Source organism: Capra hircus, chromosome 26 (assembly GCF_001704415.2).
Source record: "Capra hircus breed San Clemente chromosome 26, ASM170441v1, whole genome shotgun sequence".
Lineage (NCBI taxonomy): Eukaryota > Metazoa > Chordata > Mammalia > Artiodactyla > Bovidae > Capra > Capra hircus.
Window position 1 is genome coordinate 4484885 of NC_030833.1, and position 243793 is coordinate 4728677.

Genomic DNA, 243793 nt, shown 5'->3' on the forward strand with positions numbered 1-243793 from the left:
AATTAGAGTACAGTTGAGGTATCCCTGGTGGCTCAGTGGTAAAGAATCCATTTCCCCTTGCAAGAGACGCGGGTTCGATCCCTGGGTTGGGAAGATCACCTGGAGAAGTAAATAGCAACCGGGTCCAGTATTCTTGCCTGGGAAATCCCACGGACAGGGGAGACTGGTGAGCTACAGTCCATGGGGTGGAAAGAGTGAGACAGGACTTAGCAACTACACAACAGCAGCAACAGTTGATTTACAATGTTGCGTTAGTTTCAGTTGTACAGCTGAAATATACAATCACTATTTTTCAGATTCTCAATATTCTGTAATAACCTCTATGGGTAAAAAATCTGATTTCCTTCTGTTTTTTTTTTACTTCCTTCTGTTTTTAAGGCTGAATAATAGTCCACTGTTTGCATATAGCAAATTTTCTTTATGTCTTCATCATTTGATGAGCCTTATACCTGTTAGGATGGTGATTTTATATATATATATATATATATATATATATATATATATATAAAGAGAGAGAGGACAAGTGTTGAGGAGTTTGTGAATATAAAATGACACAGCTGCTATGGAAAATAATATGCAGTTTTTCTCAAAAAACTTAGGCCTAGAACTCTGGTAAGATCCTGCAGTCCCACTTCTGAGCTGGGAGAGCTGGACCAGGATCGACTCCCGACACGTGAAATCCAGAGTCAGGACAAAGTGGGGCCTCAGACGGGCCACAGGCTAGGATGAGGGGAAGGAGGCAGGCCCGGCAGGGAGGCGGTAAACACCGGTGCCCCGGGCTTGTTTGCCCCTGTCTGGTTCTGAAGGAAAGTGAACGGCAATGGTGGGAAGAAGTCAGATAGATGACTAGTGGAGAAGAAAGAGGATGCTCAGAGTCCGGCTCTGGCGGAGAGTCAAGCTTATCCCCTCCCCGCCCCAGTCTCTGGAGTCCTGCCTTCAGAGCGGTGGGGTCTCCCAGCTGGGCCCCACGCAAGGGTTCCCTTCAGGAGCCATCCTGTTGCCCCCCACCCACGAAGCTCAAGAAGAGCCTGGACCATCCTGACATGGCAGGCTTCTCTCCTGTAGTCTGTGGGCTGGACCCCAGAAACCCTCCACCCCAAGCAGAGCCACCCAGCCCTCCCACTGCCACCACCCCCAGGGTCTCCTCAACTGTATCAGGTCAGTTATGGGCAGAACTGTGTCCTGTCAACACACAGTGTTGAAGTCCTAACCCCCAGTTCCTCAGACTGTGACTGTATTTGGAGGTAATCAAACACATGAGGTCATTAGAATGGGTTTGCTACCCAAGAGTCCAAGTTGGCCAGTGCATCCCAGAGGAGGTGTTGAGGCGAGGAAGATGGCCTTATTTGGAAAGTTGGCTGACCAGGAAGATGGCAGGCTAGTGCCTCAAAATAGCCATCTTGTGGGGGCCTGGAAGCCAGGTTCTTTTAGGGATCAGAGATGGGGGTAGGTGAGGAAGTAAAGTTAAAAAAAAAAAGTTTAATTCTTGCAAATTATCTCCTAAAATGGCCAGCCTCAGAAGGGAGGTGTGTTAGTTTCACTTCCTTATAAGCCTTCACAGGTGGGCAGGGTCAGGCTATCTCCCTGTGAGCCAAACCAGGGCACCTGAGCCCAAGGGTCAGGTCTAAGGGGGTGGGCAGGGCTCCCTGAGGCAGGCCACCCTGTATGCCTATAGTAACAAAGGCGGGGAAATCACAGAAGCGGATCCGGACTCAAAATTAACCCTCACAGCTGCAGGTCCTGATCCCACAGGACTGGAGTCCCTATAAGAAAAGGAAAAGCCAGCGGGAGCTCATGCACAGAGGCAAGGCCATGTGAAGACACAGCAAGGTGTCTGCGAGGCCAGGGGAGAGGCCCGGGGGGGGGGGGCGGCCCTGCGGACCCCTGAGACTTGGGTCTGCACCCTCCAGATCTGTGCAGGGGGCAGAGGCGCCAGGGCAGCAGAGCCCATGGCTCGGGGTCTCAGGTAGGGGTGGGGTGCCCTCATGGGGCAGGCTTTGCAATGAAATCATGAAAGGCAGGATGTAAACGCACCTGATGTGGAAAAGAGGCGGAGTTGGGGTGGGGCACGGACGTTCTTGGACACGAGCATCTCAGGGAGAAAAGGCATCAGCTGTTACTCCAGGGCCAGGAACAAAGAAAATGAAAAGGACCTCAGGATGCCGTGAAGTCACTGGTGCTCAGGAATTGAGACGTTGCCAAAAAGTCACCCAGCTCACACCTCTAAGAAACGATGCTAGAGTCTGCCATCCTAAGACAGTAAAAAATGGCTACCCACTCCAGTATTCTTGCCTGGAAGATTCCATGGACAAAGGAACCAGCAGGCTACAGTCCATGGGGTTGCAAGGAGTCTGACAGGTCCAAGTAACTTGAGCAAACAAGTAAGACAGAGAAAGGTACATATTTTTAGGCTCAAAACCAAAACAAAAAGTCAGGGGCTTCCCTGATGGTCCAGTGGTTGAGAATCCACTTTGCCATGCAGGAGACACCAGTTCAATCCCTGGTCTGGGAAGTTGCCACATGCCTCGGAGCAGCTAAGCCCGGGTGCCTCAACTATTGAGCCAGCAGTCTAGAGCCCGCGTGCCATAGCTGCTGAGGCCCACGTGCCTAGAGCCCGTGCTACACAAGAGGAGCCACCGCAGTGAGAAGCCCGCACACCGCAATGAAGAGGAGCCCAGACACCGCAACGAAGACCCAACCCAGCCAAAATAATAATCAGTTCAGTTCAGCTCAGTCGCTCAGTCATGTCTGACTCTTTGTGACCCCATGAACCGCAGCACGCCAGGCCTCCCTGTCCATCACTAACTCCTGGGGTCCACCCAAACCCATGTCCATTGAGTCGGTGATGCCATCCAGCCATCTCATCCTCTGTCGTCCCCTTCTCCTCCCACCCTCAATCTTTCCCAGCATCAGGGTCTTTTCAAATGAGTCAGCTCTTCACATCAGATGGCCATAATAATTAATAAATAAATAAGATTCTTGAAGGAAAAAAAAAATCGCCAAGTTGGACTTGGTTAAAATCAAAAAGAAGTGAAATGGTATTTCAATTACTCCTGAGATGAAGGGGATCTTAGTGCCATTACCTCACGTGTAAACAGATCTGTCTCAGGCCTTTTGTGAAGCTGAGATGACGAAATCCACCTTGGTGACTCTCAGACTGAGAGTCTTTTGTCATGAAATCAAAGATCCTACATTAAGCAGGTCGGGGATAGAGTTCAGACTTTCCTGTTTAAAGCTTTCCAGGGGATTCTAATGGGATTCCGGAGTTGAGAAACACTGACCTCTATGGTACTCTGCTCACATAGGAAGGGCCTCCTAAATGCTATGTCATTAACATAGCATTAACATAACATGAATATGTCACTATGTTATTGTCCCATCCACTCACCTACTCATTCATGTGACCTGAGGCAGAAGTCAGTGACAAGCCGGGGTAAATCCTCTTCTTTCCGCATCCACCCCTGAACATCTCAAGCATCAGGCGCCACTGTGGGAAACAACAAATAATTGATTAAGGGGAAAAAATGTGTAGAACTTCTCAGAAGTAGAACCTGCCGTGTCTGTTTAATTCCAGCTCGAACAAGCCCTTCCTCTGCGATCCCAGTAAGTGGAACAAAACCTCCAACTACCAGAGGAGCAGGCATGGGGTCTCCATCCTAAGACGTGAGCCCATCGAGAAGGGGGAGGGATTGTTCTAATTATGGCCACAGCTCTTCCAAGCAAGCTTTCCGCGAGCTCACCTCCAGCAGATTGAGTTAACAACGGAGATGTGTACTTTCCTAGAGTCAAGGGCTGCGTCCGGGTCCTTCTGATTCCTAGGACGTTATCTGTGGACACCTATTCCCTGCAGAAGCCAAGGACACGCTGTAAGTCTGAAATCATGAGGATATATGCATGTTAACAAGGACACGTGCCCCCGGGCCTCAGTGACTGTGTTCTTCGTTTATTGTTCCTGTTGTCAGTTGCTCAGTCATGTCTGACTCTTTGTGACTCCATGGACTGCAGCACGCCAGGCTTCCCTGTCCTTCAGTATCTCCCAGAGCTTGCTCAAACTCATGTCTATTGAGTCAGTGATGCCATCCAACCATCTCATCTTCTGTTGCCCCCTTCCAGCCCTCAATCTTTCCCAGCATCAGGGTATTTTCTAATGACTTGGCTCTTTGCATCAGGAAGCCAAAGTATTGGAGCTTCAGCTTCAGCATCAGTCCTTCCAATGAATATCCAGGGTTTATTTCCTTTTGGATGGACTGGTTGGATCTCCTTGAAGTCCAAGAGACTCTCAAGAGTCTTCTCCAACACCACAGCTTAAAAGCACCAAATCGTCTGGCACTCTTCTTTATGATCCGACTCTCACATCCATACATGACTACCGGAAAGACCATAGCTTTGACGCTATGGTCCTTTGTAGGCAAAGTGATGTCTCTGCTTTTTAATATGCTGTCTATGTTTGCCATAGCTTTCTTCCAAAAAGCAAGTGTATTTTAATTTCATGGCTATAGTCATGTCTGCAGTGATTTTGGAGCCCAGGAAAATAGTCTGTCACTGTTTCCAATTTTCCCCATCTATTTGCCATGAAGTGATGGGACCAGATGCCGTGATCTTCATTTTATGAATGTTGAGTCTTAAGCCAGCTTTTATCCTCTTTCACCTTCATCAAGAGGCTCTTTAGTTCCCCTTTGCTTTCTGCCATAAGGGTGGTTCCTCTGCCTATCTGAGACTATTGATATTTCTCCCAGCAATCTTGATTCCAGCTTGTGATTCATGCAGCCCAGCATTTTGCATGATGTATTCTGCATATAAGTTAAATAAACAGGATAACAATATACAGCCTTGATGTACTTCTTTCCCAGTTTTGCACCAATCCATTGTTCAATGTCCAGTTCTCACTGTTGCTTCTTGACCTGCATACAGGTTTCTCAAGAAGCCCGTAAGGTGGTCTGGTATTCCCATCTCTTTAAGAATTTTCCAGTTTGTTGTGACCCACAAATTTAAAGGGTTTTAACATAGTCAATGAAGCAGAAGTAGATGTTTTCTGGAATTTCCTTGCCTTTTCTATGATCCGGCGGATGCTGGCAGTTTGATCTCTGGTTCCTTTGCCTTCTCTAAGTCCAACTTGTACATCTGGAAATTCTCAGTTCACCTACTGTTGAAGTCTAGCTTGCAGGATTTTGAGCCTTACCTTGCTAGCATATGAAACGAGTGCAAATATATGGTAATTTTAATGTTCTTTGGCATTGCCCTTCTTTGGGATTGAAATGAAAACTGACCTTTTCCATTCCTGTGGCCACTGCTGAGTTTTCCAAATTTGCTGGCATATTGAGTGCAGCACTTAAACAGAATCATCTTTAGAGGATTTGAAATAGTTCAGCTGGAATTCTATCATCTCCACTAGGTTTGTTCATAGTGATGCTTCCTAAGGCCCACTTGACTTGGCATTCCAGGATGTCTGGCTCTAGGTGAGTGATCACACCACTGCAGTTATCTGGGTCATTAAGAATTTTTTGTACAGTTCTTCTGTGAATTCTTGCCATCTCTTCTTAATCTCTTCTGCTTTAGGTTCACACCATTTCTACCCTTTCTTGTGTTCATTTTTGCATGACGTATTTCCTTGGTATCTCTAATTTTCTTGAAGAGATCTCTAGTCTTTCCCATTCTATTGTTTTCTTCCATTTATTTGCATTGCTCACTGAAGAAGTCTTTCTTATCCCTCCTTGTTATTCTTTGGAACTCTGCATTCAGATGGATATAACTTTCCTTTTCTTCTTTGCCTTTCTCTTCTTTTACTTTCTCAGCTATTTGTAAGGCCTCCTCAGACAATCAGTGTGCCTTTTTTGCATTTCTTTTTCTTGGGGATTGTTTTGATCAGCACCTCCTATACAACTGGAGAAGGAAATGGCAACCCACTCCAGTATTCTTGCCTGGAGAATTCCATGGACAGAGGAGCCTGGCGGGCTACAGTCCATGGGGTTGCAAGAGTCAGACACAACTTGGTGACTAAACCACCATCCTATCCAATGTTATGAACCTCTGCCCATAGCTCTTCAGGCACTCTGTCTACCAGATCTAATCCCTTGAATCTACTTGTCACTTTCATTGTACAAGCACAAGGGATTTGATTTAGGTCGTATCTGAATGGCTTAGTGGTTTTCCCCACGTTCTTCAATCTAAGTCTGAATTTTGCAAGAAGTAGTTCATGATCTGAGCCACAGTCAGCTCCCAGTCTTGTTTTTGCTGACTGTATAGAGCTTCTCCATCTTCAGCTAAAAAATAATGTAATCAGTTTGATTTGGGTACTGACCATCTGTCTATGTGTAGGGTCATCTCTCGTGTTGTTGGAAGACAGTGTTTGCTATGACCAGTGTGCTCTCTTGGCAAAACCCTGTTAGCCTTTGCCCTGTTTCATTTTATACTCCAAGGCCAAATTTGTCTATTACTCCAGGTGTCTCTTACCTTCCTACTTATGCATTCCAGTCCCCTATGATGAAAAGAACACCTTCTCTTGTTGTTAGTTCTAGGAGGTCTTGTATGTCTTCATAGAACTGTTCAACTTCAGCTTCTTCAGTGTTAGTGGTTGGGAAACAGACTTGGATTACTGTGATATTAGATGGTTTGCCTTAAAGACAAGCCGAGATCATTCTGTCATTTTTGAGATTGCACACAAGTACTGCATTTTGGGGTCTTTTGTTGACTATGAGAGCTATTCCATTTCTTCCAAGGGATTCCTGCCCACAGCAGTAGATAAAATGGTCATCTGAATTAAAGTCACCCATTCCTATCCACTTCCACTTTACCTTGATTCATAGACCTAACATTCTAGGTTCCTATGCAATATTGTTCTTTATGGCCAGACTCTACTTTTACCACCAATTCAGTTCAGTTCAGTTCAGTCACTCAGTCGTGTCCGACTCTTTGTGACCCCATGAACCGCAGCACACCAGGCCTCCCTGGCCATCACCAACCCCCGGAGTCCACCCAAACCCATGTCCATTGTGTCGGTGATGCCATCCAACCATCTCATCCTCTGTTGTCCCCTTCTCCTCCTGCCCTCAATCTTTCCCAGCATCAGGGTCTTTTCAAATGAGTCAGCTCTTTGTATCAGGTGGCCAAAGGACTGGAGTTTCAACTTCAACATCAGTCCTTCCAATGAACACCCAGGACTGATCTCCTTTAGGATGGACTGATTGGATCTCCTTACAGTCCAAGGGACTTTCAAGAGTCTTCTCCAACAGCACAGTTCAAAAGCATCAATTCTTCAGCGCTCAGCTTTCTTTATAGTCCAACTCTCACATGCATACATGACCACTGGAAAAACCATAGCCTTGACTGGATGGACCTTTGTTGACAAAGTAGTGTCTCTGATTTTTAATATGCTGTCTAGGTTGGTCATAACTTTCCTTCCAAGGAGTAAGAGTCTTTTAATTTCATGGCTGCAATCACCATCTGCAGTGATTTTGGAGCCCAGAAAAATAAAGTTAGCCACTGTTTCCACTGTTTCCCCATCTATTTGCCATGAAGTGATGGGACCGGATGCTGTGATCTTCGTTTTCTGAATGTTGAGCTTTAAGCCAACTTTTTCACGCTCCTCTTTCACTTTCATCAAGAGGCTCTTTAGTTCTTCTTCACTTTCTGCCATAAGGGTGGTGTCATCTGCATATCTGAGTTTATTGATATTTCTCCTGGCAATCTTGATTCCAGCTTGTGCTTCCTCCAGCCCAGCGTTTCTCATGATGTACTCTGCATATAAGTTAAGTAAGTAGGGTGACAATATGCAGCCTTGAGGTACTCCCTCTTTGTTCTAGCTGAGTAATATTCTATTGTATACATCTACCACATATTTCTCCCAAATAGAGATGATTCTTCCCCCACCAGATTGTCACAAAGGATAATGAGATAGCACAGGAAACCAGGGACCGTCCTGCCTGACTCACAACAGATGGGAGACCCCGCCCTGACTTCCAACACAATTGGCATCACTATTTGTATCAAATGATAATGTGAATTAGAGCTTCAGTCTGTGACAAGTGCCAAGAGGCAGGTGTGGTCTCAGTGGAGGAGTGAGCAAAGGGTGGGGGCCGGTTCCCCACAGAGCAGGGCTGCTCTCCATGACCAGGCCAGTCCATGTCGACTCCGGAAGTCTCTGTAACGGAGCAGGACCCTAGGAGGCCTGCCCAGAATAGATGCCCACCCATGCCCTCTGCCTGCCTTTTTGTTTGTTTAAAAACCTTTAGTCAAAGAATAAATATAATCAGAGAAGTGAGAAAATGCTGAAAGAAAGGAAAAGAGCCAAGCAAGGCAAAAGAACAATATTTTAGCCATTAAACACAGTCAAGGTGTGAGAGTTGGACTATAAAGAAAGCTGAGCGCTGAAGAATTGATGATGCTTTTAAACTTTGGTGTTGAAGAAGACTCTTGAGAGTCCCTTGGACTGCAAGGAGATCAAACCAGTCCATTGTAAAGGAAATCAGTCCCAAATATTCATTGGAAAGACTGATGCTAAAGCTGAAACTCCAATACTTTGGCCACCTGATACAAAGAGCTGACTCACTGGAAAAGACCCTGATGCTGGGTATGATTGAAGGTTGGAGAAGAAGGGGATGACAGAGGATGAGATGGTTGGATGGCATCACCAAGTCAATGGACATGAGTTTGAGTAAACTCCAGGCGTTGGTGATGGACAGGGAGGCCTGGTGTGCTGCAGTCCATGGGGTTGCAAAGAGTCAGACACGACTGAGCGGCTGAACTGAACTGAACTGAAGGAGTCTGAGCTCCTCCTCAAGGGTTATAGGTAACATTCTGAGCCATTCATTGTCTTTGGAGCTGTTTAGCAGATACAGAAACCCCCACCATGTGGGGGAAGTTAACTATGTGCTGCCCATAAACGTATAGACCCCACACTGGGTGGAACCAGAAGGTTGATGATGCTGACTCCCAATTACCTCACCACCAGCCAATCAGAAGACTGTCCATGAAGTGACCACAGCCTGCCCTTTGATCACTGTAAGACTCCGCAGTACCTGTTTCGGGGTGGTCATACAGTTTTGAGGGCACTGTCCTGCTGTGGCCCTCTTTGCCTGGCAAAGCAATAAATCTCTTTCTTTCTGCTGTTGTGGTTGTTGTTGAATCCTGAGTCCAACTCTTTGGCGACCCCATGGATTGGGATTTCCCAGGCAGGAATCTGGGAGTGGTTGCCACTTCCTTTCTCCAGGGGATCTTCCCGATTCAGGGATGGAACCTGCATCTCCTGTCTGTGTCTCCTGCATTGTAGGCAGATTCTTTACTGCTGAGCCACTGAGGAAGCCCCACTTGAACCAAAACTGTCTCCGAGATTTAATCAATCAGCAGTGTACAGAGGCTGAATTTTGGAAACATTTTCACCCGTCAGGCTGTGCATTCAGGATAGGGCTTTGGGGCATGAGCCACCTGTCTCCTTGCCTAGACCTGCAGTAAACCTTTCTCTGCTCCAAACTCTGATGGTTTGTTTGGCCTCACTGTGCACTGAGCACAAGAACTTGCTTTGGGTAACACAAACACTTCCTTACATTTTGCACCCCAGGATCTCACACAGTCCTGCCCCTGGCGGTAATAACCATAGTTTCTAGGACGCTGAGAAGCCTGCTGTGCTGAGCAGAGGTCTGACACAGAACAGGCCCTTGATAAAAATTGCAATCATGTTAACTAATTCAGAGCTCCAGGCAGTAAGCTCAGGACGACAGATTCTAACATCCTGCACACTTCTCTCAGTTCAGTCTCTCTGCAACGTTTACCTGGAGAACATTCCCAGCTGCACAGACATGGAAGTTAACCGGAACCGGGCTCCTTCTTGTACACATAACCTCTTGACGTCTTTGCGGTGGTTACTGCTGTCGGACTGAGCTTCCCTGGTAGCTCCGCTGATGAAGAATCTGCCTGCAATGCAGGAGGCCCTGATTCGATTCCTGGGTCAGGAAAGTTCTCTGGAGAAGGGATAGGTCAGCCACTGCAGTATTCTAGGGCTTCCCTCGTGGCTCAGTTGGTAAAGAATCCATCTGCAGTGCAGGAGACCTGGGTTTGATACCTGGGTTGTGAAGATCCCCTGGAGGAGGACACAGCAACTCACTCCACTGTTCTTGCCTGGAGAATCCCCATGGCCAGGGAATCCTGGCCGACTGCAGTCCACGGGATGGCAAAGAGCCGAACAGGCCTGAGCGACTGAGCGCAGCACTGCTGACTACCGAGATCTTTCTCTAGATGGCGCACTAGCCCAACCCTCTGAATAACGCACAGGCTCCGCTATAGCTCGTTAAGCCCATCACACCCCATTCATGGTCTCTCGGGTAACTATCCCCTGCAGACCGGGTGCCTTTTTGCAACACAGACCATCATATTTGCCCTTTTAACACACTGCCTGGCATTCAGTAGACACTTCATACATGCCTAAAACAGGATTGGGCAGGTATGTCTACAGTTTCCAAACTGTTTTTTAAGAAAAGGTCAAAATTTTCAGACGATAATGTATCATTACAGCAGTGGCAAATTATTCAAAAGAATTACTGCAGTAATGATGCAAAGTCTTCAGGAGACTGCCAAAGGCATTTCTCCCATAGTATTTCGGAACAGACTGGCACCTAACGGCGTTCAGAGTTCTCCCGTCGATGACGGTTTTTATCTGGATCAGTCTTACTCCGGCAGCACTCAGTTTGGGTTTGCTTTGGAGGAGGACCCGTGATTCCAGGAAACCCAGCGGACAGGACCTGCCGGTCTCCAGGCCCCTCCCTGCCGGGCGAGATACAGGGCAACCCCGCGCGCGTTGGCACAAGGCAGCCGTGTCTACAGCGCCCCCCACCCCGCCCCATCCCCGTACCAGCACAGCTCCGAGACGTGCAATGACCTCAGGCACAAACGCGGAGACGTGGAGCTGTCTTCCCCGCGGAGTGGCACAGACGCGCCCCGTGCGTGTCCCAGCTCCGCAGGGCTGCAGCTGCGCCAGCGCCCAGACCGGCATCTCTACCTGAAGGCGCAGTGGCCCCGCTTGGTCGCCAGGTGGCGCTGCGGCCCCGCCCATGGCGCTCGGGGCGCCGCGCGGGCTGGTCCTCCCAGCTTCCGGGCTCCACCAGCCGAGGGGGCGGCCAGGATGCTCGGGGCCAGGGTCGCTCAGGCCCCTGGCTCCAGAAGTCGGGAGCCGGCTGGGCCTGATACGGGTGGCCTGATTCGGTTTTTCTTTTTTCTTTTTGGCTTTCAAGAAATGCCCCAAGGCTAGATTTTTCCTTGAAATGCTAGCAATTACTGTACTTCAAAATTTTTCACAGAATTTTTTAAAGTACAGTAATTGCTTACTTAAGTACAGTAGTATTTTTTTCAAGTAAAGTACTTTTTCTAAGTAAAAAAAACTTTTTTAAGTACAGTAATTGGTTATTTAAGTACAGAAGTCTTTTTTTCAAGTAAAGTATTTTTTAAGTAAAAAAATTTCTTAAGTACAGTAATTACTTACTTAAGTGCAGTAGTCCTGTATGGATGTGAGAGTTGGACTGTAAAGAAAGCTAGGTGCTGAAGAACTGATGCTTTTGAACTGTGCTGTTGGAGAAGACTCTTGAGAGTCCCTTGGACTGCAAGGAGATCCAACCAGTCCATCTTAAAGGAGATCAGTCCTGAATATTCATTGGAAGGACTGATGCTGAAGCTGAAGCTCCAGTCCTTTGGCCACCTGATGCAAAGAACTGACTTATTGGAAAAACCCCTGATGCTGGGAAAGATTGAAGGCAGAAGGAGAAGGGGACAACACAGGATAAGATGGTTGGATGGCATCACCGACTCAATGGACATGAGTTTGAGTAAACTCTGGGAGTTGGCGATGGACAGGGAGGCCTGGTGTGCTGCAGTCCATGGGGTCGCAAGGAGTTGGACACGACTGAGTGACTGAACTGAACTATCGGTAATTTCTAGCATTTCGGACATGACTGAGAGACTGAACTGAACTGTACTTTAAAAATTGTAATAGAAACTTCTTTAAGGCATAGGCTTGTCATGTGGCCCATCTGGCTGTGGGAGGCAGCTCCAGGACCCCACCCAGAGCCCAGTAATTACCTGGTCAGGAAGGCCATGGGTCTTAACTGGTCCCTTAAGACTTAACACACTTGGGTTCCCCTGTCTCTTTGGCATCTCTGCCTTGCCTGTTCTACCCCCATCCCCACCCCTGCCAGAGAACCCCAGGCCCACCCATGAAATGCTTCCTGATATTCTTACGCTTCACTTTTAAAACTTTTTCTCCTGGAAAAGTTTAAACTTACAGAGGCAATAAGTGTAACGTGACAAACCCCCATGTACCTGTCACCCAGCTTCAATAGTTGATGTACACGGGCATCTGCGTTCATCCATATCCCCAGGACACTTCCACCTCTCACCTCCACTGGTTTATTTTATTTTTTTTAATAAACTGTGTTTTTTAAAAATAATTTTATGTATGTATTTATTTTGGGTTGTGCTGGGTCATCGTTGCTTTTCTGTGGTTGTGGTGAGTGGGGGCTACTTTCTAGTTATAATGTGCTGGCTTCTCACTGCAGTGGCTTCTCTCGTTTCAGAGCCCTGGGGCTAAGGCACACAAGCTTCAGCAGCGGTGGCTCCCAGGCTCTAGAGCACAAGCTGAATAGTTGCGGCATACGGGTTTAGTTGCTCCTCGGCATGTGGGGTCTTCCCACAATCCTCCTGCCTTGGAGGATTTACCACTGAGCCACCAGGGAAGCCCTCCAGCAGTTTATTTTTAAATAAATCCCACACATCCTATCTCTTCCTCCGTAAATAGGTAGTGTATATCTCTAACAGAAGTCTTTTAACATAACAATACCATTGTCACAATAATGATACTATTATCACATCAAAAGCATTTCCTTCAGTTCAGTTCAGTTGCTCAGTTGTGTCTGACTCTGCGACCCCAGGAGCCAAAGCACTCCAGGCCTCCCTGTCCATCACCAACTCCCAGAATTCACCCAAACTCATGTCCATTGAGTCTGTGATGGCATCCAACCATCTCATCCTCTGTCATCCCCTTCTCCTCCTGCCCTCAATCTTTCCTAGCATCTAGGTCTTTTCAAATGAGTCAGTTCTTTGCATCAGGTGGCCAAAGTATTGGAGTTTCAGCTTCAGCATCAGTCCTTCCAATGAATATTTAGGGCTGATTTCCTTTAGAATGGACTGGTTGGATCTCCTTGCAGTCCAAGGGACTCTCATGAGTCTTCTCCAACACCACAGTTCAAAAGCATCAATTCTTCGGTGCTCAGCTTTCTTTACAGTCCAACTCTCACGTCCATACATGACTACTGGAAAAACCATAGCCTTGACTAGACCGACCTTTGTTGACAAAGCAGTGTCTCTGGTTTTTAATATGCTGTCTAGGTTGGTCATAACTTTCCTTCCAAGGAGTAAGCGTCTTTTAATTTCATGGCTGCAATCACCATCTGCAGTGATTTTGGAGCCCCAAAAATAAAGTCAGCCAGTTAATATCATCAAATATTCATTCAGTGACCCAGTTTCTCCAGCTGCCTTATAGATGTGTCCTTAACAGTTGATTTTTCTAAATCAAGTCTAAAAAGGCCTGTGAATTGTATTCATTTGATTTAAAAAATTTTTTTAATTCAGGTAAAATTTTTCATATACCAAGACATACAGATCCTTGTTTTGTCAGATATAACCATTTGTGTGATGAACACATTCATCAAACTATAAAAGGTTTCCATCACCCCTGAAAGTTCCCTCTTCCAATCCATTCCCCTACCACCCAGCCCACCAGAAACCACTGACTTCTGTTATCTTACAGGAATTCTGCCTGTCTTAGAAATTCACATAAAGGGACAGGCATACTCATCTGTGCCTAACTCCTTCTACCCAAAGTAATCATGTTCTTTGAGATTCAGTCACAGTGTCTTATGTACCAAGACGTCCTTCTTTTTTAGTCCTTTGTAGTATTTCACCATGTGACTGGAACACAGCCTGTATGGTAACGTTTGTGGTTTAGTCCCTCAGTCTGTCTTTCCACAACCCTATGTACTGAAGTCTGCCAGGCCCCTCTGTCCATGGGATTTTCTCAGGCAAGAATACTGGAGTGGGTTGCCATTTGCTTCTCCAGGGGATCTTCCGGACCCAGGATCAAACCCACATCTCCTGCATTGGCAGGCAGGTTCTTTAGCCACCAGGGAAGCCCCTCTAATGGAACATAGCCTCTCAGGAAACATCCTGTTGATAGATATTTGGATTGCTCCCAGGTTTGGATGTAGCTACTCACACCAATCTTTTTGTGGCAATATGTGTTCACTTCTCTTTGGCAAATGCCTGGGAGTGGAACTGCTGGATCGCAGGGTAGATGTTTGGCTTTGTAAGGATCTGCCCGAGAGGTTTTGTCCTGGTCACGCCACGTGCATGCCCACAGCAATGTCCGAAATCCCCCACCCCCCACCCCGTGCTCCACATCCTCCCCGGCATTGGCTGTTCTCTGTCTCTTTAATTTTAACCATTCTTGTGGGTGTGTAAAAACAGTATCTCGTTGTGGTTTTAAAATTGCACTTCCTGGTGTTTTGAGAATGAATGCTAGTTCTCTGGGCTTGTATTTATCTGAAAATGTCTTTATTTACACACACACACACACACACCCTGCTTTAAAAACAGGGTACTTTCCTTGGATATAGAAATCTCCTTGAACAAACTTTTTCCCAACAGCTATCAGGTTTTGCAAAGTCTTCCCCTGGACTTGCGCAGTCCAGCCCCTGGCTAAGGCCTCTCAGCCAAGGTGTCTGCACACCCATCCCTCTGCACGAGGCCCCTCCTCTTGCAGCACCCCCCACCCCAATCTTCTCAGCACCCAGGTCTCTAGTCTCTGCTCCTCAGGACGGTGAGACGACTCCTCTCCACTTGGTCTCGCCTCCCTGCACCCCCACACAATCGGAGTGCGCCTGGGGGAGAAGGTGACTCCAGTCCCGTGCTTCCTTTCTCAAGGATGCAGCCTGAGCTGGCCATGGCCCAGTTCCTGCAGAGAGCACCTCGGATACCTTGCTCCATTTTACTACTGTTGGCAGTTGGAGAGTGGGTCTAAGACCTGTTTAGCTGAATTCTTGGATTCTGTCATAGCTCAATCCAAGACTTTCTTATCTGCTCCTTTAAATATATAGTTCCTTCGGCCCCTTTTTTTGTTTGTTTCCTTGCAGGACATTGAAGAAACCATGTTCCCTGTCTGCAGAGTCTCTCACCCCTGATCTTACCTCTGCCTGTCACTGGTGCTGTTTAATAGGGACTCCTCTCCCTCGGGTTTCCTGGACACGGGTAGTTCCATCCAGAGGCCAAACCTCAGTCCAGGTGCTTTACTCCCGGACCCCCTTGGAGATCCAGGTGTCTACTGCCTGCAGCCTGCACACGAAGCTCAGTCTCTTTCTGCGATGTAAGTACCCTTCCACGATCACCCCCGGACGTATTTTTTTCATGAAGGATTTGCAGAGTTGTGAGATTCTTTTACAATTTCCCTTCTCTGGGCATTTACTAAATGCCTCTATAAAGAGAAACGTTCCCTAATCAGCTGCATCGTTGCCCTGAGACAAGCTGATGTAAGAAAGACAAGTTTTCACTTAACCTTCTCCCTTGCTTTGCCAGAATGGACTGGTTTCCTTACATCCTCTGAAGGTGTCCAGTGAGTTTCTTTTCTTTTATTTTTTTAAGGAATCATTGTAAACTTGAGGAATTTATTTTTTGTGTTTCAGTTCACTGCAGTTTTTTTCTTTTTTTTTTCCGAATACGAAAGTTTGAGTAGAGGGGGCCTCTTCACCGTGGCTCCTGGGTTCTTTAGACATGACCCCAGTCATCTCTGAGAGGCATCCTTGCTTACTGATGTGTCAAATTAGTCTGGGGTTATCCTGTCCCGTTCCTGCCCCCGATATGGAATTTACTATTATTTCCATAGGGAAACCAGGTTTCCTTCCATAGGAAACAGTATTGAGAGGACATAACCTAGGAGGTAAGGACACTCGTAACTATTGGATAAGTTCAAGGTCTTTTCAAGGAATCTCTCAGGAATTACGTCTTCTCTTTTACATTTTAAAAGAAATAATATGGCCATTTATTTAAAAGAAATAATACAGCCATTTAAATAATTATTTAAAAGAATGAGTTGATACAGCCATTTCCAATTCAAAATTTACTCAAGAAGGAACCTCCCAGAATTCTGGAAACAAAAGCAAAAATAAACAAATGGGATCTAATTAAAATTAAAAGCTTCTGCACAACAAAGGAAAATATAAGCAAGGTGAAAAGACAGCCTTCTGAATGGGAGAAAATAATAGCAAATGAAGCAACTGACAAACAACTAATCTCAAAAATATACAACCAACTTCTGCAGCTCAATTCCAGAAAAATAAACGACCCAATCAAAAAATGGGCCAAAGAACTAAATAGACATTTCTCCAAAGAAGGCATACGGATGGCTAACAAACACATGAAAAGATGCTCAACATCACTCATTATTAGAGAAATGCAAATCAAAACCACAATGAGGTACCACTTCACACCAGTCAGAATGGCTGCGATCCAAAAATCTGCAAGCAATAAATGCTCAGAGGGTGTGGAGAAAAGGGAACCCTCCTACACTGTTGGTGGGAATGCAAACTAGTACAGCCACTATGGAGAACAGTGTGGAGATTCCTTAAAAAATTGCAAATAGAACTACCTTATGACCCAGCAATCCCACTGCTGGGCATACACACCGAGGAAACCAGAATTGAAAGAGACACATGTACCCCAATGTTCATCTCAGCACTGTTTATAATAGCTAGGACATGGAAACAACCTAGATGTCCATCAGCAGATGAATGGATAAGAAAGCTGTGGTACATATACACAATGGAGTATTACTCAGCCGTTAAAAAGAATTCATTTGAATCAGTACTGATGAGATGGATGAAACTGGAGCCGATTATACAGAGTGAAGTAAGCCAGAAAGAAAAACACCAATACAGTATACTAACACATATATATGGAATTTAGGAAGATGGCAATGACGACCCTGTATCCAAGACAGGGAAAGAGACACAGATGTGTATAATGGACTTTTGGACTCAGAGGGAGAGGGAGAGGGTGGGATGATTTGGGAGCATGACATTCTAACATGTATACTATCATGTAAGAATTGAATCGCCAGTCTATGTCTGATGCAGGATACAGCATGCTTGGAGCTGGTGCATGGGGATGACCCAGAGAGATGTTATGGGGAGGGAGGTGGGAGGGGGGTTCATGTTTGGGAACGCATGTAAGAATTAAAGATTTTAAAATTTAAAAAAAAAATAAAAATAAAAAACAAAACAAAAAAAATAAATTTCAAAAAAAAAATTAAAAAAAAAAAAAAGAAGGAACCTGACTCTGTCATTATGATGCCTGACGCTGACCCTTTGCACCCCTTACAGTCCCGCACCAGCCCCACCTCTGAGGGAGCTGATAAGACAGGCCAGAGGCTCCCTTCTTCAAACAGCAGGTTCCCAGCAGTAGACTCCCGCCTGCCGGCCCCACCTCCCAACCACCGTGACACCCCAAGCCAGGCTCCTTTCCCCACTCCCTCAAGCCTTTTCAGACCTGGAGAGAAGCTGCCTGCTCCCCTAGGGCCTCAGTTATCTGGATCATGAGACCTTCAGACTCCTCCAGACAGTTGGGAGGGCCCAACACCCAAAGCAAATTTGACGGGGGGGGGGTCCCTTCTTTGCAGGGAAGCACAGAACACTTCACTGTTGATTTCGTATTTATATCCTTTCTTCTTAGGCTGAAAAACTCTCTGGTGATACGCACATAATTACCTATTTGCTTTTTCCCATCATAATAAGATCAGAATAATGATATCAATATTACTACCAATGCAATTATTGAAAACCGCTTGATATTATTTTTCAGTTCCTTTATACCCTTAGGGAATGACTATCAAGGGATGTGCCATTAAGTTATTGTGTTTTAAACGACTTTAAATTATTGCTCTTTGTGCGGCTCTATTGCTATCTGAGTGTTAGTTTCACTTTCATTTCTACTTTTAGGGCTTTCTATATCTCTGATTCAGTTGGTTTTATATTTATGTAAATATTAACATGATTCAACAGTCAAACCTATCAAAGAAAGTAGGTTCAGAGAGGTCTAGCCTCTTTTCTTGTGCTCCACCCTGCATTTTTGCATTATATACATTTTACATTATATGGGTATTATACACATATACATGTATATGTACATATATATGCTATATGTATATTGCTTCATTTCAATAAGAGCAAATATGCATTTATATTCATAAGCCTATATTTTAGATGAACACAGCATGCTAGATGCAACTTGTCCTAATGTATCTTTTCATTTGATAATATTTGGAGGCAACCACTTCACAGCAGTTTACAGAAATATTAAAAATTCTTGTTTGAATAGGCCACTGAAAGGTATTGAGTGATTGATATATTTGATATATGCTTGAGACACTTGATATGTATTTGTTATATTTTACTAGGTGTGTATGATACAGTTATGGAGTTAGTTATTCACTATGTTATCCGTATTTTCTGCCTCTTCTGTATGTTTCGATTTTTGAGAGTATTTCTAGTCATGGTCTAACGGCTACACTTCTACTAACAGCTTTATATAATATCTTTGTCCCTTCTTTTGGTTTCTTAATATGAGGCTTCTTGAAAATTAGCTAAAACCTTCTCTGACACGGTACTTAATCCAAGGTAATATTCTTTTACTCCCAGTTCATACCTGGGAGGATGGGAATTCCCACAGAAGACAATCAGAGAGCTTGTTTACGCCTCCATGTATTCTCACCTCAGCCCCACCCTAATTGCTGTTAGCTGCTAGGTCTGCATGGTCAGAGCATATCCCCTCCATAAAAGATACCCTTTTCCCAAAAACCATCACTTGGCCTTAGTTCTGCGCTTGCATTTTTATTTACTGTTCAACAGTGGACCTTACTAATGGCATCTTCAGTCTTGGATTCTCTGCTGCTAAGTCGCTTCAGTCGTGGCCGACCCTGTGTGACCCCATAGACGGCAGCCCACCAGGCTCCCCCGTCCCTGGGATTCTCCAGGCAAGAACGCTGGAGTGGGTTGCCATTTCCTTCTCCACTGCATGAAAGTGAAAAGTGAAAGTGAAGTCGTTCAGTCGTGTCCGACTCTTAGCAACCGCATGGACGGCAGCCTACCAGGCTCCTCCATCCATGGGATTTTCCAGGCAAGAGTACTGGAGTGGGTTGCCATTGCCCCCAACCCTGAGCTCTTCCACATTTAAGACAAATTTTCTGCAGCCTCTATACTTGAAGACCTCTTCCGGGCTTGCTTTTACAGTTCTCTACAGAAATCATTTTCTCTTTTGTCGTGATAAATGCCTAGGACATTCCACTGCAATTCATGTCTTTATTTCTTAGGTGACAGAGTCTTCCTACAGTATTAGGATAGGAGGTTAGGACTCCTAACTTTTTAGCTTCATTCTGTCTTTAGCAACAAGTGCTCCGATTTGGCCTGTACTTTCTTCAAGGTACTTGATGCCCTGACTTGTGTATGGCTCCTCTCTCACCTTTGCTCCCAGGGCCCTGTCCTGCTCAGCATACAGTCTGTCACCCAGAGGAACCATCACACCTGGAAACTCGGTTGCTTGTCAGTGTACTGTATTTGTGAAGCAAATAGTTAAGCTTTGCTAGTTACTAACTGCCCAGTTCATCATGAGCAAAACTTCCTCTAGGAGTAGACTTATGTAAAGGGCAATTTTTTAAAAACTGGCGAAAGAGAGTTGATCTCAAGGAAAATTACCTTTCCCGATGTTATGATGCCTTTGAATTGTCATGCTGGAGAAGACTCTTGAGAGTTCCTTGAACTGCAAGGAGATCAAACCATTCAATCCTAAAGGAAATATAGCCTAAATATTCACTGGAAGGACTGAGCTGAAGCTGATGCTCCAAAACTTTGCCCACCGATGTGAAAAGCCAACTCATTGCAAAAGAGCCTGATTCTGGGAAAGACTGAGAGCAGGAGGAGAAGGAGGCAACGGGGGATGAGATGGCTGGATGGCATCACAGACTCAACTGACATGAGTCTGAGCAAACTCTGGGAGACAGTGGAGGACAGGAAATCTGGCGTGCTGCCGTCCACGGGGTCGCAGAGTCAGACACGACTTAGCGACTGAACAACAACAATAAAGCTCATGGATCTTTACTTTTATTTTGCAAGAGCCAGATACTCAAGACTGAGTCCAGCGGAGTTTCAATGATGAGACACGCTTTACGTCTGGGAAAGAGGTTTCATGAGATTCTCTCCAGGGGCTCCATCTGGCCCTGGGATTCCAAGAATATGAAAACCACAGAATTGAACGTTCCACATGGTTTCTCAAACCTTTGACAATGGGAAGAATAATCTTTTATATTAGATTATCAATTACCTATCTAGTTCAGCTACTCATATATCATATACCTAGAGGTAATAACCTTCTCCAATAAGATCGTTCCCTCCTATGTCAGTTCCCCTCTGATGTGGTGGTTTCGTTCAGCATCTTTCGGGGATGTCGGCATGCTGGCAGAGCCCTGCCCTGTCCTTTGCCTGTTGATGTGCCAGTGTCTCCATTTGAAGTGAAGCCACTCCTGGATAGAGATCAAGGAATCCAGTGTGCTTTCAAGGAATCCAGGGATCAAGGACCTGCTGTCTTTTCCGACCTTATTTTACTTTTATTTTACCGTTTTATACTCACAAGCGACATTACTCTGGGAGTCTCACTGTGGGCTTTTGGGCCATCTTTGAAGACAGCTTTTTTGATCTTATTCGTCCCTTGCCCCTACCATATATGTCAGCCATGCATAGAATTTTCTCAGAGAGCTAGGGAGTTTTATTCTTTATACAAATTTATCCAAGGAATCCAACAAATGGCTTTAAATATTCTTTGGCTTTATGCCTGACTTTTAAAATTCTACTAACTCTGCAGAACAAGAATTTATATATTGTTAAATAAATTGATAAAGAAAACTCAAAGACATTAAAGATACTTAGGGAAATGGCACAAAAAAGACTGTTGCCCAAAAGTAAAAAAGATGAAAAATTTAAATAGGTAAGGAAAAGTATTCAACCTTACCAGGACTTTTTAAATTCAAAATGAAAAATAGATAACAAACAAAGACCTAGTATATAGCACAGAGAACTATACTCAATATCTTGTATTAATGTGCAATGGAAAAGAATCTGAAAAAGAATACATGTATGTATATATACATATATATAGTTGTGCACCTGGAATGATCACTTTGTGGTTTACCTGAGACTAATACAACATTGTAAATCAATTGTATTTCAATAAAAGTTAAATATTAAAAAGATGAAAATAAAAAATTAAAATGGAAACAATATCCCATCTTTGGCTAATCAAAGTAGTGGAGAATTTAAAATGTGAATGCTCAGAACTGGTAGTAAAATATGCATTTTCAAGCATTGCGCTGAGTAGAAAAATTGTTGTAAGCCTTTTGAAAAGCATGCAATTCGATGACAAGAAGCAAATATTATTTGATCTAGAAACTAGAATTTGGGCAATATAAACTAAAGACATAATCTGTTCTGTCAAAACAAAGTTTTTGCCAAGATATGCATTAGCCAATTATTTATAATAATAAAATGTTGGGGAAAACCTTAAATGTTCAAACACAGGGAATTAAGATTATCAAAGTGATATTCACCAAAAGTGAATGAGAAAATGTTTATGTACTAATCCTAAATGAAAGTATAAGAAAAACTAGTGTGTGTTTATACAGATACGCACCGCTTATCATGCAAAATAACACTCTACAGATAAAAATAGGACTGGGCCTTTGTGTGTGCCTGTGTATGCATCTTGTGATAACTTTTTTTTCCTTCTACACTAGTCTATTTTCCAAATATTCCATAGCAACAACATATACTATTAGTTTTTTAAAAAATTCCTTTCATGTTTTTTGGTGCGATGTTCTGTCCAGTTTCTGTCTCTAAACTCAAAGTAGAAACCAGTGCACTGGTTCCTCTTCCCGTTTCGGCCATTCAGTCGAGTGTGGGCACACAGGGCAGGTGCTGGGTGGCTGGAGCCATCCTTCACTGCTCGGGAACATCAAGGGTGACTCCTCAAGGTGGGCTCTTAAACAACCTGTTCTAGCTGTGGTTCAGCCTGTCTGCGAAGCCCACCTCACTTTCCTCCCACAGTGAAAAGTTCCCTGGGATAGAGGGTGGAATCAACAGCCCTGAGGCTAGGAGAGATCTGGGCACCTTTGGAGAAGGAAGACCTCAACGGGCTTGAGCTGGAAGTGAATTGGGACCACACGGACCAAGGAGGCAGAGGCCCTGTCACAGTGGCCTCTAGGTCCTGGTAGGAGTTTTTATTCAATTCTGAAAGCAGTTAGCAACCTCTGAAGGGTGTGGGCCAGGAAGTCACATGATCTGGGGACTGCAGCAGCTGTGATCAGATCCTCTCCAGAAGGTCCTGAGCTGAGGTCCCAGGGGCAGCAGGATTGTACCACACCCCTTCAGAGCTAGGACTAAGGGAATGGGGAGGTGATGGGGAGTCTGCAAGGGGAGGTGTGGCCCCACGTGTGCTTGGACCCAGATGCAGTTAGCCTCCTGGAGGGGCCACGAATGAAGGCCCAGGAGACCCAGTGGGAACATAGGCTGGCAGTCAAGTAGGGGCAACCCCACAGACCCCGTGGTCACCACACCTGTGGAATGCTGCCCAAGGGGAGTGGTCGAGGAGTCCAGCTTCTGACTGAGATGAGAGGCAAATGGCATCCTGTGTAGGGAGCCCAGGAGAACCCAGATTTAGGGCCTGGGGAAGCAAGCCCAGCTTTGGGGCTGGAAGTTGGAGACAAGCAGGTGCCTGGGGCATGGTCAACGCCTGGGCATGGGCGCTGGAGCTGACAGTGACCAGACACCCAGGGGGCCCCAGGGTCTCAGCAGGGCAGCTGACCAACACGAAGGAAGAGCTTGCAGGAGGCACATCAGAAGGACCCCAACCCCACCCTCAGCCGCTTTTCCTGTCCCAGATCCACGCCTAAGGGCTGTTTCCTCCCTGGACTGGAAGGGTGGCGGAGGAGCAGGGTGATTAAGGGGGTGGGGAGTGAAGCGAGGAGTCTAGGGCCGCTGCTGGGGGGCTCTGCAACCCCTACCTGCAGCCAGGGGTCCCAGGGCCAGGGCATCTGGCTGGCACTCAAGAGAGCCTATGGACTGGGATGGAGCACCGGCCCCATGCGGAGGAGACCCTGTGAGGAGACCGTGAACTTGTGTGTGGAGGTGGTGGGGGGAGGGGACGGGCCTGGAGGGGCGCCTCCCTCCTCTCCCCTTCTCTGTACTCCGGCAGGACCAAGTGTCAGTATACACAGTAGACTATTTACTGGAACAAGGATGACCAAAGAAGACAAACATCTCAGAGATGGTAAATATTAAACATATATTCAGTTTATTGGAAGTACACGCTCTAATCGGGCGGAGGGGCTTGGAGTTTACCGGAACTGTTGAACTGTCCCTATATTGGGTGCGGGGTAATGCCTCTTCCGGAGTTTCTGGCAGGTGAGAGTAGGAAGGGGGAGGGCCAGGGAGACCAGCCCGGGGGTAAGGACCACCACCCTCCCCCAACCCCCACCCCAAGACACTTTCTCAGGCTGATTGATTTCGCGCACGCATGCGTGTAGAGTACGAAGGTCTGGAAGTGGGTACCCTGAAAACTCCCCACGTCGGCAGAGTCCTGTCCATCCCAGTCAGCGGTGCTTTAACTACAGGGTCCCTATTCCGGGTCCTTTTCAAGGCTGATTGTGCAAAGGGATGCTCCTCCCAGGAGTGAGACCTGGGCTTTGATGGAACCTGGGGCTGTGGAGCAAGCCTCCCATTGATCATCGCTCCTCCAGCTTACCATCAACAGTTTAAAAGGGGGTCCTCCCCCCACACCTAAGCGCCCCAATTTTGACGGTCCCTGAAGTCTTTCCTGATTCCCTGCTCTCGCTGGAGGACTGAAGGTATGGTGTGTGTGGCCGAGGGTTTGTAATATCATTTGACAGGAAATCTAGCACCTCCTAGTTCTAAGTAGGCTGCTCCCACAGGGTCACAGAACAGTCCTGATGACAAGCAATAAGCAGAGTGACCGAGCAGCATTTCACGGGGTGGATCGGGGATGAGCTTCGATAGTGTAAGGAGAAAGAAATGAAACGAACCCCCAAGAAGGTTAATAGAACCCAGGCATCTGCACTACCCAGCCCCAGCAGCGTTGTCACACAGGACCCGGAGCTGGAAATCCTATACAGAAGCGTCACGTTTCTAGGTTCTCTCCCACCTTCCTGCAGGCAATATATCTCTTGAGTTGTCTTTCAGAAGCAGAAAGGCTGAGTCTCAGGGTCCCTTTTCGCTCTTGCAAAAAACCACTGAGGACCACTAAGCCCTTTTGTTTATATAGGCTATTAATACTTTTTTTAAAAAAAGTTTCGTTTATCAATTCATTTTAAAGCAATGATGATCCCGTTTCATTTTCACATAGAAACACCTTTTTTAAAAAAACAACCTCTATTTTTAAAAATTAGTGAAAGAGCAGCATTATTGTATGTTTTTGCAAATCTCCGTGATACTGATTTAGTTTAAAAAAAAAGCCCGCCCCCCCCAAAAAAACACCCAAACAACAACCAGCTGGATTCTCTCATCTGCTTCTGCACCAGGGAAATGCCATCCTCCAGGTATAAGAAATGGCAGTGAAAAGGGCAAGGACTGTCTGTTATTACAAAAGTGGGTTTCCCTTTGCAAGGATCTCAGACCCGAGGGCTCCCAGATCAAGCTGTGAGAACAGCAGTTCCCGATCAAGGAAAACCAAGCTCCAAGGGTGAGCGTCCCCGGTTCCCTTCACAGCGTGATGGCCCGCGGCATCTCCTTTCGCCCGTCCGGCCACGCGCATGGAGGAATCCCGTGGTTAATTATTTTACAGTTCATCCATTTTGTAGTGCATAAGGTTTACTCATTGAAAATTCTTCCTAACAGGAAAACACAGTAAACCTTAGAAAACCTAAATTAATGACAGTCAATAGCAAAGATTAAGAAAATTACGATTTCAAAGCCAAATACTTTATAGCCACCAAAAAGAAAGTGAAGAGGAAGACGTTGTCTACATCTTTATAAAGCAGTGAGTATAAGTGCGGAAAAAATTGTATTTTACGATATTCCTCATGCCTTTTTAAAAACAAAAAAAAGAATCGTGTGTATTACTGGGAAAAGACACAAAAGATGGCTTGTAACAATTGGTCATCTTTAGGGAAATAGAGGAACTTAAAAAAAACTGTAAACCTACCAGCAACGAGTAACATACTATGTACCATTGTTAACTGTGTTTGACCCTTAGAGAAAAGGAGGCAAGGTTTTCGCGGAGGTGGGACCTTGCTGCATTTCAGCAGGGTCTGAGCTGTAAGGGTGGAGGACCCTTTACGAGGGCGCCTTCCGCGAAGGCACGCGAACCAAGCCGGTCCGCCCGGCCCAGCGGAGCCCGCCCCCGCGGAGCCCGCCCCGCCCCGCGCAGCCCTAACCCTGCCCCAGCCTCGCCCCTCCATTCCCATTGGTCTGTGTCTAAGCCGGGAGCCCGCCCCGCCCCGCGCAGCCCTAACCCTGCCCCAGCCTCGCCCCTCCATTCCCATTGGTCTGTGTCTAAGCCGGGAGCCCGCCCCGCCCCGCGCAGCCCTAACCCTGCCCCAGCCTCGCCCCTCCATTCCCATTGGTCTGTGTCTAAGCCGGGAGGCCGCCCCCGCCCCGCGCAGCCCTAACCCTCTCGTTTGCCCGCCCCTCCACTCCCATTGGTCTGTCTCTACGCCACTGCGCCCAATCGCTGCGCTTAGCGCCAAATTTGAATCGCTGTTATCATTTGAATCGAGAGGGCGCCGCGGCGGCTTTTCGCGCCCGAGCCGCTACCGCCGGGCGCCTCCGGGACTTGGCTGGGCTGGGCCATCCGGCCGCCTGCGAGGACGAGGGGCGAGGGCGGGGGGTGGAGCGGGGACCGCAGCCGCAGCGGAGGTGGGCGCGAGTCTGCAGGCTGAGGCCCGGTCGGTCCCTGCGGCGCGGGCCGGGAGGCGGACGCAGGTGGACTGGTCCCCTGCTCCTCCCGGGGCCGACGCGAGGTGCTCGCCGCGGGGTGGTGGATCGATCCCCTGGCGTCGGCGCGGGAGACTCGTCCCGGTGAGCCGCGGCCGGGGCCCTTCGGGGTGCGGGGGCAGCTGGCGGGGCCCCGGGGGGGGGGCCGCGTGGACCACTCCGGACTCTGCGGGCACAGGCGCCCTGGGCTGGGCCCTGCTCGTTCTCAGCGCTCGCGTGGAGTCTCGGCGGGAACCTCCCCGGGAGCCGCGACCCTGGTGGGCGCCGTCCTGGCCGCAGGTCTGTGAGGGGGGCGCCGAGTTGTCGGGGGACCAGCCTGGGGCTTCCACAGCTGTCAGTATAAAGTGTGGGTCGGGGCGGCCGGAGCATTGGTGAAGCGACCCCAGTTGGTCACTTACAAGTGCCTTCTTAGCTCTTTGCTTTAGGGTAACCTCCGGCTCCCCACGTGTTTTATTTTTGTTATTTCCTTCAGTGACCTGTAAGTCTGCTTCAGCAAACCTTTTGATGTCTGACCTTCCCGTCGGGGATTATACTCAAATTCTTGTTTAGAAAATGGGTCCAACAAGACGCCTGGTTACCATCAAAAGGAGCGGGGTGGATGGCCCTCACTTTCCGCTGAGCCTCCGCACCTGCGTGTTTGGAAGGTGAGCCCTGCCCTTGCGCGGACAATTGACATAATTTGGCTTTAAAACCCCCTCAGTGTTACTAACCACAGGTTGACAGATGGGACGCCCAGCTCCAGGAGTAGAGGAGCCCTTGGGTTTGCTCAGGATTGCCTATGTACTGTCAATGTGACTGGCTGACTCATGTGAAATAGAATTTTGAGGATGATGTTTATATAATTGTGTGTGTGTTTAATCAAAGATTTAAAAATTGGTTTGATAAAAATCTATAATTGGAGAAAAATGTAAAGGATTCTCAAATCCTGCTTGACTTCAGGCAGGCTTTCGAAGGCCGCTGTGCTCATCTGAAAACTCTCTGAACTGAGCATTCCTTGGCTGCCGGGGGTTACTATTGAACAAATAAGGAAGGGATCTGTGTTGGCTTGTTGGTCTTTCTGGGAAAAAAGTGGAAATGGGAAGAAGAGTCTTTCCGATTGTGTTTTGAGAACTTTTCTTTGGGTGCCTTCCTGTGTTGTTGGTGGCAGTAACTGTGGTCCGTGTATAAACAGGAACTGTTAATCATACCCAGCTCTCGTTTTCTAAAAGTGATGGGTAAGTTACCCTCCCTGTAGAACCCTGTGTGGTGGAACCCTGACCCCCTCCCACCCACACTCCATCCTCCTACCAGTCATCCTGCACCCACGTTCCACCACAGGGCAAACTCTGGCTCACCTTGGTGCTGTTAGCCAGTTGGCGCTTCTATCTCTGGGGTTTGCTCTCTACCCTCCTACATGAGCGATTCATGTACCCTGAGAAGAAGACTTCACTGAGCACTGCTCTTTTTTTTCCTAACCCACACGTGGTAACGAGGCTGCAGTTTGTCCGTTTCACTCCTAAGGTCCCGAGAGCAGAAACTGTCTTGTTAATAATTATGTAGCTGGTGTCTGGTATGGGGTCTGGTGTATCAGAGGTGGTTACTGTCCGGCACGCCAACAATTGTCCTGTTGAAACATCAGCTGGAGAATTGGATTTGGAGTCAGTATGTAGCAGTGGTTGTCAGCTGAGAGCCATATGACCCCCAGGAGATACCTGGCAAAGTCTGGAGACATTTTTTCATGTCACGATGTGGGAGCCCCACATCACCGACGTCAGGGAGCAGAGGTCAGCTTTGCTGCCAGTCCTACCATGTACAGGACGGCTGCCCCTACAAAGAGCTGTCTGGCTGGGATGTCAGGGGCCGAGGTGGAGAGCCACTCCTCTGTAGCGACTTTCGCTGGCGGTCTCCTGCCAGACATTCTCATTTCTAACGAGATAATCTTTCTCTCATGCCTCAAAATAAAAATCTTTTCATTGACTTAGAGTAGCTGTTCACTTTCCATAACTTCTACTCTCTTCAAAAGGAAAAGACAAAAAAAAACATTTCGGTGTCAAATGGCAGGCATTCTTTCATTACTGTAGTGATCAAGTGTCTTCTTATGCAAGATTGTTTAATCTAGAAACCCATTTGTAGTGTTTGATCGTGTGACACGGGGAGGAAGGGCTACTCTAAGGCTCCAGAGGTTCCTGTTGAGAACAGAGGAGTCACGGTTTGTTCAAACATGTTAAACCTAGGATGGTACCAGGGGCACCAGAGGCCCAGGGAGCCTTGCCAAGGCATCTTCGACCAGCTTCTCGGTGGTCTGGGGATTTCTGTCTTGCGGTGCTTGCTGCTGATGTCAGCTTCCTGTGAAAAGACAGGTTGCATCTAGATAACTGGTTGTTGTTGCTTGTGTTTAGTGTCTGGAATGAGAGGAGACTTGTGACTTTGTCAGTTAATAGTGCAGTTTTAAAACAATCAAAAGGTCACAAGTTGTGAGCATTTACTGCGTGCCCGGCAAGTGACATTCCTGGGTAACGCATTTAATTGTGTGCAGAGCACCATGGTGTCGGTGTCGATGGAGTCCTCTTGGTATATGAAGAAACTGAGGCACAGAGAGGTCCTAACATGAAATATAGCACTTTTGGAGATGATTAAACCTTTAAACATACATAGCATTACCAACAAACATGTGTAAATCTTTTTATTAAAAAAAAAAAAAAAAAAAAGCAGAGTCCAAAAAATAATTATTCTCCAAACTGATGTGAAGTACTCCTTTATCTGGGCCTCATAATTATAAGCATAAATAGTTTAGCAAAAGGAAATTCAGTTTTGTATTCTAATATTTTCCATTATAATTTTTTAAGTACTCTGCGTTTTAATGATTTAAAGTAGCTGCTTCTACAATACTTGTAAAAATTGCCAGCAAAATGCAAAGATCCTTTACATTGCCCAGTTTGTTTTTCATTTATGTCATTGCATTAACAGATCAAATGCTGTTTTATTTTGAGTCAGTAATGTAAATTTTTTTAAATCACAACAACCTAAAAAATCTTTATTCTTTTAAATTAAGGGGTATCGAGTGTGACATTCGTATTCAGCTTCCTGTAGTGTCCAAACAACACTGCAAAATTGAAATCAGTGAGCAAGAGGTGAGTGGGTTTTGGGAAGTCTATTTTGAAAAACTTTTCACTTTGTATCCATTTACTAGTGACATGTTCTCCTGTGTTTTCTATTTATAGGCAGTATTGTTTAATTTGAGTTCCACAAATCCAACACAAATAAATGGATCAACTTTTGATAAACCTGTACAGCTAGAACATGGCGATGTGATAACAATTGTTGATCGGTCTTTCAGGTAGGTAAGATCTAACTGGGCTAAAGACTTTCTGAGTCACCAAAAACCAGCCTCACAGTTCACCAGGGATCCTTCTTTAATGCGGGTAAACATCAACATGTTTGAGGTTGTCATTCCCAACACTAAGTCTTCATCTAAATAAATTCACGAGCATCTAGAAGGAATGACAAATGGAGTTTATTGTGCCCAGCTAAAGGATTTGAGAGCAGATATCTGTGCCAAGGACAGCAACCAGGTCCTAAAGGAGAATCGTGCTGCTGCAAACGTTGTGAAACTGCATCCATTTTACTTCTCTATGTTAAAACCAAGTACAGTCATAGAGAAAGAGACGAAACGAGATGCATGACTCAACTTACTGGGACGGACCAGCCTTGTGATTTCACCTGTCAGGGACTGAACTGTGCTCTCCTAAATTCACAAGTTCAAATCCTAACCCCCAGCTCCCCGGGCATGGGACCATTTTCAGACAGGCCTTGAAAAAGAGGATTAAGTTAAATTGAGGCTGTTAGAGTGAGTCCTAATCCCCTCCCACCCGTGTCCTTATAAGAAGAGGCTAGGACTCAGAGAAGCCGGGGGAGCAGGTACTCAGGGGACAACCCCGAGGAAGCGGCCGGAGCCTAGGAGAGACGTCCCAGGAGGGCACGCTGCCCACACCTTGATTTCGGACTCCTGGCCTTTGGAACTGTGAGGAAAGACATTTCTCTTGTTTAAGGGTGTGATGTTTGGTTAGAGAACTAATATACCACCCAAGCCATCAGCAACATTTCCGGAAGCTTTTCCTCATGCGTCTTCTCATCACTATCTCCACTCACCACGTAAACCACGAGAGCGTGGCTTTTCTGATTGCCTAAGAGGCTTCGGAGTTCTCCTGCCTGAGCTTGCATCTCTCACCACTGTGGTTTTGTCTGCCTTTATTAAACTGCCTACGATTGTGACTGAGTTCTGCGCTTACGGTTGTGAGATTCACAGCATGGACAGGATGGGTGGACACACCAGTTGATTCCTTCTCACTGCTTAAGGATTTCTTTGAATTAACCGCAGTTTTACACACAGATATACACTATTCATTCTGGATGGACATTTGATCAATTTTGTTTTTGAAATGAGTCAGAGCTTGCTTTTTATGATCAGATGTGGTTAACTCTGTACTAACCTGTCCTGTGTGTTTGAAAAGAACATGTGTCCCACAGCTGCTGGGCAGAGTGTTCTATCTGTATAGGTCCATAAGATTCAAATTCCCAACTAGATTCCTGGTAACATTTTCTGCTGATTCTTAGTTACTTGGACAGGTAAGTTGTAATCATGCATTTAGGATTTTTTTCTTTTTTGTTTTTAGCTCTGTAAGTTTTTGCTTCCTCTATTTTGAGGCCATACTGTGGGTTTAAATTAAGAATTATCTCCTCTGGGAGGATGAAGCTCCATCATGTATTGTTCTGAAATGTCCTGTACCTTAAGTAATGCTTTCGATGAGAGATTTCATACTATAGTTCTTTCTGCCTCTTTTTTTTTAAATCACATTGTTTTCAACTTTCATAATCCTTAAGGTTTAGATGGTCTCTAGGAACTGGCTGCTAGATGGACTTTTGTCTATAACTGGTTGATCTTGACAGATTGACCCTTTCATCATTGTAAAATGTACAATGTCTCTAAATAATTTTTATCTTAAAGTTAATTTTGTCTGGTGTTGGTACAACCTCTGTACCTGTCTTCCAGCTGCTGTTTGCCTGGTGTATCTTTCTCCATCATTATGCTCACATCCTATGTATGTCTTTTTAAGAAAATGTATACTTTAAAAGTGTTTCTACTGAATATTCAATGATTATAAGTACTGTAAGTTAGACATTTAGCCAAAGCACACTTGCTTACAGGTTAAACACAGTCATAAAGATGTCTTAAATAGAAACTCATCATGCAGGCAAATTGAGTTCTTTGATGCCCTCTTTTGGAAAGCAGAGGGTGAAAGGAAAAAGGTCTCTCATCCCATATGAAAGAGAGTGAAGTCTAGGAGAATTCACATGCTGTTAGTGATTTTCTGTGACCAAATCACTAAGGTTGCCAGACTTAGTAAAACAAAACAAAGCAAAAAAGCCCAGGTTGTTCAGTTAAGCTTGAATTTAAGATAAATGAGTACTATTTGTGTCTTTGATTCTCAACTGTATCTGTTGTAGGAAGCAATACATTAATAGTTTGGATCCTTTTTGTCATCCATTCTGCTAAATGGAACTCCATTTTCATTACTGCCTTCATTTGTATTCAACAGATATTTTCTGATTTGAATATCCTGATCTTTTCTTTTTCTGTGCTTTTTGTGAATTTGCCTTCATTTTTAAAGGGTGTTTTTATTGGATAGAGACTTCTGGATAGGAAATATCTGATGTGGAATGGAGAACCAGAACTATTTTCCCCAATGAAATGCTGCTCAGATTAAGATTGAGATGATCAAATACCTCTAACAACAAATAGAAAATGGGTTTGAGGAAGAAGGGCTTGGTTCAGAACTCTGGCACCATGAGGAACAATCTCAGACGCCTGGCGGCTCCAGTCTTGTTTGGTACCGCTCTTCAGTTGCTTAGTCGTGTCCGACTCTGCAATCCCGTGGACTGCAGCACACCAGGCTTCCCTGTCCTTCACCATCTCCTTAAATCTGCTCAAACTCACGTCCACTGAGTCAGTGGCACCATCCAGCCATCTCATCCTCTGTCGTCTCCTTCTCCTCCTGCCCTCAATCTTTCCCAGCATCAGGGTCTTTTCAGATGAGTCAGCTCTTAGCATCAGGTGGCCTAAGTGTTGGAGTTTCAGCCTCAGCATCAGTCCTTCCAGTGAACACCCAGGACTGATCTTCTTTAAGATGGACTGGTTGGCTCTCCTTGCAGTCCAAGGGACTCTCCAGAGTCTTCTCCAACACCACAGTTCAAAAGCATCAGTTCTTCAGTGCCCAGCCTTTAGATCTTACTTAGGTGGCATCTAAATTCTTTTCATCCTCTCTTACCTGGATACCTAAGTTCAGTATGTGTTATAAAATGTTGTTCTGTGAGTTGATACCCGAAGTCTGTTAGAACAATTATGTCTCTTCCTAAACATCTTTACATCTTCCTAAAACGGGCCTTTGTTCAGATACAGATGGAGTAAATGGGAAGCTTGAAGAGCTCATAGTGATCCGAAGTTAAAGTATAGCTCTGTAATTACTCTGCAGTGAGTGACATCACAAAGTGATGAAAGGTGGTAGATGCCACCAGCTTCTTGGTTAACCTTCCAGATCATCACATGATTTCCGTGGGAAAAAACTAAGAGACACCTGGTTTTGTTCTATTACACAGTTGGTTCCAACAGAGTAGGTGCTCAGCGATATTGTAAAGGCTAGTTAGGGTTCAGAAATTAATCTGGTCCCAATCTCTGATGATGGTGTTCTGAACGAAACAAAGCAATTTACCTAAGTTTTTCGTGTAAAAACACTTCTCTAACTCTAAATATCTTTGCTTGAATAAGGTAATATCTTAAACAAAACCTGAAGTTTGTTCCTTGGACATAAGTCAGATATAGTAGTTTTATTTTTGGTCACAAACCTTTAACCTGAGTATGTGTCTGTGATTCTGTGCACTTCAGGTATGAAAATGAAAGTCATCAGGATGGAAGCAAGTCACCTGGATTTCCAGGACAAAGACGGGACCAGGTGATGGGGGATGTCATCCAGCTTTGGGCTCTGAGTCTTTTTTGCATGATGATATGAAAGCTTTTGTCTGCACTGACACTGTGTTTCGTTACACGGGAGAACAGTTTATCAGTTATAGTAGGAAAGTGTCACTAAGGTATTAAAACAAGCTGAGCTTAGATATATTAATATAATTTAAGCTATCATTCCTCTTTTATTCAACATGGGGAGTACTAAGTATCACACTTTGGGCCCCAAAGTCTCCTCAAGTGTCTCACAATCTGATTTTGCAAACCTTTGGTTAAGACAGCCCTGACATAGAACTCCGATTCCAGAACCACGGGATCTGGTGGTTCATTTTGTGCCCCATTCATCCATTTTTATTTTTCTGAGATAATCACATCAGAGTTGTGGGTGCCAGAGATGCTGTCCAGGTTTGATGGACAGATGACCCATAACACTGAAGGAGAGTCACTGCCTTTTGTTTATCAGTGAAGAGAACACATTCCAAATGATCCGTCTTCCTAAAATGCAGTTCTGGGAGATTTAGTAGGACTTAGAATGTTCCAGGTAAATCCTGAGACTTCCTGTCCGTCCTCCTTTTTACGAAGCTACTCAAGCTAGCCTTGTCTGACCAGGCTGGAACGGCCTGGCTTGAGAGTCTTATCACAGGGACTCCTGAGATCAGCCAGAGGCTCTGCATTTGAAGGTGCTCCTCCTTCCCGAGAGAAGTAACTAACGTCCACCTGCTCATCAGCTTTGGGGGACGGCTAGCTTCTGAGGGCTTCCCAGGTGGTAAAGAATCTGCCTGCCAGTGCAGGAGATGTGGGTTTGGTCCCTGGGTCAGGAAGATACCCTCGAAGAGGTAATGGCAACCCGTGCCAGTATTCTTTCCTAGAAATATCCGTGGACAGAGGAGCCTGGTGGGCTGCAGTCCACGGGGTCAAAAAGAGTCAGATGCGACTGAGCAACTAAATACACACAGCTTCTGAGGTGTCCCGCCTGCCACTGCGCCCTCCAGCTTGCTTCTGTTATTCAGCCACTCAGTCGTGTCCAGCTCTTTGTGACTCCATGGACTTCAGCATGCCAGGCTTCCCTGTCCTTCACTATCTCCTGGAGTTTGTGAACTTGTTACTCTAACTTGTGAGTAGGTATAAAGAAAGCAATCGAAAAGCTGAACTAAGGGTTAAATAGGAGGTCCCAAGGGTCTGTGACCAGAGTGTTATCTGGGTTGTGATAACGGAAATATCCTAATTGAATACTTAGAACATGTCATCTGACTATGATCTTTATGACTGTTGGATATTAGCGTGCAAAAAAAATATGGGCTTATATTTTGTATAGATTTTTAAATTTTAATTCGTTTTTATTGTTCAGAAACTGAGCCCTCACACAGGAAGTTTGAGAAGCAGTGCATTCAATACCAAGAAATCGGAAATTGATTAAAGACGGAAGTTAAAGTGTTTGCCTTTGGGTATATTTTGTGATTTCCCCCAGTGATTCAGAGGACATTATTTTTCTAACTTTGGAACAGTATTGGACTTCTGTATCTTGTATTCTTGTTATTCTGTAGTCGGTCTTCTCCTGATGAAAAGCTGCCTGGGAAGGATCATGAAGGCGGCCAAGCAGGAAAGCTAGATCTAATTCCAGTGCTCCGGGGGTGCAGAGTCTCTGGGCGCGCTGTTCACCTCTACCTTAACTCCTGAGGTTTCAGATACACCTCCAGTGTCTGCCAGCAAAGGCCCACATGCTAAATTAATCCCACCTCTCCCAAGGATCCTGTAGCCATTTGTGCTAAAACTGAGTGTGAAGTCAATGACCCTGTGTCTTTGGTAGGTTCCCAGACCCTAAGGGTAGGTGATGTTGACTTTCAGCTTTGATTCCTCTTTCACAGAAGTTCAATGGATTATAAACTCATCTGAGAAATGCCTGTGCTCTGAGCCCCAGCACCCGAAGGTCTGGGCTCATTTCCCAAAGTCTCTTCACATCCTAAAGAGCAGTAGGGTAGAGGAGGCCATCCACCAGAAGAGTATCTTAGTAAATAGGATTTACTGCCAGTATCTGAAAAGGCTTCTAAATCGATCTTCGTATTTTGCCCATTTACAGGAAGCTTCGCGTCGGGTCTCAAGATCCAGCTTATCTTCCAATCCAGGTCAGTAGTTTTTTGCTTTCGTTTGTTTTCCTGAGATCCTGTAAGATCAGTTCTTCATGTAGACTTGTGGTGCGGAAGGGACAGACACAGGTGGGCACCCGAGTTAACCTTTCCCCCAGGTGATGTCTGGGCGCCGTGCTGGTTGGAGGGTGCATGTGGAGACACGTTGCCTGGTTCAGTTGTCTCCTTGATCCTGGGCGGATGGGCAGCACTGGATGCCTGATCCTGGTGTCATGCACTGAGGTGCTTTATCTATTTGGCTTGTAACACTAGTGTCAGAATAATGTCACCATGCATTTTGGACATTAAGAAAGTTTTAGGCCAAGTGAAAAGCTAGGTTTTTAAGACAATTTGAAATAATTTCCAAAATGTGCATATTGCGCATGTTAAAATCATTGAGAAAATCTCAAACTTCTTATTATTTCATAATTCATTGTCAAGAAGGGAAAGCTCAAGATTCCAGTGCCTGTTCAGAAGTCACGGAAGAAGCTGTTTCAGGAAGGCCTGTGGCCCACGGGGAAGACATCACGGCCGCACACGCCATCTGGGGGCACTGGGAAGATGATGTGGCCAGGAAAACACCCAGTCATGTTCGTTCCTCAGAACTTCCTGGAGATACCCACAGAGGTGCGACGGATCCCACCACTGGGGACTCGAAAGAAGATCCCAGTGTAGCATCAGGGGCCTGTTGTGAAGAACCGAAGGCTTTTTCTTCCATACAGTATCTTAAAAGGAGTGACCAGAGTGAGTCTCCCTTTAGGAAGCTTTACGAGTCAATGAAAGTGGAGTTAGATGTGAACCCAGGAAAAGTCAGCGTTCTGCAGAATCGCAGAAAATCAGGACCGCAGCGTCACTGCACAACAGGCAGAGAAAGCACTGATGGGTTACAGCACGAGACTCTGGTCTCCCCCAAATCCAGATGGAAGTCGGGCCGAAGCCCCCACATGACGGCAGACCCTGGTTTAGGGGAGCAAGGAAGTAGCCAGACTGAGGGAGAGGGGAGTGGGGAGCCGGTTCAGATGCCCAAGGAGCTCAAGAGTCCTGGCATCGCCTGCACGGAGACGGAGACAAGGAAAACCAGGACCCCCGTGCAGTGTTCACAGCAAACCACGATGCCCCTGCGGTGTTCACCACACAGCCCCTCCCGGAGGCGGCGGAGTGCAAACCCGGGTGCTGGCGGTGGCCGTGTATCCCAGAGTCTAGACCAAAGTGAAGGCTCCAGGGCAGATGACCAGATGTTCACTCCCCAGAAGTCCTTGCCTGAAAATCAAACACCTGTTAAAGTTGGGAGTTTTGGAAATACACCAGAAAAGCTTTTCTCTAGAAAGAGGAAGAGTGTGCCTGCAAATGTTGACCGTCTGACTGCAGAAACTGAGATTCCACCTCCGATGATCTCAGCTTCACTGGCCCTGCAAGTTGAAAGGAAGATTCAGAGCGATCTTCTCAACAAGCCTGAGAAGCTGGGCCCAGCAACTGGACAAGTGGGCCCTGGGTTATCCGGCCTTGATGCAGCTGAAATCAGCAGCTTCGGTGATTCCACAAGTAAGTCTATTTAACTGTCCATTTATTTCCCCCCCAAAGTTTACTCCTACCTTGTGTCTAGATGTGAATTAGTAGTCCCTTCCTTCATTCGCTAATGATTCGCTCTGTGAGACAATAAGGGACCATGATAAGAGCCATATTCATCATCATAGATTTATGTGAAAGCCCTGGTAACCCACCAACCAGAGGAGGTGCTGGCTACTAGGGAAGAATTAGCAGGGGTCTAAGGAGATAGGGTGGCCCCAAAATATATTTGATTCTTGGGAGAATAAGCTTGAGCATAATTGCTTTTCATAGGAGTTCAGTTCTGACCTACAAGCTCTTATATCCTATAGGTTGAGCCTTTAGAATAAGCAGTGGAAATCTTGGAAATCTTTCCTTGGGGGGGTGGTTCCTAGAACACCCTTGGACCGCCTCCGTGGGTTTACATGCCAGGCGCTGCTGTGGGTGCCTTTCAGACAGCGACTCCCTAGCCTCCGTGTTGGCACAGGCGGGCCAGTGGGACAGGTGTTGTATTCTCTTCCTTCTGCAAGTGGGGAAGCCACCTGATGGCATGCTGCGGGCAGCAGAGATGTGACCCGTGGGGCAGGCGATGCAGCTCAGGAGCCTCCCACACTCCTGAGGGGACCCCAGGTGCTCAGAGGCTGTGCCCGGCTCACAGTCCTCAGGGGGTACCCCTGGGTGCTCAGAGGCTGTGCTCGGCTCACAGTCCTCAGGGGGGAACCCCAGGTGCTCAGAGGCAGTGCCCAGCTCACAGTCTTCACGGGGACCCCCTGGGTGCTCAGGCTGTGCCCGGCTGTCTGCTCTGCATCTGCAGAGAGCCCATGGGGTGGGGTGTGTGGTTCTGAACTCAGACTCAGTGCATGACTTCATGGTGTTCCCCATGAGTGTCACAAATGGGGCATGTCGCTTAGACAAGGGTTTGTGTTGATGAGCAGTTCACAAAGGTGTGTAGTTGGGCCTGCCTGTCCAGATCTCTGGGAAAAGCTTCCAGCCCCTGGTTCCACTCACATGCAGGTCTGGGTGAGGCCTGAGTGAGAGTCCCTTGGGAAAGCCTACTCAGTCCACTGCTGGAGCTCATCGCTGGCATCCCCCTGGTCCACAGTGGGGACCACTGATCAGCCACGCCCTTCTTAGGCTTTGTCCGCACAGGACTTGTCACCATGTAAACAGAGTCCTTGCACTGTTGCGTTGGGCCTTGGCATTTTGTGGTTTGTCCTGGATCTTTCATTAGCTTCATCAGCATCAGGAGAGTATGAAGGTGGGGAGGTGCCAGGCCTCAGTGAACTCGCGGTAGGTTTGTCTTTAAAGGTTAGTGGAAGCAGGTCACACTTGGGGCGCGGTTTGCTTTGCACTCTGACATCTGTGCCCATTCCTCTAGACAAGATGGAGGGCGTGGCTGCGAAGAGGAGGCGGGTCTCCTTTGGGGGTTGCCTGAGACCCGAATTATTCGACGAAAACTTACCTCCCAACACACCTCTCAAAAGAGGAGAGACGCCAAAGCAAAGACGGTCACTGGCTGCCCACACGCCCACCGTCCTGAAGAAAATCATCAAGGTGAGGTTCCCCGCGGGCCTCCCCCTGGGGTCTGATGATGGCGTACATCCTGGGTCCACACTGTTTCCAGGGGCTTCCCTGGTGGCTCAGCGTAAAGGATCCACCTGCAGTGCAGGAGACCCGGATTTGATCCCTGGGTCAGGAAGATCCCCTAGAGAAGGGACTGGTAACCCACTCCACCATTCTTGCCTGGGAAATCCCACGGACAGAGGAGCCTGGTGGGTTACAGTCCATGATGTTGCAAAGAGTTGGACACAACTGAAGTGACGAACACTTTTTTTCACTCTTTCCAAAACTCTCACACTTGTAGAATAACAGTGAAGACCTTCTTTCTAATAAAGTAAAAAGCATCAATGTCTCTGTGAGAACGCATTCCCAGAGGTGTTGGCAAATGGACCCCTGAGTTCCAAACCACAACCCAAGGGTGGCTGAGCACAGGTGGGTCCTCAGGACCTCCCTTCTCTGCAGAGGCAGCCTGCTGACCACACTTCTGGGCCAAGTGGTCACACTCGGGTTATAGTTAAATACCATTTGGAAAGACAGAGCTGTAAGATTGTGTTCTTTCCCTTTTAGAATGACAAGGTGAAAGACAGAGCTTGGATGGCATGCACACCATGGTTTTGACCATCAGCTCTTTAGAATTTTTCATCACTGACCCTTTAGGGGTGTGATCTTGTATCTCTAGAGAGGTGTGCCCCCCACCCCCCAGCTCCCCTTCTCCAGAAGGCCTGGGTAGTCTTTAATTTCTTTTCATTTCAGTTAATTTTCTTTTCCTGTTGCTATAGGAGCATGAGGTATGTCTCCTTCCCACCTCTTTTGTATGAGCCCCGGAAATGGGCTGAACCCACGCTAACCCGAGGTGGTTAGACTCCCACGAAGGGTGTTTCCTTGGATATAGATCAGAGCCCCACTCATCAGGAAGTTCCTTCCACCTTTCCACTGGAAATGCCTCAGTCAAGACTTATTCAGTGCTTTCTTTTCCCCCTTCTTTTTAAGTGAGAGACACAGACTCCTATCTCTACTGTATGCTTGACAGACACTAGTCGGAGCAGTCAGTGCTTTGAGATTTACACAACTAAAATTGTTGAGTGGGTAGGGTTTTCGCATTCATTACACAGATGTTATATTTGGGGTAAGGTTTCCTACACACATTCCAATTGCCAGGAGCAGCCCCAGCCATCAGGGAAAGAAGATTCTTCAGAAGTCCGTCTGGAAGTGACCTCACCGGATGCCTTCATGAGCTCTCCGGCTGCTAACGCCGTCCACGCTTCTGCGGCCACTCCTGACCGATGCCGCAGGCTGTCCAAGGCGTCTTGCGTGTCGGGGGTTGGCAGGTCCCCGCATCAGACAGATGTCCCCAGGAAAGGAGGGAGACGGAGCAGCAGCCTCCCTCCCCAGAGAGCATCCCTGGAGCGGAGCCAGCACGGGATCCTCCAGACGATTTTCTCCAGGAGAAGGAGTGGTGCCTCAGAGGCCAATTTGATCGGTGAGTGCGTGGTGTCTGCAGATGGGGTTCAAGGTGGACTTTTCCGTGGGTGCCGGTTTGGAAACGTCTCCGCATCTCTTTCCTGTGACAGTGGCAAGATCATGGGCAGATGTAGTGAAACTCGGTGCCAAGCAGGCCCAGAATAAAGCTGTGAAACGTGGCCTTCCCAAGCAGCCGGGCAGACGGCAGAGAAGAGCCAACACTCCGAAGGTGCGTGTTCCAACGTGGAGTGTGCTCTTGACGTGTCAGGGGGACGCAAAGGGTGGCTTTCAGGCTTTGACGTATTGTTGATCTCCCGATCATTTTCCAGAAGCCGCCTGGCCCCGTTCACAGTCAGTTCAGCACCGGCCACGCAAACTCTCCCTGCACCATCGTCATAGGGAAAGCTCAGCTCGAGAAAGTGACCGTGCCGGCTCGGCCCTACAGGGTGATAAACAACTTCATGGTCAGCAAACCAAGGGACTTCAGTGAAGATCTTTCAGGTAAAAGCATAGCCCTGGCTCTTATAAACCAGAGCCCTGTCCTCCTCCTGTGGGGGTCCCACCTGGGTGGGCGTCTCGTTTGTTTATCTGCTGTGCCTGGGACAGGAAGATAAATAATCCAGACAACTCAGGGGTGGGGACGGGGTGCGACATGGTGTTCAAGGAAGAGGGAGCTGGATTGGAGTGCAAGGACCGGTCCTCAACGATTTGGGGTCACACGTCCTGCAGGAAGCAGACGGGAAATGTCTTCCCTTTGGATTGAAGAGTAGTTGGTTTACAGTGTTGTGTTAGTTTTAAGTGTATAGCACAGAGATTCAAATATATATGTATATAATTATTTTTTAAAAAATATTTCTTTAGCTGTTTTACTCATTTGGCTGTGTCAGTTCTTTGTGGCACGCAGGCTTCTCTCTAGTCATGGTGACGCACGCTCAGTAGTTGAGACAAGCAGGCTTAGTTGCCCCTCTGACATATGGGATCTTAGTTCCTTGACCAGGGATCAAACCCATGTCCGCTACGTTGGAAGGCGAATCCTTAACCACTGGACCACCAGGTGACGGCTATATTCTTTTTAAAATTCTCTTCCATTATGAGTTACTACAGGGTATGGAATACAGCTCTGTGTGCCCTTAGGTAGATCCTTGGTGGTCACCTAAGTGAACGCACATCGTTGGCTGGGAGAGCATCACAGGTACAGGAAACTGGCAGCCGCTGTGTGGTTGGTGAGGAAAGCAGGCTTGCTCAAGTAATTGCGCTTTCTTTGCATCTCTACCAATAGGTTTCCCCGGAGTTGGGGTATTTGATTTAAGTGATATTTTGCTTCTTGAAGACTTCCTCCGCTTGTTTTATGGAACAAAGGCCTGTGGAAGGGCTTCTTTAAACCTTTTGTAGTTGAGCCAGTGTTGCTATTTTTAAAGTGTGATGTGACCTGCTTACTCTTGGACCAGGTTAGGGCCACGGCAGGGCCCTGGCTTTGAGATTTGATGCTACTGGTGCATGGCTTGCCCAGTGGCTTTCATTCTGAGCTCCCACTTCTGGTGGGAGGTGCCACTTGCATCCATTAGGTGGCATCCCGTTTTTGTCTCCTGGCAGATTTTCAGATGGGAAAATTACTGTACCACTTACATAACAATGCAAGATGCCCTCTAATTAAAGTCACATCTGGAGCAACACCCTTAGCTTTTTAAAAGCAAACTACAAAAATGTAGAACAGTGGTAACCAGCATTCTGACAGGATGCTCCCTGAGGGGAAAAAAACTTGGAGCTCGGGATTCCCTGGTGGCTCAGTGGATAACCATCCGCCTGCCAATGCAGGAGACTGGTTCTGAGCCCTGGTCTGGAAAGATCCCATGTGCTACAGAGTAACTAAGCGCATGTGCCTCAAATCCTGAGCCTGCGCTCCAGAGCCCGTGTTCTGCAGCAAGAGAAGCCACCACCCTGAGAAGCCTGGACCGTAACTCAAGAGCAGCCCCCAGTTGGCACAACCAGAGAAAAGCCCACTCAGCAGTGAAGACCCCCCAGCACAGCCAAACATAAATAAATAAAAATTAAAAAAACAATGGAGCTTATACCACCCAACATGGAGCTCCATGTGTATCTGTGTATCCCTGTAAACTGCGCTCACTGAGAGTGTATTAAGGTATATGTTGTCAAACAATGAAGACGAAGATGAAGAGAAGTTTAAATACTTAGCACGTGGGGTGTGGATGTTCTCAGCCTTCCTTCAAAACATTCTGTAGACATGCAACAATGGTCGCCCTCAGCGTTAGTACTTTATGACAAAACATTAACACATGATGAAGCCTAAATATCCTGGATATTTTCAGTGATGCCTGAGCAGTAGTGGATGGATGAGGTTTTAAGGGGCTTGGCTGGCTTGGGCACCTTCAGAACAGGCTCCCAAACATACTTTGCAGACGCTGCCAACCTGAGAGCATCTTTTTGATCCGTTGTTGTCAGAATGAGAACAGTAAGGAGAATGGGGGATAATGAATGTTTGAGAAACTTAAATCTTCCCTTTGGAGAACTGTATTTTTTTTCCCAGCTTGAGGTTTTGTTAGTACTGCCCTTTGGTGTTAAAATGAAAAGAAGGTGATATTATTACTTGAGAGTACTAAAAATGGGCAGTCCTATATCACTTTTAAAATCTGGAGACATTTTGTTTGTACATTTCAAGGAGCTTGAGGGCCCTAGGTTTCGGCAGGCATGGTAGGGAGACCCCACGGGGCAATCTCTGCCCTCTCCACAGCGCTCACATCTGGAGAACACTCTAAAAGACTGCAGATGTCAACCTGCTTCATTAGATCTTCTTTCTAAGAAGAAGGGCAGAGGAGACGTATAAATGATCTAACTCCCCAGTGCCCGCTTCTAAAAATGGGTTCACAACCAGCATCACCCTCCCCTAAGACTCTGTATCCCAGGAATTCTAGGGGGTGATCTGTTATTTACCTTCTGCCATCCCCTGTGCTTGGGGACGGGCACGCTTGTTTGCAGGTATGGGGAGTCTACTAACTGCTTTTCCACTGTTGTGTAACAGGGCTGCCTGAAATGTTCAAGACACCAGGGAAAGAGAAGCCGCAAAGGATGAGCATGTGTCCCCCGACTTTTCCGAATTCAGAGGATTTGCTTGGAGAAGAGCTTCCAGGACCTCTTTCAGGAGAGAAACCTCTGCTGTGCACTTTGGAAAATTTTGGTTGGTTTCCTTTTTTTACCCCAGCACTTTGATCTTTTCAGTCAGAACTGTAGACAGTCTTTTGTTACAACTGCTATGGTATTATCTCTCCACGACAGATACTCCTGACAAACTATGCTGTCCAGCTTCTTTGTCCCATTGTTTACAGGGGGAGTTTCTATCAGCAGTGGAACCAGCACTGGCTTTCAGAGACTTGCATAAAAAGGCAAACCCGTTTACTAACCATAAGCTCCCTGTGTGCACGTGGCCTTCTTCATCTTGCCTAAGTGAAGAGGTTGACAAGCAGCCAAGTATAATCATCTCTCATCGTGTGTGTGTGTGCTAGGTTGCTTGTTGGGTCTGACTCTTTGTGACCCCAGGGACAGTATTTAGCCCACCAGACTCCTCTGGCCATGGGATTCTCCAGGCAAGAATACTGGAATGGGTTGCTATGCCTTCCTCCAGGGGATCTTCCCTACCCAGAGATCAAACCTGTGTCTTTTAAGTCTCTTGCATTGACAGGTGGGTTCTTTACCACTAGCACCACCTGGGAAGCCCTCTCTCATCATGGTGGTGGTTTAGTTGCTAAGTTGTGTCCAACTCTTGCAACCCCATGGACTGTAGCCTGCCAGGCTCCTCTGTCCATGGGATTCTCCAGGCAAGAATACTGGAGTGGGTTGCCATTTCCTTCTCCAGAGAATCTTCCTGACCTGGGGATCGAACCTGTGTTTCCTGCATTGCAGGCAGATTATTTACCAACTTAGCTAGAAGGGAAGCTCTCATCATACTTGTATGTAAATTACTCAGATGTGAAAGTGCTGTCAGCAAAGAGAAAGACAGCAGGTGTGCACCACGCAGGTACTGAGGCTTCTCTGGGGTGGATGCCTGCTGCAGGATGAGTATGAGAAGGACACACAGTGTCTATCTTCTCTGCCATTCACACTGATCACCATGTGCCTGTCGTAGCGAGAATAACATGCTACGCTTGAGGTGCTTCCTGTCGCTGAAAAATACATGTTTCCTGTGTAACACAGACCCTAAGCATGCGAAGTATAATCCCCATAATTGCATTGGTGGTCCAGCAGATTGAACAGCTGTTTCTCTGGTTTGATGAAAAATGTCTGTGTCACTGAGACCTTGATGGCAGCCTTCAGAGGATCCTTCTTTCTTTTTTAAGATTTTTTTTTCTTAATGTGGACTATTTTTCAAGTCTATTGAATTCATTACAATACTGCTTCTGTGTTATATTTTCGTTTTTTTTAGCCAAGAGGCATGTGGGATTTTCTCTCCCTGACCAGGGATCCAACCCATACCTCTTGCATTGGAAGGTGAGGTTTAACCACTGGACCATCAGGGAAGTCCCAGGGAACTCCTGCTAAGGAATTATTTTTCTTTTACCTAATTCCTGTAGCTCCTTACCGCCACCTATGATGACCTCACTTTACAGCACCCATAACATTATTCATCGGAGAAGACAATGGCACCCTACTCCAGTACTATTGCCTGGAAAATCCCATGGATGGAAAAGCCTGGTGGGCTGCAGTCCATGGGGTCGCTAAGAGTCGGACACAACTGAGCGACTTCACTTTCACTTTCACTTTCATGCGTTGGACAAGGAAATGGCAATCCACACCAGTATTCTTGCCTGTAGAATCCCAGGGGCGGGGGAGCCTTGTGGGCTGCAGTTTATGGGGTCGCACAGAGTCGGACACGACTGAAGTGACTTAGCAGCAGCAGCATTATTCATACATGGGTGTGGTTCATATCAGACAGATTTATCTGTCTGATAGAGACAGCCTCATATCCTGGAGGGTAGATGGGAGCCAAAACTAGCTTTTAAGTAATATTTTATGAGAATCAGATAGCAAATTGGCACAACACAGTGAACAGAATCTGTTTATCATGTGTATTTTAATATTTTATAGGCGAGAATGTGTTTCCTAGGACTCAGGATACAGCGAAAGGGCCATCTGATCAAAGTTCTGCAAGCCCTGCCTTGAGACGTCCCAGTATTAAAATGAGCGAAGATCCTGTGAAAACACCGAGGAGCGCGAATAAAACCGCAGCTGCTGAGATGAAAACTCCAGTGTCCACGGCAGCGACTCCAAAGGCAACATCAAGTGCAAACAGGTCTAGAAGGTCTGTGGAGCTCAGCAGTGTGCACACGCCGGGTACAGGGCCAGAGAACCAAGACGCAAAACCCAACACCGTCAAGGACATCTTGGGAAGACGTCTGAGGAAAACACCACAACCAGAGCCAAAGCTGGAGAGAGACACAAAGCAAAGTGAAGAGTCTTTCAAACAATGTAAGCAAAACATCGAATCGAAAGAAAATTCTGAAAAGACGATAGCTGTGAGGAGATCAAGAAGAGCCTCGGAGCTGAAGTGTGAACCAGCGGCAGACCTGACCACCCTCCAGAGATCGCAGGACACAGAGCCGGAAGAGAAGCAGCTGGACATCCTGAGTCTCCTACAGACCCCAGTTCATGCCAAGGAAGTGACGGACGCAGAGAACAAAGCCACAAAGATGACCTGTAAATCTCCCGAGCCAGGAGCCATCAGCACACCCACCAGGATGAGCACACAGCTCAAGACACCTTCCCAGAAAGTGGATGTCGGAGGTTTCTCGGACCTTAGGAAGCTCTCCGAAACACCGGGAAAAGCCACGCCCACTCAAAGAGAACCAAGAGATGCTAAAAGCATCCAACTGTTTAAGGAAACTCCCAAGCAGAAACTGGGCCCTGCAGAGAATTCTGCTGGAAGTAAGAGGAGGCCAAGGACACCCAAGGGAAAGGCCCCACCTCTGGAAGACCTGGCTGGCTTCAAAGAACTCTTCCAAACCCCACATCAAGCCAAGGAACCAATGACTGATGACAAAACCACCAAAACACCCTGTAAATCTCCACAATCAGAGCCAGTCAACACACCAAGTAGAAGGGGACATCTCAGGACACCTTCCCAGAAAGTGAATGTGCAGGAGGACCTCTCAGCTCTCAGGAAACCTCAACAAACACCAGGAAAAACCACACTGTCACCCAGAGAAGCAGAGGCTGGTGACAGAAGAATCGCAGTGTCTCGGGAAGCTCCAGAAGAGATGCCAGACCTTGCAGGAAAGGCACCTTCTGCCAAGAGGCGACCAAGGACACCCAAGGGAAAGGCCCAGTCCCTGGAAGACCTGACCGGCTTCAAGGAGCTCTTCCAAACCCCAGATCAAGCCAGGGAACAAATGACAGATGCCAAAACCACCAAAACACCCTATAAATCTCCAGCAGAAACAGTCAACACGCCAAGTAGAAGGGGACGTCTCAGGACACCTTCCCAGAAAGTGGACGTAGAGGAGGAGCTCTCATCTCTCAGGAAACCTCAACAAACACCAAAGGGAACTGGGCACTCAGATAGAGAACCAGCAGATGGTGATGAAGACATCAAAGTATCCAAGGAAATGCCAAGGCAGAAAATGGACCCTGCAGATTATGTGACTGGAATTAAGAGGCAGTCAAGGACACCTAAAGAAGATGTCCAATCTCTCGAAGACCTGACTGGCTTCAGAGAGCTCTTCCAAACCCCAACCCACACCAAGCTGCCAAAGGCTATTGTCAAAACCCCCAGAATGCTTGGCCAGTCGCCACAACTGAAACCAGTTAACATAACACCAACTAGAAGGGGACGTCTCAGAACACCTTCCCAGAAAGTGGACATGCAAGAAGACCTCTCAGCTCTGAGGAAACCTCAGCAAACACCAGGGGAAACCACACAATCACCCAGAGAACCAGAGGCTGGTGACAGAAGAATCGCAGTGTCTCGGGAAGCTCCAGAAGAAATGCTAGACCTTGCAGAAGATGTACCTGCAACCAAGAGGAGGTCAAGGACACCCAAGGGAAAGACCCCACTACTGGAAGACCTGGCTGGCTTTAAGGAGCTCTTCCAAACTCCACATCAAGCCAAGGAAACAATGGCAGATGAAAAACCCACAATACCCTGTAAATCTCCACCAGCAGAACCAGTCAACATACCAACAAGTAAGAAGAGACGACTCAAGTCACCTCCCCGGGAAGTGGGCATAGAGGAGGAGCTCTCAGTGCTCAGGAGGCCTGCACAGACTCCAGGGGGAACCAGGCACTCAGGAGAAGCAGCAGGTGATGGTGAAGACATCAAAGCATTCATGGAAACGCCAAGGCAGAAACTGGACCCTGCAGAAAATGTGACTGGAATTAAGAGGCAGCTAAGAACACCCAAGGAAAAGGTCCAATCTCTAGAAGACCTGACTGGCTTCAGAGAGCTCTTCCAGACCCCAGATCACACCAAGGAGCAAAGGGCTGTTCTCAAAACACCCCAAATGCTCTGCACATCTTCCCAACCAGAGTTAACTGTCACACCAACCAATAGACAGAGACAGCTCAGGACACTTCTTGGGAAGGTGGATACAGAGAAAGAACTGTCAGTGCTCAGGAGACCCATACCAGCGTCAGGGCAAACCATGCATACATGGTGCAGAGAACCAGGAGATGAAGATAAAATCACTGAATCGTTTAAGGAAACACCAAAGCAGAAACTGGGCCCTGCAGAGAATTCTGCTGGAAGTAAGAGGAGGCCAAGGACACCCAAGGGAAAGGCCCCACCTCTGGAAGACCTGGCTGGCTTCAAAGAACTCTTCCAAACCCCACATCAAGCCAAGGAACCAATGACTGATGACAAAACCACCAAAACACCCTGTAAATCTCCACAATCAGAGCCAGTCAACACACCAAGTAGAAGGGGACATCTCAGGACACCTTCCCAGAAAGTGAATGTGCAGGAGGACCTCTCAGCTCTCAGGAAACCTCAACAAACACCAGGAAAAACCACACTGTCACCCAGAGAAGCAGAGGCTGGTGACAGAAGAATCGCAGTGTCTCAGGAAGCTCCAGAAGAGATGCCAGACCTTGCAGGAAAGGCACCTTCTGCCAAGAGGCGACCAAGGACACCCAAGGGAAAGGCCCAGTCCCTGGAAGACCTGACCGGCTTCAAGGAGCTCTTCCAAACCCCAGATCAAGCCAGGGAACAAATGACAGATGCCAAAACCACCAAAACACCCTATAAATCACCAGCAGAAACAGTCAACACGCCGACCAGTAAGAAGAGACGACTCAAGTCACCTCCCCGGGAAGTGGGCATAGAGGAGGAGCTCTCAGTGCTCAGGAGGTCTGCACGGACTCCAGGGGGAACCAGGCACTCAGGAGAAGCAGCAGGTGACTTTGAAGACATCAAAGCATTCACAGGAACACCAAGGCAGAAACTGGACCCTGCAGAAAATGTGACTGGAATTAAGAGGCAGCTAAGAACACCCAAGGAAAAGGTCCAATCTCTAGAAGACCTGACTGGCTTCAGAGAGCTCTTCCAGACCCCAGATCATACCAAGGAGCCAAGGGCAGTTCTCAAAACCCATATGATGCTCTGTCAGTCTCCACCACTGGAACCAGTCAACATAACACCAGGTAGAAGGGGAAGTCTCAGGACACCTTCCCAAAAAGTGGACATGCAAGAAGACTGCTTAGCTCTCAGGAAGCCTACACATACACCAGGGATGACCACACACTCACCCAAAGAACCAGAGGGTGGTGGCAGAAGCACGGCAGCATCTTGGGAAACTCCAGAAGAGAAACCAGACCCTGCAGAAAACTTAACTGCAAGCAAGAGGCGGCCAAGGACACCCCAGGAAAAGGCCCAATTCTTGGAAGACCTGGATGGCTTGAAAGAGCTCTTCCAAACCCCAGATCGTGCAAACGGAGCAATGACTGATGGCAAACTCACCACAATGCCCTGTAAATCTCCACCAGCAGAACCATTCAACACGCCAACAAGTGAGAAGAGACGACTCAAGTCACCTCCCCAGAAAGTGGGTGTAAAGGAGGAGCTCTCAGCACTCAGGAGGTCCGCACAGACTCCAGGGGGACCCAGGCACTCAGAAGGAGAACCAGCAGGTGATGGTGAAGAAAAACCCTTTAAGAAAACTCCAAGGCAGAAACTGGACTCAGCAGAAAGTTTAACTGGAAGCAAGAGGCGGTCAAGAGCATCACTTAGGGAAAAGGCCCAGCCCCTGGAAGACCTGGCTGGCTTTAAAGAGCTCTTCCAAACCCCATGTCAATCCAAGGAACCTATGACTGATAACAGTATCCCTAAAATGCTCTGTCAGTCTCCACAACCAGAACCAGTCACCATAACACCAGGTAGAAGGGGGCATCTCAGGACACCTTCCAAGACAGTGGACAAGCAGGAAGACTGCTCAGCTCTCAGGATGCCTCAGCAAACACCGGGGGAAACCACACAGTCACCCAGAGAACCAGAAGCTGGTGACAGAGGCACTGCAGTGTCTCAGGAAGCTCCAGAAGAGAAACTGGACTCTGCAGAAAATGTAACTGCACGCAAGGGGCAGCCCAGGATACCTAAGGAGAAAGCCCAGCCCCTGGAAGACCTGAGTGGCTTCAAAGAGCTCTTCCAAAGCCCAGATAATGCAAAGCAACCCATAATGATTGATGACCAGCCCCCCGCCATACCCTGTAAATCACCAGCAGAAACAGTTACCAGGAGAACAGGTAGAAAGAAACTCAGGTCATCGCCAGAGAAAGTGGGTGTAGAAGAGCCCCCAGCACTTAGGAGGCCCTCCCAGACTCCGGGGGAAGCCACATGCATGCAGAAAGAAGCTGTAAAGGATGAAAAAGACATCAAAGTGTGTAAGAAAACTTCAAGGCAGAAACTGGCCTCAGCAGAAAATGTAACTGGTGTCAAGAGTCGGCTAAGAAACGTTAAAGAAAAGGCCCAACCCACAGAAGACCCAGCCAGAGTCAAAGATCCCTTCCAAAAGCCCAACCAGACCAAGGAACCAGCGAGTGATATAAAAATCACTCCAGTGTCCTGCCAGTCTCCACCAGCACAACCAATCATCAGGAGAACAACCAGACAGAGACAGCTCAGGTCACCACCAGGAAAAGTGGCCGTGGAAGGGCCCTCAGTGTCCACAGGGCCCACACAGACACTAGGGGACACACACACAGAGCCTGTAGGCAAAGGAAAAGACACCAAGGTGTTGAAGGAAACTTCAGGGCAGAAACTGAGTCCTGCAGAGAATGTAACAGGCATCAGGAGTCGGCTAAGAACACTTAAGAAAAAGACCCAACCCCTGGAAGACTCAGCCAGTGTCAAAGAGCTCTTCCAAAAGCCAAATCAGGCCAAAGAAGCAGACAGTGATGTTACAATAGCTCCAGGGCCCCGCCCATCCCCATCAGCAGAACTGGTCACCAGGCCAACAAGCAGAAAGAGGCAGCCCAAGTCATCACCAGAGAAAGTCGACAAAGAAGAGCCCATACCGACACCAGGGGAAAGCACGCAGGGCCAGCCTGCATGTGATGAAAAAGACAGTGGAGTGCTGAAGGAAAATCCAAGACAGAAACTCAATCCTGCAGAAAATGTAACTGGAGGCCGGAGTAGGCTAAGAACACGGAGGGAAAAGACCCAACCCCTGGAAGACCCAGCCAGTGTCAAAGAGCTCTTCCAAAACCCAGATCTAGTCAAAGAACCAGAGGGTGATGTTACAACCGTTGCAATGCCCCGCCAGTCTCCACCAGCAAAACCCGTCACCAGACCAACAAGCAGAAAGAGGCGGCTTAAGGCGTCACCAGAGAAAGTGGACATAGAAATAGAAAGGCCCTCGGCGCTCAGAGAACCCACAGGGACACCAGGGGAAACCACACACAGCGAGCCTGTACGTGATGAAAAAGACAACAGAGTGTTGAAAGAAAATTCAAAGCAGAAACTCAATCCAGCAGAAAATGGGGTCAGGAGCCGGCTAAGAACACTGAAGGAAAAGACCCAACCCCTGGAAGATCCGGCCGGTACCAAAGAGCTCTTCCAAAAGCGAGATGGGGCCAAGGAACCAGTGAGTGATGTTATGACTGCTCCAGCACCCCGCCAGTCTCCACCAGCAGAACCAGTCACCAGGAGAACAGGTAGACAGAGACAGCTCAGGTCACCACCCGGAAAAGTGGCTGTAGACGAGCCCTCAGCGCTTAGCAGGCCTGCACAGACTCCAGGGGAAGCCATGCACACAGAACCTGTGGGCAATGAGAACAAGGTCAAAATGGCCAAGGAAATGTCAAGGAGGAACCTGGACTCAGCAGAAAACTTCATTGGCGTCAGGAGTCGGCGAAAAGCATTTCAGGAGAAGACCATGGAAGACCCGGCCAGTTCCCAGGAGCCCTTTCAAAAGCCCGATCAGGCCAAGGAAGTGGAAAGCAATGCTACTGCCATCAAGAGAGCCCCAAAGCAAGCAGCAGACAGAAGACCTGTAGAAACGTCCCGGCGAGTCCTCAGGGCCCCTAAAGTAAAATTCACAGAAGACCCTGCGGGCAGCAGAGAGCCTGCAGAACACCCAGGTGAAAGTTGTGTTCCCCCGTCCCCCGAGAGGGAGCAGGGAGAAGACGGCAGAGTCACAGGCAGGAAGAGACTGCGCCCTGTGACAGCTGCCCAGGACCCCGAGGACGAGAGGCCACTCCAGAAGAAGCAGAGGACAGCCCTCAGGGAGACACGGGAGCCCCCCGAGCCCCCAGGAGTGAAGAAGAGAAGCCTGCGGACTTTGGCACAAACGACTGAACCTGTGGGAAACCTGCCTGACGATGGCCTGAAAGCTAAAGCTATGGATCCGCAAGGAGAAGTCACACAGGCTCCGAATAAGGTGATGGGAGGTGTGATATGATTGTGCCCGGTGGGCTCCCCAGGTGGCGACAGTCGTAAAGACCCCGCCTGCCAATGCAGGAGATATAAGAGATGCGGGTTTGATCCCTGGGCCGGGAAGATCCCCTGGAGGAGGGCGTGGCAGCCCACTCTAGTCTTCCTGCCTGGAGAATCCCACGGACAGAGGAGCCTGGCGGGCTGCAGTCCGTGGGGTCGCAAAGAGTCGAACATGATTGAATGACTTGGCACAGCATGGCAACGTGGGTGGATGCTCTCCATTCTGGCATAAATTTGCTATCAACTGTATGTCACCTCAATGTAAGTGTGGGTCCACAGTCAACACAGTGAGTAGCTGCAGACCATTGGAAAGCATTGCCTTAGAATTTATAGAGCTGTTTAGTTCCTCAGTCGTGTCCGACTCTGCAACCCCATGGACCCCACTGGACTGGGTTGCTGTTTCACCCTCCAGGGGATCTTCCTATGTTCGTTTTCAAAGATATGGAGCTTTGTGCCGAGAAAAAGTGGGCAACTCGGTCCTGCCTTGTTCTAGACCCGGAGTGCTGAAAACAAGTAGTATCTACATCAGTACTTAAACAGTTAGAACAATTTGCCCAGAGTGTGTGTGTTTCCTGGGACACCCATAACTGTCAGGGCTGTTAGTGAAAGTGTTTGTTGCTTAGTTGTGTCCAACTTTTTGTGACCCCATGGACTGTAGCCCACCAGGCTCCTCTGTCCATGGATTTCTCCAGGCAGAATACTGGAGTAGGTTGCCATTCCCTTCTCCAGGGGATCTTCCTGACCCAGGGATTGAACCCAGGTCCCCTGCATGGCAGGCAGATTCTTTACCATCTAAGCCAGTAGGGGAGCTATAAGTGTTGTCAGAGAAGTTTGTAAATTGGATTCCAGAAATTGAAATTTCCCTGTTCTGCTCTAGCAATGACTTGAAGGATTAGGAATTCATTTGCTGTCTGAATAGTGGGGTGTTTTCCTGGAATACCCTTTTAGTGCTTGTTAAAATCACGCTGACGTATATGACAGGTGTTGTGGTTGGAGTTCATACTGAATTCCTTACTTAGGGTTTATTGGTGGAAATGGCGATTTCTCTGTAGGAGCAAATTGACAGGTACACCCCTGACTTGCTTAGACTTACTTGCATGTTAGGATATGAATCAATGGAAAATGTTGCAATTGATTCCCCTTTGAGTTCACTTTCAAATGATGTTCTCCACCTTGAGATCTGTAATTTGTATTCCTCATTCTTGACATTTTGTGGATGTCTTTTAAATTTTTTTAGGGAGCGTCCCTGCGTTCCAGGCGTCCTGCTAAAACTTCTGTAGAGGAGCAAAGACCTGAGGTTCTTATATCAGCAGAAAAGGTGAAAATAAAAAGAAGCGAAAAGAAGTCTGTGCAGCCCTCCCAGGAGATGAAGCTCCGGAGCCCTGAAGATGGAGCCAAGAAGCCTGCCTCCCGGGGCAAAGTTGAAGAGAGGAGGACGCGCTTGAGGCCTGGGAGGCAGAACCAGACGCCTTTGCCTGAGGCTGCAGAGGAGAAAGCGAGGGAGGGAAGGGTGGACATCCTGGCGAAGAAGCAGGAAAAGAAAGAAGGGACAGGACATTCAGACCCTAAGTGTTCGAGATCCAGAAAGGTTAGCGTCCGCCCTCGAGGAAACCCTTCAGAGAGTGCATCGGAACAGAGAGTGACCCGGAGTGCCAAGAGATGTGCCCACAGTCTTCAAAAGGCTAGTAATCTCCTGTTCTTTTATTAAGCCTAGAGACTATGTCAGGAGAGGTTTTACCCCACATTGCGAGAGCAGACACAGCAAATGGGATAATACGCTGCCGACTCCCAGTTAAACTACCAGGAGAAGCAGGCATCTAAACCATATTCAGGTGGATGTGGCTTGGGAATTCCACTTTGAATAGTAAATTCACATAATGACGTCTTCTTTCAGGGGATTTATCCAGTTAGTACTTTCTGAGTGCTCACTGCATACCCTGTACTAAGGGTCCAGGCACTGCCTTCAGTGTGTGGTTAGAGACTGAACAAGCTTCCCAAAAAGTAATGCTTGATTTCAAAGGTGTCCCCTCAGAAAGCTGGGACACAGAGCGGTGGGGTGTCCGTAGGCAAACAGTCCCATGAACAGTTCCCATTTGGAGGCAGCCTGGTATCCTTTCCCCTTTCCAAAGACAGCAACCCAAGAGTGGTCTCTGCTCACACTCAGCTAGCACTGAGTGATGTCCCCTTTGGACACACCAGTTGTTTAGAAGGTCCAAAAGGGTTCAGCCTGATTACACATTTGAATTCACTTTTTCTGAGTGGTATTTATAAAAATCAGTGAAAAACGTATGTGGAAATTTCTTTTTTCTTCTTTATGATGTATTTATAACTTAAAAATAGCTTACCAACCTTTCTGTCAAGACACAATATTTAACTTTAAAGATTTACATAGTAAAAAGAGTTTAAGGCAGCTTTTACAGTCTGTATTTTAAAGCTCATTTCCAACCTCAAGACTAGTTTTCTGGAACTAAAGGCCTGCGTTGCACCCTGTAAGGATTCGGGTTTTTGCAGAGTAGAGTTGGTTACACAAACTGTTCTTTCAAATGACTTAAGAGATATTTTTCTTCCCAAACAGGAAAGTGACAATGTGTGTGTCAAGAAAATAAGAACCAGAAGTCGTCGAGACCCTGAAGATATATAGCTAAAAAGTTTAAAGTGGGGTGGTGGTGGGGCCGTAATGAATTTAGTGATAAGTTGTAGTACAATATTTTCCATAAGTTTTTAAAGTGAATTCTGTAAATAATGCTGTTGGGGGTGGGGTGGGGTGGGGGTTTAAGGGAAGAAGGCTTCGAATTTTCTAACTCAAGAGTTTATTCAAAAGCCCCCACATGGAGATTATGAAGGAGACTGCTGAGTCTCCTAAATTAGTAAAAAAAGTTAAAACTTGAGTAGGGGGTGCGGGGGTGGGGGGAGTTTGCCAAGGCGTGGCCTTCATCTCGGTGATAGAAGCCCCGGGTTTGTGACTGCCGCGGCCGATCCCCGTTGGCCGTGGGCTCCAGCACTCGCCACGCTGCTGTAAATGCTTCTGTGTGTGTGTGTCTGTGTCCTTTGTGTACGAACGTCCTCATGCAAATGTGAAAGGCAGGGGCTTCTCTCTAGCGCCCGGCAGGCACTCAGGACGCAGAAATGAATGGGCAGAGGACGAGAAAAATGAAAGTTAGGGTGTCCGCCTTCACCCCGGGGAGACCGCGGGTCCAGGCGCTCGGGCTGCGGGCCATCTGCACAGGACAGCCCTCCGCTCACTGCCCTGGCCTCGGAGGCGAGAGACCTGTGATTCCGAGGCTGGTCTGCGACGCCATCTGCGGGGCAGCGCGGCGCTTTGCTCGAGGGAAGCCTGCCCGCTTGCCTGTTTCACGTGGAGAGTCTGAACCAGGACTGCTTCCGCCCGAGGGCGTCTGCCCACCTGCCTGAGTCCGCGCTGCGGCGGCGCTCGGCGCCCTCGGGTCCCGTTCTCCGAGTCTCCGCTCGCCTGGGCTTTCTCTGCCCACACCTGCTGGCCTGGCCTGGCGCCTTCACCTCGGATGGGAAGCACCGCAAGCCCAGACGCGCCTCCCACTCGGAAAGAGGCTGTCGCATCTCGTTTTTCGCCTGGACGTCCGCCCTCTGGTTTCAGAGCCGCCCGTCTCACTGCTGTTTCGCTCCGTCCTCAGGCTCCTCCGTGTTCCCCGGGTCGGACACAAGCACCCCGCCCCCTCCAGGCACCCGTGTGGAGGCCTCCCCGCCCGCCTGCGCTGCCTGGAGGAGGTGAGGCTGGAGGCCGGGACGTCACTGTGCCCGGACACGGGAGCTGTCACCCCTGCCTCCGTCGGCTCTTGTGTTTCCCCCCTGGTCTGGCGTGGAGCAAGGTCCACATCACAATAAATGCGTTTGAACAAATGCTTGAATCCAGGCACGTCTGTCTCGGTCAGGGGTATTTGTTTTTGCTCTTTTGGCTGCCTTATTAATACAGCTATTTAGACGGCGTTGCCTGAAATCGGAGGTCATCGTCAAGTGGGGCCGCAAAGAGTGGGGTTCCGACGAGCAGAAGGGATGGTGTTTGAGGAAGTGCGAGCCTCCTTAGAAAAGGCCTTCTGAACGTGTGAGTCATCAGTGTGTCACTCAGACAAAATTCAAGGAAACAGGAATTTCCTATGATTCAGTTGTTCTGCCAGCACTTCAGATTTAGCCATAATTATGAACCTCACATATAGAAAATTTCAATTAGCTGTGTTCCTGGGGAATGGGGTAAAAATTAATTAAAAAGCTATTAGGGTTCATTTCTAACCCAAAATCTCACTGAAATATATCAGTACATTTTCTTGCTTTCTTTAGCAAAGTATTTCAAGAGCATAAAAAGGGTGATTTTTTCCTTAAAAAACTGGAAATAGAACTGCCATATGACCCAGCAGTCCCACTGCTGGGCATACACACCGAGGAAACCAGAATTGAAAGAGACACGTGTACCCCAATGTTCATCGCAGCACTGTTTATAATAGCCAGGACATGGAACCAACCTAGATGTCCATCAGCAGATGAATGGATAAGAAAGCTGTGGTACATATACACAATGGAGTATTGCTCAGCCATTAAAAAATACATCTGAATCAGTTCTAATGAGGTGGATGAAACTGGAGCCTATTATACAGAGTGAAGTAAGCCAGAAAGAAAAACACCAATACAGTATACTAACGCATATATATGGGTCAGGATGGGGAACACATGTACACCCATGGCAGATTCAAGTCAATGTATGGCGAAACCGATACAATATTGTAAAATAAATTAATTTTAAAAAGAAGGGTGGTTTTATTTTATATGGTTGTAGGTGCTGAATTAGAGAAGGTCACAAACATGTTTTAAAAAATGCACATCCACAGGACACATCCTTAGCATTTTGGGGGGAGGAAGCATCAGATAGAAATATTAACCATTACTATTTAGCAAGGCTAATTGTGTGCTTGAGAATGGGGTACGAGAAATAAACATCTACTTGCTGTGTGATTTGGTAACTTCTCTGAGCCTCAGATTCCAAGAAAGTAGCATCCCCTGATGGAAAGCTCTCATTAAATGGAAGCTAGTTTTACTTTATCTCCAAGTTTTCCATGACGTGACTTTCTGCTTTAATTTTCTACCAGTCATCTCCTGCCTTCCTTAGTTAAGACTCTACCCCAGACCTGTAGTATTCACGCATGCATACATGAACATGTACACACACATACACCCATTCATTCATACACACGCATACATACACACGAATATGGAAGGTTTCTTACATATGCTCACACATGCCTACATGTACACATGCATATACGTACACACCCATTCATTCACATACATATGCACGGATACACAGTATTGCATATGCTCATACACACACGTAGAATGTTCACATGCATGCATGTACACACAGGCACACACCCATTCATTCACACACATACACAAATACGCATGGATCCATACCCACTCATTCCCACATACGTGTACACGGATACACACCCATTCATTCACACACATACACAAATACGCATGGATCCATACCCACTCATTCCCACATACGTGTACACGGATACACACCCATTCATTCACACATACACAAATACGCATGGATCCATACCCACTCATTCCCACATACGTGTACATGGATACACACCCATTCACTCACACATACACAAATACGCATGGATCCATACCCACTCATTCCCACATACGTGTACACGGATACACACCCATTCATTCACACACATACACAAATACGCATGGATCCATACCCACTCATTCCCACATACGTGTACACGGATACACACCCATTCATTCACACATACACAAATACGCATGGATCCATACCCACTCATTCACACATGCGTGTACACGGATACACACCCATTCATTCACACACATACACAAATACGCATGGATCCATACCCACTCATTCCCACATACGTGTACACGGATACACACCCATTCATTCACACATACACAAATACGCATGGATCCATACCCACTCATTCCCACATACGTGTACACGGATACACACCCATTCATTCACACACATACACAAATACGCATGGATCCATACCCACTCATTCCCACATACGTGTACACGGATACACACCCATTCATTCACACATACACAAATACGCATGGATCCATACCCACTCATTCCCACATACGTGTACACGGATACACACCCATTCATTCACACATACACTCATGCTCACACTCACACACACCCTGCTCTCCCCCACTCCTGCTTCCCTTCAGCCCTGAGCTCAGCTCCAGTGAGACTCCCTCCAAGAAGCCTCTCTCCCCTACCCTGGTTTCCTGGGCGAGGTTGGCCCCCCGTTTCATGGCCCAGAGTCATGCTGTACTTCCTGGTGGAACAGAGCACAGTGGTAGCTAGGTGACCCCCTCTAGGACGAAGCTTTGTCCATCCAGGGTCAGACTGCAGACTGACGAGTCTACCCTGATGATCAGGTGCAGGAAGTGTCTGAGATGAAATGATGTTAAAACTCAGTATTTTTATTAAAGGGAGGAAGGGGGAAAGAAAATCATACCAAATGGAGACAGTGAGTGGCAGAAAGGGGTGGGGCAGAGGGCCAGCTCCCAGCCTTCTGCCTGCATTTCCACAACTGCCATAGCCAGACAGGAACTCCCTCCACCCTACCCCCAGCCAGGAGGCCCGCTGGGTCCTGCAGGAACAGCCCTGGTATTTGGGGGCGGGGACTCCCCACCACCCAGGCCTTGTCCTCCTTGTCTGGACTCCAGGACAGGGATTTGGTTCAGGCTGCAGAATCAGCAAATGACCGTGCTTGCCAGAGGTTGGCCACCCTGACACAACCAGATTCTGGGAGTGAACTTGCGGGCAAGTCCCAGGGGTAGGAGCCTATGGTGGGTTGGCTGTAACATGAATAACAAAGGGTCACTATCCATGTTTTAAACAGAATTACTATAAATGAATTTGGAGAAGGGAATGGCAACCCACTCCAGTATTCTTGCCTGGAGAATCCTATGGACAGAGGAGTCTGGCAGGCTACAGTCCATGGGGTCACAAAGAGTTGGACATGGCTGAGCGACTAACAAAATAATAAGGCAAAGTCAAATGACTCGATTAGGAAGATGGATAAAAAATACAAATTGGTGATTCAGAGATGAAATACAAATAAATGTGAAAAGATTCTCAGCCCACTAGAAGTTAGGGAAATGCAAACTGATCGAGGCATGGTTTTCTTCTTTTGCCTCAGCTTGACAAGAGCTCGAAAGGCATGGTTAGTGATGGGGACCATCCACACCGTAGATGGTCTTCAATTATTGGAAAAGCCAGAGCCTGCTAAAAGTCACGCCCCTAACCTGCACCATCCAGTCCCAGCCAGGTGCTGACCTCCCCTGGCCATCGGCTCACCTGCTGGCCCATCCTGGGATCTGTTATCACAGGGGGTGCGTTGGTGTGTTTCTATTTGACAATGGGCTTCTCTGAGGCAGGCCTGGGGTTTGTTCCCTCTCAGCCCCTCACACCCTGCTGAGTCTGTGCACCCCTCCAGGTGGTCAAGTCTGTTGGTCCCCAGTTGGCTGCGGCTGCTGGTTCCTGTCCTCACGGACCCTCCTCCAAAACTCCTCCTTGCCCCTCTCCCCGCTGTTGCCTGCCTCAGGCTGCATCTGCGCCTCCCACTCTCCTGCTCTCTTATACTTACGGGGGAGAGAGCCCCCTCCACACCGAGAGCAGAAGTGAGCCGCCCCTTATTTAACAGACATGCAGACAGATCCATACGTGCACGTTCAGTCCTGTCCAACTCTGCAACCCCATGGACTGCAGGCTGCCAGGCTCGTCTGTCCATGGGATTCTCCAGGCAAGAATACTGGAGTGGGTTGCCATTTCCTTCTCCAGGGGATCTTCCCAACCCAGGGATCGAACCCACTTCTCATGTCTCCTGCACTGGCCAGTGGGTTCTTTTATCACTAGCATCACCTGGGAAACCCACAGACCCCTAAGGCAAACCCAATAGCTAGAGGGTTCATAGGAGCAAACAGCATTCATTGCAGGTAATTTTTTTCAGATGAAGAGGAATAAAGGTTTTCAGATGATCCATTTTAACAAATATAACAAAGCTTATAAAATTTATTAAATAAATGCAACCAATAATAAAAAGCATATGCTTCAATTTCCACATGAGGCCCAGAATATCTGAAAGAGGAAGCTGGTGTGAAAAGAGAGTGAGCTGGGATCCCCAGACACAGATGTGGAAAGGAAGGCCTAACAGGAGTCGAGGTTTCAGGAGGAGAAGCAGTGTTGGAAAGGCTTTCTGATCCCACCTGGCAGTGGGCGTGGAGCATTCGGTCACCTTCCTTGTATTCTGAGAAACCACTGTTCAGAGCTTCTGTCTGGACTCTGGGAGGGTCGCCCTCCGTAAGGCGGTTATAATCCAGGCTTCACGAACCACCCAGGGCTTCTGAAGGCCAGTGCATTAGCCACCACGCCCACACACATCTGTGCCACTTCTGAGTTAGATTTTACAAGTCCTGAAACTGTCTACATAAATCCAGGCTTACCTCCTAATGAATGTCTTGTCTAGAAGGATTTAAGGCATAGGAATAAGATTAGGAGACTTCACTGAAGAAAGAGACGCAGGCTGGAAGTCAAAGTAAAGATTTATCCTTGCAACAGAATATTTTGGATCTTGCAATTTGCATATACAAATTCAGCAACATTCACTGGCACTGGAATCAGAGCAAGATCAAATGGTAAATGGAATAAAACAAAAAGAAATGATAGTTGAAACCAGAGTACATACATATATTATAAAGATTGCACATAAATTAAACACAACTTAGTTAAACACAACAGAAATATCAGTAATCATACATTTTTTAAAAAAAGGCATGTCTCCAAATGCTGAAACAGAGGCATCAGGCTCATTTTAAAAAGTTTTAAAAAATACATAAAAATACCTTTTAAAACACTGGTGCGCATTCTTCACTCGTAAAGCACATGAGAGAGACTGTAAAGCGAGTCACACAGTGACCGATAAAGCAAGGAGATCAGAACGGGTCGTCTTCTGATCGCTATTTGGCCTTTGAATGCAACCGCATGCAACAGAGAAACACGTCAAAGGAAAAACGACTTTCCCAGCATGGCGCTGTTCAGTTATGTACAACGGACTTTCTTTGACCCAAGGGGAGGAGGTGCCAGCTTTCAGGGCAAGGCAGACAGGATGCGGAGTCCTGGAGCGCCCACCGAGGCTGGAATCAGAGCCGCGGGATGATGGCAGGGGCCCAGAGGCTGGTGACTGAGCCCCCCGGGGAGGCAAGTGCTGCCATGATTGTGGAGGGAGCAGGGTGCTGCACCCCAGGGCCAGTGGCGTTTGCTCTGTTCTCAGAACCACCAGCGTGGAGCCTCAGCAGATGCAGGCGACGGCCCAAAGGGCAGGAGATACACACAAACGGGGTGCTTTCCCGAGGGCACCCCTGAAAAGGTGTACCTTAATCCCACGACACGAGATGCCAGCTAGACCACGAAAGGGCCTGCAGGGTGCTCAGTGAAGGCTCCTGAAGTTGGCCCCCATCCAGGCCCTGGGGCGCTGCGATCCCCTGTTGCCATCACTGCCAACAGCAGCTCTGTTTCTAGGCTTCGGTGCTCAACTTTCTCTCTTCCCCTTTAGTCAAAGGAGGACTTCGGGCTGGGGACTTTAACAATGGAAACAAATGCAGCCACCTGGTGCGTCTTGCAAAGCTCCCTCCGTGTTCCTCTTTGACCCAAAAGCACCATCAGTGCACCCAGAAGGGAGAGGGCGGCGGTCAGCTGCATGAGGAGCCCAGGGCTGCTGCTGGTGGCAGCTCTCACAAAGTTGTGCTTTTGTCTGTTCAGCTGGGCTCCTCTGACCTTTGGGTGGGGCGTGGAGGAGCAGAAGAACCTTGATTACCTGTGGGCCTGTTATTAGGACATCACTCACCCTGGGTTGCACTCGCGCAATCAGTTACCAGTGGAAATATCAAATTAGGTCTTTAGATTCATATCTCTTTTAGAAAGCAAAAAAAAAAAAAAAAGTACCCCAAAATGCACATGTTAAATGATTACAGAAAGATAGACCAGATGTCTTTTTTTACATTGTGCTCATCTGCTTAGGCACCTGATGGCCACAGAGAGGTCGCTGCCATTAAATTAAAACTTTCCATGTTCGTCCTCTTTTTTTTTTTGCCCCACAAGCCAATCCTGAGTGGCAATGAGATCATTATTATCCGGTGTCAGACGTCTCAATAGGAACCATTCAAAAACAAGTTAGTCTTTAGAGTAAGGATATCTCTTTCTTTCCTTTTATTAAATATTAAGGAGTGGGACTTAAAAAGACTGTATAAATCTATATTTTAACTATTTTTTTTCTTACAAACAGTCTTAACTTTTACAAGAGATTTTTTAAAATACCAAAACACTTCTTCTCAGAAAGTTTAAAGCATAATTGCTTGTGGTTGCCCGACTGTTTTTCCCAGGCAGGAGCTCCTGGCTTCTCTGTGCATGTCAGATGCGCTATCTGACCTTTTGGAATGGGAAGTGATTTTTTATTGTGCCTCGAGGTATAGCTCATGACAAGCAGGGCAGAATGGTGGAGTGCAGGCGGGGGACACAGGAGTGAGAAGGGCAGTGGGTGTGATTCTTAGAGGGTCATCTGAGTCAACCACCCAGAAGGATGGAGAGCAAGCGGCGCGAGGGGAGTGACGCTCTGCGAGCTGGTTTGCTGGACCCGAGCCCACTGGGCCACTGGCCTTCCCATCTCTTTTGTCTCGACAAGATGTCACAACACAGTCTTGATAAATGCATTTTTAAGGATCACTACATAACCACCGATTACTCCAGTGTGTTTTAGACCTGGACTCAGGTTGAAAAGTCTTCTTTGATCTTTAAAAGGTAAAGGAAAACTACATGGACTGAGGCTGAGGCGTATAGGACTCCTTGTTTACGCCATATCTTCACGGGAAGTTTGCCTTCAAAACCTGCCACTGTGCAGGGCTGTGAAATCAATACCAGGAAATTTTCCACTAATTTCTCAGTCCTCGATTGTTTCCTAATGAAGCTGTGGTTAGTACCTTGCATAAATAAACACACTCGGCATATTAAGATCTTTAGAGGCGCTGACTGTGTGAAGTTAAGTGACATGAATCTAATGAAAAATTAAAATATTTTTTACTGATATTAGCAGAAATATATATTTTATGGGATATTATTTGACCTTAATACATTATTCCAGTTTTTAAAGGGCATATTTAAGATTTAATAACTTTACAGCAGGTGGCCTTTAAAGCATAACAAAATATATACAAAGAAATTATGAAGGATATTAATGTCAACTATGAAATAAATTAACATGATTTTTACAAAATATACTGACCATTAAATTAAAAAATATTTTAAGGCAGGAATTTTCATTTGAAATTAGCATAATCAGAAAATATATCAATAAAATCTTGTACCACTTTGTAGCAGAATTCATACTGTTCCTGAAAAAGAAAACCAAGAACATATTAAAATAATATTAAAGATATATTTAATTAATTTAATTCAAAGAAACACTAGAGAGAAGACATAAAAAAGTCTGACCAGTTATTAAAATAGTATATATCCTGATGCATATAAACTTCTGTTACACAATTTAGTTTCTAGGTACATGTTTCCAAATCTATTTTTCTACATAGAAAATGTCAGTGTTTCAACTCAGTGTATTTTGGACTCACTCTCTGAGTGAGAGATCTCTAGTTTTCATATTTAAACTAAAAACCACTACTTTGGAACGAAAAAATAACAGCAAACCTAGCATCAAGCTTCATAATGCAAAGAAAATAATCTATAAAAGTTAAATAAGATGGAAATATAGATTATTTTTAAACCTAAATTTACACTACAAAAGGGCATTGCTTTATATCAACTTTACTAAAATTCAAAAGAATGATGCCTTCCATCTGTGAGTGCGTGCACGCTCAGTTGTGTCCGATTCTTTGTAAATACACAGACTGCAGCCCGTCAGGCTCCTCTGTCCAAAGAATTTTCCAGGCAAGAATACTGGAGTGTCACCACTTCCTACTCCAGGGGATCTTCCCGACCCAAGGACTGAACCCCCATCTCTTGTGTCTCCTACTCTGGCAGCAGATTCTTTGCCACTGGGCCACCTGGGGAGGCCCCTCCACACATCTGTGTGAGGCTCTCATTAGCACACTTGGACATCGCCTGACTTCTGACCTTCCAGCAGCTCTTTGAGGTTTCGAGACTAGAGCCAGGTGATGGGTTAACGGGGGGCCAGTGAGCAGGGCGCGTCACACCACCAGTACCGAGCACTGAAAAGAAGAAATGAGTACTTCGCTGGTGCTGCAGCGGGTAAGCCTTGAAGCTTCCAATGCAGGGAGTGCGTGTTCGATCCCTGGTTGGGGAACTAAGATCCCACATGCTGGGCAATGTGGCCAAAGGGCAGGGGGAAAAGAGGAAATGAAACAGATGGGGAAAATGGCAATGCCTGAACTTTCTTGGAGAGCCTACCATGAGTCTAGGAAAACCATGAGCACAACAGTAAGCAGATATGGGGGTGGACTCCAGTGGTTTGAGGAACAACAGACGGCAGCTACCCTTGCAGACCCTGGTCACTTGCTGGCCCAGTTAATATGGGAGCTGGGGAAGCGGGGGGCCCAAGGGAGGCTCCGAGCTCCCTCCTCTTCTTTCCCAGCACCTTGGGTTCAGCCTCTTACCTAAATTCACATTGAACAAGAATCGACCGGCCTTTGGGTTGGAAGAGGCCAAACATTAGCCCGTCTAGCCCTTCTGGGGTCTCGGTCCAGCCAGCATAGGACAGAGCTGTGCTTTGCAGGGAAAGAAAGACGGAGCCAAAAGCGGCTGTCCTGTGGTTGCAGGGGAGTTGGGAGAGTCAAGAGTCACTACAGGGTCCTCCCTGCCAGCTACTAAGATCCCACCCAGTCACCCAGCCCTTGGAAGGAAAGAGAAAGTGCCTGCGTTAGGACTGAGTGAGCACAGAGAACCAGTGGGCTGTGCCAGGGGCCTGGGAGGGCAAGTCCTAAGATAGGAAGCCTTGGGGAAAACTCCAATACGTTGGCCACCTGATGTAAAGAACTGACTCATTGGAAAAGACCCTGATGCTGGGAAAGATGGAAGGCGGGAGGAGGAGAAGGGGACGACAGAGGGTGAGATGGTTGGATGGCATCACCGACTCAATGGACATGAGTTTGAGTAAGCTCCGGGAGTTGGTGACGGACCAGGAGGCCTGGCATGCTGCAGTCCATGGGGTTGCAAAGAGTCAGACATGACTGAGCAACTGAACTGAACTGGGGAAAATAAATATGTCTCTGGAGAAGGTCATGGCAACCCGCCCCAGTGTTCTTGCCTGGAGGATCCCATGGACAGAAGAGCCTGGTGGGCTATAGTCCATGGGGGGTCTCAAAGAGTCGGACATGACAAACACTTTTACTTTTCTTGAGAAAAGCAACGGGTTATAACGGTCTTGAAAACTGAACTTGCTGTTGGAGGGCAATCACCAAATTTGGTAGGGAGGCATCTCCTCTGAAAACCAGAAAGAGTGGGTTTTCACCATGGAATGAAGGAAGACCTACGGGCAACTGCACTCTGCATGGATTCCTTAAGCCTCCTGGGCAGTGTCTGGAGGCTGAGTGAGACCCAGCCAAGGACAAGAGTCCACATGACCCATGGAAGGCAGAAGATGGCAAGAATCAGGACTGTAAATGTCACCGCCGCGTGTGAACGTCTACGTCTGTAAGCGTAGACTGGAATCTGCAGGAACAGTTCACTGACGCGCAGCTGGGCTTCTGTCCAACGGGTCTTATCATCGAAAGCCAGGGCAATGCCCCTCCTCTCGCGTCTGCCCAGGGGACAGACCCCACCCTGATGCAAGGGAGGAAGGGAGTCTGCGAAGCTTCTGTATGCTGTATGCTGTCTGGGACTTTGAGCTCTCTGTCCTGGAAACGTAGCCTCCCTCCTTCCTTCCTGGTGGACTTGAACTTCAGTGCAACATACATCAAATGCAACATGAGACAATTCTCAACTCCTCTGGAAGCCGTTTCTTACCAGGGTTTGCACCATGTGTGGCCTCTGAAGTCGTAAACTCTTCACAGCTTGGAATACGTCTAAAAGCCCCTCAGCCTTGACCCGTTCCAGAATGTTGCTGAGTGCTATGAAAGTCCCCGTCCGCCCAGCTCCAGCACTGCAGAGAGAGCACGGAGTAAGACACCGAATCTCGCCCGCGGGCATGAGAAACCCACAGCCTCCACCAGGCCCCACACGCCAGCGCTGGAAGGACCGGAGCTTGGCTCTTTAATGACCATTTTATATGGAGCTTAGCTCTGGACAGAGAGTCAGCAAGCACAGAAGTCCTCAAGAACGTGCTTACATGTAACATGAGGCAGACCAGAACCAGTGAGGAGTTTTCAAGCTGGTGGACCCATTTCCCTTCCTCCTTGTGGGGGGACTCTCAGAGGATGGCCCCTGGGCTGGCAGCAGCTACATCACCTGGAAACTTCTTAGGAGCAAAACCCCTCCCTGTTCAGGCGTAGGGAGCTGCAATCCTGGCCGACTCCCCATGTGTGCAGGGACCATCTTCCGAGATGGGAGGTGTGTGGGTGGATGGAAGAGTTGCTTGGACAAAAGACAGCCCCTGGGAGGGAGGGTCAGATAACTGACCCTTCCCGACAGTGAAGGTCTGCATCTGCTCTGCTTAACAGATAAACCCTGCGGAAGCAGACCCTCTTGGGAGAGAGAGAGCAGGCCTAATGCAGGCAGGCTTGGCTGGCCTCTTCCACGGAGCCCTCGGAGGACGCGGGGTTCCCATGGGGGCCCCAAATCCCGACTGCGGGTTTCGCTCAGCTTTGTTGGCATCCCTGTGCCCGACACCCATAACGTTCCGTCTGGGTTTGTGGAGGCGGAACAAGAAGGAACTCAGTGCTCATTTATTCTAAAGGACAGCTACAAAGGCACCAGGGACTGAAAACCTAGGTGTGTGCACCCCCTGCTGGCCGTGCCCAAAGGGCGCATCTCTGGGTCCAAGGTCAGGAATGCGGCCAGACCAATCCACCAAGTTAAGCCGGGCTTTGTTGACACGAGGGGTAAGCGGGTGGGGGCAAATGGCAGTCGGAAAAATGGGAGCCACACGTCGACAGAGGTACAGAAGTGCAGTCTTAGAAGCAAATCAGATCCCATCAAGATTACACACCCCAAGCTTCCCCAAGTCAGACTCCACCTCAAGATCAGACACCCCAAGCTTCCACAAATCAACCTCACCCCAAGATCAGATGCCCCAAGCTCCCGCAGGAAGAGTTTTACAAGGGTGGTCAAGGTCCCTGCCAGCAGGGGGGCCTGGCCCAGAAGGAATGAGAGCTGGCATGTCTCCACAGGATTCACCTTATGCCTCATAAAGCTGTTTATCAAGGTTCTTGCTGGGGGGGTGTCCTGCTGTGTCCAGGTGCCCCCTGGTGGGTCCCTCTGCTCACGGTAGGGTGGGGGGCTTGGGAGCCAGGCTGAGTGGTGGGCTGGGGCTGCGGACCCTCTGTTATGGACCCTAGCCTAGACATCCCTGAGTAGTTCAAGAGAAGCTTCCTGCTGTGCTGGGTGGGCATGGCAGCCAGAGCCACACCAGTCTCTCAAAACGAAGATAACTCAGGTTCAGGGTTTGTCTGAGCTGCGCTTGGAAATGTGTCTAGTTTTTTTTTTTTTTTTTTTGACAACTTAAAAAGCACAAAGAAATGTGTCTGAGTCGCTTCCTGACTCCTTCTCACCAAATGCTCCTGCAAGTCTGGGAAGATATTTATGCGTTTGTGTTAAGCCTGGGAGCGGGGGAGGTGAAGACGACGGTCCAGGGACGTGGCGCCCAGGGGAGCAGTGGGCTGGGCGTGGCCCGCGCCGGGCCCACCGGGAGGGGGCGCCCCGGGCCCGCTTGCCTGCAGTGCACGGTGATGGGGTGGTTGCCCGACTGCTGCTGCTGCTTCTGCACGGCCGCGATGAGGTCGATCATGCCTTTGCCCTCGGCCGGGATCCCGATCTCGGGCCAGCCGTGGAAGTGGAACTGCCGCACCGCCCGCATCTGCTCCTCTGGCCGGGCCAGGGGCTGCGGGGCGGGAAGAGCGTCTCAGGGCTGCGCGGTCACAGCCACCCGGCCACCCTCCCAACCCCGCCCGGAGGGGATTCAGGCCACAGTCTCAGGCAGCCCGCGGAGTTCTCATCTGGCTGGCCTCCCAGATGCTGGCTGCTCGTAGGCTGTGGTCACCCTAAAGCAGAAGGCCAGCCGTGCTTCCTTCTGGGTGGGGGTCACGCCAGTCAAAGGACGCTCCCCAGAGCCCCCAGGGCCTGCCAGACCCCGTTATGGGATCCTGGGTAGTTTTGCTTGAGATGACAAGAATCATCCCTGTTTTGTAAGAAGCCTCACTTCCCTGATAGCTCAGTTAAGAATCCTCCTGCAACGCAGGAGACCCCAATTCAATTCCTGGGTTGGGAAGATCCTCTGGAGAAAGGATAGCTACCCACTCCAGTATTCTTGGACTTCCCTTGTGGTTCAGCTGATAAAGAATCCGCCTGCAATGTGAGAGACCTGGGTTCAACTCCTGGATTGGGAAGATCCCCAAGAGAAAGGCATAGGCTACCCACTCCAGTATTCTGGCCTGGAGAATTCCACGGAATGTATAGTCCATGGGGTCGCATAGAGTTGGACACGACTGGGCGACTTTGACTTTCAGGACCCCCCCATGTCTCTTCAAGGCTGGGGATGAGCAGTTTCAGAGTCTAGGGGCCCTGGGTCTTTCTTCGACCCACGTGGAGGAGACCAAGTCTTTGGGCAAAGATGGGTTTCTCTGTACTGACCATCTTGGGCTCGGAATCAGATCCCATAGGTAGGTCATTTTACCCATGGTTGACACACAGGGAGCGTTCCCAAGACTTGGCTGGTGGGGGGTGGCGGGAGGCTCTGAGAAGGGGTCTGGCAGAGAAGCCCAGGAGGCCTCTGTGGCGTTACCCATTCATTCCTCCTGCTCTCTGACCCACGGTTGTTTCTCCCAGGGACTGGGCAGCAGTAGGGCGCCTCTTGGAGTTGGCTACTTGGCCCCACCATCCCTGCACTCCAGCAAGGAGCTGGGGGACGATCATGGAGGTGAAATCTTATGGGAGATCAGCCACTTGGTAACATGGCTGCCGACCGCCCACGCTGACCACTGACACGAACGTGGGGAGCCCACACAATGGCTGCAGGGTGTTCTGTTCACAAGAGACTAAAGGTCTCCGTCAACAATACCTGATTGAAGGTGACCAGGAAGTCTCGTATACTGATGGCTTCAGAAAGGGTGTCACTCTTTATTTCGATCGTTATTTCTCCGTGAGTCACTGAGCCCTCTGTTGGCCAATACTGGTAGCATTTATCCTGGGGGATAAAATAAAAATGTTCTAAGTCTCATACTAAAGAATTTGCTGCCAGCCGTTTTAACAATAGGATACAGGCGTGCTGTCAAACCATTTAATGCATTTCATCTGAACAGGAAAGTAACACATGAGCATAAATACGAATGCCACTGCCTGCTGACCAAGGGAACAAAGCAGACAGCCCAGGAGCAGACATGTGTGTGTCTGCAGGACAGACACAGAGCAGAAATGAAGTCCAGGAACAGACATGCGTGTGTCTGCAGGACAGACACAGAGCAGAAATGACAGCACACAGAGGAGGGGCCAGTCAGTAGCTGGAGCTGGAGAATCAGCTCTCTGAACGGGAGAAGTGAGCTGGATCCCTAACTCACCTGCCTGGCTCAGCTGCCTGGACTGATATGAATGCCCCGGCCCCTCCTGGAGTTGGGCAGTGTGCAACCTACACGACTGTATATGGCAGACTTGAAGTTTAATAAAGACAAACCAAGACAGGGTAAGACTTGAAGTCAGAAATAAAACTGTGAACGCCTTAGAAAAAATATCTTTTCATTTGGGGGTACAGGTTTACCAAACAAGAACCCCAAAGAGCTAACCAACCATGACAAAGAAGATCTCAACATCAGATTATATTAAAATTAACCCTATGTCATCAATAAACAGTTTGTTGTTGCTTAGTCGTTAAGTTGTATCTGACTCTTTTGCGACCCCATGGACTGTAGCCCACCAGGCTCCTGTGTCCATAGCATTTTCCAGGCAAAAATACTAGAGTGGCTTGCCATTTCCTCCTCCCAGGGAATCTTCCCCACCCAGGGATCAAACCAGCATCTTCTCCATTGGCAGGCAGATTCTTTACCACTGAACCACTTGGGGAACTCCAACAGACATTGAGAGAGTAAAAAGACAAGGCATCAGCTGAGATGAGATACTTGCAATACTTAAAAGCAACAAGGAATCAGTACCAAGAATATATAAAGAAATCCTCCAAATCAACAAGAAAAGTGCAAACAACCCACAAGAAGAATGAGGGAAAGGCATGAACAGGCACTCTGCACAAGAGGAAACATGTCATCCTCTATAAATACACAAAGTGATGCCTGCCCTCAGAGGGGTCAGGGAGATGCAAATGAAGGCCACAAAGAGATGATATTTATGCCTATTTAATTAACAAAAATGAGGGTGCCAGACAATCCTGGGGATGTAGAAGAATGACGTTCATCCAGGGTCTGCTTTGAAAACCATAACTACTTTGGAAAGTCGTTAGGAACTGCCCTGCCAATTCGAACGTTCACACCCTCTCCAACGTGGCATTTTTGTCTCTGAACCGTACAATTCCACATGCATCATGAGACACATACAAGAAAGTAACCACAGCACTGTAAAACAACAAAAGGAAATCAACCCAAATGCCCAGGACAGAAGGAGGGGCAAGTCAGTGGATGCAGGATGTACAGTTTGTGTCATGGAGCATAAGGAAATGATGATGAATGAGCCACAGTTACAGGCAGCAACACAGCAAAATATCGAATGCATATCTTCAAGTGGAAAAGTCAAGTCTCAGAAGACTGTATACCTTGTGTGAAAGCCACTCAGTTGTGTCTGACTCCTTGTGACTCATGCAGTGTACAGTCTGTAGAATTCTCCAGGCCAGAATATTGGAGTGGGTAGCCGTTCCCTTCTCCAGGGGATCTTCCCAACCCAAGGATCGAACCCAGGTCCTCCTGCATTGCAGGTGGATTCTTTACCGGCTGAGCCACCAGGGAAGCCCCTTTGTATACCTTAATGGTGCCCTCTTAATATGAAGTTGAAAAGCAGACAGAACTAAACAGTAGCTTCTTTAGGAATATATATACTCGATAAAAAAAGATTTCTTAAAAAGCTAAGAAAACATTCATTAGGATGGCTTAATTAAAAAGATGATTGTCAGTGTTGATGAGGATGGGGAGAAACGGGAACACTCGTACATTACTGGTGGGGAGCTGCTTGAACAGTTAAGTGATACGAGTTTGCAATATAGTTATGACAGGCCCCAGCAGTTCCAGCCCTAGGCATCTACCTAAGAGAAATAAAAATATGTGTCCACGTAAAAACTTGTCCATGAGTGTTCAAAACAGTATTCGTAACAGCCCAAAGTGAAACAACCCAAATGTCCAAACACTAATGAAGGAAAACACAGAATTTAGGGCCATACTATTAAAAAAAAAAAGAGTGAGGAACTGATTCATGAATGAGCCTTATAAACACGCTCAGTGAAAGTGCTCAATCATAAAAAAAAGGTGGCATGATTCCATTTATATGAAATATCCAGAGGAGGCAACTTCATAGTCAGAAAGTAACTAACCTGTGGTTGCAGGGATTGTGAGGAGGGAGTAGGCAGTGATCATTCGTGGGTGTGGGGTTTCTTTTCAGGTGATGAAAACGATCTGAATTAGTGATGCTGTACAACTCTGTGAGTAGGCTAAAACCCACGGAACCAGACCTTTTAGAAAGAGGAACTGCGTGATATGTGTGTTATGTCCCAATAAAACTGTTTTTAAAAAGCAAAGAAGTCAAACTCCACAAATTCAGGGTAGTGGATACCTCTTGGGAAAACACCTAGGTAAGTAAGTATATGTTATCAGCCAAAGTTTGGTTTTTCGATTGGATGATGGGCTCAAAAGTGTTTATGATGCTATTAAATAAAAATAAGAAGATTATGTGCCTCTAGATGGATCTCTGGGAGAAAAGAAACATTTAATCCATTCACTTCTACCAGGACTATATTAATTAGGCACACATTTCAATACCTCCATCTTTTGCCCCAAGAAAAGTGAATAAAGGTCTTTTCCTTCAACAGGTTGTGATCAAATATGTATTTGTGGCAAACACAAAATGGCAGAAATTCAAGGCAGGTTAAATGTGGCTCAGACGGTAAAGTGTCTGCCTACGGTGCATTAGACCAGGGTTCTATCCCCGGGTCAGGAAGATCCCCTGGAGAAGGAAATGGCACCCCACTGCAGTACTCTTGCTTGGAAAATCCCATGGACAGAGGAACCTGGTAGCAGTCCATGGGGTCACAAAGAGTCGGACATGCCTGAGCGACTTCACTTTAAATAAAATGTAAGCTAAGAGCAACAGCCAATGGGTAGTTACAATGAACTGGAGTGGCGGGGGGAGTTGAAATAAAACCTTTTTCATTTGCAGCCTCTCTCCCTCCTCAGTAGCTGTGGCCTGGCCTCACAGCTGATGGCAGGTGAGGTGTTCCCAAGGGACAGGCAGTCCATCGGGTGGGCTGCACCCGGTGGGTGTGAGCGGCCCTGGAGGCCGCTGGGGTGGGGGGCGGGCTGACCTGCTCTCTCTCCTGCACCTCGGTCAGCATCACGATCGTGTGGCACTTCCACTCCCAGACCATCCTCCAGAAGTCCTCCACGGTGTGCGCCAGGGGCCCCTGGGTGGCGATGAAGTAGTCCTTCTGCCGGTAGCCCTTCAAATGGGAGCAGAGGTTCAAGTCTGGCTTCCCCCCGCCGCTCTCCCATGCTGGGACACGTGGCTTTAGGACAGCCCAGGGCCGCAGGAGGGACGGCATTCAGTCTTCCGGGGCCTGAGCCAAGCCCCAGATGGCACACGCCCAGAAAACAGGTCAAGGGGCCCCTTCACCTCTGTACCAGGTAAGAGGACCCTTGCTTGGACTGGCTTTGATTCTATTAAGAATGCGTCTGTACGTGTCACAGCTAACAGCATCGAGGCAGGGCAGAGAGGGTGCAGAGTTAGAGGAAGTGAGTTAATTCCCCGGTCCTGGCTTGGGGCCTGCGTGACCCCCCTCCAGCACAGCGTTCTCTCGTCTGTGAACCAGAATCCACACATGGACTTGACTGCAATGCTGTCTCCTGCCCATTCAGCTCTGCTGTGCACAAGGCAGCCTGTGACGGGGCCTGAACCGGACTGTGGTCACAGGACAGAAAGCTCAGGGACAGAGGGCTAGAGTTTAACAGCGAAGCAAAAGAGAAGTTACGATGTATTTAAAGGCAGAATGGAAAAGCAGCCAATTATTTAAAAGTGCACGTACATCCTCTATATCAGAGTTCCTTATTTTTTTTTTTTTTCAGCAAGTGTTTGCTTATGAACTGGTTTGGCTTCCTGGGGGCGTGTCCACCCTTTCTGATTGTGAAAGCAAGTAGGTGAAGAGACTGTGATCACAGGGAAAGGGAGCTATCATCCCCACCAGGCACACAGGCCCGGCGGGTGCCCGGCACTTACGTCTATAAAGGATGCGTTGATGTAGTCCGTGTACTCCTGGCCCCTCTTCATGGAGAGAATCACTCGGTTGAAGTCGTCTGTAAAGCAGTGCATCCCGTGGGTCAGAAGCGACCCCATCCTGCCTGGCAAACTTGAACTCGCTGTTAGGAGCTTCCGAGACAAAGCTTATGGATAATATCACTAAATACAGTCAACCCCTTGGAAGGTTTCCTTCCTAAACTAGGTTCCTTCAAGTGGCCAGGGGAAGCTGTGATTTGTGAGGAAAGTTCTCAAATAACTGACTCATTGTCTTCATCGGTCATAAATTGAGGTGCTGGGCTGTACTTGGTCACTCAGTCATGTCTGACTCTTTGAAACCCCGTGGACTGTAGCCCGCCAGGCTCCACTGTCCTTGGGGATTCCCCGGGCAAGAATACTGGAGCGGGTAGCCTATCCCTTCTCCAGGGGATCCTCCCGATCAAGGAATCGAACCTGGGTCTCCTGCATGGCAGGAAGATTCTTTACCAGCTGAGTTCCCAGGGAAGCCTAAATTGAAGCCATTCATACCGAAACGTAAACATTAAAGTAAATTTAAGGTGTCAAAGGAGTGTGGCCGGCCAGGCAACGTGGCATAGCCTGCCGGAGGCATCACAGCCACAGAGCCTCCAGGGTCTGAGGCTGGAGAGGGCTTGCCCAGCCCCATGCGCTGCTGGCTTGGGCAGGTCCATGTGAGGGCCTGCTGCTGCATGAGCTGGAGTCCAGGAGGGGATGCAGAGGAGAGGTCTGGGTGAGCCTTACCACCTCCCCTCTAGGCGGGCGCCTCCCCTTCCCCCTGGGGTTCCTCCAATGCCTCTGCTCCTACCAGGCCTGTAGGCTTTCCGTCCCCCTAGACCTCAGGCCACCCAGTGCCCGATGCCTCCCTTGCCCACGGTGTGCCAGCCCCAACGCCTCTCCCTGGAAGGTCTCAGCTGAGTTCCCTTCGGGTCTGGCTGCATAGCACGGGCCAGAACTCCACTCTGTGTACAGCGGGGTGTCGTGCCTCTGCCCAGGCTTGGGGGAGGATGGGATGGCATCTCATAGAATCAGGAGGCACCGCGTCAGGCCCGAAGCTCATCTCTCCACTTCCAGGAAGTCCCCCTCCCTCTCCCGCCTCCAAGTCCAGGTCACAAGCTGCCCGCCTGACACCCGCAGGACAGCCTAGGTCACTCACATCTTCACAGGCGGGTGTTCTCTTCCCCACACTTGACAGAGCTCCCCGAGGGCACCCCGCCCTGGACCCCTGGTTTATAGGAGCGGGTGGTCAACGACCTTCCAGCGACTGAAGCCCCAGGGTACCCGCCCGATGGCGCGTGCCGTGAGGGCCTACCCTCCACGGGCGGCCCCTTACATGGAATGATCTGGATGACCCTGGCCTTCTTCATGTTCGCGGGCAGGTTGCCTGTCCTCATGTTCTCCTTCATGATGCGGACGTTTGTCAGTTTCTGCAGCGAAGAGAGACACAGCCGCGCAGTTAAAACCCTGATGTTCCTGAGAGACTGCTCAGCCTTCTGACCCCACTGCCATCAGGGACACCCGCTCAGAGGAAACGCCTGTCTCCACCTCCAGACACAGCCCGAGTCTTGGGAGATAAAATGTGCACATATGATATTACCCCCCCCCCCACCCCGCCACCGACATGGCTGCAGAGCTCTGAGAGTCCCCGTTGTTCTTCCCTTGAAAGTCACGGGCAGGACGGACCCCCTTGCTTTTCCGGGAGTTCCTAAGGGAGGCAGCAGCTGCAAGCAGCCTCGTGTGGACGGGGCCGGTCCTCCTGGAGGGCAGGTCGGTGCTTACCCTGAACTCCTCCTCCAGCCCGATCTTGTCGAAGTGGGCGGTGGGGCCTTGCAGCGCCTGCAGGTGCTTCTCCAGGGAGGACACGTCCAGCTCGGTGTCCCCGTAGAGGTAGTACTCCAGTAAGGCTTGGTAGATGAACGTGTACTGCATCTGTGGGGAGACCCAGACGGGCTCCAAGGGGGGCCCCTGGAGTAGGGGGCCCCTTCTCTTTGTGCAGAGGGGAAAGGGTTGCGGGGAACGTCAGATTAAGGGCTCTCTGTAGTGACCATCTGCAGCCTTGGCGAGGGCCGGGGTGACACGGTCCCGGCCAGACACCGCTCTGCATGCACCTGACTTGCGTCCCGGGGCGTCGGGGTTTGCTGAGCCAAGCTCACACCAGCACAGGCGGATGGGCCAGAGGAGGGCATGACTCACGTCTGTCTGAACCATCTGAGGCCGCTGATTGCGGATTCTGGACACGAAGTCAAAGACATCCACCTTCTGCTCCGCGTGCATCATGTCCATCATGGCGTCGATCACTATGAAGGTGCCTGTCCGGCCCACACCCGCACTTGGGGAGAGAGGAAGAGGCCATGTCGTGAGTCCCCTGTCCCCACTGCGATGACAGGACACGCCACCCTCAATGAAGCCGAACGTCTTCATGGCGCTCAAACTTCCCTCCGTTAATAAAGACAAATCCAGGTAAGGCCACCGGAGGGCACCAAATCTCAGGGACAAGATCTCAAACTTCCTTCAAGAGCCAGGGAGCTCTCACTGCGGTCCTGTCTGACTCTGAGACCCTAGAGACTGTAGCCCACCAAGCTCCTCTGTCCGTGGGATTCTCCAGGCAGAAACCCTGGAGGGGGTTGCCATTTCCTCCTTCCTCTTCCAGGGGATCTTCCCAACCCAGGGGTCGAACCCACGTCTCCTGCAGGCCCTGCAACTGCAGGTGGACTGGAGACTACTAACAGGCTTATGGAAAAGGGCCGCTCTCTAAGCTTTGTGTGAATTGTACTGGTAATTTTTCTCCTATTACCGAATGCTGTCTCCTCATTATCACTTGTGCACCTGGATTTTCTTTTTTTATTGTCATGCTTGATATGTTTTTCCAGGTTCTTCACAAGAAAGAAAGACTCCAGGCCAGGTCTGTTGGCCCTGGGGCCAAGGCATGCAAATTGGGGCACCAGCTGGCTCTATCTGGGACCCCAGCCCTGAACTCCAGGCTGGCTGGGGCCAGCTAGTGCTCAGGGGCTCCACCAAGAGGTATCCTTCTTTGGGAAGCTGCCCAATGCCACTCCTGAGCTGGTCTCCCCACAGCGGTCTCTGCACTTCCTCCCACCTCCACCCTACCTGTCCATCTAGATTCCCTCCAACCAATGCAGGCTGTCCATATGTGTCTCCCCAACACCCAGGACTCAGCAGGTATACAAAAATACTCAGCCAACATCCATGGGACCAAAAAGTCCCTAATGGTCCAGACCACAACTGCACGCAGCAGCCAAGGGTGCAGGATCACTAGGTTGAACTGGGCTTGCCCCCGGCACTCCAACCCGCTGCAGCATTAGCCTCTTTTTAAAAAAGAAAGCCATCTTTTAAACAGAAGGTTCACAACTTAAGGAATGAAGCCCCCCCACCATGTTCCTCTTTTGAGGGGAGGATGGCACCACACTTTCCACCAGACTCCAAAATGGCAGTAGACAGGCAGTGAAGACCTGCCCCCTTGGAGACTCCCTGCTCATCACGGGGAGACAGTGGACGAGACATGAGGGGCTCCTTCAGGAGTCTTAGTTCTTTACAAACAAAGAAGGAGACGATCGTCCGGTGCAGAGCCAGGTCAAGACAGTCCACCCAGCAGGTGCGTGGAAGGGGCCAGGACGTAGCTGGCTTCGGGCTGCAAGAGGCTCATGCCCCGGGAGGGGGGAGCAGGGGACTTCAGCAATGAAAGGGGCCAGGCGGGTTCCACCAGGAGAAGCCCCAGGCCAGGCGGTCTTCCCCTTCTGGACTCTGGATGCTGGTGTGGAGCTCAGAGCCTCAGCGAGAGACCTCTCCCTGTGGTTTCATCAGGGACCGAGTGGCAGTTTTTTTAAGGGATTGCGGGGGGTGGTCGTTGAGGGTGAGGAGTGAGTGCCAGAGCACAGAAGGAAATGGCTAAGCCCCCAGCCCCAGGCCGTACACACTCTGGAACCCAAGGAGACCCAAGTGAAGGTATATTTAGAGGGATGAGGCCGTCAAGTCCGCTCCCTCCTGAGGACTGGGGTCTGCCAGCCCGTGAGAGCCTCTTCTGGGATGCTGGCGGGCTTGAACTCCTGGTGGGAGCCTCTGCTCCCAGGCATTGTCTGGACCACTCATCTGCCCGCATGGGACTCAGCTCGATGGGGATACACAGACCAGAGAGAAGGGCGTCCGTCCCCGCACAGAAAAACCCGCTGGCGAAGCAGGACACAGAGAAGTCAGGAGCTGCAACGGCAACTACAGCCACGCACTCCCCCGGGAAGAGTGCTTCTGTGCCAGGCGGAGGCTGGGGCTCTCGGCCACAGGCAGCGGCGGAGGGTGGAAGCTAAGACGAAGGGCAAAGGACCTGCCCCAGTACCACGGCGAGTGGGGAGGCGGGCAGGGGAGGGGCCAGGCGCGGAGGGTCCACTAGCACCAGGGAATCTGGAGGCATCAGAACAAAACAGAACTGAACCGCTCCCTGCAGCCAGCCCTGACCCCACACAGAGGCGGCTCCTTCATCCCCGCCATCTGGAGCCCAGCCAGCTGACTGTCAGCTGATGGGAACAGGAGCGCGCCTGCCTGCCTGCCTGCAACAGGCCTTTCAAACTCGCTGTCCTGAGGACATGCTGCTGACCGGTGTCCCCTCTAGCTGGGGCCACCGCGGGTCCGCGCCTCGGAGGGGTTTCCCTGTGCAGGGACTCAGGCCAGTGGCCCTGCCCTTCCGGCTGGAGGATGGACGGTCCTGCTCACCGGCTGTCACTCTCCACTGGACACGGGGTTTCCGGCTGTTACAGGCGGGGTCGTTCTGAGTATCATGGCCCGGCCAGGGACAAGAGGCACCTGCCCTCCAGGGACACAGGGGTTCTAAATCTGCCACAAAGGTGTTCAGTGGAAGCAACACACCAACTCTGGCTTTCAGGAAGTCTGAGCAAGAACGGGGGGCTGCCCCCTTGAGAGGGCCAGGCGGGGCTGGACCACGCCCCAGACTCTGCAAAGCCAGTGGCTCAGAGGAGCGTGCAGTGCCAGGTCACAAGGCGCTTGTCTGCTTTTGATACTAAGGTTCCCCGACAGGTGGTACTGACGAAGGGCTCTGCCTCCCCGGATGAAGGGCATCCCTCCAGCCCTCGCCCTGAGGGATTCTCTGAGCTGCGTCCGGTATTTGGGAGGTACTTTCAGGTCACCCCAGCTGCCCCTCTGCCCACCCTGATGTCCACCCACTGGTCATTTTCCCCCTGGAGGCTGTATCCTTCCTGGGCTGCCTGGCCCCGCCCCACACGCACCTGCAGTGGACCACGATGGGCCCAGCGTGCGCGGGGTTGAGCGTCCTCACTTTCTTCAGGAACTTGAGCATGCCGATGGGGGTGAAAGGCACCCCGAAGTCAGGCCAGCTGGTGAAGTGCAGCTGGCAGACCAGCCGAGGTGCTTTGCAGCCGTCAGGGAGTTGCTGTGGGGACACGTGGAGACGTGAGCGGGCGGGACGGCCCCTGCCCCCTCCCCACCCCTAGCATCACGGCTCCAGGACACTTGCTCGAGGTCCCCCTCTGCTGTCCAGGCGTGAGCAGCCGTGGGGACTCATGCAGAGAGGGGCCCATCAGTGAAGACTGGACGCCCGGGAGTGGGAGACCCTGATGCTTACTGGACCCCATAGAGGCGGGAACAGCAGAGCAGGGCCCACGGTCACCCGGGCCAGGACCAGGCTGGGCCAGGCCCCAGCAGCCAGGCAATTCCCTGCAGCTGGCCCTAGGGCTCACAGGCCCGTCGGCCAGCAGGCTGGCTGCGTCCCAGTTTGCCGCGACTGTATATTGCCGTGTAACTGCCAACAGCATAAGCTTTAACTCTCAAAAGCGGCTTGGTTTGTGGGGAAAACATCTGGTTGGTCTACCCTTGGGAGACCCCACCCCACACCACCCCACCCTTCCCTCAAAAGCTTTCTCCACTCTTCTTACCCAGAACCGAGGAGTTTGGTTCTCTGCCCCAAGTCATGGAAGTTATACAGTGTATTTGGAAGCGTGTGTGTGCGTGTGTGCACGTATGTGTTTCTGGGAGGAGGTAGGCCAAGGTCGGGGACACTAATATGATAAAGCTCATCCTCTCTCCTCTTTTGCTGTGGCTTCTAGGAAGCTCAGGCTCATATTCTGTGATCTAACCACACCCATCACTCTACCTTTGATTCTTGATAACACCACCTTCCGCTTTTTTCTAATTTTTTTTTTTTTAATCTCTGAAATCTCTTATTTCATCCGCCTCGCCTACAGGTGTTTTTATTGAAGGCTGCCTTAAATCATCTCGGAGGAGGAGTGACTAGCAGGAAAACAGTTTGAAAAATAATGAAATGTTTCAGATATAATTTTGAAACTGTAAAAAAAAAAAGAAAAACCTCATGTCTCCATGCCAGTGTGTGAAACGGCCCTGTGTAACTGAGTGGGGAACCCCTTTCCACACTGCCAGGATGCTCCAACTGACTCAACTTCCTCCACCCAGGTGGTTTCTGGGAGCCAGGAGTATCGACCCCGACTCAAGGTCACGTGCACCTGCCTGGCAGCTGCCCTGTAGACTCGGATCTGTGGGGAGCATCCCGCGTCCCTGCCCGGCACCGCCTCCGCCTCGTCTCCCCTTGTGAGAGCTGCTGGGGGTGGGGGTGGGGTGGGGGTGGGGTGAGGGTGTTGGGGTAAGGCAAGTGCTTCCTATGATGAAGCGCGCACGCGTGCCTCGCCTCGCAAGCCTGCCTCTGCAGGAAGTCACGTGCTTACGGACTGGATGCAGAACTTCCGGACGGTGTAGTCCACCAGCGCCACGCAGTCCTCCACACACACCCGGATGTGCCCGTACGTCCAGCAGCCCTGGTCCGGCCAGTACTGGTGGCACTTCTCCTGCGTGGGACACGTGGGCAGAAACAGGAGGTCTGCGGGGGGCCTTTCATCACCTCGTCGCCCTCCGCCCGGACCACGGACACAAGGCCTCGCACACAGCCAGCTCCAGCAACACAGTCCTCAGAGGCCGGGGCGGTGTGCCTCCGTCTCCTCGGTGCTGCTTAGCGGCAGGACTGAGACCAGAATCGGGCCCCTCTGATGCCTCGGTTACTCATCCCCTTACTAACCACACGTACTGATTGGACCGTTGGGCTGAGCTGCTCTACAGAGCTGGGGACCCACGTGGAAGCGGCCTCACCTGGGCGGGGCTTCCTCAAGCCCCAGAGGACCACGTGCTCCCCAAACACTGCCCGTCGGATTTGGTGGGTCATTTTTCCCGCCCAGCGCTGAGGGTGAACTCCATTCGCATCCCACCCACCCTCTGTGGAAGAGTCATGGACTTGTCAGCTGAACGCCTCTGACTTTTCTCCAGCCAGGGATAAGACTGATGCAGGAATTTGTAGAGCTGGATGGGTGGGTGGTCACAGAGAGGTCTTCCTTTGCTTTCCCTCCCCTAGAACTACAAATGGACCACACAGGAGGGGGTGGGGACTGGGCCTCCAGTTCCTGACCCCAGGGCATCCTCCTGCAAGGAGGACTTGAAGGCATGAGGTCCCCCTAATGGGGGGACCCCTGCTCCATGGCTGACCCTGGACATGGCACACTGGGCACAGCTCACAGGCCAGGCCACGAGGATGAATAATCCTATAAAACAAGAGTCAGCTGGTATTTACCAGAGCCCAGGGCTTGTGTGACGACACCCACCAACTTCCCCTCCTGCAACCTGGCCCTGGGCAGCTCTGAAGGGACCCCGAGGAGAAGCCCACCCTGAAGGTCATGGTTTGGGGCAGTCTTGGCCTCCTGGGGACCCTCCAGAGACTCTCGCCTTGACAGACTCTCACTCGAGGACCGGAGGGCTGCTTCTCAGACCCCCACAGGGCTCAGCGTGTGCTCTGTTTTCACGCCCTTGGCACTCCCATCTACTCAGCGGTCACCACCGCCTGCCACCCGCACTCCACCCCATTCAGATCATGAGATGCCAGCTTTCACAACACTGAGCCAGGATGCTGAAGCCAAGGAGACCACAACAGAAGTATAAGCAATTAAGAAAAGGGGAACTCTATTGAGAAACCATTTTATCTGAGACACTGAAAATCGAGGCCCAAAGGCAGGCTGAGTCTGAGTCACAGCGATGGAAAAATGCAGTAGGAGGCTGCAGAGAAAGAGCCGGGGGAGGGGGCATGTCAAGTAATGTAGCCACAAGATGACTGATGGGGGAGACGGGGGCGCCTTCCGAGCCCCACCGTCCCTGCACTGGTCTCTGTCTCTTGTTTGCAAACAAGACCCCGAAAGCCTGGCCCAAAGATCAGTTGGTTCTAGGGGACGCCGGGCTCCAGGTCAGCCTCCTCGTCCAAGGCATGGGGCTGCAGCATCCGCTCAGAGCACCGGGACACAGCGCCCCCCCCCACCCCCGCACCCACCCCACCCCACGACGTGTGGCTGCCTGGGAACCCCCTGCTTCCGCCCATCACTCTTTCCGGTGAGAGAGCACGCAGGGGGCCTGGGCAGGATTCACACGGAGGAGGAGGAGGAGGCTGGCCCTCCCTAGCCCTGTCCCAGCTCCCTTGGAAACAAAAGAAAACCCCTCTCCACTCCCCGACCGGAAGTGGGGTGGGGTTGGAGGCTTTTCCGCTGCTTTTCTGGGTGGAATAAATTAGTGGTGGGGGAGCTGGGGGCCACCTCATGGCTGCCTTTGCTGCTGGCCGGCCTCCCCTCTCCTGCCCTGGCTGAGCTCCCCACGGTCTGTCACTTCCATCCCATAGGGCAGCCCCTGGGCCCCCTTACCCTGAGCCCTAGCCAAGCAGCCTGGGCTTTTGTGGGGACAGGCCGGCCAGCCCCTGGCCAGTGAGTGACGGTGGATGGCACCTATATCTGGCTGGAGCCAGGACCACACAGGCCCCGGGACAGATGTCTCTGACCAAGCTGCGTCTCCTTGTTGACCCACTTGCCACCACCCCTGTTTGGGCCCTCACGCTGGAACGTGCGAGAAGAACAGTCTGCCTGCTGCCAGCTTCCCATCTGCCTCCTTGTTCTGCTTTCAACTCTGGAGCAAAAGCGCAGGCCTCTGCTTACTGCTGAGGAAGCCCTCGAGCGCCCATCCACGTCGGCCCAATATCCGGGCTGCAAGCCCCGGTTGGTGCCTTGATGTATTTCTAGCCATTCTGCTCCTGGAGTGGGCATCCTGGTTCTGGGTCCCGCAGATTGCTCCCCGCCTCACAAACACGCCCCAGTGCTTCTCTCTGCTTGCATCTGGCATAGCCCCCCAGACCCCGTGCCCCAGTCTCTAAGACCCAGCAGCGCCATCGTCCTCTACATGAGCCCTCCTGCCTGGCCTGGCCCAGGAACCAGGGTGGGGGCTGCCTCCTCTCCACCACACCTCCAGATTCCCAGTCATGCTGTGTCCCAGTTTATTCTACAGGGGTCTGTGTCCTTGGAGTTGAAAAGTGAAGGCCTCCCAGGCCCAAGGGGGCCTCAGCATCCCTGAGCCCGACACGGAGCTCAGCAGGGCCTCAGCCTGGCCTTGCGTCTTGGTCTGTCCCTCCAGGACCTCCACTGTCCCTGTTGTATTTTACTTTCTGTCTCCATTATGTTTTATGTCATCTCCTGACATGACCCGCAGTCCCTCACATTGCAACAGGAATTGCATGAGGGGTCTGCCCGGTGGCTCACTGCCTGCACCCCACCCAGGGCAGTCCTGTCCGGGAGCCACACTTAGGAAATGAATCAGCTTGACTGGCACTTCTTTATAGAGATTTCAAGTTCTTATAATGCATGTGCATTACTTTCTGAAGTCGAAACAGCTAATCGAACACATTGAAATACCAAATCAATCCGACTTCAACACACCTTGTTTTTTTTCCAATGCATTTCTCTGGTCTGAATAATAAGGGGAAAATCACTTTTTTTTTTTTTTTTTAATGGTCTGAAGCCCAACATGTTATGTTCCAAAATTCTAAAAAATCTCTATATTAAAATTCACTGCTCCCACCGTGGCGTAAGAACTGGTAGGCCACCCAGGGATTACTTTCTATTGAAAGAAGAAAATCCCTGCATCATTTTATATCATAGTCTAGGATGTGAGAGTTGGACTGTAAAGAAAGCTGAGCACTGAAGAATTGATGCTTTTGCACTGTGGTTATGGAGAAGACTCTTGAGAGTCCCTTGGACAACAAGGAGATCCAACCAGTCCATCCTAAAGAAAATCAGTCCTGAATATTCATTGGAAGGACTGATGCCGAGGCTGAAACTTCAATACTCTGGCCACATGATGAGAAGAACTGACTCACTGGAAAAGACCCTGATTCTGGGAAAGATTGAAGGCGGGAGGAGAAGGGGAAGACGGAGGATGAGATGGTCGGAGGGCCTCATCGACTCAGTTTGAGTAAACTCCGGGAGTAGGTGATGGACAGGGAGGCCTGGCGTGCTGCAGTCCATGGGGTCGCACAGAGTCGGACACGACTGAGCAACTGAACTGACTGACTGACTGACTGACTGGGACAATGAGATCCTGGGAACACAGACAACGTATTTCAAACTAAAAGTGCTGTGAGCCCCGCGGTGTTTTGTGTTTTTGTGTCTGCCGTGATAAGCAGGAGGGAGAAGGGAAAAGGATGTGGTGAGCATACCCCAAGCCAAGCAGCAGCAGCTGAGAACACGCTGGGGACTCGAAGCCGGGCTTACCTCTTTTCTTTCTTTTAGATTCGTCAGCATCACGATGGTTGCACATTTCTGCTCCCAGATCATTCTCCAGAAGTCATTCACTGTCTCCTGTTTGGGACCTGGGAGGAGAGGATGGTCCGAGTCAGACAGAGCGGGCCCCGCGAGCCCCAGACCGGTCACCCTGGCCTTTGGGCCTCAGGACAGCTGCTCCCCTACCACCTGCCCCGAGGAAGGGGGTGGTGGGCCCATTCACTCCCTGCAGAGTCCCAGGACTGGAGTAGGGGCAGCCTCCCTGTCTGGCCCTGCCTCTCTCTCCCTGATACCCGGCCCCCCAGGGGCTGGGAAATCCTCGGGGGCTAAGTTAGTGCACCCAGTTGGGTGATGATCGTGGGCCACAAATGCTGTTTAAATGGGAGCTAGTTTGCAAGCTGTCAGAGTGGTTTGTGGCCACGGAGGGGCTTGTCGAAGCCTCAGAATAAGACCTCCCATCCCAAACCGCTGAATCAGACTGTGTGTGGGGGTGGGGGAAGGGAGACACACTGCCGGCTGCCTGACCCACCTGCTATGTCTAACCCTCTTTCCTCTGGGAAAAAATCACATTCCTAGCTGCCTTCACAGCTAGTGATGCTGTCTGGTGAGATGTAGGCTGAAGTCCCTGGGGAGGGGGTCTGAACAAAAGATAGTGTCCCTGGAAGAAAGTCCTCTGCCTGCTGCTCTCCTTCCTGCCTGACTAGGGACAGCAGTGCCAGGAGGTGCAGCAGCCACTTTGTGACCATGAGGATGACACTAAGGAGGGCAGAGGAGGAATGAAAGCGCCCCCTCTCCCTTGTGCTGCTGCCCCAGCCCAGGCTACTTCCTCTGGATGTCTGCTTATAAGAATGAAAAAGACATCTCCATTGGTGTCAGCAGGTGTTTGCCAGGGTCTCTGATGTTAAAAGCTGGGCATGTTCCTGATGGACTGTGGGCTTATGTGTATATCTCCCTACTTTGCAGAGCAAGTGAAAGTGCCAGTCGCTCAGCTGTGTCCGACTCCTTGCAACCCCAGGGACTGTAGCCCACCAGGCTCCTCAGTCCATTCTCCAGACAAGAATACTGGAGTGGGTTGCTATTCTCTTCTCCAGGGGATCTTCCTGACCCAGGGACTGAACCTGGCTCTGCAGCATTGCAGGCCGATTCTTTATCTTCTGAGCCCCCAGGGAAGCCCATTTTCTTGTGTGTGCATTTAAATGCGCATTTAAGATTGCTGTCTACACTGAATGTTGGTACCCACTGCTCTAAAGACTCTTGCCGAGGAATGAGGATGTGCAGGAAATCTACTGTTAGCTCCCTGACACCCAGCTTCATCAGCCCTGGCTCCCAGGGATGACAGCCCCAAGCAGACGCTGATAAGCTGGATTGAAAGTGCTCAGAGACACAGAGGGTCATGTGTGAGGTGTAAGGGCGTGCTTTCACAGGAAGGTGGTGCCATGTCCACTGGAGGTGGGCATGGCAACCCATTCTGGCATTCTTGCCTGGAGAATCCCATGGACAGGGTAGCCTGGCGGACTATAGTTCATGGGGTGACAAACAGTCAAACATGACTCAGCGACTAATACACTTTCACAGCTAAAAGCATCCTCGAGGTTATGGGCTGGATCCAGAAAGTTACTTACTCCCCTCCCAGCTGCTCCCCAAGCCCAACAACTTGGAAGTCATGTAGAGCTCAGCCGGCCAAGAGAAATCAAGGTTTTCTAACGCAAGTGTCAACACGCTGAGATGGCGAGCACTGGACCGTTGGGCGTCTGGGTTTAAATCACAGAGGCGCAGAAACAGGTCGTGTGTCTCTCTCTCTCTGCACACACACATCGTGTGGCTGCACACCTGACATGGCTGTGTATGATGGATGCCCCACGCCCTCCCTGTCTGTCTGCCCTGACCGAAGACGGGGCGTACTCATGCAGAGGTCCAGCTCTTGCATCCTGTGAAGCCCTGTGCCCTGGAGGAATTCCATCACCTCACAGTATAATGCTCCTCAGACTCTGTGGTGCAGAAGGACCTGGGGAATGCTGGCTAAGGTGCAAACTCAGGGATAGCAGCTGGTCAGGGGTGGGGCCCGCATTCCTGACCACCTCCCAGGGGAGGGGACACCGCTGGCCAGTGGAGCAGACACATTGAGCGGCAAGGCTGTGAGATTCATGACATTTTCACTTCTGTGCTTCGGGAGAGGCTGGATGACTCTGATCCGCTATGTAAATGTAGCAATACACACACATACAAAAAGCCTGTATAACCCTCCAGGATGGTTGGTACCAGGTAAGGAAGCAATCACCTTCCATGTCATTTTACCAAAATCACATTCAGACTGTCACTTAATGAAAAGCTTACCTTGAGCGGCTATGAATTTATTCTTCTCTTTATAACCCTAGAGAAATAAAATCAGATTTATGATTTTTCAGAATTGTCGTTGTGGAAGGACTCTATGGTTAGGAAAGTAACATGTATTTGTCATGGAGAATTTGGAAAACACAGAAAACCAAGAAGAAACCTTGCCAGGAGTTTCAGAAATAACATGCTATTTCTGCATATCGCTTGCCAGTACTTTTCTGTGAATACCTTTCCAGATATGTAAGCAGACACACAGGCACAGATATATATAGTTTAATTGGTTAATATGCACACATTCTCTTATACTGAATTTTATAATAATTCGTAACATATCAATTGATCTTTTAAGGTTCAACTAAACTGGGTTCTTAATAATCCATTCTATATGATTTTACTGCAAATTATTTAACTGGTCCCCTCTGTTCTGTTTGGGCAGTAATATAAATGAGTATGGGCTTCCCAGGTGGCTCAGTGGTAAAGAATCTGCCTGCCAAGCAGGAGACCTGGGTTTGATCCCTGGAGCGGAAAAAAACCCCTGGAGCAGGAAATGGCAACCCACTCCGGTATCCTTGTCTGGAGAATCCCATAGACGGAGGAGCCAGATGGGTTACAGTCCATGGGGTCACAAAGAGTCGGACATGACTGGGTAATTAAGCAGCAGCAGCATAAACAAGCCTCCTCTGGGCTTATCTGCAACTTAGGAACGCGTCCCCAGCACAGATGCTAATTCAAAAGGCCCAGCGCTTTCATGCTCTCTGTGTGGTGGCCGGTGTGGCCACCGTGTCCAGGAAAGTGGGGACAAGTTACCTTCCTGGCCCCGGGAATAAGGGGTCCAGTGGTCCCCATCCACACTCAGCCCCCAGTGGTCCGGGTGTGAGTGTTGTGCTGGGTTGGGGGGTACTTACATCTATGTAGGAAGCATTGATGTAGTCTGAACACGGGATTCCATCCACTTGGCTTAAAATCACCCTGGAATGGTCATCTGCAGAAAAAACAACACAAAAATCGTGACATTAGGCCAGGGAATCACAAGGACAGGATTAAACACTGTGAAGGACGTAACCATGGTGACCACGGGACAGAAGGGACATTCTTCTTAAATGTTCCCAGGAGATGCTCAGTGTCCTGGGGGCAGGAACACAACTGTTCCATCCAACACGGCACCTCAGCAGCCAGGCCAGGCCAGGCCCCAGAAAGAGCTGAACACACCCGGGGATGCCGACAGGTAAGAGCTTCAGGGCCCAGGAGTCGGTGTGCTGGCCCTCAGGAGCACTTCTGGGGGCCACGCTCCCAGGCTTTCGAAAGGGAGCCTGTCCACCTCTGGACAGGTGGGTGTCAGGCCTGAGGGCTTGGGACTCCAGACCCCAGTGCTCATGTTCAGGTCTGCCCCAGAGCAGGCAGGTAGCTGGACCCGCACGGATAGACTGTGCAGGACGGACTGTTAGGGGCCACACCCCGGCTATGACAAGCTCAGCAAGATACACTAAGCCCAGGACCTGAGTTATGTTTCCTTAACAGAACATTCCTTGATCAAATTAGGAAGATTTCCCGTACACACCAACCAGAAAGAGATAGGACATGCGCTCATCCTGCCTGGCCAATCATGTAACGCCAGCTACTCCTGTAACTGAGACAAAGATCTGCCTGTATATAAGCCGCCACACTCCTTTGTTTGGGGCTTTTGCCAGATTCCACTGTGCTGGATGAGACTTGGGCACTAGCGCGCTAGGAATAAACTCCCTTCTTGCCTTTGCATTACTGTGGTGGACTTGTTCTCCGGGTCGGTTCGGAGATACGGGCTCGGTGTATAACACGGACTACTCCCTGGAAGATTCCAGCCTGTGGTTCCAGAATTTTCCAGTGTGTGAGGGCCAACCAGGGAGGGCGGTGTGTGTGTGTGTGTGTGTGTGTGTGTGTGTGAGTGGTGTGGGAGTGTGTGTGTGTGTGTGTGTGTGTGTGAGTGGTGTGGGAGTGTGTGGTGTGTGTGTGTGTGTGTGTGTGAGTGGTGTGGGAGTGTGTGTGTGTGTGTGTGTGTGTGTGAGTGGTGTGGGAGTGTGTGGTGTGTGTATGTGTGGGTGTGCAGTGGTGTGTCTTGTATGCAGTGTGTGTAGTGTTGTGTGTACGTGAGTGTGGTGTGTATGTCTGTGGTACGTATGTACAATACCTGTGGGGAGGTTCTAACCAGGCCCCATACGACTTACATGGGTCTGTGTCACTTCTGCCTTCATGGGCCCCTTTCTCCATTAAAGAAAAAAATTACACGTTCTATTTTATGACAGCATTGTGTGCGTGCGTACTAAGCTGCTTCAGCTGTGTTTGACTCTGTGACATTATGGACTGTAGCCCACCAGGCTCCTCTGTCCACGGGATTCTCCAGGCAAGAACACTGGAGTGGGTTGCCATTTCCTTCTCCAAGGGATCTTCCCAACCCAGGTATCAAACCGGAGTCACTTATGTCCTCTGCATTAGTAGTTGCTATAAAGATGAGTATGAGCCAGACTGGGTTAGGTATATATTTCTTCTGATTCTCAAAGAAGTTAGACCATTTCATGGGTCCCTCCAGGTGGAGCAGCTCCAGCTCTGGGTCTCCATGCTGGTGTGTAAGTGGCCGACCACATCCAGGAGCAGAAATGTATGAAGGGGGCCCAGACTTGGGCCCAGGGCTCTAGAATCAGGCTGCTTCCACGTTATTACTCTGTGCCGGGCAGTACTCGGTGGGTACTCTGCATGTATTTACTGCGTTAATTATTGGATAGTTCTGTGTCCTGCTCCCTGCTTTGTCCCCTCCGAGTAGCCAGAGGACTGAAACTAACCGAGGAGGGGGAGTGTGTGCTATGGGTCTGGGGCACATATCCTGGGTCACAGACTGGTCCCCTCTACACGGAGGGCGGCTGGCTTGACCACAGCAGACGTGCTTGGACACCTGCTGTCTCCGACACCATACCCTGCTCCTAGTGGAGGACAGGTCAGCGCAGGTCTAGGGGCAGTTGCGGCCCGCAGAAGGTGGTCAGGGTGTCAGACTCACGGTCCTGAAAGGCTCGGCCCTGAGGCAGAAATAGCACCAGTGGAACACATATCAAGCTAGTTAAACATACTTTGGAACAATTTACCCTTCTGAGGACAGCTATAGAAAGCAGGGGGTTAAAAATAGCCTTCTGGTTAGATTAGCATCTTGCAGTTCTAAGAGCTTCCTGTCTTTTCATTCTAAAAAGTTACACTTCTCTCTCAAAACATCATTTCCTAAAATTATCCCTGGTTGGCGTCTTTTTCCAGAAAAGAGGAGGATGCTCACCCGCCACCGGGCGTGGGGCCGTTCCCACACGCAGCCCCTCAACACCCCAGGCACACTGACCTCTGTCCTCAGAGCTCCCTGGGTTCACACCAGGACTGGCTCCGGTCCCAGGGGCATCTAGTAAATAGGATACACTTACAGGTCTTCCTGGGTGGTGCCCATGGTAAAGAATCCACCTGCCAATGCAGGAGACTCAGGAGAGGGGGGTTGGATAACTCAGTCCGGAAGACCCCCTGGTGAAGGCAATGGCAACCCACTGCAGTATTCTTGCCTGGGAAAAATCCCAGGGACAGAGGACCCTGGCAGGTTGCAATCCATGGGGTCACAAAGAGCTGGACACGACTGAGGGACTACATTTTCCCTTTCTTTCTCTGCGTGGGGAAGGGGGCGGGAGAGGGAAGGTATATGGGGCTAAGGGATTGAGCCCCTGCCTGTCTCCCTGCCTGTTGACCCGACCCCACCCTGAGTATGAGCTGGGTCTCGCAGGCTTGGGGTGGGGGAAGCAGGCCTGGGAGCCCCCTGCACAATCCTCCCGTGATCCAGCTGCCCCCGGGCACCTCTGGCCAACCACCCAGGTTAACCAGATCGGCTTCTCCTGGGTCTCACCGATGCCGAAGCCAGATGCCCCTAGCTGGCCTCCTCCAGGGCACACCCCAGTGTTTCCAGGACACAGTTCTGTAAATGTGTCCTTGCACCAACGTGAAATGCTCACATCGGACAGAGTCCCCGGGCCCGTGGTGACCGCCAGCTCCTCAGTTTCCTCTGGCCTGGCACTCCTCGGCCGGGAGGGGCTGGGGCAGGACCCGCACTGTCACACTTGCAGAGAATGCCACCTCCCTTCCGTAATACAAGCCAGAGGAATGCGGCTTAGACACAACGGGCATGAATCATTCCCTGCTGGGCCCTGCTGGGGACCCTGGGGGGCGGGGGATGCCCCACCCTGGGCCACCAGAGGTAATTCCCACACCTGGCCGCTAGCTCCACTCCATGGAGCTCAGGCTGAAACCACTCTTGATTAGCCACGTAAACGTTCCCTTTAGAAGGGAAACGGCTCAGCAATTAGAGAGAAATGTAGGCCAGAAACCTCGGAAAGGGCTTGGCAGTGAGCTGGCCCTCCACGCACACATCACACAGTCAAACCACAAGCTAAGCGAGTTAATTCAACTAAGAACAGACGCGAACTTCCAAACACCCTAATTTTTATCCAGCACAAATTAGGCCAAAGATCCCCAACCTCCTGCATGGCGCTTCTTTCCCTTGAGCTGTTCAAGCCACGGAACTTGCCTCTGATAAACCTCACCCAATGTAACAGCAAGTCCTCTCAGCGTGACCTTTGCCCTGAGTCTAGAACCTGACCCTGGTCTAAGCCACCCTCCCCGCCTGGCTGCGTGACCTGTCGTCTCCCTGGCGCTCCTCTGGCTTCCTCTACAAATATGTGTGGGACGGAAGACTACTTGGTTAATTTCTCTGGATTTAGTTGACCCAAGTTCACATTGGAGGCCCGACAAAGGGGGGACCTCCCTTCTCGGGCAGAGCCTTCGTGGGGCGGAGCAAGCCGGCAGACCCTACAAGGACACTACAAACGAATTTGGACTCTACAAACGAACACACACACACACAAACCCAAACCGAAGCACAAGTCAGTCTTACGCATGCAGAATGGGAACGGATTGCTTCTATCAGGTGCTGAAAACCCAGAGACCACACGGGTCAGGCGGGCCACAGCTTCTCTTACCCACAGGGCAGATGGATTCAATCCTGATCCTAAAAGTTCGGCCAAGAGCCACCTCGCTAAGGGCCAGCACAGGCCGGCTTGCTCCGCCCCACGGAGGCTCTGCCCGAGAAGGGAGGTCCCCCCTTTGTCGGGCCTCCAACGTGAACTCACCGGGGTCCTTAGAGGCTGCCCTTCTGCTAGCCTGATGGCAAAGTGGACAGGAGGGTCCAGGCTAGAGAAATGACATCACAACTCACCCCACCCTGCCCCCAGGCCAGCTTCTACACAGGCATCTTGGAATGCTGGGGGTCTGTCTCGGCACCAAGGCCCCCAGGGCACAGCTCATCCAGCGACGCTCCTGGACAGGTGTGTCCACTCTGGCCTCGCCATCCCCTAGAGGCCACACCCCCCACCCACGACTCCCATCAGCTGCAGTGTTAAAGACCGGGATGCTTCCAAGCCTTCCCACAGAGCTGCCAAAGCCCAACAGCTCTCTGTATTCTTGACACTTCTGTCCTTGTACAGGAGCCTTGATGCTGGTGGCCCAGGGCACCGTGTCCAAGATGGGGAGATGCTCGGGACCAGTTGCTGCCTGAGACCAGGGCTCAAGGCTGGGTCCACAGCGGGAGCTCTGCCAGCTGGGGCAGGTGGCACGCTCTTGCCCGGCAGGCAGCCCAGGTTTCAACAGTGAATGCAGGCTTGGCAGCCAGACCACGAATGGCACAGGCTCTCAGAGCCCCAGGTGGGAGACAGCCAGCTAGACACCCAAGCGGGAAGGCTGAGCAGGTGTCCTGACCCCGGCCCTGCCCTCTGAGCACCTGGGCGTCTGCTGCCTGGACAGGCAGAATCACCAGGAGCTGTAAAGCAAGGCTGAGTGTCGTCAGAATGCCACCGGTCATGTAAAAAAGAAGAGTAAAATCTTACTAGGAAGGATGTTGGGGTATCGGTTTTTTTCTCTGTTTTCTTCTTTATTGGCCAGTTCAAAAGTTCCTTGCACGTGTCCAGACGGCAGAGACTAGAAGAAAATGCAGAGTCAGCACTAAACACGAGGAATCCAGCACCTCGTCTGTGAACCTCCCCACCGAGCGCGCGAATCAAGAAAACGGGTCTCTGAGCAAACTACCTCCAGGGCTTTGCCCGTCCCTCTGCTCCTGCCCAGAGAAGCCCCTGCCTTGGGCACTGGGCCGGCCCTGGGCGGGGGTCGTGATGGAGACACAGGCCAATCTTCCCTGAGGCCTCCTGTTCAGTGGGGCTGACGGGGATGCGGACAAAGTGATGACCCATAGCTGGACCCTGAGCTGCATCTAGGCCGCCACTGGGCCCTGCATGGAAGCCCTGGTCTGGAGCAGGCCCAGCCCAGGGAGGTAGGAGGTGGCCGTGGCAGAGCTCTGATTCAGGGGTGAGGACACAGATGGTGGGGCTGGAGGATGAGGAGGGGGATGGTGCAGGACCATCCTCCCCTAAAGATGTGGTGTGGGCCAGCGGGACAGACACAGCTGCTGGCTCCTTGAAATGCAGACCTGGGCCCACCCTCGTCAGCACCGCAGTTATCCGCATCCCAGGAGGCCTGCACGTTCTGCCCTAACCCTCCATTTGTCTTGGGGGAAATCGGGTCTGGGGGCTCTGCTAGGGCCCTACAGCTGATGGGCAGCATAGCAGGTATGAGCCTCCATCCTGACTTCTAGTTCTTTCCGCCACTCAGAGTCTCTCGGCTCTTGTTGGAGCCAAACTTCCTCCTATGTTTGCTCACTGCTGGGGAGGGTCCATGCGCAGGGTTGTGGGGGCGGTGCCTCTCCAAGAGCACAGTGGGAAAGAGCCTTCTGAACCTCCTTCATCATCCAACCTGACCGTCGGGTGAACCAGGGGCCGCTGGGACTCGAGTAAGTAGCGTTAATGTTTATCTAGCATTTTTGATGGGCCCGGCACTGGAGAAGGGCTGGATCACCGGCCTTCACAACCCACCTAGCACCAGGTGACACCAAGACCATCCCTCCTGTTCTCAGATAAGCAAACAAAACCCCAAGGAGGTGGCGGAGTTTTCCAGAGTCGCCTGCCTGGCGAGCAGCGGACAGGGGGAGGGGACCTGGAGCTGGCACCTGGACCCCGAGAAGGACACTATCTTCCTTGAAGTGTGGGGACAAGCAGGGGTTTCTGGGGTCCGGTGGTCAGGGCCCAGGAGACTGGGGCCCAGCCTGGGGTCAAAGTCCTAAGTCAGGGCCCCCTTCTCCCAGGGCGGGGGGTTTCTCTACCACAGACTCAGCCCCTGCCAGCCCGTGTCCTCTCCCCACTCCACACCCAGTGGCCACAGGCAAAGGCTCTGCCCAGGTCAGTGTGGAGGCTGGCCCGGTGGGCACCTGGGCAAGGCCAGTGGGCAAGGTCTCCGCCAGGCCAGTACCTCCACTGCCACGGGGTGCTCTTGGCTCTTCATCAAAGCTCTTAACACTGAGCTTCCTGACCAAACCTCAACATGAAACGTGTTACCACGTTCTAGAGCCTTCTCTTTTTCACCTCAAAGCTGTTTTTGACCTCAGCCCTGAAAATAAAAGAGGCCTGGGACCATCATGGCGGGGGGAGGGGGGCGCATGACATGATGGGTTAGTTAAAACCCACGGAATGTGCAGCGCTGGAGCCCTGATCTGACCTGCAGCTGTGATCATGAGTCGATATTGATTCATCAGTTGTGACGAACGTAACACACTCAGGCAAGACAGCAATCACCGGGGAAACTGAAGGAAAGAGCCCACCTGGTACTTTCTGCACAATTTTTCTGTAAACCTAAATCTGCTCTAAGAATGCTCTATTACAATTAATTTATTAAAAAAAAAAAAGCCTCCCTTTTCCTCAGAAGGTGAGGGCGGTACGGGGCGGGGCTGAAGGGGTGGCTTGGAGGCGTCCGAGTGGTGAGGATGAACTGGGCTGTGACACCCCCAGCCGTGAGCCAAGAACAGAGCCGGGACACGGGGTGACGTCCCGACTCCGTGGGCGGCGGCACAGGGGGCCACACGGCAACAAAGGCAAAGCGCCCTGAGCTCCGTACCGATTCCAAGCACTCGGAAAGAAACAGCCCCTCCGAGCAGGCCAGCGTTTCTCCCACTGTCAGCTACCCGGGGAATCACATCTCTGAGCTCTGATGGCTCAGGACAAATAGCGGGGCTCCTGAAGGGGGTGCTCTGCCATTCCTGGGCCACTGCCATTATGCCCAGAGTGAGTGCCATGCCTGTGGCCCCTGACGGATAAATAAATTGTGATAGATTGTTCTCTTCTGTGTTTTGGCCGAAAAGGGTTGTTGGTTTGTCTGAGGTGAATTTTCATAGTAGCTCAGTTGGTAAAAGAATCTGCCTGCAATGCAGGAGACCCGGGTTTGATCCCTGGGTCGGGAAGCTCCCCTGGAGAAGGGAAATGGCAACCCACTCCAGTATTCTTGCCTGGAGAATCCCAGGGACAGAGGACCTGCCAGGCTAGAGTCTATGGGGTCGCAAAGAGCTGGGCATGACTGTATGACTAACTTTCCTTTCCTTGCCTCCCTTTCATTTCAAGGAACATGTGTGTCACACACAAAGACACACACACATTTCTTTCCCTCATCCTGGTGTGTACGCGCCGGGCCCTCCCCTCGGGGCGCCTCCCTGGGCCTTCCTGCAGCACTTAGGGTTAGGTCAATTCCAGGCACTGGGCTTGAAATAACCCGCAGGGGAGGGACAGAAGCTCCTGGGAGGAGCTATCTGGAGAGGGACGCCTGCAGGACTCAACCAGGGGCCTGGAACAGCCTTTGCGAGCTCAGCATTCTACCACGGGGAGCGGACAGCTGACTGGACCATCACAGAAGTCATCCTGAGCAGGATGGTGCTCAGACCCCTCTCCTGCAGACACGGGACACATGGCTTAGCTCTTTCATGGGCTGAGACACTCCTGTGGGGGAGGGGAGGGCCTTGTTTCACAGGCGAGGAAACCGAGGCAGAGGTGCCGCACGTTGCCCAAGCCCTCCAGGCTGGCGAGAAGCAGGCCTGGGCAGGCACGTGGGCAGCCGGCCTCCTGCCTTGGCGCCTCCATCACCCCTCCAAACGGCTCCCAGAGCCAGGGCCTTGTTAATCTCAAATTCATGTCACCTTCGATTGGCCAAGGCGCACCAGCCCAAACTCCTCCAGATCGACTACTCTGAGACCCATCCATTTCCCGGCACAGATCTGGGCGGGGAGCTCAGGACAGAGGGCAAGAAAAGGAAAAAGAGGCGTGTGCGCCCATGGCAAGCGTGGGCACCTGCGGAGCCACACGTGGGCAGGTCATGGTGGTCGCGATGCTCTGAGCAGGGGCTGCCCGCTCACTTGAGAGAGGTGTGCACTGGGCAGTTGCCCTGGGCTGGCAGTCGCCCAGGGTCCCCCGGAGCCAGGACCGGACTCCACGTCCTCTCTGGACTCCGACCTCTCGACCCTCCCCCTTGGCCCTTCCCTGAGCGGAGGCAGTGGGCAGGGGGGTGGCCAGGAAGGCTGCTTAGTGGCAGCAGTGGGGTGAGCAGGGCAAGGCGCTTGCTTTGGTTGCAAAGCGGAAAGGAGTATTCCGAAGAACCCAGGGGTTAAGAAAAATCACGTTTGATTTCAAAATCTAAAAGACCCCTAAATTAACACACACACAAATCCATGACCAAAATATCAAACTATTAAATAAAGGCAGGATCAATTAACAGTGGGGTCACAAGCCCCGTTGGAGCTTGGGGTCACAGGAGACACCAGAGGGACCTGGTCTTTATTTACGATTATTAATTGCTATTTTGTTCAACATGGATGGCTTGGATCTATTTTTAAAAGCTGTATGAAAACAGTGTCTATCCAGACAATTAAGTGTTTTGGGGTCCCCTTACAAACTGCATCTGGGGCAAGGGCCTTACCTGCTTGACTGTCTTTTTGGGCCCTAACTTCTGAGATTTGTGGCTCAGCCAGTGAGTTCTGACTCAGCCCTCCCTCTGCAAGGCCAGTCGCCAGCCTCCACATGGAGAAACACAAATGCCGGAGGAAACGGGATGAGAAGGGAGGTGGGGAAGCGGCCCTGCAGCCGCCAACGTGGATAGTCATTTTGAAAACTGGAGAATTAACTTCTGCTGTCAGGCTGAAAGGCTGCAAAACAATACTGCCTAGAGCTGTCTTTCACTATGACCTAATTTCCCCCCCAAAAGGGACACATTTGGAAACAATTAAAAGGAAGCAAGATAAAGGCAAAAGAGGACGTGTGTTTAAAAAAAAGGACGTGTGTTTAAAAAAAAAATTAGCCAAAAGTACAGTCTAAATGCGCCATCAGCCTGTTGTTCCTTCCAGGGCTGCTTCTGGGTGAAAAGTCACTTGCCTGCAGCCGGAGTCACCCTGTCTTCAGAGACCACAACTGTACCATCTTTGCTTTTCACAAAGTCCGAGCCTCATGTTTGACCTGGGAGGTCATTAAGGCATCTTCCCACCTGGCTCGTTCATGATGAAGGAAACCGGCTTCCAGGAGACGAACTGATGTGTAGGGGCCGGGGTGGCAGGGGCAGAGTCAGGACCAGGGGGCCCTCCTGCTGGAAAGCCGCCTGCTTTCAGGCTCGACGCTGGCGCGCGGACATGTATGAAATGAGGAAGATGCATAAATGGAGACTCATACATGACCAGGGATAAACACTGAGCAGCCAAATCCGAGACAACCTTTCCCAGTGTCTGTCCGTCTGCTTGTGTATCCAAGCATCTATCTGTCCACCTGTTCCTCCATCCCTCTATTGTTATCTATGCGTGCATCTACCTACCCACCTGCTTGTCTATCTCTCTATGTGTCTGTCTGTCTAGCTGCCTGTCTGTCTCTCTACCTACCATGTCTCTGTCTAGCAGCTTCACAATTCACGGGACATTGAATGTTAGCCACTCAAGGGGAGGTGTCGCTGTCGTACACTTGCATTTTTGTTGAGAGTTAGGAGGATCTGTTTGCTGCCAGCAGGCTGGACCAGTTGGTTAAATTCATCTTAGTTAGCTTTGACATTGTCACGGTCATCCAAAACAGCGGTAGCAGGACCAACACCCTGACTCAGGCAGAATCAAAGGGCGGTGGAGGCAGGGTGATGTCCCCTCTCGGCCACCCCGTTGACCGTCTAACTGAGGTTGTGCAGGGTGGTCCGAGGGCTCTTTAGCGCTCAGCATCAAACTGCCACCCCACAGTCCGCTCGCCCTGGTCGTGCACATCACTGGGATAATGGCTCTCCCTTCTTACTTGATTCAGAACTCAGCGCTCAGGGTGTGTGACTTGGAAGGAGGCTCTGAAGCTCCGCCTCAACCATCTCATCTTATCAATGGGGATGAGGGTCAGCGGAGGGCATTGCGGCAGAAGCCGGGTTTCCTCGGAACCCCGGTTTGGGGGCTGCATCATGGTGGATGTGAGCGTTCTGAGCCTTTGGGGTAATTTATCAAGTGACACAACACCCCACATCCCAGCTCCCTTCCACGTGACGAGACAAAGGGCCCAGACTCACGTTGAACTCCTCCCGAAACCGCTTGCAGTCGTCTGCCGAGCGGGCACGGATCTCGTCCTCCAGGTGTGTCACGGGGATGGGGAAGTACTTCTTCGGCCCCGACGGGGACCTGCTGAGAAGCATCACCCTCTGCTGCTCTGTGGGGTCAACAGAAACACAGGGCCATTGAGCAGTGCTCCCAGATGGGCGGGTGACTTACTAACCAGACAGACGGACAACCTCCTGGAGGAATGACGCAGCTGGAGGGGGATGTTCCTCTCAGACCATGAGCAGCTGAAGGCAAGCTCTGTCTCCTACAATATACCCTCATCACTCATCGTGATGGCTGGACAGCCCCCTCTGGCTGGTGTTACCTGCTCTTGCCAACCAGAGATGCCTTATCCTCCCAGCTCACTCACCCACCCACCCAGCTGTCTTTCCGTCTGCCCCCTGCTCCTTCTACAAAGGACTTAGGCACCTTCACACTCCAGGATTGGAACAGAGTTGAGTAAGAACAGGTTTCTGGGCACAAACTGGTAACATGCTGGGAACATGTCCAGTTAGGAGGCCCCCATGGGCATAAACTGGTAACATACTGGGAACATGTCCAGTTAGGAGGCCCCCATGGGCACAAACTGGTAACATACTGGGAACCTGTCCAGATAGGAGACCCCCATGGGTATAAACTGGTAACATGCTGGGAAATTGTCCAGATAGGAGACCCCCGTGGGCATAAACTGGTAACATACTGGGAACATGTCCAGTTAGGAGGCCCCCATGGGCATAAACTGGTAATATACTGGGAACCTGTCCAGTTAAGAGGCCCCCATGGGCACAAACTGGTAACATACTGGGAACCTGCCCAGTTAGGAGACCCCCATGGGCATAAACTGGAAACACACTGGAAACCTGTCCAGTTAGGAGGCCCCCATGGGCACAAACTGGTAACACACTGGGAACTTGTCCAGATAGGAGACCCCCATGGGCATAAACTGGTAACATACTGGGAACCTGTCCAGTTAGGAGACCCCCATGGGTATAAACTGGTAACATGCTTGGAAATTGTCCAGATAGGAGACCCCCGTGGGCATAAACTGGTAACATGCTGGGAAATTGTCCAGATAGGAGACCCCCGTGGGCATAAACTGGTAACATGCTGGGAAATTGTCCAGATAGGAGACCCCCATGGGCATAAACTGGTAACATACTGGGAACCTGTCCAGTTAGGAGACCCCCATGGGTATAAACTGGTAACATGCTGGGAAATTGTCCAGTTAGGAGACCCCCATGGGCACAAACTGGTGACACACTGGGAACCTGTCCAGATAGGAGGCCCCCATAGCCTTATCTTTGTAACAGATAGTCCTGGTTAACAAAGGTAACGGCAGTAACTGTTGCGACAGTTACTCAAACCCCATCAGCTCCAGGAGAAATAAGAGAAAGCACCCTTGGGTTTTTGAGGGGGAGGGGCTAGAGGCTTCGGAAAGGACAAGGGCCAGACTGCAAGGGGGTCCCCGGACAAGCTGCTTCCACAAACTCAGCGAGACAGACGGCGACCCCCGAGGCATGTGCTTCTCGTCCTGGAGAACGAGCCGCTGTCCTCCACGAGGCCACCTCTCTCTGCTGTCCCTGGCAGCAGGGCCGGTCCCCGCCTGCTGAGCTGTTCCTACGCCCAGTCAAGAACCACCCCAAGGGCTCACCCCTCCCAGAGACGACGCTCCAGAATGAGTTAGGCGGCCTTGCCAGTCATACCCTCCCCGCCCCACCCCGGCTGTTGGGGCGGGCGGGGCAGGAACAGGAGGCAGGAAGGAGGGGCCTGGAGGCCATGTGCCATCATCTAAGCGTGGTCTCGGGTTCCCCCAGCCCCGCAAAACTGCCCTCCTGGGTCTGGCCGAGGTCCCTCGCTGCTGAGAACTCTGCAGAGTCCTAGGTCAGTTGTACAATTCAGGTGAAGTCTGACAGGACCCCTGTTCCCCCAAACCATGGAACTAGTTGGCAGCAAGCTGACTGAGGAAGTCAGAGTCACTGGTGTGAACTGGTATTTTTAACAGCTTCGGCCTCACGCACCTCTCTCGGACATCTCAACACGTGGGAAGAAAACCAATGTGCCTTTGTAAAGGGGCATTTACAAGTTAGTAGCTGAATTTGGAACCTAAAAACAATGATAGGGAATGCCCCTGACCCTCCGCGTTGTTCCGTCAGTTCCCTTCTTTCATCTGACCTGAAAAGCAGTGCGGATTCGGGGGCCAGGGGGGCCCTTCTGAAAAGGTTGTTGATGAGCCCACCTGTCTCATCGAAGGCTGATCTAAGATGCCTCAATAAATGTTAGATGTTTCAAAATCCTGTAAAAACGACAGGATGTGAAATGCCGTCTCCCTACAAAGCCACAAACTGAAATGCCTCAAACGTCTGTTTCACACCGGAGAGAAGATGACGAAAGCTCTGCAACGGGGAAGCACTGACTATAAAAGACGGCGTGATGCCAGGTGATGCCAGATGACAGTCGCAGAGCTGGAGGGGTTTACCGTTTAAACGTTAAGCTGCGAGGAAGGCGCGCCTCCGCCCAGCTCCCTCCGGGTCCCCCTTACCTTGCTCTTCGAGGATCCCGTTGGGCATCTTCTTGTCGTTGGCACTAACCACCGCCTTCCTCTGCTTCCGGAACCTTAGAGACACAGACCATTAGGGGGTCAGTCCAGGGAGCCGGCCCAGAGCCCAGGGCCCTGGGGTGACCCAGCAGGGGATACCCAGCAGGGGATACCCACCAGGTGAGCCGGGAGAAGCTGCTTCTGCTGCTCATGGCTGAGCTGCTGCCCGCCCGGGTCCCGGGTCCCTGCCCGCCGCCCTGCCCTCAGCCACCCGGCCCCGCCCGCCCGCCCCCAGTCACAGCCTCCCTCTCCGCATCATTTCCTCCCCAGCAGGTTGGGGCGAGTCAGCGGCCCGGACACTCCTACCTGAAGAAGTAGGCGGCGAGCAGCAGAAAGAGCAGGAAGGCTAGCAGGGGCAGCAGGAGCCAGGCCAGCAGGGGCTGCGGCGTGCCGGGGGCCGGGGGGCCTGGGGGAAGCGGGACCCTTGTCAGGACTCCCCCATGAGGGCAGCGGGTGTCTGGGCAGGGGCGGCCCCCAGCACCAGGCTCACGGTGTGCCGAGTGGCCCCCACCCCACCAGCCCCTCTTCCCTGACGCCAGGCCTCGCTTCACAGGCCACCGATTAGCCCCCATCCCATTAGCCCTTCTTCCCGGACACCAGCGCCCCGCTTCACAGTTTGCAAAGCAATCCCTCCCTAGGGAGCCTTCTTCCTTGATACCAGAACCCCACTTAACAGTTTGTAAACCCTCTCCTTCAACAGTCCTTCACCCTGGACACCAGCGCCTTGCTTTACACAGCCTGCAAATTCTCTCCTTCCAGAGCCCCTCATCTTGGACGCTGGCTCCCCACTTCACAGGTTTGCCATGCAGTCCACCATCCGGGCCTCTGGTATCTACCCAGGCGCCTCCACTTAGATGCACGGTGGTGTCGTCGAGAAGAGCCTGATCCAGGGATCCAGTTACCTGACTGGCCCGAGGCCCCCTGCTGCAGGGTAGGGAGGGCCCAGACCCCCATGTGGCCTGTTTCCCCAGGTCCTGGGCACCTGACGCTCCCCATAACAGGAGATGGAGGAGAGAGGGGGTGCAGACGTCCCCCTGCTCTGTCCCAGGATGGGTGGGGAGAGCCCCAGGCCTCCACACAAGCTCAAGGCACAGGTCAGCAGTTTGGCCCTCGGCTGGACAGAGACCTGTCGCCCTGCGGCGAGCCGGCCCCTCAGAGCTGCGAGCTCCCGATCCCGCCTGCCCAGACTCACCTTCGCTCCCCCTTTACCCCTTACCTCCATTGGCAGGTTCCCCCATCCCTGGACACAACATGGCTGCCCGCGACCTGCCTCCAAGCCCGAATTCCAGCCGGCTCTGGTGGCCTGGCTGCCACCCTCAGACCCCACCTCCTCCCCTGACGCTGACTCAGCTCCTGCCTCCTCAGGATGCCCCCTCCTCACCAAAATGCCCTCACTCCCCAAGAAGCACCTCACATTCCAGGGCACTCCTGCAAGGACCAGGGCTGAATGGCCCAAGCCCCCAGACAGGGGCTGAAGCATGTGGACAGAAGCACAGTGGCAAACGGGATTCCCTGCTCTGGCTTTCTGTCAAATGTCGCAGCTGCCTGTCTTCTGGAAGGCAGGGGCCAGGTGGGGACGCCCAGGGACTAGCAGGCTCGAGGGGAACTCGGGGGAGCTGGGGGTGTGCGTGTCTGTCTTGCTGGACTGGACACGTCTCAACCCCAGCCCACTGGGACCAAGGAAAGATGCAGCTCAAGCGCTTAATTCTCTAAATCACCAAAAGGAGAAATCTCCATTTTTATGTAAGAATGATCAGATTTTTAAATATCGGTGAGCAATTCAGTCTAAATACAGTTTTGAAAGCCAACCTGGGCCTCTGCAGGCTGGGTTGTGTCTCACCCAGGGCCACCAATGGGCTCTGCATAGGAAGTTGGTGTGGTGACTAAGAGGAAATTTGAGTCACTTTCTGTTTTCATTTCACACTGAGGTAGCTCAGACTGGGTGGGGCTGAGGGTCCGCGTGGGGGGAGCAGAGGGGGGCTTTCCCGGAGGTAAGTAGGCTGGTGGCCCACTCAGGGCAGCCTTTCCCCCAAATCTCCCCCAACTCTATGCAGCCAGTACTCCAAGTCAGGTGTGGACGGATGTTTGTGCAAATACACATGCCCACACGCCTAAAGGTGTGCACGTGTGTGCGCTGGCGTGCACGGAATCTGGTCCTGGAAATTAAAAGTTGGGGGCTGCCCTGGGAGTTCTGGCCTCAGCAGTGCATCTGTACACTTCAACTTGTGCAGACCGCCTGCTGGGATGGACGGCCCTGTGAGGCAGGGCTGGGCAGCGATGGGTGGGGCAGCCCCTTGGTTCTGCCTCAGCCCTGCTGTGCTAAGTCACTTCAGTCGTGCCCGGCTCTGTGCAACCCTATGGACTGTAGCCCACCAGGCTCCTCTGTCCATGAGATTCTGCAGGCAAGGATACTGGAGTGGGTTGCCATGCCCTCCTCCAGGGGCTCTTCCCCAGCCAGGGATCGAACTCGCGTCTCTTGCGTCTCCTGCATTGGTAGGCGGGTTCTTTACCACGAGCGCCACCTGGGCAGCCTCTGCCCCAGAGAGCTGAGTTATCAGCCAGTCATTTTTTTTTTAGGTGAGCCTAGGACTGGGGGCTCCCTAGGCAATGGCACCCCACTCCAGTCCTCTTGCCTGGAGAATCCCATGGACGGAGGAGCCTGGTGGGCTGCAGTCCATGGGGTCTCGAAGAGTCAGACACGACTGAGCGATGTCACTTTCACTTTTCACTTTCATGTATTGGAGAAGGAAATGGCAACCCACTCCAGTCCTCTTGCCTGGAGAATCCCAGGGACGGGGGAGCCTGGTGGGCTGCCGTCTATGGGGTCGCACAGAGTTGGACACAACTGAAGCGACTCAGAAGCAGCGGCAGCAGGACTGGGGAGCCAGTCATCCTGGTGGTGCCCCTGGTGCCACCTCCAGGTGCATCAACACCACTGAGACATTTCTTCCCTACTTTTGGGCAAAGTGTGCTCTGCTGGGTTGAAATGTTTTGCTAAATGATCCTGCAGGTGCTGAGCCCTGGGCCAGCAGAGGCCAGCTTCTCTCTGCCTGGCCCAGGGAAGCACTGTCCCGAGGGTCCCAGGCTGCAGCACTTGCCAGTGACCCGGTACCCAGAGGAACAGCTTGGAACAAGGCAGCGTGGTGAATGCAGCTTCTATTTGCTGCCATTTCTGGTCTTCCTTTTCTTTTCTGTGGCTGTGGATTTCTCTGGAGTTTCAACATGAAGACTGTGCTGCTAGCTGCCAAAGATGGTCAGGCGCCTGGAACTGCTCTCCTGGCTGGAGACCTAGGTCAGCAGGGAACCTCTATTCTCCCCGCTCTCAGGGGCCTTTGTAGGAGGTTTGTTCAAAGTCAGGAAATCACATGTGGCCCTCAGGCTGGATGGGGCTTGAGCTCCTGAACCCAGGCTGAACAGTACCAACTCTAATCACCTTGGTGTACCTCTTTCTGGAGGGAAGTTGATAATTTTTGTTTTCCCGAAGGCTTGCCATGACCAAGTTGTGATGCTTAATTTCATGGGTCAACTTGACTGGCCACAGAGTGCTCAGATAATTGGTCAATATATCTGAGTAATCTGGGTGTTTCCAGAGGGATGCTGTTTGGATGAGAATCAACGTCTGAGAAAAGCAGACTGCCCTCCTCATGGTGGGTGGGCCACATCTGATCAGTTGAAGGTCTGGACAGAACAAAAAGCCGGAGCCTCCCCGTGAGTAAGAGGGAATTCTTCCTGCCTGACTGCCTTCCAATTGGGGCATCACGCCTTCTGCTTCTAGAGCAGCCTGCCAGTCTCTGGACTGAAACTAGGGCACTGGCTCTGCAGATTTTGGACTTACCAGCCTCCACAATCGAGTGAGCCAGTTCCTTGTAACAAGTATAGGTATAGACATAAGTATACATCTTGTGGACTCCATTTTTCTGAAGAACCCTGACCCATATACCAAGTGACACCCTATCGCAGAAGTCCTGGAGCGTCACGTCTGGGAGTCTCGGGGGAAGGACGAGGTGGGGCTGGAGCAGCCGGATGGGACTGACAACAGCCCCAGGGGTAGGGGGAGGGGGTCCAGCCCCCCACTGGTTACAGGCTCCTGCTGAGCCCGCCACGGGCAGGAGCCAGCAGACACAGACAGGCCTACAAGTCTACCCGGGAGGCGTGGGGTGCCCAGGATGTCCCCATCAGCTCCTTGGGGGCTCAGAACTCACCCAGCGGGATCTCTGTCTGTGTCAGGCACACGTCCAAGAAGGAGATGCTAGAAGATGCTGGACCGCCAGCTCTCTGGGCGGTGAGAGTCTGGCCAGGGAACAGGCCGCCTACAGCACACTCTTCTGCTACAAACAGCCAACACTGAGGAGTCCTCTACACCCCAGCACAGTTGTCTGTCTTACTCCGCTCAGCACTGGCTGAAGTGGGTACTATCATCACATCTTGCAAATGGGGACAAGGAGGCACAAGGCGGTGCAGCGACTTACTCAAGGCCGAGGCCACTCAGCTGCTCGGCGGCAGAGCTAGGTGTGAACACAGGCAGGCGACTCAGCAGCGTTTGTTCTTGCTTCTCTTCTCTCCTTCCCTCCTTTTCTTTTAACTTTGTGTGGCATTTACTTTGTCTTATGGAGGTGAAATTTACCAGCTATAAAACACTCGTTCGGAGCACGAAATTTACCAGCTATAACACACCCGTTCTGAGCACGCAATTCAAGGTGTTTTAGTAAATTCACAGCCGTGCAGCCATCGCCACCATCCAGCCTTAGAACTTCACCAACCCACTGAGATCACTCCTGCCCATCTGTGGTCAGCCCCCGGCCCCTGCCACCCCTCCCCAGCCTCCAAGCCCCAGTCAGCCACTCGTACACAGCTGCCTGCAGTGATCAGCCTGTGCGGGCATTTCGTTCATGTGGGACTGTATGACGTGTGCTCTTCTTTCCCGTCTGGGCACCGAGCACGCTTCTCTTGCCACATGTATCCAACATTTTTTTCCCTTTCCTCCTTCCTAACTCCCAGCGTATGAAATCAGTGACAGGCTAGAGTAAGAACCCCCGTGGGTCTGCCTCCAGACTTTCTTGGATCAACCCTGTGGGTCCACAGCCCTGCCCACCTCCTGCCCAGCCACCCACTCTTTTCCAGGTCACCCCTAGACACCCCATCCCTTTCTAATGCACACTCAAGTATGCGTCTCTGAAAGGTACAGATGCTTTGCTGTTCAATCGCTAAGTCGTATTCGACTCTTTGTGACTCTATGAACTGTAGCATGCCAGGCCTCCCTGTCCATCACCAACTCCTGGAGTTTATTCAGACTCATGTCCATCGAGTTGGTGATGCCATCCAACCATCTCACCCTCTGTCGCCCCCTTCTCCTCCTGCCTTCTGTCTTTCCCAGCATCAGGGTCTTTTCCAATGAGTTGGCTCTTTGCATCAGGTGGCCAAAGGATTGGAGCTTCAACATCAGTCCTTCCAATGAATATTCAGGGTTAATTTCCTTTAGGATTGACTGGTTTGATCGCCTTGCTGTCCAAGGGACTCTCAAGAGTCTTCTCCAGCACCACAGTTTGAAAGCATCAATTCTTCGGCACTCAGCCTTCTTCACGGTCCAGCTCTCGCATCAGTACATGACTACTGGCAAAACCACAGCTTGGACTATCTGGACCTTTGTCTCTTATTTTCTTTTAAATAAACACAACTACTATACCAATATCTCATCATCCAAAATACTAACTTCTTAGGGAATGCCAGCGTTTAGATACCTGCTGTGGACTCATCAGTGTTTGCTCAGGATTAGTCTGAATTGGGTCCCGCACAGTCGAGTGTTTCTCCTGTTCCCACCGGAGCTGATCTGACTCTCAGCCCGGGGCTATGTCTGCTGCCTTCTGAGTGCCCAGCTTTGCTCCAGTCAGATCCTGGGTACCTGTTCCTAGCCAGCTTGATTTACAGACTTGCAATGTCAGAAGCAGGCTGAGGAAGCCACTCACCTGCCCATCACCTCGCAAGCTCATCAGGAGGAGGGGCAGGGCGCCGTGGGAGTGGGAGGGCAGCGGGGAAGAGGCGGCGGGGTCTTACCTGCAGTTGTGGAGGTCCAGTTGCTCTGAGCGGCGGTGGCAGTGGTGGTCTCGTTGCCCTTGAGAGCCTTGGCGAGGGGCAGGCTAACACCGGCCAGCAGGAACGGACAGAAGGGCTCCATAGCGAGCCTGGAAGAGGCAGGAGGGGTTCAGAGGACTCACCACTGCCCACCTGGGGCTGGCCAGCCTCCACAAGGCGGGAAACTGAAGGAAGACACAGAGGGATCCAGGAAAAAAAAAAGGTGGGCTGGGGATCAGGGTGGCCTGGGGGTGCTTTGGGAGAGGTCTGTCTAGCAGGAGAGGTCTGTGTACTGGCACGATTTCCACCTGCACTCGGGAATTAATTTCAACTTAGAACAAGCCTGGTTAGGAACTCCGTAACTACCCTTAGGTTATAGACGCTCCTGCTGTTCAGGTTAATTTCCTTTTTTGTTTGTCTATTTTAAGGGGGAGAGAGGAAACAAACAAGAACTTGGACGTGCCTGGGGAGAAAAAACTCTGAGAACAACACGCCATCTGGGATTCTGAGCGGCAGCTTCACAGCCCTTCAAAGAGGTGGCTCAGCCTGGCTTCTGGATTGCCGCCGACGGTAACTTGCCGAACATGTAGGAGCAGTTCGCTGCCCGCCGGCACGCGGCGGAGCGTTCCTGTGCTGCCTCACGGCAGCATCACTGCCCTCAGGAAGGATCGCGGGCTCAGGGAGGAGCGGGTTGATCAGCCTGTGGTCACAGGACCGGGGGGTCGGGGGATCGGCCACCTGCATAGGACCCACCTCTGCTGTCCCCGTGGTCACGACCACAGCCACAGCCTGGCCTTATGCCCAGGTGCTGGCCTGGATTGCCTCCCACCCGAGCTACAGGAAAAGGTTCCTGAATACTTCCAGCCCCCGGTCATCCACTGGTCCCCACTCCAGAGCCTCACTAATTGTCATAAAGCCCAGCTCTGCCCCCTCACTGGTGAGGCGGGAGCGGTGACACGGGGAGGAGGTTCTGGTGTCCTGTCGCGGCTCCTCTCAGCCGAGCACTTGGCCTGCAGTGTTCATGCATCATCTCATCTAAGCTGCTCAACTCCTGGCTGACAGCCTTGCGTCTGGCTCTGCTCGGGTCTGAGCTCTCAGGGGAAGCAGAGGGAAGCCCCCGCCTGGGGCAGGGGGCGATCAGCTCATCTGGCAGAGCCACTTGGGCACTTTGGGGCAGAGGAAAGTATCTATTGGGTGGATGGGTGGATGCACTGGGCAAGCCTGGACCATGATGTGGCTCAACAGAGGAAAAGGCTCTTTGGCCCATGAGACCTGCAGGATGTTGCAGTTTGCCAAGACACCACAGGCCCTTGGGCATCCTGACATGACCTCTGAGTGGTGGAGAAAGCCCTCCTAAACCCCGCCTGCGCCCTGCAGGTGAAGGCAGGCAGTGGCACTTGCCAAGCGGCGCATCCCCTCTCCTGGACAGCCTCCTCCGTTTCATCCATAAACCCACCCATGGTCAGCCTGGGTGCCCAGGCCCACAGGCAGCACTTTCCAGCAAGAAGCCTCTCTCAGAAATATGAATGGGCCGAAGCCAAGAAACATGGGTTCCTCATAATCTGAGAGAGCCTCTGAGCGAGCGCAAAAAAAAGCACCAATCATCTCTCAGCAATCACCGCTATTAGAACGAGACCATTCTGAGCGCATCTACGGCAATTATCCCCGAGCAACTACCATCGTCCCCATCAACACTTCCAGTCCCTTCCTCTCTTTTTTTTTTTTTCCAAAATATCAGATTTAGAAAGCGAGCCAAACGCACAAAATAGCTCTCATTCTGTGAGCGCCTACTGCGTGCTAGACCTTTTCTATGGGTACCAGACCCTCAATTATCCCTCCAGGACTGAGAAACTGAGGCCCCGTGGGGGAACCGGCCCAAACTCTGTGCAGAGGAAATGCAAGAGCCCCGAACAGAACCCAGAACAACTGGACGCAAAAGCTCTCGACCCCGGACAGGCAGCTCTGCATAGAGTGCATTAAATAAATTGTTACTGAGTACTGTCATGATACTCTTAATATATGGAAAAAGAAGTGGCACAGAAGTACAGTGGAACGGTACTCATCCCTTTTACAGTGAAATAAGGCCATTTACAGCAACATGGATGAGCCTAGAGATTATTATACGAAGTGAAGTAAGTCAGAGAGAGACAAATGTCACAATATCACTTAGTGGAATCTAAAAAATGATACAAATGAACTTATTTACCAAACAGAAACAGACTCACAGACACAGAAATCAAACCTATGGCTACCAAAAGGGAACAAGGGGCGAAAGAGAAGTAAATGAGATGTTTGGGATTAACATATAGACACTATTATACATAAAACAGGTAGACAACAGGGGCCTACTATAGAGCACAGGAGACTACATCCAATATCTAGCAATAAACTGTAATGGAAAAGAATCTGAAAAAGAAGACCCTGATGCCGGGAAAGATTGAAGGCAGGAGGAGAAGGGGACGACAGAGGATGAGATGGTTGGACGGCATCACCGACTCCATGGACACGAGTTTGAGCAAGCTCCAGGAGATGGTGATGGACAGGGAGGCCTGGTGTGCTGCAGTCCGTGGGGTTGCAAAGAGTCGGACACGACTGAAAACTGAACTGAACCCAACTGAATCTTTTATATATATAAGAATATAAAACTGAATCACTGTGCTGTGCACTTGAAACTAACAGTATTTTAAATTAATGATACTTCAATAAAGAAATGAAAAAAAAGAAATGCGATCACTAAAAAATACTTGAGTAAACTGTAGAGTAATTAATTAGAAAGTACTAACTGGTTGAATATAACACAGAGAGGCAGAACTCCTAGGCAGAACATTCTTCTCACCAATAGGTCAGTTTAAAACCCCTCTCTTCCAAATGCTCAGCGGTCCACGGGGAGGCCAGACAAGACCATCCCATCGGGTATCAGCCCCAGTGAGGTGTCTCCGGGAGCAGCAGGTGCTTTGCCCAGTAGGACCAGCAGAGGGCACTAAACACTCAGCTCAGCTCAGTTCATTTCAGTCACTTAGCGGTGTCCAACTCTTTGAGACCCCATGGACTGCAGCACACCAGGCTTCCCTGTCCATCACCAACTCCCGGAGTTTACTCAGACTCATGTCCATCGCGTCGGTGATGCCATCCAACCATCTCATCCTCTGTCGTCCCCTTCTCCTCCCAACTTCAATCTTTCCCAGCATCAGGGTCTTTTCCAGTGAGTCAGCTCTTCGCATCAGGTGGCCAAAGTACTAGAGTTTTAGCTTCAGCATCAGTCCGTCCAGAGTTCAAATCGACCCCACCACCTAGAGTCCGGGAACCGCAGCACTTACACCGTGTGGCCAATGACACCCTGCCAGTGCCCGGCTGTTCACCCCAAACGGTTTACACAAGCTACCTGATAAACACGAATCAGTGCAAAAATAATGCTTCAAACAGTCATTAAACCCACACTGAACTTTAGCGATTTGCACTTAATCCGTACTTGTGTGCCCACCAAATGTTAAGTGCTGCGGGGCATGGGGCACGCTGCTCTGCGGAACTGAGATCATCGAAACGGCTTATTTCCAACAAAGCAGACTTTGTTTCTACATCCATCAAAGTCAGCCAGCTATACCCTGGATTAAAATCGCCCCTTTAACTCCATCTGATGCCTTTGTAGTACTCTTCTGCGGGGAATGACTCTGGGGCAGGTAGATGCTGGTCCTGGAAATGGGGAGATGAATACGGTCTGTCCCTGCCCTAGAGCCGCTCCAGGGAAAGCTGAGCAGGAAACAAGGCCCCCCTCCCAGTCCCCACCCCCAGCTCTGGATGTATGGCCGCAGCCCCAAGGAAGGGAGGTGAGGGCTGTGCTGCGCCTGGGAGGTAGCAGAGGCCAGGCGCAGAGGGGTCCAACCAGGACACAGCGAGGAGGGACAGAGGCTTGAGGGAGGCGGACGCTGACCTACAGTCCAGAGAGGGGGCGGCTTGCTCTGCTGGAGCCCCAGTATGGGAAGGAAGCAGAGAAGAGCAAAGGCAGAAAGATGGGGCTGCATTGAGAAGGCCCTAGAGTGCCGGGTTAAAGGGGCTGGCTTGGTGCTTGTTTTCTGTCAGCAGCCTACATTACTAGAGTTCCCTGGTGGTGCAGTGACTAGGACTCAGCACTTTCACTGTCGGGGCCCAGGTTCAATCCCTGGTTAGGGAATTAAGACCCCCCCCCCCTTCAAGCCGTGTGGTGCAGCCGAAACAAAACAACTCCCCTCCCCAAACCTATATTAACAGAACCACTGGGGGCACTGAACAAAGATGCCAGCTCCTGGGGCCTAAGGCCAGGTTCCAGACGTTTGAAACCTAAATACATGCGGCGTGATGGGTCTCACACAGACTGAAGCGGATAGGCTTGACTCTGAGCAAGGAGCTACCAGGAAGGTTCCCAGAGTGAGCACTAGAAGCCTTCATGAGCCACCCAAGATGGGGCTGGGGGCTGTGGGGTGTGGGGGGTAAGCCTCTGCTGCCCCAGCGTGGCCTGGGAGCCTGTTAGGAACTCGAGGCCTCTTACCCTTCAGGAGATCCCTGGGTGGTTTCTAGGCCAGGTGGCGCTGGTGCAGCGCAGGAGGCCCAAGAGACCTGGGTTCCATCCCTGGGTCGGGAAGATCCCCTGGAGAAGGAAACGGCAACCCGCTCCAGTATTCCTGCCTGGGGAATCCTCATGGACAGAGGAGCCTGGCGGGCTACAGTCCACAGGGTGGCAAGGGTCGGACACGACGGAAGCGACTTAGCGCGGCACGTACATTACGACTAGAGACGTGCTGCTCTAGGCAGCACCGAGTAGGTCTGGACTGAACCAGGACGCGGGAAGGGAGGGGAGGCGAGCCGTGAGGTGGGATCCGGGGGTGGCAATCAGAGCGGGTGTCAGAGGGACCGGGAGGTGGATGGGAGGGGACTTCGTTCATTAAGTGAGACAGGAAGAGGGGGCCCCAGGCTGAGGATAGAGGTCATTTTAGCTTGGAGCATGAAACAGGAACACGGGCTACCAATTCCTGAGCTCCCGTGACGTGTGATGGGCTAGCTGAGGTTCTCAGATAAAGCACCCCACAGACGCTCACCGAAATCCCCCGGAGAGTGTCCTGCTTTCCTGCGGGGAGTGACAAGTTGGTTTGCAAGGGGCTGTGGGCCATTCCAGTGGAGACCGCCAACAGGAGTGGGACCTGGGGCTTCGCTGGAAGGGAGGGGGGCTTGCGTTCTTTCTGGGGGGCATGGAGGAGGGGCAGAGGTGAGGTTGGAGTACTCGGCTTAGGAATGGGGAGGGGAGCTGGGGGGAGACCAGGGCATTTAGGGCTGGAGTCCTTGATGAGCTGGTGTCTTTGAGGAGGCGCTGCCTGGCTGACCCCTCTTGCCCAGCGGGGCCTGGAAGTGTCCTTCCCAGCTGGCCCTTGGTGTTCTGACAGACTGAATCAGACTGCCCCCTGCAGTCCCAAGAGGGTAGTGCTTTCTTCCTTCTGCTCCAGCCCCTCACACACGGTTAAAACACCAGGTTCTACCATTCTCAAGTATGAAAACAGATGAGGTTCCTTCAGAAAGGAGCAGATGAGGATTTAGGAGCTATCATGCTGGGGATTCAAAGGCACTGCACTCAGAGCCCTCAGGACGCACGTCCTGTAATTTCTCATCTAAACCAGGACTCTTTGGAGAGTGAAGGAGGGGCTAAAGCAACCACAGCTATGTGCTTTCTATGCAAATTTGGAAAACTCAGCAGTGGCCAAGGGACTGGAAAAGGTCAGTTTTCATTCCAATCCCAAAGAAGGGCAAGACCAAAAAAGGTTCAAACTACCACACAATTGCACTCATTTCACAAGCTAGCAAAGTAATGCTCAAAATTCTCCAAGCCAGGTTTCAATAGTACATGAATTGAGAACTTCCAGATGTTCAAGCTGGATTTAGAAAAGGCAGAGAAACCAGAGATCCAATTGCCAATATCCACAGGATCATCGAAAAAGCAAGAAAATTAAAAAAAAAAATCTACTTCTGCTTCATTGACTATGCCAAAGCCTTTGACTATGTGGATCACAACAAATTGTGGAAAATTCTTGAAGAAATGGAAATACCAGACCACTTGACCTGCCTCCTGAGAAACCTGTATGCAGGTCAGGAAGCAACAGTTAGAACAGGACATGAAACAATGGACTGGTTCCAAATTGGGAAAGGAGTACATCAAGGCGTATATTGTCACCCTGCTTATTTAACTTACATGTAGAGTACATCATATGATATGCCAGACTGGATGAAGTACAAGCTGAAATCAAGATTGCCAGGAGAAATATCAACAACCTCAGATATGCAGATGACATCACCCTTATGGTAAAAAGTGAAGAGAAACTAAAGAGCCTCTTGGTGAAGGTAAAAGAGGAGAGTGAAAAACCTGGTTTAAAGCTCAACATTCAGAAAGCTAAGATCATGGCATCCAGTTCCATTACTTCATGGTAAATAGATGAGAAAACAATGGAAACAGTGACAGACTTCATTTTCTTGGGCTCCAAAATCAGTGCAGATGGTGACTGCAGCCACAAAATTAAAAGACACTTGCTCCTTGGAAGAAAAGCTATGACAGACCTAGACAGCATATTAAAAAGGATAGACATTACTTTGCCAACAAAAGTCCATCCAGTCAAAGCTATGGTTTTTCCAGTAGTCATGTATGGATGTGAGAACTGGTCTATAAAGAAAGCTGAGTGCCCAAGAACTGATGCTTTTAAGCTGAGGTGTTGGAGAAGACTCTTGAGAGTCCCTTGGGCTGCAAGGAGATCCAACCAGTCCATCCTAAAGGAAATCAGTCCTGAATATTCATTGGAAGTACTGATGCTGAAGCTGACGCTCCAGTACTTTGGCTACCTGAGGTGAGAGCCAACTCATTGGAAAAGACCCTGACGCTGGGAAAGAGTGAAGGAAGGAGGAGAATCAGGCGACAGAGGACGGGATGGTTGATGGCATCACTGACTCAGTGGACATGAGTTTGAGCAAGCTCCAGAGATGGTAAAGAACAGGGAAGCCTGGTGTGCTGCAGGCCGTGGGGTCACAAAGAGTTGATCCATCCTGACTGAGTGAGTGAACAACAACAATGTGGTTTCTAAAATATTTAATTATTGAAGAGCATTTTGGTCATTTTAAAATGGAAATCTATTAATAGTTATGTTCAAAACTAATTTTTTTTAATTTTGAAAAATTATAGAAAACAAAATTAACATATCTAAACACAGGTTCAGATGGTAAAGAATCTGCCTTCAGTGCAGGAGACCTGGGTTCGATCCCTGGGTCAGGAAGATTCCCTGGAGAAGGGAATGGCTACCCACTCCGGTATTCTTGCTTGGAAAATTCAAAGGACAGAGGAGCCTGGTGAGCTGAAGTCTATGGGGGCGCAACGAGTTGGACATGACTGAGTGACTGACACGTTCACTTTCACACTTCTCACACATTACAGCAATATTTTTGGAGAAAAAATAACCTTTTTATACTGACTATGTGAAGATAAAATGAGAATATGAACGCTTATTCTCAGCACATATTCACCAGCTCTAGTCAGTTTCTTAGCTTTGTCTGTTCTTAATATGTTTCACTTTGAATATGTTTTTTAATATCCTTAATGTGTACATTTCTTCATAAAATTGTAATGTTTTTCAAATTAGCATCTTGTGGGCTGTCATCCTTAAAGTATTTTCTTCCTTCCTTGCTTTCGTAGGGATAGATTTTAATGCTTTCCTGTTCATAACCTATGTTTTCAATAACTGCAATTCTACAAAAGTTTCCAAAGCTGAGAGCTTCTGGTTTTGCTTTGTGGTTGTGTTTTTTGGTGTTCTATTTGTTGACTACGTCTATTAAATTCTAATAAACTACTTCTATTTCCAAATCATTTAGAACAGAATAAAACCAAGAGGGGCTTGTTTAGGAAAAAATTTTACCATCTTTGGATACTTAGATTGATTAACAAATCATTCTTTGAATGAAATCTGATGATGAGTAGAGAAGAGAAAATGCATGTTACAAGTCAAAGTATTTTTTAAAAATTCAACATCAGCTTCAATTACTCTTGCAGCTATCAGCATTTATGAAGTCTAACATCTACAGCTTCTATTTTAACTGATGGGACAGTTGGTTTGGACATAATTATAAATTATTGTATACTGCAATCAGTTCCATGGGTGATACATTTACCACAAACACTAAGATTCATCAATATTGATATGATCCCACAACGCAAATAGCTGTATGATAGAGGTTGAACTCTCATCGAATTTGCACCCATCACGTCAGGCGCTTCCCTTTAATGGAGTGAATTTTCAAGTTGTGGCTGGATTCCATGAAATGGAAAAACAGCAGAATCACCATTGAAATTAACTGACTTTCTGTTTGAAAATGACTCTGACCTCCAACTGGCCTCCTCTGACGGTTTGTGAAGTTCATCTTCTATGAGAGCATTAACACCTATCGCCTCACCTTTGGTGTGCACATGGTGAGACTTGCAGCTGAAAACAAGTGAAATTAACGGAGAAGAGCTGTTTGATCTAAATGAAAAGGTCAACGCTTCCTGCATCTCCCATCCATCGTCCTTGGGCACAGAGTTCCTAAGACAGCCAGTCACTGAATGCTAATACAGAAGTGCCCCGGGACTCAGCAAAATGGCAGTGACTAACGGTGGTGACCACACGGTCCTCCCAGCATCTCTCCTGAAGGAGAAGGCACCCCGTGCTGAGGCCCGCCAGCCTCCGTTGACCTCCACTCAGGAGTATGGACGACAGAGAAGAAGGTAGCCAACTTCAAGGGCTGGGTGACCCCCGCTGGGTGAACCCTGGACCACACTGCATCCACCCCCCTGGGGTGGGCCATGGAGACGCCCGAAGATGAGGCGGGGTGGACTGGACCTCAGCGGCCAGGTCTACACACACGTTTGATTTCCGAGACCTGAGTTCACCGGCTGCCTGAGTGAGCGCTGCAGACCTGCAGCTCTCTGATCGTTTGACTACTTGTTCATTCATCCTCTCCTCTTTCAGCGACGTCTACCAAGTTGACTGTTCGCCAAGGTCTGGAGAGACAACCGGAGGAAACGACCACCTCCCTGCCTCCTTCAGAGCTTGTGTTTCAGTGGGAGAAATGAAATAATGGAACAATTACCACGCAGAGCGGCTCTGACGTGCCCGGAGGGGTGGGCACATAAGCTGGCAGCACCCGGCGGGGATGCCTGCCCCCCACTCCAGGGAGGGCTGAAAGGCTGCCTGGGGAGAGGGGTGTCTTAGTGAGGAGTCGACCGGTCCAGGCTGGGGGGTGGGACGAGGAGCAGAGAGTATCAAGAGGCAAGGGGGGCTGCGTGCAGAGAACATGGTCACTGGGAAGCCTGGGGATCTGCCCGGGATAAGGAGGACCAAGGGTCTCCCCTGGTAACAGTGCGGACGGTTCCCTTAAAGACATCCAGCAAAAGCTTCCCAGCAGGACTACGGTAAAGTTCGTTCTGCTGGACAGAATGACCCCTGCCCTGGGGGCTTCCTGAGCGCGGAGCAGCTCTCACGTGTGTGTCCATCTGGCACAGGGGGTGATGCTCAGTGAACGAGGTGGAAGGAAATAAAACCCTTAGGCAATTCAGAGCAGCTTCTGTCTTCCCCGAGACTGAAAGCCTGACTGTGTTTAGAGTCTCTCTTTCTCTCTCTGTTTCTCTCACCCCTTCTCTTTCTCTCCAGGGATGAAGGCCTTTGCCAGAACACTTCACCTTTCTGATCTTCCTTCCCAATTAGTAAATTAGGAGGATCCAATGAGGTAACAAATGTGATTGAGTTTTGTCAACTGTAACCATCAGCCTGAGCCGGTTGTTAGAACTACTGACTGCCAGGGCACCACCACACGTGCGGCCTGGAACCTTAAACTCAGCCAAGTGACCGCTGGTATTTTGCAAAGACCTGTTCCCCATCACCCGCCTTCCGCCCCTGCCCCCCGGAAGCAGCCAGAACTGTGGACACAGCCCGTGGTGGGGGGAGGGGGAGAAGCTGCTACTGTTTCCGCAACGGAGCCCATGGCCTGCAGCCTGGACCCCCAGTCCCTCTGCGGTCCTCGTGGAAAATGTCTACGCCTGTCTGCTCTGTCTGTGTCCGTGTGGACGCTGTGCCCTCCTGGGATGGTCCTTGTCAGGGGACGATAAGCTCCCTGTTGCCCTACCAGAGAACAATTTCTCTGCACACAAGCTTGGGGAACAGCTTGGACCGGTCTGGCTGTTCCCACGCTGATGCCCTGGAGCCACTGACGGATCAGGTGGGGCCAGGATGCTGGCAGCCCCCAAGCCCCAGGTGTGTGAGCCCAGAGGGGTTGGGCAGGGAGCTTAGGCCAGCCCATAATCAGAGCCCCAGTCAGCCCAAACCTGACACACGTCTTCTCCCTTGTTCCCCTCTGCTTTAATGACGGGGCACTCAGCTGTGCTGGGAGCCGGTGTCCAGGAGCAGAACTGGGCTCAGCTTCCTCCAAGCTCTTGCCCTCTGACAACTCCCCCAAGGGGCCGAGCCAGGGTCAAGTGCACTGTGTCCCCTGCTCCCCAATCTTTCTGGAGGAACAGGGGTCACAGTGACCTTCAGAGGCAGCTGGAGGAAGAGAAGGTGGAAGAGTTTGGGGGTGGGAACTCGGCGGGGGCAGGCGGCGGGCTCAGGGCCCGGGGTGGCTGTGCAGGTGCCTCCCAGGGATAGGCCTCGGGGCTCCCCAGAAACTTCTGGCCCGGAGGCACAGAGCCACGCAGAGCCCTGTTCAACTGCAGAGAAAGACGGCTCCTTGCTTCCTCTGAGCCTGAACACCAAGGCTTAGAACGTCCGCCCGCCCGCCCCTCCTTCTGGAAGGTTCCAGAATGAGGATGAGACAGGCTGGGGAAGCGCTGTTTTCTAGGATCCCAGTCCATCCTCCTCTGGTTTGAAGAGCTGAGGGAAGCTCCCGGGCCCCCAGCTGAAGTCGGAACCACCCTGAGGCCACCAGCCATCGCCCTTTCTCAGTGACCGTAGACAGCTTTAGGGACATTTCAAGGCCCACCTGTGCACAAGGCGTGGCGTGCGTGCACAGGTGGAGACCAACACCACTCCGAGAGCTGCGGCCCCACATTCCTGGGCCAGGGAGCATAGTGAGGATCCTGAAGAGCAGCCTCCTGCCTGCTGACAGACCCCAACGGCAGAAAGGCAGCTTCGATCCCAGAAAACCAGCACGCTCCACTGTTGGCCTACAGTCGGGGACCCCCACGCCACCCCTGGGGATGAACCCGGGGTGCCGTCTTACCCCCATCCCGCGGGCCGCCAAGAGAGGATGCTGCTGGGGAAAGCAACGGCCACCGGAGCACAGCCAGCCAGGGAGCGTCCTCAGCCATCTGCCCGGGAAACACCCTGGGCAGCACGGCACTGACTTTCTGAAATCACCTCTTAGAAGACAAGTCAAGCCCTTTCTGCCTGCCGGGCACGGGGCTGCACCCCCAGCCTCCCCACCCACCCTCTGGGAAACCAGGACAATGGCGAGCCTCGGGTCCTTGACTATCCAGCCTGATCCCAACCAGGCCTGTGTTCCAGAAAATCAAGAAAATAACCAGGGCCGAGAGTATTATTATTATTTTATGCATTGAGGAATAACAAAATGAAAGAGAAAGAAATATTTTCACAGTAAAAGAGAAACAAACCCAGACCTTTCCCAAGCTTCAGGTGTGAATATACTTACATGGATGAGAGGTTTCGGTAACAATCGTAAAAACTCCTTAGGCAGGATAATGTGCAGACTTAGCAAGTCCCTCCTGTATCCAGAGTGATCCTGCCTTTTGGAGGAGGTGTCGCTTGTCAGAAAGGAAAAGACGCAAAAGGGGGTGCTTTTTATCTGAGCTGGTGAAGGTTGGAACTTAATTGCTTTCGTACAGAAGCGATAGGACGCGTCTAAGTGCAAAACCAGGGAAACAACATTAAAAGGAGCCCAGCAAAGCAATCCATGGACACTAACGTGAGCAAACTCCAGGAGATCGTGGAGGACAGGGGAGCCTGGCACGCGGAAGTCCACGCGGCTGCCAAAGTCAGACACAACTTAGTGGCTGAACAACAACAACAAAGACGTCCACACGTCAGGAGGGGAAAGGGAGGGATGAGGTGGGGGGAGAAGGAGCACGCAAGGCTGAGCAGGGTGGCCGGTCTGAGTCCCCCCACCCGACAGCCACCCAGGGAGGCGGGGGCTGCTTCTGCCTGTTCAGACAAGGACAAAGAGGGTGGGGGTGAGCTGCTGGGCCCCACCCAGGTGGTCCCGGCAGAGAGAGCCAGGGAAATGAGGGTGCCCTGCAGCCGGAGGCCCGTCCTGGGCACTGGAGGTTCAGGTTTCATGCTGCCCATGGTGTGCACACACCCTCCACACATGCCGAGCCCAATCGGGGTTCCTGGGAGACATGGAAGTCTGGGGGATCAGGAGGGTGAATTCTGAACACGCCCTGGGCAGGTGGAGGTACCAAGGCGTGGGGAGGCCGTGGAAGGCAGCTAGGGGGGAATAGTGGTGGGTGCCTCCACCTCCAGACCCATGCCCACCTGCCCTCCAGCCCCTGGACACACAGGCCAGGTGTGTGCACAGACGTCTGGGGTCCCTGGAGGATGTACAGAACACCAGGGAGGGGCCGGCCTGCCCTCAGCTCTGCAGATGGAGATGCCCTTGGACTCGGCTGGGTAGAGTGGAGCTCGGTGGGTCCGCCTGTAGGGCGGACCCTGCTGTGACTGGCATGTCAGCTTTGGCCGTGTGACTCCTCAGGCAGCAGCCAGCCTGTAGCAAGGAAGGCATCTCGACTTGGGTGGGAGGCGAGGGGCTCAGGAGAGTCATCCAGGACCTGTGGAGGTGAGAAGCAAGGGTGGCTCCTCGAGGCAGCTCCCACCTCCTGAGGCCTCAGCGGCCAGTCGGTAGGATGGCTTACGACATCTGCACAAGGCCAGTTCTAACACACCAACAGCGGGGTCGTGAAGATGCTCGGTGCGTGGCCAACAGCGGGGCCAGAGCTCAAAAGGATGTCCCCTCCCGCTGTGAACACCAAGAGGACAGGACCGAGCTGGCCGCCCAGCTCCTGGCAGCTGGCCCTCCGCACGGCCTCAGCTCCTCCCACCGGGCACACGCTAGGTGTACACCGGGCGTGCGTGGCTCAGCTTTCCAGTGCGCAGGCCTCCTCCTCCCCGTTCTCTGTCTCCTGAAGGGCCGTGTGAAGATGCCCCGCAAGGCTGAAGGTAGCCGGGCAGGTGAGAGGCTTGGAGCAGGTGAGGGGAGGCAGCATCCAGGATGCTGATGTGCAAAAGGCGCGTGCAGAGCTGCAGGGCTCCCCCCTTGGGGTGGCAGGCGGGGTGCTCCCTGTCGCTGCCGGCTCTGAAAGGGAGTCAGCCAGCCTTTCCACCCTCGGGAGCTTTGCCGGGATCCCCCAATCCGCAGCCCTCTGTAAACACACAGCCACCTACAGCCCATTCACGCACAGCCCAGGGTTCACCATGCGCCACCTCTTCTGACTTTCCATCCATCCTTCTATGCACAGTCCGCACGGAGCAGGTGTTAGCATGATTCTTCATTTTCCAAATGGGGGGACGCTCAGAAAATTCAGGGACGCACAGCAGTTAAGAGGGGCCCCCTGCAGCCCACACACCCCAAATTCTTTGCTTCTTTCTGAGGACTGGCCTCCATGACCAGTTTACCCAGGGTGCACCGTGGGGTGACCAGTTGTCCCAGGGTGTCCAGGGGTGTCCAGCTTTCAATCCGAAAACCCCTGGGGACCTCGAGCTCAGATGTCTCCCCAGCACAGAGTCCGCTGGGTGGGGGTTGCTGGAGGAGGGCGTGAGGCAGCTGTGACCCCTGTTTCTGGAGCAGGGCTGCTTCACCGAGCTCAGTCGGGGCTGACTCACCCTCTCCCCGCAAAAGAGTCCAGGGCTGACAGGGTGGGGCTTCCAAAGCGCCACACAGAGTGAGACTATCTCTGTGAATAAGACCCTCCCGCTGTGATCAAGACCTTCCTGCGTGATCGAGAGACGCTTCCGCCGTGATTGAGACCCTCCCACAGTGACTGAGACCCTCCTGGCGTGATGGAGACCCTCCAGACGAGATCGAGACCTTCCTGCTGTGAAGGAGACAGTCCATAGCAGAGGGGCAGCAGGCTGGCCGCAGCACAGCTACTTACTGATAGATATTTTATCCTCGAGGCACTCTGGCTAAATGCCGGGCCAGGTAGGATGAGTCATTCAGGGCCACTGCAACAGGAAGTAATAGGGCCAGGCTGGGTGGTCTCCAGGTTTAAAAGCCAGACCAGGCGGGCGATAGGGTTCTGATGTCTCTCTGGAGCTCTGTGTATCTCCGACAGTACGGCATCCAGGCAAGAAAGAGGAAGGATGGGAATGCACCTAACAACTGGAGACATGCTCAGGAAGCAGGAATCCATACAAAACACAGCACCCAAATATCAGTATGTCCCCAGTACTCACTGGGGTGCTTACACTAAGACTTATCTACTGTTTGCCAGGAACTCAAACGTCACCTGGCTTCCTTGGCCGGGTTTTAATTTGCTATATCTGGCTGTCTATGGGCTTCCCAGATGGCGCTAGTGGTAAAGAACCCACCCGCGAATGCAGGAGACACAGGTTCGATCCCTGGGTTGGGAAGATCCCCAGGAGTAGGAAATGGCAACCCACTCCAGTGTTCCGGTCTGGAAAATTCCAAGGACAGAGGAGCCTGGTGGGCTGCAGTCCATGGGGCTGCAAAGAGTCAGACTAGACTGAAGGCGACTTAGAACATGCACACGCTGTCCTGTTAGATGGTGCCAGGGTCATGGTCTGTGACTCGCTGGAAGGAGGGGAGCACAGCCCAGAGGAAAGAGCAGGTGACCTTGGGGAGGAGCTGGTTTGGGGGAGAGGTGAAACCGTGCCTTCAAGGTCAAGTGTGCAGCCCTGTGGGCCGCCGAGCTGGTGATGTCCCTCATGCATGTGTGGAACTCCAAGGGAGTTCTGGTTGGAGGCGGAGTTTGGGGGCTGCCAGCAGGCAAGCGACCTTGGCAATGGACGAAGGACCTGAGAGAAGCAAAAGGGAAAGCAGAAACGGGGCACGGAGTAAACGCTGGGACCATGGACGCCTGGAGGCTCCTGGAGAGAAGGGGGCCAAGGAAGGGTCAGGCAGGTGAGGAGAACCAGGGGCGAGCAGAAGAGGGGCCGGCGCCCGCGGGGCCTGGGGACCAGCAGGGCTGGACTCAGGACCCCCAGACCTGCGAGTCCTTCCTGCGCTGTGGCTGTGACCTGCAGGGCGGCGAGAGCCTTTCTCCTGCAGTGACCACATCATCGGTGACCGCCGCAACCAGCCTGGAGTCAGCTCGCCGTGACACTGACGTTCTCTCCCCTTCAGAAGATTAGAGCATGAGCTCAGGTAATCCACCCAATGGGTCAGACTGTCCAGAATCTGGGCTTTCCTGAAATTCCGACCCTTCCAAACGTGACGCCCTGTCTGCAAAGTGCAGGCAGGAAGCTCCACTACACAAACACTAGGGATGACCACGGTCACTAGTAAATGGACCTCGGCCGGTCCTTGGTCCCGATCTCCCACGGCCCAGCCCAGGCAGATGCAGACACAGGCCATCCTGACCCTCAGCTGAGATTCCCTGGGAAGCTGGGATTGCTCTTAGCAGATCTGGGAGTTTTACTCCAAACATCACAGACTTGGTTTGAGGGTTGCCTAAAGTCAAGTCTCATCGTAAAATTCTTTGTGTTTAATAAAGTCAATAGAGTTTGATATCATGACTGGACATACATCTTTAGCCACTCAACTTTTGTTCCCTGCAAAGTAGATAATTTATGGTCCATGACGGGGCAGAGGGTACCTGATGATTCTCTCTTGTTGTATTCATGAGGCTAGGGGCTCAAAGGAAACCCGGTGTTTGGGAGCCACCTGTAAATGGGCCCGGATCGTTCAGGTACCCAGGGCGCGGCTGTGTGGAGGGGCTCCGGTCTGCAGAGCACATGTAGAAACAGGGCTTCCACACCCAGGGCAGCTCTTTCAAACTGAGCTTTACATGATTCAAGAACAAGATTTGATCTGTTGGATGAATGGCTACATTCTGGGAGAAAGGGCATAAGATACAAGCCCTGGAAGTTCAACCTCTACCCGTATTTGACTGGTCTCTTGGAGACGGAAGTTATTAGATTCAGGGAAAATGCAGGTGGCTGTGGACGGATGTCTCAGCTTACTCATCTATAGACTGGGGCAAAGCCTTACTGTTACTCATTGCTCCGCTGGCCGTGTGCTGAGCTCACCTCTTAGTGCAAGGCTTAGAATCTGGAGAAGGTGTTTCCCTGAGCAAAGCAGGGACACCATCAAAGGAGAGGACATAGAATCCCAAGCAAAGCGTCCTTGCTGGGAGCTCCTGACCCTACTACCCCTGACGCTGACACAGCAACAGAGATCAGCAAGTGCTCTTCAAAGGACTCGGGAAATCCATTATGTCCGAGAGTAAAATGTCCTTTATGATCCATCTTGGTGCTTTGTTGCAGACGCACTGCTGAAGACCTATGTGCCCACTTGTGGATGATACACAGAAGCTGATTTCATCAAAGAATTCTGAAACATCACAAGGGCAGTGCGAAGTTCCCGTGTATCGGAACATCTGATGTGCCGGTCCACACTGAGCCCCCTGCTGGCATGATACTGGGAGCAGGTCAGCCCCAGCGAGGGGCAGAGGGCACGGCAGCTTTCCGCCCAAACCACAAGGAAAGATCTGTAAGAACGCTGGCCTGAGAGCAAGTCTCTTAGGGGATAATTTTACTTTTCTATGGACCGTGCACTAATTTGCATAATTCCAATTACTCATCTTACCCTCTTGAAGATGAAGAAAAAGGGAAGAGCTTATTCTTTAAGAATTAAGTTTTCCTCCATTGGAACAGAAACAACTGAACCACAGATAATTAAAGATCCGAGGACTGTTTTCTCCAAAGCACATTTTTACTGACCCCCAAAGCCATACTTTAATGTGTTTAGATACCAATGAAGCCCCTGACCTATTACCTATTAGAGAACATGAAACTTACCATGTTTCCATGTTGCTGTTGATTAGTCAGTAAGTCATGTCTGACTCTTTTAAGACCCCCACGGACAACTTAGTAACTAAACCACAACAACATTTCCACAGCGAAGGCCAACAGGAATGAACTACAGCTAGACTGTTACTGGATAAATTTCTCCCTATTGAAGAGAAAATGATCCCTTTTATTATCATAAAAGAAAAAAGGGGAAAACCGGTGAAAACCTGTAAGCGTAACTTTTCACTCCTGAGCGGGAGTTACGTAAAACCAAAGATGACAGACGAAGGCACTGTTGCCTCCTCTCAAATACTGCAAACAATGTCTCACAATCAATTGTTTGTAAGCATCACAAATCACTAATAATTACTTTTCCCACACTGGCAGTAACTGTCATTTTACAGAAGATGTAACAATCCTTGAATCCTTTATTCATTAAAAATTACCACCTCGGCCGTGACAAGACAGTTCTGCTGGGACCCTGCTTGTGTGCTCAGTTGCGTCTGACTCCTTGCGACTCTATAGACTGTAGCCACCAGGCTGCTCAGCCCATGGGATTTTCCAGGAAAGAATACTGGAGTAGGTTGCCATTTCCTACTCCAAGGGAATCTTCCTGACCCAGGGATCGAACCTGAATCTCTTTCACCTCTCGCCTTTGCAGGTGGATTCGTTACCACAGCGCCACCTGGGAAGCCCCTGAACGGTCTTTAGATCTTACCAAAACCAAGTTATTATTGCAGAGTGACTATTTACGATCCAGGGGAAAATGCCCAGAAAGTTAATCTCTATTGATTGTTGTAAGTAAACAACAATTAACGGACACCAAGGCTCCTGTCCCAGTACTTTCTCAGCTCTCTTGCTTTTTCCATCAGAAGTCGCCGTGGCCCTAGGGGAGGGCGCTGTCAATTTACATGTGGCAAATCTGAATGGTGATCCTCTCTCCCTGAGAAAGACACTCAGACTAGTTTTCCTTCCCATCATATTGTACGTGGATATTCATGGAGACGTGCCGGGGCTGCGGCCCAAAGCACTGCAATCTCACTGAAGGTGACGTGAGTGGTGGCGGATTCTTTCTGTCTGAGCCATCATCTCGGGCCCTGGACCACGCGGGCAGCTCACGCACCTCCAGGGCCCTGTCCCCCACCCTGGGAAGCTCTGCTCTCTCCACCTCAGCCCCCCGCTCCAGGGGTGTCTCCGCAGGCACCTACAGCCGGTGGGCTTTGATCCATCTGCTCCTCCTTCTGAACTTGGACGTGCACTCCTGGGAGTCAGGCCATCTCATGGTCTTGCACTTCTGCAGTGGGGGGTTGTTGGGGGGGAGTCTGCAACAGCAGCCAGGAACACTGGAGGGGTGTTCTCAGGAGAGACGAGGGGAGCCTGGGCCTCTACCTGGGGAGGCAGCCTGGGGGAAGGACAGGCCCCCTCCACTCTGAACCAGCTGTAACTCGGCCTCACTGAAAGCCGGGGGATCACCTATCAGGGCCACGGGGCTCCACCCGCTGGTGCGGGAAGGTTGTCAGAGGCAGAGACACAATTTTCAAAAACCCTGGGAGCCCTGCCCTGCCCTGCGGTCTCACTCGGGCCCCATCGGGGGTCCTGCTGGGAAGCACACCTGTTGCAGCAGGTGTACCGGGCGCCCCCGGGGAGCCAGGTGCTCCTGATGGAGGAGGGGCTTGTGCTTTAAGTGAGGCGTGTGGGCAGCGCTCCAGGGCTTCAGAATGCCGTCAGGACACCTTCAGGGGGGCATCAGGTAGAGACCACTTCCTCCACCTTGTGACTTTCATCTGACTTTTATCCAGGCTGCATCAGTAAATCAATTTGTGACATCCTTCAAACAGCGTCCATAAATAAACCAACACTTCCCTCCCTCCCTCCCTCCAGGGACCATAAACCAACATCCTCCTTCTAATTGCTTACATACCCCTGCTGCAGCCTTGGGTTAATTTAACTCAGCGAATATGCCAATCGCCTGGGCACAGAGCTCTGCCCATGATCAATAATAAATGCATATGCTAGAATCGTTCCTGAAAACTGAGGTTGATTACACTGGAAATCAAAGACCTTGGGGGTGGGGGGAGAAACGTAGACTCGACAAAAAAGTCAAATCAAGATAGCAAATCTTCACCTGAAACATCCCCAGAAGAGGCACAAGGGAAAGGACCCAGCGAGAAACTTGGAATTCCACTGTGTTTCCCTTTCTTTGTTTTTCCCCAAGAGCATTTTTAAAGAGTCTTGGGACCTTTCTCTTCCTGCTACATAAATTGCAGCAGGCAATTCAGATCCTGTAATGAGTGATGGGAATACTCCCGGGCACAGTGTAACCAGAGATCTCGGTGGGACCCTGGGTACTGACGGGAGCAGGCGATGGAGCCTCGAATGATGGACGCTTGGCTTGGAGGACGCTGCATGCCTGCAGAGGGGGACAGCAGTAGTTGTACTTTCTTCCGAGGGCTTTGTTGTGTTAATTCTGGAAACTGTGTGCATTCTGGGGCACCCACTCCCGGGAGAAGGGTGGAGAAGGCGCCCTGAGGCTGCACATGTCCACAGAACGAGGCGCCAGCCCCGCCCCAGGAGGCCACAGTCTCTTCCACGCCCGCGCAGCACGTGGGGACGGACCCGGGATGGACACTGTGTACACCGGAGCCTCGTGCAGCACGTGGGGGTGGACATGGGATGGACACCGTGTATACTGGAGCCATGGGGTCCCAGCGCCAGTGTCAATGGCACTTGTGCACACAATTGCTCTCCTTGAGTTGAGCAGGGCTAAGATATGGTTTAATCATGCCTCTTTAACCACATGACTCTCAACAAAGTCCATCTGTCCGGGTGGGCTCCAGGCTAGACAACGCCCACCACCCCTCCCGCCACCCCACGACCCCTTGGGATGGCCCAGCAGCCTCAGCGCTGTGAGCTTGTCCAGGGCTGTGCTCTTGGTTATTCAACCCATGTGAAACTTGAGGGAAAGGCACCGCTGGGTAGTCCCTGGGGAGGACGGGTTGGGTGTGGGAGGGCAGGGAGACAGGGCTTTCCAGGGGTGGGCCAATGGTCTGTGTATCCGCAGAAGCAACTGACCATTTCATCACTCCAAAACCGAGAGTGTCGTTTTGCTGTTCCCATATAAACTGAAGCGAGGATAGATACAGATTTATCTAGTTATCCCAGCTCTAAAACCCGAATAGCGGCCTATGGTCTGACTAAGGCAGTTTTCTTTTAGTCCATTTGAACTGACCTTAAGTAGGTTTCTGCTATTGGCAACCAAATGGCAGAAATTGAGTGGAAAACAATTGCTTATACTTGTGGCCTGATTATATATCTGAACTTGGGATCAAGAGATCCATCAGCAAAATCAAAGTCGAGTAAAATCTGTGCTGCTTAAATCCTGACACCTTGAGAAGTTCCACCATCAACTACCAACCATCAGTCACCTTGACGGTGAGCCTAAAGTCTCCACCTCTCAACCCCACAGTGGCCCCTGCAAAGCCCACATGTGTGCACATGTGTGTGAGTGTGCATGCGCGCGCACACACACACACACACACACACACAGCCTCCACTTCCCACTAAAGCTTTTTGGGAGCCAGGGAGAGAATCCTAATCTCCCTTCAGAGACTCCTGACGCTTCCTTATAAGAAAAGTGTGTGCTCAGGGACCATCACTCCTAACTCTGGGCAAAGCCAGACAGTCCATCCTCACAGCTACATGCCGAGGGGCAGGGGTCCTGGGGGGGGCACAGTGGGTGCTGTTACCCTGCACCTCCCAAAGGACCCTAGTCTGGCACCCCTTCCTACATCCTCTCCATTTACACCTGGCTTTGATCTGAGACCCCGATCCAAGGAGGACCTCGGGTACAACCCCAGGGCAGGATGCTCCGGGATGTTTGCCAAGCAACGGCTAGATAATGAGTGAATGAGTGGACAGGCTTAATCAGGACACACCATCAAAGAGCCAGAGAGCGGCAGACCCGTGCTGCAGGCTGACATTCTGGCTATGGAAGGCAAACCCCACAGAGGGCCCTAGACGCACGGCGTTTATAGAAGCAAGAGCAACCTGGAGTGGAGTCTTGCCTCACTGCTTGCTCCTGGAACTTTGGGACTACCAAAGGCCTGGGACAAGCCTGGGGGGAAGGGGAAGCTGGAAACACATTTCCTGCACTGTCGTCAGGGGCTCAGCAACTCCGCCCTGCCCCACTCAGCTTCTGGGAACAGACGAAACGTGTGCATCGCCACGGCCACACAAGTATAGATGGGGCTGTGTGAATGAGATCCGTTTTGATTGGACCACGAGATGGGAGGTTTAAGAGGCAGGACACAGGGAGCTGGAAGATGAAGATTCTACGTGCAATGTGTGGCCGGGTGCATCTGCTTGCCTGGTCTGTCTCCCCGGCCTCTGAGTCCCCTCGGGACTGCAGTCTGATGGCGCACAGTAGGTGCTCAATGCACGAGCCTGAACGTCTGCCTTCTGTTTCCTTGGCTGCGTGCCCTCCCTGCCCACACCCCCCGCACCCCAGCAGAGTCAGAGAGGAACAGGAGGGGCTCCACCACCTGTCTGGCTGCCTGGTCCGGGGTCGAGGTGGGCTTTGTGCCCTCTGTCCCTGTGCCCCCAGACCCCGGCCAGCACAGGTCCCAGCAGCAGGACGACAGGGATGGGCCACCGTCACTACTCTGAACAAGGTGGACACGCTCCTCTAAAGTGCGTTTGAAGGAAAGCGAAAGTCACAGCGATGCATTCAAGATGAAATGGCAGCAGTTTGGTGAGAGGGCCCTCCTGCCTGTCCAGCCACGCCCCATACCTGCCTGGGGGCGGGGGATGTGCTTCTCCTCCTGGAGGCCGACTGAGAGGCTAAAGTTCACTGTAGCATGGAAGCCATAAACCCAAGCCTGTCGGTGCAAGGTGGCCCACAGACGGTCCAGGTTTGATGTGTGTCGTGTTTCAAAAAAAAAAAAATGTTTTAAGCTATAATTCTGTGCAGTCAAGGGCATAGACTTTAGCCAATGGTTTGATGGGTCTCAATAAATGCATACCCCCATGTGATCAACACGAAGAGCCTTTGCCATTTTTCTAGAAACTTCCCTCTTGCCCACTCTTTCCCCACCCCAAGAAGCACATGCTGTTTTGGTTTCTGTTTACGGAGATGATTAGCTCTGTCCTTGAACTTCCAATAAATGGAACCATAATACTCTTTTGTGTCCAGCTTCTTCAGTTCAACAGGTTTCTGAGGCTCATCTGCATTGCCGTAGGCATCGCAAGGCAGCCCGTTCCGCTGAAGAGCTTCTCGCTGCACCACTACCCATTCTCCTCTTGATACTCATTTGGGTTGTTTCCCAGTCTTTTTGACATTATGAGCAGAGCTGCTACGGACTTCAGTACAAGTCTTTTTTGCGGATAAGTGTTTTTCATTCATTTGAAGTGAATGCCTACAAGTGGAATTGCTGTGTTCAAGGACGAGGTGTACGCTGATGACTTAAAAGGATTTAAATTAGCTTGAAATATGTAAAAAGGGGGAAGAATCTACATAATGTCTGGGGACCTGGCTTCTCCTGGGAAAACCAGGTGTGGCCGGAATTCCTGTGAGGCTGTGTGTGTTGGTCCCTCCCCGGAGTCTGGACAGGCCCCTACTCCTCCTTCCTCACACAGCCTGCGGCTGCCACTCCACAAAGGGACACTCAATCCCCGTGTCATGTCCGGATTTAAAGTGTGTCTCTGTCCCCAGCACTTTTGCTCAGAACACCAACGACTGATGCTGTAATCAGGGGCGGGGGAGGGGGCGGGGGCGAGCCTGAATTTCCTCCTGACTCAAAGCAAGAAGTTTTAGGAATTCCAAATGAAATGCTTCCTTGTTAGACCATGACTCTCCACCGCTGTGGGAGGATTTTCACTTGGTTCCATCTTCTTTAATATGCCGCAGTTGCACAGTTTTTTAATCTTCTTTTATTAAAAGTAAATCCACCCTCCTTGCCCAGGTCTCCTGTGTAACTGTCTAATTAGGGCAGAAGGCTGGCCCAGCCCAACAGGGTGGGTCGCTGTCCCTTAAGAGGGAAAGACTTCAAAGAAGTGCCGACATCTTCTGGAAAATGTTAATTGGGAAACAATGTGCATGAATTATTTATAACCGCACCTCTGGTTATTTGGAAGGAAAATTTGCCCGCAAATTGCAACTCAGGAAAGAACTCTCCATCTCTCATAACCCCAAAAACCTCTGTTTCGGAGCCTCCCTGGACACCCCACCCACGGTGGACACACAGCGCTGTTGCGCCCAGTGGGGCTGTGGGGACCAGGGTCCCTCCTGAAGGCCTGGCCCCCTTCCTGCCTGAAGCAAGGCCGCTCAGGTCTCATCTCAGTAGGTCCACTGCCTGTTTACGCATTCACTCCTGCATTCATTCAGTCACGTACTGGCACCTACTGCGCAGCAATGAATGACATCAACAAGACCTCCGTCAGGGATCTCTCTTCAAACGCCTCCTCTTTCTACTGCGGGGCTGTTTTGTTGATAGAAACAGGCCCTACTCATGAAAGTTGACTTCTACCAAGATATTTTCCACCACCCGCCCCAGGGGCACTCAGGAATAAGACTCTCCTTCCATTTCTAAATTATCCCAACAGTTTTCTAATAGATCCTACCTGGTATGTGTCTAGACCACACAGGCTTAGATCCACAGGACAACTCTATGTTTCCTCTCCCCATAGTTTTTGGGGGAATCTATTCTCTCTGCCACCCTCCACTCCGCTAATTGATTCTTTTCCCTCTGCTAAGGCTAAACACTTTAAGGCTAAAATAGTTCCAGGGTTCCATTTTTCGTTATTGATGCTCTGTTGGTAAACTACAATCAACACCATATAATTATGGAAAATTATAACAGCAACACAGCAGTAAACCAAAAAAAGGTACCCTTTGGGAATATTAATAAATAGATACTCTTCTCTTTAATAGAAACTTCATGCCTATTTCATGAAATGGTTTGCTCCCACACTGGGGAACATCATGGCACTCATGAATTTTTAAAGGAACACCAATCTGAGTATGGCCAGCAGCCAGTAATAGAGATTTGTTTATGTGTTTATTCATTCAACAAATACTTACGGAGTGTCTCCTGGACACAGAGCATAGAAGGAGGCCTTATGTAATCAACAAGAGCAGATAGCGATGTTGCCTTCAGGGATTTCTACTCTGACCAGGGACCAGCCTTACTCTGAAAAGAACGTCTGTGGGTCAGGATGGGGCGTGGGGTGTGACGGTACCTGCCCTCTCGGAAGCCTGATCCCTCTTGCATTCGACATCCTGGGTGAGGCGGATGCCTTGGGGAGCAGCCGCGCATTCCTCCTTTTGGGAAGCTGCTATGGGTGGGGAACTCTGCTTCTCCCACACCCAACACAGAGTCTGTGCACCCTCACCACCCCGGAACTGAGCAGAAACCCAGGTGGTCAGCGGCAGGGCTGCTGGGAGAAGCTGATGTGCAGGCTCCCTTCTGAGGCTGGGGCCGCTTGCTGTTCCCACCTTGGCCAGGAGCTTCACCGGGGTCTTCAGCAAAGCCAGGGTAGAAGGTAGCAGTGGGTATTTCAGCCTTTGGGTCCTGGGGATACTGTGTCTGTTCTCATGGGCAGAGGGCAAGAAGTTGGGTTTATTGGTTGGGAATCTGCTGGACTCCAGAGTGACTGGACAACAGCTATCCTCAGAGTCATCTTGCTGTCCCCAAATAGCCCTTGACGTTTGCTGGGAGGCTCCATCAGGCAGCCAGCCTGGGAGATGGGTTCACACCTGGGATCGTCTCCCCGGCACCCTGGCCTCCTCTCTCACCCCTGGAAACTTTCTTTGCCTCTGTGATCTGGGGCACAGTGCCTGCCTGTTAGGATCTGGGGGGTCCTGCTCTGAGCAGGGGGGCACAGTCACACTCCTCGTGTTCAGGGTGCCGCCTCTGTGCTAGCACATTCCACGCACTCACAGTTGGGTGGTACCCTTCGCGGGTACAGAGCGCCCCTAAGATGCTCACAGCCTAATGGGAACAGACACACAGTAATGAGCGTGGAGTTCGAAAGCGGAAGCCTAGAGGGATAGGAGTGTCCAAGAACAAGCTTTCGAGCGATTCAGGTATTATTATTTTATATTTTTATTTTACGGACTCAGCTGTCACTGAAATTTGGAAGCATCAAGAACGCAGGCGGGGCGGGCCCCTGAGTCCACGCACGCGCGGTCCCTAGAACCCCGAAGGCAATGGCTGAGATGACCAGCAGATGGCGCAGGCGGGGAGGCCAAGGACGGTCCGCCTGCACCTGCTGGGCGTCGCGGACCTCGACTCAGAAGGTCCCCACCTCCTTAAGGTCAGCATCCTTCCAGGATCACCCCGGAAACGAGGTTTCCGGTCCCTGCGCTGTCCCGCAGGGCAACCCCAATGCCAGTGAGATTATTTGTTCTCTAATCAGCTTTCCCGCCATGCGTTACTGAGTAACTAGCGCTGCGGGATGCGTCTGAGTTTCCCCCATTGGGTCCCTCACGCTGATTTCCCAGCCTGGAATTCTATTTCACAATCTGTGGATACTCTCTCTTTATGTCGGTGAAGAAATTTAACACTAGAACGGACTTTCCTCGCCTGGAGTGCGAGAAGCTATAAATCAGACAGCGTGCCACGCTCAGGAAATTGGCTTTGCGCCCGCCATAGTGATTCTTCCATACACGTTAAAATTAATTACCCTGGGAGCTACAACTCAAAGTACATGCAAGCAAAGTGGTGGACAGGGGCAGAAGCGGCAGCCAATTAAGACGGAAGACTTTCAGGACATGCTGGCCCCTCCCCTGCCTTCCACTGACTGGGATCAGTTATCAGTTATTTAAAAAACTGATTGAGGACAACTGCTATGACATTTGTATTTGAGGGAAAGACAGACGGAGAGAGAAAGAGGCTGGGAGGGCAGGGAGGAGAGGAGAGGGGGTCTGTGTGAGGGGGGAAGGCTGGACAGGGTGGGGGCGGCCTGTCTGCCTGTCCCCAGTGGGGTGTCATACCTGTGCCCCCCGGGGGCAGCTTTTTATTCCTCAAAGGGAAACGTCGGTTCTGGAACCAGGCTGCTCTGCTCTCTCCTGCCTCCCGGGCTGGCTTCAGGGGCCCCCGGCCCTGCCACTTTCCAGAAGAGACCACCTGACCACTGTGGAATCATCTCTGTGTGAGGCTCCAGCCAGGCCACGAGTGAAGAAAATGAGTGAACAAGGGCTCTGAAGCCACTGGGTCTCTAGGCTGGGACATGGACCTGGCTCACGACCATTACAGAACCTGGGCCCTGGGGGGTTGCCCAGGAGGCCTGGCCAAATGAATGCCCCTCCTCACCGTGAGCGGAGGGGCCACACGCCCTGCTTGCCCTGGACGATCTCAGTTATGCCTGTCTCCAGCCTAATTATCAAGTATCCTCTTTCTCTCCCAAAGCATCAGAGCTTGGACGATCCCCTGTGTGTCCACTTGACTAGGAGGGATGGATAGAGGTGAGGTCACTAGGGTGGCACAAGAGAGAAATTTGAGTCTTCGTTTGAGAATTGACTCAGCAAATACAGGCTAACTAAATCCCCCTGAATCTAATTAGTGGCATTACACAATTAGGGAGATGGAGAATCCCCAATTTTAAAATCCCCAATTATTTCATTTCTTCCAGCATCCTTTCAACCACAGCCGCTCTCCCAGCAGCATAGAAGTCAGTGGAAGCAGCCTGGACCACCAGTTGGCAACCCGAGCTCTGGGCCACTGGCTGTGTGCCCCTGGGCCAGCTTGTGCCTTCTCTGGGTTTGTAAAATGACAAATAATGACCTCAGGAGACCAGGGGGAGAGTCTGTAAGATAAGAGGGCCTTTCCACCCTTTCTGGAATGTGGATAAACACTTAAAAAATATGTTCTGCTCAAAGGCAGCCAAACAGAAGCAACAGAATCCATTTCATTTAGAGTCCTTCCATTTAGACTTAAGCTCTGAGTAGGGGAAGGAAACCTATGAGAGGCCTCAGTTTTCAGTCCCAGAGGCATAAAGCCCCAGGTGGGCCCTGCCGGTCTGGGACAGTGAGCCACCTGGGGTTCATCCACCCACCAGCAGGGTCTGGCATGCATGGACCGACCCAGACAGCTTGCGTCCTGGACACCAGGGGTCTTCACGCATCCCTGTTGTGCCGTGTCCCAGGCAGGCGCACACGGCACAGAGCCGGCCGCGGTGTCCCCAGCGTGGGGGTGAGGGCAGCCTTCTTTCCCAGAGGGGAACTGTCTGCCGCACCCCCATTGCCAGCCCTGTGAACAGCGAGGAGTTCCCCGAGCTCTGAGTTCCACCCCAAGTCAGCACCGGCAGTAGGAAGTTCAGCCATGCAGCGCGTGGGTACCCGAGAAAGAACATGAGCCCATATTTCAGAGACAGGTGTTTCCGGAAGCACAGTGCGCCATGCAGGTGAGGGTCAGGTAAGGATGCTGAGGCTGACCGTGGTGCTAACGTCACAGAGCACCTTCTCTGGCTCAAGACACGGGTCCAAGCACTTTACACATAAACACACATGATGCTCACGGCAGCTCTCTGAGATGGTACGGGCTCTCACATGCTAGTCCTGCAGCAGAGGACTTTGAGGACCAGAGAGGTTAAGTAACCTGCCCAAGGCCACACAGCCATAGATTGGCAGAGCCTGAATTCAAGTCCAGTTACTGTCCAACAACCAGACTTTGGAAAACCACATCTCTGAGGTCAAAATGAGCTCACCAGACCTGGGAAGCGTTCCGAAACCCTGTAAGGTTTTATCAGGACAGGCATAGGGGAACAGAAGACTCCATCTAAACTGACAAGCATTTCCTTTCAAGATAAATGGACACACATTCTGTAAATTCCAAAAATTCCCTGAAAATATTTACTTTAACTCTCCTACCACCAATATGACCAAAAATAAAGGAAAAAAACCCATGAATTGGTTTGGCACTAACGGATGTTAACATGTTGTGGGTTTGAGATCCCAAACAGATCAACTCAGATACTTCCTCTTATCTGCTATACCTGGGAAATGATCCTGCATCATAAAATAAGCACTTAATAAATATTTGTTCATTGAGGGAATGAAACGGGCCAAAGGTTTACCTGAAAAAAGCCTGAGCTGAGTTTTCTTCAATCGGTTATCTCTATAAACACCGGCATGTTGTTGCTCAGCTGCTCAGTCGTGCCCGAATCTTTGTGACCCCACAGACTGCAGTACACCAGGCTTCCCAGATGCATCTCCTCAAATATTTATCTACTTAGAATCACAGGACTTTATGTCCTTTGAGAAAGACTCCTTGTTCTGTTACCCCCCAGAAAGGAAGAAAAGAAACCTCAAAGGAAATGAATGTCGCAATCTGCTAGGCAGACAGGTAACAGGAAACTAGGAAATAGGCCCTGAGAGTTGAGTTTATTCACGTGTTTAGAAACGCTGAGGTCAAGCAAAGGCTGACCACCTCACGCATGATGACGCTGGTCGTGGCTGTCTCAGACCGAGTCTCTTTTAAGCAAGGAGCATGGAATTGATGCTTTTGAACTGCGGAGTTGGAGAAAACTCTTGAGAGTCCCTTGGACAGCAAGGAGATCCAACCAGTCCACCCTCAAGGAAATCAATCCTGAATATTCATTGGAAGGACTGATGCTGAAGCTGAAACTCCAATCCTTTGGCCACCTGATGCGAAGAACTGACTCATTGGAAAAGACCCTGATGCTAGGAAAGATTGAAGGCATGAGGAGAAGGGGATGACAGAGAATGAGATGGTTGGATGGCATCACCGACTCAATGGACATGAGTTTGGGTGGACTCCGGGAGTTGGTGATGGACAGGGAGGCCTGGCATGCTGCAGTCCACGGGGTCACAAAGAGTTGGACACGACTAAGTGACTGAACTGAACTGATGAGGACATGGAAGGAAGGAGCAGAGAGGAGAATGCTTTAAGGCAGAACTATCACAGAAAGAAGAGTCTTTTCTGGTGAAAGAGTCTTCCGTGGGACTTGGCACAGTCCTGGGGGGCCGGGGGCTTCATTTTCCTGGTGGAGGGTTCCTCTATTGTTCCATCCACTCAAAGGCCTGCTGATTGCTGTCCTGCTGTATTCCAGGTCTGGCAAAGTCACCCAAACAGAAAGAGAGAATAGGAGCCCTGATCAGGTGTCTCCCCACTCCATGCAGGGAAGCTTTCAATAAAGATGCGGTTCTGTATCGACATAGCAACAATATTGCTCCATTGCATGTGTATCTAAAAGCTACATAACCATTTAGCAAGCTTGAAGGACTATGAACCTCCTGATTTCTTCTTGGCTCAGACAGGAGGAAACAGACTTAAATTTAGTAGTGATTTTTCAAGTCAAAGTTAGTTAAGTACCTAAGGAGCACGTAGAAGTTGATTGTGTGTAAAATTCTTGTGCTTGGATTTACCCTTGCCTGTGAGTGTCTGCTTTTCCTCGGTCTGTGAAATTGTGCTCAGGGACTCCCAGGTGCCAATCCCCACTGAGGCCGGAGCTCCAGAGAGACCGGCCAGGGACTGACTCTGGCCTTGCTGTTCAGTCGCTCAGTTGTGTCCAACTCTTTCTAACCCCAAGGACTGTGGCGCTCCAGGCTCCTCTCTCCTCCACTGTCTCCCGGAGTCTGCTCAGATTCATGTCCATTGAGTCGGTGATGCCATCCAACCTTCTCATCCTCTGTCATCCCCTTATAATCTTGCCCTCAGTCTTTCCCAGCATCAGAGCCTTTTCCAGGGAGTCAGTTCGCATCAGGTGGCCAAAGTATTGGAGCTTCAACTTCGGCATCAGTGCTTCTAATGAGTACTCAGGGTTGATTTCTTTTAAGATTGACTGGTTGGATCTCCTTGCAGTCCAATGGACTCTCTAGAGTCTTCTCCAATACCACAATTTGAAAGCATCAATTCTTCGGCGCTCCGCTTTCTTCATGGTCCAAGTCTCACATCCGTACATGACTACTGGAAAAACATGAAGTGGCTTGGCACTAACAGATGTTAACATTAGTTTTGACTATTAGGGACGTTTGTCAGCAAAGCGATGTCTCTGCTTCTTAATACGCTGTCAAGGTTTGCCATAGCTTACTTTGGTCTTAGGAAACCCAATAATTTCATTACTGTCCCCTAGATACAGTGGAAAAGGACAGACAGCCCGCCTGCAACAGATGCCATACTGGGCTGAACTGCGTTCCCCCCAAATTCCTGTCTGCCTGGAACCTCAGAATGTGGCCTCTTGGGAAATATAGTCTTTGCAGATGAGAACAGATCTTTTCATTTTAAGATGAGGCCATAATGGACGAGGGTGGGCCCTAACCTAACGGGTGGTGGCCTTAGAAGCAGAGGAGAGGTGCACAGAGAGAAGAACATGTATGATTCATAACACATGATACATATTTGATCTTCATCCCAGCTCCTGGCGTAAGTGTGTTAGTCAGTCAGTCGTGTCTGACTCTTTGTGACCCTCAAACTGTAGCCCTCCAGGCTTCTCTGTCAAGCAAGAATACTGGAGTGGGTTGCCATTCCCTTCTCCAGAGGATCTTCCTGACCTAGGGATTGAACCTGGGTCTCCTGCATTGCAAGCAGTCTTTAATGTTTGAGCTACAGGGAAGTCCTATAATTTCCCTTAAAGCCCTTGGAAGGTCTTGAGTGATAAGAACACTAGAAGCATCTTTGATTCTGTTATTTGATCTCTGACCCTGGTTTCTGACACAGGGCTCCTAAAACCCTTTCAAAGGCCTGGCTGATGGGCGTATCTTGTGCTCTAATGAGGCAACTCTGCGTGGGCTCCTGAATGGGACCAGTCACTAGAAAGACCAGCCTGTGATTAGAAGCTTGATGTTTTTACCCTCGCTCCCCCCATTCTCTTGAGAAGGGACAGAGTGCTGGGAACAGAGGTAAAGACCCTGATGCTGGGAAAGACTGAAGGCAAAAGAAGAAGACGGAGGCAGAGGATGAGATGGTTGGACAGCATCAGTGACTCAGTGAACATGAATTCGAGCAAACTCCAGAAGATGGTGAAGGACAAGGAAGCCTCAGGTGCTGAGTCCATGGGGTCACAAAGAGTCGAACACGACTGTGATCGAACCAGTCAATCAGAAAGGAAATAAACCCTGAATATTCATTGGAAGGACTGATGCTGAAGCTCCAATACTTTGGCTACCTGATGCAAAGAGCTAGAAAAGACCCTGAAGCTGGGAAAGATTGAAGGCAGAAGGAGGAGACGACAGAGGATCAGATGGTTGGATGGCATTACTGACTCAATCGATATGAGTTTGAACAAGCTCTGGAAGATAGTGGAGGACAGGGAGGACTGGTGTGCTGCAGTCCATGGGGTCGCTAAGAGTCGGACATGACTTGGCAACTGAACAACAACAATGCCTGGTGATGAAGCCTCCATAAAAAAATCCCAACAGTGTGGGCTTTGGAGAGCTCCCAGGTGGGGTGAACACATCGGTACCTGAGTTGGGTGACACCCCCCCAGCTCCCCGGGGACAGAAGCTCCTACCCTCGGAACTGGCCATGCGCCTCTCCCCCAGACCTGGCCCTGTGCCTCTCTCCATCTGGCCATTCATCTGTATCCTTTATAACATCCTCTAAAAAGCTGGGAAATGTGCTGAGTTCTGTGAGCTGACCTGGCAAATTAATCAAGCCCGGGGAGGGGCTTGTGGGAGCCTTTGCTTTCGAGCCGATCAGTCTGAAGCCCAGACGACAACCTGGACGTGCGACTGGCATCTGATGGGGTGGGGGGGCGGTCTCCGGAGACGGAGCCCTTCCCCCCGGGGAATGTGAAGCCACTTCTGGATGATGTCAGAATCCAGGTCCACTGCAGGAGGCCCAGCTGGTGTCACGGAGAACCGCTGGGGCGGGGAACCGCCAGCCATCTGAGAACCTCCACACATTCTGGGGCCAGGAGCGTCAGAAGTGACGAGTCCTGTGCAGACATGAAGGAGACGTACTGGAGCAAAGAAAGGCTGGATTTTTCTTTTTCTAAAACACCTGTGAAGACGGAGGCAGAGATTGAGGCAACACAGCTGCAAGCCAAGAATTGCCAGGGGCCATACGAGCTGGAGGAGGCCGGAGGGACCCTCCCCTGGAGCTTTCAGAGGAAGCTGGGCCCTACTGACAGCTTGATTTCAGAGGTCCAGCCTCCAGATCTGTGAGAGACGCATTTCTGCCCTTAGTGACCGAGTCCGTGTTCATGTCCTACAGCAGCCCTGGGAAATGGATACAGACGCCGAGCTAAGATAGTTGTGACAGTGTTTCTAAAATGCCTCTAGCTCCCTGTCCACCAGTCTCCCCCTTCACTGGCTGTGGGATCCTTCCCGGTCCTTCCAGACCTCCTCCTTCCTCCTCTCCCACGCCCATCGGTCATCAACCTTTCACATTCTTCTTGCAGTTAACTTCCCACCTTTCACTCGCTCCGTCTGCTCACCCTGAAGGTCAAGGCCTCCTTCACCTCGCGGGGCAATCATGAGAATTCGGTGAGGAGCCACAAGAAGCAGTGTTGGGTGTGGCCCCCGGGGCACACGGGGAGGCAGTGGGGGCAGCCAGGTTGCTCTCCCAGGGCTGGTCAGCCTGGTGCCTGTCGTCCACCCTGTGCCCCTTCCCGAGGTGGGCCAGCCCACATGCCCCGCTCTCTGCCCAGGGGCCTTCAGCAGCAGTTCCCACGTGCCTGTGTCCTCCCGGCAGCATCACAAGATCTGCCTCGCCATCCACCCATTACTGTCAGTCTCTCAGTCGTGCCTCTTTGCAACCCCATGGACTGCAGCCCACCAGGCTCCTATGCCCGTGAGGTTTTCCAGGCAAGGTTACTGGCGTGGGTTGCCATTTCCTCCTCCAGGGGAGAAGGGACCCAGGGATCCTGACCCAGGGATCGAACCCAGGTCTCCTGCCCTGCAGGCAGATTCTTTACCGACTGAGCTACAAGGGAAGCCCCAAAGAAACCAAATACATGTATCGAAAAGGAAATCCTATCATTAGCATGAATAAGAAAACCAGGCTTGTTAGCATATATAGAGATGATCTTAACAATCAGTTCAGTGGGGAAGGGGAGGACATTCGCACTGAACACTGGCCCCGAGGAAGGCTCTTGGGCCAAAGCCTGCTCAACAGGCTTTGAAGACACAGTGACATCAAACCGGGCCTCTCCCTTTGAGCAAGAGGAAGCCTGGAAGGGAGCAAAGAAGGAAAGGGCTTTCTCCCTTCCTCATTCAGAGTTGTTCACTGCTGTGTTCTGTTGCTACCAAACACCATCTCAGGACTTGAATGCATCAAAGGGCCCGCCCGAGCAAGAACGTGGAAAGACATCTTGCAGAATGGGAAGACGTATTTGCAAATTACATATCTGATAAGGAACTGGCATCCAGAATATACGCAGAGCCCTCAACACTCAACAACAGGAAAACAAATAACCCAGTTAAAAAATAGATAAAGGACTTGAACAGGCATTTCTCCAAAGAAGATACACAAATGGCCAACAAGCAACATGAAAAGATGCTCAGCATCACTGACTGTTAGGGAAATTTAAACCAAAAGTGTCAGTCTGTCAGTCACGGCTGACTCTTTGAAACCCTAGGGACTATAGCCTGCCAGGCTCCTCTGTCCATGGGACTTCCCAGGCAGGAATACTGGAGTGGGTTGCCGTTTCCTTCTCCAGGGGATCTTCCTGATTTGGGGGTGGAACCTGTGTCCCCTGCCTTGTAAGCAGATTCTTGACTGTGTGAGCCACCAGGGAAGAGAAATGTAAACCAAAACAAAACCACGATAACATACCACTCACACCCACTAAAATGGCTGGACTTCAAAAATTATCAGAAAACAACAAGTGTTGGTAAGAATATGGAGGCACAGGAATCCTTATGCTGGTGGAAATGCAAAATGGTGCAGCTGCTGTGGAAACAGTCAGGAGGATTCCTCCAACAGTGAAACCGCTCTGTCCCCGGTAACTCCACTCTTAGGTATACATCCAAGAGAACTTAAGCAGGAGCACAAGAACCTGTACACCAATATCCACAGCAACACTCTCTGCAACAGTCCAAAGGCAAAAGACCATCCAAACGTCCATCAGCCGATGAGTGGATAAGCTGAATGGAGCTGTGGCAAGTGTGTACAATGAGCTATTAGGCAGCCACGCAAAGGAATGAGGCACGAACACCTGCTGCAGCGTGGGTGACCCCCCAAAACACAAAGGGAAGTGAAACAGATCAGACGAGAAGCTCACCTAATGTCTGATTTCATTCCTATGAAATAGCAGAATCCACCAGTCTACAGCAATCAAGAGAGACAGAAGTCAGATACATGATCGCCAGGGGCTTGGGCAAGGGAGGGGGAAATGGGATTATCTGCTTAATGAGTACAGAGGGTCCCTTGGGGTGATGAAAATGTGCTGAACTAGGCAGACACAACAGCTTTACAACATTACGAAGGTAATAACTGCCGTTGAACTGTACTCTTTAAAGTGGCTAGCTTTTGGTTATGTGAATTCTACCTCAATAAAGACAGAGCATCCCAGAAGTGCCACATACTGTTCTTCGGGATAACGGGCACTTTCGCCAGGCTGGCTACCAAGATCCCCAAGAATAAAAACATTAGAAGAGACCCTGATGCTGGGAAAGCCTGAAGGCAGGAGGAGAAGGGGACGATGGAGGATGAGATGGCTGGATAGCATCACCGACTCAATGAACATGAGTTTGAGTAAACTCCAGGAGATAGTGCAGGACAGGGGAGCCTGGCATGCTGCAGTCCACGGGGTCACAAAGAGATACGACTGAGCGACCGAACAGCAATGACGGAGAACATTCAGAGAAGGGAGTGTGCCTGACATTGGTTGAGTGCTGTGTACCCAGGGCTTTCCCCTGCTCTCTCATTTGATCCTTACAGCGACAATAAGAGATCAGGACCCCTGCGGTCCCCACTTCACAGGTGAGGAAACTGAGGCACGAGAATACTGAGTAATACAGACCAGGAGCTGACACCGTGTCCTCTGGGTGGGGACGTGAGGGGTGTTGGAAATGGGGCTGTAGACGGAATATCCCAGTGGGCACGTGGGGCTTCTATACAGGATCCCAGTCTCCACACTCCACCCATTTCTGCATTAATCATTTCTCTTGATTAAATACTACTCCTACATTCTGCGGGTCCCATTGTGCTAAATTACATGGGGAGCGTGCATTGCAAATTACACTCATGATTAGAAGTTACACGGCAACATTTATACTAATTAAGCTAGGTCTCATTCCTTTTGCTTTAATTTTCAAACCCGGCAGAACCCCAGCGCCTTATGTCCACGTGTGAACGGCCACAAACGGATTGAATAAAACACACTTTCAATTCTCGGCTCTGCAAGATGATTTTAGACTTAAAACTGCTTACAGTACTGTGCTGCCTCCTTTAAAAAAATTTTTTTAAACCCTATTAACAGGATGAATGTGACCGAGTACAGTTCTGAAATGGAAACCACACAGGCTGCTCTTAAAATCGACGGTGCTACTGTTTGTTTTTAATGCCTTAGAAAACATTTTTAAGAGTCTGTTTTCCCTGAGCACGACTGACTTTTTAAATGTATTTCCCCAAGAAATACAAATGACTGCTACCCAGTGCAATTAGGAGAACATGAAGAAAGAAATAAAAATAGGGATGTTCTACGGAGTCCACTCAGGGCCAGGAGGCTTGCTGAGCACTTTGTAAGAATCTTCTCATCTTGCTCCCTCAGCCACTAAAGAGGGAACTACGCCCTTACAGGGGTCAAGTCACCCCCGGAGTCTCAAAGCAAGGAAGTGATGGCTCAGGATTTGGACTTTGCATCTGATTCAAAGCCTGCAGCGCTTTCCCGTGCTTCAAACGAGGAGCTACGCATGCGTGTTTGAAAGAAGACAAAACGTGAGCAGTGATCGCCCCCAAACATCTCAGAGCCAACGGATGTTGCTTCGTTCTCCAGCTCGTGTTCATTTACGCGGAGACTGCTGCGTGAACACCTGCTGGGTGCTGGGCAGGGTGTCGGGAGCGGGGAAGACGAGGATGACTGAGGGCAGCCTCATCGCCGCCTTCCCGGGCTCTGAGACTGCGGGCTTTTCCGGCCAACCTGCCCATAGTCACGTCTTCCCTCCCGGGACCCCGTTTCCAATCACTGGGACCTAGAGGGAGTGAGCCCACTGCCACGTGCCCCTGGAAATCACCGTCTCCCTGACCTGGTCGCCTCCGGGGCCTCCTGCACCGCCACCTTTCCGCACACTTCCGGCGACACCCTCCTCACTTGTCCGCGGCGTGGGCTCCAGCACGGGGGTGCAATCCGCTAAGCGGGGCGTTCATGGTCTGCTACGGCTCAGCTCTCTGCTCTGCAGGCCCTGGGCCCTGGATCTGGGAGGGGAGGAGGGCTGGTGGGGGCGCTGCCCAGGGGCACAGCCTGGAAGTGAAGTCCAAAGGCGGAGGCCGGCCCCGCAGCCTGCAGACGTCAGACAGGAGGGCCAAAGGGGTAAGGGAGTTTGTTACTGGGAAGCCAGGTGAGACCATAAGCTCTTCAGCCCCGACACCCCTTATTACAGGTGAACATCAAGCCGCCACAGGTCTGCCCTGCCCACCGGGGGCTGACTGGTACAGGTTCCCTGGTCCCTCGTGCTGAGGACGTTCCCATTCACATCTCCCGAGAGCCCGGGAGCCCCCGGGAGGTCCCCGGGGCAGGAAATGGAAGACACAGGTCTCTGCCTGTGTTGTGAAGACTGTTCCTCAGGGGAAATGGGAGTCCCAAGCCGGCCCAGGATCTGGGGGACAGAATGGGAGCACCCCCCGGCCACCTTACTGGCTCCAAAGCCACACTGAGGGAGGTGGGATTTAAATAGCATCCAAAGGAGTAAAATCGTATAAAATCTCACTGTGTGCCTGATTGGGACAAAGTACTATGGGAAAGGGCTTCCCTGGTGGTATCCAGTGGTTAACGATCCTCCTCGCAACGCAAGGGACACAGGTTCAATCCCTGGGCCAGGAAAGACCCCACGTGCTGCAAGACAGCTAACCCACCGGTCGCAGCTACTGAGCCTGAGCTCTGGAGCCTGGGAGCCGCGACGACGGAGCCCGCGCACCCGAGAACCTGCGCACACAGGAGCGGAGCCTCTGCCGCGAGAAGCCCGCGCTGGAACTAGAGAGCGGCCCCCTCGCCGCAACCGGAGAAAAACCCGCACAGCAAGGAAGAGCAGCACAGCCAAGAATAATAAATCAGTGATTCTTTCAAAAGTACTATGCCAGAAACAAGGCAGGTCTTCCTTATTCAGAGCCTTTTGCCAGGACATCAACCACCACTTCGTGTGAAAGAACAGGAATTTATAACTGGATGCTCTTTGCTGCCACCTCCCCTAGAAGTGGTCCCTCACCCTTTTCTGTGTGCGGTCCCATACACCACACACACACACACACACACACACACACACACACACACACACTCACACACTCACACACTCTCACACACACACTCCTCTGAAACAAAGCACAGCCCGGCAGCACCAAAGCTGTTTGGAAGGTGACAGATGGCTTTTCGTATAAGAGATAAAGGACTGTGAGGTTTCTCACTCTAGCCTTTCCGACGTGAACTAGCCCAATGTGCTGTCATAGTGCAAACAGCAGTGAAAAGGCCAAATTTAAGATGAGCTGTAGATCCCATTCAAGACGTTGCTGGGGTGCCCTTCTAACAGGCGGGGAGGGGGTGCTCCCAGGGAGGAGGTCAGCCCTGACCCAGCAGCTTCCTGCCTCTGTGCGTGACCCCGAGTGAGCAGGTTGAGTCATTAACCGTAACACTGAGAGGACCTGAGGTCCCTAGAGGAGCGTGCAGGAGCCTGGAGGGGTTCCCTGTACTTTGCTGGGAAAGACTGACATCCCGGGAGAAACTGATTTAAATGAAACACTTCAGAGGATGCAGCCTCGTATTTGTTCCTCTCATCAGTAAGCCTGTCCTCACCATATGTATCCAAAATCATTCAAGGGCAAGTAGCACAAGCCGTTGAAAAGTAATCTGAATATCCACCAAAGATACAGTCTCTGTGAGAACAGATGCAATTAGAAAATGATGCAGTCTCAATAGAAGCCGCAGGAGAAAGAAAAGGAAAGAGAGAGAGAGAGAATAAAAGAAGCAAGGAAAGAAGGAAAGGAAGAAAAAAAGAACAGTGGGAGTAGGGAGGAAGAGAAGGAAGGGAAAAAACAGAAAAGAAAATCTTTCTCCCATTTTTTAAATTGGTTAGTCTGTTTTCATGTCAAATATTTCCTAAAATATCTTTACAGTTTCCACATTAGCTGAAAGATACATATCCAAGATTTTAAGCATGTTCTCTTTGCTTAAAGAACATTTAGATATTACATTTTAAGCGAGGAGAAAGGACTTTCATATTAAACAGCAATTTGAACGCACAGGAAGACATAAAATCTGCACAAATCCTTTGGACAAAACTGTTCACTCACCACCTACACGGATGTTACATTTTACAAACTGGTAGCATAAGCTCACAGACAAACTTGACTGGGAATAGAATTGCTATGACATTCCTAAATTAACAGTGAGAGGCAACATTCGATATTACATTTTAAAAGCTGTTGGAAAATGCATTTTTCTCCCAACCTAAGCCAGAGACATAAAGAAGCTTCCGGAAATCCCTTTTCCCATCTGTGTGCCGCATCCCCTGATACTTACAGAGCAAGGCTTTCTGAACAGCCCCGAGGTGATCAACTCATTCAAACCCATGTCCTCGGCACTGGAGTCTCACTGGCTGACAATCGGAACATTTCCAGGCAGGCTACTGATGTGAAAGGCAATACATAATTTACGTGGGTATTTCCTCTGCAGTTCTGTGAAGCTAGCAGCTGCCAGTGCCCAGACTATGTCATCAGAAATCAGAGCCCGAAATCCAGCAGGGGGAAAAAAGTGTCAGGAGAGATTGCTCATCTCTAGTGGAAATCAACACTCACAAATAAAATTATAATTTGCACTGGTGTCGTTTCTTTTTCTTTTTTTGGTAAGTTTAAAATAAATCAGGAAGAAAGGTGGTGGAGAAACAGTCCGGCCGAAAGAAAGGCATCTTGATTGCTGGCTGCTGCAGTCAGCGGTCCCAGCTGGGTCATCAAAGCCCGCCGGTTCACTGTGCTTGGAAGGGCAGAAGCAGAGAAGGCAGCGGGCGTCCAGAAGCAGCAGGGTTCACAGCCCTCAGAGAGCAAGAAAGGGCACGGCAAGACCCATCTGAGTCCCCCACGCTTCAGATTTCCTTTCCAAATAAAAGTTGCCACCAGCGTTCTCTTCCCCCCTGAGTTCCTTCAAAGGGAAACAAAACTGAAATTCAACAGAAAGCGAAGGGAACCTGAAGGAAAACTATAGCACATGTGTGTTGCGTGCCTTTCCCCAGACAGGCTTCCAAGGTGGAAATCTTTTATTCTAGAGTTTCCCACTCACCTTGGAGGAAATTCTATTTCAGGCACGATGCTGCTTTGAAGAGAGGACTTAAAACAAAAAGATCTGCTTTCTCTCTACAGCACTTCCCAAAAGAAAAGGGGAAATGGACCCCCAGTTTTTACTCTCCAGTCTGTTATCTGAAAATCTGAAGCTCCCGAAGCAGCTGCCTGTTCTGACCAAGTTTTTCTTTTGCATTAAAGTGGAAGTTTTTTTTTTTTTTTTTTTTTCTAAACAGAGCTTCTTTCTTTCACATTCTATGGGTTGAGCTGTATGCCCGGAAATGTGGCCCCTTCATAAAGGAACTGCCTTCCCCATGGACGGGTTTATTAGAGGCAGGAGGCACGAAGCTGTGCAGACAGGTCCAACCAGTTACACACCTTTCAGAAGGAACCTGGACACAACACGGCGCCAAAGCAGCACACAGTGTCTAGAGAATGGTTCGCTACAATGTCTTGCTCCATCATCACTGTGGTCAATACTGTTACACTTCCTACCACCAGCCCCAAGCACTGACTTCCTTGTCCTGAGAATTTGATCTGAAGTTCTGTTCACTGAGTACTTCCTGTGTGTCAAGGACTGTGGTAGGTAGTTATTTACTCTTTCATTGAACCCCAGTTATTTCTGCCTCCAATAAAGCAAAAATCCAGAGGTGGAAAGGCCAGGTAAGACGGCAGCACAGGTTGACAACAGTCCTGTCCTGTGCGTCAGGACCACTGACCAGGCTTCCAGCAGCTCCCAGAAGAACAGTGTGCACCGAATGCCCTTGGCACTCCTCATCAGCTAGTCACAGCATCACCCTGCCTTCCCAGGCATCTTAGATGATCACGTTACTTGTCTGTAAATCCATTCATTTTCTGAAAACACCACTTCTCGTTCATTTTCTGTTGATAAGGAATGTCTGAAACAATCATCAGAAACCATCTCTACTGCAGACAACAAATTCTACTTGCCTGCAACAGGATTTGAGATCTCTTTTATTCCCGAAGGGGGCCATTAGTTCCACCGGTTGCCATGGTGATGTGATGCTGCAGTGTTGCTGCCGTGGTTTCGCTGCTTCCCGATGCAGTCACACCACACACTTAAGTCGAACCATTTGTCTCACCTCTCCCAGGCTTTTTGGAAAACAAACACCTGACTGCAAAACTTAGACAAATGCTCGTCTCACGTGATGACGAACGGGGACAGCTGAGAGGTCCCTGCGTGCCCACACCCAGGTCGGCAACAAGATTTCAAACAAGGAGAGGAAGCGTCCAAAAATGCCTTAGTTTTTTTCCTTTGATAATTTAAGGAGAGGTTTCTTACTATGTCCAGTGACTTGAGAAATGTTTTTCGAAACCCCAAAGTAAGGAGTTTGGGATGAACAGATATATACTAGTTCATACAAAATAAACAACAAGGCCCCACTATATTGCACAGGGGGTTGTGTTCAATATCTTGTAATAACCTATTATGGAAAAATCTGAAAAATATGTATATACATATATATATATATATATACATCTTAATCACCTTTCTGTATGCCTGAAACAAACACAACATTGTAAATAAACTTTACTTCAATTAAAAAAATGGGGAGCAATAAGTTGCCTGAATCTATTTGCTTTGTAATACAACAAACGTTTATTGAATGCCAGGGGGGGAAAAATAAAAGGAAAAGCAACACAACTGGAAACAAGGAACTGTCCATTTTTATTTTGGGGAGCTCATGCTAACTGAGCCTCCGTCATATTCTCTTTTAAAGCAGCAACTTCATACTCCTATTTGTACGTCTGCTCTCTTCCTTTTATTTGTAACTAGTGGACACGTGGGACTTCCCAGGTGGTGCAGCTGCTGCTGCTGCTAAGTCACTTCAGTCGTGTCCGACTCTGTGCAAGCCCATAGACGGCAGCCCACCAGGCTCCCCCGTCCCTGGGATTCTCCAGGCAAGAACACTGGAGTGGGTTGCCATTTCCTTCTCCAGTGCATGAAAGTGAAAAGAAAGTGAAGTCACTCAGTCGTGTCCGACCCTCAGCCACCCCATGGACTGCAGCCTTCCAGGCTCCTCCGTCCATGGGATTTTCCAGGCAAGAGTACTGGAGTGCGGTGCCATCGCCTTCTCCGCCCAGGCGGTGCTAGTGGAAAGAATCTGCCTAGGAGATTGGAGATCTCCGGTGCAGAAGGTGAAGGAGATGAAGGTTCAGTCCCTGGATCAGGGAGATCCCCTGGAGAAGGAAATGGCAACCTGCTCCAGTATTCTTGCCTGGAGAATCCCATAGACAGAGGAGCCTGGTGGGCTACAGTCCATAGGGCTACAGTCCATAGGGTCACAAAGAGTCGCACACGACTGAAGCGACTTAGCACGCACACAGTAGACACACACGTTCACACACAAATACATATTCATGTACTTATTTATGAATTCCTGAGGTCTCTAACCTGTGAAGTTTGGCTTAAATAAGAAAGGTGAATATGAGCTTCCCTGGTGGCACAGTGGTAAAGAATCCACCTGCCAATGCAGGAGACACAGGTTGAATCCCTGGTCTGGGAAGATTCCACATGCCTAGAAGCAACTAAGCCCGTGAGCCACAACTATTGAGTCTGTGGTCTAGAGTTGGGGAGTCACAACTGCTGAGCACATGTGCCCAAAGCCCATGCTCTGCACCAAGAGAAGCCCGTCCGTTGCAACTGGAGAGGAGCTTCCACTCCCTGCAACTAGACAGAAGCCTGCGCAGCAACAAAGACCGCACAGGCAAAATAAATGAATAAAATAACATAGATTTTTAAAGAAAGGTGAATATTACTGGTGGGACTTGCTCATCTGTAAGCCCTGATTTCCAAAAGGCTGAACTTCAAGCTGGGAACTCACTTTGAACTCAGGATGCTGGTTCCCGGCAGCTCTGGCCCTGAATCCAGGTTGTGGGAGGGTGTCTCCCCACCCTCCAGGACAGCCCCCAGCAGAGCAGAGGGGTGGGGGGTCGCCAGGAACATGGCAGGTGGCAGCCTTCCTCTGGAGCACACAGACTCCCCAGGCTTCTTTCTGAGCAGACACAGGATGGGTCTGGATTCAGGGCAAGCAGTACTGTGAACAGTGGGACTGTTCTCCTGCTGTGAATGGTCTTGAGCGCCAGCTTGGACTCCTGACAAGACAGCGTTAATCGAAAGGGGCGACATCAAATCACCTGGATTAGGTTTCAGAGGCCACGTCTTAGAAAAGGCCGGTGATTTACTAAAGCCCAGCTTCCAGGAAAATGCCAAATCTAAGCCTGGCCCCAATTCATTAAGTTAATCTGAGCTGAACTCAGGTTACCTGTGTACCCTGGTCTTTTTTTCTTCCGCCGCTAGATTTGCTTGTTTGGTATTTGCTTTGTTTTGCCTTTTTCAATTTTTTTTTTTTTTTTTTTTGCCACGACACTAATATTGGCCAGGCTTGAAGCTGAGAAGCCTTGTTGTGTTGGGAACAGAAAGAAAACTCTCTCCACATAGGAAGGAATGCGGTGGGGGCCTCAGAAACCAGGCTTTGACAAAGAATAGATACACTTCTCACAACGCCCACTTTACTGAGCAACGAGGGGGCGTGGGAGGTTGGGGTTAGCAGATGTAAGCTATTATCCGTAAAAAGGATAAACAACAAGGTCCTACTGTGTAGCACAGGGAACTGTATTCAATATCCATATCCTATGGCAAACCATAATGGGGAAGAATATTATAAAAGAATGTCTGTGTCTGTATATATATATATATATATACATGCATGTATACATATGTATGTATGACTGAAACTGTATGGCAAAAATTAGTACACTGTAAATCAACTATAAAAAATTAATAAAAAATAGTAAATAACCCCATAGCAAGCTGAGACAGACCATGGAAGAAAGGGACACGTTGTTTATTTTGGGATCCTTAGCACTTTTTTCCTGCTTTGCGCGCCTTTTCACTGTGAACTAGGTCCAAAACAAAAAAGGAAAGGGGGAAAAAAAATGAGGATTTCAACATTTACAGGGACTCCCAGCAGCCAGGAGGGCTACCCAGGTGGCTCAGTGGTAAAGAAGCCGCCTGCCAACGCAGGAAACACGGGAGATGTGAGTTCAGTCTCTGGCTTGGAAGATCCCCTGGAGGAGGAAACGGCAACCCACTCCAGTGTTCTTGCCTAGAGAATCCCATGGACAGAGGAGCCTGGAGGCTGCAGTCCACAGGGTCACACACGACTGAGCAATGTCTGAGCGCACGTGCCAACAGCCAGGATGCGTCAGCTGGGGTTGCGTGAGTTCATGGCCCGAGTGTGTGTGGTCAGAGCCATCCCTGCCCCTCTCTGCCTCCTCTTTTCGGGGAAAGAAGAGTCTTCCTGAACTCAGCTCCGACAGGAAATGAGGCGGAGGGCAGCCGCTGAGTGCTGGGAAGTGCGCTGGATGGGTGAGGATCCATCCATCTGGCTTCCGGACTGAGGCAGCTCAGTTAGAAAACCCGGGGAATGACTTGAGAAGAAAGTGTATCCTGCTGCTTTCGGATGGAATGTCCAACAAATGTCAGTCAAGTCTATCTGGTGTAATGTGTCATTTAAGGCCTGTGTTTCCTCATTGATTTTGTGTGGATGAGCTTCCACTGGTATAAGCAGGGTATTGCAGACCCCAGTGTTACGCTGCTACTGTCGATTTCCCCTTTTACGGGGGCAGGCACAAGCAAGAGGGAGGTGATACATGTTTACAAATAGCTGATTCATCTTGTCGTATGGCAGAAACTATCACAACATTGTAAAGCAATTCAGTTCAGTTCAGTTCAGTCGCTCAGTCATGTCCGACTCTGCAACCCCATGAATCGTAGCACGCCAGGCCTCCCTGTCCATCACCAACTCCTGGAGTTCACTCAGACTCATGTCCATCGAGTCAGTGATGCCATTCAGCTATCTCATCCTCTGTCGTCCCCTTCTCCTCCTGCCCCCAATCCCTCCCAGTATCAGGGTCTTTTCCAATGAGTCAACTCTTTGCATGAGGTGGCCAAAGTATTGGAGTTTCAGCCTCAGCATCAGTCCTTCCAAAGAACACCCAGGACTGATCTCCTTTAGGATGGACTGGTTGGATCTCCTTGCAGTCCAAGGGACTCTCAAGAGTCTTCTTCAGCACCACAGTTCAAAAGCATCAATTCTTCGGTGCTCAGCTTTCTTCACAGTCCTACTCTCACATCCATACATGACCACTGGAAAAACCATAGCCTTGACTAGACAGACCTTTGTTGGCAAAGTAATATCTCTGCTTTTTAATATGCTATCTAAGTTGGTCATAACTTTCCTTCTAAGGGGTAAGCGTCTTTTAATTTCATGGCTGCAATCACCATCTGCAGTGATTTTGGAGCCCCCCCAAAATAAAATCTGACACTGTTTCCACTGTTTCCCCATCTATTTCCCATGAAGTGATGGGACCAGATGCCATGATCTTAATTTTCTGAATGTTGAGCTTTAAGCCAACTTTTTTACTCTCCTCTTTCACTTTCATCAAGAGGCTTTTAGTTCCTCTTCACTTTCTGCCATAAGGGTGGTGTCAACTGCATATCTGAGGTTATTGATATTTCTCCTGGCAATCTTGATTCCAGCTTGTGCTTCTTCCAGCCCAGCGTTTCTCATGATGTACTCTGCATATAAGTTAAATAAGCAGGGTGACAATATACAGTCTTGACGTACTCCTTTTCCTATTTAGAACCAGTCTTGTTCCATGTCCAGTTCTAACTTTTGCTTCCTGACCTGCATATAGGTTTCTCAAGAGGCAGGTCAAGTGGTCTGGTATTCCCATCTCTTTCAGAATTCTCCACAGTTTCTTGTGATCCACACAGTCAAAGGCTTTAGCATAGTCAATAAAGCAGAAATAGATGTCTTTTTGGAACTCTCTTGCTTTTTTGATGATCCAGCGGATGTTGGCAATTTGATCTCTGGTTCCTTTGCTTTTTCTAAAAGCAGCTTGAACATCTGGAAGTTCTCAGTTCATGTACTGCTGAAGCCTGGCTTGGAGAATTTTGAGCATTACTTTCCTAGCGTGTGAGATGAGTGCAACTGTGCGGTAGTTTGAGCATTCTTTGGCATTGCCTTTCTTTGGGATTGGAATGAAAACTGACCTTTTCCAGTCCTGTGGCCACTGCTGAGTTTTCCAAATTTGCTGGCATATTGAGTGCAGCACTTTCACAGCATCATCTTTGAGGATTTGAAATAGCTCAACTGGAATTCCATCGCCTCCACTAGCTTTGTTCATATTGATGATTTCTAAGGCCCACTTGATTTCACATTCCAGGATGTCTGGCTTTAGGTGAATGATCACACCATCATGATTTTCTGGGTCATGAAGATCTTTTTTGTACAGTTCTTCTGTGTATTCTTGCCACCTGTTCTTAATATCTTCTGCTTCTGTTAGGTCCATACCATTTCTGTCCTTTATCGAGCCCATCTTTGCATGAAATGTTCCCTTGGAATCTCTGATTTTCTTGAAGAGATCTCTAGTCTTTCCCATTCTGTTCTTTTCCTCTATTTCCTTGCATTGATCACTGAGGAAGGCTTTCTTATCTCTTCTTGCTATTCTTTGGAACTCTGCATTCAGATGCTTATATCTTTCCTTTTCTCCTTTGCTTTTCACTTCTCTTCTTTTCACAGCTATTTGTAAGGCCTCCCCAGACAGCCATTTTGCTTTTTTGCATTTCTTTTCCATGGGGATGGTCTTGATCCCTGTCTCCTGTACAATGTCACAAACCTCCATCCATAGTTCATCAGGCAATCTGTCTATCAGATCTGGTCCCTTAAATCTATTTCCTGCTTCCACTGTATAATCATAAGGGATTTGATTTAGGTCATACCTGAATGGTCTAGTGGTTTTCCCCACTTTCTTCAATTTAAGTCTGAATTTGGCAATAGGGAGCTCATGATCTGAGCCACAGTCAGCTCCCGGTCTTGTTTTTGCTGACTGTATATAGCTTCTCCATATTTGGCTACAAAGAATATAACCAATCTGATTTTGGTCCATGTGTAGAGTCTTCTCTTGTGTTGTTGGAAGAGGGTATTTTCTATGACGAGTGCGTTCTCTTGGCAAAACTCTATTAGCCTTTGCCCTGCTTCATTCTGTACTCCAAGGCCAAATTTGCCTGTTACTCCAGGTGTTTCTTGACTTCCTACTTTTGCATTCCATTCCCCCATAATGTAAAGGACATCTTTTTTGGGTGTTAGTGCTAAAAGGTCTTGTAGGTCTTCATAGAATTATACTCCAATAAAAACACTTCTCTGGTGGCTCAGATGGTAAAGAATCTGCCTGCAATGCAGGAGACCCAGGTCTGATCCCTGGGTCAGGAATATCCCCTGGAGAAAGGAGTGGCTATCCACTCCTGTATTCTTGCCGGTTGAATTCCATGGATGGAAGAGCCTGGTGGACTGCAGTCCACAGGATTGCAAAGAGTCAGACGGGACTGGGCGACTAACACTTTCACCTTTCAAAAATAAAGTTCACAGATAAAATTGTAAAATTCAATACAAAACAAAACCCTGGGGAAGCCTCCAGGGCTGATCTTCTGGAAAAAAAAAAAAATCCTTTAAGGTAGTTTGTATGGTTAGAATCCTGAGAGATTTGAATAGACTTTGTCTGAAGTTAGCATCAGAAACGGGAACACCGCTGTCTCTCTCCACACGGCCCCCTGATATGTGACATGCAGCCCCCCATCCCCAGTCCTCTCCTCGGGGTTTATTTTCTACTGTGGAAGCAATGATTTTAGCAGAGCAGGCTGGAGACATCCTGCCTTCTCTAGTATCACACGCATGAGTGTCTTCAGTGAAGGTGTCCGTTTCAGAGCGATGGAAGCGTCCGACAGTGCGGGTCCTTCTTGGAGGCACGCTCTCCCTTCCAGACAATTAGACGTCATTTGCTCGCTGCTCCACATCCATCCTAGGAATAACACGGCTTTTTGAGGCTTCCCTTGTAGCTCAGTCGGTAAAGAATCTGCCTGCAATACAGGAGACTCAGGTTCGATCCCTGGGTCAGGAAGATCCCCTGGAGAAGGAAACGACAACCCACGACAGTATTTTTGCCTAGAGAATCCCATGGACAGAGGAGCCCGGGCAGGCTATTGTCCATGGGGTCCGCAAGAATCGGACATTACTGAGCAACTAAACCACCACTTTCCATCATCTTGAAACAAGAGGTGAAGTGTGCCATGCCTGGCAACATGTCCCTGATGTGAATTTTCTGAGAAACCCGACTCTCTGACACCAAGGCTGGTGGCTTGCGGAACTCTCAGAGAAAGCTCCCGATTTCACTCTAACGCACATTTAGAAAATAGAGGTCAAAACCATTTCATTCAAGGCGGCCCAGGATTTTTTTTTCCAGTGCATGTGCAAGTGTAGCCTGAGTGTCCACACGGACAGAATGCCAAATGAGCCACGTTAAGAATGATCAGGTTCCTGACCTGACAATTTTCCTCTGACGCTCAGCAAATTCACCACAACGCCAGGAGGGCTTGCTCTAGTCATTCTGTGATGCCATCCAGAAGCATTAATCAAACACTGCAGCATCACTGGAAAACAGCCTTTCCACGTAGGTGTTTGTAACAATCTATTGCATGGAGCTATTTCTGAAACCACAGAAGCCTTGGGTACCATCCAGTTCCAAACCCCGCCTGTCGGCTCTGGGCCATCAGCAAAGCACCAGCTGGTAATTCTGTGGTGCTACTCTGGATCCATAGGCCCCGAGAATTTAGGAGCCTCTGAGATCCAAGGGCCTTGCATGGAGGCCCCACGAAGCTTGGGACTCACTAGCTGTTGGGCAGTCCTTTGAGGGCGGAGCTGGGGGCTGAACCTGGCCTCTTGGATGTGACAGTCACATTCCAGCAAAATGCTGGTCTCCACCCTCTCTTCCTGGAGGAGGGGAACAACATGGATTAACCTTCTCTGCTTCAGAAGGCAAAACAACGGCTCCATCCAGTAGAGACGATCTCTGAGAGCTAAGGGATATGCCCACCAAGCAAAGCCACCTACCAGCCTTAAATTTCTGTGTCTTGAAATGGGATTTGTTTGCAGTCTTTTATTTTTCCTTGTTTTTCTTTCCTTCTTTCTTTTTTTTACTGTACCATGCAGCATTTGGGATCTTAGTTCCCCAAGTGGGGCTCAAACCTGTTTCCCTCGCAGTGGAAGCTCAGAGTCCTAACCACGGGACCACCAGGGAAGTCCGGAAAAGGCGTGCGTCTTCTATCAAGCAACTGAGGATGCATTCTAAGAGGACTTGTTTTCAGCCACAGACTTGACACACCAGGAAGAATGAACCTGACCTCAGGGCCAATCCCGTGCTGCCTGCCGTCTCCCATCAGAGCAGAGTGACACCGACCCCCTCCCCGGGAGTCAGCATGGCCCCGGTGTTCAGCCTCCAGCCACACAGACCTGAAGCCTTTCTTCTCAGGGAGGAGAACGCCAAGCATGGCTCCTGGCTGAAGGTGCTCTGAAGTTCTGAGCATAAGGAGATTGTGAGAGGCACCGAGTCCATTCATGAGACAGACCGACGCCCCGGCTACAGCCAGGCTCGCTGGTTTTCTTTTTCTGGGGTCTGCTCCATCCACCTCCTAGCAGAGACGACGTGCTTGGCCTTTTACTCAACGTGTCTGAAACTCAGCCAGCGAGGAGGCGGCTTCTGCAGCCGGAGCTTCCAGGATGTGACAGAGCCGGGTCAGACGTCCGAGCGGCAGGGCTCACCAGGGCTGTGAGTCATGAGGCTATGCTGCTCTCTCGCTTGTGAAAATAACAGTGTAGTGGTGAGACCCAGCTACCAAATGGAGCTCCTTCCACGAGAATAGGCTGCAAAAATGCCAACAGCTTGAAACTGGCTCACCTGCTTGAAATTCAAGGGGTTTGGACCAAACTGAGGGATAACACAACACCCCATGTTAATTCTGAGATCCTATCCTCCACCACGCTGCAGGGTCAGTTTGGGCTGGTATGATTTATTTTGCACATTCAGGTCTTCGTCATCTCATTTCCTTGCGTTTTCTTCAGTCACCCAATCACCCATTCCATTCCCCCGGGACTGGGAGGGTGAGGCAGGGATACCAGCACTTGGTGCAGGAAGGTCATAATCAGGGCTCCTGGGCACTGAGAGCTCTTGGCGTTCAGGTGCCCAGCCCTGCCTGCCTCTCTTCCTGGGCCCTGGCGCTACCCTGAGAGCTGGTCTGGCCATCTCTCCCCACTCTCCATCCTGCATGGTGCCCGAGGGACCCAGCTCCTGGGGGGACTTGAACCCTGATCACTCTTCTCAGTGGGTAAACCCATGGTTGATAACAGGGCCTCATCTTGGCGTGCATGCTCAGTTGCTCGGTCATATCCAACTCTTTTGAGACCCCATGACCTGTAGCCCACCAGGCTCCTCTGTCCAAGGCAACACTACAGGAGTGGGTTGCCATGACCTCCTCCAGGGGATCTTCCCCGGCCCAGGAATCGAACCCTCATCTCCTGAGTCTCCTGTATTGTCAAGCAGATTCTTTACCGCTTGAGCCACTGGGGAAGCCCCTTCATCTACGACTATAGACCTTTAATTGACTGACCTAAAACGCACCCCTTTCAAGGCAGGGAACTTCAAGGCTTGTAGGGGGCTTTGACTGGACAGCCTACTCCTTCATTCTTAGGAATCCACATGAAATGAATGGGAGGACTGGGAAGAAAAGTGCCATTAAAAACCCAAATGGGGCTGAAATGTGTAGTTCTGGCCCGATTTGGGGACCATGGCAGACCCAAACACAGCTCTCTCCTGAGTTCAGGGAGAATGGGGCCAGAAATACCAGCAGGCCCACCTGACATCTGCCGCACAGCCACAAAATCAAAGCCAGCTCGGCCTCATGTGTGACAGAACTTTACTGGGACGCTTGGGGGTGTTGTGCGTGTGCTCAGTGGTGTCCGATTCTTTGCGACCCCATGGACTGTAGCCCATCAGGCTCCTCTATCCGTGAAATTTTCCAGGCAAGAGTACTGGAGTGGGTTGCCATTTCCTCCTCCAGGGGGTCTTCCTGACCCAGGGATCGAACCCACATCTCCTGTGTCTCCTGCATTCGCAGGCGGGTTCTTTATCACTGAGCCACATGAGTTGCCTTCAATCATTTATTTATATGTCTCTTGCTCCAAAAAGGAGGCAAAGCAGCATAGGGAGTATTAAATCACACTCACTCAGACACCAGCATTTGTGTGCTGGCCCAGAGAGACAGGGTCCCTGCTAGAAGGCCTCCATGCTAGAAGGGGAGGGAGTGGATGAATACGGCCTTTCCAAATAGTAGTGAGTAGCAGAAAGTCCCCGAGGACGGGAAGCCTCATAGGGAGGACTGGCAGCCCTAGGGGTGATGGGGAGACCGTCCCAGAAACTAATGACGAAAGCGGGAGAATTATAAAGATCTAGCTGGAAGTATCGGAGAAGGCAATGGCACCCCACTCCAGTACTCTTGCCTGGAGAATCCCATGGGCGGAGGAGCCTGGTAGGCTGCAGTCCATGGGGTTGCTGAGAGTCGGACACGACTGAGCGACTTCACTTTCACTTTTCACTTTCATGCACTGGAGAAGGAAATGGCAACCCACTCCAGTTTTCTTGCTTGGAGAATCCCAGGGACGGGGGAGCCTGGTGGGCTGCCGTCTATGGGGTCGCACAGAGTCGGACACGACTGAAATAACTTAGCGGCAGCAGCTGGAAGTATATCATGTTCCCAGAAGGAAAAAAAAAAGTCCTTTATTGCAAAACATCCCGGGGGAACACTCCAGTGCCCTGACCATCACTGCTCACACCAGAGCTGGCTTCCGAGATTGAGAAGAGACACTCAGAAGGGGCTCAGGGCTTGGGGCTTACCGCCGCACGCCCTGTCCTGAAATTTGAAAGAATTTTGTCTCTGAATCTGTGTTTGACAAAGAGAAGTCAGACGGGACAGCTCTGCACTGTGCCGGGGGCTTGGGGGTATCGACTCACACCTCCTGCCGCCTTCCCTGGGCGGGATCCTGCAGGTCCATTTCTGGCCCCCGATACACACACGCCTCCTGCTGAGTTCCAGAGCAGGCGCTGGGCATCCCTGAGGGTCTTTGCGCCCTGAAAGAATCGCCCTGCCCCAGGGAGCGTGGCATTAAATGGGAGGTATGAACCACTCTGGCAGGTCTGCAGAGAGGCCACAGAAGAAAAAGCTCTTTTCCTACTTTTTGAATAAGCAATCGGGCATCTTGTGTAGCAGACCCTGGTATTGCTAAGTGCCGCCCCAGGCACTGCGGAGAACGCAGAACGCGGTTTTCTTTCTGCTACCTGGTCGTCTCCCCAGTCTCCCTCAGACAGTCATTCATTTGTGCGTTCATCCACGGTGCACAGAGGCCCGCCAGGCTGCCACGGGAGATTCGGATTGGGACATTCTGGGTCCTCCAGAAGGCGGCACGCCCCCACATGGCCTGGTCCGCCCTAGGGCAGACCCACTGTTTTCTGCGCCTCTTCAAGGGCCCAGTCAAGCGTTAGCTTCCTGTTTTGTGTCCTGTGTTACATAAATCACGGGGAAAAAGTAGAAATCGGGCATTTTTAAAAGTCTGCATTTTCTCTAGATGAAGAGGCAGCTCTATACTATCAGACCATTCTCTGAACTTGGTTTTTCATTCCTCAAGATTAGCATTTCATTCTCTTTAGACCCTGCCCCTGAAAGAAAAACCCTTTCCTGTGGATTTTTGGAGGCACCGGCCAGGACTGCTGAGGCACCGCTGACATGGCTTTCCATCCTTCCCAGGATCTGGTGGAGAAATTTCAGGGAATCATTGTCTCAGTTGTCTGCTCACCCTCGGTCAGGCCCACTGGGTTCTGTGATTCGGCGCAATTTCAACTTTTTCTTTTTTCAAATTCCCCAGGGATACTGTGATATATACAACAGACACATTTTTGTGAGTTACAACCCAGCTGAAGTAAAAGTTATTATTATTTCTTTAACCTTTAAAGTGTGGCTCAGATGGTCAAGAATCTGCCCACAAGGCAGGAGAATTGAGTTCAATCCCTGGGTCAGGAAGATCCCCTGGAGAAGAGCATGGCAACCCACTCCAGTATTCTTGCTTGGAGAACCCCATGGACAGAGGAGCCTGGTGGGCTACAGTCCACGGGGTCGCAAAGAGTCAGACACGACCAAGTGACTAACACGTTCACTTTCAAATTGAGTTTCAGAAAGGGCTCAACCACAGCCACAGTCTGATGAAGAATGAAGACTCCCATCTGTTTTCAAATGCCCAGATGTGGTGCTTGATATCCTGGCGAGGTTCTGGATTTCCGACATGATATCTGGGTTTCCAGCATGGAACGGGGATGTCTGGAGCGCCACCTAGATGTCTGACGATGGTGCATCTGCTTATGGAGAGAGAGGGAGGTGCCCGCTCCAGGCCTGCAGTTTGGCCCTCAGGGCAGCTGGTTCTTCCTGAGCTTTACCAGGCCTGGGAGCAGCCACCCTGATGGAGATGTGTCTCCTGTGCAGGGAAACAGCCGGGGGAAGCCCTGAACCTAGGCCTAGGATGCTGGTTAGAAGCAGATCGTCCCCACAGAAAAGCAACGGCCTCGTGCACTTTCCAGCATCCTCACTAGGAACACAGATGACTTTTTGGCTATTCATGTTGTACTAGAACTTTTCTAGGATATTCCCTGGTGGTTCAGTGGTAAAGAATCCGCCTGCCAATGCAGGAGCCGTGGGTTCGATCCCGGGGTCGGGAAGATCCCCTGGAGAAGGAAATGGCAACCGACTCCAGTATTCTTGCCTGGGAAATCCCATGGACAGAGGAGCCTGGCAGGCTGTAGTCCATGGGGGTCACAAAAGGCATGACTCAGCGACTAAACAACAACAAGAGAACTATTCTATTGCTTCCAAAGTCCCATCTCGGACGGACAGAATCCTGGAGCTTTGCAGAGGTGGGTGGTTAAGGAGGTGGGCCACTTGACTAAAGCCACCCAGCCAGTTGGGAGAAAACAGGGAGCCTCCTGACCCCCTAGGTGGGCCCCTCCTCTGCTCCTTTGCAGGTAGTGTTATTTGATCGGACCCACTTCACAGGGCTGCCCAGCTGCCCTCCCATGGCACCCCATCTCCCTTTGCTGCTCTTCTCTGGTTGGTACCATCTCCTGCTGCCTCCGGACCTTCCTGGTCTCGGCATGTGCCATCCCGGTGCACACCCATCTTCTCAGGCAGTGCCATGGAAATTGATGCCGGGTGCCCTGGGTGCAGGGCAGGTGCCTGGACTGCTTCCCTGGAGGCTCCTTGCTCTCTGCTTGGCCCTGGCAGGAGTGCGTCAAGGTGAAGACAGATGGTCTTCACTCCCCATTCATCTCAAGGAGCCAGGCTGAGCTGCCTCTGAGTGGAAGCAGTCTGGCGGTGAGCCCGAGATGGGAACAGAACAGCTCTGTCCTCAAGTCGATCCTGGAGCTCCTGTCACTTAAGGTAATGGACACCAGGGGTCACCAGACCCCAGCTGGGAGACAGAGGCCACTTGGGGAGGCTGTGTGAACCTACACGGACACTGACTCTTACTGGGCTTTCTGTTAGGGAAACCTGAAGTGAAGTGAAAGTCGCTCAGTCGTGTCTGACTCTTTGTGACCTCAAGGACCGTAGCCTGCCAGGCTCCTCTGTCCATGAGATTCTCCAGGCAAGAATACTGGAGTGGGTTGCCATGCCCTTCTCCGGGGGATCTTCCTGACCCAGGGTTCGAACCCAGGTCTCTCGCACTGTAAGCGGCTTCTTTACCGGCTGAGCCCAGGGGCGCCATACCACGTGGCACTGCAGGAGTGGATTTGCTGCAACATGGGAAAGAAAAGCTTAAAAAATTACACAGCTTACAAAAGCACTGTGACAGAGAGAGATGCTTTTGGCTGTTTGACAAAGCAGCGCTGTCCCCTCCAGAGGAGAGCGTCACAGTCGCAGGTGACATCACTGCCATTTCACACGAGCCGCGGAGGCTGAGCACCTCATCTCAGTGATGCTCCTGTGTCCTCTCGCCCCAAACCACATTACTCAGGTTCTATCAAAAATAATTTTTAAAAGGAAACATGACTTAATCCTCAGCTGCACAGGAGGAAAACACACAGCCACGGGTAGTGAATCACTCATGAAAAATTAAATAAATCCACCCACGGCGGGAAACAGCACCACAGAATGTCGGTGTTGGCTTCACGTTGGAAGGAAGCCAAAAGCAGGTTCTGGAAATCATGACGCCTCTGAATCTTATCTTTCTCACGTTGTGTGCACTTGAGATCTCCAACTTCATCTCAGCAGCACACGGTTCCAGCCTGGTTTTATTTATTTCTTTGGAGAGCCATCACAAGAGGGGAGCAGAGGGGCACTGGCGTTTCCATGGCATCCGAGGAGGCTGAGCAACTCGCCCTCCTTGCCCATCACTTCTCATGAAAGAGACCCCATCTCAGGCCCCCAGAACTCTTTGCTGGGATGGACTGCAAAACAGTGGAAAAGGGACCCTTGTTTTATTAACTCATGCTTCTGCTTAAGTTTTGAAATCAAAACCCACAGTTTCCAACTTTTCTTTCCTGTATGTATGTGAGCAACATCACAGAAAGAAGATTGCTTTTCCAAAATTGTTTTCCGGGAGCCAAATGCTCTTTTATCGGTTCCCACTTCTTCTGGGGGACAGTGGGAGAGCTAATACAAATAAGAGGGCAGGGGCAAGAAAGCACCAAAATAGACGCTTGCTTTCCAAAGGGAAGATTATAAAACACTGACAAATTTCATCTTGGAATGGAAGGTGATGGGCCCCGGATACGGAGGACACACAGCAATGGTTACCTGAGGGGCATTTCTGCTGTTAATGCAAAATCCAGAGAGAAACCACCCCTGAGCACAGACCTTTCTGTCATGAAAGGGCCTTTAAAAAAATCCTCACCAGGCTCTCTACTTTTTAGACAAAGAAGGTGTGACTCAGACATGAAGGGACACATCTAATTCATTCAGCTTTCTCCAGCTAAACTCTATTTCTGTCCACTCCTTGTCTGGGCTACTGCGCAGAACACACACTCAGAATTGCTAAAGAAAGGACTCTAATAGAGACCTTACAGGCAGTATTTCCTGAAATCAGAATGAGGATCTACCACTGTGTTTTTTCAAGGTCTGGCACAGTCATGAGCCTGCAGGAGACACCTGATAAACGCCGGGCGGGTGAATGGACAGGCTATTGGCCACAGAGAAAGGAAGCCTGGCAAGAGTGTTGGAAGAGATTAGAAAACTGGATTCAGTCAGCAGATAACATGTGGAAACATTTTGGAACCCTGGCCAAGATCAACTTAGGCGATCATAAAACTGTTCCCAAATAGAATTATCTACCAGAAAACTGTTTGCAGAATCCACGGGATACGCTCCTAGTTACTAATGAACTCTATTACTTTCATAACAGTCAAGTCACATTTTCCATAAAAGCGTGATTTCCATTTTCGACAGGTCTGCCTCTCACCTTTGGAGAAGATGTTGAGAGCTGATTGGTTTCCAGGTGTGAAAGGAGCCTGGGCTCCATGCAGGGGACACAGGGACCTGTGAGCCCCCTCCCACCCACCTCTCCACAGCCCCCCAAGTGTGCTCCCTCATCTTTCTTGCAGAAGGGAGAGTGCACCCCCAGCCTGACTCCAGGTGTCGCGAGGCTCAAGGAGCTTGCTTTGCAAGCTGTTCCCTGCCCCGCGTGCACGTGAGCTGTCAGTGCCGCTCTGCTCTCAGGATAAGCCATTTACATTATCTGGCAAAACAGGAAAGAGATCAAGTCCTGTTTCAGGGAACGATAATTTCCACCAACACGACGTTTAACAAAAAATTAACTTCTCAACAGCAACACGGTAGCTTTAAAAATATGTATACATATCTAACACCTGAACACGAAATCAGCACCATTTCTGAGAGCAGATCTATGGGGAGAGTCATCTGAAATCAGTTAAATACCGTCAACATGTATTTTTAAAATGTTGTTAGAATGCCATTGGCCCCCATCAGGAAATAACACAAATCCAAGTTCTGGCTTTGGTTTATGTTCATTGCAGTTCAAAACAAGGAGAAAAGCTACTCAGAGAATCTATTACGTGACGCATTTTGGTTCAGCAATTCCACGGGGATCTTTCCTTTTCCAACATTTTAAATAGTTGATAGCAAACTCTGCATCGTAGGAAGCAGTCTTTTAAAAAGTCACTTCCAATCGGCAATTTTGGAAAGAATGCACAGACTCTCATGGTGCCTGCATGACCCAGTTCACACAAGGCCGCCCCCCGCCACATGCCACCCCTGCCGCCCAGGATGGGGCTGTAGCTGCGGGTGAGGCCCTGCGTCCAGTGGGGACTCGTTCATGGTCCTTCCATGGGACCCCAGGTCTCCTTCCTGACTCCGTGGCTTAATGGGTCTGAGAACGTTCTCTGTAAGTCACACCCCCAGTGGTTTTATAAATGTCTTATCTTCCTTCCCCACAGCGTCAACGCTGCCTCTCGCCAGGCAGTGGGCACAGATCTGCAGCTGACTATGCCATCTGTCCCCGCAACGTTTGCCACACGGACAGGACAAGCTTGTCCCCAGACGGTCAGCCCAGCCTCGTGAGCCCACACACCAGCTCCCGGGAGACCTGCTTGCTGCTCAACCACCCGGGCATGGCCCGCTTTCTCAGCATGCCGCTGGTAACTGAAATGCCACTTCACAAATCTAGTTGTTAAGGGAAATGAAAAGGGTGGTTTTGGCTATAAAAATAGAAAATGTCTGACTTAAAACGGATAGGAGTTTGATGTGTCATCCAGGCAGCCCAGGGCCCCAGTGATGGTTGGGGATTGTTTTCCTACAAACTGAGCCTCACGTGACTTCCTCCCAGCCCCCAAGCAGACCGCTCTCTGGACCATCCCCATGCACCACTTGGCCCGGCCGTGGCCAAGAATCCAACAGGGCGCCGTTAAAACGGTTTCCTGAAGCATCGGTTCCAGATTTCCTGCCCAGGGCGGCACAGAGTTAACCCAAGGGCTTGCTAATGTTTCATTTAATGGATGCTTCCTGATAATATTCTTTAAGCCAGTTTTTAAATACCTTAGGAATGATTAGAGTGGCCAAAAACTTCACTTGGGTTTTTCCATCAGATGTTACAGAAAAATATCACATAAATATAAAATATCACATAAATACAAAATATCACATAAATATAAAACACAGCATGATTCCCCGGGGATAAGGCTGCCCTTCGGCTTCCCTTTACCTCGTGTCCCACGGGGACGATGCTGGGCACCCATCCTGGCCCGACAGAATCCATGTCTTCCTGCCAGCTGGAAAGGATTTCTAGACGAATTCCAGCTCTGAGCTGGGTCTGCTGGAAGCTCAGAGATGAGAAGCGCATTTATATAGGAGGTCTGTGTTCCTATTTTCCCTAAGCGGAAACTCTGACAGCTCAATATCCCTGCCTTTGCTATATGACAAATGAATACCTAGCAGGCGCTTTCAGGAGGCACTTCTTGGAAGAATGTTGAAACTTTCCTGGGGGTGGGAAATGGAAATGGAAATAAGCGAGGGATTAATGCGTTTGTCACCATCAGATCCAAAGGCATTGTTCCAACTGGCTGTCAGCTTCTACTCTGTGGGAAAGGAACAGCTTCGTTGTTGGGAGAAACACATTTTGCCTGGACAGGACAGTCCACGCGTGTTAATAAAACCCCCAGGACATGGCAAATGAAGGAAATAGGAATTGGATCTCTTGGGAAGTTTTCAAATCTCCTGTGCCCTGCACATGATGTTTCGCTTGTCTTCCTGTAGACTCGGAAAGCGGCACAGGCCACACGGCCCCCATTCTGCCAGCAGAACTGCAACCCGAGATGGGCGGAAGGCACGCTTGGGGTGGTCCCCCTGCCCCAGGAGAGCAAGCCCCTGCCGGTGATTTGAAAACCTTCAGACTCTTCATTCCTTCCCTTTCTACCATGGTGGCTGTTTAAACCAACAACCAGGGAGAAAAAATGACTTGGCAAAGGACAGTCGTGTGTATTGAAACCGATAAGAGTTGGAAGCACAGAGCCTTACGGAGGACAAGGCTAGTGAACGGATATTCTAAGTGAGTTTTAAAATTAAATTCACCGTTATTTATAATTAACACTCCAAGTTTTCTTTTATTCCTGGGGTATTTCCATGAACCACAGTGAAATCAGCAAGCTACAGTATGGTTTAGTTTTACTTACTGGTGGACACCGTTTGGTATAATAATGTATTTTACAAGACCTCAAAGAGCTGGAGAAAATATTTAAACGTTGATTGTGTATCTTCTGTATGTTCTTAATTCTGAAATTCCACTACGTTTTTTTAAAACACTGAGCAACTGAGATCCTCAGAGTTGCAAGTATTCCCCAATTGAGGGAACTTTGGCCATTTTTGATCGATATGAACTACAGTTATTATTTCCCAAATCTATTTTTAAATATTGAAAAAAGAAGAAAATATGAGAATGGGTGGTTGTACTAGAAAGACTCCCCTTAATCCAGTTTAAAATTGACCTTTTTTTTTTTTTAAAAAAAAGTCAAATATTAAGCCGGTGTCTTTTTTTAAATGAAAAAATCATGTTATTGCTAGACAAGGAAATGATTTTCGATATCCATTATAGTACAGCAAATATATCACTATCTTTTGCATGCCTTCATTATTTTTTTAAATAGTTTGATTTATTTATTGGTTTCTTTACCTCTGAGCCACCAGGAACAAAAATAGTTTTATTAAACGCTTATTCTTGGGGTCATTTCACTTAAAGTCACAAGAATCCTGGGAACTGCTTCCAGATAAGAATGAGGTTGGCAAGCGGCCTCCAACCTCAAGCGGCCTTGGCCTCCAACCAAGGTGACCTATTTATTTAGCTCTAAATGACTCAACAAAGCAAGTGTCCAACCTCACGAATTAAAAATAAATTCCTTTCTATTAACTGAAACCCTGAAGCTCTGGAAGAGAAGCTCTCAATAGTTCAGCAATGAATTTGCCACAGGCTAAGAGACCTATGATTCTAAACAAAGGCAGCAATAAGGTAGCTGTGGTAGGCACGCAAGTTCACGCTTCCAACAGACTTCCCTCACACCGAAGAGGAAGATTCTAGAAATCAGAAGCAGTCTTAGTCTAAGGACTCAGTGCCCTGAGCACAACTCTACCTTCCTGCTGAAAAGGAGGCTGGGACCAGGGGGAGGAGATGCTGCCCGAAGCTTTGGCTGCCAAGTGCCCCTGGCAGAGACCGAGGTCAGAAGTCAGACTCCTACACAGACTCCCAGCAGCTTTCGGGGGAGGAACTCCCAAATCTGCAACTGGTTTGAGACGGTGGGAGCTAGGGGCTCCCAAGTCATGGGTTCACTCAACTGAGAGCCAGGCTGACCCAGGCCCGGCCCGGCAGCAGGTCGACCAGCTCGGGCGAGCGTCTGTGGCTACTAGCATAGAGGGGCTGATGCTGAGCCAAAAGCAGAGGGAGGCAAAGGTTGGCCACGTCTAATACATCACAATCCGTACCTAGTTTCAGAAGGAGATGAGTCTGGGAGCCCGTCCTCCCGCATTTCATCCCAGCACGGTCGGGACCTGCAGCTTTTTACCGGCAGCAGGTTTAACATCCTTGCCAGCCCATTTGAATGAACAGTACCTCTCACTTGGGATCCTAAGACAAGAAGGGATGGCAGACTTCCTATAATTAAGTCTCCATCCCACTAATATCGTTCCAGGAATGACCCTTCTCTTTGATTCCCCCCATGGACATTTGCCCGAGGAAAGCGTGCCACTCAGAACCATCCACATCCAATAATTACAGGAAAAAGAACATGGGAAACAGAATGAGTTGAGTAAGTAGGAAATGGAAGTTTTCCTCTTCTTTGTCTTGATAAATCATTGACTATATTTAGCATGTTTCGAGATAGGCAGAAACAGTCCACACGACCAGAATGTCCTTGATCTTACCAGGAATGACCACAAGATGGATGCCCAGATGAAAGGCACAGCCTTGAAAAAAGGGGGCAAAGAATTGACCCATCGGCCTTAGAACAATTCTGAACAGAGTCAAGGGTTTTCAAACAAGGTGATACATTTGAGAAAGGCAACTGCCCCCATCCTGGTTCACTCGCGAAAGGCACGCACACAGGAGGGCCGAGCAAATGTCACCTGCCCATAAGCTGCAGCCACTTTAAAAGCTCTTAGATGGTCTTCCCTCAGTTTCTTTAGGAAACCTGACCGCAGTGAGTGGATGAAGTGAACACAGAAAAAGTGATGGTATTTCTTTTCCTAAGTACCAGGACCTAGAGGCTGTAGCATATTACCTCAAAAGGCAAAAGCTGATGGAATGCCAACACTGTTTTTTATTTTTTTTTATTTTTTACTAAAAGTGCAATCCAGAAAAGCTCCTTTTCAGCAGTTTTCCCCACAGCAGATCAATTTAAGAAGCAATTACCATCAAAGCAATTATGTACCCTGTGCTCCCAACAGTCCCCAAATGTGTGTCACTGAGATAAGATGAGGCCCTTTTCACTGAGGACAAGTCAGTGAGGGAAAGCATGTGGACACTGCGTTCTCAACAATGCATTTCAGGGCTCTGAGCAGCTGAGCCAGATTTGAAAAACCAAAAAAAAAAAAAAGAAAAGAAATTATATAACCAAAACCGTGATATGGGCCTGCTCAAGCCATTTAAGGCATAAAATTCAAATGTAACATGCTGACCACATGGCCTTCTTTCTCTAGAAGATAATGCTTCTCTAACAATGAAAGCCAACACATTTTTTTTTTTTCCACTAGTTAACTACACACCAGAGAGAATCTTTGAAAAGTTTTGTACTCACCAAGGGAAAACGAGGGCTATAGTCTGAAAAAGAAAGAGAAAAAAAGAGAGGGTCAGTTTTCTGGTTAAAAACAGCGCTCTTTTTTGCCACTGCTTTCTCCACAGCACTCGTGGAATGTGCTCATGTTCCCCTCATGATCTGGGAGCTTCAGGAGACCCGGGTTCAATCCCTGGGTCAAGAAGGTCCTCTGGAGAAGAGGATGGCTACCCAGTCCAGTATTCTTGCCTGGAGAATCCCATGGACAGAGGAGCCTGGTGGGCTACAGTCCATGGGGTCGCAAAGAGTCGGACACGACTGAGTGACTAACACACATACACTGACACATTTTAATCTCAACAATAATAACACCTTTTCCCCACAAATATCAGCTTTCAAAAGCATCCTGCCCTGAGCGCTCCTGTAGTCTCTGCTTGCCCTCTGATGGCTGACCAGGGAGGGAGCACCCTGGGTCTGAAGTGTTGGCCTCTGGCCCCTGAGGGCTCCATCTGTCAGGGGCTCCTTCTGTGATCAACAGTGTCCCTTCCTCCCAAGCCACCCCATCAGCCCGTCTCTCCACAGACAGCCTCTTCAAGCCCGCTGGGGACACCTCCCTGCACCCCACTTTTCCAGCTCAGTCAGTATCCAGCTCACTCACCATTCATCTAGCGCTCATGCTCTGTTGGTATTCAACAACTCTACTGAGCTATCATTTACATCCCATAAAGCCCACCCGATTAAAATATACAATTCAGCAGCATTTAGCACAATCACAGGCTTCCCAGGTGGCGCAGTGGTAAAGAATCCACCTGCCAATGCAGGAGACGCAGAAGATGGGGGTTTGATCCCGGGAAGATCCCCTGGAGGAGAAAATGGCAACCCACTCCAGTGTTCTTGCCTAGAGAATCCCATGGACAGAGGAGCCTGGCGAGCTACCGTCCATGGAGTTGCAAAGAGTCGGACACGACTGAGCAACTGAGCACGGACACGACCCCCGAATAGTCCTGGTGAATCCCCGCATGCACTCACGCAGCACAGCCACAGTTTCACCATCTTCCTTGCCATCTACCTGGAGCACACTTCATCATCCCAAAGGAAGTCCCCTACCCATTAGCTCCTAATTCCCCCCGCCCACCCTCTCCCCACCTATTGGCTCCAGGCAACCACTAACCTATTTTCTGATATGGATCTGCCAATTCTGGAAAATTCATATAAACAGGGTCCAACAGCAACTGGCTGCTTTCACGGAGTATGCTTTTGAGGTCCATCCATGCCATGGCCTGTACTAGTTCTGACTCCCCTCTATGGAAGGCTACCCTCCCATTATGTGGACGGACCACCTTCTGTTTATCCATTCTGCTCAGCCGAACAACATGACCATGTTCTAGGATCTTGTGTGAGTGGCCAGTGAGGCAGCCTCGTGCCAGGGCTGGGAGCGGGCATCTCCCAATGGCTGGAGACCTCACCCTGTTGTCATCATCTTTCTGCCCTGATGGACGGTGGAATCATGCTTTGATGTCACTATTGTTTATTTTTTTTTATTTTATTTTTTTTAAGATTTAAAATGTTTTATTTTTTATTTTTATTTTTTTAAATTTTAAAATCTTTAATTCTTACATGCATTCCCAAACATGAACCCCCCTCCCACCTCCCTCCCCATAACATCTCTCTGGGTCATCCCCGTGCACCAGCTCCAAGCATGCTGTATCCTGCATCAGACATAGACTGGCGATTCAATTCTTACATGATAGTATACATGTTCACCATTGTTTAAACAGCAAATGCAGTACGTGGCATTTTCCACCAAAATAGACTACTTATCTTAGCCATGGCCAGGCTAGATGTGTTAAACCAATTACACTGATAACAAGTTGTTGCACTAATTGAAAAGTTGACCTGGGAAGGAGGTTTGAAGCCAAAGCAGCAGAAGAAATAATTCTAATATCGAGGAATCTTGCGTCTGTGTCTGCAGATGTGTGTGTGTGTGTTTAGTTGCTCGGTTGAGTCCGACTCTTCTGTGACCCCAAGGACCGTGCCCCATCAGGCCCCTCTGTTCATGGAATTTTCCTGGCAAGAATACTGGAGCGGACTGGGACTGCCATCTCCTACTCCAGGGGATCTCTAACCCAAGGATCGAACCTGTGTCTCTCGCATCTCCTGCATTGGCAGGCAGATTCTTCACCACCGCGCCACCTGGGAAGCCCAATCTTGCATCTACGTATCGGTAATGATGGGAGACTGAACGCTCCCCCCTAAAACTGAGACAGAGGCAAGGGTGTCCACTCTCTCACTCACATTTAATGTTGTCTTGGAAGTCCCAATCAGTGTGCTAAGGCAAGGAAGAAAAATACACAGACGTTGGAAAGGAATAATACGACCTTATGCTCAGATGACAAGATCATGTACATAGAAAATTCCACAAATCTACAAAGAAGCAATGGAAACCCAGTCTGTTAGTGCGTAACCCAACCTGTTTAAAGTCACAGAGTTCCCAGAGAGCAAAGGAGCCCAGAAGCACACAGAGAACACCGGGGGAAAGATAAGCGGGCGTTAAGTGTTGGGTGAGAGGGAATCATCGGGGGCACAGAAACCACTGTTTATAGAGATAACTTATTACAAGAGCCCACTTCTTCTAATCCCGCAAAAGATCTTGGGAAGATGCTAGAAAGAGTAACTTCTGGTCTTTGTCTGGGGCCAAGTATGGGGAGAGGCCAGGGGTCCCAGGTACCCTTAATATATCAGGAGGATTCGTAGAAATCCTCACAACTCTCTTCCAAAACAACGCTGAATCATCTTAATGTAAAACAAAACCCCAAGATGTGCAGAAGCAGGCCTGCAGCCTTGAATCAAACTGAAATAACAACCACAAGACCAAAAGGCCAGCTGGGTGTAGAACCCAGTGGGCAGGGTGTCAGCGGATGGTTAAGGAAATGAGAAAGTACGATGGACTACATCCTAAACGAGCCCAATTATTAATCATTTTAAATTAAACTTTGAAGCAAATTTTTTTTAAACAAAGCCAAAATACACGAAACAGTGGGCACTACAAAGAGATCACACATTAATGCTGGCTCGGGGCTCACACATGCTCGCTTGAAACCACAACTACCAGCTTCTCTGAAGGACAGAATTAGAGCAAAACCCCAGCAACCAGAATATCCTCTGAAGTCAGCTTTCATCACACAAACACTTCCTTTAGCCCAAGACCCCTCTGCAGATGCCTACTGCCACAGTGGCCCAAGATCTGAAAAGGTGAAATAAGCACATTATAAAGTGAGGGTAGGGGAAGCTGGTCCCGTGGACAAACCCACTCCTCTTGAAGAGGGTTGTCCCTGGGGAGCTTACAGGGCACAGTGCCACGGCTGGATGGGCTCCTGGTCCTCCTGGAACAGCATGATTCTCCAAAAGAGGAGAGGAGAGAAGCTGCCGCTTCACTGAGCCCGTCGAGTGCCTCGGTGCCTGTCTGCAGCACCCACAGCCAACAGCCAATCGCAAGAGGCAAGAGGAGTCCCATTTTAAGGATGAGAAGACTGAGGCTCGGCGAGCTCTCTGACCTGTGTCACCCAGAACAGGGAAGCAGGGGTGCTAACCCAGAGATGCTGGGACCACTCTTGGCTGGCCGCCCAGGGGAAGGCAGCCTACACTGTGGCTTCCCCTGGTTCGCTTGTGTTTTCCTTTCTCATCTCCATCCCCCCATCCCCACCGGAAGTCGTCACTTCTCCAGGGACCACCTTTCCTATCTTTACATCCCTAATGTCTGGGGTGCTGCCTGCCAGGAGAAGGACCCACAGAAGACTTTTTGTCCAGGGTGACAGGGATATTGGAGGATTCCTTCAAGCCTCTTCTAACTCTAGAAGGAGCTCCACTGCGGTCTAAGGGCCGGAAAGATCTAGAAACGCCCAGGCTGGCCACACACTTCCTGTGGGGAAAAGCAGTTCTATGGGAGAGGCTGGGCTCACAGAAGCCTGGGCTTCTGACCACACATGTGTGGAAGTCTGTCCCCAGGATGGACAGGGCCAGCCGCTCGGCTTCAGAGAGCAGAGGCAGGGGGATGTGGCTAGCTAGAAGCCCGGGAAAGAGGCTGCACTGAGCGAGGCTATGGAACAGGGGAAGTCCACCAAGGCGGGGCAGGGAGGGCAGCCAAGGTCAGGCGGGCGGGCACTCCTCCAGGAAGTGACCCAGCCACAGGGCTGGTCCCGATCGCTCACAAGATATGGAAAGACCCAGTGATGTCACTGTGCATCCAGACCTCGCTCAGAAGAAAGGAAAACAGCACCATCGGGGCTGCTCCATTCAAGGCAAACATGAAGATTATTCTGATTTGTCAAGCTCTGCGCTGGGCAGCCTTTCCAAGCGCAGACAGAAGTGAAAGGTCCTTTCCCTGGGCCTGAAGCACCGTACACATTCCAGTGGTTAGACTATGTGTTGCCGAGGGTGTATCGACAACTTTTCCTTTTAAATTGGCGGTATTGACATGCTTTTCTTTTAAATCAGTGGTGGCATTTTAAAAAATGTACATTGGATGTACATTTAAAAATTTGGATGTACATTCACATTTTATTTTTAAATTTGTATATATGTATTTCTACATGTACAGCGTATCTAAAATGTGAACTTTTAGTGATGGGTTAAAATGCTATAAAACAAGGGCACACAAATAAAAATCTAACACAGGCGATTCGATACTGTAAACTCTGGCCTTGAGGTCACCTTCCAGGAATGATCAGACCCTAGAGTGAAGGGCCTCCATCCTGGCGGTGTTCTCTTGGGCTCTGTGTCCCCCAAAACATCACCTGGTCCCGAAGTGTTGGTCACAGCCCTTGGAAGAGCACCAAGTGTCATTTTCTCTCAGTCACGGTGACACTCCAGCACCACGACCAGGATTGTTAACGTGGATGGGGTCCCCTGGGAAGATCCCTACACCTGGGAAAGCAACTGAGACCCCATGGCATCCACCAAAGGCAGTGGAAATGGAGAAACCCCCCCAAATGACCCATTGCTGCTTTAGCATCGTGTCCAGGGCAGAGCTCACCCTGCTTCCTGGTGCTGATTCAAAGGAGAGTAGAGAGACGCCTCTGAATCATCCGCCGCAGATCCTGGCTGATATCATAACTCTGCCGTCTCACAGCTTCCTTGTTTACCTTCCTGGCATCAGCGAAGCTGTGAGTTTCTTTATTTTCTAATGCATGAAAGGAAGGCCGGAAGTTGTTGCTGAACAGGGGAAGTAGCCTCCCTGAACGATGAGCAGTTTGGTAGACTCTTCTGCCCACCCTGCAGAAGGGGGAGGAAGGTCCCTAAACCGATGTTGCCAAGGCTGAAAAAAAAATCCATTTTCTCAGGCTCCCGTCCTGTCACTCTATGACGGACAAGCTGGCCTTCTAAATATTTGGCAACTTCTAACAATTATCCATGGGCAGCTGCTCAGAAGAAGATCCATGCCTGCTTTCCAAGAGTGTTTTCTGAGGCACAATCCCCTGCCCCCCAAACGCACATCTCTAATTACCCCACAGTTGGGCGTTCCCTCTTTGGATGAGGAAACTATACAAATTGGTAAGCCCAAGACTCCACTTTCGGAAGTACAAACAGCTTCCAGTTTCCGCTCTTCACGTCTGTCTAGGCCATGATCAAACAGATGTTTTTCTTGGTCTAATGAACGTTCAGCAAAGCTCAGAGAAAATGATGTCTCTCTAATATTTAAATACTGAATCAGTGTTTGGAGGTGTTATTTCTTGGAGAGTCAATTTGAAACGCCCTCATTTCTCACCAGGTGGCTCGAGGCCTGTGAGCAGGCCACCAACTGTGTGTGATCACCCTAGCCTCCACCATAAAAGGCAGCAAGGCACAGATGCCCGGGGCAAAGCCGTGCTCTCCAAGGGGTGGACCACCACATTAACTCATTCTTCAGGAGGATCATTCTTCCTGTGGACCCAGGATGAAAGGAAACTACCATGTGCTTCTTAATTTAAAAATATCAATTGTTGCTGTTATTTAAAATGTCAGTTATCAGCAATGATATACAATTGGCAAAGGGATGAGGGAAATGTGCCACCTGGTTCATATTAAGAGCTGTGTTTGGGGGAGAAGGGATCCAGGTATGTGTGTGGCTGAGTCCCTTCACTGTTCACCTGAAACTATCACATCATTATTAACTGGCTCTATCCCAAAACAAAAGAAAAAGTTTTTTGGTTTTAAAAAAAGGAAAGAAATACATCAACGGAACATAACGGACTCTGAAAATAGATCCCAATAAATATAGTGGTTTATAACAAAAAAAGAGATGCAATTTTATTATTACATAGTAGTAAGTATTGCTAATGATAAAGGCAACAGGCTTCTGCCCATCAGACTGGCATCAGTAAGAAGAGCCAAAGGTGTTGGGAATCACCGGCCCTGGATTGCTTCCCAGAGCCTGAAGTTCCCGGGGAAGAATCTCAGGACGTGGAGAGGCCACAGAAGTGGTACCCGGACACTCTCCAACTTAGAGGTCTACATCCTACTTCTAAGGCCTCCTACTTCTAATGCCAAGCTCCCCTTTCGGCAACCCCCTCCAAAAGCCACAGTGTGCTTCTCTCAACATTGTCCAGAGTAGAAATTTCTAGAGGCCTTTCCCCAGAGAAACTGTGTTTTACTTCCCTCCAGACACACCAAGATCTCCCCACACCATCCCTTTCCTCACGCTGCTCCCTGCCCCAAAAAGCTCCCATCTCCCCCAGACTTGCCAGGGGGTGCTCAAGCCCTGCCCTCTCATCGAAGGCCTCCCATCGAAGCCGTTAGGCTACCTTGGTCTTCTTCCTCCTGCCCCAGGGACACACAGCTGTTCTCTGCTTCACCCTCTGTCTGCACCCTCTTCCTCCAGCCCCATCGTTACATCAACATGATGCACGAGACAGTGGATGGAGATACGGCCACCCCGGCTGCCGTCCCGGCTGCCCTGTGATGTGGGCGGGTACAGTCTAGAGTTCACAGCTGACAGAAGCAGGATGCAGACACTCACCCCAAATCCACAGTCTGTGGCGAGTTCACTACTTTCTGAACAGAAAACCTTTATCTCTAACTCGAACTTCTTTGTTACATACACAGTTCTGTGCACATACTAGAAATTCAGAAAATACTGGTTGGAAGAATGAATAAGTGCTTTAAACCAGACGTGACTGTTCATTAAGCGTTTACTTATATGCTAGGGTCATGCCAAGCACAGAGTATTTAGAGATTTTTAAAAAGTACGTGGATGGAAGCTCCAGGTGTTTACTCTAAAGGAGTCCAGAGACAGGCTGATCAACAGGTCACTGAAACACTGGGGCGAGCAGGGTCTGATCTGGTGGGTCCAGGGGCTTATGAGAGATGACAGTAGCAGCCCTAAGCCATGTGGGCTGAAGCCAGGTATCTTTCTTTGAGGATGAGATTCCCAGGCAGATGACACAAACAGAGGCTAGGAAGCTGGGTAGCTTGTGGAGCATTCTAAAAGTAGCAAATAATTTGAATCCTGGCTTTGACCTCAGAGCAAGTTGCTTCCCCTTTTTGAGCCTTAGTTTCCTCCCCTGCAAAATAAGGATACACATCCCTACCATGCTGGGCTGATAACTGAGAGACGAACCCCATCCAGGACCCCAGACTGAACTCCGTAGATACCCCAGTCACTGAGAAGGATCTGGATCTGTGAGGCAGGCGGGCCATGGGAAGCCGCAGAGGCATTTGGTTTGGATTTAGGCTGAAGCTACGGGTGGACTGCAGAAGTCTGCCAGCCTGGAGTCCCTTTCTGCTCTCCTCCAAGGTCACTGCGGTAGCTGCAGGGAGTTACAAAGGCGGGGTTGAGCTGAGTGTGGACGGCGGGTCCCTGATGGTCCAGGTGAGGGATGGAGGGGTACTCCTGATGTCAGTGGCACTGGAGAGGGAGCTGCGGGGAGGTGACTACTTAAAGACCCAGGGGGCAGAGCCCACCAGCCTTGGGGAATGTATGTGAAGAGGAAAGCAAGGGAGGGAGAAATCAAGGTGACCTTGGACTTGGGCGCCCGTGTAGACGTTCGCCACTCCTGGAGGTGGGGTGCTTGTCTCAGAGTCGCCAGGGAGTGGTGTGTGCGCAAATCCCACAGACATACAATGTCCCCAAGCTTCTGAAAGCAGACATCCACGTCCAAAGAAAGAGAGAGCACCTTTTGGAAATGGTACGATCATTTTTCAGGAACATGGTAAAAAGAGCAGAGAAGTTCGTTAGGTATTTCCAAAAAAGACTTTGAAAATCTGTAAACCAGACAACCAAAAGGTCTACGAATCAACCAGTTATTTTGCCCCAGACCCCTCAAACACTTCGTAGTTTCCCCTCTCTTTAACTGGCTGATCTGAACCATCTAAATTAACTATATTATTAAGAATTTGTGGACAATGCACAGAGAAGAGGCTGGCATTAAAACAACACGGGGAAAGGGAAGATCTCCCATATTCACTGTGTTGTCTTAAAGGGAAAAAGCTCAATGTCTTCATCTGACAGCAAGCTCGTGATGAAAGGTGAGCTTTGGGGGAATTCATCGGTTGCTGAGCTTCTAACAAAAACGTCTCCAGGCTCGACATGCGTTGTCACTGAGGACAAGCCCCGATTTCCACCCCCCGGCCTGCACAGAAGAAGTCCTGTGAGCTTGTGATGAATCCCTCCTCCACACGTTAAGAACACTGCGGCATTCATCTGCAAACAAAAATGGCATTATGACACAAATATGTAGCCTCGCATCCGGCAACAATATACTGCCACAGACGTGTCGTGCTTGACTGCCATTCGGTTTTGTCTACCTAGAAAGGTCAGCCCTCCTCTTCCTCGGGGAGGCAGCGCACCCATCATCCTCAAGGAAAATGGTTTTCTTTCTTTACGACTCAGGGAATCATCCTCCAATGAATGGATCTGAGCTGCTTCTACAGGCAAGCTGTACGTTCCCGAGCACTGGGGCACTGGGGCAAACGTCGTGATGTCAGAAGCAGGAAGTGGAATGTGGACCCCAAGGCCCTCCCTACCTCCCACGTGGCCGGTGGTCTGCCCTGAGGTCCAAGTCCGAGGGAGGGAGGGAGAAGCAGCGCCTTTGCGCCCCAAGTCAGGCCCTGCCCCCTGCCACCATGAGAGGCGGGGTGACCTTCCCAGCTAGGCGACCTCGGGCAGGCCTCTCACCCTCCCTGTACTTCCACAGTCTCCGGGCAGGAGATCCCGGACGACCTCAGAGGAAGACCTGACGTCTATAGCATTGTGAGAAGGAGCTTGTATGTGCAAGTGAGGGGGGAGGTCCAGGTAAGGGGCAGCGCAGGACGGGGTTGGGGGGTTCCTGCTGCCCCCTTGGGGGTGGCGGCGGGCTGGGGTCATGTGCACAGGGGTCAGAGGGGCCCTGATATCCTGTCAGCCTCAAGGCTGTACATGCTCACTGCAGGGGCCCCTCTAATCTGCACAATGACCTGGAAGGCAGCTGCGTGGGGTTACGAGGTCAGAAAGAAGTCAAGCCTGAGACCAACCCAGCTGGATTCATGCTCCCCAGCCCGGGGCAGGAAGACCCCCAAATGTTCGGGAATCCTGGTGCTTCAATTCCCCAGGGCCAGGAATCACTTCCTGGGAGACAGGCCGCATGCGAGGAGCGGCCCCCTGGACCACAGCTGACAAAGGGATCCTGGCCCAGCCTGCCAGAGATGCCTCCTCAGCCATGGCCCCCTCACTTCCTTAAAAACCACCATCAACCTGATAACTGCAGCCAAGGACACCACAGAGCCCTCTGCCCGCCTAACCTCAGGTTAGGAACTCAGGTCAGTGATTCGGGAGCAAATTCAGCTCCACTTGATCAACATAGAGCTGGTCTCTGAAAAGGTAAAGCTCTGGGAGCTGGATTTGCCGACGCTGTGCAGAGCCCAAGGCCAGGCCTGAATGTGGCAGGACCTCAGGGAGACAAGCAGACCCTCTCTCCATCCCCTGGCCACCCCAGGAGGTGCCCCTGACTGGCCTGAGCAACTGCCCACCCTGCTGCCCACATCTTTGGCCAACAGAGAGCTGGGGGTCTCACTCCAGGGCTGCCAAGTTTGTAACAAACCTCCTTCCATTTTTAAACGGGAAACCACAGGTTCCCAGGAGCCTCTGAGAACCACCTCGTGAGACAGACGCACTCAGGGCAGGACTGGACAGGACCCTCCTTCCCAAGGGGTCTTTTCCATCCAAGAGAACTGAAATCACCGTGACCGTGAGCACAGTAAGGCTGGGGCCGCCACGCATGGGCCAGTGTACACGCGGCTCCGCTGTGTATCCAGCCCCAAGCAGGCAGCTTCTCCCTGAAGCCTCCCCCTAGAGTGAAGACCGAGGCCAACCCTCCCCGTGACCGAGGAGGAAACAGAAGCCCTGAGACTGGGTGACAGCCCTCCGTTTCGGAACAAACCTCACTCTCCACCCGAGTCTGTTACTGTAAGAGCCGTGTTCCCAAAGCTGCCTCACCCCTCGCCTGGGGCCGGATCCCACCTGAGCAGTGGACTCAGCGGCCTGTGCACACGTGGGCGACCCTCTGTGCAAACGTGCCAGCCTCTGCGACCGCCATGGGCATCAGGGTGCGGTGCTCATGAGGAACGAAGCCCCCATCACAGGTTATGTTAAGACCCTCCCTAACACTTCAGTTCCGTGTGACACAGAGGCGGGGCCTCTGCGTGCGGCACAGGACACGGGGGCTGTGCTGTCGTGGGTTAGGACAGGACATACGATTCAGGATAATGACCCCAGGTGACTTTGCTGTGTTACCTGCTTTTATTTTATGTACATTAAACAATTATTTATTTGGCTGCTCTGGGTCTTGGTTGCAGCGTGTGGGATTTAGTTTCCTGACCAGGGATTGAACCCTCCACCCCCCTGAATTGGAGGCGTGGACTCTTAGCCCCTGGACTACCAGGGAAGTCCCCGTGTCAACTAACTTTAATGGCATAGAAACCAATCTATCCAACTACTGGCCCTAGGTAAATTTCACCTGGGGAATGGGCTATTTTTAAATGACTAACCATTCATAACTAAAATGAAATGATCTTTCTCCCATGGGGCTTCTCAGTTTAGCTCAAATGGTAAAGAATCTGCCTGCGATGCCAGAGACCTAAGTTTGATCCCTGGGTCAGGAAGATCCCCTGGAGGAAGGTATGGCAACCCACTGCAGTATTTCTGCCTGGAGAATCCCATGGACAGAGGAGCCAGGCAGGCTACAGTCCATGGGGTCACAAAGAGTCAGACACGACTGGCAAATGACTTGAGTAGGAATACTATCCACCTAAACTCTCTCAATCTTGATGTTGAGGGAAACATCAAGTTATTTCATTTGTGAATGCAGCTGTAATGGAAAATTTAGAATACGTTAGTGAACTTTGTATGCTGTTGGATTACTGAAAAAAAATGTCTACGTTTTCAAGCTTCAGAGTTTAGAATAATAATTAAAAAAAAAATAGGAGTCTGTAGGCTCTTTCCATCTGTGACTGCAACATGTAATCGGTTGACCAGCCGATTGTTTCTTGAATGCCTACTATGTTGTCCTGGAGCAGGAAATGGCAACCCACTCCAGTATTCTTGCCTAGAAAATCCTGCGGACAGAGGAGCCTGGAGGGCTATAGTCCACAGGGTCACAAAGAGTCAGACATGACTGAGCACGCACGCACGCAGGCACTCCACTACGCGAAAGCATTTGACAAGGTGCTTTGGGCTACATAGAACAGTGCCACAGATGAGCTCTCAACAGTGGTGAGGGAGGATCCTCCCATCCTTCCCCCAACCCCCGACTCCAGGCAGCAGCCAGGGAGGACAGGCAGCTGCCTCTCAGGACAGGAATCTGAACTCTGGTCCTGGGCAGGTGGAGGGCAGGAGGAGGGCAGTCCAGTACCATAGCTCTGATTCCAGCCAGTTCCGTGAATACAGACCTTTCACCTGCAAAGCTGCGGTTACAGTGCGAGGACCCACCCCGCCCCCTCCCGCCGCTGCCTTTCCCTGGCTTGGCGGGCTTTGAGGGCTGCGGTGCTCTCTGATCCCTGAAGGCCCTGGGAGGACAGTCCCCAGGATCTGCACAGTGCAATGGCCTCTGCCTTTCCCAGCCCCTCACCTCTGATTCTCTAGGTCCAAAGTGTATGGCGGGCTCCATTGCGGGCCAGGGAAACCCCTTGGTTACCCACCATTCTGTGTGTGTACGTAAGTTCCTCTAGGGAAAAGAAAGAAAACAACTCAACTGCTATGATGCGGGCAAATGAATTCTCGTGTTTCCAGGCAGGGGAGGGGAGACACCCATGCTTCCTTCTGCAAGGCTCCTGACCCTGGATCTAGGGCCCTTGAGCCTGGGCAGTGGAGCCCACTGTAGGCATCAGCATGTCCCTGAACGCTGAGGACCGTGGCAGCCGCTCACTCTGGTCCTGACCAACCAGATTCTACAGATCCCAGCGCAATCGGCTTCTCTACAGATGCCGAAGCCACAGGACCACCGGCCGTGGGTGTGCATGTCACCTCCTCACCCGCACAGCGACCCTGGAAGGCTCAAGAGCACTGGGTGAACCCAGGGCTCCTCTTGTTAATCCAGACTATATAACCTTTCATTTACGCTATCCTTAGAAGATTCCACTAGAAAGAGAAGGTGAAAGAAATGAAAAAAAAACACCCAGAATTTACTGAATCCGATGCCAAGGTATTAGCTTTCCATCCTTAATTCAGTACAGCATCCTCAGGTCTGTAATTTTTTAAGTTAAGGGATTAATCCATGCTGCGGAGATAGGAAAGGGATTTCTTCACCTTCCGGGAGGGGGAGGGGTGGGCAGGGGAAATCACTGTTGCAAACGCTCAACTGGATGACTCAGGCTTTCAAAATAAAGTCCTCACAGAATCCAGCACCAGGAAAGTGTTGACGTTTCCTGAAAAACCAGGACGTTCTTTTAATCGTCCTGGAACAATCAATACAAGCCATTGTGTTTCCGTTTTCTGCCAGGTCAGCCAGGAAGCTTAGGACTGGATTTAAGGCACAATTACAATCACGTCTTATCTCCAGGGAAAGGGAGCTGGCATCTGTGGAATGCCTTACTTGTACAGGGCGCTTCCAACCAAATATTTTTAATTGAACGCTCGCAATCGCCCGGTTATTATTCCAGCTCATGGAGTAGAACAGCAGAGTTAACTCACCAGACCCAAACCCGCCCAAATCATGAACCACCCTGACACTGTGCAGCCTCTTGTCCCTCTGGCGTCCCGGAAACTTCTCGGCGGTAAAGAGCACAGGTTATCAAGATGTCACTATGGTAACTCCATCCCCAGGATGGGAATGATGGGTGCTTCCGGCCCCGGGCTCTGACTCACAGTTCCCTGGTTCTGAGGTGGCCTTGAGGTGGCCGGGATGAGTGAGCACTTTATTGGGTAGACCCCAGGCTAGGCAGGGTCCGTCCAGATAGCTGTGCCTTCGCTGGACGTCAGGCCCTGGGTGGCAGCCCCGTAAGACGATGCCCCTCTGCTTCCCCCTCCATCTCTCACTGGCGGCTGCCACTCTCCGTCATCCCCACTGGCCTTCTCCAGCCCAGAACACAGATGACTTCAGCGTCCTGGAGATCTCCCAGCAACACAGAACCCAAAGCACTGTTGCACTTGCAGTTATGCTGAACGGTAAAGGGTCGATTCCCATAGCAGTGACACCTTCCCTGAACACACACAATGTGTCACTGGTCATTTGGTGAGAACTGGCCACTAAGACGACGACTCTGTGACCTACACAGGGACACCAGCACCCGTAAGGACCAACTGGGATGCAGTTGAAGCCAAGCCGCAGAGATTCACTGAAAATCTGCACAATGCCTTGCGCATCGTGGGTGCTCATGAAACACGGGGTAAAAGGTGGTACACAGTCTCTGATTCTGTTTATATAAAGTTCAAAAGCAGATTGAACGAAGGCAAGGAGCAGAAGAGGGGAGAGGGGTTTCCCTGGAAGGTGAGGTGGGAAAAAGCAGCAGGAGGCTTGCGTGGGGGCAGGTTACCCAGGGGCTCACTCTATGAAAATCCAAGGTTCCATGCATTCTTCCCAACTTGTGTGTTCAGTTCGTAGGTATGATTTAATTTGATCTGCTATTTCAGATCACTGCTAGTATTACTTTTTGCCCTGTATAAACAAACAAATCAATTAACAAGTGTGGCTCAAAACATCAATTTGCAAATACAGTCAACTGAAAAATGTTCTCACTCTATCTGCTCCTCACTCAACAGGGGGACAGATGACCCTCAGCACTGACAGACTTAAAGCGTCGAAGGGCACAGGACCCCTGGCCTGACTGTGCCCCAGGCGTTTGCTTGTTTGACGTCAGAAGCCTGATTTCTTAGAGAGCAAGCTTATTTACCTTTACTCATGAACTTTATTTGAAATGACTTTGGATTCTTACCATATTTGTGTTTACTTTGTTCTTATCTCTTTCTAACTTTAACCTTTTTACTTTGCACTGGGGATGTTCAGTCTCCCAGTCGTGTCTGACTCTTTGCAGCTCCATGCACTGTGGCACACCAGGCCTCCCTGTCTCTCACCATCTCCCAGAGTTTGCCCAAGCTCATATCCCTTGCATCAATGATGCCATCCAGCCATGTCATCCTCTGATGCCCTCTTCTCCTTCTGACCTCAATCTTTCCCAGCATCAGGGGCTTCTCCAGTGAGTTGCTCTTTGAGTCAGATAGCCAAAATACTGGAGTTTCAGCTTCAGCGTCAGTCCCTCCAACAAATATTCAGGGTTGATTACCCTCACGATTGACTGGTTTGATCTCCTTGATGTCCAAGGGACTCTCAAGAGTCTTCTCCAGCACCACAGTTTGCAGGCATCAATTCTTTGGCTTTCTGCCTTCTTTACGGTCCAGCTCTCACAGTCTTACATGACCACTGGCAAGACCATAGCCTTGACTATATGGACCTTTGTTGGCAGAATAATATCTCTGCTTTTCAACACACTGTCTAGGTTTGTCATAGCTTTCTTGCCAAGAAGCAAACGTCTTCTGATTTCATGGCTGCAGTCACCATCAGCAGTGAGCTTAGAGCCCAAGGAGAGGAACTCTGTCCCTATTTCCACCTTTCCCCCTTCTATTTGCCATGAAGTGATGGAATCAGATGCCATGATCTTAGTTTTTTAATATTTAGTTTTAAGCCAGTTCTTTATTTGAAATGACTTTTTGACTTTTATTGCATCTGTTTTTATCTTGTTTTAATTTTTTTCTAACTTTAAACTTTTTATTTTGCATTGGGGTACAGCCCATTAACAACGTTGTAATAGCTGCAGGTGAACAGTGAAGGGACTGCGCCATACATATACACGTATCCGTTCTCCTCCAAACTCCCTTCCCATCCCGGCTGCCACACACGACTGAGCAGAAATCCATGTGCTCTACAGTAATTCCTTGTTGGTGATCCATTTTGAATATAGCCGTGTAGTGTGTACATGACCTTCCCAAACTCCCTGACTATGCCTTCTCCTCGGCAACAGTACATTTGTTTTCTTAGTCTGTGAGTTCCTTTCTGTTTGGTAAGTAAGTTCACTTGTAGGGATAGGAATCTCCAACTTGAATGCAAATCTTTATGATGTTGATCTTGACCTTGACCTTGACCCTTCAGTGGTGGGAGAGATTGCCTCTTAGGGGCTGCCTGGGTGCTCTGGTCAAAGCACCTGGATTTGGATGCCTCCTCCTGCCAAGGGAGGAGCCGGGACAGCTAGCCTCCCCTTTCTGAGCTGTGGGGTTTCCATTTACAAAACGAGGGGAGTTCCCTTTGTCCTGGGGAGGTGGGTGGGGGGACCGACTAGCCCAGCTTTGCCTGGCACTTTCTGGTTCTACATTCAAAATCCTGTGTGCTTAGTTGCTCAGTCGTGTCTGACTTTTTACAACCCCAAGGACTGTAGCCCACCAGATTCCTTTGTCCATGGGATTTCTCAGACAAGACTGCTGGAATGGGTTGCCATTTCCTTCTGTAGGGGATCTTCTTGCCCCAGGGATTGAACCCACGTCTTGTATGTCTCCTGCAACGCAGGCAGATTCTTTACCACCAGAGCCACCTGGGAAGTCCACACTGAAAATCCTAGGGGCCTGTAAACCCCTCAGTTCAGTTCAGTTCAGTCAGTCGTGTCTGACTCTTTTCAACCCCATGGACTGCAGCACACCAGGCCTCCCTGTCCATCACCAACTCCCAGAGTTTACTCAAACTCATGTCCATCGAGTCGGTGATGCCATCCAACCATCTCATCCTCTGTCGTCCCCTTCTCCTCCTGCCCTCAATCTTTCCCAGCATCAGGGTCTTTTTTGATGAGCCAGCTCTTTGCATCAGGTGGCGAAAGTATTGGAGTTTCAGCTTCAGCATCAGTCCTTCCAATGAATATTCAGGACTGATTTCCTTTAGGATTGACTGGTTGGATCTCCCTGCAGTCCAAAGGACTCTCAAGAATCTTCTCCAACACCACAGTTCAAAAGCATCAATTATTTGGCACTCAGCTTTCTTTATAGACCAACTCTCACATCTATACATGTCTACTGGAAAAACCCCTCACTCGCCGGCAAACTGAGTGGCTGGTCACCGGGTGGGAACGTGGGATGTGCCAGGGAACGTTTGTATTGGACCTTCTGTGTATGGGGTCTGGCATAGGCCGTGAGCTCAATAAACACAGACTCTTTATCATTACCAGGACCACAGCCTTCTCCTGAAAGCCTCCCTCTGGGTGTGCTTAGACTGTCGCGTCTGTTGACGCATCATACCCAAGACGTCTCCCCTAGACCTCCCTCCCCTTCAGTTTCCTGACCCTCTTTAAAACAGAAACACACACACCCCTTCGCGAGAACTAGAAGGTTCATTATAGTGCATTCACTCAGAACGTGCGTGTCCAGAGGGGAGTGGATGTTGGTCAGAGATAGTGAACCCCACTGACCAGGAGGCAGCGCCTGGCCCGCTGAGCTCCTCGTGTTAAAATGAGGATGAAAGCCCGTCCACATCCTCAAGCGGCTGGATGCCGTGTGAAGATCTGGCGTGCCTGCTTAGTGCCCCGTTCAGTGAGCGTGGGAGCTGGTACTGCACGCAGCGGGGAGACCGGCGACCATCAGAGGCAGCTGGGGGCTGGGGAACCTCGGCACTAAGTCAGGATCAGGGTCAGGAGGGCAGCGCAGGGAAAGGTGCCGGTGAGACACAGAGGAGACCTCAGTGCTCAGGGCTGTGGTCCACGGCCCGTGGGCAAGGTCAGACACAGTCCTGACCCTGAGCTGGCCAAGGTCTGAACAGCACGAACCAGGCAGAGATAAGGTTTCTGGGCTCAGACCCTCACTGTATCCGATGAAGATTTGCCCTGCTCAGCTCAAATTATGCTAGTTTTTTCATCTAATGTCTGGCCACTAAAATACTTGGATACTTGGGTTTTAATATAAACTGTAAGAGGAATACAAAAGGAAACTGGTTATGTGTTTACGTTTACAAAGAGCAAAAGAAAAGAAATCATGGCTTCTTCCTAATGTACGGAAATGGAGACATGTTTGATCAGGGTCTGTCTCTTACCTTCTACCGCAAATACCTCGGGAAGAAAGGAAAGGAGATGGTTTATAACAGAAAAACTCCTGGCGGAGTGGACGAACTCAATCCATGCCTTTTTTTTTTTTTTTTTTTCACATTTCCACGGGGATGCAAATCAATTTAAGTACTTAAAATAGCCACAGAAAGGGTGGGGGGAGACCAACCTCTATTAGTTACCATGGGAATTACTAATAGAAGCACTTCTTTTGTCTTTTCAAGATCCTTGCCATTCCTGTGACATTTAGAATGATGAAATTAAGGGAACCAGCATCTATTTCCTGCCGTTTGATGATTATAAAAATATCATTATGGAAGTTCCAATTGAAGAAGCTTCTTCGGAAGTAAAACTCACTTATTGCAGTGACATACTTATTAAGGAAATCCACCTTGGACAGAATTTTGCAAGTAGAGTCTAGAGTCTTCAGAGGGTTATGAGATTTGGGAAAAGAGTCATTTAAAGCCCAAATGCTTCCAGGGCATTTCAGTGGGAGAATACATGAAAGGCCGGTTGGCTGGACCCTGTCACTCACCCAGATAACAGCTTCCTGCCAGAGAACCCCTCCGAAAAATGCCAATATCTACAAGAGTGCTGCTGAGCCCGGGGTTCTGAAAACCAGACATCTGACCACGAGTGCTTCTTGAAAATGAAACTCTTGATGGCATTCATTAGGACAGTGCCTTTGGGGTTTGTTTTTTAAATCATTACTTGCACAGGGTCTGCAGTCCCAAAAATAATACTCCCGAACGTTACCAACCTGCATCTTCACAGGATGGACAGCCCTGTAACACCAACACCCTTGGAATATGAGATTGGTTGCTGAGGCACTTGGGTTTAGGAACAAAAATGTAAATCTGTCCCTTAAAATTGAGAACTGTTTACTATTAGACTCAGGCTGAAAAAATGGAATGAAGAACTTTGCTAATCCTTGTAGGTGGCTAGACTTACCATCTATGAAAATAGATTCTTAAAAGTTTAAATTTAATAAACAGAAAGGATATCCCGGCAGCCAGGAGTATGCAATGAACTGCAATTACCCTGGGTTCAACTTCAAATGCAATTAGCTTTGCAAGGAGTGGTCTGGACAGGAAAGAGGTTGGATACATAAGAAGGAAGGCTTAAAACCTGGGCCCGGTACTAACCCTGATCCTTGCTTTAAGAAAATAAGACTGATCCCCTGAAACAAAGGATGAGCGGTAAGAGGGATGGTTTCCAAGAGAGAGAAACCACCTTTCCATCTCGGCACAGAGGGAAAGGCAGCTTGGGCATGGGGGTCAGAGGCCCTCGGCTGGGAGCAGATGCCCCTTCCTTCCTCTTGCAGAGAAGCCAGGGCCCAGGATCCGGGCTTTCCCAGAAGGTGAGCACGCCCTGTGGTCTCAGACTGCTGGAGAGCACCCCAGCCCAGCAGCTTCTGCACACACTCGCTCTCCCATGCACACACAGAGACACACACACACAGAAACACAGACGCACACAGACACACAGTTACACACATACACAGACCCCTCCCCACACATACACACAGACACACACATACACACATATATAGACACGCAGACACAAACATACACAGACCCACATACACAGACACACACACATACACACAAACACATAGACATACAAATACACACACACAGACATGCACATATACACAAAGGCACATATACACAGATACACACAAACAGACAAACCCACAGACACACACACAAACACACAGACATACATACACATACAGACACACAGACCCATGGACACACACATACACACAGACACACACACAGACACACAGACACACACATACACACCTGCACAGACACAGAGACACATACAGACAGATGCACACACAGATACACACATTCACACACACAAACACACAGACACACAGACACACACATACACATATACAGACACACAGACACACCCACACAGACACAAGCACATATACAAACACAAACACACACACAAACACACAGACACACACACAGTCACACACATACACAGACCTCCCCACACACAGACACACACATATACAGAGACACACACACACACACACACACACACAGGCACATACACTGCGTTTCTAGGAGAGGCAGGAGGAGACCTCTCCAGGGTTGGAAATGCTTCTCTCGCCCACTTTGGACTTGTCAACTCCACTGTTACACGAGTGATGCAAAGAAGACCCTTCCTTAGTTATCAAACACAAAGTGCACTCACGTATGAAACCTCTTCTATGTGCTGGGCCCTTTGCCACCAACAGTCCATATAGCCAAAGGTATGGTTTCTCCAGTAGTCATGTATACGTATGAGAGTTGGACTGAAAAGAAGGCTGAACACCAAAGAACTAATGCTTTCCAACTGTGGTGTTGGAGAAGACTCTTGAGAGTCCCTTGGATGGCAAAGAGATCCAACCAGTCAATCCTAAAGGAAATCAGTCCTGAATATTCATTGGAAGGACTGATGCTGAAGCTGAAGCTCCAATACTTTGCCACCTGATGCAAAGAGCTGACTCATCGGAAAAGACCCCGATGCTGGGAAAGATTGAGGGCAGGAGGAGAAGGGAGCAACAGAGGATGAGATGGTTGGATGGCATCACCGACTCAATGGCCATGAGTCTGAATAAACTCCGGGAGATAGGGAGGGACAGGGGAGCCTGGCCTGCTGCAGGCCATGGGGTCACAAAGAGTCGGGCACGACTGAGCAACTGAGCAACAACTGAAGATGCCAGCCCAGTATCGCTGGGCCCACACAGAGGCACCCCTGGCTCTCAGGCAGCTCCCAGGGCGGGGAAGACAGGCAGCAATCATGACTTCACACCAGCAAACAGCTCTTTGAGAGGATGCAACCTGACCCAGACTAGTAGTCAGCGAAGCCTCCTGTAGGAAGCGACTCTGGCTGAGAGCTGAAAGGAGGCATGGAGGTTAAGTAGATGGGAGGGTGGTGGGAGAGAGCACTCCAGACAGCTCACACAACCAGCGTGTGGGGAAAGGGTCCACACCTCCGGCCTCGGCTGCATCTGCTGGTCACAGCCCTCCTGGGGTAGGAGGCGGACCCGGGTATCTGGGTTATCTGCACTTTGACATGCCTGGGGCAGGGTGGGGCCTAACTGCCATCTCAGCGGCTGTCTGCCACGGACCTCCTTCCTCCAGTGCACGCCTCCTCCAGCCTCAGCCAAGCTTTACTCGGCCCACACCTGCCCAGTCGAGGTCTCTGGACCCACGTTTCTACTTCCACAGAGGAATCTGCAGGTGCCCTGACTAGGCAGCACAAAGATCCCAGCCCTGGCTCCTGTGGAGGGCACATCCCTTCCTGTCCACCTGGCCGCTACCTTAGCCTGCAGGTTCTCCGCTGTGGCAAGATGACGTCTTGGACCAGACAACCCTGTGTCCTGGCATCATCGGATGTTTGGTAGTGTCCCTGCCCCCTACCCACTAAACACCAGCAACGTCCCTCCCCCCACCTTCCCCGTCAGGACAATCAAACGCGTCTCCAGCCAGTGATGGCAGGGGAGGGTGCAAAATCCCCCACAGTGAGAACCACCGCCGTGGGCCACTCTCCTGACCCCACAGGGCACCCTCGGCCTCACGCCCCGCCCGTGAGGATGCTGAAAGCCCCCCGATCTCCACCACCTCCGGTCTCAGTTCAGCTCTGGCTGCCCTGGTATGCATTTCACATTTAACACACGTCTGTCTGTGTGATGAATGGACTCCTGTAATAGAGTCCCAAACACTCTCACAAGTCTCATCTCCTCTTGCCCATCTGCTGTCTTCTAAAGTGCAGAGCTGACCACACCGTGACCTTGCCTTAAAACATTCTCTGGCTCCCCACAGATGTTACAAGTTATCAGACTGGTTGATGACTTTTCCAAACCATCTCTGACTCATCTCCACATTTACCTTGTTGCTGCAACCCCATGGACTGCAGCACAGACTCCAGGCTTCCCTGTCCTTCACTGTCTCCTGGAGTTTGCTCAAACTCATGTCCATTGAGTTGGTGATGCCATCCAACCATCTCATTCTCTGCCACACCCTTCTCCTTTGGCCTTCAATCTTTCCTAGCATCAGGGTGTTTTCCAGTGAGTCAGCTCTTCGCATCAGGTGGCCAACCTGGAGAAGAGACTGGCAAACCTCTCTGGGGTTCTCGCTATGAGAACCCCATGAACAGTATGTTTGCCTTGAAATGACCTTAAACCAAATGATTGCTTTTTCACAAATACCCTTTGCATCATTTTCAATGGTAAATGCTTGAGATCCCAGAGAGCTTGGGCATTGCCCTGGAACGCACCGATGGGAGAATGGGACAGGGTGTAGAGACTCTCCAGGGTAAAGCTTTGATGTCCTTTTGAGGCCAAGAAGATAAGCCTTCATCTGTGGCACTGATCACAGTGATGAAAGTGTCACCCATCCTAATCAGCCAGGGAAGGGAAACACTAGCCGAGAACTCTCTCTGTCTGGACCTATTTATTAAAGTGGTCTAAGATCCCAGGGGCTTGACCCAGAGAGCAGACTGCAGGCAAAAAAATCAACCTTCTTGACAGCAAGCATCATCAGTCTCTCAGGGCCAGTGGGATGAGCCGTCAGAGGGCTTCTTGGGATGAGGTTCATTCCTCCTCCCCCCACCCCCCACCCCTCGTAGAGTGGGCGGGGTCCTAACCCCGAGCACATACCCTCCCGGGCGTTGCTGATGGGCGGGGATCCCAGAGACTGCCTGCTGCGTCTGCTTCAGGGCACCCAGTTTACCCCATAAACACTGAACTGGCATTTGACTGCGGCTGATTAAAGACGCAAGGGTCTCGTCCCAACAGTGAGCTGACCGGGCAGGGGACGTGGCAGTGCCCAGGAGAACCTGGAGGGGCGTCTGCAGGCCCGGCCGGTCCCCAGCCCTGCACGCCTTGAGCATCAGGGGCACTGCCCCTGCCCTCCGCATCAGAGCAGCCTCTGTTCCCCGGGGCAGAGCAGCTGCGGAGAGGGGTGGGGACCCGCTCTGGCCTGGACTCACTGTCGGGTGAGCAGGGCTGAGCCAACTGACCCTTGGGCCCGGGCTCCCTGGCTGGCCTCTCGGCCCCCTGAGAGTTCTGAGAAAGAAACCAGGACCAGGCTCCACCTTCCTGTGCGCATAGGGGTGGTACCCGGGGCACCCCTCCCCCGGTGGGGGCCAGAGCCTGGTGTCCCATGTGGCCAGACTTCCCTCGACCCCTGGGGCTGGGCGAGGAGGACGGACAGCTTGTTTACTGCGCTTCCCTGTCGTTACCCTAAACTTACAGGAAAGGAAGACGGTGAAGGCTTATTGTCCAATGAAATTAAACAACCCAGGAGTACATGAAGGCCAGTTCGGGTCCCTCTCCCAGCCCCCCGTGCAAGCGTCTCCTGGGTGGTCACTGTATGCCGGGCAGCGCGCGGGGCGTGTTTCCTGCTTTCTTTCACTCACCCATTCATTCATTCCGCAGTCACCTGCCAAGTACAAGCACTCAGCGATCTACCTGTCCTGCCCGGGGACAGCGCGGGAGCAAGAGGGTCCCGGTCCTGCTCAGTGTGGTTCACCATCACGTGTGTCTGTGTGTGGACAGGGACGAATGATGATGTTAACACACAATGGCATACGTGACAGTGATGAAGGGATGAAGCTGGTGGGGGCAGTCACACGGCTGTAAAGGGCAGCCTCCTGATGAAGGGGCGCCCACCATAGTCAAGAGGCCTCCACCCCGGGCGCCCCCTCTGTTCACTCTCAGGTGCCAGGCCCCGTGCCCTGCAGCCTCCTGGGAGAGCCCCCATCTCTGTTGGGTCAGTGTCCTGTCGCACTGTCCCCAGTCCTGGGCAGAAATAAAGGAGGCGTCTTCCCGCAGGAAAGTGCCAAGGCTGCCATTGGCCTTTACCAAGACCTCCTTCCAAACACCGCCTCCTGGCACCCCAGCCCCGAAAAGAGGGCTCTAAGGAAGCATTTTCAATTCTCCACCACCGGGCGCCTTACGGACGGCTCCCCAACAAGCCCACACTGTTCTTGCTCCCCTCCTGCTAACCCAGCTCCCAAAAGAGGAGGCTGTCACCACTCACGGTATGAAATAATTAGGCTGCAGCTGGGATATCTAGCTGAATGTCTAATCGTTTTCATTTGTGGAAGCTTGAAAACGAGCACTTATATGCCCCGGAGAAGGCCATATGCATGCGGGACACGTGGGGAAGAGCAAAGGCTGCCTGAGACCCAGGGCTCGGCCTGGACCGGGGCGTCTCTGGCATCGTGTGAATGAGCACTCACAGCCAACGGGAGGCGGTGGGGACCACCTGCTTCCGGGTAAGAAAAAGCCTCACATTTGGGGGTTCATAAATTCTAGGAAGGCCTGGGTGATGGCAGATTCACACTGAGTCAGTTAGGGGTCCAAACAGGACTCGGCTCCACTCTTGGCTCCAGGGACACAGCTATGTGGTGAAAAGGTGTGTGTGTGTGTCTGTGTGTCCCCAGGAGATCAAGGGCAGAGGAGATCAGATGAGACCAGACCCCAGGAAGACTGGAACTGGATGCCAAGAAGGGATCCTGAGAGGCCTAAGTTACAGCAGAGATGTCATCCTAGGGCCCAAGACCAGCAGAAGGTGGTATCACTGACTCCACGGACATGAGTCTGAGCAAACTCCAGGAGACAGTGAAGGACAGGGAAGGCTGCAGGCCACAGGGTCGCGAAGAGTCAAACACGACTTAGTGGCTGAACAACAACAACAAAGAAGTCTTGGCTTAGGAAACAGAAGAGGCTTTCCTCTCTGTGGTCCTTCTTGAACTGTTCTGTCTCTCTGAAATCCAGCCCAGCACCCGTTTACTCCGTGTCTGCTCGACGCAGAGGCCAGTGTAGACGCTGCAGGTGGGGGAGGTCCACTCTCCCGTGGACATCCCACGTCGCCCTTCTAAGGTCACTTCAGATGCTACCACCCGACCACTGAGGACCAGGCACCCTGAGTCCACCAGGCAAGGGGCAGGCCAGGAAGCCTGGCTGCACCGGGGAAGGGGGTCTCCGTTCTGACCAGCTCTGCCACGCACTCACGTCCCTTGAACTCTGACCACTTCCCATCTTCTAGAGTAACACTCTGCATGCCATTCTAGCTTCCCAGGCGACTGCATTCTCCGTGAGGACAGGCGCGGTGCACCCGCTGCAGCTCTGAGGAGAACCCCAATACAGCTCCACTCACATGACTTCAGAAGTACAAGGGCTTCCCCGGTGGTCTGCCAAGCCTTGTGCTAGGAGCTTTGTAACGCCGCCCCATCTATCCTCACAAGCGGCCTGCACGGTTGGTATTATTTGCATTTTGCAAGTGGGATAGCGCTTCCCAGGTGCCGCTGGTGGTAAAGAGCCCACCCATCTATGCAGGCAGACTTGACAGGCATGGGTTCGGTCCCTGGATTGGGAAGACCCCCTGGAGGAGGGCATGGCAGCCCACTCTGGTATTCTTGCCTAGAGAATCCTATGCACAGAGGAGCCTGGCAGGCTACAGTCCATGGGGCCGCACAGAGTCGGACATGACCGAAGCAACTTAGCATGCACACAAAAGTGAGATAAGGAGGACTAAGGGCTTCCCAAGAGCCGACTCACTGGAAAAGACCCTGATGCTGGGGAAGATTGAGGGCAGGAGGAGAAGAGGACGACAGAGGGTGAGATGGCTGGATGGCATTGCCGACTCGGTGGACAGGAGTTTGAGCAAGCTCCAGGAGACAGTGAAGGACAGGGAGGCCTGGCGTGCTGCAGTCCATGGGGTCACAAAGAGTCAGATACAACCTAGTGACCTAACACCACCAACAAGGTGGCACTAGCGGTAAGGAATCCGCCTGCCGATGCAGGGGACATGAGACTCGGGTTCGCTCCCTGGGTTGGGAAGATCCCCTGAAGCAGGAAATTACAATCCACTCCGATACTCTTGCCGGGAGAATCCCATGGACAGAGGAGCCTGGCAGGCTACAGTCCATGGGACTGCAAACAGTCAGACCCGACTGAGTGCCTGAGCAGACAGGACATTAGGCTGACTGAGCAAGACAAGAGCGAGCAGACAGGACAAGACACTGGAGCAGCGAGGAGGCCGCCCTAAGTCTCCCTGCCGGCAAGTGGCTGAGCCAGTGTCAGCCCTGGCAGGTCTGGCTCCAGCCATGTCCCGAGCACTTCAGAGCCCCAAGCACTATGAAGAATGTGCTTAAAGCGATTTGAATGGCCTGCTGTTTCCCAACAACGGACTTACACTTCTGACTTGCCTGGTGATCCTTTTCTTTGCCTTCAGGAAGACTGCCTTCTATCAAGCTAATTTCAGTGGTTATTACAAAGTGTAGACTAATTAAATCTAAATTATTGAAGATGTGCACTTACAACTTAGAAACACAAAAAGGCAAGGAATTCAAGAAAAAGCACAGGAGGAGCCAAGAAATGCAGACGCTGGCATCTTGACGCCAGGTCATCGCTGTTAAACCGGCTCCTTGGGTGACTGTGGAGTGAATGAATGTGAACACGATGGTGAATGAGTGAGGAGTGAGTGAGCCGGGTGCACACGCGTTGTACTTCTCCACTTCCCTCAAGCCCTACCCTGCAATTCACCTGGATTGTTCTTTTTTCAAAAAAATTAAGGAAAAAAGACAAGTTGAATAGAACTGTACCTATTTAAAGAAATTTGAAGCAATAATTAATAACCTCCAAAATCAGAAAGCACCAGGCACAGACAGGTATATTCTATTAATACCAAACGTTTAAGGAATAAGTTATATTATACCACCTGTCTATAATCTCTTCTGGAAAGAAGCAAAGGAAGTACTCCCTAACCCATTCTATGAAGCCTGCATTACCCTAATATCAGAATCAGGCATAGACATTACAAGAAAAGAAACCACAGACAAATATCCCTCATGAACATAGACGCAAAACCTTCAACAAAATATCAGCAAGCAGAATCCAACAATGTGTAAAACAGACTGTGTGCCACAACTAGGTAGGATTTACCCTAGCTATGTAAGGCTGGTTTAGCATTTGAAAATCAATGAATGTAACCCATCACATTAATAGTCTAAAAAAGAAACATCCCATGACCATATCAATACAAACGGAAAAACCATGGGACAAAACGTAGCACGCATAAATGATAAAAACTCTCAGCAAACTAAGAATAGAAGGGAACTTCCTTAACTTGATAGAGAACAGCTACTAAAAAAAGCCCACAGCTTGCAATACTTGATGGTGAGAAACTTGGAGTTTTCCCATAAAATCAGGAACAAGGCAAGCATGTCCCCTCTCATCACGCCTTTTCAACACCATAGTGGAAGCCCCAGCTAACGCAATAGGACAAAAAAAAAAAAAAAAGGAAATACGAAGTATAGTTAATGGTAAGTAAGAAATAAAAATATTTTGTTCACAGATGACAGTAATACTTTATGGAAAAAGTCTGAAAGAAATGGCAGGGGGAAAAGCAACTCCTGGAACTGGCAAGCGATTACAGCAAAGTTGCAAGACACAAAGTTGAGAGCAAAAGTCACTGCTCTTCCATATACTGGCAATGAACAAATGAAATTTGAAATAAAAAACACAATACCATTTATACCAGCATGCCCCCAAGATGAAATACTTAGGTATAAATCGAACAAGATAAATTTCAAAATCTATGTGAGGAAAACTACAAAACTATAATGAATGAACTGAAAGAATAACTAAATAAATATATATTTCATGTTCACGGGTAGGAAAACATAATATTGTGAAGAGGTTAGTTCTTCCCAACTTGAGCTGTTGATTCAGTGCAGTCTCAACCAAGATACCAGCAAATTATTTGTGGATATTGACAAACTGATACTACACTTAGATAGAGAAGCAAAGGCCCCACAATACTAAAAGAGAAGAAAGCTGGAAGACTGACATTACCTGGATTTTATGCTTTACCATAAAACTATGGCAATCCAGACAGTGTGAGATTAGCAGAAGGACAGAAAAATGGAAGAGATCAGACAGCCTACAAAGAAATCCCCGTCACTGCCGGCAACTGATCTCTGACGGAGGAACAAAGCAATACAGCGGAGTAAAGACAGCCACGTTCAACAAATGGTGCTTGACAAGCTGGACATCCACAGGCAAAGAAATGAATGCAGACGCAGAGCTTACTCCCTTCACAAAAAGTCCCCTCAAATGGATCAGTCTTGCAAAACTTAAAACTATAAAACTTCTAGAAGACAACACAGGAGAAAGTCTAGACGATCTTAGATACGATGGTGACTTTTCCGATGCAAAACCAGAGGCATGACACGTAACAGGAAGAACTAATAATCTGGACTTCATTGAAATTAAAAACTTCTGCTTCGTGAAAGACAGTGTTAAGAGAAGAGATGACAAGCCACACAGTGGGGAACAGTATTTGCAAAAGCCATAGCTGATAAAGGACTTTTCAAGAATATGCAAAGAATTCTCAAAACTCAACAGTAAGAACACAATGGGCAAAACGATTTAAAAAACAAAAAAAAGGGCAGAATGCCAAACAGATGCCTCAGGGAAGAAACACACAGACGACGAGCATATGAAAAAACGACATGTTTCGACATACAGGCCATCAAGGAAATACAAATGAAAGAAACAAGAGATTTACTATGCACCTACTGGAATGGCCAAAACCCAAAACACTGGCAGTACCAAAGGCTGGCAAGGACATGAAGAACAGAAACTCATTCACCGCTGGGAATGCAAAATGGCACAGCCACTCTGAAAGACAGTTTGGTGTTTTCTTACAAAACTATAAACATATTTTTATCATGTGATCCTGCAATCATGCTTCTTGGTATTGACCCAAATGAGTGGAAAACTTATGTTCACACAAACACCTGCATACAGATGTTTACTCACAACTGCCAAAACTTAAAAGCAACTGAGATGTCCTTCCATAGGTGAATGGATAAATAAACTGTGATCCATTCAATGAAACACTGTTTGGTGTTAAAAAGAAGTGAGCTGTCAAGCCAGGAAAACACATGGAGGAATCTTAAATGCACATCAGTAAGTGAAAGAGGCCAATATGAAATGGCTACATGTAGGTGTGATTCCAGCCACGTGACATTCCAGAAAAGGCAAAATGATGGAGACAGTGAATAAAGATTAGTGGTTGCCAGGGGTTAGGAAGGAAGGAGAGATGAAGAGACAGAGCCAAGAGGGCTTTTAGGGCAAAGAAACAATCATATAGGACGCTGTAACTGTGGACACATGCCATATGCATTTGTCAAAACCCATAGGGTATAAATCCAGAGGAAAGCCTAATGTAAACACGGACTTTGGATGACAACATGTCAACTCAAGTTCACTGACTGTAACACACGCACAGCCGTGAAAGTAAGAGACACTTGCTCCTTGGAAGGAAAGCTATGACCAACCGAGACAGCATATTACTACAGAGCCTCCTGATGAAAGGGAAGGAGGAGAGTGAAGAAGTTGGCTTAAAGCTCAACATTCAGAAAACTAAGATCATGGCATCCGGTCCCATCGCTTCATGACAGATAGACAGGAAAACAGTGGAAACAGTGCCAGACTTTATTTTTTGGGGCTCTAAAATCACTGCAGATGGTGACTGCAGCCATAAAATTAGAAGACGCTTACTTACTCCTTGGGAGGAAAGTTATGATCAACCTAGACAGCATATTAAAAAGCAGAGACATTACTTTGTCAACAAAGTCCATCTAGTCAAGGCTATGGTTTTTCCAGTGGTCATGTGTGGATGTGAGAGTTGGACTGTAAAGAAAGCTGAGTGCTGAAGAATTGATGCTTTTGAACTGTGGTGTTGGAGAAGACTCTTGAAAGTCCCTTGGACTGCAAGGAGATGCAACCAGTCCATCCTAGAGGCGATCAGTCCTGGGTGTTCACTGGAGGGACTGATGTTGCAGCTGAAACTCCAATACTTTGGCCACCTGATGTGAAGAGCTGACTTATTTGAAAAGACCCTGATGCTGGGAAAGATTGAGAGCAGGAGGAGAAGGGGACGACAGAGGATGAGATGATTGGATGGCATCACAGACTCGATGGACACTGGTTTGGGTGGACTCCGGGAGTTGGTGATGGACGGGGAGGCCTGGCGTGCTGCAGTCCATGAGGTCGCAAAGAGTCGGACACGACTGAGCAACTGAACTGAACTGAACACATGTTCTACTCTGGTGGGGGACAATGTGTGGAGGCAAAGGCTAAATAAGTCATCTCTTCACTTTCCACTCAGTTTTGCTGTGACCCTGAAATTGTTCTAAAAACTGAAGTTTAGGACGACCCAGAGGGATGGTACGGGGAGGGAGGAGGGAGGGGGGGTTCAGGATGGGGACCACGTGTATACCTGTGGCAGATACATGTTGATGTATGGCAAAACCAATACAATATTAAAGTAATTAACCTCCAATTAAAATAAATAAATATTTTAAAAAATAAAATAAAATAATAAAATAAAAAAAACAAAAACAAGAGGCCATGGGGTGGGCATGGCCCCAGCTCAGGCTCTGGGCTGGTCTCCAGAGCCCAGGCCTGCCATCCTCACCCTGCTTGCTCTTCCCCAGAGCTCTCCATGCCTTCCCAGCAGAAAGCCTAAACACTTGGCCTGAGAACCCCTTCACCATGAGGTCCCCACTCACCTGAGGACTCCACCTTCCCCCCCACATCATTCCCCTGAACTCCAAGAACACTGAGCTTCAGCGATCCACCGCCAACTGTGCTCTTCCCACTCCTGGTTCCAGGGTAATGCCACTTTAGTTCGTATACTAAATTTTAAAGCACTTGCGATCCAGTACAGACACGTGATAACCCGCAGTGTGTGCCTGAGTATCTTTGTCCTTGCCCACAAGTACAGAAGGACAAGTGCTCACGGGTGCAGGCTTTGAGATGACGATGCATTTGCGTATTTTGTTCTTCTCAGTTATGAAGCATTGCAGCCTCCAGAGATCTGACAGATGCCTCTGAAGGGCTGCACAGTGGTCCATGATGCTGCAGGGGAGACAGGCTTCTATCAGCCTTTCCCTATTGATGGACCTTCACATTTTTAAAATATTTTTTATCTTTCGCCACAGTAAACATCTTTGTGCACCTGTTCCCACTTGTTGTCACTGTTCAGTAGGTCAGTTGTGTCCTCTCTTTACAATCCCATGGACTGCAGCACACCAGGCTCCCCTGTCCGCCACCATCTCCCAGAGTTTGTTCAAATTCATGTCCATTGCGTCAGTGATGCTATCTAACCATCTCATCCTCTGTCACCCGCTTCTCCTCCTGTCCTCAATCTTTGCCAACATGAGAGTCTTTCCCAATGAGTTAGTTCTTCGCATCAGGTGGCCAAAGTATTGGAGCTTCAGCTTCAGCACCAGTCCTTCCAATGAATATGCAGGGTTAATTTCTTTTAGGATTGGCTGGTTTGATCTCCTTGCCATTCAAAGGACTTAGCCCTGAAATGAAGGCAGAGTCTGACTTCTCATCTCTTTCTTCTATAGCCTTGAGCAGGACTGGCCACTGGGAAGGTGGTCAATACTCCTTTGTAATGGCACAAATGGCCATCACCCTCTCACTGGCCATGTGTTTCAGTGCAGTTTCTGCTCTGTGTTTAGGCCCTGTGGCAGAATCTCCCACCAAATACCTAAGTTATTTAATTTGTTACTGAAGCTAAATTGGCACACATTTATTTCTAATCATTTGAGGCTTCCAAAACATTCTATGTGTTTATCCTTCGACATAAACATGGAAACTTTTAGGAGCATCATTTCATTCACACCACTACAATTTGTCCCAAGGACAATTTTCCCAACATTAAGCACCAACAATGTTAGAGAGCATCCCTGACTCACTGCATATGAATCTGACAAACTCTGGGAGATAGTAAAGGACAGAGGAGCCTGGCATGCTATAGTCCAAGGAATTGCAAAGAATCAGACACGACTTAGCAACTGAACAACATTACCACATTTCTGGGACAGTAAATAGAGAAAATTGAAATTCCTTTGAAGCAAGATAAGGGAAGTTTAAGAACTAAAGTTTGATGGTGGGGGTTTTCTCAGAATGCTCTGAGCTTATGGGATCTTTCCTTTTTAACTTTTTATTTTATATTGGAGTATAACTGATTTATAACATTGTGTTAACTTCAGGTATATAGCAAAGTGATTCAGTTACAGGTATACATATATTGACACTTTTTCAGGTTCTTTTTCCATATAGGTTATTATAGAATATTGGGTACAGAGTTCTCTGTGCTATACATAAACAAGTCCTTGTTGCTTATCTGTCTTATGTATAGTAGTGTCTGTCTGCTGATCCCAAACTTCTAATTTATCCCTCCCCTAATCCCTTCCGCTTTGGAAACCGTACGTTTGTTTTCTGTATCTGTGATTTGTTTTACAAATACGTTCACTTGTGCTGTTTCTTTCCGATTGCACATATGAGAGGTGGCATCTTTATCTTCACCTTTCTCTGACTGACTTTGCTCAGTTTGATAATTTCCGGTCCATCCATGTTGCTGCAAACGGCACGATTTCACTCTTTCTCGTGACTCAGGAATATCCCACTGCATGTATGCACCACAGCTTCTTCATCCACTCACCCACCCGCGGACGTTTAGGTTGCTTTCCCATGTCCTGGCTAATCTTTCCGGCTGGACTCTGACCAGAGGGGCCCACGGAGTGCAGCTCAACTGCTTTGTCGGGAAGATCGTGGGGACCCTGTGAGTCACCCCCGACGGTCTCAGAAGCGCCGAGGGCAGCAAGTGTATTTCTGGAATCGCCGTGAGAAACAAGGAGGCCCCTCTTTCTTCTGTCACAGCAGAGGATTATCAGCTTGACCCACGCGGCTGGAGGAGCCCCACCACGTGCCTGGCCTGTCAGCCCTCACCTTCCCACGGGATCGACGGGGAGTCCTTCTCCTGACCCTGACCCTGACCCTGCCCCATGCCGTCCCTCTGGGGCTGCCCTCAAGCCTCGGCCTCCGCGCAGCAGGCCCCTCTCAGAATCCCTCGGGGAAGCCTCAGGCTCACGGGGTCGCTCAGATCCAAGGCCAGTGGCCCCCAGAGGTGACCCCCACCCTCTCCTGAGCTACCGCACGGGACCAGAAGAAGGCCCAGGGTCAGGAGGCATGGGGACGGATAAACAGAGCTCACGCCTGCGCGTCCGTCCACCTCAGAGCCAGCGGGCAGGGAGCGGGCGCCACGTCGGGAAGGAAGTGTGTCACCAACAGGAAAACAGAACGGCTCCGGCCCCCACCGTCGCGACCCCGAGAGGGAGCCTCGCTCAGCCCCTCGTCACCCACCGGCCTGGCCCTGGGATGGGCCTGGGGACACCTGACCCACCTCCCCGAGGCCGTGGCACGGCGGTGGCTCGGCTCAGAGGCGGAAGGCTGCTGGGGGTGGGGGGAGACCGGTGAGTCCATCTTCAGACTCCCTGAGCTGAGCTCGGGGGACGCAGGGACGTGAGCGAGGGCAGGGCGGGCCCTCAGGGCCCAGGAGAGGAGGCGCTGGCCGCCGGACGGACGCCACCGCGCTGCAGGCGCCGTGAGCCTCCCCACGACCCCTCCGTCTTCCCAACCTGACCCCCTCCCTCCTGCGGCCCCCGAGCAAGGTGGTGCTGTCCCCGCCAGCTGTCTAGTCGACTGGGGGCTGTCCTGGTGCCTCCCGCTTTTACCCCAGTCATCTAACTAGTCATCTGACTAACTTAGTCATCTAAGACACTGCATCCTGAGAGCTCTGCTTCCTGAATTAATTCATGGACCTGGCCCACTGGCAGCATGCTCATGTCCCTCAACCTGACTGCAGGGCACCCACGTGGCCTCTCCCCACAGCTTCTCTTCCAACTGCTCTTGGCTTCCACCAGCCTCTTGCCCACACGGAGCCAGAAGGGCTGCTCAGACACAGAGATCTTCCACTTAAACTCCGCACGTGGCTTTCCACACCGTCCCCAGGCTCCTCACCAGCCCTTCATGATCTGATCTTGGCTGCTTTTCTATCTTCATCAACCTTCGCATCCAGGGGTAATTCACGCACCTACCCATCCACCCACCTCTCCACCCTCCTGCATCCAACCACCCATCCAATCAGCGTCTGCGTCCCAGAGCTGCTCACCTGGGCCTTACGGCACTCATTATGACGACAGCCGCTAAGGTCTTCCTCTTAGTCCTAAGTCCTGCTTTATCCCCAGGCTGCTTTTCTAGATCCCCAGGGCAACCTCTGCGCACGCGGATCTCAGCCCTGCTGTCAGTGGGGCCCTGATCTGCGGCCTCCCTCCGCCCCATCCACTGGCTGATGTGTGTCCCTGATGGGGACCCCTTCGTCTTCTTTTGAGCTCCCCCAAACCCCAACTTCCTGGGACAGCCCCAGCGCTCCTCACCAGGCTCCCCAGGCCCAGTATCCCACGAGGACCCCTCCTCCTCCTTCCCCAAAGTCTGCAGCCCGAGCAGCAGACTCCTCCACGTGCCTTCCCCCCCCTGGCCTGCACTGCCCACCCCAGCAGGCAGGCCCAGCTCCGGGCAGGGCCACTGCCAGCCCAGTCTGCCTGTCCAGCTGCCCAAGAGCAGGGCCTCCTCAGCTCTGTCGGAGTCAAAGGAGGACAGAAAAACCCCCGTGGGAAGTGTCAGCCACAGCACAGAGCCATCTGCCTCAGAAATGAGATCGGGGGCACCTCTCTAGCTGGGAGACCTCCAGACCTCTCCAGGCAGCAGGACTCCTGGGGGGCCGGGTAGGGGTGGGGGTCCTCAGGTGTCTGCAGCCTGGCCTGTGTGGGGCAGGGCCTGCACCGTGCTGCCTCCCAACAAGGACTCTGAGTGAGGTGCTCCCGCCCCTCCTTCCCCGCCCTTCCTTCCAAGTGTGGGAGAACACAGGGCAGGGAACTCCAGGAGTCAACAGAACCGGAACCAGAATTTGGAGGGCCCCTGGGGCCCCTGTGGGAGGATCGCAGGTTGAGTGGGGGGCAGTAGCTAGGTGGGGACCAGCTGGGCACTGTTCCTCCACACAGATGTCACAGATGCGCCAAGACTGGCCGGGAGAAGAGTGAGAGCCTCTTGATACGGTCCTAATTTCTACAGATGAACATCCATTTATCCAAAGCTGATGCAGACAGGACCACATTCTGCTTGGAACCACAAACGCAGAGAGGGTTTCCTTAAAAGGCCTCTTATCAAGTTTAAAGAATCTTACTGCTTTCGTTAGGACAAGATGTGGTGGTACCTGGCCGAGCAACAAGAGACGGACAACAGAGAAAAAAGATCACTGAGGTTTCTGCTAGACTGAAGAGGGAAGAGAATTCTCAAGAACCCTGGTCTGTGTGACAGAAAAGAGTTTGGAGTCTCCCAGATGTTGTCCTGAGATTCTGGCGCCAGTAGGAATTTTTAAAATGTGGTGGAGACTGCTTCCCTTGTGGCTCAGCTGGTAAAGAATCCACCTGTAATGCAGGAGACCTGGGTTCGGTCCCTGGGTTGGGAAGATTCCCTGGAGAAGGGAAAGGCTACCCACTCTAGTATTCTGGCCTGGAGAATTCCATGGACTGTAGGGTCCATGGGGTCACAAAGAGTCTGACATGACTGAGCGACTTTCACTTTCAACCTAGACTGAACATAAATTTACCATTTTAAGCCTTTCTGAGTGTACAGTTTAGTGACATTAAGTCCCTTCACAGGGCAACCTTCACCACTGGCATCTCCAGAGCTTTTTCATCTTCCCAAACGGGAAGCCCACACCCACTGAACATTTCCCATCCCCTTCTCCAGTCTCCGGGAACCTCTTCTCTGCTTTCTGTCTCTGTGACTTTGACGATCCTAGGGACCTCCCCTGAGTGGAATCACACAGAGTTCATCCTTTGTGTCCAGCTAATCTCACTGAGCCCTCAAGGTTCAGCCATTACTATAGCTGTGGCAGCATTCCTTTTTCAAGGCTGAATAATACTCCACTGCAGGGACAGACCCCATGTCATTTATCCATTCTTTGTTGATGGACTCTGCATGGCTTGGCTTTCAGATCTAAAGACAAAGGGTCGAACTGAATTTGATCCAGTTGACCTTTCAAAGGCATGGGCCTGTTAGTTAATTCAATTTTCAAAATCAAGGCTATCATACAATTGAATGAAAAAATTTTTATTTTATTGAATTTCACTATAGACAGGCCAATACCCAGCATTCACCCCCATGACTCCCTCATATCCTCAGTCCTCTTCCAGCCCTAATCATTTTTACAGCCTCTGATCACAAGCAGAGGGAGTGAGATTCCTGGATTCTCTTTCCTCAAAATGCCTTCCTAGAACGTGAGGGTCTCCTCTCATTACTTCCAGCCGGGCGGTCTCCGGCTCCCTGGCAGGTCAAGCAGAGCGTCTGCATGCTGTTGACGGGACAGCAGGAAAACCAGGCTGCACTAGGCGATGCTGACCTACTTTCTCCCTGTGAGATATCATAGGAAGATGCTCAGCTTGGCAGCTAAGTGTCAACATTTTGCTTGTATCCTTTGCCTTTTTTTCCCTCCTCCTAGTGACACAGTCTACAGCCTCGCAGCAGCTCTGCACTTGGCCTGGGGGAGGGCGGGGCTGCCTTGCCACTTTACCTGGTTCCCGATCTGCAAATCACCTGGCTGCAGGTAAGGGCGCCCGGGGCCTGAGTCCATGAGTCAAAGGAGCCTGGATATAAAGACAGGGCCTTTGAGGATGCCCGTGGGGACTTAGGGAGATGAGGAGGCAGAGGTGCACTGTGGAAAGGACAGAGGCATGGATTTCCAGAGGTATAGAAATGAGCCAGGAATGCATCAGATATGGGAGGAGAAGGCGACTGCCCAGAGACCACATGCAGCCAGGAGATGCAGCCTGTTTAGCTCACCTGATGTAAAGACTATCCTACTCAGTTGTCCGCATTTTTAAATTATACCATCTACATACACAAAGGAGATGGCCATTTATCTTGAAAAATCAGATGTTCCCCGCCCCCACCCCACCAGGCTTACCCTGAGCAGGACGCCCCCTGTGGTCGGGGCAGGTGCTGCTCTTCCCAGCCCTGCTTTCCTGGTGCCCAGACACACCTGCCTGCCATGCCTGTGCCCTGTGACCTCACCCAGGGCTAGGGGACAAGGCACGGGACAGAATGGGCATGCAGGAAATTGTCCCCATGAGTACTGGCTGTCTAGGAATCCCAGGGTGAGGAAGAAGCTGATTCTAGCTGGAAAGAAAGTTTAATCTGAAGTTCTCGACTTTAACATTTGGAGACATCCAGAATCAGTGCACTTTCTGCAGCCTGGCACAAGTCCAGCCTTTTAAATGGTCTTGACCTTGACCTTGATGGCTGTGGATACTGCAGAGCCTCCTGCTTCCACCAGCCCTGCCCCTCCTTCCCATCTGGTCCAGCCCTGTTCCTGGAGCTCCTGCAGACGAATGCCTGCCTCTGCCAGCTCATTGCCTCCTCCCGGCTGATGTCTTGCCCTGCATGGGCCCCTGGGGAAGGCCCTTCATTGTTGGTTCCCAAGCTCATGCTGAGCCCCTTCTGAGTGCATGCAGAGGGTGGCGGGATTGGGGGGGAGGTGGTCAGAGGTCAGGAGGGGCCTGGTTGGGACTTGACCCTGGGGCTGAGAAGATAGCATCCTTGCATGAAGATGACAAGGGGTCTCTCGGGTGTTTAATCAAGGAAGCAACCAAGTCAGGGCAGAGTTTTCAGAAAGATGTTCCAGGAATGGACGTACAGAGTGGACCAGAAGTATGGGTGGGCTGCCCCCACCTGCCTCTCCTCTTGACAGGGACAGAGTTAAAGGGACAAAGTGGGTGATTAAATAGTGAATCCCACTAGGGGACTATAGATAGAAAAACATGGGAGTGAGTGAGTGAGTGAGTGAGTGAGTGAAGTCACTCAGTCGTGTCCGACTCTGCGACCCCATGGACTGTAGCCTAACCAGGTTCCTCCATCCATGGGATTTTCCAGGTAAGAATACTGGAGTGGGTTGCCATTTCCTTCTCCAGGAGATCTTCCCGACCCAGGGATTGAACCCAGGTCTCCTGCATTGTAGGCAGACGCTTTACCGTCTGAGCCACCAGGGAAGACCCCTGTAAACTAGTGATTACTCAAGAAAGCAGCTTTGCTTAGCCACAAAACCAAGCAGGCTTGCTCAGCAACAAAACCACGCAAGAGAAATATGAGACAAGCCCCCTAAACAATAAAACCACAGTAGCAAGAGACCCACAAGCTGCCCAGTGAGCTCTGAAGGTTAATGATCCCTAGGACATGCTCTCTGCACACGTGAAAAACAGCAATCTGTGGACCTAGCTTGACCACACAGAGACAAGAAAATCCCCCTGCTCAGCCTGGAGGAGGAGGTGATGGTGGAAGCATGACGTCTACTCAAGAAAGACAAAGAAGCTCTTCTGCCTCTCCCCACTTTTCTTTTGATTATAAAACCATGGCCCACTAAGTTCTCGGGCGTGGCCTTTCTTGCCTTTCCCCCATAGGCCTCACAAGTGTCCTATTCTAATAAATCACTTCTCACCTATCACTGCCTCCCCCTGAATCCTCCTCTGCACCGAGGCATAAAGGACTGTGGTACCGGAGCTCTTCAGAGCCCCTGAAATGACAACCAAATGGGCCCACTTTGCTGCCCATCTCTTCCCTCTGCTCCTCCAGGTACTGTCCCCACCCTGCCCATGTGGAAAAGTCTCCGAGGTTGCTTTCCACTTCTCACATATCTGAACTGCCTGCCCACCTGGACTAGAATCCCAGTGAGCGCTGGGCCATGCTTCTTGCCCCTCAAGTCCCCTGAAAGGAGACACAGTGACCTGGGCTGAATGGACCCTTCAAAATGTGCGCTGCACAGTGGAGACGCAGACTCAGAGAACAGATTGTGGACACAGAAGGAGAGGATGGGATGAATTGAGAGGCCAGTATGGAGACACATATATTACCATACGCAAAACAGATACCAGTGGGAATTTGCTGTAACAACCCAGAGGGATGGGATGGGGTGGGAGGTGGGAGACAGGGTCAGGAGGGAGGAAACATATGTATATCTATGTGTGATTCGTGTCAATGTAAGGCAGAAACCAACACAACATTGTAAAGCAATTATCTTCCAATTAAAAATAAATAATTTTTAAAAATGTGTACTACATGGCTCATGATCACAAACAATCCTGTGCGTAGGCCTCTTCTTCTTGGTTTTGGTTTTTCTGGAATAACTAGATCTAAAATGTGAGATTCCTTTTTGGAAAACTGCACACTGCAGTCATCTTCCACAGTTTATCATGTCTTGCCTGTTATTGCTATAGGAGACTAGAATGTTCGAAAAATAAAGAAGGATGAAAGAATCAAAAAAAAAAAATAATCTCCAAAGAATTCTACAGTTGAAGGATTGATTCCCTCTCATTTATAGGAGGGAAAAGTTCTAAGTCATTTTACCGAAAAAAGCTGTACTGTGAAGCACAAACAAGTGATTTCACTTGTCGAAATACCTGCAAAAGCATTTCACTGGAATGTTGTGCTATTTAAAGATAATGAACAGTGGGGATTAGTTCAGAGCTTTTGTTCGGAAAGGCATTTACAATTTTGTTTGGAGAAGGAAATAGCTGTCTGGGGTAGCAGGCCTTGCACGGCAGGTTCCTCGACTTTTTCACAAAAGGTCTGATATCAGGACATCCTAACTCACACCAACCTGGAGCACCCTGGGATTTCTAGGTCCGTGTCGGGTTGAAGTACACAGATTTGGGGCCTGAGGGTGGAGATATTACCTTAACAGAGGTGATGGGCTCTGTTTCTGTTTTTCCAATTTGAAATGCAGAAGCAAGGATACTAATTTCATCAATTTACACACTTCCCATCCAGAGCAAAAAAAGAATACTAAGAGGTAATATCATGTGAAATGTACCATAATGCTGCTTTTAAAAAAAGTAAAGAGAAGAGTAATATTGATCCAGCAATCTCAGTTCTGGGTAAATATCCAAAGGAAATGAAATCATTATCTCAAAGAGGTATCTGTAGCCCCATGTTCATTGCATTTATATATAAATATATCGAGACAGAGATGATTGAATATTACTCAGCCTTGAAGAAAGAGAGAGATCTTGCCATTTGCAACAACATGGGTAAACTTAGAGGACTTCATTCTGCTGAGTGAAATAAGCCAGACACAGAAAAACAAATACTGTATGATCTCACTTATATGTGGAATCTAAAAAAGTTGAGCTCAGAAGCAAAGAGTTGACTGCCAGGTGGTTGCCAGGGGCTGCAGGGCGGGGGATGGAGAGATGTCATTTGTAGACACTTTCAGTTACAAGATAAGTGAGTTCTAGGGATCTAATGCACAGCACGGTGACTATAGTTAATAACACGGTACTGTATACTTAAAATTTGCTAAGAGAGTAGAGCTCAAGTGTTCTCACCACACAAACACTAAAAGGTAATAACTTAAGGTGAAGCGTTAAAGTGTTAATCGCTCAGTCGTGTCCAACACTTTGCGACCCCATGGACTGTAGTCTGCTAGGCTCCTCTGTCCATGGGATTCTCCAGGCAAGAATACTGGAGTGGGTAGCCATGCCCTTCTCTAGGGCATCCTTCCGATTCAGGTGCATATTAATTAGCTGGATTGCGGCAATCCTTGAAGGAAATGGCAACCCACTCCAGTACTCTTGCCTGGAAAATTCCATGGACAGAGGAGCCTGGTAGGCTACAGTCCAAGGGGTCACAAAGAGTCGGACACGACTGAGCCACTTCACTTTCACAGTGCCTACATATGAAATCATGTCCTACACCTTAAACATATACAAAAAATAATAATGTGAATTCTAAAAATATTCTGGATCAAAGAAAACATAAGATTACTTTTAAAATGTCCCTTTAACCAACAATTAGTCACGACTGAGCTGTGCTCCGTGATTAGAGCTTAGAGGATCCCAGCTCCAAGCACACGCCCCCTAATTAAGGGGCTGCCAGGCTGGTTCTTTCACAACTGTTATTTCATTGAGAAATTTTGTCAACTCCCTTCACAATGAAGAAACTGGGTCCCAACACGAAAGCAATTTTATGCACATCACGGCAAGATTCAACAAGTACACCAGGGCTCTTGATTTTTAACCAGCTTCAAACCTACTAGGCTGCTAGTCTGAGATATAGGAAAATGAAAGCTTTTCTTAAAAAAAAATATGAGGACTTCTCTGGTGGTACAGTGGATAAGAATCGCCTGCCAAGACAGAGGGCATGGGTTTGATCCCTGGCCCGGGAAGATCCCACATGTCTCAGAGCAACTAAGCCTGTACACCATAACTACCGAGTCCTCACTCTAGAACCCAGGGACCTCAGCTGGGCCCAAGCGCCCCAGAGCCCGTGCTCTGCAAAAGAGAAGGCGCCGGAACGCGAAGAGCCTGCACCACCTCGCAGAAATCCCCCTGCTCAGCACAGCTAGATAAAGCCCATGTGTGGCAGCGAAGACCCAGCGCAGCCAAGGATAAACAGATAAAGAAAAGTAAGCGTTTACAAATATGAGATGGTATTATCAAATTGAATATTAGCTATGCATCTTTATTAATACCTCTAGGTAAGAGCTATGGAGTCTACACACACACAGGCACACACACACACTTACAAGCACATTATTAAAGGCATACACCAGACTAGTATGTATAGAATGGATAAGCATCAGGTTCTACTGTCCAGCACAGGGTGTAGCTGTATCGAGTATGCTACATACTCGATATCCTGGGATAATGGAAAAGAATATGAAAAAGAATATATACACGCATAACTGAGACACCTTGCTGTACAGAAGAAATTAACACACTATAAATTGCCGATACTTCAATTAAAAAAAAAAAGATACACTCAAGAAATTCCCTCCCCCCACCGCCGCCCCCCCCCCCCACCCGCCTGCTGAGATATTGATTCTACTTGGGTGAGAACTAATCCTTGGGATTCCTGTCTGCTTATGAGCAGTATGTCATCCCTGGTTGGGCAATTGCTAGAACTTCCATTCAGCTCAGAAAGTCTAGGTGTCTATCTACAAATTATGTTCATAGTTTTATCTGGGCAAGTGCAGATTTGCAAATCACCTGATTTTCACCAATTCCAACATGAGCGAACTGTATGGGATGCTGGAAAGGCATTTTAGCCAAACGATTCATGACAAAATGCCCTTGATTTCTTCCCGAGGTGAGCTTCAGGTTATGCAGGTTTTTTAAAAGAGCACTGTTACCTGAAAAAAATTTAGTTTAAGAGACTTCCTTGGTGGCTCAGTGGGTAAAGAACCCTCCTGCAGTGCAGGAGATACAGGAGACTTGGGTATGATCCTGGGTCAGGAAGATCCTCTGGAGAAAGGAATGGCGACCCACTCTGGTATTCTTGCCTAGGAAATCCCATGGACAGAGGAGCCTGGCAGGTTACAGTCCATAGGGTCGAAAAAGAGTCGGACATGAATTTAAATCACATGATTAAGATCTTAATCCCATTCATAAAAATTCTGCAGCCAGAGCACGGGAATCAGGCCTCCCAGGTGGCACTGGGGGTAAAGAACCTGCCCGCTAGCGCTGGAGACGTAAGAGACACAGGCTCGAGTCCTGGGTCGGGAAGGTCCCTGGAGGAGGGCACAGCAGCCCACTGCAGTATTCAGCCCAGAGCATCCCATGGACAGAGGAGCCTGGTTGGCCTACAGTCCATGGGGTTGCAAAGAGCTGGACACAACTGAAGTGACTTAGCACGCACACCAGAATCAGCACTTTTCTTCTGTGCTGTGTTTGTTTTCCAAGCCTTTTCAGGCATGAAAACATCAGAGCTCTGTCTGCAGGAGGATGGACTTGCCTATGAAAGGAAAAGCATATAGACGTAGGGATTATGAGTCTCAGCTCTCAACACTCCTGTGGATTCCTACACAGGCCACAGCCACTGTACCAAGAATCATTATTCCTGCTTCTTACTGGACAACAACAAACCCTTGACCATCTTTAAACTGAACTGGAGTTAGAAATTCCCAGCTAACAGCCACTAGAACATCCGAGAATGGTTCTGAACAGTCAGTGAGTCTGGTAAGCAGTTCTGAGAGTAACGACAGCCACCAGCCTTGGAGTCAGAATCAGCTCTCTCTTCGAAAGGGTTGATGATCCAGACAAACCCAGGTACTGTGTGTGATGTACATATAGACACACACACTGGCCCCTCTTAATTAAACACCATGAATGTCGAATGAACAGCTCAAATAATGTCAGGTTTCAAATTACATCTTACTTAAAAGACAAACCCCCAATTCACAGGCATTTACAAAACAGTCTTGACGTGAACTTCATTCCAGGATCACCTCTACCGTGCTGTGATTGCTCGTAAGACTGTCTTCGAGTACCACATAGTACAGTCACCATCTAAAAGGTGACATCAGATCTCCTGGGATGTCGTACAAACAGAGTAATTTTCAAATGTATGTAAGAGATGAGGGGTGGGTTGTGTTCAGTGAAACATGATGGGCTGGGCTGCAGTCTGGGGGGCTGAGGAAAGAGCACCCCTACTCCCCCCACCTGCACAATGCTCTGTGGCACCAGGACACTGAGCCCCAGAAGCTGCGTGTCTGAGGCTCAGAGGCCATGGTCACTGGACCATCAGGAGTCTGTATTTACTGCCTCTAAGAAATCGTGTGGTTTCAGGGCTTAAATGACTGACACCAGAGCTCCTTCCAGGAGCTTCTGCCTTGGTGAGGACCCTGAGGGCGGTCCCTGGGGCTGTCCAGCCTCTCAGAAGACCCTGTCTTGGGCACCAGAGGGAGACACCCTTGCCCTGATGCCCCCAGTGTGACCCTGCCAGGTGGCTGGACCCTTTCCAAGCCAGGGGCCCTGCAGAATGGGTCAAAGAAAGTACCCCTGGGTGGAGATGGGTTGGGTCCTGAGGGAGAAGGAGGTCCCCTGGGACAGAACTGGGAGCAAAGGATGGAGCTGCAGGGTCCAGACACCGGCCGGCAGGGGGAAGAGCCTGTGTCATAATCCTTTCTGGGGGCGGGTGTTGGGGGGAAAGGGGAGCCCCGCCCCCACAGCACCAGAGGGCTGCTCCGGGGGAGGACCGCATGGACACTCATGTGGCCCCACTGCCAGCCCCTCCAGGAAACCGGAGGAGAGAAGGGCGGACGCGTGGGGGCACCCGCTAAGTAGTGGAGGCTGGGGTGGGATGGGGAGGGCAGCGTGGGGGCAGAGTGGGCAGGAAATCCCCTCTCAGGGAGGATGCTCACTGTGCGGGCCCCACCCGCCAGCCCCGCGTTCAGCGCCCCAGTGAAGGACAGAGCAGGAGAAAGAAGGAGGCCGCCCAGCGGGTGCTGTCCGTGGCCGCAGCCTCACAGACACCCGGCCCCCTCCCAACCTTGTGTCCCTAGGGGACCAGCGTCCCCTTCCCCATGAAAGGGAACACGGGATAGAGGGAGTCTTATGCAAGCTGCATGGAGTCAGCTTCTGAGTTTCCTAAAGCAGAGGGCTTCCCTGAGAGCTCGCCAGTAAAGAATCCGTCTGCAATGCAGGAGACTCTGGTTCGATTCCTAGGTTGAGAAGATCCTCTGGAGAAGGGATAGGCTACCCACTCCAGTATTTTTAGGCTTCCCTTGTGGCTTGGCTGGTAAAGAATCTGCCTGGAATGCGGGAGACCTGGGTAAGATCCCCGGGTTGGGAAGATCCTCTGGAGAAGGGAAAGGCTACCCACTCCAGTATTCTGGCCTGGAGAATTCCATGGACTGTATAGGCCATGGGGTGGCAAAGAGTTGAAACCCTAACTTTCAATTTTTCTAAACCAGGGCTGAACTAGGAGGTGAGGAAGGGCCATCCTAAAGATGCTCTTATCCCTGGGAAGGAAGCAGAACTCAGGGAACCGGAGCCACGGAGCAGACAAGGGTTCCCACTTTGGAGAGACAGCCAATCTCAGTCTGCAGGCAGCATCGTATTTCCCGAGGGTGGATTTCACAAAGTCCCAAAGTGCAAATGTGTGTGCCTCTCTCTCCACAGCAAAGAAACAGTCTAACACGGGAAAGGCCAGGAGCATCCTCTTAATATAAGAGCTTCACCCTCAGGCTCTTGCTTGGGAAGCACTGACACAGAGACTGGGGAGCCCACACCCCGCCTCAAGGAAGCTGCTCCGGGGCTGAAGAAATGGGAAGGCTAACCCCACCTTTTTTGCTTTTGATTCCAAGATTAGCTCCTGCAGAGAACCTTCATGTGAGAAACCCCATCTCCTCTATACTGGTTCCAGAAGTTGTCAGAACAAGTGTGGATTCTCTCTCTATGGCTGCTAAACTTGTTCAGTCGCTAAGTCATGTCTGACTCTTTGCAACCCCCTGGACTGCAGCACGCCAGGCTCTTCTGTCCTCCAGTATCTCCCGGAGTTTGCTCAAACTCATGTCCACTGAATCAAAGATGCTACCTAAACATCTCATCCTTAACTGCATGTGCGCTAAGTCATTTCAGTTGTGTCTGACTCTTTGCGACCCTATGGACTGTAACCCACCAGGCTCCTCTGTCCGTGGGATTCTCTAGGCAAGAATACTGGAGTGGGCTGCCATTTCCTTCTCCAGGGGACCTTCCCCACCCAGGGATAGAACCCACCATGCTGAGGCTCCTGAATTGGCAGGCAGATTCTTTACCACTGAGCCACCTGGAAAGCCCTTAACTAGCAGGTGTCTACGGAGAAGGCAATGGCACCCTACTTCAGTACTCTTGCCTGGAAAATCCCATGGGCAGAGGAGCCTGGTGGGCTGCCGTCTATGGGATCGCACAGAGTCGGACACGACTGACGTGACTTAGCAGCAGCAGCAGCAGGTGTCTAACTCTTTCTGATTCACAAATTATCTTCTTAGATGCTACTTCATTAAAGCCTAGTCAGAATTATTCCCAGATAGTAAGACTGAGGCTTGAGAACACAGAACTTCCCCACATGGCCCAGCCAGGAGGGGAGGGGGACTGGAGGGAGAAAATAGGATCCATTCCCTCTGGGGACATCCCTGGCAGTACAGAGGGTAAGAACCCTTGCCAGTGCAGGGGACACAGGTTTGATCTCTGGTCCGGGAAGATTCCACATGCTGCAGGGCAACTAAGCATGTGTGCCAACTCCTAAGCCCTGCACCCTAGAGCTGTGCCCTGCAACAAGAGAAGCCCCCACAATGAGAGGCCCATGCATCTCAACTAGAGAGGAGCCCCCGCTCTCCACAACTAGAGAAGGCTCAGGCATAGCATTGAAGACCCGGCGCAGCCGAAGAAAAAAAAAGGAATCCATAGCCTCTGACCCCAGCGCCAGACCTCCACCACATGGAGGTGACCCATCTTCCCAGGTGACAGCGGTGGTCCTGGGCAAGCCCACCGAGGAAGGATTCCTTTCTCTGTTAAATGCCAGAGAACCTCAGACACACATTAGGATACTAGATGACCTCATAATTAACTAGCTTTGCAATATTAATTTGCGGTTATACTGACAAGGAAGTTCCTAGGGAACCTAAAATACGCCAAACATTCGAGCACATTTCCATCTATCCTACTTCGGAATTCTCCCAGAGTTTGATTTGGTCCCTGATGTAAACAATCCCTCATTTCCATCCAGAATGTGTGGCATGTTGCTGTTTTCAGGAAAGAGACAAATCATCTTAATTTATGTAAAGAGTATTCCTAAAGATATGTATAATGGCGTCGGCGAGGCGTAAACACCAAATGTGTAAATATCACAGAATTATCTCTGCACATATTGTCTCAGAAATGGAAACAAATCCCTTTGCTGCGAACAGTCACTCAAGAGAAGCTTAAATTTTGTCATTTTGATGCTAACGTGGGTGTGGAGGGAGCTGGGAGGCAGAATTTTAAAAATATCCCCCACGAGTCCCACCCAGCGTGCAGTGATCCCGGTGCTGCTGGGAAGGGGCTTAGCAGGGGAGTTGAGATTCCTAATTTGCCGACTTTAACGTAGGGCAGAGGATCCTGGACTCTCGGGGTGGCTCCAGGGTGGTCACAGGAGCCCTTAAAAGCAGGAAAGGAGCAGAAGAGAGGCGCGACGGTGGGGTGGGGTCCGGGACACAGACGGTGGGAACAGGAGAGGGGCTGCTGACTGGTGGTGGAGGAAGCGGGCCTGGAGCCGGGGGCGGGGCAGCCTCTGGAACCCGGAGACCACCTTCCGCTTTCAGCCACCATGGACACGGGCCTCACCTGCGTGACCTGAATGCAGGCTCCTTCCTCCCAGAGTCTGCAGCTCGGGGCACAGCCCTGCCGGCACACTGATCTCATCCTATGAGACACCAGGCAGAGCCCTCCCGAGAGAAGCCGCGGGGTCAGAACAGGCTGTTGCTTCAAGCTGCTAAGCTAGTGGGAACTTAACTGCAGCAGCGAGAGGAAAAGGATTAAGATGAGCGGGAAGCTGGCCACGGGCACACACGTGTGTGCAAATGAGCAAAAGAGCCTTTCCCTACCCTCCCTTCTCCAAGAAAACCAGAGACGGGACAGCAAGCCCACAATGCCGCGCCCACGCGAGGCCCGCCAGCCCGGCGCTGGGCTCCACGAGGCGCCGCCTCACAGCTGTCTCTGTCACTTCACCTGTGCGGCTTTTCTTCCCCAGAGGGACTGTGCACAGCTGGGAGGTGCTTTTTACATCTCTGATTTCCCAAATTATAAGCACTCAACATATATTTGCATACGCTAATGTGCCAAATGAAAAATGTAGGGCATCTATTTATCACTAAAATTCACTCTAAAGCAATAACTAACACATGGAAGAATTCTTCATCACGGCATCATTTCGGGGGTGTGTGTGCCAAGCATTCATTTTCAGTACGTACATTGAATGTACTTTTCCAATTTTTTTTTCTCTCCAGTGGGGAAGAGGAGAATCCTACGTAAGACACTTCATTGTAAAATAATAAAATAGTGTCGCACAAATATCTGTGCCTTATATCTTCTTTATATCCCTTAACAGAAGAACCACAAAACAAGACTAATCTGTTGATCATAAATAAGGATATGATTCCTAAAAACGTCAGCCGCTCAAGATTATATTGAAACTTGACTCATAGATTCAGATATGACTGAGTCAGTATTTAGCTACCCACTTAAAGAGTCTGCAGAGCCTTTAAAAAATAGCTCCAGTAGATTTAAAAAAAAAAAATTGCTGGGAGATGAGTTCTGTTAGGGAGCTGGATGAAAAAGACAGATCAAGTCAGAAAAACATGTCAGTCCTCCGTGTCGTGGAGAAAATCACAAACAGCGATCAAACACACAGTCACACTTGTCTCCTGCCTGAAGAAAGAGCTCTTAATTTTGAAGGTGGAACTGGACTATTCTCTTGGAGTACGTTGGTTCACTTTTTCCTACAACTTAGGATTTCTTCCATTTGGGTTAAGAATCAAAGAGGGCCAAGGGATTTTACAAATGAAAACAGAAGAAATGCTTTATGGTTCACCAAAGAGGAGGGAGGCATAAGGGATCCTGCTCACAGCTGAGAGTGATGTTGTGAAATCCTATTTTATGTACACAGAACAGAAAAAAGAATGATGGTATGCTCTATCATGGACAAGCTACCTGTCACTTGGGACTCCATGGACTGCAGCAAGCCAGGCTTCCCTGTCATTCACTATCTCCCTGAGTTTGCTCAAACTCATGTCCATTGAGTTGGTGATGCCATCCAATCATCTCATCCTCTGCTTCTCCTTTCTTGAAGGGAGCTAAAAATGTAAATACCAAAGATATTTCAAAGATTGTGTATCTCCCAAGGGTTCTTAATCTTTTTGGTGACTTGGATCCTTTTGGCTGGTGAAATATCCTTGGAATGATGTTTTTAATTGCATAAAATAAATTATATAGGACTAACAACTCAATATTTTTAATGGGCAAAATATTTAAACAGACACTATCAAAGAAGATGTACAGTTAGCAAATAAACCCAGGAAAGGATGCTCTAAGACACTGGTCATTATGCAAATTAAGACTGCAACTAGATATTATGACTCACCCAGAAGAATGGCAAAATTAGAAAAGTAAACAACTCTTGAAGAAAATTGGAGACCTCAAGGGCACACCTCATCCAAGGACAGAAATGGTATGGGCCTAATAGAAGCGGAAAAGAGTAAGAAGAAGTGGCAAGAATACACAGAAGTATAAAAAAAGGTCTTGACCCAGATAACCACTGTGGTCACTCACTCAGAGCCAGACGCCCTGCAGCGTGAAGTCAAGTGGGCCTTAGGAAGCATCACTACAAACAAAGCTAGTGGAGGTGACGGAACTACAGCTGAGCCATTTAAAACCCTAAAAGATGATGCTGTTCAAGTGCTGACTCAATATGCCAGCAACTTTGGAAAACCCAGCAATAGTCACAGGACTAGAAAAGGTCAGTTTTCATTCCAATCCCAAAGAAAGGCAATGCCAAAGAATATTCAAACTACTGCACAACTGTGCTCATTTCACTTGCTAGCAAGGTTACGCTCAAAATCCTTCCAGTTAGGCTTCAACAGTATGTAAACCAAGAACTCCCAGATATACAAACTGGGTTTAAAAAGGCAGAGGAACCAGAGATTAAATTGCCAGCATTCACTGGATCATATAGAAAATGAGGGAATTCCAGAAAAACATCTCCTTCTGCCTTATTGGCTACTCAAAAGCCTAGACTGTGTGGAGCACAACAAACTGTGGAAAATTCTTAAAGAGATGGGAATACCAGACCACCCTACCTGCCTCCTGCGAAACCTGTATGCGGGTCAAGAAGCAACAGTTAGAACTGGACATGAACAACAGACTGGTTCAAAATTGGCAAAGAAGCAAGACAAGACTGTACATTGTCACCAGCTTATTTAACTTCTATGCAGAGTACATCACGTGAAATGTTGCGCTCGATGAATCACCAGTTGGAATCAAGATTGCCGGGAGAAGTATCAATAACCTCAGATATGCAAATGACACCACTCTAGTGGCAGAAAGTGAAGAACCTCCTGATAAGGGTGAAACAGGAGAGTGAAAAAGCTGGTTGAAACTCAACATTCAAAAAACTAAGATCATGGCATTTGATCCCATCACTTCATGGCAAATAGAAGGGGGAAAAGTGGAAACAGTGACATATTTTCTTTTCTTGGGCTCCAAAATCACTGCAGACGGTGACTGCAGCCATGAAATTAAAAGACGCTTGCTCCATGGAAGGAAAGCTATGACAAACCTAGACAGCATATTAAAAAGCTATGACAAACCTAGACAGTGTATTAAAAAGCAAAGCATCACGGTGCAGACAAAGGTCCATATAGTCAAAGCCATAGTTTTTCCAGTAGCCATGTACAGATGTGAGAGTTGGACCATAAAGAAGGCTAAGTGCTGAAAAACTGATGCTTTCAAATTATGATGCTGGAGAAGACTCTTGAGAGTCCCTTGGACTGCAAGGAGATCAAACCAGTCAATCCTAAAGGAAATTAATCCTGAATAGTCACAAAGAAGGACTGATGCTGAAACTGAAGCTCTAATACTGTGGCCACCTGGTGGGAAGAGCTGACTCACTGGAAAAGACTCTGATGCTGGGAAAGATTGAAGGCAAAAGAAGTGGGCGGTGGAGGATGAGATGGTTAGATAGCATCACTGACTCAATGGATATAAATCTGACCAAACTCCAGGAGGTAGTGGAGGACAGGGATCCTTGGAACACGACTTAGCAACTGACAACAGCAAAACAGCAGGCAAGAGCAAATGTTGGCAAAGACGCAGAGCAACTGGCACCCTCCTCCGACTGCTGGCAGGAGAGCAAATAGTACATTGCTATGGAGAGCAACGTGCTTTTTTTTTTTTTTAAATAATGTTACACACGTGATTCAGCAATCCCATCCTGCTTACTTATCCAAGTGAAACAAAACTAGATTCACAAAGAAACTTATATGCGCGTGTTATAGCCACATTATTAATGTGTGTGTTAGCCAGTCATGTCTGACTCTTTGCGACCCTATGGACTGTAGCCTGCCAGGCTCCTATGTCCATGGAATCCTCCAGGTAAGAATACTGGAGTAGGTTGCCATTCCTTCTCCAGGGGATCTTCTGAACTCAGGGATGAAACCTGGGTCTCCTGCATTGCAGGCAGATTCTTTACTGTCTGAGCCACCAGGGAAGCCTTATTTTATTTATAAGCGCCCCCAGCTGGAAACCACCCAAATGCAACCCCATGTGGAGAATGGTTAACCACAAGTGAGTATATCCATACATAGAACACAACCCGGCAATATTGATATACACAACAGCAAGAATGACTCCTAAACCCATATGCTTAGTGAAAGCAGCCAGACCCAAAAGGCTACATATTGTCTGATTCTATTTATAGAACATTCTAGGAAAAGCAAACACTAGGAATGGAGGACAGATCAATGGTTGCCAGGAGCCAGGGGTGGAGTTAGAGAATCTGTAAACATACGGCCCAGGAGAGTGTTTAGTTGGGGAGGCAAAGCTTGTTTCTTGATGGTGGTGGTGGTTACATATCTCTATGCAATTGTGAAAACTCATGCAGCTGTACACCAAAAAGAGTGCCTTTTAAAGTTTGAAAAAAATTTTAATTGTTCCTAAGTGAAGTAAGCCAGGCAGAGAAAGACGAGTATCATATGATATCACTTTCGTGTGGAATCTAAAAAAATGATACAAAGGAACTTACATACAATACCGACATAGACTCACAGACATAACAAATTGACGGTTAGCAAACAGGGAAGTTAGGAGTTTGGGATTAACGTTAACACACTACTATATATAAAATAGATAATCAATGAGGGCATGCTATACAGCACAGGGAACTCTTAGTATCTTGTAATAATCTCTAAGGGAAAAAAAAATCCCCCCAAAATATATATGTGTAACTGAATCACTTTACTATACACCTGAAATGAACACAACATTGTAAATCTACTATACTTCACTAACAAATAGAAATTAACCATAAATTTAAAATATATATATACACATATATATTCTTCCTACCATGAAAAAAAAATGTTTAAAGATGTGAGGAATGACAAAGGAAGCCAATTATATGAAAATAAAGGTATAAATTTCCCCCTAATCTAAATTTCCAGACCCTCTGAATTTTATCCATCGACTCCCAGGAGGCTCCAGGTTAAGAATCCCAGCGTGCAGACCAACACACTCAGGGGTGTTACCAGAACAGTCCCTATGGCCAAAACTGTTTGGAAATGCATGCTGCGTTGCTTCAGTCGTGTCCGACTGTTTGCGACCCCATGGCTGTAGTCCGTCGGGCTCCTCTGTCCATGGGAATCCTCGAGGCAAGAAAACTGGAGTGGGTTGCCACGCCCTCCTCGAGGGGATCTTCCCGACCCAGGGGTCGAATCCACGTCCCTTGTGTCTCCTGCATTGGCAGGCGGGCTCTTTACCACTAGAGCCGCCTGGGAAACCGCTGGTGTCCCCACACCTCTTCAAGCGGCACCTGCTGCACCGACCGCTCTCAGCGCACCTGACCACACCCAGCAGAGACGCGTGGGGAGGGGGCACAGTCACCAGAGGGCCCTTTGGAAACGCCATGCCGGATCCGCACTCTTGGGCGAGTTCCCATGGTTTCCTGCTCTTACGGTCCCCAGCACCTGGCCCAGGTATAGACTTGATAAACACCTATATTTGTTAAACAAGTGAAATATCCATCTTTGTTAATTTCTTCACAAAAATCAATTTTACCTGTTTACCATACAACTCATACTTCCAAGTAATTTACTTCAAATACCTTGTTTTAACACCAAGTATTTATATAATGATTTTAACATGAATCATGATTAATAACTGTATTATTTGGGCTTCCATAGCTCAGCTGGTAAAGAATCCATCTGCAATGCAGGAGACCCCAGTTCGATTCCTGGGTTGGGAAGATCCCTTGGAGAAGGGATAGGCTACCTACTCTGGTATTCTTGGGCTTCCCTGGTGACTCAGATGGTAAAGAATCTGAGGACCTGGGTTTGATCCCTGGGCTGGGAAGATACCTTGGAGAAGGAAATGACAACCCATTCCAGCATTGTTGCCTGGAGAATCCCCATGGATAGAGTTGCCTGGTGGGTTACAGTCCATGGGGTCGCAAAGAATCGGATGCAATTAAGCACAGCACAGCATCTTATGGCTTTAATACTAAGGATTTATATAATTATTTTAACACAAATCAAGATTGGTAACTTTATTATTTACATGACCTATACCATGGAAGTAATTAACCTGAAAAATTACAGTTGACAGAATCTAATTACATAAATCACCATGAATGCAAAGCACCTTCTAATTTTTATTTTACAGTGCGTATTCAACTCCTTCCCCACGAATACAATGGCTTACAGTTGTAACTTGAAATGTATACCAATCCAAGGTTTAATTTTGCTTTTAAGATTAAGTAGCGCATGTGTTTGAAACGGCAAACAATGCCATTGGGCTTACAATTAATGAGGTTTTGACAACTGCAAACAAATTGAATGCATAAAGCTATTCACAGCAATCTCTGTATTTAACAGACATGTCACTGTGTGTGACGATACAGTTAATTTTTGTTCTCCAGTGTGAAAACTGATTTATGGTGACCTTGACCTCATGCAAAGAGTTGACTCACTGGAAAAGACCCTGATGCTGGGAGGGACTGGGGGCAGGAGGAGAAGGGGATGACAGAGGATGAGATGGCTGGATGGCATCACGGACTTGATGGACACAAGTCTGAGTGAACTCCGATGGACAGGGAGGTCCTGGCTTGCTGCAGTCCATGGGGTCGCAAAGAGTCGGACACGACTGAGTGACTGAACTGAGCTGAACTGACCTCTAATACTGCTCTCAGCATTTGGCTCAGTTATGAAAGTCAGGCTGGACAAGAGCATTATGCAATCAAATGCCACGATTTCTTTCTTTCTAACTCTTTTGGCCATGCCACATGGCATGTGGATCCTAATTCCCTGACCAGGAACGGAATCTGGCCCCCTGCTCTGGAAGCAGGAAGTCTTCACCACTGGACCACCAGGGAAGTCCCGTGATTTTCATTTTTTTTCCTGTGACTTCAGTACAGCCCTTATCTACCTAACACTGTGCCTTCCAAAATGTTATTTCAAAGATCGATACACGTTTCCAGTCCACACCTCTGAGTCTGTACTCAGAGTAGGATGTTTCCTATTTACTCAGACTTGTAGATAGACTCAGCATAAACATGTATGTTGAGCTAACCCAGCACACAAATCTGTCACACCCCCAGAACAATCAGTTCTAGGTACACAGAGAAAAACCAGTAAAGACATGAAACAGGGGAATGGATTGGCACTGGAACGCTTCTGAAAGAAGGTCGCATAGAATCAATACGAACCAATGATAATATGTGCATTTAAAAATGGTTAAAGAATTGCTGCATCTGCACTAAGGTTTCACCTATTTCCTTCCCACTCAGAAGTTCCAGGCTCTAAGGAAACAAAACGGGCTTGTCAATACCAAACATGATTTACTGAAAGGGAAAGAAGGCCAGGAAGTCGACACACAGATGAGAACTGGATAAACAAATCAGGAGCAGCTGAGAGGCCACTTTTTCTGTGAAATGAAAGGAATTTTAAAGTTTGTTCAGATGGTTGTGTGAGAATGGCTAGAAAATGAGTGAAGAACAGCGATAAATGTTTTGAAATTTTGCTCTAAGTAGAAATCTGAAGGCTACCACTAATGCAATTTGCAAATCTTGGGGGGGGGGGAGGGGAAGCAATTCAGGATTATCGTATTAGGAAGTCAATGTTCCCTCTAATAGTTTTTGCACAGTACATTAATTTTCTTGGCCAAAAAAAATGATTGTGCTTTTTCTGTTTTATACCAAAATATATACAAAAGTATGGGGAAATCCATTTAAATAACAATAGCAAAATAATAATCATAATAAATAACACACTAAAAGGCACCCAGATTAATGGAAATTGCTATTCGCTCTTAAAAGTAATCACTTCCCAGGTGGCACTAGTGGTAAAGAACCTGCCTACCAATGCAGGAAATGTAAGACACAAGGTTCGACCCCTGGGTCGGGAAGATCCCTGGAGAGGGAAATGGTAATCCACTCCAGTATTCTTGCCTGGCGGGCTACAGTCCATAGCGTCGCACAGAGTCGGACACGGCTGAAGCGACTTAGCACGCACTTAGACGTAAAATTAAATCAGGAAAGCAATTCACTCTAAGTCCCACCACAGAATCAGAATCATTTGTATTCTGAAATACAGACTAAAATAACCCACTGAAAAACGTTATTCACTGTATGTTCTTTAGCCACATATTTTATGCAAAGGGGTGGCCGTCTCAGGATGTCCATCCGGAATTACAGGAGGCTCAACACAAGCGCCCTAGGTTCCCAGGGGCCTCTCCTCCAAGCTGTTCTGCTCATCACAACCCCTCCTGCCGGCATGTCGACAGGCCCTGCTCAGACAGCCGACAGACCTGGGATGGAAGCCCAGCTCTGCCACCTTCTAGGGGACAGGGCCCCGCACAACTCGTGTCCCTTGTCCAAGGCTTAGTTTTGCTAACCACAAGATGGGCTGACATCTTACACACATTCAACTTAAGAGAATTCAGCGACACGAAGTGAATCCACTCCATCCTCCTGTCCCTTCTTAGAGGGGGCGTCTTGCCACAAGGAGTATGATTCCAGGGTCTAATGTTTTGTTGTTGTTGTTGTTTTAAAAAACACATTATTTTAAAAGGGAATCTACGCTTTAATAGCAGTCTCTGAAAAGAGAAGTCAGTGCCTCCTCGAGTGTCCACCAATGACACTGATGGGTTCCAACGCTGGAGGAAAAAAGGGGCTGAATCAGCCTTACTGATGTAACACACGTGTCACCTCCCTACAGGAATGAGAGACCCGCCCTGGGGTGGAGGGCGCCCCAGCTTTCCTGTTCCCCTTGCTCTGTGCGGATGAAGACAAGAGCAGATGGACACATGGGGCACGCGGGGGCGCCTGAATGGCAGCTGTCTATCTGCAGCGTCTCTCCCGTCTCCAGCGTCTCTCCCGTCTCCAGCGTCTCTCCCGTCTCCAGCGTCTCCCCGTCTCCCCGTCTCCCCTTCTCCAGCGTCTTCCCTCTTCTCCAGCGTCTCCCCGTCTCCAGCGTCTCCCCGTCTCTCCCGTCTCCAGTGTCTCTCCCATCTCCAGCGTCTCCCCGTCTCCCCGTCTCCCCTTCTCCAGCGTCTCCCCGTCTCCAGCGTCTCCCCTTCTCCAGCGTCTCCCCTCGTCTCCAGCGTCTCCCCGTCTCCAGCGTCTCCCCTTCTCCAGCGTCTTCCCTCTTCTCCAGCGTCTCCCCTCGTCTCCAGCGTCTCCCCGTCTCCAGCGTCTCCCCTTCTCCAGCGTCTCCCCTCGTCTCCAGCGTCTCCCCGTCTCCAGCGTCTCCCCTTCTCCAGCGTCTTCCCTCTTCTCCAGCGTCTCCCCTCGTCTCCAGCGTCTCCCCGTCTCCAGCGTCTCCCCGTCTCCAGCGTCTCCCCTCGTCTCCCCTCGTCTCCAGCGTCTCTCCCTGTCTCTGCATCTCTCGTCTCTCTGGAAGCTTCTGACACTAGCTGCCTGACTGCCTCCCACCCCATTCCTTATCCGATGGCTCTCCTCGCTCCTGTTCCACCCGGATCCCTCTGCACACACAGAACCTGTTCGGTCCCCGCAGAGCTGTGCCCATGTCTCTGCTCTGCTCCCCACGCCCCTCCCGTTCAGGCTCCTGTACCCAGTTAACCAGGAAACCTGAATACAACTCTTGGAAATGGAATCAAATTTTCCTGCTATGATGTGGAAGCCTCCCACAGAAGGAAGGGGGGAACCTAACATTAAAGGTGAATTTTCCAGATCTAATTTCCCAGGCAGAACAACTAAAAATGCTTGCTTCTTCCCTTGTTCACCACTAAACACGCTCATGTTAAAACAGCCTTGTGGGCAAGAACAAAATAAAAACAAGCTCTTTAAAAATTTTAATAGCCTCTGCTTCCTTCCAGAAAATAATCAATTACAGTCGAGAAGGAAACATGAAGAAAACAAACAAACAAACCCTCAGTGATTTTTTCTTCTGCACAGCATGAGACACTGCAAACAGTTATACATAAAGCTGTCATGGTCTCTCACCATGAGCAAAAGAGGAAACCTGAGAGTCAGATCCTCTGCCTTGAGAAAACACAATACGCAGAGTCTTGACCTTAAAAAAAAATCATTACGAAGTGATTATTTGTTCCCTAAAAGGATTAGCTGCTTTACAAAAGGATTATCTACAGACTTCTAGAAGGTATTAAGCTTAGCCAGTGTATATAAACCATGATTCAAATTAACATAACTTTTCAGGAATATATTAATATGTAATACAGGGTGTACTTGGAGACAAAAATAACCCTTGGCTCAGTGCAAGCCTTGCAGCATGAGCGCCAGTGTTTGGGGATGCCCTCGGAGCCTCAACTCTCCTCCCGCTTCTCAGCATCCCGCTTAGGTGCACCATGGGTGGTTCAAAGTGCTCCACCTCCGAGGGCAGGATCCCACCTCCCCGCCCCACCCTCCAAGCACCTACAGCCCAGTTTTGACAGGGAGGTGGCCCAGGCTGCAAGCATCAATCCTACCAGGACTGACGGACCCTTCAGGGTAAGCCATGGATCCAGGGATGTCCTGAAACGGCGGGCAGAGGGCGCAGCTGCGAGAGTCCAATAGCAGCGACGCCCAGCAGCCCCACAGGCCACATCCTTGCTGAGAGCTTTCGGTGGCCCTGCCTTGACTGTGGTTCAGACTGTGAGCCTGGGCCCTGCCCCTTTTCTGAATCTTTATCCAGCCTTCCCAGTGATTCCAAGGCCCACTCTGTAACCTTCTGCCAGTTCCTTTTCTCAGTTCTGTGCTGTTACAACTAAAAGCCACAACTAACACACCCAGGATAGTAAAAGAATAAAGGTCCCTCACCAACACTTTCCTCATTGGAAAGACTGATACTAAAGCTTAAGCTCCAATCCTTTGGCCACCTGAAGCAAAGAGCCGACTCATTGGGAAAGACCCTGATGATGGGAAAGACTGAAGGCAGGAGGAGAAGGGGACAACAGAGGATGAGATGGTTGGATGGCATCACTGGCTCGATGGACATGAGTTTGAGCAAACTCAGGCAGATAGTGAAGGGCAGGGAAGCCTGGTGTGCTTTGGTCCATGGGGGTCGCAAACAGTTGGACACGACTTCATGACCAAGCAACAAGAACCAATACCTACTCTTTGGAAAGGACTGGTCATTCTTCTCTGCATAAGTGGGGCTAACCTGTATGACCAATGGAATATGGCAGGAAAGACCTTGTGATTTCTGAGGCTAGGTCTTAAAAGATATTTCAACTTCTGCTTCGCTTTCTCTGGGACCACTGTCTTGGGGGAAACCAGCTGCCCCTCATGAGGACGCTCAAGTGGTCCTTTGTATGTCTCCACATGGGAAGGAACTGCAGCCTCCAACCCACAGCCAACACCAGCTTGCCAGCCATGGAAGTGGGTCTTCCAGCTCCAGCCAAGCCTCAGATATGCCAACTTCAGATAGGTGTGTATGTTCAGTTGCTCAGTCACGTCCGACTCTCTGTGACCCTATGGACTGTAGCCTACCAGGCTCCTCTGTCCACGGGATTTTCCCACCAAGAATACTGGAGTGATTTGCCATTTCCTCCTCCAGGGGATCTTCTTGACCCAGGGATCGAACCCGTGTCTCCTGCATTGCAGGCAGATTCTTTACTGCTGAGCCACTGGAGAAGCCCCTCAGACAGGTGAGAGGAGACAAAATTGCCAACTCTGTTCTGGAGCTTGGAAAACTGAGGTCTATGCCAAAGGCTACATTTGGCACAGACCTTATTTCACAGAACCACCTCATCAGTGCCGGGGAGTGTGCATTGCAAAGTAGCCCAGGGACTCCTCTGAAGACCTCTGCTTAAAACAGCAAGGGTGCTGAGGGCGGAGGTTTTCTGGCTTTGCTCATTCATTAGCGCAGCTACTTTCTAGCAAGCTCAGCTACAGTTGCACCAATGCTCTACTACTTCTGGATGTAAAAATGATACATTGTCAATAGTTTTTAGGGAAGATGAAAGCACCAAGATGACTGGGTCAGAGCCAATGTTTCCATGTTCTGTAACCAAATAGGGCCCTACTGAACATCTCACCCAAGCTGTCCTGGTTAATCTTGCAGTTTTTATTACTTAGGTCATGAAATAGCCCCTGAACACAGAAAGGGAAGTCGGACAGAGGGGAAGAGGCCTCTGTTCCTCTGTAGGCTGACGGTGAAATCCTACTGATAATAGTTGTTTAGCCACTCAGTCCTGTCCAACTGTTTGCAACACCATGGACTGTATCTGGCCAGGATCCTCTGCCCATGGGATTTCCCAGGCAAGAATACTGGAGTGGCTTGCCAAATTCTTCTCCAGGAGATCTTCCTGACCTAGGGATCAAACCCATGTCTCCTGCATTGGCAGACAGATTCTTTACCACTGAGCCACCAAACCTATGTTTGTGCCAAATCACACATCTCAAGAACACTTGGTTCCCCTGCCCTGTCCTTCCTGACGAAGAACCAGGTCTGTGACCCTATAAAAGTTAGCCGCACAGTCACGTCTAACTCTTTGCGATACCATGGACTGTAGCCCACCAGGCTCCTCTGTCCATGGAATTCTCCAGGCAAGAATACTGGAGTGGCTTGCCATTTCGTTCTCCAGTGACCCTATCACTCATCCCCATTTCCAGCCCAAACTCTTTCTTGATAAAAACGCTTAGGAGTTCGTTCCCACATGTTCCTTTGATTTGTTCAGACACGCAGTTTCCCAGAGACATGGCCCGCCTCACACCATGGTTAATTATATTTTTTATGCATCTTGACACAGTATTTAAACCTCCACCCAAAGGCTCCTTGTACTCGTCATGGACATTTTCCAGCTTAAGCCTCCTGCAGGGAAACGTTCCCCCCCCAGTCAGACCAGACAGCACCGCATTTACACAGACTTTATCTGGATCTGTGCTGCTCGATTAAGGGGCTGAGCTCCTACTGACTAGAAATCAGGCTGGGTGGGGTGAGGGCAAGGGAGCAGGTGCCCCACCTGAAGGTCAGCTCCAATCCCAGGTTCATCCAGACCCTGCCAGAGGCAACAGGAAGTGAAATGCGTGTTGTTTGAACTTTGCGTTAAAGAAAGACCACAACTCCAACACTAGGGTATCTCAATAGAATTTTTCCCGACGTGGAAACTCTCCATGGAGCTGTTAGGACTAATTCAAAATGATTCTCCAGTCAGGAGCAATTGGGCAAATCATTCTGGTATTCGGTTCTCCCGGGCTTGTACTCCTCAGCCCTGGGTATCTGCGGTCCTGTGGGCAGGGTCTCTCCCATGGCCACTGGTGGGCAGGTGGGGGGGGGGGCTGTTCCTGGAAGTCCCTCCCCCGGCCTCCTCACGTGATGAGGCAATCGGGTCTTTTTTTTTTTTTTTTCAATCGGGTCTTTTTTATTTTTTGGAGACTGGACAACAGCAGGCAGGGGACAATGGGCATTTCTTGGATCAGCTTGGCTGTTACTCATTTCAAAGGAATGGCATGCCGGCGGTGAAGTGCCAGGTCCCAGGGCCGCTGGCCCAGGCAGGCGTGCAGCAGGCAGGAAAGCTGCCCAAGGCACAAGGCCACAGCCGCTGTCACCTGTGGGCCCTCATTCCACAGCGTGAGTGTCCCCGACGCAGGAGGGTGAGCTCAGGGGGGCTTGGGGTTCTGGAAAAAAGAAGCGCCAGGGGTGGAAGTGAGGATAGGGAAACATGACAGCCCAGTGGGGAGGAGGGGACAAGGCCACTGGGTGACCCTGCCACCCTCCCCATCTGGCCTTAAGAGTCCAGCCTCCTTCAGACGTTAAGGTTGGAAACAGAGTCCTAGGAATCTGGGTTCACTGCCAGAGAGATGGGCTCTTGAAAGAGAGCCTGGCAGAACTGCAGTTCTGTGGGGTGAGGGGGAAGGGACAGCGACTCAGCCATCAACACCCAGTGGAAATGGGGACCCCGTGAACACAGTGCTCTGGGTCGACGGGAAGGCAGGCAGGTGTGGGAGGCCCTCTCGGTCCCACAGGGGTGACACCAGGACCCCAGGGGCAGCCCCCTGGCCACTCATGGTCCCCCAAGTGAGGCTGAGCTGTGTGCCACTGGCCTCTGAGGGGAATCCTGGGGGCAGACAGACAGACAGACAGACACGGAAGCCCAGGCCCCAGGTAAAGGCTGCAAGGGTAGGATCTGTACATTCTATTCAGCATTGGAGCCCCAGCACCCAGTAGGTCTCTCCCATTTGTGTTTACTGAATGATGAGTGTATGTATGTATGTACATGACTATGAGTCTCCTGGGGCTTACAGCTGCAGGGAGGAATGCCCACCCCAACCTCAACCATCACCACCACCATCACCATGATCACCACCACCATCACCATGATCACTATCATCACCACCATCATCACCACCACCATCACCCTCATCACCACCACCATCACCACCATGATCACCCTCATCACCACCACCACCATCACCATCATCACCATCATCACCACCATCACCACCACCACCATCACCATCATCACCACCATCACCATCACCACCACCACCACCACCACCATCACCATGATCACCCTCATCACCACCACCATCACCACCATCACCACCATGATCACCATCATCACCACCATCACCATCATCACTACCACGATCACCACCATCACCATCACCACCACCATCACCATCACCACCATCACCACCACCACCACCATCACCATCATCACCACCACCACCACCCTCACACTGCCAGGAACCAACCCCCCAATGTTTACTTGGTTTAGTCCTCCTCGTTCCAAAACTGTCATCTTTTAAAAAGCAACACTTGAAACTGGCCCCCAGGGAGTCCCCAACACCTTGTCATGGGTCAGTCTATCCAAGACCTCTCATTTAGGATGGAAGTGGCTGCAGCAGGACTGAAAGAGGAGCAGAACACAAACAAAGGAGATTCCCGAAGATTTCAGCCACCCTCAGGGCAGCACCCAGGACTGGTGCCCTCCCCATGATGGTTCCATTTTGGTCCTGTGAGCCATGGGGATCAGGTAACACCTCAACCCCACTGTCAGCCCTGCAAGGCATTGGTGCTTCTTCTCCACCTGCCGGGGCAGCCACAGTGCCACCCACTGCCCTCTGCCATCATGGAAAGTCCTGACCTCATTCCTGGGCCCCCGAAAAAGCCCCGACTTTTTCCACCCAGCTACAGGTTGGGGTTCCCTGGGGAGCTTTGTAAGAAATGCAGCTCCTGACCTCACAATATGCAGGGGGTTCTAGGACCTGCCCTGTGACTCAGAGGCATGGCCTCACTGGAAAAGACCACCCAGAGACTCTCCTGCCCTCTGCCCACCCCTCATCAACCACTCCCAGTACACATTCATCATCAGCGCTTCCCTTCCTGAGAACTCTTTTGCCTCCCCCAGCCCAAGACGGAGCCCAAGTCCACCCACTAATTCTAAGACCATTCCTGGGTAGGCCCTAGGGATCCTCCCCTCCTCTCCCTGAATGGTCCACCCTCTTCCCTTCCCCTGAAGGCCCCAGCTACTTCCCCCTGAAGGGTACAGTGGTTTGAGGGGAGCTCCTCCACCCCCGACACCTGGCAGTACGCAGGGCCCCAGACTGGACAATCAGAATAGCGTGAACCCTGCCCCTCAAAGTGCAAGCTTTTAGCGCGGTGAGTGACCGAGGCCTGGTGCATCAGAGCCAAGGAGACTCACTCTGGAGTCCACGGCCTCACCTGCTCAGGCAGGGGGTGGGGCTCTCTCCTGCAGGGATGATGGATAGGAGGCTGCTGGAGACACAGGAGGAAGAGCCTGTCCCAAGAAGGAGGAAGTGGTGGGGCCTTGACGGCGATGCTGAACCACTGGATCCCCAACCTTCAGTTACGTAAGTTGGTGAGGTCCCTCGTGAGATGAACTGTGCTCCCGTCTCTGACACCCCAAGATCCCTGATCATACAGAGCCTGCCTCTCCCAGCCTGCGGGGCGACCTCACACCTTCCTCTGCACTGGGGCCCCCAGAAGTCCGGGCGGAGGGTGGGGCTGGGTAGAAGAAAGGCGGAGCACCACCCTGAGGTCCAGACTCTCTAGCAGACCCTCCCACAGACAGCCCTGGAGGCCCCAGCCGCATCGGCCATGGAAGTTGTTTCCTCTGCCCCACCACCAGGAGCCCCCTCCTGGAGACGGTGGTGGCCGCAGAGCGGTGGCACGCCCACCCACATCCTGGGGACAGGCGCCCTGGCTGGGGGCGGGGGGCGCAGTGGACCCTCAACCAGACTCAGAGTGGAGGCTGCAAGGGGCTCACTGCGGAAGGCACAGCCCGCTCAGGCTCCGGGGGCTGTGCCTTTCCAGGGAGACCCAGGGACTCATCTCACAGGAGCCTAACCAGTGTCCCATATCAGAGGCGACAGGGGCTGAGCCCCAAGTGACCGGACACCAGTCACCCCACAGGCCTCCCTGCACACTGCAGCCATCGATTAGGCAACAGGGACACCCACACAGCCAAGCCATGCCCACTCTGTCTTTCGGGCCATCAGCTCAGAAGTCACCCCGGGAAGCACAGCCACACTCCCCACCTAGGGGGCCTAGAAACAGCATATGGAACCTGGCTGCGCCAGTCTCCAGAATACCAGTCACGAAAGAAAGTGCCATCTCTGTCCAGCACTTACAGATCATCGCCATACTGAAACAAGCAAACAAACGAAAAACAAAAAAAAAAGGAGAAAATCCTTAGTGCAGTGAAGTAGCTAGGACTGATGCCATTGATTCATTGATTCATTGATGTCATTGACTCCTGCCCAGCACTGCCCATTCATTCAGGATGTGCGTTTCAACACGACATACAATAAGTCATCTGCTAAACAAAAGCATCCCAGGCACAAGAAGCACATGTGTGACTGACTGCCTTCTGAAATACCGCCTGGCTGCAGCTGGCCAGGCCCCAACCACACCCAGAGGGCCAGGCCGGCGAGACTTAGGCCAGGCCGACAGAAGAGGCAGGCCTGGGAGTGAGGTGGGAGTCTCCCCCACTCCAGGCTCCGCTGGGAGCAGGAACATTCGACTCCTGGCGAAACAGACAGGTAGGCTGGGCTTTCAGGTGATGGAAGCAGACGAGGGGCCTCCATTTCCCGAGACCCCAAAGCATGACCAGGGGGTCAGATACGGGAGGGAGGTGAAGGGGTCAGCCTACCCCTTCTCTCAGGAGAACATGAGAAGGAGTCTCAGTCCGAGTCGGGACGTGGTCCTGGGAATGGGCATCGTGACCCCGGCAAGTCTTAGGATGTTCACTGGGGCGCAGGCATCGCCCTTTCGCTCTAAACGGGGAGATCACGTGGGTCCCCAACCTCCTCAAACAGATAAAGCCTAAAACAAAAAGGGCAGAATTGGTGTTGTCTTTTAGTTCCTTCTTTACGGAGTGTTTTTTTCCCATTATGATTTATCACAGGTTATTGAATACGGTTCTCTGTGCTGTATGGCAGGACTTTGCTGATTATCCATCCTACAAATAATACCTGGCATCTGCGAACCCCAAACTCCCACTCTGTCTCTCCCTCCACCCCCTTCTCCCTGAGAAAGCGCCAGGCTGTCCTCTCTGCGAGTCACTTTCTGTCTCACGGATGAGTGCACTTGGGGCATACTTTAGAGTCCACATCAGACACAGCTCAGACGCCGGTAAGAGGCTGGGGAAGGCCAAGCTCTTCTGTCTGTTTGATTCCAGCCTCCCCACCCCTAGGCCCCAGGTCCCCTGAGTCACCCACCGTTCCCCAGAGAGGTCATGCCACTTCTCACCGCTGGGCAAGCACAGGGAAGTCCCTCTGTCTGGAATGTTCTAGGCCTGTTGGCCGCCAAGAAAACATTCTTGAAAACGATGCCTGCTTGTTGGCGAAGCTCTTCCAGGCCCCACTTCACAAGCCGGTCGCAGCAACTCTGCTCCACCTCTGCGGCCATGCTTACATTATACACGCCCTGGAAATGACCAAGTTTGCCCTCCTATGGGTGGAGGGCAGGGGACTCCGACCTCCAGGATCTAATGCCTGACGATGTGAGGTGGAGCTGATGCAGTAATTACAGAAATAAAGTGCACAGGAAATGCAATGCCCTTGAATCATCCCCCAACCATTCCCCACTTCCCACTTACAGAAAAACTGTCTGGAAACCTGGTCCCAAAAAGGTTGGGGACCACTGGACTACAGGGCGCCCACAGGACAGGTGTCGTGATTACTTTGTAATGCCAGTGTTAAGCCCAATTTGAGTATACCACAGATACTCAATAAATGTTTACATCCCCATTTGTCCCTTCCATACCACCTTACAGACTTCTTCCCAATACTACCCACATCTGATGAAAACCAAGAAAGTTCCTTTGAAAGAATATTGTTGGCTGGCTAAGAATAGGCCTAGCTTGGCACAGTTCCGTGCAAAATTATTAAATTTCTGGCTCTTGCATCTTTATATTATGTTGAGCCAAAATCAGGACTTTGCTCCAAGGAATTTAAATGAGCAGACTGATACCATCTCCAGTACATGACTGAGCTTCAGCTGATGTTCGCAACACGGCTGAAAAGTAATTTATTGAATTACTGATGCACTTAATAAAGTGCTGCCAAAAGCTCAGAAGGAGAGGGTGCTGAGCCAACTGCACTTGAGCTTGAAGGGGTGACTGTTTCAAAGCATTTTTATGTCCAGGACTTAAATGTTCAGCTGTTTATAAAACTAAGGCCACTTTCAGAGCCAGAAAAACCGCCTACTGAAGAAAAGTGTCCATCACAAGGAATAATTTTACTAGTAACCAGGCAGGTTTTGAGAGGACTTGAAATAACATGGTTGCAAAGGAGAGTTTCTTTTGATTAGCCAACGTCTTAGCGAAACTAAGATGGGTTTATTTGTACATGGTTAAGAAGTTAAAATATTTTAATCTCCTTGGAAGAGCACTTAGGTGTCTAGTAGTCATTAAAGCAAGTGCCCTAAGGCAACAGTTTCAGGGCCCAAACTGAGTTACTGCAAACCCTTGAATGTCATAAAAGGACACACATATTCTGGCTTCTGGTTAATTCACGCTGATTCCCCACCCCTGTCCCCCTGGAATTGTGGGAGAGTTTCTCCTTCTGTGATTCGGTGAGAGTTTCTCCTTCTGTGATTCGGTGAGCTTGGTCTAACTGGTAGCCCCGTGCTTGAAGACAGTGACAGGTCACCATTTTGCTCTCTGAAACCACCTGAGACTACACCCTGGAATTTAATTCCTGCCTACAGGTACCTAGAGCCAGGCCCCCTATTCTGGATTGAAAGGGAGTTTGGAGGCCTCCTTAGATGACAACTGGAAGATAAAAGCTCAGTATCTGAGTCTCTCTGTCTCTCTGCTTTGTACCAAGTGCATTAGTATAAAATGGCTATGAGCAGGCCAGCCCTGGGAAAATTGTCAGAAAAACTGACCCTTGGTATCCTCAGAGCCCCTCCTGAGCCATATGTCAAACAACAAAAGAAAAGCTTTCTTCCATGACAAGCATCCAGACAGACTGGTGAGTGAGGTGGGGCGGAGTGGGGGAGGATGGCCTATGACATCAAGTCACGGAAATGGGTGCCCCACTTCAAGACCAGCCTTTGGATTGGGAGCAGAAAGCAAGGCCGGAGCTCCCACAGTTTAACGGGGAGCCTGCTGCGCCAGGAGCCTGCACCGACCAGACCCTGCGTCCCCCAACTCCCAGGGCCCTCGGGCATGTTGGCCAAACAGTCACGGCCGAGTCTGCTGGAAGCCAACTGAACTCGGCTGAGCCGATGCGTGGGAGCCCCAGCCCAGGGACACTGCCTGAAAACACCAAGTCCCTTTGGGGCGAGGGATAAAATAAAAAGGCTGAGTCCAAAGGTCACTCAGGACAACACATTGTAACCAAGTAGCTAGGCGACGGGAATATTCACAATTCCCGGCCTAGGAGTAAAACGGAACTCGTTGGCTCTCGAGTACAAATATCAGTGACTAAAGTTACGACCAACCTAGACAGCATATTCAAAAGCAGAGATATTACTTTGCCGACTAAGGTCCGTCTAGTCAAGGCTATGGTTTTTCCAGTGGTCATGTATGGATATGAGAGTTGGACTGTGAAGAAGGCTGAGCGCCAAAGAATTGATGCTTTTGAACTGTGGTGTTGGAGAAGACTCTTGAGAGTCCCTTGGACTGCAAGGAGATCCAACCAGTCCATTCTAAAGGAGATCAGCCCCGGGTGTTCTTTGGAAGGAATGATGCTAAAGCTGAAACTCCAGTACTTTGGCCACCTCATGCGAAGAGTTGACTCATTGGAAAAGACTGTGATGCTGGGAGGGATTGGGGGCAGGAGGAGAAGGGGACGACAGAGGATGAGATGGCTGGATGGCATCACTGACTCGATGGACGTGAGTCTGAGTGAACTCTGGGAGTTGGTGATGGACAGGGAGGCCTGGCGTGCTGCGATTCATGGGGTCGCAAAGAGTCGGACACGACTGAGCGACTGAACTGAATGTTTGGTTGGAAATAACCAAATAGATCTCAGGACATTAATAACCAAAAATGACGCCTGCGTCTTAGACAGTGGACGTGGCGTGACTTGCTTTGAGGACACAGCAGATGCGTCCTCAGATCAGAGCTCAGGTCATCTTGAGCCTGGCCATGAGGCGGTGCCGTGACCCTCTGGCAAGCTCGCGCAGGTGACGGCAATCCATCCACACGACAGCCCTGTTGGGGACGTGTGATCGCGCCCATTGCAAACAGGGAGGATCGCCCTGGGAGATGTGTTAAGTCACTCGCCCCTAACCGCAGCGCCCGGAGCCCCAGCCTCGACCCCGTCCCTCTGGTCCAGTCTGTGCTCTGAGCCCTGGGCTGGGCGCCTTCCAGTGATGAGCAGAGCCCGGGGCTCAGATGCACTGCTGGTTCTCAGACGGAGTGAAATGACTGTGAGCAGGGGAGAGGCCTCAGCATGAAGCCTCCTCCCCTGGCGCACTCTGGGGTCTGTCCACTTCCCTCAGAAGCCGGGCTATTCTGGGAGCTCCGGCACCTGGCGAGCAACCTTCATCCCTGGGGAGGATGATGCAGCCACGCACCTGCCGGGGGAGGGTGGCTGACGCTCAGCACTCATTCCGGCACATCACGCTGTTGTTGGAGCCCAGCCGCAGGGTCCAGACTAGCTTTCCTATCAATTCCTCATTCCCCACCCAATAAATATAACAGCAAACGCTTGCCCAAAACGCTTCTGGTTTTAATCACACGAAAAGTGAAAGTGAAAGCGTTAGTTGCTCAGTCATGTCCAGCTCTTTGCATGACCCCAAGGAGGTCATGCAAGGCTCCTGCCAGGCTCCTCGGTCCGTGGAATTCTTTAACCAAGGATAATTTTTCCCCTTCTGTCCCCAAATTGAGTTTGTATTTGTTCCAGGGAGAAAGAAAACATTGGCCCCTTTTTGGTTCTCTCATCCAGGTTACATCCACTGGCTACACTAACGTCACTGACTGGGGGATTTTTGCAGAAGCTAAAGCCTACAGTCAGTGACGTGTTAATTGGCATTCTTGATTATACTTGAAACGTATTTTAAAACACACATTGAAAAAATGTATTTATTTGGTTCTTATTTTCTGGACATCAATATAAAAGGATATGCTGCTTTTTTGAAAGATAATGTTGAAAAAAAAATTTTTTTTTCATAAGCTTCGACAACTTCTTTGAAGTGTCTGAGGAGTTGAAAGAAAGACATCAGGCTCACATTTCTGGCTCCGAGCTGCGAGCTGTGTGAGTTCAAAGAGGCTGCGAACCACATCAAAACTCCTGGGTTCGAACACCTGGGTGGGGCAGCCCTTGATGGACGAGGTTTGGGGAACAGCAGCCAGACGGAGAGAAGCAAAGGAAGCCAGCATGGTAATCCCCAAACGAGGGCTCTCTTAGCCCAAACCCAGCAGACGCTGCCCCCCACAACTGTGCGCCTGCATCTGTGAAATTCACCGAAACCCCTCCACCTCTGGTGCAGCGGATCTAAAACCCCATCCATCCAGAAGGTCATCCAGCACTCTACCGGAGAAAAATGTAAGTGACATGAAAGAGTGAGAAGTTACCTCTCCAGAGAAGCCTTCTGGTGTGTCTGGGGTCAGCACGTAAAATTAACAGCACACTAAATGGGCCCATGAGCCTAATCGTCCTCTGGGTAGGCCTGGCACCCAGAGCGGACAGACACGTGGCCCCTGTGATGACCCAGCAATGGCAGGCAGCCCAGCTGTGGATGGGGTCGGGGGCGGGGGGCTGCACCACCTGGACCAAGTGAGTAGCGTGAAATCGGTCAGCACCCTGGCGTTAGGAGGGGCTCAGAGATGACCCAATGCCCACACGTCTCTCTCTGGAGAAAAGAAGTGTGAAGTTCTGAGGGTTTGGGGGGCAGTCCGTGGCTTCACAGCCTTTATTTCCTAGAATAAAGAAGCCCTTTTCTTGACTTGGGGCCACCCTAGATCTAGGCCACACTGCTTCTTGACCCCGGCTTTGGCTGGCTTGCGTCTTTCACAGAGCCTGGTTTAATCCAGCCCGTGGACGCAGGCTAATGTGCGTAAATGACTGCATCTCCGCCTCCCAGGCCACTCTAACACTCAAGAGTCAATGGTGTGTGTTAAAGAACGGATTGGTTCAAGGCGCACAGTTCATGTTATGAGATTAGAATACTAAATCACACAGATCTTACATCCTTGTTCAAATTATCACACAAAAAAAGTTAACTGGTATATCTCGCTGCATTGACTTGAAAGAGCACTTTGGATGGCATACAAAAGGTATGCTGTGTATCTGTCAGAGTGGATTCTGCAAACACTAATGACCTCAGGTAGAGGGGTTAGGAATGCTTTGTGGAGACCCAGGCATTTGAAGTGGGCCTTGAAGTACGGGTAGGAGTCCCAAAGATGGAGATAGGGGGAAGGAGATTCAGATGAGGAGGCTGAGCAGGCTCTACCTTCGAGGATCTGGAAAGCCTGGGGGTGCCTTCAGGGAGCATGGACCCATGGGTTCACTAGAAGGCAGCATGCCAAGGCAAGGGGTGAAGGTGAACTTGGAACACGCAGGTTTTTCCTAGTGATCATCAAATATTAAGAAGGCCAGTCTTTATCTTAATGGATATATTTGTTCCTGTTTTGACAGCAAAACCTCTATAATGATAACTCAAACATTATAAATGGAAAAGACGTGTCAAATAAAGGAATGGAAAGCGACTTCCATGGTGTCCCGACTGCTCTGCAACTTGCCTCCTGGGGAGGTCATCTGAGGTCGCTTTGGTCCAAGTCAGACAGTCATTTTAGCAAGTACGTTCAGCATCTCTAGAAGCACTGGCTGTTTGGTCCCTAGGCAGGCGTCTCTTCTCTCTCCATCTATGTTAAAAAAAAAAAGGGTGGCTGCCTATCAACCACAACAGACATCCCCTAAAAACACACAAACACCTCTACATCCTCAGACCAGTTCCTAAAATGTTTCCATTCGTCCACAGATGAGTTTCCAGAGCCTCCTGTCAGGTGCCTGGCTGGGTGCTGAGAACACAGCATTTTCCCTGGGGAAATAACAATCCAGCCCATCTTCCCACAGCAGGATGGAGGCTGGTGTGATTAGAAGAATAAAGGAAGCATTAGGCAGTGTTGGGCTGGGTGGGAGGTCCCAGGTGTGACTTGACACGTGTTGAGTTTGGGGGCATTTGCCATCCCAGGAGAAATGTCAAGTGGGTGCCTGAGCCTCGGACTCGCAGAGGACGGGCCTAGGATACGACATGCTTCTGACCTGGAAGGAGGGAGTTTTGTTAAAAGCGGGCAGCTTGGCCTGGGGTGATGCCGCAGGAGAGACAAGCGCAGAGTAGGGGAGATCCATATCCATGTTTCAGCTCCACCACCAACCATCAACTGCAGTCAACTCCTCACACATCTGCCTTCAACACGCCCCCTCTAAGGGACCCTGGGCCCCCACTCCACGGCCACTGCAGCCCCTCTTCGGGCGGACAATTTGCGTGCGCACGCGCACACACACACGGATGGACGGGAGGGGTAAAGCATGAGGACACAGAGCTCCGGAAGGCGTCCACTGGCTTCCTTGGGGCACCGGCCAGGTCATCTCGGGGCTGGGGGAGGTCCCTCCATAAAGCTGAGAAGTGGCCCCGGCGCAGGGCTGTGGACCTGCCAGCAGCTTCACATCCTCTGTGCCTCCACAAGAGGCCTCCCAGTGACAGTCACAGGACCTCTTCATTCAGTGCCCACCACCCACGCGGCTGGGGGAGCTGAGCAGCTACGGTTTTACATCTAAAACCGTCTGGATTCAGCCAAAGACCCAGCCTTCTACATGAGCAAATCTAGATCTTAGCTCTTGCTGACATGCGCAAAGTTTCCGGGGTGGGGGTGAGGGGGCAGTGGTTGGTTCACAAGCATGGCTGACACCAGTGAACAAAGGCCAGAGGTCACGGTCAGAGGCAGTGCCACCTCTGGGAAGGGCCTGCCTACGTCACCACCTGGCTTTTTGCTCCCCAAAGCCTCCGAGCCTATCCTCAGAAAGCCTGGACTCCCAACGCTCTTTGCACACAGAGCACTGCCCCAGGCCACGAAGGCTGAGTGACCGCGCGGTCAGGACACCCACGCCCACCCCTTTGCACCCTCCTTCGGCTGAGAGCTCTGGTTCTGCAAAGGCTCAGCGCTCCCTTCACCCCACCACCCCACCCCACTCACAGCTGAAATAGGCATAGGTCTTTATTTTGCAGAATCAGGATTTCACTGACCTTTGAGACACAAAGACCTCCAGGCACCCCAGGTCAAGGGACACCCAGGGTCAGGAGCTGGCTGGACAGTGGTACAGGGAACTTCTGAAACACCTGACCAGCCTTTGCTGGTTGTTATCCCACCCCATCACCTTTCTCTCTAGAGCACAATTGAGCCACAATCCTGTTTCCTGGAGTTTCCCAGGTAGGAACTCTGGTAGTGGTCCTCATCTGAGATCCACGGCATAATTCTGCGAGCATAATTGTTTCACCTTTCTAGAAAGGCTTGCCGAGCCAGGAAGGAATTTAGGTCAAGTTCAGCGCGATCGCTCCAGGTTTGGCTCTGCCTCTCCATCCGAGGGGCTGTCCAGCCCTTCCCAGATGGTCCCGGGGAGCTGGCAGGCTTGGCTTTGTGCTGCGCTCCAGCCCAGGCGCTCTGACAGGTCACCCCGCGGACACCGTGGGCCAGCCTGGGCCACAGGGGAGGGCCCACTTGCCCCAGCGCTCCCTGCCGCATCTCTGAAGCCCCACAGCGGCACCCCACTCCCCTGCCCTCCGTGGGAAGGCCAGGGGCGCCCGGACAGCAGCCCACGCCGCTCGCGGAGTTGCTGCAACTCGGAGTCACTTTCTCCGAAGGCTCGGGTCTGACTCCTGCGTGCTGCAGCCCCCAACACACGCGCCGGCACCCCCTCTGGGTCTAGCCTGCCTTCACACACCTCGCCCTGTCGCCATCGCCACCCGCAGGCACACTCACTCTGCTGGTCCGTTTACCCAGAGGGAGCCCGAGAGAGCTGCCTACCTGCTCGCCAAGTTGGGCTGGGGAGGGACCACCCCGGGGGGGCCCGATGGCCGGGGTCGCGCTCTCCCCCAGACGCCGGCACCAGGCAAGCTCCCGGGCCGGCAGAGACCCGGCTCCGGACCCGGCACCCGGGCGCGGCCCTTCCTTCCCGCGGCGTCGGCCGAGACGGTGTGTCCCCGGCCAGCTCGGGCCGCCCCGGGCGCACGGCCACCCGCAGGGGTTCGCGGGGGGGCCCCGGTCCGCGCACCCTCGCGCGCACTCACCTCCCGGGAGCCGGGGCGCTCGCGCCGATCCCGCCGCCGCCGCCGCGGCGACTCCGCATCTCCCGGGGCGCCCGCCCGCCGCCCTCCGGGGCGCCCCGCCGTCCCCGCCGTCCCCGCCGGGCGCGCAGGAGGCTCGTGGGGACACGCGGAGGCCGCGGGGTCCGGGCGCCGCCCGCGCCGCCGCCGCCGAGCAGGAAATTTGTGGGGCCGGGTCCCCGCCGCCGCCGCCGCCTCCTCCGCGCCGCTGGCTCGGGCTCCGCGGCGGGGGCGGGGGCCGGCGCAGCGAGGAGCGGAGGCGACGCCTGGTGCCCGGCGCGGGGAGCGCACCCGGCCCGCCCCGCAGGGACCGACCGGCCGCCCCGGACCTTGACCCACGCGGCCGCCCCACGCGCGGGGACCCTGGCCGCGCGGCCCCGCTGCCTGGACCAGGGCGAACTGTCGGTATCAGGGTGTGACCCTCTTACAAGCGGGAAAGGCTCTTCCTTCTCAGCCTTGGTCTTGGGCACCAGGGACTGGAGTGCCTGGACACCAGCTCTGGGTCATGCCCTTGTTTCAGGAGGGCAGAGGGCAGGCGCCCAGAACCTAGGAGAGCCCAGAAATCTCTTGAGCTGCTGTCTCCCTCCCTGCAAAGAGGGAGGAAGGGTAGTGCTGGGTGGATGTTGTACTGGGCTCAATTTGCTCGCGATGCAGGAAACAAGGGTTCGATCCCTGGATGGGGACAGTCTCCTTGGGGGGGGCATGACAACCCACTCCAGTATTCTTGGCTGGACAAGAAGGGACAGAGGAGCCTGGCGGGCAATAGTCCATGGGGTCACAGAGAGTCGAACAGGACTTAGCAGGCAGGCGTGTGCTTGCCATTAAGGCAGTAACCTGCAGGCACAGGAAGAGAAGGGACTACCAGGAAGGGTCTGAACCAGGCGTTCTCAGGGACTGCTTTGCAGAAGACTTCCTGAAAGCTCCTTGGAGGAGTTTCAGAGTGAAGGAACTCCCACGGGGAGGGGCAGAAAGGATGCCTGTGTCAGCCTGGTTCTGAGCCCTGGTGCTGTGCCCTCCAGGTGAGCGTCAGGCTCCCGCCCTCACGTGGGAAATGCATCCTCCTTGCAGGGACCTCACTCTGGAGGGCTTGTGAATGGCAGGACCAATGGTGAGAAGGTGACACTTAGGGCACGGTTCCCTGCCTGCATCAGTAGCCAGCAGACACCTCCTGGGACCCCTGGCACTTGTTCTGGACAGAGCTGTGGACTCCAAAGGCTGGCGAGGGTGGCCACCTATTGGCTGGGACCATTTGCAATGCTATATATCCCTTCCACATGGCGTAAAGAGAGGTGAAAGAGTGCAGAATTTGAACTCGGCGCTCTGCCCATGCTGTCCCTGGGGATCTTGTCTGGTGCCAGGGCTTTAAATACCATCTGCATGCAGGGAGCTCCAAAACAGCACAGTCTGTGTGGCCCTCTCCTCCACGCTCTGGCTTCCTGGCTGTCTGCCAGGCAGACCCAGCCCTTGCTCTGACTCTGTTTCTCCGCAGGCTTCCTGTCTCCACCTCACATCCCGCCTCTAACACAGCCCCACGTCCAGATCCTGTCTCGCTCCGTGGTGCCTCTTGACTGTGTCCCCTCCTCTCCGCTCCGCCACCTTCATCTGATGACTGCAGGGTCCTCCAACTCCAGACTCATTCTTTTTTAGGCAGTCCATCCTAAGCACACCGTCCAGGGAGACTCCCTACAAATGAAACCAGGCCCTGCCAGTTTTCTGCTTAAAAGCTTCCATTTGGAATAAAAGCCATATTGCTGGGCGGCTCTGCCTAATTTCTCAGCAGCTCCTGGGCCCTGGGTTCCAGCCCCCCAGCACCCTCTCTCAGGGTCAGAGTCCAGCTCTTCCCCACCTGGGACTCCCCGCCTTGGTACCTGGCCTGCACCTTCCTCCTGACCGCCTCTGGGAAATGACCCTGCACCACTCCCTTCTGCTCTGCATGTGAATACACACACAAGGTGTATCCCCTTGTTGGGAATACACTGATTCCCTTGTTGAGTGTCAGTCTTTCCTCCCTCCTGCCCCTCCCCCTCCTCGGGGCCGTGCCTGTCTCCATCACCTCTCCATCTCCAGCTCCTGACACAACACCATAGCTGGGAGGCTCCCAGTAAAAGCCTGTGGACTGACAGATCAGAGGCAGAAGGGCCCCAGCTGCAGTGCCAGGCAGCCCGGTCACCCTGGAGCCCAGCAGGGCAGTTGGCTGCCTCCAGAGCGTGCCCTGGGGGGAACAGCCCAGGTCAGGTAGGGCCAGGTAGGCCAGTGACTCCGCCCAGCAGTCAATTCCCAGCCTCCGTGGCCTCTGGAGCCAGACTTCCGCACAGGAGGCGATCGTTTCAAACCCTGATGAGCACAGTTTTGCTTGTTAACACTGCAGGGCTGCAGAGGCGGAGACTGTGATGCGAGACGAGAGGACAAGTTGCCTTTGTCAGACATCTGCTACTGGAAAGTCCACAGCCGGGGGAACACGGCGCGGGGCAGATGGCCCCGCTCTCCCAGTAATGTCATCTCTGCGGGACCCCAAGGATGCTTCCTGGAATTAAGCAATCTCCCTCAACCTCTGAAGTCTAAAGACATTCATCGCTGCCACACAAGAGTGTGTTGTCAGAGGCATGGATCCAGGGTCATGTTGATTTCCCTTTGGAAGCCCTTTGACCCTCCATATCCATCTTCCTTCCGCCCCTCCTGACATCAGAGTCAGCTCCCTTATTCCTGAGGCTCTGAGGGCCACCCCCAGCCTCTTGCCATCCTGAACACCTATGTACTCTCATCTTTATGACTCCAGAACACGGCCCTTCTTACCAACCCAGCTTCCTCTTTAACCCTCAGTGCACTTCCTGTTTAAACTGTCTTCCGCCCCACGCAGGCTCTCCTCCTGCCTGTCTCCCCTCCTCCTCCTCTTCCCCAAGCCCTGCAGCCCCTTTCCTTTAAAACACAGCTGGAGGCAGTCTTCCTGAGACTGGTGAGATGAACTGTGGTTGTGTGTCTTCCATTTTACTGGAGGACAGGGCCTCTGGATTTCTCTGCAGCAACCCAGATAATGGTTGTCACGCTTTAAGGGCTCAACAGATGCCAATTAACATTAAGATGTTGAGGCCAGAAATAGTCTCTAGAAGAAGCCAAAAAAAGGCAAACTTGGGTCTGTAGAGAGAAATGAGCTTGCGCTTAAACATCGACCAGAAGCATGAACGTAAAATCACCCGGCATTCAGAGATAAAAGCGGAAGGCCTTGGTGACTGTTGACTGCAGAGCAGGGGCAGGAAGGAGGGCTGGTTTCAGGACAGAAGCAGTTCAGGTTGGCTACTCCAGTCTCTAGAATGTGCCAGAATGAGTAGCCCTAGGGGATCCAGAATCTTCCACTTTCACATTGCCCATCTATCCTTATTCCTCTTCTTTTCCCAAATTATACCCAAGTGTTAACACTGACTAACCAGTGAACTCACAAGGCCAGGCCCTTTGCTGGAAGTTTCCTCTATTATCCCAGAAAAACCAATAATTCTCTTCTCTAGGTCCTTACAGCATTCTAACCCCATTCTCCCACCTTGGATTACTTTGTGTTGGTGAATAATATATCATGTATTATAGAGATCACTCAGCATTCAGAAAGCTAAAAGTATGGCATCTGGTCCCATTGCTGTCATTCAGTTGCTAATCCGTATCTGACTGTGACCCCATGGACTGCAGCACGCCAGGCTTCCCTGTCCTTCACTATCTCCCGGAGTTTGCTCAGACTTGTGTCCATCAAGTCTGTGATGCCATCCAACCACTTCATCCTCTGTCGTCCCCTCTCTTCCTGCCTTCAATCCTTCCCAGCTTCAGGGTCTTTTCATCTTTGCCTCAGGTGGCCAAAGTATCATAGCTTCAATTCAAGGCAAATAGATGGGGGAAAAGTGGAAACGGTGACAAATTTTATTTTTTTGAGTTCCAAAATTACTGTGGATGATGACTACAGCCACAAAATTAAAAGA

General features: G+C 50.4%; 2 protein-coding genes across 6 annotated transcripts; one reads left to right on the plus strand and one right to left on the minus strand.

The window, feature by feature from the left end:
- MKI67 (marker of proliferation Ki-67) lies at nt 25959–55577 on the plus strand. 3 transcript variants are annotated; one of them, XM_005698601.3, is made up of 15 exons: nt 25959–26162; nt 26551–26722; nt 29110–29188; nt 29279–29394; nt 32998–33064; nt 35150–35195; nt 35637–36737; nt 38119–38294; nt 39459–39780; nt 39872–39990; nt 40091–40262; nt 42799–42954; nt 44859–51640; nt 52934–53377; nt 54272–55577. In XM_005698601.3, exons 2-15 carry the CDS (start codon nt 26631–26633, stop codon nt 54335–54337), a joined length of 9738 nt encoding a protein of 3245 aa, XP_005698658.2. In that variant the 5' UTR covers nt 25959–26162; nt 26551–26630; the 3' UTR covers nt 54338–55577. The 3 variants fall into 3 exon arrangements, with proteins under 3 accessions (XP_005698658.2, XP_017896948.1, XP_017896947.1); XM_018041459.1 differs by having other exon boundaries at nt 35640–36737; XM_018041458.1 differs by having other exon boundaries at nt 26628–26722.
- PTPRE (protein tyrosine phosphatase, receptor type E) lies at nt 60301–239858 on the minus strand. 3 transcript variants are annotated; one of them, XM_018041550.1, is made up of 21 exons: nt 239799–239858; nt 167638–167660; nt 106470–106597; nt 100725–100824; nt 100362–100435; nt 97795–97931; nt 92238–92328; nt 87213–87289; nt 86308–86344; nt 83965–84062; nt 80065–80184; nt 78595–78758; nt 75536–75671; nt 75122–75271; nt 74676–74769; nt 73310–73386; nt 72402–72536; nt 68952–69077; nt 67609–67775; nt 65744–65879; nt 60301–63159 (listed from the first exon to the last, which is right to left on the minus strand). In XM_018041550.1, exons 3-21 carry the CDS (start codon nt 106588–106590, stop codon nt 63085–63087), a joined length of 2115 nt encoding a protein of 704 aa, XP_017897039.1. In that variant the 5' UTR covers nt 106591–106597; nt 167638–167660; nt 239799–239858; the 3' UTR covers nt 60301–63084. The 3 variants fall into 3 exon arrangements, with proteins under 3 accessions (XP_017897039.1, XP_017897040.1, XP_017897041.1); XM_018041551.1 differs by lacking the exon at nt 239799–239858 and adding an exon at nt 239536–239670; XM_018041552.1 differs by lacking the exons at nt 100725–100824; nt 106470–106597; nt 167638–167660; nt 239799–239858 and adding an exon at nt 100536–100620.

What these genes read in the sequence shown, in the direction of transcription:
- PTPRE (XM_018041550.1), bottom strand. Translation starts at nt 106,590, where the DNA reads ATGGAGCCCTTCTGTCCGTTCCTGCTGGCCGGTGTTAGCCTGCCCCTC. An exon ending in CTGGACCTCCACAACTGCAG is followed by an intron (nt 100,825 to 106,469) that starts GTAAGACCCCGC and finishes CGCTTCCCCCAG; the next exon opens with GCCCCCCGGCCCCCGGCACG. An exon ending in AGGTGCAGGAGAGAGAGCAG is followed by an intron (nt 69,078 to 72,401) that starts GTCAGCCCGCCC and finishes TTTATCCCCCAG; the next exon opens with GATAAATGCTACCAGTATTG.
- MKI67 (XM_005698601.3), top strand. Translation starts at nt 26,631, where the DNA reads ATGGGTCCAACAAGACGCCTGGTTACCATCAAAAGGAGCGGGGTGGAT. An exon ending in CAGCTTCGGTGATTCCACAA is followed by an intron (nt 36,738 to 38,118) that starts GTAAGTCTATTT and finishes CCATTCCTCTAG; the next exon opens with ACAAGATGGAGGGCGTGGCT. An exon ending in TCCTGAAGAAAATCATCAAG is followed by an intron (nt 38,295 to 39,458) that starts GTGAGGTTCCCC and finishes TCCAATTGCCAG; the next exon opens with GAGCAGCCCCAGCCATCAGG.